The sequence below is a fragment of the Pygocentrus nattereri genome, chromosome 3 (assembly GCF_015220715.1).
Source record: "Pygocentrus nattereri isolate fPygNat1 chromosome 3, fPygNat1.pri, whole genome shotgun sequence".
Classification (NCBI taxonomy): Eukaryota; Metazoa; Chordata; class Actinopteri; order Characiformes; family Serrasalmidae; genus Pygocentrus; species Pygocentrus nattereri.
Genome location: NC_051213.1, coordinates 19590116 through 19845332, shown reverse-complemented (window position 1 = coordinate 19845332; position 255217 = coordinate 19590116). Strand labels below are relative to the sequence as shown.

At 39.0% G+C, this 255217-nt stretch overlaps 8 protein-coding genes and 1 pseudogene across 12 annotated transcripts; 5 read left to right on the top strand and 4 right to left on the bottom strand.

The window, feature by feature from the left end:
* Window positions 1-24282: 24282 nt before the first annotated feature.
* palmdb (palmdelphin b) lies at window positions 24283-62529 on the top strand. Its single transcript, XM_037537062.1, has 11 exons — window positions 24283-24653; window positions 38175-38226; window positions 43020-43100; window positions 43505-43635; window positions 45992-46106; window positions 46393-46417; window positions 46512-46628; window positions 47102-48042; window positions 58683-60750; window positions 60884-60972; window positions 61646-62529. Exons 2-11 carry the CDS (start codon window positions 38182-38184, stop codon window positions 61727-61729), a joined length of 3696 nt encoding a protein of 1231 aa, XP_037392959.1. The 5' UTR covers window positions 24283-24653; window positions 38175-38181; the 3' UTR covers window positions 61730-62529.
* A 1005-nt stretch (window positions 62530-63534) lies between these two features.
* Window positions 63535-63643, bottom strand: LOC119263136 (annotated as a pseudogene).
* Window positions 63621-74600, bottom strand: frrs1b (ferric-chelate reductase 1b). The gene is made up of 16 exons (XM_017700393.2): window positions 74496-74600; window positions 73192-73387; window positions 71176-71330; window positions 70969-71063; window positions 70618-70768; window positions 68907-69089; window positions 68684-68782; window positions 68354-68504; window positions 67798-67911; window positions 66880-66995; window positions 66712-66798; window positions 65832-65929; window positions 65349-65407; window positions 64980-65123; window positions 64462-64562; window positions 63621-64373 (listed from the first exon to the last, which is right to left on the bottom strand). Exons 1-16 carry the CDS (start codon window positions 74499-74501, stop codon window positions 64281-64283), a joined length of 1848 nt encoding a protein of 615 aa, XP_017555882.2. The 5' UTR covers window positions 74502-74600; the 3' UTR covers window positions 63621-64280.
* A 14187-nt stretch (window positions 74601-88787) lies between these two features.
* On the top strand, window positions 88788-100822 carry entpd3 (ectonucleoside triphosphate diphosphohydrolase 3). The gene is made up of 10 exons (XM_017700394.2): window positions 88788-88898; window positions 90428-90550; window positions 92112-92229; window positions 93349-93490; window positions 93763-93922; window positions 94165-94392; window positions 96654-96926; window positions 98029-98139; window positions 98328-98462; window positions 98733-100822. Exons 1-10 carry the CDS (start codon window positions 88842-88844, stop codon window positions 98922-98924), a joined length of 1539 nt encoding a protein of 512 aa, XP_017555883.1. The 5' UTR covers window positions 88788-88841; the 3' UTR covers window positions 98925-100822.
* A 3370-nt stretch (window positions 100823-104192) lies between these two features.
* gask1a (golgi associated kinase 1A) lies at window positions 104193-134570 on the top strand. The gene is made up of 5 exons (XM_017700312.2): window positions 104193-104998; window positions 119424-120761; window positions 129283-129405; window positions 131169-131272; window positions 132052-134570. Exons 1-5 carry the CDS (start codon window positions 104942-104944, stop codon window positions 132254-132256), a joined length of 1827 nt encoding a protein of 608 aa, XP_017555801.1. The 5' UTR covers window positions 104193-104941; the 3' UTR covers window positions 132257-134570.
* A 12835-nt stretch (window positions 134571-147405) lies between these two features.
* pomgnt2 (protein O-linked mannose N-acetylglucosaminyltransferase 2 (beta 1,4-)) lies at window positions 147406-161284 on the bottom strand. 2 transcript variants are annotated; one of them, XM_017700396.2, is made up of 2 exons: window positions 160924-161284; window positions 147406-152166 (listed from the first exon to the last, which is right to left on the bottom strand). In XM_017700396.2, exon 2 carries the CDS (start codon window positions 152129-152131, stop codon window positions 150371-150373), a length of 1761 nt encoding a protein of 586 aa, XP_017555885.1. In that variant the 5' UTR covers window positions 152132-152166; window positions 160924-161284; the 3' UTR covers window positions 147406-150370. The 2 variants fall into 2 exon arrangements, with proteins under 2 accessions (XP_017555885.1, XP_017555886.1); XM_017700397.2 differs by having other exon boundaries at window positions 160940-161284.
* A 6654-nt stretch (window positions 161285-167938) lies between these two features.
* snrka (SNF related kinase a) lies at window positions 167939-206033 on the top strand. The gene is made up of 6 exons (XM_017700398.2): window positions 167939-168229; window positions 173096-173813; window positions 187779-187920; window positions 197766-197978; window positions 200357-200491; window positions 202200-206033. Exons 2-6 carry the CDS (start codon window positions 173225-173227, stop codon window positions 203545-203547), a joined length of 2427 nt encoding a protein of 808 aa, XP_017555887.1. The 5' UTR covers window positions 167939-168229; window positions 173096-173224; the 3' UTR covers window positions 203548-206033.
* A 3683-nt stretch (window positions 206034-209716) lies between these two features.
* ano10a (anoctamin 10a) lies at window positions 209717-242213 on the bottom strand. The gene is made up of 14 exons (XM_017700401.2): window positions 241793-242213; window positions 240043-240193; window positions 239378-239575; window positions 238720-238854; window positions 238443-238562; window positions 237619-237952; window positions 236452-236687; window positions 235860-235915; window positions 235549-235623; window positions 234673-234855; window positions 233774-233965; window positions 231999-232127; window positions 218512-218628; window positions 209717-210244 (listed from the first exon to the last, which is right to left on the bottom strand). The coding sequence occupies exons 2-14, from the start codon at window positions 240179-240181 to the stop codon at window positions 210203-210205; spliced, it is 1956 nt and encodes a 651-aa protein (XP_017555890.1). The 5' UTR covers window positions 240182-240193; window positions 241793-242213; the 3' UTR covers window positions 209717-210202.
* A 603-nt stretch (window positions 242214-242816) lies between these two features.
* Window positions 242817-252056, top strand: abhd5a (abhydrolase domain containing 5a). 4 transcript variants are annotated; one of them, XM_017700402.2, is made up of 8 exons: window positions 242817-242936; window positions 243785-243901; window positions 244936-245021; window positions 245564-245936; window positions 248616-248770; window positions 249408-249519; window positions 249691-249877; window positions 250534-252056. In XM_017700402.2, the coding sequence occupies exons 1-8, from the start codon at window positions 242905-242907 to the stop codon at window positions 250621-250623; spliced, it is 1152 nt and encodes a 383-aa protein (XP_017555891.1). In that variant the 5' UTR covers window positions 242817-242904; the 3' UTR covers window positions 250624-252056. The 4 variants fall into 4 exon arrangements, with proteins under 4 accessions (XP_017555891.1, XP_017555892.1, XP_037393189.1 ...); XM_037537292.1 differs by lacking the exon at window positions 242817-242936 and adding an exon at window positions 242947-243014; XM_017700406.2 differs by lacking the exon at window positions 242817-242936 and adding an exon at window positions 242952-243113.
* Window positions 252057-255217: the final 3161 nt, after the last annotated feature.

Genomic DNA, 255217 nt, shown 5'->3' with positions numbered 1-255217 from the left:
GAATTATATTTTGCCTGCTCTTCTCAATATTGTTGCAGTGTGGCTTGATCCTTCAGAAGACCCCAGAACAGTGTGGAGGGTCGGGGGGGTGTCCCATGTCGGCTGGCTACTCCAGGGCCAGCTGGCTGCTACCTCACTTGCCATAGTTGCACTTTGATGGCACCAAAATGTTTGGCTTAACAGTTTGTCTGTGGAGAAGTTCTTCACTAGTTTCATAATGCATTCTTTCACAACTGAGATCTTATATATCTCCTTGTCTGTCTTCAGTTTGAAAAATTAGTAATAATTCAATTATTCTAGACAAGTTTTCAGATTTACAAATACACTGTCACATATTGTAATGTTTTTCAGTAGTATTTCAGAGATATTTACAGTTGCTAGGCCATGAAGGACCAACTAATTTGCAACAGCACCACCCTGAGGCAGGCCACCTTGAGGCAGGCCAGTGCTGCATCTAGTTATGAAAACCAGAGAATACCAATTTGTAATAAGTTTCATTTTCAAGGACCCCCAAGAATTTGGATATTGAGGCATTCAGGGTTCGGATCAAGATGTTAATTAAAGGGTCCAGGACCCCCTGTATTTCACACCTTGCCCCAGAAGAAAAGACTAGAAAGGCTTTCAAAGATCTTCATCAGACAGCAAAGCCTGTAGAATCCTCAAACAGATGAGAACTCTAGAGACAGCCATGGATCTAAAGGCATCTCGTGTGCCAATACCATCTGTGTACATTAGTGTGCCCTCTGAAAACAACATAATAATAGTGGTGTTCATGGGAGCCTATCAAGAGGAAAATTGGAATTACTACAAAAAACATTGTTACCTATGCAAAGTTTGCTAAAAACCTCAAGGATGTTTGACAGCATGACTAGAACAATGTTGTGTGGAGAGAAAACGTTCAGTCAATCTGATGAAGACACTGTGTGTCATTTAATGTTTATTAATAAAAGATATAAATACAAGGAGTTAAAAGTTTGATGTAAATATCTTTAGACAGAAAGGTGTGCTGAGGTATTTTCTCCCCTGTTTACTTCACAGTTTGGAGGTGAAAAGCTTCTCACATGATTCCTTTTCCACTGTTTGGAGGAAAGAGGTATTCTCAAATCTGTCAGGTTCAATTACAGTCATTCCATTGTTTCTGAAACCATCATCACTGGACCTGGGACAATGGAAAGGCACACACACACAAAAGCAGGTGTATACAAATGTATAGTACTGAGCAAAAGTCAGAGGCCAAGACAGGTCTGTACTACAGGCCTGAAAGGATATGCAGGTGTCAAGAAGCTGTTACTGAGAAAAAAGAAGAAAAACTGCAAATCAAACAAAGAAGCAGCTGGTGTTCTCAGAACAATGGACTAACCTCCCCAGAGTCCAGAGCTCAACATTATGATATGTGTTTGAGATCACTTGGATTGTGAGAAGTGGAAGATACAATCAACTTCTAAGACAGAAATTTGGAGTTCTGGAAAAAAATCGCTGCATATTTCTGTGATAAAATGAAAGCAAGTCTCTCAAAAAGAATGGAAGCCATAATAAAGGAAAAGAGCAAACACTTTAAATACTCCTACATTTGCTTTTATGTGTGGTTATTGAGGATTTTGTGTAATGTGCTGTTAAATATATGTTTTCTGCTTTTTTCCCCCGATGCTGAAAATGAACAATGAGCACTTTTACTGGAAATAAAACAAATTAAGGGAGGGCTTTCACTTTTGCACAGTACTCTGTACATATTTCTTTTAAAATCTTTTCAAAACATAGTTATGTAATAAATGTAATAATGATTGTGTAAGCCTAACTGAACCCTAACACATTTTTTAAAACACTTTGCTGGACCAACATTTCTTTGTTTTTTTTTTTACATATTTATCCTACAAATTTATAAAAACAGTTACTTCAACAGTTATATACTCATTTATATACACATAACGCATATACCCTCCACCCCCACTAAGGTCACAGCATGACACTATTAAGATTTACCCACTGCTCTTTAAAGTAATGGATGGTGCCCTTTCACTCATGGCCTCTCTTGATGCATCTCCCAGCTGTGATGTACGAGTCAGTTATAAGCAGTTGATGCTGTGCTATCCACCACATTACCAGCCCTACATTGACATTTAAAGCTGAGAATGTAGACAATTATTTCCTCCCTCTCTGTACGGCCAAATTAATTGACATTTACTATAATTCATTGGTGGTGTGCTGCTCTGTATATGCACTCAGTCAAATAGGATGCTGAAAGTACAGGTGAGGTAGACCAGGTCAACCCGTCCCTCTTCATCCGCAACTGCTCCTTACTGCCCTTGTAAATATTCACCATGGCAACTCTGCTGGTGAAATAGTGCTATTAAGTGGAGCTAACGGCAGCTGTCATATCCTTTATTCGGTGCAGTTTCTCTATTTCTCTATCCCCCTCTCTCAGTCTCCACCAGCCCTGCTCAAACACACAGACAGCAGTTCTCTGCTAAAACTGTAGGTACAGCTTAACTGTGTCTACATAACAAATACATAACATATTAACAAAAACACAAACATCATCACGAACGTTCAAATCAGTGTTCATGAAGTCTTTGTATTTCACATGACATTAGTTTATCATTTTAATGACTTTTTTATGTCATTCTTAAAATTGTTGAAGAGATTTTTGAGATGCTGAGATATTTGGCTGTTTATATATAGAAAGTTGTATTGAAAATTGTGTGTATACAGATTCTGTGCACAAATAAATAGAGTACATTGTTTATTCAATTTCCAGTCAAAACAGCCAGATTATGTATTGTTCAGGAGTTGAGGAGTTGTTTCTAATGAGTTTACATGTAATGTAATCCACTTGCACAATGAAGGAGAATGTCAAAGGAAAATCAGTGAAATGACAGCAGTTCAAAAACTGTTAAAAGATTAATTGGACTTTTAACAGCCATGCAAGACCTGATAGAGCACCAAAATGGTCCCCACCAGATAAACAGTACTTAAATCTCTCATGTTTTAGAGAGACAAGAAAATCAAACTCCACTTTTGCTTCAGATCTTAAAAAATTCTACAAGTGTTTCTGTCCATCCTTCCACTGTGAGAAGACAACTCAACACTACAGCTATGTTTACAGAGCAAAAGTGGCCCAAATCCGGTCTTTTTCCTCATATGTGACACAGATGTGTAATTTGTGTGTCAGTGTGAACAGCAAAAAACGCACTGAATCTGACATTTTCAACTCCGATTTGAGACGCTGTCATATGTGGTACTGAAATCTGATCCGTATCCGATCTGCGGCGATGCGACTCAGTCTGAACAGCCAGATTGGAATTCGTACAGCTTTTACATCAGTCCAACTCCACATTCGCTCCGGGTTCGAAGAGGTTTCGAACGAAACGGCCGAGCGCGGCCTGAGGAGCCCGAGGCTGCAGCACCAGAGAACACGAACCAAAAAAGCCCTACTTGCGGCCAATTCGAACACATTCCACTGGAACTTCATAATCGGTCCTTTGATGCTGGTGAAGACAAAACTGAAAGCTCCGGGAGCGACAGGCGTTCGCTGGCCAGCATGACTGTTTACCTCCGGACTAACACGTTGTTCTTTTGTGCATGCGGGTCGGTTTAGGAGCTGGTCTGCTCAGACTGATGTTGCATACAGGTCACATTTAAAAGATGGTGTGAACGGTCAAACAAAAAAATCGGACTTGGTGAAAAAATCAGATTTGGGCCACTTTTACCTGCTGTGTAAACGTAGGCTATGAGTCGGAAAGGATGTGCAGCTGTCAAGAAGCTGTTCTGAAAAACTGAGAAAAATAAACAGACAAAAAAGAAGAACTTTTACAAATCAACAAAGAAGCTGCTGGTGTTCTCAGAGCAATGCCATGACCACCTCAAAGTCCAGACCTCATCATCGCTGAATGTGCTTGGGATGTAAGAAGCAGAAAATACAACCAGACTGAACTTTGGAGGTCTGGAAAAATATCCCTGCAGATTTCTTTGAAAAACTGAATGCAAGTCTTCTGGATAGAATGGAAGTTATAAGATGAAATGTTGTGATTGGTGTAGTGTAGTGGGTAACACCTCTGCCTTCTACGCTGTAGACTAGGGTTCAATCCTCTGCCTGGGTCAGCACCCTACACTAAACCAATAAGAGTCCTTGGGCAAGACTCCTAACACCACCTTCGCCTACCTCTGTAAAATGATCAAATTGTAAGTTACTCTGGATAAGAGCGTCAGCCAAATGCCATAAATGTAATAATAAAAAACAGAGAGTGAACACTAAATACTGAAAAAAATGCTGTTATTGAGATTGCTGTGCAATGTTCTGGTGAATGTACTATTTCTGCATTTTCCTAACACTGACAAATGAATATATTTAATAACTTTTGACTGGAAGATGAAAAAAGAAGCGTGGTCTATTTTCTACTGCATCACAGAGTAAAATGATTCTGTGAGTCCATATTAATGTAAAATATGAATACTCCAGGAAAGGTTATCTAAAATATTATCAATGTTGTGGCGTCCCTCCACAGGGTCGCACTAAATTGTTAAATAGGTGCTTGTGCTTCACTGTGTTCACTATGAGATAGCAGTGTCAGTGGTAGTCCTCCCCATAATGTGAAGATTGTTATGGTTAGAAATGACTGGCCTGCTCCCCAGCTGTGTCAACAGTGCTGGACGGGGCTCTCCTTGGCTGCCTGTTCAGAAAAAATTAATTCGCCGTTAAAGTGCAATGTATCCTGTGTCTTCATCTTCACTGATGTCACAGTGTGAAGCATTTTGAGTTATGCAGTTTACATTTATGCAAATTATGTGTATGTTAAATAGACATCATTTTAACAGAGTTGTCAGTTTATTAGATACATCTATCTTGAACTTTCACTCTTTGGCCATTTTTTCAGATTCTTCAAGACACATCGTGTAGGTGCAATTTATAGGTATACAGTTACAAGGCGTATCTGGTCCTATGCACATATTTATCAGCTGTCCGCTACTCCGTCAATCAATACTGCCATAGGAACATTGTATCATCTGGGAATAGAGTAGCTTGCATTACAGGAGCTCAGAGTCTTTACCCTGGGGATATTTATGAGCCTGATGATCTGCCCTGGGCTGACTTTTTCCCCTGCACCATGGATGGCATAAATGCTTCAGAAAACACAATGAGACAAATAAACAATAAAAATCAACCACAATAAAACAATGGGGTTGCAGGAGTGATGCATTTTCAATAATGCAAGGTATTCAACAGATGGTCATTACCAACTTGGAGGTCAGCGCTGCTTGTCATGTCAGTAAGATGAATGATTCGCCCCAAAGGCCCTGACCGTGTCCCAGTGGACTGCGTATGCAAACAGAGCAGCAGACATTGGGACATTGGGAATCAGGCCACAGCTTCTAGTGAAACAGCAAGAAAGTGGGATCAAGCCTGTCTCTTTGATGGATGTTTCAGCTTCAGATTGTGTGTTGGTTAGCTAGAAAGGTCTGGAATCCATCTGAGACTGTGATTGACATCTCTGTTTCTGTTGTTGGCTTCTTCTATAAAGCTGTCTACAGGGTGTTAGTGTTAGTAGGCATGTGAAGTGCTGGGAGATAATAGATTGAGGCAGAGATGAGGGAGAATGGTGGACTCTTATCAGACACCTTAAAAAGCTGCAAACTGGACTTAGATACAGAGTGGCAGCTCTTGACAAGTTGCATGCAGTAGAGCTTCAAAAAGCATTTCAGTGCCACTAATTGATTACAAAAAGAAATTCAAATATGAATAACTTACAGTACCAGTCAAATGTTTGGACAGCTACTTACAAAAAGGACTTTCCTAACTTTTACTGTTTTCTACATTTTAAAATAATAGACATCAATATGAAAAAACACATGGTATAGAGCAGTGACCAAAAACAAACAAGCTTTCGTTTCTGTGACTTTCTACTGAGAATCAAACTAAATGATTACACAGAGCAGCCAGTTTACTACACACATCTACCTAGTGTCTACACTCATTGGCCATTTTATACATACATAGTTTAGTGTGAAATACATAGTGTAAAAATATAATTATTGTATCTGTTGCTATGCCCAAGTTTGCCTGGAGTAAAGGAGTCTGGAAGAGAGTAACTCAGCCTTTACCGTTTAGAGCCTCATGATCTGCCCCAGGCTGACTCCTTTCTCCTGCTCCATGGACACCATAAATGCCTGAACAACAGAACAAATAAACAATCATAATCAACAGCAGTAAAACACTCTGGTTTCAGGAGTGATTTATTTTACATAATGCAAGATAAAGCAAAAAAAAAAAAATAAGCAAGAAAAAACATTCAAAGTAGACCCCTTTTCCCTGGTGCTCACATGCTTGGCTGCTGAAAAGTCTTTGTTTGGGGGTAATTATTATTATTATTAATGTTATTATTCTTTCTTTCTTTATTTATTTTCTTTTTTCTTTTTATTATAAGTAGTAGGAGTAGTAGTCAGAGCAAAGTTAAAGCTAATGCTGGATAGCCAGCCCACAGCCCACAGTCATCAATTTTGTGACTTTCTGCAGAGAATATAACTAACTAATGTTTTTGAGGCAGAATTTGAAAGGATGCCTTTTTTCCCTTGTTTGGACAAACCTTTTGCCCCAAAATGTAACTTTATATTTTCACCTAAAAAAACATATTTCCCCTCTCAAAATATAATGTCTCTCCATAACATACTCACCTCACATAATCATAAATGTGAAGCAGTTATTGGTAACGCTTTGCTTTAACCCTGCTACACTGACATAGACGGATGTCAGATGCTGTCATTATGCCCAGTAATATAATAGTGTAATGTTACCTTTACCATTAATGTTACCTTTACCATCATGACAGACGTCATAATGATTGCTGTCATGATGGATAACTGGAGTCATAATATTATAGCATCTGTCCTGACAAATATTGATAATGTAATTGATAACAAAATTTGATCATTCCTGCCTTACATTACAAGACACCTGCCATGACATGTTTATGGTATGATTATGTGTTTTGTGGGCTCAAGTAAAGAACTACATAAATGTTCTTGTGCGACTATAAATGCATAGATCACTACTGTCCAATGACAAAAAAAGAAATAGAAATGGTGAAATTTCAGAATTAATTAGATCACAGTCATTTTGTAAATGTGCTTAGATTAGATCTGGATACACCATTTGATCAGGAGAGAAAATAAGAAGGGGGACATGTTCCTAAGCCTATATAGTTAACTGAGTAGGCAAGAGTAATCTCCTGGGTCATACAATAGAAAGGTGTTCACTGGAATTTTTCCGTTGGTAAAGCCTGCTATTGTGCTTGTAAAAGGTGAGTTTGCTCTCTCAGGTTTGAAATTGCTTTCACATTAATTTGACCCTGCTTGTGTTTCACTGCTCATGATTTATGACTGGGTTTTTCATATGGAGAAGACACGTGTGAACACTCTCACACCACAGTCAGTTACTGTTTCCAGTGGATGATTTCTCAGTGAATGCTTCTGGATGACTGGGTGTCACCTGCCTCCTCACACTCTCATACAGTGACATTTTCAAGATTAGTCTTCATCAGAGTTCAAGCTTTTCATTTAGATTAGTTAGGCTACAGGGCCATCTGCTGGCAACCAGGCCACTGTATAGATTCATGCTGTGAGTGCTTTCTATGCAACCATTAGTCAGGAACATTCTTTTTGAGGCACATTATGAGAGAGTTATCCTCAAGATTCGGCTAAATGAGTATGCTAAATTGATGAGATAATGATCAAAAGATAATCAAAGATGAAACAATCTTTTTCATTATGCATAATAATAAAAAGGAGGGTGATCATTCAGATAAGACAGATCTGATTAAATCTTGGCCTTTTTTCACTTTATTGGGATTGCTAATCTTACTTGATGACGTTAAGACACCATGAAATCTATGAAATTGCATAAAGCCTAAAATTGCAAAGAATTAGAGCTGAATGATGAATATTACTCTTGCCTAGAGGACAACCAATAGGTGTGAATAAGACACAGCTGAGATGAAAATCCGAATCTAGAACATATCTTATTAATTAACTTGGCCAGGAACGGGTATAGAAATAGGATGACTGGGCTGTGTGTACTGGGAAAATCCTTTCAAAGCCTGGTGTGTGGTCTTTGATGTGTCCAGGCCAGGATTGATATAAGGCAGGAAAAATGCTTTAGAGCAGCTGCCAGGGACTTACCTCCCCTCTGCAGGCTCTTTATTCCCAGACCAACACTGATTAGCCAATAATAGGAGGTGGAATGCAGAACCATTACAGCTCAAATCCCAGTACAGTCACCATGATCATTAACCATGCTCATAATCACTAAAGTCATTAAAACTGCCTCAGCAGAGAGCACTGTCCATTTCTAATGATTGGAAATTCTACATTCATGAAACAATACTAAGCTCCTCATCCTATCGGACAGTTGACACATGCCACCACACTGACTCTCTTTATTACATTATTGTTTCCATGATCAAGGTAGATAAACTTAGTAGGCTAACCACCATCATCATTGCCTCTAACTATGTGCAGCTAAAACAGCACAGCTAATTTACAGCACACAAATATACAAGAGCTGAAAAAATTCTGAATAACTGGCTGAAATTAGAAACAAAGCACATCAGTAAAAATGAACTTTGTTGCTGAGAGCTTTAATTTGCATCCTGTCGAGAAGCCACTAATGGAGTTTTTTTGGGGAAGAGGAACAACCCCCATGCTTTTTTTTCCTCAGCACATGGAGGTGTCATACAGTTACCATGGCAACTAGAATCGGGCTTTACCTTGTGTTGGCTGATGGTTGCCTCTCTGCAGCATTTCATCTTTATAAGAGCTCTTAAAGGCTCCCAATTACAGGCATACAGCAGGAGGGCAGCAGTGACACAGTCATTAACATACTCTTACCATCATCTGCCAGTTGCTGCGGAGGCTTTTAATGAAGGCCATGGTCGAGATGCCTAACTGATTGAAGGAATACAGCCTACGCAAAGAGATCTTTAATATGCAGCACGTAACATAAAAGAGGCCAGGTACTGAGCACAATCAAAACCATAATACTAACCATTTGCTTCTCTCAAGTGCCTTACAGAAGCAAGGCACAGGGAATTCAAAATGTCTCAAAGTAAAAGAGTTTGATGCATTATGTAAACATATTTAACATTCTGAGTGTACCATCTTCCCCCAGTCCGTACAACCAAAACATCGAAAATAAACTGCTGTTTTTAATTTATTGTTTCTGTGATGTGAACTCATTAACATACACTAACTGGCCACATCATTAAGTACACCTTGTTCTTTCCATTTTCATCAACTCTGCTTACCAAATTGCACCTTGTAGTTCTACAATTACAAACTGTAGTTCATCTGTTTCTCTACATATACTTTGTAGCCCCCCTTTTACCCTGTTCTTTGATGATCAGGACCCCCACAGGACCCCCACGAAGCAAATATTATTTGGGTGGTGGATCATTCTCAGCACTGCAGTGACGTGGTGGTGATGTGTTAGTGTGCGTTGTGCTGGTATAAATGGATCAGACACAGCAGCACCGCTGGAGTTAAACACCTCAGTGTCACTGCTGGACTGAGAATAGTCCACCAACTAAAATATCTATCCAGCCAACAGCATCCTTCTAGAGTTCTAGAGGATGGCTAACACAAACTGTGTGGCAAAAGATGAACCACTCATAGCAGCGCAACACTCACTAACACGCCACCACCACAACAGTCACCCAAATAATACTTGGTCTGTGGTGGTCCTAAGGGAGTCCTGACCATTGAAGAACAGGGTGTAAAAGGGTTAATAAAGTATACAGAAAAAAAGAGGGACTTCAGTCTGTAATTGTTGAACAACAAAGAGCACCTACATGTTAAATAAAGCTGATGAAATGGACAATGAATATAGCAGTCACAGCCAATCAGAGCATTGATCATTTAATTAGGATTTCAACAGAAGTCAAAGATACAGTCACAAGAATAGTCTATTTAATTGTGAGGGTTTAAAAGAGGTTGGAAATAGTTATGTAAGAATTAATTGTTTCGTTTCATAAAATCACACAAATGTTATAAGTGGAGAGAAATAAAATATAAGAAAAATAATGGATAATGGCATTTTAATGATTTGCCTTTCAACTTCTTGCCAATTGACTTATTCATAAATAGACCACAAATATCACAAACACCACAGAAATCACATTCAATCTAAGGTGAAATTGTAATTGTAACGGTGTGGAGCGATGAGGCAGACGCATACACTGAGATAAGCAAGATTTATTAAGGGCAAATCCATACTCGGGGTCAAAACAGTCCAGGTTCAGGGTGCCAATACGGAGAGCAGGAGGGACAGACATAACAAAAAAGAAACCGGATCAAACAAGCAATGGAGGCCAGAATAACGAATACCAAACAATACAACACACTACAAACATAAACCAAACAGCAGGAGCATACAGTACATACAATACATACAAACATATCAAACATCCAACATCCATGACCAACAAGCAATAGCAACAACAACAAAGACCAGCAAACACAAGGGGCAAACACAGGGCTTAAATACACACATGGATATTGACAAAACAGGATACAAGTGGAAAACACAGATGGTAACGATCGGGGTGGAGTCAGAAAACAAGGGGGCTCGACTGGGATGGAATCACAACAAATGCACATGGAAGGCTAAAATACAAAGCACATGGAGGAGTGGGAGGAGCCAATTGTGACAGTAATGCACTATTCAGAATGTTGTTTTGAAATGATTTAGTATGAAATAGTAAGAAATTGAAAGGTCAGTGTTGACTTCTGCTGGCAAGTGTTGGTTTCTTGAACAAACAGGAGTAGAGGCTTTGTCGAGGAAAAAGAAGTTTAATAAACAAGCGTCTTCCCAACCACGCAGAGTCTAACTAAGCTTACACAACAATGGAATTATAGTCAACCATGTAAACCACACCCTCTAGTTGTCCCTTTGTCTAAACAACTCAGAACCCACCCTACTCGATGGGCAATTGCCTCTACCTTTTGTAGTTAAAATAGAGGTGTTGCGGTCCAACCAGGAATCTCCCCCATCTAGGAGCTAGGATGTCTCTGAGATATCCCTTCAACAAATGGTATTGCTAGATTGGAGAGCTATAGATAATCAGATGTAAAATTGGCTAACCATTGAAGGTCGTTACATGACAAAGGACTGCTTTCCTCAGCCACACATCACCCAAGAGAGATATACAAAATGCAAAAGTGATTAACTCAAAAGGCAAGATAGGTTCATTATTCATATACCTGTCTGGAAATCAAGTATAGGCATTTTAACTTAAATGTAATCATTTGTCACCACAGAAATATCCCGTACTATGATAAGTTCTACATCTGTCTGTGCTAGATGTACATGTTGCATATTTGTAGCTGTACAGATACAACAAATCATATCATGGAATAAATGATCAGTACAATAACACAAAATATGACAAAGATCAGTAAAATTTCACAACAGTACAACCACCATGAACTCAACCAAACACTCTGCCAATCTCCTCTGTTTTGATCCATTTGAGTAACATGATTACATAGATCATTTAGATCATTAATACACCCATTAAGATCTGCAGTGGGATCAATAAAATCAGAGCAACATTCAGGACCAACTGTCACACAAATAACTCCTTGTTGAGCCAAAACTTCACCAGGGCAATTTAAATGTAATATTATATGATGGAGCATATATTTGGTCACAATACGGCATACCAGGTTTATAACACTGAGTGGTATTTGGCGTTGACGTTGTGGCATGAACTGACATTGAAAATTGGAACATTAGTATGTAACAAGGCATATGTATCGCAATCAGAAATAGCATGTCCAGAACATGCTAGTCCTGCACATACACTTACCGGATGGGGAATACAAACATTTTGTCTTATTAGATTGAATAGAGATTGAAATGTGTTGTCATTGTCTACATTAGAGACAGGGCTACATAATGGTGTGTATGTTGTGAACAAAATGACAGTCCTGAAAACAAAGTTCAGATTTATTTTGATCATCTTGGTCATCTGCAAGTTGGTGAGATTTCTGGCTTTGATGTCTTGATCAACGATGATATTGTCTCTGTAGAACACTGTAGAACAGATGGTCATCTGTTGGTAGAACCGGCCGTATTCTTTTGTTCTTGGAGGTTTATCCACTTCTGGTAGCTGTAAAACAACTTGGAACACACCTGTGGATGTTTGCTCTAACATTGTATTCTGTGCCACCAGTCTGACACCACCTCAGCTTTTGGGTCCTAAGGTCCTGATTGGAAGTATGGAGATGCTAGTCGTCATTTAGGGGTATGGGAAATGTTCACTTTGGGGATCACCCCTGCAGCCTACAAGCCAACAGTTCTGCCCCAAAGCCCTTCCACTTAAACCACCCATGTTTCCCTAATTAAGGAGGTGGTACAATTTTACAATGTGAAGCATGTGTCCACACTTTATGACCTTGACATAGAACTGCTGCATCTGTGATCAGTTATACCTGAAATGGACCCTTCCATTTTTCCCAGCAACATGATTTTTGATCATGACCCACTGACCTGGTACAATTGCATGTCTGGTGGTTTAGCCCACATGTCTCTTACACAATGTCTTGCAGAGCTGACAGCATCAGTCAGTTCCATACAATATTTCAGCAACGCATCTGAAGTTAAATGTACATCTACCTGTCTTAAATCAGTGGAACCTGGTAGAGGCGTTGCACGCCCTGTGATGATCTCATATGCACTCTGACCTACTTTACCAGTGGGTGAGGCCCTGACACTACACAAAACAGCAGGTAATGCATCTACCTATGGAACACCACTTTGGTGTAGTTTGGCCAAGTGCTTTATTGTTTGATTCTGACATTCCACCTGACCTGATGCTTGTGGTCTATATGGGCAATGAACTTTCCATTTGATCTGTAGCATTTTCATTACCTGTTGCACCACTTTCCCTGTGAAATGTGTTCCTTGGTCAGAATCTATGCTGTCGGGAAGCCCTCAGTGAGGAATGAAATCTCAGAAAAGAACCTTTACCCTGACAAGGTGGAAGCATGATGTAATGAACCTGCAAATGTTTAGAGACTCCTGATGGAGCCACTGTGTGAGCTGCAGGAGTTGACACACCAGTTGTTGTGTTGTTAGACTGACATATTACACAACGGCAGACTACTTCTACTGCATGTGCACGGAATTTGGGGTTCCACTATACAGAAGAGAAATAGTGAACCATACTGTCAGCACCTACATGACCCAAACTGTGAATCTGATGAGTGTAGCACCCTTATCAATCCAAGACCACATTTCTAATGCTGGAGATTCAGAGAACATCTGTAAAAGGGACAAATGCAAATTCTGTGGAGCAGTTTGATTTCCAGTTATGGTTGCGGCAATGGAGATTGTTTCAAATTTTGCCACTGCCTTGGCTGCAGCATCTACCATGCAATTGCCCTTAGTTTATATCGAGTTAGACAAACCATGAGCTTTAACTACTGCAAGTTTTTCTGGAAGCTTACTAGCTGACATGAGATCAGTAACTAAAACAACATGCTTAATAGGGGTGTGGTGCCAGATTTGTCCAAAACTGTGCAAAATTCCAAAACATTACACTGAGTCTGTATATATGGACGCAGTAAGACCAGATGCCTAAACATTTGCTTTTTTGTAAGGGCAGCTTGAGCTGAGAAATGGTCAGGAAGATGGCCCTCAGCTACAGCATGAGGGGAGCAAATGGCCCACTCTGCTCATCTGCGTCCATTCAAAAGGCATGTGTGCTAACAGCATACAATCATGGTCATCACTTTCAACCTCATCACAACTACCAGACAATGCTGTCATCATTAAAGATGAGGGATTGGTGATCTGTGCACTTCGGAGGCAAATATTAGGAGCTGTGTGAGTGGCCACCTAGTTACCCCATCTTTGAGCGGTCACCTAAGTTTCATGAGCAGAAGATAGCAAAGACACAGCAGCATGTGGACAACGCACTGTGAGAGATTGTGACATCTCTACAGGGGCACAGGCAGATACAGCTAGATATGTAGCTTGTACAGCACACAAACATGGACCAAACCCAGTGGAAATAACATTTAGCTTAGCTGAATAATAATATACAGCACATAGCCGACGACTATGGTCCTGCATCAAACAAGCAGTCGTGAATCCTTAATGTTCTTTTTTTCCCTCTTCTCTCTGTCCTTTTTTGTTATTTGGGCATAGTTTTCTAGCCATGGCCAACAATAATTACAAAGCCCCCTTATCCCGCAACTCCTTAATAATTGGGCGTATCCCATTAATGGCTTCACTAGGAAGTAGATACTGTTTAGTAGCTGGTGGTGGTTTGCCTGTTAGCCGTACAGGTTCAATATCCAACAAATCACATTCATCTTTGTCTTTTGACCAAATAGGATGATTTGTGATGAGTGGATTTGCAACCTGTGCTGCAAGAACAGACAATTTCGGTTTCTCAGTCTCAAAATCTAATTGCATACTCAACTGAGAAATAACATCCATTCCTAGTATTGGTGATGTATTAATAGGAGCTGCAGCTAAAGGCAGAGTAATTGATTTAGGACCAAAATACAAACACACAGGTTCTGTTTGATAGATTTTCTAAGATTCCCCACACTGCTCGGATAGATTTGGTTGTAGTTTGTAACATATTTATATGTTATCATGGGGTAAAATAATCATTTTCAAACTGATTAGACGTAGTTTGCTACAACATACAGCATACAGCACACTCCACTTAGTTAGTTAATTCACTGCTGACGCAACTTTTTAATACACATTAATACCCTTCTTTTTAGAAAGTGTCTACAAACCTTTGGGCAGGTAGAGAAGTCTGTGTTGGTAGCATAGCACTTTAAATGGGAAATTCAAGGTAATAATAAAAAAGACAAATAAACTGAGAGTTTAAATTTCTCATTAGGTTGAAATCTTTTGTCAGATTTCTCTAAAGTTTGTACAATTTTACAACAGTTGGTATGAAATATCTAACTTGCGTTTGGAGCATGGATAAGTCAATGTTTGAATACATCAGGCAGGTCAAGTGTGATTCATCAAGAGTAGTCACATAACTGCAGCTTGGGGCATTTTCATCCCCGCAGGGCTAAGCAGATACACTTGGATGAGCCTTTCTAGATGTGATGGTTTCACTTGAGGCAGGCGTCCAGAAGCACAGACTTTATGATGCCTGCTTTATATAGGTCAAGTGTTCCTGCTGATAGCTCCACTGGGCTGGGAGTAGGAGGGCTCAGAATGAGATCTTTCAGCACTCTGGGAAAAATATATATGCAAACATCCAACAACATATAGAATCTTTAGGGTGTACCATTTCTTGAAAGAATAAGGATGTCAGTGCTACTGAAATACAAAAGGATAGACAAAGGTGATTTTAAATCTGCAGAACTAGTTTACTAGAACTAGAATAATATCTGAATATGTTAGAATAAAAACATTTTAAATTGCATATTGAAAAAGTGTTTTAGTCATTCAGTTAAGTCTATTTGTATAGCGCTTTTTGCAGCTGCCACAGAGCATTCTGACTTTAGTCCCCCAGTGAGCAAGCTAAGGGCAGCTATGGTAAAAAAAGGCCCCAAAAAACCCTAAAAGCGAAAGGAAGACTCCTTGAGAATAACCATGGTTAAAGAGGGGAACCCATCCTCTACAATCAACACCACAAAACAAGAGAAATATTAGTTGGGCATAGAAAAAAAGGGAAATGATTAATGAATATGTGCAATTATGAATAATGAAAAAGAAAAGCAGTGAGAGTAAATAAAGGGCTGTGGTGTTCAGATTAACCAATGCCTATCAGAGCATATCTAAAAAGAATTCAATCTGTGATCATTCGTGCTGCAAGCACATGTAATTTGAACAGGTAAGGAGCCCAGAACAGCATGAGACAAGTATAAAATGTGTATGAATGCGTAGTTCATAATTAAAGACTACTCAGGAGTCAGCCGACACCAGTCCAAACAATCCATAGAAGTCTCTCCTTAGAAATCCTGCTCGACCTAGCAAGATCCTGAACTACTCAGAAAATGAAAAAGAACAGAGAAACTATATACACTGCTCAAAAAACAAAGGGAACACTCAAATAACACATCCTAGATCTGAATGAATGAAATATTCTCATTGAATACTTTGTTCTGTACAAAGTTGAATGTGATGACAACAAAATCACACAAAAATCATCAATGGAAATCAAATTTATTAACCAGTGGAGGCCTGGATTTGGAGTCACACACAAAATTAAAGTGGAAAAACACACGACAGGCTGATCCAACTTTGATGTAATGTCCTTAAAACAAGTCAAAATGAGGCTCAGTATTGTGTGTGGCCTCCATGTGCCTGTATGACCTCCCTACAACGCCTGGGCATGCTCCTGATGAGGTGGCGGATGGTCTCCTGAGGGATCCCCTCCCAGACCTGGACTAAAGCATCCGCCAACTCCTGGACAGTCTGTGGTGCAACGTGACATTGGTGGATGGAGCAAGACATGATGTCCCAGATGTGCTCAATCGGATTCAGGTCTGTGGAACGGGCGGGCCAGTCCATAGTTTCAATGCCTTCATCTTGCAGGAACTGCTGACACACTCCAGCCACATGAGGTCTAGCATTGTCCTGCATTAGGAGGAACCCAGGGCCAACCGCACCAGCATATGGTCTCACAAGGGGTCTGAGGATCTCATCTCGGTACCTAATGGCAGTCAGGCTACCTCTGGCGAGCACATGGAGGGCTGTGTGGCCCTCCAAAGAAATGCCACCCCACACCATTACTGACCCACTGCCAAACCGGTCATGCTGAAGGATGTTGCAGGCAGCAGATCGCTCTCCACAGCGTCTCCAGACTCTGTCACGTCTGTCACATGTGCTCAGTGTGAACCTGCTTTCATCTGTGAAGAGCACAGGGCGCCAGTGGTGAATTTGCCAATCCTGGTGTTCTCTGGCAAATGCCAAGCGTCCTGCACAGTGTTGGGCTGTGAGCACAACCCCCCATCTGTGGACGTCGGCCCTCATACCATCCTCATGGAGTCGGTATCTAACCGTTTATGCAGACACATACACGTTTGTGGCCTGCTGGAGGTCATTTTGATGTGCCATCCTGGATGAGCTGCACTACCCGAGCCACTTGTGTGGGTTGTAGAGTCCGTCTCATGCTACCACGAGTGTGAAAGCACCACCAACATTCAAAAGTCACCAACACATCAGCCAGAAAGCAGAAAGGTACTGAGAAGTGGTCTGTGGTCCCCACCTGCAGAACCACTCCTTTACTGAGTGTGTCTTGCTAATTGCCAATGATTTCCACCTGTTGTCTTTTCCATTTGCACAACAGCATGTGAAATTGATTGTTAATCAGTGTTGCTTCCTAAGTGAACAGTTTGATATCACAGAAGTTTGATTTACTTGGAGTTATATTGTGTTGTTTAAGTGTTCCCTTTATTTTTTTGAGCAGTGTATAAACTATGTATATAATATATAAAGCATAAAGAAAACTATCAGCGCATCCTGTGAGCAGAAAATGATAACATCAAAATATCAGCAGATTATGAAAACCAAACATACCAGATTATGTCATGGAAGTTAACCAATTGCTTGTGTAACAATGTAAACTTTCAGTCTAGATTTTAAAATGGAGAGTGTGTCTGAAACATGAAGCATTTTAAGATTCTATGGTAATATTTCACTGGCTGTTTTTATCCTGTGGATGGATAAAGTAACAGCTCACGTCTAACAGCTTGTTTACAGATTGTGAAGGACATCCTCTTTGATCCAGATGATGTAGAAAATGCACTCTAATAGGGCTACAGAGAGAACTTGAGCTCAGCACCTCAACTTCACAGCTCCGACAGCAGAAAGTGTAACAAGCCTTCACCTCTCTCACACTGCCTTGGTGTATATGTGTGTGTATGTGTGGTCACGTAACTTTCAGATAAAATTGTCATGACTATGTAGGAAAACAAGGCTAACTTATAATATCAGGACCAACAACATGGTAAAGTGGCAAAATTTGCAAAGTGCTTGTAACAAAAGGTGCATGGATCTTTTGCTTTTAATCTAGAAGATTAAAACATCACATGAGAGGTTCTGAGGTGGAATGTAAGTGTGAGTTTATTAAAAATAACAGTTTATTAAAAATAAAACAAACAAACAAAAGACAGCCAGACTAATGCAACTGAAACCAGAGATGAGATGAGACTAGAGCCACCTGGAAAAGTAGGGAAATACATACACAGGTGGAAAACACTAATGAGTAGGCAGGACTATGGATGAGACTGGAGAGAATGCAGTTAGGACAGGAAAACTGACACTGAGGATAGGGTTATGTTTAGGTTAGGATTAGAACATTTTTATTAAACAGTGTACATGTACAACCCCATTTCCAAAAAAGTTGGGACGCTGTGCCAAATGTAAATAAAAATAAAATGCAATGATGTGCACATCATTTAAACACTATTTCACTGAATATAGTACAAAGACAATTAATCAAATGTCGAAACTGAGAACTTGTATTGTTTTTTGAAAAATATAAGCCCATTTTGAATCGGATGAACATGTTCTAAAAAAGTTGGGAAAGGGTAAAAAAAAGGCTGGTAAAGTTGTGTAATGCTCAAAAACACCTGGTGGTTTATTGGCAGCAGGTCAATAACATGATTGAGTATAAAAAGAACATCTAAGAGAGGCTGAGTCTTTCAGAAGTAAAGATGGGGAGGTGTTCAACACTGTGAAAGACTGCATGATCAAATAGTGCAATGATTCAAGAATAACATTTCTCAGTATAACATAGCACAGAACTTTAGCTTTTCTTCATCTACGATACATAATAAGATTAAATTTAGAGAATCTTTAGAAATCTCTGTATGCAATGGATGAGGCCAAAAAACAATATTTGCTGGCAGTGATCTTTGGGCCCTTAGGTGCCACTGCATTATAAATAGACATGATTCTGTTGTGAAAATCACTGCATGGGCTCAATAAGAGACTCTTATTAGTCCCACAATGGGGAAATTTCACCTCCACATTTAACTCATCCATGCAGTGAAACACAACATACACACTAGTGAGCACACACAATAGGGAGCAGTGAGCACACTTGCCCGGTGCAGTGGGCAGCCCTATGTGCAGCGCCTAGGGAGCAGTTGGGGGTTAGATGTCTTGCTCAGGGGCAACTCAGTCATGTATTTTCAGCTCAGGGGATCAAACTGGTGACCTATCAGTCGCAAGGCTGGGTCCCTAACCTCCAGTCTACTACATTGCTGCATCCACAATTGCAAGGTAAAACTTTAAAATGCTAAGTAGAAACCATATGTAAACAGAATGCCACCACCTTCTCTGGGCTTAAGCTCATTTAAAATGGACTGAGGTGAAGTGGAAACGTGTCCTGTGGTCTGACAAACCAACATTTTAAATTCTTGGAAATTTTTGGAAACCATGGACACTGTGTCCTCTGGGCTAAAGACCACTCAGCTTTTTATTTTAGCTTTTTATCAGTGCATAATTCAAAAGCCAGTATTCATGATGGTATAGGGGTGCGTAAGTGCACATGGCATGGGTGATGTGCACATCTGTGAAGGCACCATTAATGCTGATCAATATATATATATATATATGTTTTGGCCACATATGCTGCCATGCAGACATCTTTTTCAGGAAAGGCCTTGATTATTTCTGCAAGACAAAAATCACATTCTACATGTATTACACCAGCATTGCTATATATTTAAAGAATCTGGGCACAAAACTGGCCCATGCAGTCCAGACCACTATAAACATTCGGCACATTATGGATTGAAAAATAACACAAAGGAGACCCCGAACTGTTGAGCAGGTAAAATACTATGTTAAGCAAAAATGGGAAAACATTTTACAGCAGTTGGTTTCCTCAGCTCCCAAATGCTTACAGAGTGTTGTTAAAAGGAGAGGTGATGAAAAACAGTAGTAAACATGCACCTGTCCCAGCTTCTTTAGAACGTGTTGCTGGCATGAAATTCAAAGTGGGCATGTATTTTTCAAAAAATAATAAGTTTAAGAAATAGGTTTCAACATTTTATATGTTGTCTTTGTAGTATTTTCATTGAAATATAGGATTTAAATAATTTGCACATCATTGAATTTTCCCAGTTTTCCCAGTGTCCCAGTTTTTTTGGAAATCAGTTTGTATAATGCATATCATCACTGTCCGAACAAAAGCATGTGCCTCTAAAACAGTAACTTTACAGGAGAAGGCAAAAACATACTCAACTTCTGATGTAAAGAAAGTCATTTTTGAGTTTTTATTGGTCTGTGTTCACACAATATGAAGAGCAGCTGCCATGAACAAATGATATAGAAAAATACAAATAAAAATGTGAATACATGTTTTTAATGTAACAGAGACAATGTGGGACCTGTGTGTGACCCAACTTGTATAAAACTGTATAAAACACCTTTGTGTGTGTTTGGCTCTCAAGAAAATATATATATTTTTTTACTTTAATATGACTTTTATTAGAAATACCAAAAGTGCAGGCATAGCAATATTAAAGTGCAGGAACACTTCAATGAGTGAAAACAAAACAAAAGCAACAAAAGCTTCAAAATATACCATTCATTCTCCAGGCCATACAATGCACATGCACAAGCTGTGATGTAAAAAAACCAATACATTTACACATATACACAGCCTGCACTGCTTTTTGAATGATGCAAATACAGGGCAGCCTATTAGAAACAAGACAAAGTGTATATTTACTCTTAAATCTACATTCTAAGTAATAAGAAGAGGATCGAAAATGAACGTGTAAAAAAAATGAATTGTGACTGGTTTTGGTACATAAATCCACACAAATGTTAGAAGCGGTTAAAAAGAGGATAGAAATTTGGGACATAGGACTTTTAAAGAATGTTAAAGTTCTTTATCTCTGACAGAATACTATGCCTATAAGAGACACTAAAGTGTTGAAGGGAGTGGAGCTGGTGCTGCTGATGTCATGTCCTGGCAGTGAGTGAGTGTGAGAGGTGCGAGTTGGCCTTATAGGTCGGGGCTGCTGCTGTCTTCAGCTGTCATACCGCCATGTGTACTGTGCATTTCCGCTGAGATGACAGACCCCAGAACAGACTGGGTGGGAGATTGCCCACCAGTCACTCTTCCTGCCCCCCTTTCACTCATTCTGTCTCTCACGTCCTTCTTTTTGTCTTTCTCTCATCCTCAGTTTCACAATTCTCTGAGATTGTCTCTAATGCTGTGGTGCCCTGCACGAATATCTATTTCACTCTTTCACTTCATTATTTATCATAAGTAAATAGAAGAGTAAATTAGTGTATGCAGATATAAAGTAATGTAGAATGGTAGAATTCAAATGTTATTAATAGGTAGAAATGTGAAATTTCATTTTTGCCACTAACTCATGTTCAAAGAATGTTAATTGTGTATTTACTACAAGAACAACACAGAGGCCTGGTTATAGGCATTTTACAGTCAACAGGAAGCTTCACTGAACAAGAAGGTGATGTCATGGTTGGGGGTGATAATGGGAAGTGGGACAAAACATCTGGTTGCTCTATAAGATAGAAGAAGAGTAAAGTGTGTCTTAAGTAAATGTTCAGGATTATGTGCTATGATCTGTGTTATGTGGAAAAGGGCCACGGTGTAAAGATGGAACAGATTGGATGTGGGAAGCCCTGTGAGTTTAGAGGTCATGTGTGCTGTCTTAAGAAGTTTTGTTTTGCTTGCTGTCAGCATAAGATAGAAGCAGATAGAAGCAGATAGAAGCAGATAGAACCATTAAATGCCCACAAATACTTCTGTCACAACTCAGCTTTAGTGAAAATATGGAAACTTGGAAAGACCATGTAATTTATTTTGAATTGTGATGATTTTGTCTGATTATGAAAGGCCATGCAGTTGGATTTTTTAAATTAAATAATCAAGCTAATATTAGCATGGTGGCAAAACCGTTATTGCTTCTAACCTGACTGTGCTCAACTACAGCAACATACTGCAGTACAGTAGTGTCGCGTTGTAAACTGTAATAATTCTGAACTCCAACAGAAATCAATTAGTCTGAAAGGGGTGTTTGATAGAAAGTTTTGTGTGGGTGGAGCACAGACAAATCAATTTTCTGTATTTTGAGGTTTTTGACAGTTTTTCTTAACACGTTAGACTTCAGTTGATATGTTAATTTAAGGTATATTTTTTGACATGATATCCCCAAGTACCTAAGCTGTCTACAGCCACGACTGTCTATGCATGACAGTTAGTGGCCTTTTTTATAGCACCAACTGCCTATTAATATTTAAGTGCCTAAAACCATCTGAGTATTTGGTCAGTTGAGCACATTTAGCTTTATGTGCATGACCTCAGCCACATTCCTCTGCAAGGCTGTGGGCTTTCATGGGGATCACGGCTTACTGGAGCTATTTTGGTCAGCTCATGTCGGTGTCCTTGAAGGCATCATAACAGTGCAGCACTGGGTAAATGTCTGAGCCATAAAAGACTTCAATACACATGCTTAGAAAGCAGCAAAGCTGCCAGTCAAATCACTGAACTGAGACAAATCCTCAGTTACTTCCTTACCAGCTCCAAGCAATGCCTCGGTAGAACTGGTAATAGAAATCTTTTGATGCCTGTGGAGCCTGTAGAATTGGAAAGTTACTGATTGACTGGTATATGTGGTGATTCCTGTGCCATGCTTGCTGTGACAGCCTGTGAGTGGGTAGTAGAGCTGAATATTCCTCGATGAGCTCAGAGCCAGGGCCTGGCTCTGCTGGCAGATTTTTGCCTGCGTTTCCGTTCATTAGAGACCCAGCAGGGAATGTGGCAGGTTGGTGAGGGTGGCATGCGAGGCACAGCCTGCAGGAATGTCCTACACTGGCATGCTCAGACTGCAAGCTGTCCCTGCTCTAATTGCCGGGAGTGTGCGTGCGTGTACATGTGCGTCCGCCTATTTGTGCATGCTGTCTGTCTGAGCTCATTCTGCTGGCTGCTTATGACATACCATTCAAAACTCCTCTTTACATGTAACTCTGTCACTCAACCAATAACCTTTGGCAGGTGTGACAGTGATGAGCATGGTTTCTTCAAGTAGGATGTGTTCCTGGATCAACAACCCTACCACACTTGATAACAGCAGTGATAATAGCAGTTCAGGAATGTTGTTCCAGGTAAAAGCCCTGTTTGAGGAAATCACATTCACCTAACATTACTAAACAGATATTATATATATATATATATATATATATATATATATATATATACATATATTCACTGATATTCAGATATGCAAATCAACGCAAACCTGATACCTGTCACTACAAATCAGCATTAGTTTATGAAGAGAACTCACCATGTGTAAGCCTTTATAGAGCATTGCAGAGAACTTGGTAGAGCAGGAGTTCTCTTAGTCTATAGTTGGTAGAGCCCATGTGCTGCGTGGGCCTATCTTTAGCCAGCTAGGACCGGAGAACTCGGCGCGAGTTCAGCCCGTTGCCATGGAGACTTTTGTACCTGCCTGAGGCTGCCGACAGTGGTATGAATGATGGGAGGAGAGTGCAGAAAAGACACGTGTTCAGCTACAGTAACAGGAAACGGCTGCACTGAGTACCATCAATAAATAAATATTAAACGCTCACCAGATTAAGTAGATTGTACAGGAAGTGCATTGGGAATGCAACACACATTTTCATGATTACTGTGCAGTTTGGTTAGTCAACTCCCTTAGAGCAATAAAAGGTCTTAAGCAGAGGAAGAGGCAATAATAATTTAATGAACATTGGGAATTGGACTTGTTTATTACAGTTGCAATATGACCTTGGAGAAAAGTAGTTTTATTAATGCTGTTCTGGGCTACAGTACACTCTTGATAATTGAGGATAAACACAGCACAGCATACAGGTATGCAGACTATAGTAAAGTGACTGGATGCCAAGCCCCAATGCTTTGAAGGTAATTTTGGGAAAGGGTGATTTGCTAATTGTGTGTCAGTGCTGCAGTGCTGATGCCTGCACATGTTGATCAGGGGACAGACAGCTGATCAAAGTATGTGTGTGTGTGTGTGTGTGTGTGTGTGTGTGTGTGTGTGTGTGTGTGTGTGTGTGTGTGTGTGTGTGTGTGTGTGTGTGTGTGTGTGTGTTGAGGGGGAGTTCAGTGTGTCTGTTGTTTGGCACTAGTCGGCTTACACATGGTCGGACAGCCCAGCTCTGACAGGCTCAGGAGGAGCTTGGAGAGAAACAGAGAGAGAGATAGATAGATAAAGAGAGAGAGAGAGAGAGAGAGAGAGAGAGAGAGAGGGAGAGAGAGAGAGAGAGAGGGAGAGAGAGCAAGAGAGAGAGAAGATCAGCCAGCAGAAGAGAAAGTGGTTGTGTATATGTCAAAGGGAGAGAGAGAGCAAGAGAGAGAGTGAGAGAGAGAGAGAGAGAGAGAGAGAGAGAGAGAGAGGAGAGAGAGAGAGAGAGAGAGGGAAACAAGAGAGAGATAAAAAAGAGAGAGAGTGTGGGGGCAATCTGCCAGAGAGTGGTAACCCTAGCTCAACCCTCAGCCTACAGTACCTGCGCTTCTACACACACTTTCGTACACACGCGTGCGTACACATACTCATCCATGATGGACTGTAGTCAGAACAGAGCAAAGTGACTTCCCTCCAGCTTGTGCTCAACTAACCAAAGATCTGCTAGCAGCCAGACGCTACTGGTGAGTTTTGTCTCTTTTTCCCTTTACATTAGATGGAAATGATCTTTGTTTTGTATATATCTGTAATTTCATTTGATTATGTAACTGTATATTATATAGTTCTTACATCCTCCCCCTTTGCAAAGAACGAATTTGCCTTTGTTGCATAATACATTTTAGCACTTCTGAACACTTCTGACTACTGATCAAATTTACCTGCAGACTCTATTCAATCTGAGGAGAGGAAAAGCACAGTAACTACATGGCATTGTTTTTCACAGTCTAAAAAGAGCATGGGGTCTTTGATTCGGTAATCTTATAATTCCTCTAAGCTTGATGCTTTTTCCGCGCTGCCCAACTGTCCCAATGGGGTGCCTCTAATGCCTTTATCGAGAGATTTAAAATGGGTCTGACTTTTGGTCAGAAAACACTGTGCTGTCGCTTCTGATAGCCTCAAGAGGCTTAGTGACGGGAGAAGTGTGGTGAGGGAGATCCCCCCTACTCAGCTTATCCCTCTACCTCTACTTTCTACTGAACACACAATGGGAAGTACCAGGAATCTCTCGGTAGAGAGAAAGAGAGAAAGAGAGAGACAGCGAGAGAGAGAGAGAGAGAGAGAGAGAGAGAGAGAGAGAGACTGTAGGTAGAACACCCACACATCATTGGTGTCATAATAGTTAGCATACGAAATACCTGAGTGCTATACCACTTCAAATCATAGGCAGATTCAACCCAGCAGTTTCCCCATGGGATTTGTCTGTTAAACCATTTGCAAAAAGATTAAGGACTACAGATTAGTGGGTGTCTCCTCTCCCTCTCTCTCCCTCTCTCTCCCTCCCTCTGCCCTTAAACTCCCTCACATCCCTCACTGTGTTCGAGGTGTTGGCTGACCCGGGCTATCAGCTAGGAAAAGGAAAGATGGACGAAAGAGTAATCAGCTAACTTTGCCATGGCAGCAGATTGAATGATTTTATCATACAGGACTGCATCTGTCACACAAGGCAAACCATCTGAACTGTGTATGGATGGTTGTTTGCTGTGATTACAGCAGGATTAGGGCTTGGATTTTAGTTATGTGTTCAGTTTTGGCCTCTACACATGACAGTAAACTCACAAGAACACAAAGAGAGAGAGAGAGAGAGAGAGAGAGAGAGAGAGAGAGAGAGAGAGAGAGAGAGAGAGAGAGAAAGAGAGAATGATCATGAACTCTATGGAAAGGCTGGTAACTTCATAATAAACCGAGCGTTCTGCATTGTTCTGTAAGTAGTCAGTAATAAGTAATAGAATGTGCACATCTAAATTAAGGACTTAAATTGTTCAGGTCATCTACTGACCGTTATCAGACTGTTTTAAAACCATCCCTGAGCTCAGAAGCCAAGAGCATGTTTTTGTACTTTTGTAAGTTTTCAGCAGGTATAGTAGTTTATGGTGTTGCTATTGTTAGAAAGCCTTTGTGACCTGCCAGTGACAGTAATTCCTGCCTTGAGGTTTAAAGGCAGTGTCACCTGCTGACAGGCCGCAGGAGCACACAGGACATTGACTGTGTCTCATTGTTCAAAAAGGCTATTTTCAGCTGCCAGTAGATCCACTCTCAGACCATCCTGAGCCACAGCATGTCAGCAGGTGTGGACCATGCCAGACCTGTAGACTACCTCATGGCAATGATCTTAATTCCATGCCACTCTGTATCAAGTCCTAATGTGGGATACTGGAGTGCAGTAATGAGAAAGAGACTTGAGAAGAATGCTTGCTGTTGTCCTGTGTGTATAATGAGCTGCCACTTCGTAGTTCTGTCCTTCCACTGTGAGAAGACAACTCACCACTGTGAGTCTGAAAGGATGTGTAGTTGTCAAGAAACCCTTACTGAGAAAAGGAAGTCAAAAATCAAAAACAAAGCTGCTGGTGTTGTCAGAACAATGTACTGACCACCCAAGAGTCCAGACCTAAGCATTATCAAAAGTGTTTGTGAATACTTGGGTCATGAGAAGCAGAAAATGCAACCAACTTCTAAGAAAGAACTTTAAAGGCACGAAAAGATATCCCTGCTGATTCCTTTGAAAAACTGAAAGCAAGTCTCTGAAAAGAATAGAAGCTAGAATAAAGGCAAACGATAGGCACAGTTACAACAGTTGTGCAACGGGTAGCGCTGTTACACCACAGTAAGAAGGGTCTGGGTTCAATTCTCTGGCTGGGCAACCAGGGTCCTCTCTATGTGGATTTTGCATGTTCTCATTGTTTTCGTGTGAGTTTAGTCCAAAGACATGCAGCCAGGCCAATTGGAGATCTTAAATTGCCCCTAGTTGTGAATGTATATGTCTGTGATGGACTGATGACCTTTCCAGGGTGTTTCCTGCCTTCTGCCCAATGAATGCTGGGATTGGCTCCAACAACCCAAGAGGATAAGCGGCTTAGATAGTGTGTTTCTACATATGCTATCCTTTTTTTGACACTGAAAAATTTAGAACTTGTACTTAATGACCATTTTGAGTGAACATTAAACGAACAAACGCATAGTCTATGACTAGCACAGTACTGAATATTAAATAGTGCTTGGCCACCAGAATTGCAGCTCATGTGTACATTATTCATGTGTGGTCATGGTAGTATTTTTAGACGCACCATTGAACAGTAACCTGAAAAGTCCTGCCAGGCCTGGCAGATTAAGCGTATGATTGACTTTACTGTATCCTAGTCACCACATTACCCTGCACTGTTACAGGTTACACCATGGGTGTGTCTGCGCTAATTCACCTTATATAAGAGAAAATCTACAGTTTTGAAACTAGATCTATTTTTATTGATGTGTTTTGCTGAGTCTCCTATTTAATTTGGAGGTTTAGTTGCTTGGAAAGAACACAGACCACTACTAATCACAAAAGGCATGCTATATACTCTATTGCTTGCCTTTATTTGCATAAATAAAGTGAGTAGCTACACAAAGCCTGATTTATTTTCATATCAAGATTTACCAGATGGTGTGGAGTTCTATTCATGCACATAAGCTTTAAAGAATGGTGTTGGCTAAAACCTGCTGAGCTGAGTTCTTTCTGTGAGATTCTCTCTGTAAACCTGCAGAAGCTTAATCCTCAAATGGATAGCAGTTATCAGTGTTTGCATATCAAAGGAATATTCTACTAGGCATGGGTTCCTGTGGCTGAAAACTACTGATACTGTTTCATGTTGTGGGGTGCTTCTAGCATGTTGTTACTTTTAGTTGGAAGAAATCTCTGTTTAAGCAATAACATTGGACATAAGATTAAAGTTGTTATCATGTTGTGATGGTAAGCTTTCCTTTTAGGTAATAGATGGTATCATAACTAGTTATTCTGTTATTGGTATGGTTCATTATTATCATGCTTGTGTCGTGTGTTAAAATGTTTCACTTAACTTGGTCAAAAATGTCATGATAATGATCATTTAATTCCAGTAGACAGTGGGATGTATTACTTTTTCAGGTTGATCATATGTAATAAATTATTACATTATTGAACATTTTCCAGGTTAATCATTTTTATAAATGATTGATACAATTTTTTTCCAAAGCAGTTACTAAAGGTCTCCTACAATGTTTTTTGTGTGAAAAGTAATCAATCCAGTCTGGAACACTGGGGGCATCACTGGGACAGTGCCCTGAAAGGGTGTGTTCATACACAATAGATTCTGAGCCTGGCTGTAAATGAGCAATAGGAGTAGTATGCATGTTTGTCATATTGACGTCAGGAAAGTCTTGTGTCTTGATGATCAAGGTAAAAAAAATCTGATTGACATAGCAGAGTGAAAAATGATTCATCCAGACTTAGTGTGCCATAAGCTAGCTGTTTAGCTGATCGTTAACTGATGGTGAAACATGAGCACACCCACAAGGAAGCTGTTTGTTATCTATGTAGCACTGGACCATGTTCTGGATACCCAAAACACATGGTGATATGGAGTCAGACTTGCTACTGCGTATGCGTGCAGGTGTGTTTGTGCGTGTGGATGTTGAATTCTGCATCTTTATTATTGTCTAACTCATTCATTTCCTATGACTAGTATAAACTTCTTCAACCTCAATTCAACTAATTTATGTGTTGTATTCAGAGGCCTAGTCTAGTCAAAGTCATTAAGTCTTATATGAGTCAGATGAAAGAAGTTATATAGATATCTATGACATCTATGACATAGATAGGTCAAGTTTGACTGGACCAAAACTGGAGGGCTAACATTAGTACTTTTTTGAGATATAGGGATAACAAAAAGGGATGCATTCAGAGTTGGTGGCTTCAAAAACATGACCACCTAAGTTGAAACACTGAGTCAGTAGATACACAGTAGTTATCTATATACAGACTTGTGCTAAGCTGGTGTTTAGCTCGATCTTTCTGGGTGGTAACACAGGACTGTAGTGTCTAATTGATCTATTAACATATCTTTACTGTCACCTTATTATCTCAAAGTCTTACTTTTTAACTTAAAATCAATTAAATCATTCAAATTTACCAATTGGAAATGTTTCTTGGCTGAATAAGCTGGTGTGAATCACTTTAGAATTACATAAGGCCCTTGCACATTGGGGTTTAATGTAACTGCACAGTGCTATTGGATGTCACATTTTGTGAAGAGACACACTTTTCAACTGCTTAAACAAACATGTTTTATTGTGAAATGATCAGCCATAAATATGTAGTATTTTGCCCCTCGGACAGTAACACAAAGTAACAATGTGGTTTTTATCACGTTTGGAATGAAATATGAACATAAGTAGCTGAAAACATAATGAATAAGCAGGTGGTGAATATGGGTGGACAAGTGAGCTATATAGATGGTTCTTATTTGCATAATTGCTGTACTTCTTTAAAAAATGATATTGTGATTACAACAATTAGTCAGATAATAGTGCTGGGCTTCATACAAGATGGGAAGAGAAAAGCAAAAATTTTAGGTCTGTTATCTGTATTGCAAATAACATACACCTCTACTTTGCACAAAGTCTTCTATGTAGTGCAACTGTCTGAGCAGAGCTTAACTCTTTTCAGAGGTCTTAGGTCTGAATACAGATATATGCAATGTTAATCAATTCTCATTTTAATAAGGTAGTACATTCTCAGTAAAAATATTCTTACATCATCAGACACTGTATTACATTATTAGGTAAGTTATTACATTACTGGGTTATGTCATTTGTTTTTTTAAAACAAATATTATTACACTTCTGAGCATTGATGCATACTTGGGAATTTATTACAATACTGGATTCTACATAGTATTATATAGATTATCTGAAATGTTACTTTTATTTTGGTTTATATGTAGTCTGATCTTGCCTGAGCACAAATCGCAGGAAATCTTTCAAATCATTTAATTGATAAAATGAATATTTTAGTTGTGTGGCACTTTGTGTTAAAAAAATTAAATACACATTTGATTGTAAGTAAAGGTATGAAAATTACAAGATTACTGTGAGATGTTCATCTAAGGTACACTGTAAGCAATAGTTTCCCAGTTCAACCAAAAAACAAAAATACTTAATGTATTGACAACCAGTATAACTGGTTTTATTATATTCAAACAAATATTCTGAATAAAACAATGCAAAATGTAAGTTTAGATAAACAAACACAATTAAAATAAACTTCTGACCTGTGAAATTGTATAGCTCTAGAAAATGTCATCACCAATCAGAACATTTTGTACTTATCATATTGTATTATGCTTTTGAACATTAATGGGCTGACCATTTCATACTTATGGTATCAAACGCACAATAGTTTTACAGATTTGGCCTTCAGAGACAGATCGTTGTGGGATCTAAAATGAAAGAATCAGCGAACAAAGGCATTTGTTCCCCATATCTAAGACAATGCTTTCTTTTTTGGTATTATCTCAAGCGGCCATAGCTGGTAATGAAATTGGCTGTACTGAGAGAAGCACTTAGTTGAAAAAACTTTCCCAGGGAAAACTTTAAAACTTCACTTTGAAAAATCTAATTTGCACAGTTTTCTCCTCATCCCAAATATGTCAATCAGCCAAGACATGTTTGGTGCTTGAACACTGCTTCTTCAGTTTTGCACAACAAAGAATGAAAGCTTATATAATTACTGCATGGATGAAAGCACTGAGCGCATCTCTCTAATTTCTTTTATAAGTGTATAAACCAGTTAGCATTGTGCAAACTGGATGACAAGTTATCATGCACTGAGTTAAGTGCTAATCTTAAAGAGACTTGTGTCTGTGGTTTCTGACATTGTATGCAAACTGCTACCTATAAATGGGCAGAACTATGTTATATAGCTAAAAATGGATTTCATGAGGCCTGAATCTTATAGAACAGTATGATATACAGTGTCAGAGATTATTCTGAGAATAACTACAGATAATACTAAGTTGCCATGAGAGGAGGTTTGGAAATGGATATTCTGACATATACAAATTTCTCAGCAAAAAATAGTGTCTTAAACATAATATTCTCAGATGCCTAAAACTTTTATACAATCCAATAATTAGCTAAATAATAAGCATACACACACACACACACACACACACACACACACACTCACACACACATCTTCTAAACTGCTTCTCCTTCTGGGTCACAGGGGGTGCTGGAGCCTATCCCAGCAGTCATCAGGCAGAAGGCAGGAAACACCCTGGACAGGTCGCCAGGCTAAATAATAAGCTAAATATAATAATAAGCTAAATATATGCAGTCAGTCCCAAACCCTAATCCCCAAATTTCAACTTGTAAAATTAATACTTACAAAATACTTACAAAAGCAAGATTTAATTTTAAAGTGAAGCTGAAAGATTTGCTGCCCCACAATTTATCTGACTACAAAAACACACAGCTGTTCTTCCAAAGGTGGAGGTTTATTTTAGCCACAGCCCTTTGATTTAGAGCTGAAAGTGTGACCACATCATTGTCCCTCATGACCACATGGTGACCAGAGAGATCTCATTCTTTTGAAATGTGTCCCAAAGTCTGAAAATCAGTGTGTAACATTAAGAATTGTCACTACTTAAACTTTTTACTTTTAAACTTTTTCATTACTGATTTTTGTAATGAAGTCAACTATTTTATGTTTTAGTGAAAAATATTATAATTTTATGTGTGTACAGCTGTGCAAAGCTGTGTTTGGTAGTCATGTACTGGTTAGCTTGAGTTATATTTAAAATTAGCTAAAACTTTCACTACCAAAACAGTTACGCTCAAAATATTTGGTACAGGGGCATTCAAAAGAAAAGATTTTAATCTAAAGTCCAAGTCAGTGAAAAGTCTGAATTGCATTCCAATTTGGTGGAATGATCCGATGAAAAAACAGATCAAGTCTTCCCATGAATAAGTGTTTTTTCTCTATATTGTAAAAATCTTCATCATAGTTCCTTGTACTACCATTTTTTGGCTTCCTTTTTCTAATGATATTTTGTGGTTCTTTGGGAAATTAAGCAGTAGATTTTGGAAAGGTGGTTCACTGAGCTGTTGTCAAATGACACTGTGGTCTGGCATTACATTTAAACATTTCATCACTGTCTGAACAAAATTTTGTGTCTAAAATTGTGCTAAACATTGAAAATTGTGCTAAACATTGAATGGGAGTAAATAGAATAAGATTTTTGTCAAGCAATTTTGGAGCATTTCTATTCTTCCATTCATTATGAACTTCTGACCAAGTCTAAACAGAAGATGGCATTTTTAAATTTGTCTTTGCTATGGTGTACTGAGGTAGTCAAACAGTCACCTACTCACCCCAACTGCACATAAAAATATATGAGTGGGATGTGTAGAGTGCTTTCACCCACACAGTAGAGTAATCCCCTCACCGAATCCACACTCAAATGCTAATCATTCCACCCACCTACCCACACTAAAACACATATAAACACACACACACACACTCAAACACTCACTCAAACACACACACACACACACACAAACACACACACACCTACCCACACTCAAGCACATATAAAAACACACACACACACACACAAAAACACTCACTCAAACACACACACACACACACACACACACAAACACACACACACCTACCCACACTCAAGCACATATAAAAACACACACACACACACAAAAACACTCACTCAAACACACACACACACACACAAACACACACACACCTACCCACACTCAAGCACATATAAAAACACACACACACACACAAAAACACTCACTCAAACACACACACACACACACACACACACCTACCCACACTCAAACACATAGAAACACACACACACACACACACACACACACACACACACACTCAAACAATCACGCAAATACACACACACACACACACACACACACACATACACTCAAACACACACACCTACCCACACTCAAACATATATGAACACACACACATACACACTCACTCAAACACATATAAACACACGCAAATACTCAAATACATATAAACACACACACACACATACACACTCACTCAAACACATATAAACACACACAAACACTCAAATACATATAAACACACACACACACACACACACCCATACTGAAACACATATAAAGACACACAAACACTCAGACACATATAAACACACACACACACACACCCATACTGAAACACATATAAACACACACATACACATACACACTCACTCAAACACATATAAACACACACAAACACACAAATACATATAAACACACACACACACACACCCATACTGAAACACATATAAAGACACACAAACACTCAGACACATATAAACACACACACACACCCCCATACTGAAACACATATAAAGACACACAAACACTCAGACACATATAAACACACACATACACATACACACACACCTACCCACACTGAAACACGTATAAACACACACAAACACTCAGACACATATAAACACACACATACACACCTACCCACACTGAAACACATATAAACACACACATACACATACACACACACCTACCCACACTGAAACACATATAAACACACACAAACACTGACACATATAAACACACACATACACATACACACACACCTACCCACACTGAAACACGTATAAACACACACAAACACTCAGACACACAAACACACTCAGACACATACACCCTGAACATAAACACATTTGCAGACAGGCATGCTATTTGTGCACATTCACAAACACAACCACTCCTAAAATCTCCTGCTCCTCATCTGCCAAACAGTTTTCCTCTTTCTCTCACCTTCTCTCTTTGCTCTCTCTCTCCCTGGGAATTCCCATGAGTTTATCTGCATTCCTTGAAGGTGAATACTGCTTTGCATAAAGTTAAAGCCCTGCTTGTTATTGCACTCTTCTAGTATTTTATGCAGTGTAAGTGAAAGGGATAAGGTACAATGAATCTACTGACATTGAGAAAATTGTTCTTCCAGCTCAAAAGCTCAAAGTAAAGCTTAAGGCACAAATTCTCGCCAAATTTAGCGCAAGAAAAGTTCATTACATTAGCCATGGGTAAATACACAGGTCTAAAAGTGGCACACCCCATATGATTTGTATCAGCACGTCTTAATTAAGGCTATCTATAGTCTCTTCACTATGACAATTTAAGTGTTTGAAATGTCACCCTATTCTAACCTGATCACTTTTACCACAGCCAAACTCATGCCAGAGTAAGCCATTTTAGGATATTTCTTCAGCTCCTCAACAAATTTAGATCCAACTCAGCTGTAGTTCTATAATTCTCTGCTATAACAGAGCCCAAGCCTGTGAGATGATATGCTTGTGTCAAAAGGACACTGCTCCAGGACCGCACTCAGTGAGGAGGCAGCTCGTTTTCACCATGTGCTGGAGAGAGACCAAGCCAAGGACTTTAACACGCTGTAAATCAACTCCTTCTACTAGATAAACCTGACCCCTCACGAAACAGTCAGTATAGAGGCTAGACACTGTCTACATGAAAAAACAAGGAATGCATTGAATTGACTTTTTTAAAGTGTGCACATCCATTCCACATTTGTCATACAGTACTGTGCAAAAGTCAGAGACCACCCTTCATGTATTTCATTTTCAAGCAATTAAGTAGAAAATATTGTTCAGCAGAAAACACACATTTAAGAAAAAACTACGCAGAATCCTCAACAGATTAATATAATATTAGCATTATTTAATATAGTGTGTCCAGCCTTTTCTGTTATCACAGCTTCCATTCTGTTTGACTTACTTTTCAAAGAAATCTACAGGGACGTTTTTTTCACATCTCCAAAGTTTAGAAGTTGGTAACATTTTATGCTTCTCATGATTCAAATCCTAAAATTTGAACTCCTCAGTCCGTAAAACCTTACTTCACATCTGTTGGAGATCTAGTGCAAATTTTCTTTTCTCAGTAACAGCTTCTTGACAGCTACACAGAGCAAAAGTGGAGGCTGATTTTCTCCTCTCTTTGGAAGATGAAAGCTTTAAGGACTGTTAATCTGATGATGACAGTTTTGGTGGTTTGCATGGTTATTATGAGTCTAATTTTCTCTGTATCTTTTAATCAGAAAATTATTTAAAGAATACATGGGGGTATTTGGTCCCTTTTCCCTACTTGTTTTCCTTTAACATGCCCTTCCTTATGCAAGTGGATTATATTATATCTCCTCAAACGACATTTGACACACAAAATAACAGACACATTTGAATCAAGTAAATTCAGCGTATAACTGCTTTTCAGTCTTTTGGTTCTGCAGGCTGTAGGATCATAACCTTCATAACCATAATCATAACCAAATAACCTTTATTTCACAATGTCCTGTATTTTGTAGGGATTTTTGGTCTATAAGAAGCATTTAATAGTATGCAGTAAGACTGCAGAGGCATTACCAAAACTTAGTCATTACACCAAACGTTCAAAACATGAAAATGTTCAAACAGCTTTTTTGGAGCCACTTTTAAATGAATGCAACAGAAAAATCTGAACATCAAATATTTCTTTTGATGACTTTCCATTCAAGGAAAAATGGGCTCAGTTACTTTAGAGGGACAGCTCTGTGCTTTGAAACCTTATATCACCCTTTTGTACTTGGTGTAGATCACGGGCAAATTCATATGCCTGTTCTATTAGTGGCTGGAATTCATACATGTCACTGAGCAGGACTCTGTCCAGGCAGGTTTCATAACTGCATGTTGTTATTTGAATGCCCTCTTAATTTGCAGTCCATTTCTAACACCAGAGGTATATGTCTTGGTGGTAACGGTTCGACTTTTATTCATGGTTCATGGTCCTACTATTATTAACAGAACAACATTTGCCTCTGCAGATCCAAACAACCACCAACTGGCCTTGTATGAAATACTTGATTAATGAGATCATCGCTGCACAGAAATGCTTACAGTGCAAACATGTGCAGAGCATGTCATAGAAATATTTCAAAAGATTTTGAAGTCTTGGAACAGGGGATACTAGCGAGTTATATTCCCTGGATAATATTACACTATAACATATTCCCAGGGCAATAATTTATTAGAGTAAGGTTAATTTCCCAGAAATTAATTTATAGTAATAAATGATATATCCTGGACCATAAATAATTACAGTTAGTAATATTTCCCCCATCAATAATTTATGTCAGTAAGTTATATTTCCACTGACAATAATTTATTTCAGGGAGTAATATTCCTCCATACAGTAACCTATGTCAGTGAATAATATTCACCCAGAATATAATTTATTTCAGTGAGTAATATTCCTCAGACAATTATTTATTGCAGTGAGTAATATTCCTCAGACAATTATTTAATTCAGTGAGTAATATTCCTCAGACAATTATTTAATTCAGTGAGTAATATTCCTCAGACAATTATTTATTTCAGTGAGTAATATTCCCCCTGACAATTATTTATTTCAGTGAGTAATATTCTTCCAGACAATTATTTATTTCAGTGAGTAATATTCCTCAGACAATTATTTATTTCAGTGAGTAATATTCCCCCTGACAATAATTTATTTCAGTGAGTAATATTCTTCCAGAAAATTATTTATTTCAGTGAGTAATATTCCTCAGACAATTATTTATTGTAGTGAGTAATATTCTTCCAGACAATTATTTATTTCAGTGAGTAATATTCTTCCAGACAATTATTTATTTCAGTGAGTAATATTCCTTGGACAATTATTTATTTCAGTGAGTAATATTGACCCAGACAATTATTTATTTCAGTGAGTAATATTCCTCAGACAATTATTTATTTCAGTGAGTAATATTCCTCAGACAATTATTTATTTCAGTGAGTAATATTCCCCCAACAATAATTTATGTCAGTAATATTCCCCCTGACAATAACTTATTTCAGTGGTTAATATTCCCTCTGACAATAATTTATTTCAGTGGTTAATATTCCCTCTGACAATAATTTATTGAAGTGGTTAATATTCCCCCAACAATAATTTATGTCAGTAATATTCCCCCTGACAATAACTTATTTCAGTGGTTAATATTCCCTCTGACAATAATTTATTGAAGTGAGTAATACTCACCCAGACAATTATTTATTTCAGTTAGTAATATTTCCCCTAACCATCATTTATCCCAGTGAGTAATATTCCGCCCGACAATAATTTATCCCAGTGAGTAATATTCACCCAGACAATAATTTATTTCAGTGATTTATATTTCAGGGACAATCATTTATTGCAGTGAGTTTTTTTTTTTTCTGGGCCATAATTTTTCACAGTCAGTAATATTCCCTTGGACAAAAATTTATTCCAGTGAATCATATTCTCCCAGATAACATAATTTATTACAGTGAGTTATATTCCCACAGACAATAATTTAATCCAGTGAGTTATATTTTTCAGAAAATAATTAAATGCATTGTGTTCCCTCCAAAAATTAGGTTATTCCATTAATTTATATTCCCTGGATAATCATTTATTTCAATGAGTTTTACATTTTCTTAACAGAATTTCAAAATATGTTTTTTGACATCTGTTTTGTTTCACTGTAATGATTAAGCAAGTCTCAAATTCATTATAGTTTGCTGACAGAACAGAGCTATTACTCATCTGATGACATTGGCCACGACCTTTCCTAGTACAGACTTACTGACAATAGCATTTCTTTGGCTTGTCTTACTCACTGACATGCCAGCTGTAGCCTGTTTTCCCATAATTTATTAGTACACGTTAGAGTTGAGGTCCTAGTTTTCCAGGCCTAGATCTCACCTGTCTGGATAAATCTGACGTGCGATCTATCAGGAAAAAAGAATGTTCCAGCTATGCTTGATATCCCTATTCGTCCATTGCACATTGCAATAAACTCCTGGTCATTTGTGACCACCCACACATACAAACTCCCACCACCAGCCCCATTTATCCCCCAGAAAAGACATCACAGAAAATCCACCCCCTTGCTACCAACTCCCGTTTGCTTACTAACCCCATCTATCCTCCAGCATTGCCCAACAACAGAGAGTGCCCCCCCCTCATCTACCATCCACCCACCCACAATCTGTTTTTGGCTCTCTCTCTCTCACGCTCTCTGCCTGTTTCCTTCCCTTTCCTTCTTCTGCTGTGTATCCATGTCTCAGAAGAGATTCTTTTCCTTCTCTCTGTTGTAGAGTCAGAATGGAGGAGGCTGACCTACTGCGGGAGAGACTGCAGGCCATCACGGTGAGTATGATACTGGAGCTAATAGTGGTGTTAGAATTATACACTGATAAGCAGTGCACTTGCTTTATATTTATAGAGCTGGTTTTATGGACATGGCTTATATAGTCTTGATTTAACCTCTTAATCTGTAGGTTTATTGTTCAGTTATAATCTTCAGACTTAATATGTAAAAGGATATCGCACTCTTTTAGCAACTATAAATTGTTTGACTACTATTGTGAAATTAATATGTAAGTTATGTAGTAATGAATGTGGACCACCAAAATGAAACAAACTGCAGTGTCTATGGTGTTTAACCATTACAAATACCATTTAATTTAGGCTTAGACATAATCTGGGTCTGGAAAACTGGTCCAGTGTTATGATGACTTTGAAAGATGTTCGATCTTTACAGTATTTTAAAGAATAAGTAAACCCGCTGTATCTTTCACTTTAAATCGATTATACATTTTGTAAATTGCCTGTATTGGTAAACAGGAAACATCTCTTGCTCTCTACTAATACATATTGGGTTTTAACATGCATTCACCAAGTTCAACTCTCCACTCAGAAGCCCGTCACACCTACGTCACCAAGGTGACCACTCATAGCAAAACTGGGGAAGGAGAGATAAGGGAATTTTTCAGTCAGACTGTACACACCCACAACCAGGTTAGCCTCAGTGTGCTATCGGGCTAGCCATACAAACTTTGCAATGCAAAATAATTTTTAAAACATGTGAACATCACATACATAATACATGTGAACAGTTGTTTTATCTGGCTATACATTCTGGTGTAGAACTGTGGCATGCTATCTTTCTTTTTGGTGTTGCTAGCCATGTAGCCTTTAGCATACTAACTAGTAAGCCAGCAGGGTAAAGTGATGAAGTTGTATCAGCAGTCATGTATAACAGATTCAGTAGTTTGAAACTAAAGCAAATGCAATGTTAACCAAACAGTAAAGCTATGTCTATAACTGTCGTAAACTATTGAAGTCGACACTCCACTGAGGGATCATTTAACACACTTCACCTGAGCAAACAGAGTAATGGAATGGCTCTTAGGATGGTCTTGGGGATTCCCCCAAGGAGTCTGAGTGGACGAGGGTTTGTTAAAACCAACACTGAAACAGGTGGCTGCTTTAGTTTCTCAGTTAACTACACCAAGGTATCAAGGTTGTAGTCCATTATAAAGATTGACAATAATTCAAATTTACTATTCATGGTCAACACTTAAAGATGAATTACTCACTTCCTCATTTACTCCACCAACAAAGAATTTGATTCCTCTGTCATCAATACAAATAATGAGTTTTCTGTTGTTCCTCATTGTTTGTTGACTGCTTATAGTTCTTTTAGGATCATCATATTTCTCCTTACAGGATCCTGTTCCAGCCGGTCGCTATCTGGTCCTCAGTTTAAAACAATTACAGCTGGAAGCATGTCTAGATCACACTTCAAAGTCTTGTAGTTCATTTTAGTCTCAGCTTTTGTCCAATTGCTCTTGAACACTATTTACATGGAAGAGACAGGTGTGTTCCTCATGGTGTGACTCACTGTCAATTAGTATGTCTCCACCGACTGAGAACATGCAATAAGAGGATGTAAATTGGATTTACACCACCGTTCTCAAGTTCTCAGCTTTCACTGGAAAGGAAAATTAAGAGTTTGCTCCATGGTTTCTTTCATTCTCCTGAAATTGTGTTTTATGAGTGAAACCTCTTACAGATGTTAGATAAGATAAGATAAGATAAGATAAGATAAGATAAGATAAGATAAGATAAGATAAGATAAGATAAGATAAGATAGGGCTTTATTGTTATTCACATCACATGTGGTACATGAGGTGAAACCTTGTACGAAACATTGTACTCACGGTCCAGTCAACTCCCAAAGTGACAAACAATAAACAATAAATAGAAGGTGCATAAAGGGGAGGACAGATAACAGCAGCATGGACCACAGCTGTATGAGTATGAAGTAGAAGGTGTATATCTTAATACTGGTAATGTATAAAGTGACATGTGTAGGCATGATATAGTGGAGGCATTGATTCAGTACAGCAGCAATAAATAAGTGGACATGAAGTGCCATTGCAGTGATTGTTCAGTTGTAATTTGAGAGTCTTACAGCTTCAGGGAAGAAGCTGTTTCTCAGTCTGGTAGTTTTGCTCTTAATGCTCCGCAACCTCCTACCTGAGGGCAGCGGAACAAAAAGTATGTGTGCTGGATGAGTGGGGATGCCAGTTGCCCTTTTCCTGCATCTAGAGGTGTAAATGTCCATGGTGGTGGGAAGGCTGACTCCAACAGTCCTCTGTGCAGCCTTCACAACCCTCTGCAGAGCTTTCCTCTCTGCCACAGAGCAGCTTCCGTGCCACACAGTGATGGTGGAGCACAGAACGCTCTCCACCACACATCTGTAAAATGAGGTGAGGACTGAGCTCCCGAGTCCAGCATGCCTCAGCCTTCTGAGGAAGTATAGGCGCTGATGTGCCTTCCTGATCAGGCTGGAAGTGTTATTACTCCAGGTGAGATTGTTACTTAGGTGTACACCCAAGTGCCTATAGCTGGTGCACTTCCACTGCAGAACCTCGGATGTGTAGGGGGAGGGGAGGGATGGTGTTGCTCCTTCTGAAATCCACAATCATCTCCTTTGTCTTCTTCACATTGATGCAGAGATTGTTCTCACTACACCAACTCTCCAGGTGTTCCACCTCCTGCCTATAGCCAAACTCATCACTATTTGTGATGCATCCAACCACTGCCGTATCGTCCACAAACACAATATGACAGCCTGGATGGACGGCTGAACAGTCATATGTAAGCAGTGTAAACAGGAGGGGGCTCAGCACACAGCCCTGAGGGGAGCCGGTGCTGAGGATGATGGTGGAGGAGGAGATGTTGTGGATCCTCACAGACTGCGGGGCCTGTTAGTCAGGAAATCCAGGACCCAATTACAGAGAGAGGTGCTCAGTCCAAATGTGTGGAGTTTGTAAGCCAGGGTCTGGTGAATCATCGTGTTAAAGGCAGATGTGAAGTCCACAAAGAGCATACGGACGTAAGAATCCTTATTCTCCAGGTGGGTGAGGGCAGTGTGGAACACAGAGGAGATGGCATCCTCTGTGGATCAGTTTTTCCGGTACGTGTACTGATGTGGATCCCCAGTGATGTCGATGTTGGCTTTGATGTGGTTCATAACCAGTCTTAGCGACTATCGGGGTGAGGGTTACTGGCCGATAGTCATTCAGTTCTGTCACTGTGGAGTTCTTGGGGACTGGGATGATGGTAGCGGTCTTCAGGCAGGTGGGGACAACTGCCTGGATTAAAGAGGAGTTGAAGATGTCTGTCAGCACCTCAGAGAGTTGGTCTGCACATGTTTCGGTACAGAGAAGAAAAATGAACTTGCAAACTTACCTCTTAAATGGCCCGGAGCTGCCAGTGGGTCCAGGCTTCCATTATTTACTCTTATATTTTAAGTAAGAAGAAATTATTCCACTACCTCATGTCCAGAAATGTGTCTGTGCTGCACTGTCCTGTCTGTTTACTGTGTCTAATGTCTGTTTTATTCATCGTATTTATTGTTTCTAGTTTAATTTTTTGTTTGCACACTATGTCTTCACATTTGCACTTTGTACTTTTTGTTCCTTGTTGCTCCGTGTTGTTCCTGGTGGAACGTAATTTCACTCCACTGTGTACTTGTACATAGATGGAATGACAATAAAAGCCTCTTGACTTGACTTGATTTGAGAGTGGTTTGATGTGAAATGCTGCATTGTAGAGAAACATTCTTTACAGTGGTAATGATAGGAACCAGGAGTCACAATGTCTACAATGCAAATAAAGCCACTTTATTTATGAAAAATCACCAGTGAATCTACAAGTGACTCCTGAGTTTTTATATGTAATGTTGATAAATGATGGCAAAATAGCGGTAAATCTGAATTAGGGGACTATTTTGCCTTATAGTGCCTTACATGTACCTCTCCATCCTGTGCGTCTTTAAAACATATTTTCGCCCAAAAATGTTCTTTTTAGACAGGAAAGGCTTCCTGCTGGCGCACCTCCCATGTAGGTTTTTGCAGTCTCTTTCTAATGGTAGATGCTTGCACTTTGACATCAACACTGGAAAGAGTTACATTTAGATCATGTGATGAAATTTTTGGTGCCTCATTTAACATCTTATGGTCTGCTTTTGGGCTAAATGTCCTAGGCCAGCATTACCTGGACAAGATAGCAGTGGTTTTAAATCTTCTCCACTTATAGACAATTTTCTGGACAGTGGAATGATTGATTTCCAATCATGTGGATATCTTCTTAAATCCCTTCCTAAAACCACAGACATCTACAACTTTCTTTCTGAAGGTCTCTTTTGATCTAGTCATGATAATATCACACACTCCAATTATGGAAAGCAAACCAGACCAGATATCTAGAGGCTTAAATAAGACAAGTTCAGCCCTCCAAAACATTCTTGCAAGATATTCTAATTACTAGCACCTGATTGGGTGCACCTGATTTCAATTTGACACATCTAAAGTAGTGATATATGTAGTGGTGTGCAGACTTCTTCCACATAAGAAAACTTCATCACTGTATTGATTTCATTTATATAAAGAATGACAAGATGTTAATTGTAGGTGTCACTTGTTAAATTGTGTCACCTTTATCTATCCACAATGCTGAAAAAGAAGACTTGATATATTTTATCTCAAAGTAAAAGTCTAAACTTTTTATGGAGTGTAACTTCACATGACTACTTATTTTCAGGAACTGGATGTCTAGTGTGCTTTTAACAATTCAATGCATTTAAACAGGAAAAGAGAAGAATACAAGAGGACATCGCAAAGAAAAGGAGAGAAATTGAAGAGGTCAAGTTAAAACTTCAGTATCTGAAGGTATATCTGTCTTCTATATATCTGGATTCTCTAAGCGATGCCATGGAAGAACCACTTTGCTTTGCTAAAGAACCATGCTTTAAAAAGAGCTTTGTGACTCTGAATAACCTTTTAAAGAATTAAAGAAGCTTCACGTCATATAAAGGTTCTGCACAAATTTAAGGGTTCTTCCTGGGTTTGTCACACTTACACACCTCATGGACAAACACGGTTCTCTTAAGAACCATCCAGTGAAAGAGTCTTTAGGGAATTAAAAAAGTGGTTCTTTTATGGTGTCAGGCAAAAAAAATCCCTTCGTGGAATCTTCATTTTGAAGAGTGTGCAACATATTTGAGGTGCATTTTGAGTCTTGAGATAAGAAATAGCTTTTGGAAACTGATCTACACCCTCTGCTGTCTGAATAGAAAAAGGCTCTGCGGGAACAATGGCTCATGGATGGTTTATGTGGCCAGAATGATGAGGAAGAACACGCTATGAGAGTACAAGCTCAGGAGGAACAACAACGGGCTGAGCTCCTACAGAGTGATATTGACAGGTACTCTAGACAAGTGGATCGATGTCTCTGTTTTTGTTTCACTGCTTTCGCTATTTCAGCCATTTCAGCATATGTGGACATCACAGCATGTAACCTACAAGCTTACCCCTCTCACTCAGAGCCGTGAGAGGAAGACGACTGGTAGGATTACTCTTGTTTAACCCCTGTGATGAGCTTTAAGTGTCAAATGGTGGTTACCCAGCCAGGCTGCATGGCGTTACATAATGTGTCTACTTACTCTACTTATGCTTACCTCTGTCTGGACAAACAAATCAGTTACGCAGAATGGCTTACAACTGACGGACGACTAACACTAATAAAACACAGATTAATCAAGTAAATTGTGTTTAACTTTAACCACACTTCCACGAAGAGTAGATCTATCACTGCAAAAAGTTTGCATGGGTGTGAGAGTTGAGGTCACAGCATTAGGAACTTCACTACATTTAGCCAGTTAAGGATGTCATTACAGACCATTTGAAAGCATCTAGGCACTTAAGACTTCAAGTCACCACGGCACAGTCAGACTGCTTGATATCTTGGTTCTGCCTGCTCTGATAGAGAGTAAAGGGAAAGAATCGTAGCCTTGTGAACACAGTGCAGTGAATTGTAAGAGTTTTGATTGCTGCAGTTTAAGTGAAGTGCGATTAAACGGATGAAAAGCAATCTGAAGAAAATTTTTCCTGTCACCAGGAGAATGCTACCCATCAACTTTCCCCGATGCTCCTGATACTAAGGATCAAAGCCATGCCCTCAATCACAGCACAGAAAAACAAGCTGTTAAGCTGTCTATGATCAATCCAGTAGATGGCTTATTTTTGTGGAATAGCAAATCATCTCAGTGCTAGCAAAACAATTTTTATCACAGAAATGAAGAAATTGTCATATTAGTTCATGTTATTTCACTTGTTACAGAAGAGATGGCTATACAGATTTAGAAATCAAGGCACAAATACCTAAATCCTAACATTACTTTACACATAAACCTGGAGAACAAAATCATCACGAAGCTAGCTTACGTGCAGTTGTCTGAGAAGATTACATGCTGTTGCTTCAATCCTAGTTTCACGCCAGGACTTGATGCGAGAACATCTGTTATGTCTCATATCAGATACTTAGCACTGTTCTCCAAGTGTGTCCTATGATGTTGTGTCATGTCTTGATTGACTACATGTGTGTTTAAACATGAAGGTTTCCCATCACTTTCCCAGACTGGTTGAGTAATGTGAGAAGAAGAGAGTTAGACAGCGGATGAGGATTGGCAACAATTAATTAGCAACACCCCTAGATAATTTCACAATTTTCTACAGCTACAACAAATAAACATGCAACAGAAAACAACCATATTACAGCCGTTTTAGCATCATTCCGCTAGCTGCCTGCTTAATTTAGAATGGACTGACTAGTTTTTCAACATTCTGGAAAACGTAAAGAAATTATTACATGAAAACTATCATTTTCAACGTGGTCTCAGACTTAGACTTAGGCTAATTAGGTTAATTTGTAAATGCCTGTTGCCCTTTACATTGTGTGCACACTACATGATAAATACACCATAGGAAATGGTAATAAAAGTATAGTAAAAGTATTTTGCTCCTTCTGCTGTAAAGTTAGTGGAGGTATAATATTTTGTTTTTACAGCAGTATACATATATTGTGTCTGTGTGTGTGCGTGCGTGTGTGTGTGTGTGTGTGTGTGTGTGTGTGTGTTTGTGTGTGTGTATTACATAAAGATAAAACGTTCTTTTTTAAAGGAAGTGTAGCAATTATTTGTTTCAAGTTATTTTGGACCATTTCTACTTGTTTAATAATCATCACAATTTGACACAAAGTGAAGGCAGTTGTCAAAAATGAAAACCAAACAAATTATCCAGTAGTTGTGTTCCTTCCATTTACTGCCACTTCATTTTTCCATTACTTTAGTTGTTGTATTTTTTTTCTTTTATTTTAATTGCATTTTACTTCATTTGCTTATTTTGTGTTTTATTTATTGTCTATATTTTGTTTCTTTCCCCTGTTGTTTTTAATCATTCATTGTAAAGTACTTTGAAAGGTAGTACCATTTTATGTGCTATGTAAACAAGGTTTATTATCATTATTATTATTATTATTATTATTATTATTATTATTAATCATGGATTATCTTCATTCATACAATAAAAAAAAACAATGAAAATGAGAAATAATTCAAGTTTAGGGTGATATCGTTATAATAATTCCTATGATTTTTACTCCACAACACATGTTCATAAAAATCCTCTGTGTGATCAGGCTTGAGTGGGTGTTTGAAAAGCTGTTGGATGTGATCTCCAGGGTGTGCTGTCACTTCATTGTGTTTTTTGTATCTGTTCTGCAGAATAGAAAGTGAGATCAGCGCTCTTGAGACACAGGAGATGAATATTTCAGAGAATGAAGAGCTCATTCTGAAGCGGCTGAAGGAGGTGGAGAAGACTGCAGAGGACATTATAAAGGTATTGCTGGGTTAATCATTCGACTGTGTGTGGGCACATTAACTCTTGCAGTTTTCTAGACTAATCTGCTCCAACAGCTGATGGGTCGGAGTTATGAGTCATGGCATGTAAACATGGAAGAGAGTGGAATGGTTCTGTTTTGACATCATGATGCAACTCCTGGCAGTCTTTTGGTTGTTAGAACTGACAGAAGACAGTAAGCTTGATGTGGTGTGGTACGGGCACTTTGGGGTGTATCTTCCCATAATTTCATGTTTTGATATCGACCCACTGTATTTCTACACAGGCAGTCAATGGTGCTGTCCAACCAGGTAAACAATCTTTTTGTGTGTTTTGCATAAAACATGATATCAACTTCCATACCCTTTTCATAACAATATTGGATTCATACAATATCTGTTACAGAGCCAATTCAGTACATTTATTCTGCAATACCTGATATTCCTAAGTCATATACCCCAACCCTTCTGAGAAGAATTAACACTCCAGTACAAGAGCCGGATACCGAACAAGAGAAAAAGGGTATGATTCATTACTATGCATACTGTAAATCAAACTTTAATATGGTGATATGCTGAAAATAAAAATAAAGGTTCCTAAATGCTTCTTCACATATGTGATTCTTGTAAAACCCTGCACTTGGTATAATGTAGAACTTTAAACAAAGACACAGTGTCATTAATGCAAAGTACTAAAAACTTTCTGAATGCTAATAGTGCCCCTTGTGGAGAAATTCCAGCCTGCTAAATGTGACTTATAAAGTGAGTGTGAGTGAATGAATGAGTGAGTAAGTTACAAGCCAGGTCCATGAGATGCTTTGCTCCTTTACATTCACACATCTCTTTTACAAAAATATTTCTTTAAAGAAAATTCATTGAAAGGTTTTAAGGAGTTTTTGGCTATATATGTACTGTAGTGTAAAAAACTATGCAATAAGAAGTAAAATTAAAGAAATCCTACCTGGCTCATGCTTGCTCCTCCTCTTTTTTCTTCAGCAATGTATGCTATGGAGATTAGTGTGGAAAAAGACCTGCGCACAGGAAAGAGTCAGGTTCTTTCCTCTGCCACGGTCGCCCCACAGGAGTTCCAGCAGAAAGGCATCAAAGTCTACGATGATGGCAGAAAAAGTGTTTTTGCTGTACAGTCTGCTGGAAAGGTGTCTGATGATAGTTTAGATGCACTGAGTCCTCTGGAGGTGGAGGAGCTTCTAAGAAAAGCAACACAGAAGAAGGCTTCAAGCGATGTGGAGTACCATGAGCCTGTGTTTTCCAGTCCATACAGCAGGCCCTGTACTCCTAGAAAAGGGGAACGAGGTGTGATAAGCCCAGCTCACAATGGTTTCCACAAGGTTAGCAAGACTCCCAGCCCATTACAGCCTGAAAACTGCATGAAACAAGATGCTCAAGGTCAAGCAGATGCCAAGTTCTCACCCTTTTACATTCCAGATTCCAGACAATATCTTCACAATAACCACAGTTCTATAAACAGACAGGAAGCTAATCTCACCAAAGGATGTGGTGGTGAGCACTTAAACAAACAAGAGCTCATCCAGGAACCTGAGGAACAGCAAAATTTCACTCCAGAATCCAATTCAGAGTTAGAATATGAAAGAACCTCTCCTATTTACTCAAAAGTGGACTTCAACTCCATCCCGGCTGAGCTGGACTGTAGTGAGCCTATCACTATGATTTTTATAGGTTATCAGAATGCGGAGTCAGATGAGGAAGAGGAGAAGATGCAGGCTGAACTGGTGGTTATTGGCAGTGATGGAGAAGAACACGATGAGGAACCACTGTCATATCATCCGCACGGGTACCACAGCAAGATCTTCCAGCCCAGGAGTGACAATATCCACCGCTCAGAGATCAGGCCTAGCATATTCAGTCCAGGAGGACAAATAAGGACACACATGGAGCAGATGACCCAAGTGCCTCAGGTATCATTAGAAGAACAAAAAGGCAGCATGACAACTAATAGCATGCATATTTTCTATTGTAACCTATTTAAAATGGATTTTCACTTTTTGTTTCTATTTTTACTTCATAATGAAATTATTAAGATGTAAACAAACTCATTATGAGTGGCTTGATGTAAAATGGTTATGAATACACTGCCTGATTCCTAAGACACTAATTTAGAAAAATTTTGAGATGAGAATGGTCTAATTTTTTAATCCATTCATAGCAGACAAATACATGCAGGGTGTGTTTAGGCAAATTAGTCCCCAAAGAAAAAAAATATATATATTTTTAATTTAGCCCTATTTTACCGTCCTCATTAACAAAACATATAAAAACTCAGAAGACGTGTAGAATCACTGGTCATTTTGGATAATACATGGCAAATTGGCTATATTTGCGCAAGACATGACAACCCTTGGTTCCTATCACCACCACTGCAAAACATCAAAGCAGTTAAGTTTCTCTATAGCACTCTGTTTCACATCAAACTACTCAAAATGACTTTGTTTACATCTAAACAATTGAATTATGTAACTGAATTACCCCTTCGGAAATTTCACTGCACTCGCTAATCAGATTAAGACCTGAACTCTAAAGCCTCTATCAGGAACTACCAAAGGAGGATCAGTAAGTCAAAAGCCAAATATGTTCAGTAAGAGAAAGCACAGCTCGGCATTATATTTCTGAGTCTAAATAAAGGTTGAATGAATTATGGCCAGTGTTGAGCGCTGTCTAAACCTGTCCAACTGATTGAGCAATCTGGTTTGTGAGAAACAGCCTCGGAGATTAGACCCTAGTTTACAGAGAGATGGTGTATGTTTCAGCAGGTCTACTAATACTGACCTCATCTTATTTGAAAGCCTGGTACTTCCTGATAGGAGCTTTAGCCCCACTCAGTGGTCAAAACAATTATATCAGCTTCATATGAATATGTCTTATGCATGTCAGAGAGCCTTAAATGCCCTATGCAGTACCTTATTTTTGTGTAAATACATGCACCTTTCTTACTTGTTAATATAACTGTCATTGTTGTCTGTTCCTATTTTACTAATAAATACCTGTTCTGAACAATTAACCCTGACGTTCTTATTATTTACCTTCACATAACTTTGACATCCGAAATGTTTGACTTAACTAACAAGTCATTTCCACCTAATAAATGTTTTCAGTGTTTTTAAAATCTATTACTTAATTGAGAGACATCACCACAGCAGTTTCAGAGGTGTTCTTCATCGGTTTTGGACAAACTGATCCATCACGTCTATTTATATTTCAGGGTCCAAAGCATTTTGGCTATTATCCTGAGTCACAGCCTTTTGTGACTTTTCTCTCCCATAGACATGATGTGCACCAGTTAGCGTGTAAAGACAAGTCTGTTTCCTGTGCTGAGGAATAATAGACAGCATCGCACTGGCTTTTGCTGTCCATCAGCCGTAATTGAACAGTTTGTCCTTGGTCGCTTTTAAGGCACAGTGGCTGTTTCGAGAGGCATTTCATAACATCTGCTTGAGAGGCAGTTATATAATCTTAGCCTTGCATTACGTAAGAAAATGACTGCAGAAATGTACAAGGCCTCATGTATCTATTGTTTTTACCCAACCCCATAATTTCACTTTGAGAGCTTACGCCATGTGCTGAATAAAGACCCCATCGAGCAGCACCACAAACAAGTGATGACTCTGTACATTATGTCTAGGTGATACTGAACTGCTCTTCCTTGTGTCCACAGTCTGGAGAACCAAAGTGCCTCAGCTAGGAAAACATGTGCAGCTTCCACACAGCAAGATCCCAAGCTCACATATTTGATGAAGCCGAGATGAGAAAGAACGGATCTATGAATCATGTTTCCTCTACACTAGAACTGAGACTTGATGAGATGAAATATTAATGCGAAAATTTCTCATGGAAATTCAGAAGCAAAAGAAAAACGGAGAGCAGATGGTTTTGTGATGCCAAAAACGTTATACTTTTTAGGAGTATGTGAAATGCAACTTTTTAATGCTTTTGCAATCTGAAGTGCCTTATGGGATCGTTTTGAAAAAAAGACTCCTGTTTGTTGCTTATAAGAATGATAATTATAAAAATCCCTGGAGTGTAAACGTTCTTTGTGAAAGTACTATGATTCATGCAAATGTTTGAGAAAAAAAATCTTCACAGTAACAATTTTCTTCTATGTTTAGACTGCTGGATCTGAGCTTTACATGCACCTCTGAGGATTAATGCTGAATATGACATAAATCAAAGCATGCTAAGAGGGCAGTGTTCTTCTTTAGTTTCGTAGAAAACAGTTTGGATGCCCATATTGTCATATTATCATATTATCAAGTATCTGCCTTATGGAATACAATAGGTACTCCTACTATAAACCCCAAAGACATTTGCTTTGCGCTAACATTCAGAAATAATAAATACATGAACAAATCCATAAAGCCTTAAATTGTATTCATATACTGAATTGCCTGCCTGTAGTTCCTGATATGTGTACTGCAGATGCAAACTGACTCATTCCTACAAACACACAAATCTTTTTATTATTAGATAATCAGATTCACAAAAGTTCCTGAGAGGCACAAGTTGGAATAGGACAAATTCACACTGTAAGTTTGTGTACAGACCAGTAAGAACCTGAAAAACTTACAATAAGCTTGTCCTATGATTTTTTGTAAACATCATGTGTTGTACTGTAGACCAATAGTAGGATCATCTTTACAGTCATTAATGAGAACTGGAAACCTGGAATGGCTCAAATATTTCTTGCACAGTGAGTGATAAATGAAGAGGAAAGTGACCGTTGGTCTTTCCTTGACAAAAACATTAGGATTATTTTATGTATGACATCTAAAATGTAATGGCAAATTTGTACTTATACATAAATTAACTCAATTCTATCTGTGTAATCACAGAATTCTATTTTATCAAAGCCATAAATCTGATTATGACTGCTTTTGATTTTGTTCACAACACAGAATCAGAATCAGGCTTTATTGGCCAAGCAAGTGTGTACAATGAAGGAATTTGTCTTTGGTTGCATACTAGCTCACAACATACAGAACTAACAATAGTTATTTTCCACTTAACCACATATCCAAACATCCATTCCAGCAAACATTTACACATCCACACATTTTTAAGTAAAAAAGTGTTCACAAAAGGTATTTGGGTAAGGTCTAGAGTATAAAAACAGTGTGTCAAGTAACAGAGCTAAGCTTACGCGTAATAATTGTTTATAAGTATTATAGCATGAGCCAGAAACTTCTCCAGAGTTGGGTTGCCTCATCCCTCATTAGGCTGAAGCACCTGCCTGAGGGAAGAACCTGAAATAGGCAGCAGGCATTCACTGACATAATTTCTAAATCCACAGTACTGTGCAAAAGTTCCAGTAGAACCAACCATTAAGTACAAGCTGTTCATTTTCCAGCTTCAGGAAAAAAAGCAGATTTATTTAATAGAAAATTACACAGAAGCCTCACAAAGTAAATAGCATTTTTTTCAGTATCTAGTGTTTAGTTTATTATAGCATCCATTCTTTTCAGCAGACTTACTGTCAGTTTTCCAAAGAAATCTGTAGGAATATTTTTCCACACCTCTAAAGTTCAGTCTTAGAAGTTGGTTGCATTTTCTGCTCCTCATGATCTAAATATTCTCAAACACATTTTGTGATGTTGAGGCCTGGTTTCTGGGGTGGTCAGTACATTGTTCTAAAAACACCAGCAGCTTCTTTGTTTTATTTGCAAAATTTCTTATTCTTTTCTCTATTTTATTTTCTCAGTAATGGCTTCTTGTCAGCTACACATCCTTTCAGACCCATAGAGTTGTCTTCTCTCAGTGGACGGATGAACAGAAACACCTTTTTTATATTTGCAACAAGAGTGGAGCTTTTTTTTCCCTCTCCCTCAAAGTTGAAAGCTTCAAGTGCTGTTTGTCTGATGATATCAGTTTTGGTGGTCTACCAGGTCTTGTTTGGTTGTTAGGAGTCCCATTTCTTCTACATCTTTAAATAGTTTTTTAATCTCTAGTTTCAGAAACTCAGAAATGTTTATTCACTAATTGTCAACTGAGTTTCCTCTTCCTTATGCAAGCAGATTATCTATTATCTAACCTCCTCATAAATATCCCCTAAAATGAATAACATACTCAATGGCTGTTTTGAAATGAAAGAAATGAAGGTCTCTGTCTTAGCACAGTACTAAAAATCTCATGATCTGGAACACTATAAATCTCAATTTATTCTCTCAGCTACACACTTGAAAAAGATGGTTCTCCAAGGCTTCTTTAGTAAAGACAATGATTCTATGTGAAACCATAAAGAAAAGAACCTTTTGCATGATTAAATGGTTCTTTGCATCATGAAAGGGTCCTTTAGATTTATGGAGAATGTGCTGTAGATGGTTCTATATAGAACCTTTTTGAAAAGGGTTCTATGTAACACCAACAAGGGATCTGTTATTGTTACGATCTTGACGTCTTAGCAACAGAATAACCTTTTTTGGTGCTATATATAACCCTCTTCGAAAAGGTTCTATATAGAACTATCTACACACATTCTGAAGAACCCTTTCACAATACATTGAACCCTTTAATCATGCAAAGGGTTATTTCAGTGCTCATGGTTCTATATACATCAATTTTCTTTACTGAAGAACCTTTGAAGAACCTAATTTTTAAGAATGTAGTCCTCAGTTATCTGTTTCATTAAAATGTAAACTAATATTAGTTAGTAGAATTGTGGACCTTTTTTACTTGCCAAAGAACTGCAACATCTGTGTTTGGGTGGTGGGTATAGTATAGTGGGTAACACCTCTGCCTTCTAAGTTGTAGACTGGGGTTTCATTCCCCATCTGGTTGAGCACCCTACACTATACCAATAAGAGTCCTTGGGCAAGACTCCTAACATTACATTCGCCTATCTGTGTAAAATGGTCAAATGGTAAGTCGCTCTGGATAACAGTGTCTGCCAAATGCCGTAAGTGTGTTTAATGAAGGAAAAGTCTTACCTGTATCTGTATAACTTCCTTGCCATCAGTTCCTACATTCAGAGATACATTTTTGGAGTGGTGCTATCCATTTACCACTTTCTTACAGATTTTAGAGAGGGCTGTTACACCAACACCAATTCATTGTTCAGAAATGTGACAGATGTCAAAATAGACCAGAAAGACTGTAATCACATACAACCCCAATTCCAATGAAGTTGGGACATTGTGTACAACATAAATAAAAACAGAATATGATGATTTGCAAATCCTTTTCGACCTATATTCAATTGAATACACTACAAAGACAAGATATTTAATGTGCAAATGGATAAACTTTATTGTTTTTTGCAAATATTCACTCATTTTGAATTTGATGCCTGCAACACATTCCAAAGACGTTGGGACAGGGGCAACAAAAGACTGGGAAAGTTGAGGAATGCTCAAAAAACACCTGTTTGGAACATTCCACAGGTGAACAGGTTCATTGGAAACAGGTGAGTGTCATGATTGGGTATAAAGGGAGCGTCCCTGAAAGGCTCAGTCGTTCAAAAGCAAAGGATGGGGCGAGGTTCACCACTTTGTGAACAACTGCGTGAGCAAATTTAAGAACAACGTTTCTCTACGTGCAATTGCAAGGAATTTAGGGATTTCATCATCTACAGTCCATAATACCATCAAAAGATAATCTGGAGAATCTGGAGAAATCTCTGCAAGTAAGCAGCAAGGCAGAAAACCAACATTGAATGCCCGTGACCTTCGATCCCACAGGCGGCACTACATTAAAAACCGACATCATTCTGTAACGGATATTACCACATGGGCTCAGGAACACTTCAGAAAACCACTGTCAGTGAACACAGTTCGTCGCTCCATCTACAAGTGCAAGTTAAAACCCTGCCATGCAAAGTGAAAGCCATATATCAACAACAGCTTCTCTAGGCCTGAGCTCATCTGAGATGGACTGACACAAAGTGGAAAAGTGTCCTGTGGTCTGACGAGTCCACATTTCAAATTCTTCACCATTAATGCTGAAAAGTACATACAGGCTTTGGAGCAACATATGCTGCCATCCAAGCAACGTCTTTTTCAGGGACGTCCCTGCTTATTTCAGCAAGACAATGCCAAGCCACATTCTGCACGTGTTACAACAGCGTAGCTGTGTGGCGCATTATGAAGCGCAAAATACAACAACGGGGACCCCGGACTGGTGAGCAAATGAAGTTTGCAAGTACATCAAGCAATAATGGGAAAGAATTGCACCTACAAAGCTTCAAAAATTAGTGTGCTCAGTTCCCAAATGCTTATTGAGTGTTGTTAAAAGGAAAGGTGATGTAACACAGTGGTAAACATGCCCCTGTCCCAACTTCTTTGATACGTGTTGCAGGCATCAAATTCAAAATGAGTGAATATTTGCAAAAAACATTAAAGTTTATCCATTTGAACATTAAATATCTTGTCTTTGTAGTGTATTCAATTGAATATAGGTTGAAAAGGATTTGCAAATCATCATATTCTGTTTTTATTTCTGTTTTACACAACGTCCCAACTTCATTGGAATTGGGGTTGTATTTGATTATTTGATTGATGATGTCAATCGGAAGTACATATCTGTAGTCAGCACTGACAGCTTTTAAAGACATCCTGTGAGAATATTTGTGTGTATGTGTGTGAGTGTAGAGGCAGACTGCTCAGCTATTGGCTGCTTCACGCACATTCAGTGAGATTTGCAGTCTCTGTGGCTTCGGGGAAGAGCACCAGCACAGCACTCTGCTGCTGCCATAGCACAAGGTAGGACAAACACGGCCACACTTACAGGCAACTTCTGAATAAGCTGTTTTACTTTGCAACTACAGGTAACTGATAAAGTGACCAGTGCATTTTGTTGTGACTGGTACATTTTGTTCCTGTGCATGGTGTTGAGCTTTCCAGTGCTGCTGATACTGACTGCTGGTATTGCGTCCACTTTTGGAAGGTTAATGGTTATTGTGGGGAGTCAAACCGCAAAGCACTTGTTGTTGGTGAAATGATTTTTTATTAAGCTTGTAATTACCATTATTGTGCATGTCATTTTTGCTGTGATGTTACTTTGAGAACTGAACTCTAACTGAGGTTTTATTTAAATCTGGGTTTTTCCATTTCTCATTTCATTAGTCAAAGTCAAAGGCAAGAACACAAATACATTTGGACAAATGAGCATTAATTAAAGTTGAACTGAATTCTGAATGGGTTATTTCATCCTCTTGCATCATATATGTAAGACTTAAGAAAAAGAGGTTCAGTTAAGGTCACTTACCTTGTCTTGGTTTTTCCTCTGTACCTTTGAACTTTTAAATTCAGATTTGGGGCTGTGTTTTCAATGTATATTCGAGATGCTACTGATTCTTTTGCATCCAACAGCATAATGACATTCCTTAATAGCGCACAAGTGAAATTGAATATTGTGGAGAAAACACAATAACACTGTTTGTTTCCTGTTTCTTGTCTCAAACGTGTGAAAATGGCAATCGGCAGATTTGATATACTGACAGAAGCCTAGCCACATATTCCTTCCTCAGCAAGTGTGTGCAGAGGCTTTATAGTCCAGGGGGAGAGCAGTCAGAGTGGATGGGCACTCACTGCTACTGATTACTGATGAAGAGCTCTGCTCCTTCATTAAATTGGCAGACAGGGGTGCACTAGAGCACCAGCCCTCAAAGCTTCACAGGAATGAGAAATATTTTCCACTCAGAGCACTGAACGTTGGCCACCACTGTAATAGTTGAAAGCATCATTTTTATTGGCAACCAGGTAGAAGCAGGTCTGTTGTTTTCTAAATGTGATTCCAAATGATAATCAAAAGCATTTAGTTTCAGTGTCATAAATGTCATGAGAGCCTCTTAATGTGAGCATACATGCCGGGTGCACTGCCTCCTCACAGCTATTCTTGCCTGCTTGTTCTCTTGAGAAACTTGTGAGCACTCCTGCCGTGTGATGACTTTTGTCACAGGGGAGGCTAATCAAGCTGTCCCTTAAGGCTCAACGCTTTTGAGAACCATGACCGCTGGCTGGAGGTATGAATGGCCAGCCCACGCATTGCCAAGCCTCTTTTCACTTCAGCCCTCCTTATGATTCACAGGTTATTGTTGCCTTTGTGAAAAACATATCCTTGAAATTAATAAGCAAGTTACCTTCGATACTCCGCACCTGCACCTTCTCTGTTGCCAAGAGGGACGGAGGGATATTTTGAAGGTTCAGTGTGATCAGCTGGTTAAAAGGATGAGGTGAATATGTCTTAAGCCTGCTAGAAGACAGAAGCTCATAAGGAGGCTTACAGAGAGTGGCATACCTTAAAAAAAACATGGATTTCCAGGGACAACAGCACTGGGCTAAGCTAACTCTGCATTTAAGGAATGACGATATTGACCGTCACCTATTGACAACAGGGTAAAAGTGCACAAGTGAACATGAGGTCCACAGTAAGCTAAAAAAGTCAATACATGTTGTACAATCAGTTATTCACTATATAAAAGCTTTTTATAGATGTCTGCAATGGGGCCACTGCTTGAGGCAATACTTACAATAAGCATCATCGACAGTGGCCTGATCAAAGTGGCATATCTGGCAATTTGGTTCACATCAGTCCACCACTAATCCATACCTTCATGTACAGTTCTCCCGAACTGTAGACACAGAGGCTCAGAGTACATGTAGATGTTGTTAAAGGGAGAGTAACTTACTCAGAGACAGGACAGAAATGATCTCCATCTGGCTGTTCTGGCTGAAGTTGGTGGTAGGTACATACTGCTCAGTAATACCTCGGTTTCTCTCTGTCTGTCCTCAATGCTAATCAGCTGTCACTGAATTATTTATTGGATACTGATTTTTATGACACAAATGCTGAGTCTAGTAGGTTGCGAGAATGGACGTTTGCTCACCAGCTGAGCTGTTATACCTACTGGGCTGTTGCCATGGCACTCAACACTTTTCCGGTCTGTTGTTTTCATCATGCATGCCTTTTGTCCGGCTTGATTTGGGGAAAATTTTCTGAAGTTGATGTGGAGAGCAATTTGATCTTTTCCCTTTTGTTACAGCAGTCTTTTTGGCTTTTTGATTCATTTTTGATGTGCTCTGGTATTAAGAGGTTTCATACTTGTGAACCAAAGATCAGCGATAACAGATTAAGCATTGATTATTGCAAATAGATTCTGAGATCTTTATTCATCTGTTTATACTTTACATGTTTTTATATTTAACAAATTAATCACCATTTTACTGACTGTAATGATGACGCACTAAAACACCACTAAAAAGTGGGTATGAGGGTTTATTCAGCAGTAGATCCATGTTTTGTTCCAGTGGCTGTTTGAATGGCTTGTGTGAAAGACTTTTAGGATTAGAGTGAACATTACTTTGACACTTGGCAGCAGGCACAGATGAGCTCAGTGTTAGTTTGGTCAAGCAGTAATCACACTATGTCGCCATTATCAAAGGGGTATCACAGCACGTTAGCAATAACAAAAAGCAAGATAAATAATGATCCACCAGGCAGTTTGTAATCTGTAATTCCTGCAGTCTCAGTGGGATTCTGGACAAAAGCACAGCAAATGTGTCAGAATCTGCAGTGGCTCTTGCTGCTTTTGCTGTGAGTGCTATGTGTCGGCATGCTGTCAGCAAAATATGGGGGCATTGTCTCACGGGGTTCTGCTCTGCTCTGCTCGGCTCCAGGCACTTCCACTATCAAGCTTAATGGGGGCCATGGCTAATCAGCTGGAGGGACACTGGTGCATCACGCGTGGGCGAGGAACCCATTTCTGCAGTCTTACATAATGGAGCCATTTAATTCAGTCAGGCTCTTGCTTTCCCACCCTGAGCACAGCCCACTTTGTGAAATGATTCACTGCAATAGTAAACAAACAACTTTTCACTTTCCTATTCAGTATTGTCTGACACTCTTGAAATAATGGTATCCAGGGAATGCATGCTTGAGGGTCTTTAACAGGGAAAATGAGGAGCATTTAAATTGAATGCATCTGCTTGAGCAGGTGTTTTGCACTCTGATCAAAATTAAATTTTCTTTTTGCGGTGTCAAGATGTGATCGTACCATAGCAGCAGATAAAGGTAAGGTATTGGTGTGCTGAACAAAAAGCATGCTTGCAACTAATGTATTTTGTGCCTGGCTTAACAAACTTATATAAAACAAATACCACTCTTGATGCTAACGAGTTACACCAAACTTTATCTTTGTCACATGACTAAAACTAGAAGGGAAGGAAAAACACTTTGTAAACAGTTAGGCAAAGGTGTTGCTGTTTGCTTAATAAAGATTTTTACTTTTTGTCACTTAAAGCATGAATCAGAGCCATTTCTAGATAAAAGCAGTTGTAGGGCCCCCATATTTTCTCTCCATTCTGTTTTTTATTCTATATTTCGAAATGACAGGGGTGGTGAGAAGCCCCACAAACAGGATGCTGCTAAGGGCCCCAGATATTCCTAAATGGACCTAGCCTGAATAATCACTAAAACCTCAGGGAGTTAAGACTCACTATATGTTGTTGCAAGGGATTGAAACCTGTGGCACGCTGATCTGACATTTGCATTAAGGACCTTTGTTTCTGTATTGATGCTGACATTTATGTCTTCTTGTTTCCATTTTCTGTAGGGAGCTGTAAGGCATCCAGAGGTGGATGGCATAGAAGTGAACGAAGGTTGCTTTCCCTCTCAGAAACAGACAGAAACAGAGCTGAAGTCCCTCGCCAAGACAGTAACCATGGAGACGAGTGAGCAATCCAGCACAGCAAACATAATTGACTGTGAAATGGAAGTCCAGGAGGCTGAGTTACCTGAGAACAAGGACACGTGCGCTGAAGATGAACAAGCTTACTATGATGATGACCTTTTAGAATCTCTGAGTGCAAAAGTAGTGGTTGACATCTTAGCAGAGTTGCCTCCAACAGACACACATGTTGATGAATTTGAAGATGTGGCCTGTCCAAAAGAAGCATTAGTACTGGAGGACAATCATGACGAGCTTAATCGCAATGAATCCATTACTTCCTCAGATACACCATCTAGTGCTGAGAGTGTGTATGAAAATGAGACCACGCGGAAAAGACAGGATTCAGTCAAAGAACAGCTGCTGAAAAACACTGTGTCTATAATACAGAGTAGTGAAGATGGAGGCATACTAGACCCACTGAAGACAGAATCCCATGAGGCCATCTTAGAAGGCTTAGGCTATGATGCAGCCGAATCCATGTTGGAATCGTACATTCGGGAGGAAGTTATGTCAGACGTCTCAACGGACTCCGTTCATGACCCTGAGGACTTGGAGGAGTGTGTCCGTGTGGAAATTGCAGCCGCATCATCTGATTCTGAAACAGATGAAAAGTGGAGGACTATATTTTCATCCTCCATCAATAAGGAAGATGATGACTCCTACCTGGACAGCCTTGAGCTGAGCGCACAAGAACTCTTTATTCAAAAGCCTGAAGTAAAGAACATGGAGAACCACTCAGATGCAAAGGAAGAAGAGGTAGAGCAGGATATCATCCCTGTAGACGATGTGCTAGAGCAACCAGAGAGCGATTCAACTTATGTGCAGGCAACAAAGGACATCTCATACAATCCCTCATCACTGTTCCATGGCTTGTCCAAGATATCAGAGGATGAGGAAGAGTTGGGTAAAAATTCTGTAAACCACAAGGATAATTCATCTAGTTGTATCAGGTCAGACCCAAACAAGAAGGTGCCAAAGGATTATTGTGTGATTCAAGAGATGAAGAGTGAAAATGTCAGTACAGAGCATGTAGATTTCAGAGTTGCTCGCAATCAGTGGCTGCAGATGGAGGAGCAAACAAAGAATCTGGTACACCAGCCAGTCACCAAAAGCGGTACCTGCCAGGGCAGTCACACCTTTATGTACACACCAGTGCGCAACATTGACAGGCCCAAGAGGGACCATGATCTTGAGAGTTTGGCACTTGGAAGAGACTTCTCACACAACAATCAGTTCAGCCCCTGCTCAGAGGATTCTGGACTGGATGATTCCAGTTACAGGTCACCTTACGATGACCCAGAGACCCCCGTTGAGAAGGAGATCCGTTTTGCTGCTGAGCGAGAAGAAAACCCAAGGCGTGAAAAGGGAATGTCCAAATCATACTCAAGTGACTGCGTGCAGGGAAAAGGAAGACCAGTCATCTTGAACCCTGGAAATTTATGTCGGGAAGTGGATGAGAAGAGAAAGATGCTTGAGCATCAGGATGACAACTGCAGATTATCTTCCAGCAGCAAGATGCCATCTTTCATCATTACCTCATCACCAACAAGAGGATCACAGAAGCATGAACTGCCAGCCAACAATGTTATTATCCTTGAGCCTGAACCTTGCCATCAAAGTCCACGCCATGGTGGAAAATTGGTGACATCCAAATCTGCTGACTGGAGATCAGAGGATCCCCCCAGTGTAATCATACTGGAAACATCAAACCTAATTATTCGAAGTGCGTCAGAGTTTAACCTGAACTCTTCAGTGGAGACCCAAGAGAAAACTTTCCTCAACAATCCATTTTTCAAGCTGCGATCCAGGAGCACCCTTTCTCTGGTTGATGAAGAAATTAAGATGGTAAAACAACGAGAGGAAGAACTGAAAAGACAAAGAGCCAGTATTTACACTAAGGAGAAGTTCTTGGGCTCCCCCAGTCTTCTGGACAGCTCATATGACAAACAAGGTGTGTATATCTTTCTGCCCTGAGAAAAAAATATACAACTTTAATTTCATGTAACATCCCTAAACTTTGTGTTTATATAGATTTACAGATTATTAAAATTGGCTACATTAATTCATTCTCTGCTAATTTTCAGACGATATTCCAATAAAGTGTAAATCATCTCCCTCGTCCCCCATGAAGACTTACAAGATGGATCGTTCAACCCTATCATGTGATCACAGAGTAAGTACCACTCAATCTAAAAACTCTGAAGTGTGTAGTTGCAATAAAATGTAATTGCAATGGCATGCAATTCTAAAGTTACACTAAAGTAAACTGTATTACTAACTTAATGGTTCCCAACCCTCGTCTATAAGTATCCCATTTTCCCTCCTGGAACGCACTGAATCCAAAGAATCAACTAGATAACAAGCCTTTCCTTAGTTGAAGTGGGAGAGTTAGGAAGAGGTTAAGCTAAAAAGAGCAGGACAGGCCCAACCATGGGGTAATTCAGTGGGTCAATGCCCCACTAAACCCACTACTTTTTCTATGTTTTTATAGTGGGGAAAAACAGTCAAGGTGAAAACTTAATGTAGTGCTTCTGATATAAAAGATACATTGATTAACATCACTCCTGTTGATTCTCTACCAAATCTGTGGCTCTACTGATCTGCCATACATTTCTTACCCCTCCATGTTTTCAGATCCCCTACTCATAGTTTAGTTCTGGCACTGGGACTAGGGTTAGAAACCTCTGTAATAGGTTAAATGACAAAGCATGCAATGTATAGAAAGATAGAAAATTTTGAATATACGTGTCTATTAAAAGTCTATTTTAATGACTGCTTGATTGTTTAAAGGACATTAAACTGGGACTAAATCCCTCTAAATGCACTTTAACCATTTCCCTCTGTAGTTTCCTGAGTCCTATTCTGGAGGCCGCCGTAAAAGTGCCATGGCTCTGCGCTGGGAGGCAGGGGAGTTTGCAAATAACGACTAGAGAGCAACAGACCCAATATCAATCTACAACTTTCTTTGTTTCATGTAAAAGACTTTAGTAGTGTTACTGACTCATGTTTATCACGTGACGCCTGCCATGTAAGCACATGTTGTTGCTGCTTGTGTGGTTTTTTCGGCTCTTCATTCATGTTCTGCAAAAAATCTGAGTGTTTGCCAAGACGCCTGAATGTTACCTGAATGTTAGTTGTTCAGTCTATGCTTGTTTCTTAACAGAAATGCTGAGAAGAAGTTGAGCATATTTATTGTAATGTCTTAGTACAAAAGACAGGAAAATATTTAATGTATTTTCATATTGTATTTTCTTGTAAGGCAAGTTTGTATTTCCCTGCTCTACACTAAAATATTTGAAACAGACTAGCATAAAGTGGACACAGTGGACAGTTATTGTTTTATTTTTCCCAAAATCATTGCACTGAAAACAAAACTTATGTTGGCTTTCACCTTTCTTTTGAACAAATAGACAGTATTTGACATTAGAGGCATTTCAAATATGGATATTGTCCTGACACAACCTTTTAATATTCCTATTTATTATATCCCAAAAGGAATATGTAACTTTACTATTTAAGTGATATTAGCTGCATTATTGTGTTAATGGAGAAGCACTATAATTACATTGCTTTGTAATTTGTCCAAAATATGTTTGTATGCATATGTGAATCCATTTTGTTTATTAGGACCATGAGTATTGCTTGCTTATTCTATGTAAGCCATTACCAAGTAAACTTTTGCATTGCTTTTTATTGAGGAGAGAAAAATAAATCATAAATTTAAAAAATGGGGGAAAAAATCCTGTTGTAATTTAAATACAAGTGTTCAGATTTCAAGAATACATATGACTTCCTTCTAAATGGTTATTCTGTATATAGTCAATATTCAGAAAGACTGCATGAGCTTTAGGTCATGGGAGTAGAAGGACATGAGGAATACCAGTATTCCTGTGGTTAGAACTCATTCCACCAGAGCTGCAGAAATGCGTAATGAAATTCCACGTCTGTCCAAATGACATATTTCAGCTTCTTTAGAACTGCACCACTAGAATATGACATTTGACCTTAACATCACAAATTTAAAAGCAAAAGTAGAAAGCTAAGCTAGAAATGATTCATTATAACAGAAACAATGAGTAGTAAACATGTTCACTTTAATTTATAAATTTATAAATGACTAACAATCATGTACATTTCGTTGATTCTTTCCTATATACACATTAGAGTTTAATTTGATTAAAAATGGCAAGAGAATTTGACGGTTCATGATCCCACTTTATAGCAAGTGTCTCTAATAACTCTGTAGTTACATGTGAACAACATATGCAACAACTATGTTATGACTAAAGATTTAGTCACTGTTACAGATGGATTACAGTAGTGCAGCCTATGTAATTACATAAGTGTAATCAACTTCAGTTTTGTAACAGCCAATTGTAACCACCAACTCTCTCTCATATAATTACATGAGGAATCTGTAATCAGACAGGAACAGCTGTTGTTTTCAGAACTATTTTCCAGCAGTAAAAGAACGTATGTAATTAAGTGATACTGTTTTGATCCCACAACCGGGGAAATTCCATCTCCGCATTTAACCCATCCATGCAAGTGAAACACCACACACACACTAGGGGGCAGTGAGCACACTTGCCCGGAGCGGTGGGCAGCCCTATCCACGGCGCCCGGGGGTTAGGTGTCTTGCTCAAGGACACCTCAGTCATGGACTGTCGGCGCTGGGGATTGAACTGGCAACCTTCCGGTCACAGGGCCAGATCCCTAACCTCCAGCCCACGACTGCCCCTAACCGTGGCAGAGCCTTCAAAAATAAGAAGAACTCGTCAACATTCCCCTCCACGGAAATCTTTAGTAAAAGGCGAAAGATTTGTGTAACGATTTTAATAACTTACATTAAGACATTACTTACAACAGCTGATCTCTCTTTATCTTAAAATGCAACTTTTTTCATTAATTAAATATTACCACTCCAAAGTTCTGCCCTTCCACAAAATTACAAAAAAATACATATATTACACATCAAAAAGATGATTTTGTAGATAGACACCATAGAAACATAGAAAGAGGTGTAAAAAAATCACGATTAGCAGGAAAATTGCTGAGCTTTTCTTTGTGTGCTACAGGAGAGTATAATCTATGCATATTATAATGCATAAGAGCACCATAACCAGTTCTTAAAACTGTGCATACTGTTGCATAATTCTGTCAGTTGAAAAGGTACTTTGGTGATAAAGTAATTAATCAAGCAAAAACATTCACAATTCTGATTCTAAATCCTAATTTAAATATTTTAAAACAGAACTTCAGAATGTGGCAATCTGTGCTCTAGCAGTTTTTGCATGTGTCAAACTTTTGGAAAAGTGCCCTGCTTGGAACATTCTGCTTGAATTATTTATTTTGCTAAACAACTTGCCCATGAAGGGTAAGTGCAAACCTTAAATAAGGTCTTGTCAGCTTCTGCTTGGACAGTTGCTTCTAATGAAACAGCACATACCAATCAGGCACATGGTTCATCATCTATGTAAGTCATACCGCACCGATTGTGGCCAGAAGAATAATTAGAAATCCAAGGTTTCCACACAGATAAACTGCCAAAACAATCTTTTTAAAACAATGCCCCTAAAACAAGAAAGAAAAATTTTATCAGGTTAATTTTTCTGGACAAAATTAACAATAATAATGTTGCATAGTATTTGCAATGTCTAACCTTAATGTAGCTCTCATTCTCGGACGGAACAAAAAGAATCTCCTCTCTGTCTTCAGTTTGTATATTTTCTGTGTGGATTTCAAAACTTTTGACAAACTGACCTACAACACATTCAAAACAAAAGATATAAAGTCATTTGATACCAATACAGTAGGTACAGTAAAATGCAAAATTTGGAAGATTTTCCTTTTTTACTGAGAAATTTTATGTCACCATTATTTGCTTTGAAAATTCATACTAACACAAACCATGCTGTTCTAACCAGCTCCAGGGAAGCATTCAAAATAATTAGTATTCAGAGCCACACACCAATCAGTAAAAAAGTACATAAAAGCCTTTTACAATCTAATGCAATGTGACTGTATAATGCATTTTCTTCCCACTAGCAAAGTAACATTAATTACTACCATGGCACAAATTAGTGCTGTGTATGGACAGCTAAGGTTCTCTGAGAATGGCAAGAGCACTAATAGCTATGTAGTACAGAAAGAGCTTTTTATTGAAATGGAAGTACTGACCGATGGAGAAAAGGCCCCTCCTGTGCACCTCCAGAACCAAGTCTGCCAACACAAACCAGACCACATAGCCAGCCAGGACCCCTGTGGACCAGGGGGCAGGGAGCAGCAGGGCCTGCTGATGGATCCCCAAGCAGATGGCCACAACTAAAGAAAGAGGTCTTTCATGTTTATTTCCATTTTTTATTTTACTTTGCTGGTGCCTCTTCAGCTTTGGTCTTTGATTGTGCTGCTTGTGTTGTATTCATTCTTTCCTATTTAATTATTTTATACTTTTGGACTTAAGTAGGTAAAACACACCCCAGTAAGGGTCCTTGAAAGTCATTCTGCTCAGTGCCTATAAAAGATAAAATACATTACTTTCTCTCTTACCTGCGATAACCTGAGCTATCATGCCTGTTCCCAAATGGAGCCAGTTGAAAACGTATCTTCTGCAAACAGAAAATTAAAGAAATGCAGATGATCTGATAGCAATGTTTTTTGCAAACAATACCAGTTAAAGCCTGAAACGTCTTATTTGTACTATTTTCCATATTTTAGAATAACATGAAGAAATCAAAATGACAACTACCAAAAATTAATCAAGCAGGTGAAATGATAAAAAATATGGAATTACTCGAGGAAGAATGTTTATCTTAGGAACAAATTTCAAGCATTTAAGAATAATCATTTAGGTTAAAATGTCTCATGAAAACTACATTCAGTCTGGTGTGTTCATACTTTTGACTGAAACTGCACATTCATATATATGTTCAGATGTTTGGAGCTCTTGTGCTGAGTTCACTGTAAACAACATATTAACTGAGCTTCCCAGACAAAGATGTGTTATTTTAGTGAAGAATGATGATGTTTCACCTGGACGTGTCCGGAGCAGGTCTAAACAGAGCCATGATAGGCTGGATAAGAGCCAGAGCCATGACAGTGCAGCCCAGGTAAGGGTGTGAGCCTGCACGCTGGGAAAAATATAAACAAGGTGTTATTTCACAAGATATGATTACTGCTTTCTTTTCCCACCCCTCAGCGTCCACACAGAGCAGCTAACACAGAGCACAGAAGCCAAACAGCAAACCTTAATGAATGATACAATGCAAACTCCATGGACTACATAGAGATAGCAGAATGGTTTTAAAAGTAATAGATAGCCTGCATTCGTCGTTACAAGGTAAAAGGGTGACCTCTGTTGGACATGGTGTGTAACCACTGTAGTCAGTAGTTATTGTAATGGTACAAATTACCAGTCAAGAAATGCATCAGCTTGAAACATTTTGCTGCTGTTGGAACAAAACCTTTTTCAGTTTTTGACATAATTTGAAAATGCCTGTTGTCCTTTACATTATGTGTAAATTGATGATGAATTGGCCAAAATAGATGTCTGGTTCCACTGACTTACATTAAAAGTATTTTTTTTCCTTCTCCTTTAAAACTCTTATTTTGAAATTACAAGGTTTAGTTCCAACAGCAACAATATGAACATACTTAAAGTCACTGCACTCAGTCTTCAGAGAAATGGAAAATGTGATTCCACTAGCTGGTTATTATGATAAATGGCCTGACAATGTTCATCTCCTTATTTTTCCTTTTATTCTGCATGAACAGACTGCATATGAGAGTATGACACATTTAGACATGCTGAGGAACAGTCACACAGGCATGCACTTGGTGGCGGGGGCTGAGAAAGAACATGACACACTGTTGAGCATTAGTCATACGGACAGACTGTGTGTGTGCGTCTTACCTTGCTCCAGCCTCCCCTGTACACGAAAGGCAAAATGAAGCCAATGCATGTCAGAAGGACTGTGACAAGCATTAGAGCTCGATGAAACTGTGGAGAAAAAATGTCTTGGTTACAACTCATGACACTAATTATCATTCATTATTAAGTTTTCACCTCAGATATTCTTACCTGGAACCAGACTCTCTGTCCACACAAAGTTGTTTCAGCCCAGTCAGGTTTGAAATATCTGGCAATAATCACTCCAGTGCTGACGGTTGTCATCCAAGCAATGAGCATAAAAACAGCTACATGCAGAGACAAATGAGTTCAGATCTAAAGGCTGGACACTACTGATAGTCTGAATAAGGACAGTGTTTCCTACAGGTCTGAAATAGCCCTGTGGGGAGGGTGTTATTCCTCCTTTTAATTAATTGGTAAATGAAATAACACATGCATGGTTTTAAATGTAAAAAAAAAATAAATAAATAACTAAGAATTAAAATTATAATAATGATTGTAATTTTCTAATGTAAGTTTTGAGCATGTACCAATGAATCACAGAAATTGTGAAACATAAGCATTTGATATTGCATCTTATATTATGCAAAGGATGCCCTTGTTTGTACATAACAATATACAATTGTCACACGTCCTACCAGCTCTGAGAGACACCTCTGAGAATCTCAGAGAATTCTCTGAGAGATCACATGACTCCTGACCTTCCCTCATGCTCCAACCAGTGCTCATATTCACCAGAATACTAACTCTGTACACCTGTCTTGTTGCATTATGACCTATGTAGTTTAGTATATAAGCCCAGGCTTAAGCATAGACTAGTTGTGAGACACTGTATTTTTCTTGATCTACTGAGTGTTCTTCTATGTATGTTATCTTTCCTGTGTATGGCCATATTTTGCTTGTTTTTTGACTCTGTTTTTTGCCTGACCCTTTTTGGACTTACTGTCTTCTGTTATGTTGGATGTCTTTTTTTGGATTTGACCTACGCCTGTTTATTGACAATTAACTATGAATGACTACAAAATCCAAGACCAGAAACTAGATTCAAGCTGCAGAAATGAAGATCTTTGCAATGCAATTTAATCTCACCATGGAATTTGATGAGCAAGTGAGAGCGAGAACCAGTCAGATCCTCCGGAAGTCCAGTAATAAGTACTGGATTTGTTGAAATGAGAGGTTGTCGGTCATGTCTATGAGTCCTCCCTATGGTTGATAAATACAAAGGGATTACTGGACATTAAGGGTCCATTTCATGGAAAACCTCATTTATACTGTGTTTAAATACTACTTTGAATTTCCAATACTATATATATATATATATATATATATATATATATATATATATATATATATATATATATATATATGAACTGTCCACACAGCTCATATATAAAATATAAGCTGAAAGCAGCCCATTTCGATATACCTGGAGTTATGTTACAAAATGCACAGAATTTCTATATATCCATCCATTCTGCATATAGCAGCTTAGCCTTGCCCTTTTGTGCTGCTTTTTGAATGAGGTGCAATACAGAGCAGTGAATCAGAACACAGGTTATTTACAATCATGGTATTCTTAAAAGCACTGTAAAAAACAGCCTGTTTAAGAGAGAACTGTTGCGAGCAAAATAAAACACAAACTCACCGCCCTCTGCTCGACCATGAGCCATGAACAAGTAGTGCGCTTCACCCAGGTCTGATCTGTTTTGATATGTGGCTGGGATGCGTATATTTCTGCGGAATCTGCACTGGATGACCCCATCTGCCAGCCTCCACGCTGTGTCTCTCAAAACATTCTAAAGCAGCCGGAGGTCAAAGAACAGATAGAAAGCATGCAGACAGCTTATCAAGAGCCTTTAAGCATGAGTGCTTTTAAGGGACAATTAGCATATAAAGCATAAGACAGCCTCAGTTTTTTGCAACTTTTAAGCATTTGTGCATGCAATCCTGATTATCAGCAGGTGCAGGTACGTACCTCTGAAGCAATAACTGGATGTGTCCTCCCCTGAACGTAAGCAGCGCTGATGTCAACACGGTCATCTTCTTTAATGCACAGGTACACATCATCTTCCCCCTACACGTAAACCCATTCTTGTCTTTCTTCAAATCAAAACGCATTTACAGAACTCACAGAATGTTCCCTGATGAGATTAACTGATCTTAAGGTATAATGTACACACAAGAAGGAGTTACGTTACCATCCATTTATCTGTGGATAAAGCAAAAGAGATGTATCCCGGCGCTGGCCCGCTGAGCTCAAAGACCACGCTCGCGTCCTCTGTTCTGAATGAGAGGAAGTAACAGAGGGCATCTTTCCATGGGTCACAGCCTGCTGGCTCCCTCAGGCAAGACTTCTTAATTCCACAGTCATCAGAGGTGAACTGTGGAGGAGAAGACAAGGGAGAAGTACAGCAAAATGACTTGCATACACTACACCATATTAATTGTTATTAAGAGTCTGATGAAATTCCTGCTGTGAAAAATCTAGTGGTGTCACAGTAAATGTATTAATAATGCTGCAATAAATTATTAAAACCAATTCACAGCATTAATGTATTTTCCTAGTTTGACCCTTCAAACCATCAACAGTACCAGTCTGAAGCCCAGCAGCTCGTGGACTGTTGCTAACACTCAGCAGTCCTGCAGTTCTCTTGTTTAAATACAGTCTTTAAATCACAAGATTTTCTATTCATGGCTCTCATGGCAATGCTGTGAATTTATCATTGAAAAATGTTGACTTAAGTGAATAAAACACAGCTTAAATTCCAGCAATACCAGTAATATCAGAAACATTAGTATTAGTGGACCTCTTCCAGAACTTCTACAAATCAATGACAAGTAACACAGCAGTATGAGACTAAGAGGGAAACAATCACAAAAGACTTGAAACATGCAGTCACAGTTCCTATCACAGGACATCAATGACGTAAATTGGAACGTGCCATCACTCTAGGAAAATAATGTGATTTACGCGCTCAGGTTCACAATGCAAATTATATCACTGAACGACTGAAAGTGATACATTCTGAAGAAGCTAATTTTGTCCACTCTTACACAGTGGCAAGCAGTTTGACGAGCCCTGGTTAAATGCCATGTCTTGTTGATCTTCTAGATGAAACTAAGTTAACCCACAATTTTTATTTATTTGCTACATTTAACATATTGGATGACTTCAACTTTTGCATGGCCAGATTTTATGTTTTATTTATTTTTCCAATATGTAAAATCCAGCAAATAAATTAATGGCAATGTGTTCTCTGTAATGCATGTGTACTTATTTTCTCTCAATCTTAACTAAACAAATAATTTGACCAGGGTAATCAAACTGTAGCTATAAAAACTTCACTGCCTTTATGTGAAAAAAAAAATCTTCCTTTAGGATCAAATTAGCAACACAAAATAATATAAATGATCACACTTCATTATTTTAACCGTTTGACAGCCTTAGAAAACAACACATGCTAAGGATTGAGCTGGGCTCCTGGGATAGAGCTAGGAGATAAATAACATCAATAATAGCATGGTATGCCAAACTGGGTCCATTTCAAGTAAGATTTACACATATTAAGCCAATCTGGAAAGTTAATACACAAGCTCAGCACAGCTTAAACGGTATGATTAGGAGCTCCAAAACAGATACTTTGCCAAGTTTTAAGGCTTTGTTTGTGTGTAATCCCAGCCCTAATAACTTTAATTTCAGGCTAGTGTGTGGCCTGTTCTTACTTGCTCAGTACACATACAATATAATCACTAATGTGTGTCTCTGAAATATAGAAGGATAGTTTCAGTGTGAAAAAATAACTGTATACTTAAAATGAAACAACAACAACAACAACAACAAAAGAAACTTTTTTGTTTCAATTATCAAAAGAGGAATCATGATAAAACTCTTGGTGTAGCTGGACTTACAGCGTCAGACAGAATACTTGCAGCCGTGGTTGTCTTAGCTACTGACTGTCCAGCAGTAGGTAATGGTGGAAGAGGAGGTGCATCATTCAGAGACACTACAGGCCCTTGAATTCGGACCCAGTAAAGCTTGTATTTCTGAACCACAGTCACCCTGAAACCCACACAGCACACATGCACACATCAGCTTCTGACTGGCTAAGGCAGTTAACCCCTCAAAGTCTAAGTGCCTGCATGTGGGCCCATAACACAGGTCTTAACTCTTATAACATTAGTTTCATAGTCATTACAAAGTAATACAAATCTAGGATTCACAGGGTTAAGAACAGACAGGCAGAGTGCATAGATACTCACTGAAACTGGACACTAGATGGAGGGTCCTGGGGTGCAGTCCAGATAACCTGCACTTCTGTCTTAGAGACTTCACTAGTGTGACTCACTGCAGCTCCCTTTCAAAACAACAAGGGTTAAAACATGTTATGAAATAAGGCTACACTTAGTTAATCACATTCTCTTTTTTCTTAGACAAACTGCTGTGGGGGTAATATTCTAATGTCTCACCTCTCTGTCATTACAACGGAGAAGTTGTGAGATTTCAGGATCAAGGAGAGTAAAACATCCAACAGGTCCAGCATTGGGATTGCTTGCATTTCGTGCTTCTATGAGGAAGCCTTTGAAGTGTGCTTTGTTCTCTGAAGGCACTGCTGATAATGTTACTGTGAAAATAAAAGATAGGCAGATATATACACTGCTCAAAAAAATAAAGGGAACACTCAAATAACACATCCTAGATCTGAATGAATGAAATATTCTCATTGAATACTTTGTTCTGTACAAAGTTGAATGTGCTGACAACAAAATCACACAAAAATCATCAATGGAAATCAAATTTATTAACCAATGGAGGCCTGGATTTGGAGTCACACACAAAATTAAAGTGGAAAAACACACGACAGGCTGATCCAACTTTGATGTAATGTCTTTAAAACAAGTCAAAATGAGGCTCAGTATTGTGTGTGGCCTCCACGTGCCTGTATGACCTCCCTACAACGCCTGGGCATGCTCCTGATGAGGTGGCGGATGGTCTCCTGAGGGATCTCCTCCCAGACCTGGACTACAGCATCCGCCAACTCCTGGACAGTCTGTGGTGCAAGGTGGCGTTGGTGGATGGAGCAAGACATGATGTCCCAGATATGCTCAATCGGATTCAGGTCTGTGGAACGGGCGGGCCAGTCCATAGCTTCAATGCCTTCATCTTGCAGGAACTGCTGACACACTCCAGCCACATGAGGTCTAGCATTGTCCTGCATTAGGAGGAACCCAGGGCCAACCCGTCCCCAGACTCTGTCACGTCTGTCACATGTGCTCAGTGTGAACCGTGAACCTGCTTTCATCTGTGAAGAGCACAGGGCGCCAGTGGCAAATTTGCCAATCCTGGTGTTCTCCGGCAAATGCCAAGCGTCCTGCACGGTGTTGGGCTGTGAACACAACTCCCATCTGTGGACGTCGGGCCCTCATACCATCCTCATGGAGTCAGTTTCTAACCGTTTGTGCAGACACATGCACATTTGTGGCCTGCTGGAGGTCATTTTGCAGGGCTCTGGCAGTGCTCCTCCTGTTCCTCCTTGCACAAAGGCGGAGGTAGCGGTCCTGCTGCTGGGTTGTTGATCTCCTACGGCCTCCTCCACGTCTCCTGGTGTACTGGCCTGTCTCCTGGTAGCGCCTAAAGCCTCTGGACACTATGCTGACAGACACAGCAAACCTTCTTGCCACAGCTCGCATTGATGTGTCATCCTGGATGAGCTGCATTACCACAAGTGTGAAAGCACCACCAACATTCAAAAGTGACCAAAACATCAGCCAGAAAGCAGAAAGGTACTGAGAAGTGGTCTGTGGTCCCCACCTGCAGAACCACTCCTTTATTGAGTGTGTCTTGCTAATTGCCAATTATTTCCACCTGTTGTCTGTTCCATTTGCACAACAGCTGTGAAATTGATTGTCAGTTAGTGTTGCTTCCTAAGTGGACAGTTTGATTTCACAGAAGTTTGATTTACTTGGAGTTATATTGTGTTGTTTTATAAGTGTTATATCTAGGCATATCTATATAAACACACAGTGTGTGACAGTGAAAGGAATATATATATATATATATATATATATATATATATATATATATACATATTACTTAAAACATACTGTATTAATGAACCTCTTTGCAAAGAGCAAATACACATTTCTGTGATCACTGAGCAAGTTTTCTTTCTATATGAATACACAATCGGCACGTGACCCTAACTGATATTATTATTGCAGCACATTGGTATTTCATCAATAAGATAGTTATTGTTTATTAATTACACAAAAAATAAATACAGTTAGGCACCTTTATCAACATGTAACTAAGAAAAATATTATTTCGCACATTTTGTGAGTGGAAAGTAGACAGCATTACACTCAGCAAAGTTTCATATGGGTTTCAAACAGATTTCATGTAACAATCTAAGAAGTGCTCTACTCGACGTAAAATGAGTTGCCTAAATGTGTCACAGCTGTTACTCAATGTCACGCTCTCGATACCTTTAATTTGCTCCAGGGGGCTGAATTTGGACTTATCCACAGTGATACTGTATGGTGGAGGGTGAGGACTGGATTGATGACCGTGCTCTGGTGTCATGTCATCACAAGCTTGTTCTACTTTCCCATTGCTGAAGCAAAGAACAGTCTTTAAACACACACTCAACAGGACCAACAGAGCCCAAACCTTCACAGGCACCTGAAACAAAAACAAACCGAAAAGTGGGAGTAAAGCTTTATGTCACCATCAGATCAAAATCTTGTACATGATGAATGGACTAACAGAAATGGTTCAGAATAAAACCTTTTTATATAAACTTTTCCCTTTTGTCTTGTTCTGGAAAATTGCATGTTTTTTTTTCAGACAGCAAAATAATTCTCTTGTACTCTGATTACTGAAACTTATGGTTACACAAACAGCATTTAACTGTTTTATTTTGAGGAAACTCCAACTTTTAAGCCATGTAACAGCTCAAAACCTAGACCCAGACGAGTGAATGAAGGCCAGGCTGCTGCTCACTGTGTAATCAGTCCTTGCTACACAAGCTGCACATAAAGATAAGAAAAGTAGTGTCTCTGTCACAGCTATCCACTTCATGAGCACAGGTCCTGTATTGACTTATGAGAAACAACAGCCTTCAGAAGCAAAATGTTCAAAACGTTTTTGCTCAAGAAATGAAATATGACTGACAGATTGGTTATAACGTGCCTGTAAACACGTGTTTTACTGCTGTTGTGCTTCGGCTGCTACTGTGGGTCTGTCCTTCTCACGGTACGTTACTGAGACGCGAGTCACGTTACTGAATATTGTTTTGCCTCCGTCTGAACTCTTCACCTGGAAAACCGAGCAGCTTTTCACTCCAGTGAAACACTGAACATTAAGCCACTGAGCCAGAAGAGCCAGAGGAGCAGCCATAGCAGGCAGCTACCGTGTAGAAAGAGAGTTTTTATTCACTGACATAAATATGATATTTAGCGTTACAGTCAAGTTACAGTTCAAGGTCATAGTTGTTCGACGGCTCCTCCGACTTTATGCAGTTTGATAAAGTTTTCCTACAGTTTCTGACCGGTTAACATCAAATGCTGGTTGAAAAAAGACAATTTATATTATATTCTAAAAGGTTTTCACATATGACGGTGAGCACGAGACAGCAGCCGACCGATTTCCTTATATGAAACGCGAAGAAAGCAACAGAAGAAAACAGATACATTCACACATAAATTACAATTATTTTTCAAAAACCTGTAGACACAAGCCAACTGCATGTTTAATACCTATTAATTTGACTTCTGATAAGTAAACCTACCTCCATTTGTGTGTTTTATTAGACCCCCGGCCGCACAGAGCGCCCCTCGGTTTGGAGCGTTCCTCAGACGGAGTCTCTGGATTGGCCGCGGACCGATGAGAAGTCGTCACGTGAACTACAGGCTGCCTTCACTTCTGCTTTCTTTCGTTGTATACATCTGTTTTCCATTTGGTCCTGCGCTGTGAAAGCGCCTCTGCAGTTGTGTTTTGGAGGATCGCAGCTTCTGAAAAACGCTCAAAAGTTTCAGTAGTGTGCCGACTGGCTCAACGGCTTTTTAGCAGCTGATCATCAGGGCCGCTCAGAGGCGCTTTTCTACACAGAGGACACAAAACATGCACAGAAACGACCAAAACAATGATGAACATAATGAGCTGTGACGGTACAAGCTAAATGAATTACATAATTAACGCTAAAGCCCACTCAAAAACACACGACATATAAGGAAAACCCTTTTATAATCTTCTAATAACCCTGCTCAAAAAAACACAACATTATGCTGGTTTTGTTGGTGATCAGCCGAATAACTTCCATTTCTGCTGACCAACAGCCAAAATACAACAAATCCTGGCTTTGCCTCATTTTGTGTGTAAGGCCCATCCCTTGAATATGCAGTTTTGGAGCAAAACAGTTGGACCACTAAGCGCTAAGACAACAGAGTACAAACATCATGGAAACCAAGCCCTTATTAAAACAACAAAAGGTCCAGTTGGAACATCAGACTGACAGATGGAGAAGAAAACCAAGCAGAAGGAACAATATTAGTAACAACACCCTGTTTGACTGAAGTGTCCAAGACTTTGCAGCAAACCTCACTTTCTAATGTTTTTTTAAAACTCACCCATGCACTAAGACACAAATTAGCACAATGAAATGGCTGTAAAACTAAATACAAGCAGAGCAACATGCTTAGTTCAGCACAATGCAAATGAGACTCATGTACAGCACTGCTCTGTGAACTTGTCATACAAAAAAAGAAGGTCTAACTCAGGAACCAGAGAACTACTTACATCTAAAGGACATGAGAATATACATGTTTTAGATAAGGAAGACAACTGGTTAAAAAGTGGCTTCTTTGGTATTTTGTCAAGCTGGAACAACCAGCTCTGAACGGGGGCGTCTGCAACACCACTTATCAGTAACATACACTGCTGTCAGAACATCTTCGCAAGAGTAGATTCACACCCACACCTCCAGAGACGGTTTTTTGTTTTGTGACATAGTTGGTATGAATCACCCAAGCAAGACTAAAGCACTCAAATAAGAGAAAACAGTTTTTATGTTAAAAAATGAGTCTGATGTCATATATAAACACTGGGGAGGTTAGGACTCTGTATACGGTCCATATGTGGAAACTAAACAGCAATAAACAGCCAATTTTGAATTCATTGTTTTCATGAGCAGCCTAGGCCTGCTCAGTCACAGTTAAGTCAAAAAAAATATTTCAGCCTGGACTCTCTCAAAAAATAAATTGTTACATGAACTTAATTCACTTATGTACGGAGACCTGCTGGTGACATCCTATAGAAGTAAAAATAATGTGTGGCCACGACTTAGTAAGGCGTGGGAATGAGATGATTAAATCGTGGCCATGACTGAGTAAGGCGTGGGATTGAGATCGTGGCTTACTAAGCCGTGGCCACGCATTAGAATCTCGTTCCCACACTTTACTGAGTCATGGCCATGACTTAAACATCTCATTCCCACGCCTTACAAAAGTCGCGGCCACGCATTATTTTTTATTTCTACAGGATGTCCCTAGTGGGGCTCCATACTTATGCCACACATTTCTATTGAGTTGAATAAAGTAGAGTTAGTATACAAACACTTTACCTTGACGTCAAGTTCAACTGCTGATGGAACAAAACTGAATCATTTCAATCTGTTTGTGTTTTATTGGATTGGAATTGTCTTCAGATCAAAATAAAACAGTTTTCATTTATTGAAATGTAATTTAATTCAATTGTTGTCCACTTTATATACACTGTAAAAAGCGGCTCGTCAGATCTACTTAAAAAAATTACTGCATGTAGTAACTGTAACGTGGAGCGATGTGGAGGCGGATGCATGTGCGGAGAAAAGCTAAATTTATTAAATTTATTCTGGGCAAATCCAGGGTCATAGTCAAGACAGTCCAAGTTTAACTAGCCAACACGGAGAGCAGGAGGGACAGACATAATGAAACAAACACAGAATTTAAACAGTACTCTTTGAACAGATCAAACATCCAACATATCAAACATGCAAACAAAGACCAACAAGAAACTCAGGAAAACACAGGGCTTAAACACAAACAGGGATAATGACGAAACAAGGGGGCAGGCCAGTGAAGTATCAAAACAAAGAAGCACGTGGACGACCAAGAACTAAACACAAGGCACATGTGGGAGTGGGAGGGGCCAGTCATGACAGTAACAAGAAACTGAGCTAGTTTTATTGAACTTACAAAACTACATTGAGTGAAAGAATTGTTCATTCAAAGTATTTATTTAGATTGAATAAAACTAGTTATTTTACTTGTTACCACATGAAGTAATATTTTAAGTAGATCTGACGAGCCACTTTTCACAGTGTAAACCAGTTATTTAAAGACAACTTAATTAATTTATTTATAATATTTAAATATTTTCACTTTGTATGTCAAAAACCCTGTTGGTTCATTTTTCTGAGAGCTGATTAATGAGGCACAATGCAAAATTGCCAGTCAGTTCTGTTTGATTTACATATGTCTCTTTTAAGGACACTGTAGCAGAAACACCCTATTTAATTCTGAGGGATAAAAAGAGGTTGGAAAATGGTCATGTACAAATTAATTATGACTGCTTTGGATACATAAACACACACAAATGTTATAATTAGGCATATTAAATGCCAGAAAACACTGAACTCTGAACAGATAAAACTTTGTCTTGATACTTCTAGATGACTTGCACACTGATGCTGAAGATTTTCCTAGACTTCTGTTCCTTTTTCTCCTTACAGGGGTAAAAATATTTGAAATATGGTCAAACTTAACACTAAATGCTACTTTAGTTTCTGTTAACTGCTGTATGATCTGCTGTTTTGCATAGGCTGTAAAACACAGATGTCAGTAATAGTAGCTCAGAAAGAAAAGATCATTCAGAGGCCTTACGAGCTGAAAAATGAAAGCTACTCAAGATCGTTATTCGTTTTAATTGACAACAAATTGTGTCTGCACGCATCTCTTTCCAAACTGGGTGGTCACTGCACTGGCCTTGAAGTCAGTTCCAGAGCACTGTAGCTCAGACAATATAATATACAACCGCCCAGTGTGTATGAAAGATGACTGAAGTCAATCACTTGTGAATGAATGTCAGAACAAAGACCAGCGATATTTGTCACAAAACAGTAAAAACAGTTGAGAACAAGTGTCTGATTGTAAGAAATTGATGTCAGGCTGTAAGTATGAAGGGGAAGGGCACAGTCTGAAGAGGAAAGCCCTCAGGCTACTCATTTAATCCACCCCCCGCCCTCACACACACACACACACACACACACACTCCCTCACTCACGTTTTCCATCACCTCTGCCTGAAAACTGATATTACAGTCACCCGTGAATGGGCTTTCCATTTGATATTTGTTTACATAGTGCCATATTATTCTCTAATATTACAGGACACTGCTGGTGCACAGTACTTTTAGTGACTCTATAATGTCCCCGCGGAGTCCATTTCCTACACTCCTCTTCTGTTCACCACTTAATCGTTTAGAGGAAATGTGTCCTGAGTAATGTTAGGGTACACATCAAACAAGATATAACCAATACCAGCGCTGCATAAAGAGAAAGAGGGAGAGAGAGAGTGAGACAGTTTATGTCCAAGTGAGTGAACATTGCTACATTAGACTTAAGAATCCATTACCTACTTGTCTGCTCTGCTCTGTTTAATTACAGTTTATTGGGTTATTAGGGATGTCAAAATGGACTGCTTCTTTCTGTGGTTTGTATTAGCTGAAAGCCCAAAGAGCACTTTGTGTTAATTGATCTGTCCACAAAGACTTGCACACCTTCTTTGAGAGGAATGATGTAATTGTTATGAATGCAGCAAACCACAAGGGTGAGAAAAATCAGAATATTGTTGAATCACAAGTTAAAGGGTCAGTTGATAATTTCATATGGATGCTGAGTGCATACAGTGCATGTTTATAAAACAAACCCCATCTCCAGAAAGGTCGGTACACTTTGTATAGTGTAATAAAAACATTATACATGTCACCATTGGCCTCTCCCACTCCACCATGTGCTTTTGTTTACCTTTTAGTCCTATCATGTGCTTTTTGTTTTCTTTGAGTTCTTCCTGGTCCTGCCCCCTTGTTTTCAGACCCTGCCCTTAATTACTTCCACCAGTGTCTGGTTAGCCACCTGTGTCTTGTTATCCCTCGTTGTTACCTGTATTTACGCCCTGTGTGTTCTACTGTGAGTTTGCTGGTCTTTGTTTGTACTGTTGGTATTGTTTGATGTGTAGTTCTGTGTGTCTGTATCCCGATCTCTCAGTGTTGGCTCCTTGTCCCTGGACTGTTCTGACCCCGAATCTGGATTTGCCCCGAATAATTCTCGCATATCTCCGCATATGCGTCCACTTCCTCATCGCTCCCAAATATTACAATACAAAATTGTTAATTTTGTTGAACCTTTATTTAATTGACAAAAGTACAAAGAAATGACTTAATATTTTGGCCGACCCACTTGATTGCATTTATGTAGGTTAGATGCCTGCAACACACTCAAATAAGTTGTGGCAGGGGCACAATAGTTTAAAAGTAGAATGTCAACACAGTCACAGTGATAATTAAATCTGCACCCAATAACACATGGACGATCACCAGGCTTGGGTTTGGGTTGAAGGGTCCGGTGGGACCGGTCCAAAAACGGCTCCTTTACCAGACCAAACACTTCCTTCAGCAAGGCAGCTACAGCAGCAGTGGTACAGGTGTCAGGACCCTCCAGTACTCCCAGTATCCTAATGTTGTTACGCTGGGATCTGGACTCCAAGTCTTCACATTTATTTTCCAGCTTGGCTACGTTAGCTGTGAGGGACTCGATAGTAGCTTTCATCGCGGCGATATCGTCAGAGCATTCATTGAGTGTGTGCTCCATCTCTCTGACCATACCTTTTAGCTTGGACATGGTAGCATCGTTAGCAGCTTTATCATGCGCCAGTTGGGTCTTTACTGCTTGCAAGTCGAGCTGGATAGTAGAGAAAACATCGCCGAGAGTATCCTGAAGTTCCTTTTTGAAGATATCAGCAATATCTTTCCTCACCAAGGCCAGCAACTCGAGCTTGAGAGCAGCAGTGTCAGGGTTAGCGTGTGTCGAGGCGACCTCTGCAGGAGCCGACGGCGCACACGAAGGTGTGGTTGCAGTTTGTGAACCAGGCCGCAGATGTGTCTGAAAAGTATTGTGAGTTTTAGAGTTTTTACTAGACATCTTAGGCAGTCCAAAGCTAGACGTCCCAACTAAAAGTACTGCAAAGTAAGGTAAGACTATATATAGGACCAAATAGCACAGATAAATTTACAATTTTAAACGAAAGGAGCTTTCAAACTCACATCCTACTCCATTGCAGCTCAGCCGCCAAGCCCCACAATAGTTTAAAAGTTTATAGAATATTGAAGTTACACTGTTTTGAAATGTTCCATAATAAGCAGGTGAATTGGTAACAGTTAAGGGGGTATCATGATATCATATGATGTAAAAGGAACATCCACAAAAGGCTCAGTGTTTGCAAGCAAAGATAGACTCATGGCTCAACATTTGTCTTTCACAACCGTACATAATATTCAGAAATATTCACAGAATCCAGAAATGTCTCAGTCAGTGTAGGGCAAGGCCAAAAACCACTGTTGAATGATTGTGACCTTCGAGCCCTCAGATAGCATTGCATGAGAAACCGTCATGCTACTGTGTCAAATATTTTCACATGGGCTTGGGAGTACTTCAGAAAACCATTGTCACCCAACATAGTCTTCCATTGCACCAACAAATGCAACTTGAAACTATTGTACAAGGGGAGAGCCATACATCAAATCTGTGTAGCAACACCACTGAATTCTCTGGGCCCGAGCTCAATTCAGATGGTCCTAAAAGTGGTCTTAAAACAGTGGAAATGTGTGCTGGTGAGATCAGTCCAAGTTTCTGCTTGTTTTATGGAAAAACAGATACTGAGTTCTCCATGCCAAAGATGAAAGGGGCCATGCAGACTTTTATCAGTGAAAGATGCAAAAGCCAACATCTGTCATGGTATGGGGGTACATCAGTGCACAAGGCATGGCATATATGTGTGACGGTATCATGTTTCCCATATTTTGGGTTTTTAGAGAGACATACGCAACCATCAAGACGACATCTATAACAGTGTGGCTTTGTCAGTCTCCTACTGAAATGTATGGCAAATCATGAACAGAAGAAGCAGATAATGATGACCTTGGACTGTTGAGCAGCTGAAGTCTTGTATCAAGAAAGAATGGGGTTGTGGGTTCCCGAATGAATAAAAAGAAAGAAAAGGTAAAGCAAGGAGATGTAACACAGTGGTAAATATGCTTCTGTCCTAAATTCTCATTTCATTTATATATACCAAACACAATTAATTTGGTCAGTGATAACATAGACATTTTTTTCTTGTTTTTATTGCATTTTACAAAATGTTGCAACTTTCCTGTAAATAGGGCTTATATTATAGACACTGGAAGGAAATTAAAGTTGAAGATACCACTTGTGTTGGCAGGTATTGATGTAGCAAATGTATTCAAGACATCTATTTTTTTTCAAGCATTTGATCATTGTTACGTAATCATATTGTTGTTGTCAGAAGAAAACCTTGTATCTCCAAAACAGTAACGTTACAGGAGAAGGAAAAACCTACTTTACTTTTAATGTAAGTCAGGGGAAACAGACTTTTTTTCAAGTCGTTTTGGACCATTTCTTTTAGTCCAATCAATATGTAATTTACATACAATGTAAAGGGTAAGAGGTAAAAACTGAAAAACATCAAAAATGGAGATACAAAGTTTTCTTCTGACAACAGTGATATGTATGTAATTGCATAGTTAATAACATAGTTAGTTACATAATGGTTTCCCGACATTATGTACATTATGTAACTATTTTTGGATTTTTTTCATTAGTTTTGATTCAAAACAATGATGAAATATTGCAAAATGTAGCAAAATCTACTGCACATCAATACTTCATGCACAACAGTAATTTTTCATCAAATTAATATCATAATACAATATATCCTCTGCTACTTACAAACACAAAACAGCACACTTTGAATCTCATGCTATCTCAGTCTCATTAAGTAAAATGTAACAAAATTCATGTCAAAGTGTAAATGTACAAGCTAGGAGGGTTAAATGCTTTCAGTTAACTTTTTACATGTCTTTGTACATGTAGGTTTGACAATCTTCCAATGTAATAATAATGTCATAAATGATTGGACTGTGGTTGAAACAGAAATGCACAACACAACAACAGCAGCCTTTGTGCATTATGTCCTTGGTATTAAACACCGTTGACAGGTTGGCATATTTATAGGCCCAAGGTCTGCGTGCACTGCAGTGAAGCCAAGGGTTGAAGTCCTCTTCAGAATCCAGTGAGCGCTAATGTGGCTGCTACCCACTCACATCACTCCCCCAATCTAATAGTGAAGCACTGACTTTCCGGCTCCCATTGACTAATGTGGTGTCAAATCTCTCTCACATCTAAAAATATTCTTGTTGAAGGCACCATGCGGTGAGGAGAACTACTTAATCCACTTTCATTCTCATTTCTCTAGCCAGTCTTGGTGCATCTTGGTTCAGCTTCAGGTGCTCCTCCAAGGCGCATACTGCTTAATGAAGATGCTTAAAGATGCTTTGATATTTCACTGCAGTTTTATATGATCAACACATTTGAAACTATTTCTGAATGATAAATCTAAATGGTGTGAAATGAGGAGGACACTACTGTTGTCAGCTAGAAGATTTGTACACATTAAGAATGATTGATATTGGACAATTAGCTTTATACGACTGCTCTAAAATAGGCATTATTATTAAAAGTATGGAATTAATAGTAGTAGTAGTAGTAGTAGTATCAGTAGTGACAGTAGTACCCATACCATTGTTATGTCCCAATTTTAATGTTAGAGGACTTCAGAAATGTTGCTTTTCTACAGCAATTGCTAAGATTATACAAATACTAAGGTGCTGTAAGTAATTTTTACTTTTTTACTAAATTTTTATTTTAAATTTTATTTTATTTTATATTATGTTCATTACCTACTGAAGCTGGCAAAACCATAATGTGTTCAGATGTGTTCTGATGGATATTTGTGTGGAAGACAGATTATGTGTTCTGTGACCATGGTTCACCACAGTCTCCAGCCCTTCCTTCTCAGGTTGCCATAAAGTGCTGCTTTAAAAGCAGGCATCTGCATTTTCTGTTCACCATGAAAGCAAAACCCACTAAAATCATTTTACATTAACAATATTGTGGTAGCCTGTTACTGTAACCTGTTCCTACCACAAAAACATATGTTTCTCTTACTGCCTTCATGAAGGAGTGTATATATACAGGACAGTGACATTAGGAAATGGATCCCCTGCTTATTACCAGCAGCTTCAGTTTGCACATCATCATAAATGTAACTTGCATAGACTTCAACAACACCAAGTGTAGCGTTGTGATGAGCCATTTGCAAATGACTGCCTCTGTTTGAGTGACTACTTGATGTAAGTGATGGGAGCAGTTCTACATTTTTTCATAAAAGCAGTATCAATACTTAAGAATGTAAAAACTCTTTTAAAATAAAGGTGCTATAAAGGATTTTTGGTTCCCTAAAGAACCTTTCAATTGATGGTTCTCTCAAGAACCCATCCATCCATCCATTTTCTAAGCTGCTTCTCCCTCAGGGTCATGGGGGGTGCTGGAGCCTATCCCAGCGGTCATCGGGCGGAAGGCAGGATACACCCTGGACAGGTCGCCAGTCCATTGCAGGGCAGACAGACAGACACAGACAGTCACTCACACATTCACACCCAGGGGCAATTTAGCATGTACAATTGGCCTGACTTTCTTTGGACTGTGGGAGGAAACCCACACAGATACGGGGAGAACATGAAAACTCCACACAGAGAGGACCCCAGTCACCCGGCCGGGGAATCAAACCCAGGCCCTCCTCGCTGTGAGACTACCCACTGCGCCACCGTGCCACCATTCTCTCAAGAACTATTTTAGTAAATGAGATGTGAGTGTAAAGAACCTTTTTAATGTTTAAAGAGCCTCCACATAATGTAAAGGTTCTAGGAAGAACCCTTTACACTAATAAACATTTGAAAGGTTCTTCACACTGTAACGTGCCAGAAGGATTCAGATGCTTGCAGTTAAAAGGAGAAAAAGCTTTACTGGTAGAATCACAAGGTTTGTGGTCAATAAACAAGTGTAGGTAAAAGCCAAAAAAGACATCCAACACAAAAAGACAATAAGTCCAAAAAGGCTCAGGCAAAAGACAGAGTCAAAAAACACAGGAAAGATAATATATTGGGGCCAGATCCCTCCCAGTCCTCTAAATATTGGAGGTTACTTCCACATCTCCAGGAATCCAGCAGATGACAAACAGCATAAATGGACGCCCCATCTATCTCCGGGGGAGGTGGCATGACACCTGGCAAAGCCTTGTCCAAAGGCCCTCAAATCACATGAAAAACTGCGCGGGCAAGTCTAATTTATAAGTCACTTCATTATAAATTAAATGGACCAATGTGCTTCATTTGTAATTTCCTACTTCCCTCTGCAACTCTGAAGTCCTTAGTTGACAGCCACACTCAGTCCCGGGGCTGGTAAACAGGGGTCTCACTCCGATGGTGATCTGCTTGTTCCTTGTTCCATTGCAAGGCAGTCTCAATTCGCTGGTGAGTCTCTTCCCAAACTCTCTCACTCCTCTGTATCCAAGCATCCACTGCAGGGACATCAGTTGTGGCCCAAGGTGCCAGAGGAGGTTGATATCCGAGAGTGCACTGAAAAGGTGTCAAACCAGTAGCAGAGCTTGTGAGAGAGTTTTGAGCTATTTCAGCCCACAGTAGGAAATGGGACCAATCTGAAGGATTGTTGTGACAGAATAACCTAACAAATTTTCCTAACTCCTGATTCATACATTCACACTGGCCATTAGACTGGGGGTGATAGCCAGAAGTTAAACTTATGGATACCCCTACATGCTCAAAAAAGGCTGACCACACCTGAGAGGTGAACTAGGGACCTCTATGTAAGACTACTTCTTCTGGAAGGCCAAAAAAACTGAAGACCTGAATAAACAAGGTCTCTGCAGTCTGGAATGCATTAGGGATAGAGAGGGTATAAAATGGACTCCCCATGAAAACGGGTCAATAACTGTAAGGATTTTAGTGTAACCTCAATGGAAGGTCAGTAATGAAGTCAACTGCTAGGTGAGACCAGGGTCTAGCAGGGACTGGTAATGGGACAAGTTTACCTACAGGTAAAATCTTAGGGGTTTTGCATTGAGAGCAGGTGGAACATGAAGCAATGAAAGTGTGGATGTCCTTATGCATAGATTAGTAACAGTAAGAGCTGGATAAGAGCTGTTGTCTTCAAGTCTCTCCAGGGTGGCCTGTAGTGAGTGAGGAATGAGCCCAAGTGATAAGCTGAGTATGAAACTGACTAGGTACATAGAGTTTCTCTGGAGGACACTGATCAGGAATGGTAACATTAACCAAGGCTTTCTCAATATCTTCTTCAACTTCCCATCGAACTGAGGATACAGAAAGCGCAGGCAGTAGAATGCACTCGGGTGTAATTAGTAGGGAATCAGTTTGTTCATTTTGGTGTATTCTAGACAAAGCATCTGCTTTAGTATTTTCGGAACCAGGGTGGTATTTTATGCTGAAATTGAAACCTTGAGAATAAAACAGGGACCCTTGACTTGATATACATTCATTCTCTTAGCGTTACAGAGATATTCCAAATTCTTGTGGTCTGTTATTACTATGAAAGGATGGTTGGCTCCCTCTAACCAATGCTGCCATGCTTCCATTTAACCACCAATAATTCACAATCTCCTATGCCATAGTTCCTCTCTGTAGTGGTCAACTTATGGGAGTAAAATGCAACAGGGTGTTGCCTGAATGTTGAGAAAGAACCACTCCTACACCTATTTCTGAAGCATCTACCTCTACTATGAAAGGTACTGCGGGGTCAGGGTGCATCAGTATAGGGGCTGTGGTGAAAGCTTTTTTCAAGGTTTGGAAACCATCTTCCGCTTGTGTCATCCACAGTAGCTTTTTGGGGCCGCCTTTAAGCAAGGAAGTTAGGGGAGCAGCAATACTACTGAAATTTCGAATTAAACTCCGATAGAAATTAGCGAAACCAAGAAATCTTTGTAGATCTTTGACGGAGGAGGGAGTGGGCCATTGAAGTATCACTTCTACCTTGTTCACCCATAATCTTGCCTTGTGAATTGATAACATATCCTAAAAATGACACAGATTAGGGGTGGAATTTGCATTTCTTACCCTTTACGAATAAATTATTCTCTAAGAGTCATTTCAAGACAGCATGGAAATGTTCAATATGAGATTGCTTATTGGGAGAATATACCAGAATGTCTTCAAGATAGGCAGATGACAAAATTTCCTAGCATGTCTCTGAGTACATAGCTTATGTAAGCCTGGAAAACAGAAGGGGCATTAGAGGGGCCGAAAGGCATGACCAAATACTTATAGTGCCCCCTAGTGGTCACAAAAGCAGTTTTCCACTGGTCTCCTTCCTTAATCTGGCCCAAGTTGTACGCACTTCTAAGGTCAAGTTTAGTAAAGTACTGCACCGGCTCCTCTTAACTCTTCTAAGGCTACTGGCACGTGGGAAGAGGATAAGGGTAGGCTTTGGTAATCTGATTTGCAAAGAAAAAATTGGATACTATTGGTGAAGTGGATGGTCTGATAAACCCTTGTTTGTTCAAGGGCCTCCTGAATGTATGTGTCCATGGCTTTTTCTTCTTCTTGTGTTATCAGGTAAACTCGTGACTTGGGGAAAACTTGGGTGACTTGGGTTTTCTCCAAGATCAATGGCACAGTCATAGGGTCGATGTGGAGGCAGTGTGGTGGTATTGCCTTTACCGAAGACCTCTTTGAGGTCAGAATGCTCAGAAGGAATGTCAATGGAAATATCTGCATTAGGGTTCTCTACTAAAGTAGACTGGGCAGAAACTGATGGGTTTGTAATACGTGTTCTAAGGTAGAAGTCTGACCACTTCAGTATTTCATGTTTGGACCAAGAAATTGAGGGGTTGTGCTTTTCTAGCCAAGGAAGACTTAAGATAAGTTCACATTCAGAGTGCTCTAGAACTAAGAAGGGTATGAGTTCACTGTGAAGGGTGCTGGTTTCCAGATGAACAGGTTAGGTCATGGCTGAGATGGTTCCAGCACCTACAGGTCCCCCATCCAATGCCGCCACCCGTAGCAATGTTTTCAAGGTTTCCACAGGAATTTGGAGTTGGTCCACAAGATGAGAGTGAATAAAGTTTCCTTTGACACTGGAATCCATAAGGGCTGAAACGACAATGGAAATCTGATGACATTATATAGTTATAGGCAATAGAAATTATTTAGAAACCAACCCCTTTGTGGGAACACTGGAGTATACTCCATGTGATTTCCAGGGATCAGTGCTTTATGCTTTTGTGGTCTTGTTCTACATTCATGGAGGTGATGACCAGCATTGCCACAATACAGACATAGGTTCTCCCTCAAACAGCGGAATCTTTCATCTTTGGATAGACAGGATGAATCACACTGCATAGGTTCTTCCAATTCTTTATGTTCCATGGGGTCTTGGGGCGTTTTCACTCGGGTGATCATCTTTCTGGCTTGTTCTACCTTCGGCTTGCCACAGTTGTTAAGCAGGCAATCATGTCGGATGGAAAGGGTAATGAGCTGATCCAAAGTCAAATCGTTGTCTTTACAGCTAGTTCAGTTAAGATCTCTGGATTCAGTCCTTGATGGAATGTGACCAAAAAGGCTGCTTCATTCAAGCCACTATTAGCAGCTAGTGTGCGAAATTCTAATCATCTTAACCATAAACCATCTTAGCTTGGACAGTAACTCCCCACTAACCTTTCCTTCATGTGTATGGTCGAATACAGCTCTGAATTCTTTGACAAACTGGGTATAGGAAAGGTTACGAATGTGAGGCCAGCTGACTGTGGCCCATTCTAAGGCTCTGTCAGCTAAATGAGAAACTATGAAAGAAATCTTAGCTTGATCAGAGCTTACTGGGGAGTTGTTAAAAAAATCAAGCATTGGATAAAAACCCAGGAAAGTTATCAGGGTTGCTGTCAAATTTATCAGGTTTACTCACAGGAAACAAAGATTGACCTTCAGATTGAGTCGATGAGATGGCAGCACTTGTTTCTGGTTCTATAATGCTCAACTTCTGAAGCTGACTAGAGAGTCCTTTAACATTCAATATGAGTTGCACCAGTTGGGCTTGCTGCTCTAACTGCTGGTGAGTTAGTGACTTGAGCAAGTGTGTAACTCCTGATAACACTTGCTGATGTTGGCCTAGCAATTGGCCTTGTTCAGCCAAAGCCTTCTGAGTTAGTGACTTGAGCGAATGTGTAACTCCTGATAACACTTGCTCATGTTGGCCTAGCAATTGGCCTTGTTCAGCCAAAGCCTCTGGGTCCGCCGTCTGCATAGCAGGTGAGGTATTCAGGTGAGGATGTGTGATATACAAATCTCACTTACAAAAATGGCTGTTTAGGAAACTAACATAGTTTTTCTAAAGCATCATTCAAAATACTCTGCGTCACCTTTTTAAAGAGTGTAACAGTGCAAATATTTCTTGTGAGAAATATTATCATGGAAAAAAATGTGTTTCATCTGTAGTTGTGAGACACAAAATTTGAGAAGCACAATGCAGAACTTCTACTTTATTATGTTACATAAGTGCTATTCATAAAATACAGCAATGGGAAACATGCTGCACCTTAACATGCCAGAACCGATTTTAGTTATGTAGATAGGCGAGTGTTGATTAACTGTAAACTTTACCACAAATGCTCATCAAAGCTGGTAAGTTAATTGAAACTGAGGAGATGATGAACCTATAAAAATGCACCAGCTCTTCAGAAAGACTCAGAAAGCCTATCGGTCATCCAGTGTCTTTAGAGAGGACTGTACGTGCCTGAGTGGGAGGGGTTGATGATGTACTCTATTAGCTTTTTTCATGAGCAGAACATTTCAGGTCCCTCCCATTCCAACACTTTTGCACACATGCATACACTGAGGCTAAAAACAGTCACTCACACACATACACACTTGACTGGACAGGATGGTTAAGAGGGAGTCACATTCTTCGGACCACCTCACTGGAGGTTCATCCAGAAAGGTAGGTGAAGTCATACATTTCCTTCACCGTTTAACAGGGTGGGTTGAACAAGCACTGACAAGCAGTTACTTCGATATTTGGTATTTTTGGTTTGTCTAGGACAGACTGTTGTTCACAAGGGAGTCTTTAAATTAATGATTCAATTAAAATCACAGCAAATATTATTAACTGATGCTTGCCTTAATGTATGTTTTTTTTGTCTATTTGTCTTGTCTCCCTCAAAATGATTCACCTAACTTGGTTACTGCATTGTTTTACACAGTGTTTAGGTATTTTCTGCCACAAATACATCATTCTTTTGCCAGTTTATGCATGTTGGAGAGTTTTTGTGAATTGCTTGGCCTACACTTTGCTGTCAGATAAATTTAATCTCTGATAAAAAGATCAGAGCATCAGGAGCAGATTAGACTGAAAATCATTTTGTATTGATTTCCATCATGTAGTAACAGTGTAGTAAGCCCAAGGATGTGGACGTCAGTGATCAATGATAAGAGGTTAACACAGTTCACTACAATGCAAAAATCTAGTTAGATGTATTTGCTATGCATAGTCTGATATATGCTAAAGTTTGCAGCAGATTACACCAGCCATGAGTTGCACTTGAGCTGCACTGAGCATACTACACAGGAAAGGTGCCTCCCTAACATTGCAGTGTATCCCCATTAGTCTGTTGATCTGTAGAATGTGAGTCAGCCTCCATCCACTTCTTTCATCAATGAGAAGTGCATCAGAAGAGTCATTTTTCACCACTGACCCTTCAATGTCTGGATGTTTTTTTTTTCACTGGTGGACCTAAAAACCCAGCAGCATTGCAGTTCTTGATACTCGAGTTACTGCTGTTGGCACCTGCTACATACCCTGTTCTAAAGCACTTAAATCTGTTCCTCTTGCCCATTCTCTTAATCCATGTCTCAGTTGTCTAAAGCCTTAAAAAGTCATCATCTAACCTCTCTCTCCCCTTCATCTACACTATGTGGAGTGATTTCAGCATGTAAAATGATCTAGGGATCACAGCGTTCACCTGGACTTACTCAGTGTTTTTTTTTTTCTTTTGTCAACGAGACAACAATGTCTCAGCATATATGAATTGTCTTCAGGCTTGTTGGAAAAGCATTCCAAGTAGCTTTTCATGAAGCCGATTTGGAGAATGCCAAGACTGCATATTAAATTTGACACCAAGGCAAAAAACAAGCTGGTCACTGCACAATTCAGCTATTTCACAGTTTGATGTTATGCAGTTATTCTAAAATGTTATTCTAACATGTTATGCATGTTATTCTAAAATGACTAAAAGTGTAGGATTATACTATGAGTAGGTGTTTCAGAACTTTTGACAGGTTGTGTAAGTGAAAGTTCACAATACATGTAGGAGATCTAGTATGAAAGCTAGCACAGTGGACAATACAGCTATTCCTGATTGAAGCACATAGCACACAGAATTCTTTCAGCTCAAGTAATTCATTCGGAGATGGACTTGTTTTGACAGGAGATAAATCATCCATTCATGCCCTTTCTCTGACTATTCACAGATAATGACCACTAAAGTGGCAACAGCTTTGGCTGCTTTCTTTCTTTTGGCCAGCTTAGCGGTTATTATAGCAATATCTACAGTCCAGACACAACGCAAGGCTTACCTTTCTCCTGGACTTAAGGTAAGACCATTCATATAACTTAATTTGATACATGTACATATGTATATATATATATATATATATATATATATATATATATATATATATATATGTGTGTAAAGCTGCATATAATGTAAGCTGCATATAATGTAAGCAGACTAGTCAGACCATGTCAGGGTGGCGTAGTAAAATTACTACCCAAACACAAGTAGGTTAAATGCAAGCCAGAGTGAAATTGTAGGGGTTTGCTCGATGTGGGTTTACTTAAGATGTTAGACGCAAATTGAAAATGCTGAGTGTGTACAAGCTCCTGTAAAGCTGCTGCTCACAGCTACACTTACTACAGATTATGAATATTCCTTGTTATTATGAACATGTGTCACAGGTTACAGTGAAACTGCAGGTGTCTGATGGAAAATGTTGTTCTCCTACATAATTGTTGAGCCACTTTAAGCAAAGTATTGTGAAATGAAATGGCTTCTTAAAGTCTAGACCTCCCAAAGCTCAAAGGTAATAGCCACAGAGGTAGTGTCAGATTAGACTCTTATCTTACAGTTGTTATTTTGTTATCTTAAAAGTTTCTGCATAATTAGTAAGATGTAAAGAATGTCATTCAGAGTGAGGTGACATGAAAGGCATGTAGAAGCCTTCCCAAATCAGATTTTTCACAGTGGTGATAGAAACCAGACATCCAAAGCCTTTAATGTCTCTAAAGTCATCCTTTAAGAAAGTTTTTACACAAAATGGTTACAAATATGAAGCCTGAGACTGATTATAAGATCATTTTGAGATAGTGTATTGGACTTAAATATACTGTATATTTTTAAAAGTCATTCATAGCAGATACGTACATGCAGGGCATCATATAATAAAATAGGCCCCAAAAATACTTTTTTCTCAAAAGAAAAAAATTAGCTGTTTTGCCACTATCAACATTACATAAAAACTCATGACATGTTCAGGTTCAATGGTCATTTTGGATTGTAAATAAAATGGCTATATTTCCTTTGAGATCCCTGGTTTCTATGACCACCATTATAGAGACATTTGAGTCCGTACATTTCTCTGCCCTGAACTATTACAAATCAAACCACTCTGAATGTTTTTTTAACTTCTGCATGACTGAACTATGCAGAAATTTTTAAATTCTGTGGAATTGCCCTGTAAATTGCCCTGTTTATATGAATTACACAAATATACTGTAACAGAAACTTAATTTGAGGACACCATTATGAAGTCATTTACTGTTTCATAAAGACATTTCTCTGAAGTGAAGACTATTAGAGCTTCCCATGTCTGAGCTGTATAGAGGAACTCAGGCTATAAAACGCGTCCCTTCATGAGTTCCTCAGAAAGCAAAGACCTCAAAAGTTAGAGCTCTAATTGCTGTAAATGAATAGAACTATTTATGATTATAAATGTTCCACTGTTTGCTGGCAAGAATCCATCTCCCTCTCTTTCTCTCTCTCTCTCTCTCTCTCTCTCTCTCTCTCTCTCTCTCTCTCTCTCTCTCTCTCTCTCTCTCTTTGTCTCTCTCTCTCTCTCTCTCTCTCTCTTTGTCTCTCTCTCTCTCTCTGCACAGTATGGTATTGTGCTGGATGCTGGCTCTTCCAGAACTACTGTATATCTTTACCAGTGGCCAGCAGAGAAAGAGAATAACACTGGGGTAGTGAGCCAGACTCAAAAATGTTTGGTAAAAGGTATTAACTAAAAAAAACATCATGGAGATCAAATGTCCATAATACACACATAGGGTGAACATACAGAGATGCGAGAAAAAAAGTGAGGAAACAGCAGAATGTGTGGAGATTTTTGCCCAGCACTAACGTTCAATTCTAAACACTGGTCCAGGGGGCTTTTCTGAGGATGTCAGTCAACCAAACCAGACTGAATGTTGAACCAATGAACAATATTGACAATCCATTCTCCAACAATAAATCCCCTTCGACCTAATGAGAAAATGAAATGCCCAACCTGTTTGTTTAGATTCACTAGTACATAATGTTGCGTTTCCAGTTTAAAATGCTGCAACATCAAGACAAACTATATTGTTCATACATAAGCTAATCAAAACTAAGCAGGTTGTAAATAACAAAATATTTGCATATTTGCCACCCTGCTAATGCGAATTCAGTGACAGAGGGGAAAAAATAATCTTAGTGGTGTGATACATGCAAACAAAATAATTTTTGGTAACACTCTGTAAAGCTGGTCCAAACAGTAGCAACAAGAGAACACACTTGTGGAGGGAGCATGCACAGGTCGGTTTTAGTTTAACTTGAGGTTTGATGTCCAAACGAAAAATGAAATACAATTTACTCTCAGATCATAAGAAAGTTTCAGTTCAGCTTAAACATGAATACAGCAGAGATTTACAGTAGAATTTCCATTCACGTTAACACGTTAGCGCACAGAGACCTTCTTGGCCTTAAAGCCTAATGTGACTGAGTTGAATTAATTATACTTCTCCAGCATCACCACTTCAAGTCAACACAATTCAAAATAGTTTTACAGTTAAGGTGTGGCCTTTGCTTATAAAGAAAGCATTACCATTATGAAGACTGCATTGCTGCTCTATTAACACTGATCTGTTACACTGTGAACTGACTTCACTCTTCTTACTCATGATTCATGCAGCTCTAGCCACATCATGAACATATGCTAAAACAAGCCCTCAATCTCTCATTAGCAACATAAATTCAGTCATTATGAGTTTTCCTGTTGTGGTGATATGATGACATGCTGCTTAATCATGTGTCAAATGATTACATCATATAAGCATCATATAAAATGATAATCATGATGATGCACATCTCCAGGTCCTGGTATCTCAGAAATGGATAAAGATTCCATGACAAATCTTAAAAAGTGCATGGATGAGATGATCAAGGCTGTCCCCCAGAACCAGCACAGTTCAACACCCATCTTTCTTGGTGCAACGGCTGGAATGAGACTGCTTGAGTAAGTCTTATTTATTTATTTATTTACTTACTTACTTACTTATTGTAAATAAATTGTCTACAACTTTAAGAACACAACTTTGTGAACAGGCCTACATTTTTGCCATAGCATGCACATAGCAACAATATAACAACATTAAATCCTTTTTATGCTCAGGTGATGATCAGTACACATTAAAAAAACTTCATATAAGCAGAACAGTAAAATATACATTATATCATTTCTCTTGAATATGAATTAAATATTAATGTCTCATTGATTTTTTTATGCAGTCTGAAAAATGAAACAGAGTCTAACGCCATCCTGCTGCAAATACAAGTGTATCTCCGTTCTTTACCCTTCGATTTCCACAATGCTTCCATCATCTCAGGTCAGGAAGAGGGTCTGTATGGGTGGATCACAGTCAACTACCTGATGGGAAACTTCCTGGAGGTCAGGTTGAGAGGCCATTTCCTTTTGAGTGACAATTTTCTGTGAGAAGTTTAACAGTCTTCAGTTTTACAGATGGAATTTTAAATTAGAGCTTCATCAGGGCATTTTAAGGGGCATCCATGTAAAAAGGTTTTATGGGACACAGAAAAGTAGTAAGCTAGTTTAATAGGTTTGGAGTAGTGTTTTTTGGTGGTTTGGTGGATTTTTGACTCATGTCTTGTTCACTTTGATTCACTCTACAGAAAAACATTTGGAATGCCTGGGTTCATCCTCATGGAGCCAAGACAGTAGGGTCACTAGATCTGGGTGGAGCATCAACTCAGATTGCCTTCACAGCCCCCGATGATGCCATGGGAAAGGATATCATCAGGGTGTCTCTTTATGGCTATGATTACAATGTCTACACACACAGCTTCCTGTGCTATGGCAAAAATGAGGCAGAGAAGAGAGTTTTGGCATGGCTTGTACAGGTAGAGCTGATCTGTGAACATCTTTTTACTTTACTGTTACAGTACTGTGCAAAGTCTGAGGCCTCCATTAAAGTTGTTTAAAACTACAGTATTTATCTCTGGTAAGAGATAACAAATAGAACATAACAATGTATGACAATATATGAGCAACATGAGTTTTTTTTTCAGAAAAGTTACTGATACCCTTATATGTCCAAAAATTTGTAGACACTTCTGAAAATATATATATTTTTTTAATCAAGAGTATTTACAGGGTGCTTGTCCTCACTTTGCAGTAGGAACAGCCACTACTATTCTGGAAAGGCTTTATACTACTACTACTACTAACAGGTAGAGCTGAACTGATTAAGTAAAAGGGCTGCCTGGATAGTTTTGGACATACAGTGTGTCTTCACTAGAAGAATACAGTCAGAATTTGGCTCTTGACTTCTGAGTGCACTGCATGGACTTGTTCAGTTCCATCAGCAGCACACCTGGAAGTGAAGTAGTGAAGTCTGGAAAAGTTTATATATGAAAGTTTGTGAACCCTTTAGAATTTTCTATATTTCTGCATAAATATGACCTAAAACATCCTAAAAGTAGATAAAGAGAAAGAACAGAACAGCTTCAACTCTGGGATGTTGGTGGGTTTCCTCACATTAACTGCTCGTTTCAGGTCCTTCCACAACACTTTGATGGGATTAAGGTCAGGACTTTGACTTGGCCATTCCAAAACATTAACTTTATTCTTCATTAACCATTCTTTCGTAGAATGACTTATGTGCTTAGGGTCATTGTCTTTTTGCATGACCCACCTTGTCTTGAGATTCAGTTCATGGACAGATGCCCTGATATTTTCCTTTAGAATTCTCTGATATAATTCAGAATTCATTGTTCCATCAATGATGGCAAGCCATCCTGGCCCAGATGAAGCAAAACAGGCCCAAACCATGATACTACCACCACCTTGTTTCACAGATGGTATAAGGTTCTTAGGCAGGAATACAGTGTTTTCCTTTCTCTAAACATAACGCTTTGATTTAAACCAAAAAGTCCTATTTTTGTCTCATCTGTCCACAAAACATTCTTCCAATAGCCTTCTGGCTTGCCCACGTGATTTTTAGCAAACTGCAGACAAGCAGCAATGTTCTTTTTGCAGAGAGCAGTGACTTTCTCTTTGCAACCCTGCCATGCACACCATTGTTGTTCAGTGTTCTCCTGATGGTGGACCCATAAACATTAACATTAGCCAATGTGAGAGAGGTTCACATACTTTTGCCACTCACAAATATGTAATATTGGATCATTTTCCTCAATAAACAAGTATATGACCAAGTGACCAAATGACCAAGAATAATATTTTTGTGTCATTTGTTTAACTGGGTTCTCCCTATCTACTTTTAGTGTGTGAAAATGTTTTAGTTCATATTTATGCAAAAATATAGAAAATTCTAAAGGGTTCACAAATTTTCAAGCACCACTGTATATATATATACATATATATACATAGTGTTAGTGTTTTTGCTACCTTGTTTTTTTAAACAAATAAATGATTACTGCCCAGATAAATAGCACTACATATCATTTTGTCAGATGACCAGAGACAAAAGGAATTACCTTCTGTCCTGTACATAATAGTAGTGTGCTTCATACTAACTCTTTCAATGTAGTATAACCAAACAAAATAACGTGTGATTGGCAAAGTCTGCTATTTTGAAACATGCCTTTTTAGAAACGGCCAGAAGTGGAGGAGCCCTGATCTCCATGGGTGGAATGTATGATGCTGCCATCTCTGTTCATTATTCAATCTCAGGCCTGTTAAAAGTGCATTATAGCATTACTGTATTGATCAATCCATTTCTCCTGTTTTGATCCCCATTATACTTACCTAATTACACAAAGCAGACAAGAGCAAAGCAAAATGCAAAATCCCTGTAAAACATTCCTTTCACTAATCCATTAATGTTCACACACTGTCCATTTAAGAAGTCCATTTAAGGCTGATGCTAGAGCTTATCCAAGCTATGTCAGTATGTTCCTAGACCACACTGTCATCAATAATGTGTTGATGAGCGGCAGATCAAATTACGTCAGGGATCATTACTGTTTTCATATTTTACTCTTCTTAAATTATGTTAGATGTGAAGTATACCATAGATACAGATGATGACAGATAACAGCTAAATGATTTATATATAATAAAATATTGAATATCAGAGTGTGATATTAGTGTGACCTTAAATAGAAGAAGCTACAATGTAATCATCTCTTGTCTGCCTCAGAAATCCTCTAACCGGACGCATATAAAGCATCCATGCTACCCTGCTGGCTACAACATCTCCAAGCCTCCAAGTGTTATCTTTGACAGTGAGTGTACGAAGAATGACAAGCCCACTCCATATTACCCTCAGACGAACATCACCTTCTTTGGTCAGAGTGATCCGGCTGGGTGCAAAAACCTGGTCAAGAGAATTTTTGACTTTGATTCCTGTCAGGGGAAAGAGAACTGTTCTTTTGAAGGAGTTTACCAACCACCGGTCACTGGGGACTTCATGGTAGGCGTTTTTACCTCTTGTAGGTAACACAGTTAACTCACGATGAATGTTAAAGGACACATCTAAAACATTTTTTATGATTGAAATGGGATGGCTCCCGAAAAAGGAGGTTTCATGCATGAGGTGTTACATGAATTTCACCATTGATGCAAAAATAACATAACAATTAAATTTTTTTATTGATTATTTTTCAAGCTCAAGCATGATCGTAGTGGGCCGGGAAAGGCATATACTTGTTAATGTAATTGTAAATGTAGCATCAGTGGGACACAAATAGCACCACATGTATAGAATCACACATAAGTTGACTACCATTTCAATCTGTGTGGCTATGAAACTGCAGCCAGGGCCATTTCATACAAATGTTCAGACTGTGTTTTGGCTTCTGGACTAGATTCACTTCTTACATTTGGCTATTTTATTTGCCTCTCCATTAAAAAAAGGCTAAGGGCATTCAAAGTATATAGATATCTTTTAAGGAGGTTTAGGGAGGTTTACTTAATTAAGAAAAAAAAACTTGAAAGGAATATTCCAATTCCAAAAAAAGTAAAATCTCATAGATTTCAAATTGTCTAGTGGTGACCAAAACTGCATTCAGATTTAAAAATGTGTTTATTGTGTGAATTATAAATTACAAAGTCCTTGTTTATCCAAAAAACATTCTATGGGTTTGATAGCTAGTATTCTGGCTGGAGTAATGTCTGCTAGCTGAGTGGCTTACTGCTGCATATGGAAATGAATCTCTGCCCACCACATTATTCAAATGACTGCAGAGCGTTAAACTGGTCCCCAGCGAGCTATAAGCTTAAATGCATTGTGATCTTTATCAGATCTTACCGTAGGATAGAAATGATAGACCAGCTGGCAGATTTAAAGTAACATATAACAAGACAGAAAAATTGGTCCAAAAATGATTTATTCTATTCCCTGTGAAAAATGTGGAAAAACATGCAGACTCTTCCTGTAATATTTCATTTCCTAAGAACAATGTTTGAACCATATTCTCACAATGTTTGAATCACATTCTAGTTTTTGTAATATGATTGCGTTATCATTTCCTCTGTATTACTGTGTTCATCTTGTGTCATCTGTTGCTGTTAAGGCTTATGCAGGATTCTACTACACTGCCTTGGCTCTTGATGTGAAGGGCTCCAACAGTCTGGCGAAGTTTAACGCCACCATGTGGTCATTCTGCTCAAAAGACTGGACATTAGTAAGTACCTCTCCCACCATCTGCGTATGTCAAAGACAAAGACAATTTCTGAAAAATAAGATGTTTTTCTTATGAATTGATCATTTATTATGCTGAGTATTAAAAAAAGTTCATAAATGCATTAGAAATGCTGTCAATCACGTATGTGTTCTGTCACTATTTCTTGTCCCTCTTTTTCCCTCTTCTAGCTCAAAAGAAAGCACAACATAACTGAAAAACACTTGAAGTCTTACTGTTATTCTGCAAACTACGTCCATACAATTCTCGCAGATGGATACAAATTCAACGCGGGCAACTGGGAAAATCTTAGTTTTCAGAAAGAGGTACAGATAAAATAATGACCAAAGTGTAACGGTTATTTAATGCCATTGAAAGTACTGATCCCCACAATATTATATGCACAGAATTCATTCCATCGGTTCTTTTCTTCTCTTTAATTCTAAAATATCCAAATTCCTTCTCAAGTAAAACACATCAGATGATCAGATTGTCTTTTCAACTTCATGCACATTTTTTTCTAAGCATATGCAATGTTAAGCTGCATCAGGAAAGTCATCATAATGATGTATTTAGTGAGTGCTGATGTTTTGCAGGTCAATCAGACAAGTATAGCCTGGTCTCTCGGCTACATGCTGGCCCAGTCTAACATGATCCCAGCAGAGGCAAAGCTTCTGAAGCTGCCCATCCCCAACAGTGTCTTTGCTGGGCTTCTCTTCATCTTCTCTGCTCTGACCATAATCACCCTCATGTTCCTCATCATCACACTGGTGCGCTTTTGTTACTGATGACCCTGAAAGCCCTGCTCACAACACTAGAAGAGCGCAGGCACTGTAACGTAAGAATATGTGTGTTTACCCAGCTCTCTGTGCTGCTGTCTCAGCACTTCCTGACTGGGGCTTTAAACAGGCAACCATCATGAGTCTCCAATGCCTGAGGCATAGGCATCAGAAGAGACCCACTGCACAATAGTACATGTAGCCCCTGATATATTACTGCGGGTAAATGAGGGAGTTAAGTTCATTTTTGGAATGCAAAATAAGATTAGCTGGTATGATGGTCTAATTCTCAAATGGAGGCAAGAAAAAAGTTTTGCAGACTAGCTGTCTGATGAATTGACTTATGGCTCTATTAATATTTTTTTTTCTTTGATAGCTGTCTTCAAATTGTATTATTTTGGTGTCAGATAATAAAAATGAATCAATTTCAACATTATTTAACAGTCATCCTACACATCACAATAGCTCATACTGTTGTTTCCAAATCATCTGAACAGACGTCACAAAATCTCTTTACTTGAAGCTGCTCCTGAAAACTACAGATTTATGCACAGACAGAGCAGGTGAGGAGGACAAGTGGCATCTATTTATAATAGTAGTTTAACCACAAAAATGCCACTGTTGTTGAATTTACATCTTTTGAGTATATTACACTCAACCTTTTTAGTTACACTTCTGTGTTATTAATTGCAATATATAGTCCTCCCAAGCCAAATACTATTTTTTGTCAGTAATTGCAGAAATAGTATCAATTGTATCCACAAGTTATGATAAAATTCGTCTTTCTGGAGACTTTAACTTTGATGCAGCATGTGGGCGGCCATACCCACAAGCTAGATCACATACTGGATCCAGTAATCACTAAAGGTTTAAACACAAATGTGTCCCTAATCTCTGATGCTTTATTATCAGACAATTTCTGTATATTCTTTCATGTCAATGCAGAAGTAAAGAAGAAAGTATCTGAAACACATTGTGACTCAGAGACAAAGAAGTTTAAACATTTATAACAGTGCAGTCCTGTAATTATCTGGACTCTCATCTAAATTCTACATTAAAGGAAACTCCTTTAATGTAAAACTGAAATTCTCACAAATAAAAGAAACATGCCTACGTTGTTTATGGAGGAACAGTAAACAACAGGTACATTATAATATTCTCAAAGAGCATCTCCACCTACAATAATGCTATGAAAGTAGACAGACAGCCAAACATCTCTAGTGCTCTAGTAAACTGCCCTCTGTCAACCTGAGCTTTTTCAGATGCTTTTAAACCTGCCCTGGTGAAGCCTCTACTATAAAAGGAGTAGCATGGATCCTTCTGTACTAAGCCTTTCAGACATATTTCTAATCTTCCTTTTCAAGGACAATCTTAGAAAAAGTTGTTTTCAATCAGTCACATTTATCTAATATTAAAGTCATTTTTGGGAGGTTTTTCAGGTTTTTATTTGAACCATAGTTCTGAGACAGGTTTGGTTCGTGTTGCTTGTGACTTCAGGCTTAGTGCTAATGATTCCTTCTGTTTTGGTCTTTTTGCATCTTAGTTTTTAATACTGATGATCACATTGTACAGTTCTATCAGTTGTGAAAATCAAGATTCTGTCGACAGGCTTTCCAGCTGTGTGTCAAATATTTCTCAGTGGATGTCACAAGAGGTTTTTACAACTAAATCATGAAAAAACTAAAATTCTGAACTTTGGTATGAAAACTCAGACAAAAATGCTTTTTGAGAAGTTCAGTTCTGTAGCTTTGTATACCAAACCGGACGTACAGCATCTGGGTGTGATTTTAGACCTTGAGCTGTTTTATCTCACATGTAAACACAGTCAATAAAGTAGCTTTTTATCATTTGAGAAATATTACTAAAGTTCAGCCTTTTCTGTCTTAGAGCGCTGCAGTTTGTTCATGCATTTGTTACAAGCAGAGTAACTGTAATGCTCTTCTTAATGGACTTCCTAAGAAAACAATATATCTTTTACAACCCATACAAAATGCAGCAGCATGGACCTTAACAAAAACAAATAAGAGGTCATACCATGCTCGATTTGAAAGAACTGCACCGGCTAACTAACTTTTTACGATAGATTTTAAAGTTCTAGTACTAGATTTAAGGCTCGTAATGGCCTTAAAGCACCCACATATATCACAGAATGTTTGTTTATGTTCCAGCATGTGATCTTAAATCTGCAGATGTGGGCCTTCTGCAAAGAAGGGAGACCTTTTCTATTATTATGCATCTAAACTATGGAACTTAATTCCACCTTTTATTAGACAGTCAAGCTCACTTTTAAGAAACATTTGTAAACATCTCTTTAACTTTTAGCATTTAATTAAAACTACATATCTTTTGTATTTATCTTTTTAATTTGATCTGTGTCATTGTATTATATGACTTTAAAAGTAATAATCATAGTTTCCTATGTGCTTCTTCTTATTATTATTTTTATTATTATTGTTATTATTATTACTAAATGTCATAGCTCAGCCCTTCATTCACCAGTCAAAACTAAATGTTATAGTTTTCCAGTAATGATGAGAGCCCTATAAAGAACAGAAAATTTGAATGTCATTGCACTAAGAGTCAATACTTATATGCAAATGAGAAAGAGTCCAGAGTCCAGAGGTGTCCAATATACATTATAGCAAGAGCCAAAGCAGTTAAATATAAAAGGTATCAGTATTTAATGAATGACTGTTTATATTCACAGAAAGATAAAACAAAAAAGCCTTCAAAGCCTTAAAGAACAAAAAAAACATCTTTGGTCAAATCATCTTTGCATAACTTTCACTTTTCTACACCGTTCTAAACCACTACTTCCATAAAAAATAGCTTATTGTTCCATGTGTGACAAACATTGAGACAGCTGTGATGAATTTGTCTCATCAATGAACTGCACTGAATTAGGTCTGTTTAATTCATTTCTGAACTGAGTAGAACTCTTACATATGGCTGAAATGTGTGTGGAATATTTAAACTTTTAGAAAATACCCATTTGTACAGTTTATTGGTTGAGCTGGTTTTGGAATTTGTATTTAGGGCAAGAAAGTGAAGTACAATATAGTAAAACATTTGCAAGCAACTAGAAGAATAAGCAGAATAAATGAAGGCCTTATGGTATACTTGTTACTCAGGCCGTGACCATGTTTTTTTAGGACTTTGTTTTATGTTTGTCTTGTTCCTTTACATCATGCATTATGAGATTTGGACAGGTCTGACTGCATGTCAACGTGTGCAACACATTGTTTGGATGAAATATGCAATTGTATTGTTAGCAAATGTAATGAAAGTTAATAAACAGTACAATTTAAAGATGTTAATGTTGTTTTCTGATTTTGTAATTATATACATCCTTACCTACATACATAATTGAATAAACAAGTGTCTGCACCAAATCAATGTTCTGTAGTAATTAGGAGTTCAGGTGTGATTGGTCACGGCTCCATTCCATCTACAGTGGACAAGTAAACCCACTCCACTGAGGATGGCAAACCTCTACCATTCCTCTGGTGTTATCCTATTTGGAAACCAAGGGCACGTATGCCAGAATGCTGATTTCTGATGTTAAGAGGCTATTTCACAAAGCAGGATTTCTCAGTTTAGCCAAATAATTTAAGACCAAAGTCAGGCCTGTCCAATAGAAAAAGAGCTGAGGGACATTGTTATTGGACAGTCCTCATCTTTGGGCTTAAGCTATCTGGTTAGCTTAGCATTCAACACCATCATAAACCCAGAGATGAGCAAACAAACTCCACTTACTTGGACTGAGCTCTTCAGGCTGCTTCTGGATTCTTGACTTCCTGAGAAACGGGTCTGAGACAGTCAGGACCCAAAACAGACTGTCTCAGGCATCACGCTGTTTACCATAACTACTTCGCCAAACATGGCAAAATTAATCAAATCATCTAGTTTGCAAAAACACAACAACATGAATGCAGTCTACAGAGAGCAGGTGAGGCAGCTGGAGGTCTGTTGCAAGGAAAAACAATCTCTTAATGTCAGAAAGACAAAAGACATGATTGTTGACTTCCAGGCAACCCATGTGGCTCACATTCCTCTACACATCAGTAGTATGACACATCACCAACAATTTTTCCTGGTCCCTGAACACAATATGTTTGCTGTTAATGGTGATTGGGGCAGTCATGGGCTGGAGGTTACTGGAGCTGGCCCTGTGACTGGAAGGTTACCGGTTCAATCCCCAGTGCCGTCAGTCCATGACTGAGGTGTCCTTGAGCAAGACACCTAACCCCCAATTGCTCCCCGGGCGCTGTGGATAGGGCTGCCCACTGCTCCGGGCAAGTGTGCTCACTGCCCCCTAGCGTGTGTGTGCATTCACTAGTGTGTATATGGTGTTTCACTTCACCAATGGGTTAAATACAGAGGTGAAATTTCCCCAGTTGTGGGATTAAAAAAGTTTCACTTAACTTAATGGTGCCTTTACAGAAGTGTACGTTAACCATGAAAAAAAAACATACCATGACATACTAATTTGAAATTTACATTTACATCAGGCTCCAGCACCCCCATGACCCAGAAGGAGAAGTGGCTTAAAAGATTGAATTGAATTCACTGTCATAAATACATACTTTTCCAATCAGCCTACAGCCATATAGCCCCTCCCAATCACACTGAAGTTATAAGGATTATCTCACCTTGGCCTGTTTTTTGAATGAGGGTCAATACAGAGCAGCCAATCAGAAAAGATGGCTATTTAGGTATATCAATCTTAAATGCATCCATCCATCCATCTATCCATCCATCCATCCATCCATTTTCTAAGCCGCTTCTCCGTCAGGGTCGCGGAGGAGTGGTGGGTGGTGCTGAAGGCAGTGGAAGGATACATCGGGTGGAAGGCAGGATACATCCTGGGCAGGTCGCCAGTCCATCGCAGGGCAGACAAACAGACACAGACAGTCACTCACGCACTCACACCCAGGGGCAATGTAACATGTCCAATTGGCCTGACTGCATGGGAGGAAACCAGAGAACCCGGAGGAAACCCACGCAGACACGGGGAGAACATGCAAACTCCACACAGAATCTAAAACAGCATGTTTAATTCTCTGCCATAAAGAGAGCTTTGAGAATGGTCATTTAAAAGTGAATTACCACTGTTTTTGTTGCATAAATAAACATTACATTAACACATAACATTAGAAGTGGACATACAGGACAATGCAGGATATGGGCCCTTTAACGCATTTGAAAAACTGACTCTGACGCTAATATAAATGTACACACCTGCCAGCAGGGGGCAGCATTGTCCTGCATTGTGTTTTACAATTATACTACTGCGAAAGTGTGAGCATTGAAAGGTAGCTCTGGTGAAGTTCTCAATAAAAAGAGCCCCTGGCTGGCTGATTTATGGGTATGAGTGGGGCTCTTCCCGTCAGTAGCCTCTCCTTCGCGAGCGTGTCAGTGTTTTTGTGCGATCCATTACCGTGCAAACAGTCACAGCGCTGAGCTGAGCTGAGCTCCCTGCAGGCTACACCTTCACATTTACTCTGCAGCTGTATCCCGCAGCTCCACCATGGCGTCCAGGCGCGTCTCCTCTTCTTCTGTTCTCCTGCCTCAGCACATTCCACCACAAACCGAGACGAAGCCCAAGGGACCCTCCTCCTGAAGTCGTGTGTAGCACACACACACACACACACACACACACACATACACACACTCGCACACTGCACAGGGCTGCTCCGAGAAGTAGGACGTGAACTTGTGGCAGTTCTCACGCGCTCTAAAGTGGAGCCGGAGGGGCACGAGGAGCCGGACGCTGCACGCGGGCACTACAGCACTCACATCTGCACACAGTCCACACCGGCGCGCGCGGAGTGACCTACTCATCCAAACTACAGAAGGATCCAGTGGTGGAAAGCGAGAAAGTGCAAGGAAGACTGGATATAGCGGCACTGAGTTGCACCGCTGGAGCACCGCTGGCACCGCGCTGTTGATTCATACACCAGGAATGAAGATGATGTGGCGATGAAAAGGCAGCGCGAGCGCGCGCTCCCCAGTGAAAGTGCTGCATGGACTCTGAGCTCAGGAGAGAGAGCAACCGGTGCACTCGCTCGCCTCGTGCCATGGTAAGAATGCACAATAAAGCGTTTTATATGTTTAATTCGACTGTTATTGTGACTTATGGGAAGCGGGCGAGTTTCTCCAGGCAGCTTCGCGCACACGCGCAGAGAAGCTGAACGCGCCGTTTCACTGGAGCGATTCGTGTGCCTTAAACAAAACATCCAACCCTTTCCACACTGCTGAGCACTGCAGTGGAATACAGCAGCACCTTCTGACCACGCTGAAGCTGCTGAGGAAGGCTGCTTTGGGTTATTGACCCTTTCCCCCCCAAAACACTGTCAAGATCAGCTGAACTTTCACAGCGTTTTCAAAGTGGTTGTAAACTATTCTGGCCTTTGATGCACAGTTCCACTCAGACTTACAGAGGGCATTTAGGTCCAACAGGACACAAAGGAATCCTGCACGCTCAACACAGCAGCTGAATTAGATTAAAACCTGTGCGTGATTTTTACATCAGTGAAGTACATTCAGTCTTCCAGTTCACTAGCTTTTGTGTTGACATGGTTTATTCATATGGACACAGTTGATTTAAAGTAGTCACACACAGATACACACCTGCGCACGCACACACACACACACACAATGTTGTTCTGCATGTCCTGTTGGCGTTCAGCTGCGGTGCAGTGTCCCTGTAGTATTACTGTATAAGAATTCTTAACTCTTCAGAGAAAAGCTTGGCAGTGATCTCTGCTGACCAGACACACTTTTCAGCTTTTGTGCTGTGAAGTGTCGCAATTTGTCTCTGCAAGCGTGAGTTTCACATGTACATTCTTCATTCAGTATAATTTTGTTGGCAGTTTGTGTTGAGCCAGTCAGGCAGGTGACGTGCAAAGGATGAAGGGAGTAAATTTAGTCTCATCATGTGTGTGTTGTTATTGCATTTTCTAAGGAAAATAAGTGGCTAACATTTAAGATAAACTGCCCTCAGCCAAATTGGAGGCTTGGTATTTTGTGTGTGTGTGTGTGTGTGTGTGTGTGTGTGTGTGTGTGTGTGTGTGTGTGTGTGTGTGTGTGTGTGTGCGGTTTTCAGAAAAGGGCTAAAACAGGACTAACCTACAATGTCAGGACCAACAAAATGGCAGTTGTATTTTTTTTTCCAAAGTTTCTAGTCTCATTTTCAAACTGAAAAGACAAAATGTTCATTTTGGTTGTTGAAGTGAAGATTAGGGGTAAAACATTTGTGTTCTACATTAAATAAAGGTACATACATAGTACTCAATGTATTTCCAGTCCAAAGAGCTATTAATTACAAGTTAATTACAAATTCATTTTTAGTGTATTGAAAAAAGCAGAACAAATATTGAATGAAACAGAGAAGCCTCACAAAATATATATTTTTTTTTGTATTTTCTATGTCTACCCTTTTTTTATAACTTTCCTTCTCTTCAGGAGACTTAGTTTCAATTTTTCAAAGAAACCTCCAGGAATATTTTTCCACAAGGCTCTGTCTTAGAGGTTGGGTACATTCTCTGCTTCCGATAATCCAAGCAGTCTCGCACACAGTCAGTGATGTTGAGGTCTGGATTTGTTCTGAGAACACCAGCAGCTTCTTTGTTTGATTTGTACATTGTCTCCTTTTTTGTCAATTAACATAATTTTTGACAGCTACACGTCGTTTCAGAAATAGTGTTGCGTTGTCTTTTCACTGTGGAAAGATAGACAGACACTGTGGATTATTTCAGATCTGAAGTAAGAGTGGAGCTTGATTTTCTCCTCTCTCTCAAAAATAAAAGATTTAAGTACTGTTTATCTGATGGGGACAGTTTGATGTCTACCAGGTTTTGCATGGTTGTTAAGACTCCCATGTTCCCTATTTCTTTTATCACTTTTTGAATCCAGTTTTGGATCTATAATCTGTTCTATAATCTAATCTCTTCAGAAACATCTCCTAAAGGCTAAAGAAATTGTACGTAATGGCCGTTTTCACTGAAATTTGAATACATTTGTGACTTTACTGTCTGAAATTGTATAAAAACAAATGTGTGTGTGTGTGTGTGTGTGTGTGTGTGTCTTTTAGGACCCATTGTTGATAATCACAGGTGAATTAGGTAAGATATAAGGAGTACTCTACAAGCTCTACAAACTTGTTACAGTAGATGGGTTCATAAGTGAAAGCTGTGTATTTCTCTACACTGCTGAAAGTTTTGAAAGCAGATATACTTTGTGCACTTTCTCTATGGAGGCTGGTTTCAGATTGCGGGCGGATCTGTGAGTGGAACAGTCCAAACAAGCCCAGGTTCTGCTTCACTGAGAAGTCATGCATTATGGATGACCAGTGTATTTCTAACCTCTCTGACCATAAACCTGTCAATCAGAAGTTCTACCAATGTACACCATGAAAACGGACTCATTTGAACTGTGTGTGGCGTACTGTCTAGGGGATTTCATATGTTAAGCAAGAGGAACTTAAACTGATCAAGGCAGTTTTACTAAAACAGAAAAAACTAGTGAATCAGGATCATGCAAGCGTGCCATGGACTCTGGAGTTGTGGGTGGGCAGGATCCAGCTGGTGCAGTTTCATGTGGAAATACACCAACACCTTGCTCTGAAAAGCAGTTTCACATGTTTTAAATGTACTTAGCAAGGAGCATATTGAATTCACAAAAACAACATGAATTAGAAAGCCCCAGCCATCTGCTCTTAGAGACCAGCTTGTAGGGCATTATGAGTGAAGTGGTGAAAGAACAGCACACTTTCTGAAGAGACACACATCCTGACATGAGAGTGATTTTGGATAGTGAATGCTAAAAAAGTCTAACACATTAATAAATTATACTTCAATACAAAATATGCCTATAGTGCATCAAAAATTAATCTAAGACCTTTAAAAAATGACATATAAAATGTATAGGTGCACACTGAGTGTGCAGTGTTATGGATAATAGTTCATGAATGCTTTAAGTAAGCAATGTATGGCAGAATAGCAGTATGATCATTTGTAGGTTTAACCTGTGTCATTACAGTTTATATACAGGGTTCCTTAAAGCTTGGAGACCTCTCTGGTGGACATGTGTCACTGCACACACCGTGTGGAGGAACATTTTGTAAAATTGTTGTTTCATACCCCACGAACAGATGAAACTGACATTTGTGAGTGCATTGAAAGAGCATTCAAAGAGAAAACTTGGTGAAGGAAGTGTCTTCCCAAGATGTAAGTGAAGTATTTATTTAGAACATTTTGTAACTTCGGCTGTGCTTCAGACCCCTTCCCTCAGCGGAACAACTGGTGATTGTAAGCATAAAGTGTATTCAAAGAGAACTCGGTCAAAACACGGGGAAGTGATGTGTGCATGTGCCATTAATACATGAAAGCATATCAGGTTTTACAAGGTGACTAACAGCAGTGCATTAGTGTGTTTTGTTCTCCTGAATTTAAACAAAAAATCTTTATAGTGCAGCTGTAAATGATCTAAATATAGTATGTCTGTTATGCAAATATTTGCTATGTTGATTTAGAATAAATGGTCACATGACCAGGGCCAGTTACCTCAAGAATGCACAGAAAAATGAAGTCTGCAGCAGAGAGCTGCAAAAAGAAGTGAAAACATATAATCACCAATCAGTGCTTTAGGGCCAATACAAATCAAGGGTGGGGCTGGAGAGAGATTGATGATATTTGAACACAACAGCAGAATAAATACACTCCTCCCTTCAAAGAAACTCTGACCCCCAAATTCATGAACAATTGCCAATACAAACGACTTGTTAGATCCTTTTTTAAAGATCTTCATGATCACAAAACCCTTGGAAACGTTTATGCACAAATGCCATGATATCCTGTTAAAGTATTGTAACTAACCTTGGTAACTAGCTATTTGCATTAGGAATTTGTCAAGTTCATTCAAATGCATAAATTAAAGTAAAAATGTTAATATGCATGAGAGTTTAAAGCAAAACTTGGGCCAAAGTTGCACATACTTTCCACATCAATTTTAGAATATTTGGCTTTGATTTCAGTCTTGCTTACATTCACTGACTCAGAGACAGCCACACCCATGCTGTGTCTGTGTTTTGAAGGACAATGTATTTTTTCCTTCGTTTTTGCAGAAAAAAGCTTCCTTGTAGATCATCTTACCTTTAATGTCAAGGAGATCAAGAAGCACTGCGTGTTTTGCAGGATTCTGGAATGCACGGAATCTCATGTGGATTGAAAATAGCAGATAGGCCATAGTCAGGTCAGGTAGGCAAGATGTAAACCAGTGCATAGACAATGCTTTGTCTGTGGATAATGAACTGTTTCATTTTCACTCAGTCTCAATTTGCTGAATAGAGTAAACCATATTTGGCTCAAGAAATGCAAGTCTAATTTGAGCTTTTGAGACAAACACATACTGGACTATTTCTTTCCCTTTCTATTTTCTGTTGATTAAGATCTTAAATCCCAGCTGCTGGCACCAGTACAAACACACACACACACACAGGCAAACACACAAGGGGACAGTAATGCTTGGCGTTATTTATGACTGTGGTTTCGCTGGCATGGAACCTGTTTTCTATGCAGCAGAAGAGACAGCCCATAGGCTCCATAACCACACAAACACCATGCACGATCCAACAGTGCCACTACTGCGACTCTGGCCTGAGATTAATCAAAGCTGTTTCTACAAGATAAAGCCACTGAGTGTGTGTGTGTGTGTGTGTGTGTGTGTTGGGACACATTGCTGATAATCATGGCTGAACAGGGAGATAGAAGCTCTGTGTGAGGAGATTGGCTCTATAAGCAAAGACTGAAAATTAGAGGCATAATTATTTTCTGGTTTACACTGTGCCTACAGTTGTATCTGTCAGCTGACAACAGTAATGATGGTATGATATGTGGTTCTGCTTTTAGGAGGGAAACACTTTTGGCTTTGCACATATTGCCTTCAGGCACATCACACATGTATTCACCTACATACTCGCATTAGTCCTCCTACACAATTGACCTAACCATGCAACCATTGCAAGGCTGGGCAAGCTTTACAGAATGTTGGTAAAAATTTCTGTTCAGCCTAATTCTGTGGAAATAGCTATGTTTTGGTTGTGTTAATGATTTTAAATGAGATGTAAAAGGTCACACTCTTAGGACTGCCAAAGAACAAAGATTGCTTTTGTGGTCAGAGCATGAACTGAAAATCTGATTAATGTTATCTGTGCTACATGGCTTAAATAAAAGATTGCAACAACAGAATATAAATACAAATGGAAACAGTATAAATATGTTAAAAGTTTCAGCTTATGAATGTCATTGTTCTTTTTGTTTTGTTTTGTTTTGCAAATACACTATATGCTCATTCTGAAGTTGATGCCACACATTACAAAAAAGCTGGGATGGGGACATTTAGGACTAAGAATGACTGTCTTAATCAGGTGATGCAATCATGCTTTGTGCAAAAGGAGCGTCTAGGAAAGGCCCTGTCCTTGAATTAAGGGTGGATCAAGGTTCTCCACTTTGCGAAAAAATGTGCCAGTAAATAATCCAATGGTGCATGACCATCATCAAGAAGATTCAAGGAATCCAGAGCAATCTGTGTATGTAAAGAGCAAGGCCAAAAACCGCAACTGAATGCCTGTGACCATTTCCCCCTCAGATTACACTGTATTGAAAAACAGCATGCTTCTGTGATGGATATTACCTCATGGGTACAGACGAATATTTTGACAAATCACTGTCAATAAACACTGGTTTTCTGCACAAGTGCAAGTTGAGACTGTACTATGCATGGTGGAAACTGCTGATTTCTCTGGGCTTGTGCTCATCTGATGGACTGAAGCACAGTGAACATTTATGTTGAGGTCTGACGAATCAACCTTTGAGATTGTTTATGGAAGTAATGGACATTGTGTTCTCTATGAAAATAGCCAAGGTATTTTATGGTATGGGAGTGGATTAGTGCCCATGGCATGGGTAACTTGCACATCTCTGAAGACAGCATTAATGCTGAAAGATATATACACATTTTAGAGCAACATATGCTGCCATCTAGAGAGCATTTTTTTCAGGGACATTCATGTTCACATTCTGCACTTGTTACAGCAGCATGGCTGTGTAATCAGAGAGTGCAGGTGCTAGACTGGCCTGCCTGCACTCCAGACCTGTCTCCCACATAAAATATGATGACAATGATGGTAAACATGTTCCTCTCCCAACTTTTCTTGAAATCGGGACTTGTACTAATAATAGTGATTCTCAGTGATCAGCTATACAGTGACTAGTGTAAAACAGCAGGACAAAAATTATATTAATATGCAAAAACTGTTTGTGTCTCTAAACACTGCAGAGTTAAATAAGTGAAAGAATGCAAACTTCACACATATACACATCCACACAATGACATGCAGTAGGATGTCAGAAACCTCTGGACTATAACAAAAAGATGCCATGATGACACTGTGAGGTAGGACAGGGTACACCAACGGATGACTTATATCTCTTTCTCTCTCACTCACTGTCTCTTGCTCTCTGTCTGCACACATATACACATACTTCCACTCTTTCTTTTTCTCTTATGCTCTTCTCCCTCCTCCATTTCTTATCGTCTCTGCACCTCCACGTCTCTTGTCAAAAAACAAGCGTCATCAAGTCATTATTCACCAGGAGGTCTGTGTGTAGGGAGTGCCACAGCTGTCAAAGCTGCTTATTCAAAGGCAAGCTGCTGGGGATACTGAATGCTTCTTGTTAGATTTGTGTTTCATTGCTACTGATTATGTCAGTATGTGTGGAGTGTCTCTGGAAAAAGACGTCTGATATGAGGATATATTTTCCATACTCATATACAGTAGTCCTGATTTGTGCAAGAGATCAGCTTGCAGATCACTCTGGGACTGTGTGATTAATGGAAGTTTTGGACCTCTGCAATTTCCTGACTGCTAAGCAAGTCCCAAAAGGCTGTCTCAGATGTTTCCACTTAGTGTTCTGTGAGCATCCTGACCTCTAAGCATTAGTGCTGGATTTAAATGCACAGGTTTAAATGGACGATTATAATCCCATTTTAAGCCAGACATATGAGAAGCATCATGATCATGACCATGCTTGATTGCTCAAAAAGAAGTCAGTTTGGCTTTTGAAATGTGATGCACTCACCAAAGGGGCTTATGTTTATTATCTTTAGGTGGTAGAGTGTCTAGAAGTGGAACTGATCTAGGATCAGGCTTCTTCTTCTTATCACTGATTACTGAAAGAGAATGTTTACAACTTGCATCTATATATGTTTTTATTGATCAGATCACAACTGGATTTCACCTGATGGGAAGCCAGATGTAAACACACTCAGGACATATTGTGATCAGATTGAGATCAGATCATTCAAACCAGATTTAGAGGTGGTCAGAGACAGATGTTGACCACATTCCAAGCAAGTGTAAATGGAATGTGTTTTCTATATCTGTGCTCTACAGTTATGTAAACTGAAACGCATCTGCTGAGCGCTGACCAGCAAGTGAGAGGATAAACAAAGAACTACAAGATGGAGGATGTGTGAGGCTAAAGTTATCTCAAACCACGTCCCATCTTATACTCTGGACCAATGAATGTGTACAAGCCAAGCTTCTCAGTTCATGTCACAATGGGAGAAAAAGAAAGCAAAAGAACAACAGAAAAGATGTATGTGTTGATATGCTTTTTACTCAGGAAAGTAAAATCAAGTCTCGTCTGGTCACACTGTGAACACACTTGAGTAAAAGTAAAGTGAAATCTGGCCAAAGTATATCTAGATATAATCCGTTCACAAAACAGATGTTAATGCAAGGTGTAAACAAGTTTGAAGTGTCCTAATTATTCGCAAATTGTTAAAACACCTCCTGTTTGTCAACATATTGGACAGTGACTTCTACCCTTCTAATATTTTCTGATTAGTATGGAAAAAGCTAAAGGTTGGAACAAATGTTTATAAATATCTTTTTTTTTTGTAGATAAGTGTGAAGGAAATTGCTTTGAAACACTTGGTTATAGTATCTCTGGTAGAATCTATTGTCTGAATGTTTTATTTGGTGCATCTGTCAATGTATAAATCAGTTTTATATAATGACAATCTTACTCATCACAACATTTGTCATCTGGGAGATACTTGTCAACAGTCTACTTTATTGAACTTTACAGTCAGCAACTAATGCTGATTACTAACAACCATGCACATGTAGTTCACATGGGTGCTGAAGGTAGATATGACTAGGAGAGTATTTCATATCAGTTGTCAGTGAATGTTTACCTTTTGTCGTCCACATTTTGGAGCATTTTCTTTGGTCCATTCATCATGATTGTCCACACAATGTGAAGGGCAGTTGGTGGAGTTAAAAAATGGGAGATTTGATATGACAGCAACAATATTCAAATTGTTAGTCTGATTTTTCTATTCTGTCCCTTCTTGAAGCTAAATAAAGCAAATAAGTAACTAAATAAAAGCGGCTTGCAGGGTGAGCACTATATTATATTGTTGACCTCTTTCAACACAGGAATTGTCACGATTGGCCCCTTTCTAGTCCTGTCCATATGCTTGTGTTTTGTTTATTTCCCAGTCTTGTCCATGTGCTTCTTTGTTTGGGTTCCTAGTCCGGCCCCCTTGTTTTCTGCCTGCTTGTTCCCACCTGTTTTCCACCTGTGTCTTGTGAACCCTCATTAGCCATTGTGTATTTAAGCCCTGTGTTTGCCCCTTGTGTTTGCTTGTCTTTGTTTGATTGTGTTTGTATGTGCTGTTTGATGTAAGGCTTGTATGCGTAGTATATGTATTATTTGAAGAGTTTTTGTTAAGTGTTTGGACTTCTGTGTTCCTTGTCATGTCTGTCCCTCCTGCTCTTCGTGTTGGCTACCTGAACCTGGACTGTCTTGACTCTGATTTTGGATTTGCCCATAATAAATCTTGCTTGTCTCTGCACATGCATCCACCTCAATATCACTCCTCGTTACAGGAATATTAACAGTGAGATGAGGACAAACCTTTGTATCACAAAATGGCTTATATGTTGATTGTTAGTAAGAGAATTAGGTCATATGCTTCTTAATAAAACTCTTGACTTGTATTTTTAAAATGTGTTTCTGCCCATCAAAGTTAAATTAATGCAAATACAACACTGAGGTTGTGTTAGGTAGGGGTCATTTAAAGTATTGAAAATTATAGTACTGCATCATTCAAACTAAGTTTTTTAGTTATATATTTTATTTTACATACTGTGGCATTGAACTACATTGAGGAATTGAATTTCAAGGCATTGAACTTTTGGCAAAGCTTGCTACACTAGGCTGCATGATAGAAACTGCACCTGACAGGGTCCTAATGTAACTATGGTTTTGTTTATTCCTTCCAGCCCTGGAGAAAAGGGTCAGAATCACCCACAGCTGTGAGAAACCTCTCTCACTCAGTCTGTCTCTCTCTCTCTCTCTCTGCAAATATGATGATATACAAGGTGACTGTATTCATGTCTTTTTTCTACTGGCAGTCCAATGCTGACATAGTAACCTCAAAGCTTATTCTTGTCTAATTACTGCCAAACACTGAGTCTTTGTTCTCTGTTGTCATAAGCAGTCACTCTTTCTGATCTTTCTTCCACTTATCACAAACAACTGTTCTGCTGCTGGCTATTTGTTTGCTTATCCTATCCTCATATTTGGGGCTAATTGTAATCATAGCCACATCTGATTTCGCTTTAAGCTCTATTTTAAAGCTAGAGGCAGTGTAATTATGCGGCTCTGGCAGTTCATCAGAAAGGTCCAATCATTAATGCTGAAATTGAGTCTGACCTCATCTTAATCATCTCCTTGGGCTATTTTACTGTAATCTGTCACTGCTGCCTCTTCATTATTCTCCATGTTTAAAGCAATGAGATCAGCTCCTGTGAAGTCCTCTCTTGGCTGCTGCTCGTTTGCCTGAGAAAAGGGTAAAAGAATTAAATTACCAAACATAACATGTATCTGTGCCTTCGGTAAAAAAGGTAGCACAGCATTCACCATTTCCATAAGAAAAGCAGCTAATTAAATAACTCCAGTGCCCTTTGGATGTTGTTCTAAGACCAGACTCCTCTGAGGCAATGCCAGAGAATGTCAGAGCTTTTGGTAACATTTCACTTTAATTACACTACATGGCACATATGTCAGCTCTTCATGACGGACATAGATCTACACTCTTAAGAAAGATGGTTCTTCAAAGGTTCTTTAGTAAATGCAGTGGTTCTATGTGGAACCTTGCATACTCAAAGAACCATTTGCATGCTTAAAGGGTTCTTTCATGATGAAATAGTTCTTCAGATTGGGTTTAATATGGTTCTCTTCTTCATGTTCCACTGTTACAATGTCAAACGTGTAACAATAGAAAAACCCCTTTTGGTGCGACAGAGAACTCTTTTCAAAGAGGTTTTATCTAAAACCATATGCAACACATTCTCCATCTGTCTGAAGAAGTATTTGACCACACAAAAACTCTTTAAGCATGCAAATCGTTCTTCATGGCTTCATACAGAACCATTGGGCCTCCTTCTCTAATATCTTCCTTTATGTTTTTTCTTAAATTTGTTCCTGAGAAAGGTCCTAAGAAAAAGTCCATGTCAGATTCATGATATGTTCTTACACCGCAGAACTCTTTGCAGCTTTGTGCTCTTTAGTGTGTAGATTCGGTTCTTACCTAAGAATGAATCCCAAATAAGAAAACATTGGTGAATGTTAGAATTTCCGTGAAAACTTTGGAATTTGGTATTAAGAAGCAATTTCTTCTTATGAATGGTTGATGAATGAGGCCCATTGTCTTTGTCAGTAGGTGTCATTTCTCAAAAAGGTTGCTTTTGCCTAACTTGGTGTCAAGTTGAGACAGTGCCTATGTCAGGTGACATTGATTTTTTTCATGATATTAGATTTTGTCGTAACTCTTTCTGAGTAAAATCACTGTTTGTATCACACTTCACAGTGACATAACACTGATAGTATCACATAGCTTGCCAAGTTGGGCTAGTTGCACAAAAATTTGAATTTTCTGTCTTTAAATAAAATGAGTTTCATTTTGTTATAATTTCATTAATTTCCTTATGTCACTGTGATATACACCAAGCTACAAAATCACCTGTAGTAACATAGTCATTTCACCCAAAAAGTGACATGACACATCCTAATGTCAAGACAAAACAATGTCACCTGACATAGATTTTTGTAGCCTTTACAACAGGCAATGCCTACTAGAATGAACCTTTATGAATGTCTGTGTTATCCTTATGAGCTTATGTAGGTGCCTTATGAACACTGTCCTACAGTAAAATGTTACCAAGGTTTTTTAGCTACAGCAATTTCGCTCTCCAAGAATAACCAGGTGATATACTTTCAAAGAGCACAGACTGTCAATTGAGTGTTCTATTTTGGACATTACACAGTTGTTAATGTCCTGAGCTTTAACAGACTACCCTGGCTTTGTTACAGCTAGAGAGGTGAGAAATAGACAGAGCAATCAATGGACAGAGAAAGCCCGTAGCCAGAGATATATTGATCAAAGTGCTGTATCCTGAACGGTATGTGAAGGAACTGTTCCATAAGGATCCTAAATGCGTGGTTTTTCACAGCTGGAGGTGGAGCCCATCTGGGCCAGATGAATTGAGGAGAGAGGAAGAGGAAAAAGGGGGGGGGGGGTTGTTGGCCTGTCTCATCTCTGCCTCATAAAGCAGTCAGACTCAGAGAAAGTGCAGTAAAAGGGCAGGTAAACTAAATATTGTGGGTGCATTTCTACTTTATTAGCTGTGTTTGAGACATTTCTTATACACTTTGTTAATATTTACTATCCTGTGTTGTATTCTAATAGAACATTTCGTTATTTTGGGCTGGTTGGCAGGGAATTTTGGGCTAGTTGGCTGGGTGTTTATTTTAGCGTTCTTTTTTGCTGTTTTTAGAGTTCCTGTAGAGCTGAAAAGTTTTGTCCAAACTTCTATGAGCTTTTCAGTAATATATACATGGGATATAGAACATTTTAGCAAACAGTGACTTTGTGACTATTTGACTGAAAAAATGAATAAACTGACTGCTTGCTAGGCAGCCTGCCTGTCTGAGTGTGTGTTGTGCTTGGACTGTTGCCTTGTTGAACGCTTTAGCTGTACTTGTTAAAGTTGTTTGCACTTGGAGAGTGTTAAACTGCTTTAGCGCAGCTAGCATGCCGGACCGTTGACATGATGACAGGAACACTCAAGTGCTAAATACTCAGCTGGTAATTAGAAAGGGGTCGTCATATTCATTTTACGGCGCACCAATTACTCTTACATTAGCTTTACACACAATATGAAATAGTTTACTAAATACAGTTTATACTTTAAGTGCATGCAAGTCAAAGATCTTTAAAATAAAGGTCCTTCACATTCTCATTTGCACACTCTCTTCAGCCTCCACTGAAAAGTTCTATAGGCTATCTCAAGTGGTTCTTCTATGGCAGCGGTGTCAAACTCAACCACTAACAAATCTCAACAAATCTGTGGGCCAGAGGAAAAAATGCTTTGGTGCAAAGTACATTAATTCTTGGGCTCAGTGTCTGATGTTAGATGTTTATGTTGGTTGAACTTTAGCTGAAATGCAGCTAGTGTATTTGGTGTTATGACTGGTGTGGAATTGTGTAGAATTGAGGTGTAACCGCTGTGCCATTGACTGTTGTTGGGGTAGGAGAGTTAAAGCACAGATTACATTGCGGTGCATGCTGTGTAGTGCAGCACACTGTGAAACATGCTAATATTTATATAAAATTAAAATACTTTTGCAGGTCGGATAGGATTGTGTCGGGCCTTGTGTTTGACCCATGGGTTCTATGGCATCCAAAAAACCGTTTTTACCACCTTTATTTATAAGAGTGGTAAATATTGAAAATATACTGCACTGCATGTGTGATATAAAGTTAATATTTCTGGTATTTTCACTTTCTTTTGACTTATTTTACTAACTGGCAGGTGAATTGTCAGCATCTTTAGACCGTTTTATTTTTTGATGAATTCACTTTTAAATTCTTTTTTAAGTGAAAGATGGTATTGGTTAGTTCTACTGAATGACTCTGCTTTCTTGACTGCCTCCTTACCCGTCAGTACAGACTGTCCTAAGCCACTAATGAATCCCTTTCTTTTTTAAAGCCAAACTCTAAATCCTCCCCTAACATTAAATTGTTTACATTTTCCCTTACCTAAGTATTAATCCATCTCCCCTTAAGCAAACCTCTCTAAAACAGGCCATTCTTACACAGTGCAAGTCCTGGCCTGCAGCGCTTAGGACTGTGCATTAGTTTCCTCACAGGCAAGGGAAGCTGCTCCACAAAAACTTCAGGCCAACGGTGCTGCAGGCATGACATTCTTCACCCCACAACATAATGGGAGCCTTTCATAGGCACTATCTGGAAAAGTCATAAAAACTTTCAGCTGCAGTGAGGGGATCTTACAGAGCCGAGACATTCCTCTAGCCTCAGGCATCACTTTCCTGCATGCAGATGCAGCATCAGCATATCAGAAATGTAACGTTCTGAGGAGATAACAAGGTTATATGCAAGACACAAATGCAGTGGATCAAAACATTCAAAAACCTGTGTGTGAGATGCAGTGAATTAAAACTCGCAAAAAAGCCAGCTTACACAAAAAGAACTTACTGTCAGTAAAACTACATTTGACTTTGGTCTATAAAGCTGAGTTTTTGGTGCTTGTTAATAGTCAAAAACAAAAACATTTTTTATTTTATTTAAGGAAATGAACCTTATATGAATGTTTTGCATTTATTTATTTATTTATGTGCATACGTTGAAATGTATGCCATATGTGGCTCAAAATTACTGCTTTGGGCGAGATAATTAAAGAAAGCTACTGAGACAAAGGCTAATTACATGCTTAGGACGCTTCGCCTCAGAGACCACTGTCGACAAAAAATAACCTGTTTTGGATGGTTTCAAGAGCATGGTGCTGTTCATTTCAGACCGTTTTAGAGACTTTTGCTGTGTTTTCTGTTTGCAATGCATGTTTATGGGAGTCTTACAGAACACAGTAGTGAGAAGTGCATAAATATGCTTATTCCTGTAGAAAAAAAAGAATAGTTGCAAGTTGCAGCTTTAATAAGTGAAAGAAAGACAGATTTATAGATAGACAGACAGAAGGCCATCACCTATTCAATACTATAGCCTGTTGTAGTCTAGTATTTATTGCCCAGATTACATCTCGCCTTACATTGTACATGTTTTGTTTTTAACAGATCTCACCATCACAGTAGAGAAGCACAGGCCAGAATGAATGCAGAACATTTGGAAAATGTCAGGCTTTATATATAAATTTACCACTTTCACCACAAAGTATAATCTCTCTTGCCTGTGTGCTGTATATATATTATACTGAGTGGAATTCCTTGTAGTACTCATGGCGTCTGCCTGGAGTTTAAAGGAGATTTGTTATCTTTGTGATTTACAGACTCTAGCTCACAGTTATGGTTGTGTGATTTATCTTAGTCAGCACTGTTTCTCTGCTCTGTCTTTCAGGGTCTGAGGGCAAGGCTGAAGCTGAGAGTGAAGTGGCGCTACATCGTGGCCTCCCTGTCTCTCCTGGTCCTCTCAGCAGTGATGATTAACACACACTCACCCTCCCCCTCTCAACAAAAGAGGCTGCTGTCACGATGGCCCCTCCATAACTATCCCACAGGGCTAAAAAGGATGGGCCCCAAATTACCTCTCCATCAGCTACCATCAAATGGCCATAGTGGAATCTGGAAGTTTTCTAAAAGTAAAGATTCAGCCAAGCACCAACTAGTTGTTGGCTACCATCAACACAGAGGCAGCAATGTGCATGAAAAAGTCCAACAAGCAACCAAAAAGAAGATGAAAAACAGTGCAAAAAGGACATTTACAAAATCAAAACAAAGCAAAAGGAAACACATGTCCCAGACATTTACAGTCAGTGAAAAGCTTAGATTTGCTAAAAAAACAGGCAATGGCAGTGACTCTAAGTATGCCATCCAGCTTCTTCTTCCCAGACCTGACCAAACCATACCAAAGCCTGCCAGCATGCAGAGTCTCCACCCAGACATTAAGCCATGCAGGCACAAATGTACTCCAGATGGGTCTAAGCCAGAGAAGCTGGTGGGGAAGTCTGGGGAACTTAAATGGGGCCCAAGAAAAACCAAAACACATGAAAGACAAGCAAAGCCAGCTGAGAAGAAGAGGCACCACTTTCTGGTGGAGAACAACAGTATCTCTGGGGCAGGGGCTGAGGGAAAGGACTATGTGGCTGGTTGGTGTGAAACCTCACATAGTAAGGCTTTTAGTGAAAGCTTGAACTGGACCAAAGCAGAATCTCTACCCTGGCTTAGTCGTGACGATGTGGAGAAGATGCATTTGCTTGCCAAGGGCACTGTCTTGAGTAAAGCCAGAATTCCAGGCCACGGGCAAGTGCTCCAGGTGGGACTTGGTGGTCACAATGATACTTCCTCACTAGTTGGAGACCATAGCAGACTTTGCCAAACAGGAAATTGTGCTCTAATCAAGCGCCCCAGTGACTGGTTTGAGGTGTTTGCCTTCCACTTAGACAGGATCCTGGGTCTGAACAGGAGTCTTCCTGCAGTGCTAAGGATCTTCCACAGCAATCACCTTCCATATAAATATACCAATGGTTCTCCAAGACCTGTGGTGTGGTGGGACCCAGATATTCAGCATCTAGATGATGATGATAATGACCAGAACTCTTTCTCTCTCACCTGGCCCCAGTACCAGGCTTTACTAAAGTCCAAGTGTGGCATGAAGGTGCCTTTGAACTCATCTGGGTGTGTAGGAGTGCACAATTCAGAGTGGGCACGACTGGCGCTGTTTGACTTCCTGCTACAGGTGAGAGGATAATCCTTCAAAGCCTAGAAATTATTGTTTGACTGTACATTCTGTTACCCTGCGATGGACTGCCTTTCTTTTTCCTGCCTTTCACCTGCTGGGATAGGCTAAAGCACCCCCTCCGCTACCCAGAAGGAGAAGCGGCTTAGAAGATGTGTGTGTGTGTATATGTGTGTGTGTGTGTGTGTGTGTGTGTGTGTGTGTGTGTGTGTAAATTCTGTCTAGATTACATATTAAACTGTATATCCACATAATGCAAACATTCTATACCAACTAAAAATAAGGCTGTTATATCTCAAAAGAGGAGGAAATGTATTAAGATATTATTACCCAAGGCTTTGGAATGGGATGTCCAACAATCTCATATAGTTGTGTTGCCCAGGTGTCCACATACTTTTGGCTAGTGTTTCTCTTTGATTCAAAATGTAGAATCTGTCCTCTCACTTATCCAGAAGTGATAAGTAAATAAACAAAATGATTGCTAGTTAACTTCAGTATATCTTTGAACTATAACAGACTGTATGATTGAATGAGGGGTGTGAACTCTGAGAAATTGGGCTGGTTGGCTTCTGCTTGAGCTGTAAGGTTGGACCTCCTTTTTGATGAACTGGAATAGAACTGAGGAACAGGGAGGGGATGGGCTTTGCAGAAACATTGGAAACACTAGGTGGAGATGGAAATGAGTGTTTGATTTGAAAGAGGTGGAGCTTCAGTCATGATCCATCCACAAAAGTTATTTCATAACTCCAGTAAGAGTCTGGGGCAATGCTGCTACATATAAATAAAGTTTTGTGTTGAACATTACATTAAACACAATGTATCTGTTTCATATTGAACACCAGGTGCAGTCAGAAAGGTTAATTCAATCAAAAACCTGAAACTTTTATGATCAGTGTTCTATATTGGAGCTTTTTTGTTTAAACTACTCTGTTTAACAATTATTTTATGATTCACAGTATGAAATGGAAGGCAGTGCCAAATAAACAGTGACTCACCTGCTATGGAGAGATTTAAAGCTACCATGTGGAGATCTTGATTAGTTTTTTTTTTTATCAACATAGTTGTTACTTTTTTCCTGTCAGAAAGCCCACCCCACCCTTACATAGTTTCTAATGAGCTCGTTTTGTTGGGCTGGCTGCTCATATATGGGTTCTTTTGATTAGTCTGGATACAGAATTTCATGGCTGTGTTTGCAGAGTGGGCTACATATTGGGCAGTTAATTCCTTTGTAAATCACAAACAGGTTTTACAACAGTTGGGTTGTAGTTTATTAAATGTACAAATAAAAAGACTGCATGTAATTACTGTGAGTATATATCCGCTTAGTTTAATTATCCTCTCTGTAAGCCAAAATCTTGGATATGTTCAGCATTTATGTCAAAGTAAGAGCGTCACAGTGAGAGTTAAAGGCATGTGTAATCCACCAATTATATTTAATGACACTATTAAGGGCTACAGTTAAGGGACAGAATCCTAATGGAGTTCTTAGGTGTAACAGCACTCTGTAGGGGACGTGTGTCTCACTGCTTCATAAACAACTGCATTCAGTGAACTTCAATTAAGGAGGAGACCATTATTAGCAGGTATTAGAGGCCTCTGTTTACTCTTCTCTTCCTGCCTGTTAACACACCGGCGCGCTCACCCTCTAAAGAATGGGTCCACAAAATACTTTCTCAGACATTAGAAACAGTTACCATGGTGATGAGAAAAATGACGTGATCGTGAGAGCACTAGTCTCTCCAACACAACAAGAGCGAAGTCTCACCCAAGAGGTAATAAATAACAGACTGAGAATGATAAGCTAATTATTTCCTTCCATAACTTCTCAATACACTTTCTTAAACACTTTCTGCTCTTAATGGGCATATACACAGTATATGCATAAGGAAGTATGATTATATGCGCAAGCCCAGTCATATAGAGAATACTGTGTTTGCTATAGAGGTATGCTACATGTTAGTAATGCTAAGAATTTTCAAGCCATATCTGCACAGTGTGCTGCTGACTATGTCTTGAAAATCTGATGAGGGTGAGTTTATTTGAAAAGTACCAAAATTGTAACTAAAATTATCACCTTAAAGTCCCAGTCTTATTACATTCTAAAGTATAGGGTTATATTTTTATATTTTTAGAGATATGTGTGTGTGTGTGTGTGTGTGTGTGTGTGTGTGTGTGTGTGTGTGTATATATATATATATATATATATATATATATATATATATATATATATATATATATATATGTACCCCTGGTAAAAAGTTAACACATCCTATGTAATAAAATAAAACATAAGACATAAAATGCCAAATAAAATGGCCATTTTCTAGCTTTCTAGATTTGTCTAATTCAGATAATGAATAGTACTTAACATTAAAATATGCAGACATGTGTTGCCTGTAGAGGATGTGCACTTTTATATATGTAATTTGACCACAGATTTGATTCCTGTCTCCTTCCTGCACCTGCTTTAATTTAATGAAGGACTGAAGTGGGTATTGGATGCTTACTGTAAATACTGGCCTTCTTACCTTCTTTGAACATATAAACACTTACTGCCCAGATAAATGGTTTTAAATATCAGTTTCTTGGAAGCCTGGGACTTTTGCCCTGTAGTGCAGGTAAGACTTACATCCTGACCAGGCGTAAAAATAATTGGGGGGGGGGCAGTGGGAGTGCATGTGTGTCCACAGATAAGTTATGAATAAAACATAAGTAGTCACGAAGGGAAAAGTCAATAAGTGTAAGGCAGCCAACAGCTAATAGCGTAGTATTGATCTGGTGAAATTGCTGAGTGGGGCCATGAACACTTGTACCCAGCTCCTCATTTACAGCCCTGATGGCACTGAGGCGCAACTTAACACCCATAAGCGTGAAACAGTGTGAAGGACACTCTGACTGTCACCTCAGGAACAGCAGAGCTTCTGTGCTCTGACTGAGAACTTTGACATGGTTGGCTCTCCTTCAGAGTAGCTGTTGAATCTCTTGGGAGGCGCATATATTAACTGCAATCAGCCACTACAAACAGTTCAATCATTAATCTGGTTACATTGTTTTCCCTTAATAATGATCAGCATTTGGCCAACTGCCAATACTCAAGTTCATGAATAAAGTTTTTATATGCAAGCTGTGGCCAACGCATGACTGTTGTTCTGCAGTGATTTGTTATTTCTATAGTGGCTTCAGTTTTCTATCCCTGTTTATGATGTGGGGTTTATGATTCTGCATCTCATCTGTGGGCCTGTTTACCCCTTGGATCAGCATGTGTTTTTGGTGATCTGATTCATTCAGATTTCACTTAACCAGGTGAAAAGCCAGACGAGCAGCCTGAACAGCCCCAGGATACACTGTGATCAGGTTAAGATTGGTCTTGCAGCCCAGCCCAAACACTAAGTAAAAACCCCTCAAATGTGGATCAGTAAAATCAGGTCACATCTAGTCAAACTGAGAATACCTCCAGATACAATTACACAAAGCACAAATTAATGCAAGGTGTAAACAGCCTGTCTGTAGACTGTCACTCAAAGGTTTGAAATCAAGGTTTTCAAATAATATAAAAGCAAATTTATTGTATATGCATGCATAGAATGGTTGTAATATCATGCTAGTGCTGTGTAATCACAGTCTTGGACAGCCCAACCACATACAGTTGTATGCAAAAAACATAGTTTGGGTGCTCCAAGTTAAATTAGAAATTCTTTTGATTTTCTAACTGAAAATAAGTTAACATGTTCTCTACAGAGAATGCACTTTTGCTCATTTTACTACTGTTTATCTGCTGAACATATTGTAAATAATTAAAGTATGACGTCTGCAAAATTGCACCCAGAAATAGAGCGGTAACGTTTGAAGAAAGTGCTGTATTTAAGTGTGTTCACAATGATGTATTAGCAAATCAACAAAACATGTTATTTGACCAGGGTGTTTGCATATGAGGGTGTGTACACAGAGTGTCTCATATTTATTGCAAGTTAAGTGACATTTTAATTGCATTCTAATTTGTTAACCACAGTTGCCTGCCTTGAGCAGCATGATGAGTATTACAGTTTTTCTCAGTCGCTTTGGTACATATCTCGAATCATCCTTGGCATTTGCAAAACTGTAAGTGCATTTCTCAAAACAATTGGTATAAATAGCAAAACACCATGGATGACCTGCAAAAGCCAGTCTTTTGTTCAAAAGCCTTAGTTCATCTCTCAAAAGTAAATATCTGTGTCAATGAACATGTCAGTGCCATCAGAATGACAAGTCTTTGTGTCATTGTGTACGGATAAGACAGTCAAATAGCTTAGTCATGTTGTCAATATTACTGTGTACTCTGGAGGGATGTTCTGATATAAACTATGTCTAAAATATTGATGACAATTATTGTAAATTGTAGGTTACACCTTAGTGTATGTGGGAGATTGATGCAAGAGACTGGACAAGATTCACATTTACTCTTTTATTGTTTGTACTGTAATTTGTTGACATATGTCATTGCGATGCAGAAAGGAAAAGACAGCTCTGCAGAGCCCAAAGAAAAAAAACTAAAAAAAAAAGTACAAATGTGAACATGGGACAATCTTCTTAGGGAAAACTGTACATGCAGTGCAATAGGAATTACAGGGCAGTCTTCCTACACCTCCTGACATTCCAGTCTGTTGGGCTACAAATTCTCATCCACATCACAATGAATATCTTCTCTTGTGATGCAGTGTGGAAAAAATCTTTTAGAGTGTCTTATCCAGCCTCTGCAGGCATCTGCTGTGATGTCATCACACGCTGCATCCATGGCAGCCAGAAGGGTCATCTGTGTATGTGCCTGGCGATTATATACTTTCCATCTCCATGCTGAGAGAAATTCCTCAATGGGGTTAAGGAATGGGGAGCAGGGTGGTAGGAACTCCATCAGCATCCTACTGTGAGTCGCAAACCATTGCCTGATGTTGGAGCAATGGAAACTGACATTGTCCCAAACTATGATGAACTTTGGCAAGTCATCTCTAATCTGATCCCTCTCTTGTTCAGGGATGAGATCCCCATAGAGAGTGTCTAAAAAGGTGACAAGATGCTCTGTATTGTATGGCTCAATAATGGGAATATGCGTTAGCACACCATTCTCAGAGATAGCAGCACCAATGGTTGTGTTCCTGTTGGCCTGGCACGTCAACTGTAGCTCTGTGGCCGAGGATATTTCGACCACGCCTTCTGCATTTTGTTCGGTTGAAGCCAGCCTCTTCCATGTAGATGAAGCTGTGAGGTGGTTCACTTGCTTCCAGTTCCATTATACACTACATCCAGAAGATACTTCATTGATCCTGAAGGAAATTTAGCAAAGTATGCTGTATAAATTATGCTGATGATCTGCCTAGCTGACCAAGACTCATGAATCAATACAATATTTTGAAGTTACAGTGCAGAATCTTCCTCAGTGGAAATGTGGCATTCGGCATGGTTCATTTGTGGTGCTGGTTGTTAAGATTATGTAAGGAAACCCTAAGGTTGTCTCTGTGCTGGCCAGATGCAGATAGGATGGGGTTCAGTCTGCCACAGTGAGAGAATACATGATGTACTGAATACTGTCTGACTATGATACTGTTACACTACAACAGAAGTTCTTACACTGAATGAACACTAACATGAATAAAGAACACATATCATGTGGTTTTATCATATGAATTATGAATTATTTTATTTGTGGTCCTCCTTACAGTGTGGTTAGGTTCCTCAGACTGCCTGGAGCATACTCAGTAACATCCTGCCACTGTCACAACAAAGCCTCATGTCTCAGAAATTGAAACTTTATAGTACAATTGAAAAATTTACTAAACTTAAATCTGTGTTCACTTATTCCAAGTAATGATGGACCCTTTGTTGTTTTTAAATTCATCATGAAATGTTCACACAGTATAAAGCTAATGTTTTCAAAAGCCTTTATATGGTTTTGATATTGAAGCAACAGTATGCTTTCTTCTCTAGGTTTCGCTCCTGTGCTCAAATGTTAACGTGTTAACATGAAAGCAGGTATTACCTCAACTTCTTGGAGCAGCTTTTCACAGCTGTCTGCAATGTAGCAGGGATGTGTCAGAGCCAGAGTACAGGAGTAAAGTGTTAACTCAGACCGTCGCAGTAAAACACACACCTCGAGCCCCTCAGGAGCACATCTCACCGCACTTCAGCCTGCAGTTTGCTCTCACCACCAACTCAGCTGTATACCAACCACACAAGAGCAAACATTAACCTAACCAAACAACAGCAGGACTAATGATGGAGTTATCTTCCTCCTTGCCAGAAACGTTTACAGTCACAGTTTCTTGTATAATATTGTATTTTCTTCCTGAACACCAGATTTGTAATTCCTCTGTGATTAATAAACATTCCATAATCCTAAATAGGCCATTTTATTGGGTGGAGTTAGTTCAGACTAAAGTTACATAATCAGTATTTTGTAAGAACTGTTTCATTTGTGACCCTTTTTAGCTTTTTTCCCTACCAAACAGCTTTCAGAAAAACAGCTACGCAGCCAGAAATTGATTATGATCTTCAGTTGTTTCAAAGTAGACCTGCTATAATAACATTGATTTCCCTGTATAGCAAAAAAATATATTTACCCATGTTTCAAAATGTCAGTATAATTCTGAAATATATTTACATATATTTCTGACATATATGTTCATATCAAAAATCAAGACAATAACATATATTTTAATACATTTGCCAAAATGTCGATATATTGGCATATGTTTAAATACTTTAAAAAGACTCAAGGTCTCCTCTGAATTGGGCTTCAATCTTGGAGCCCCTATCTAGTAATTATGAGTGTTAAAATGAAATAGTTATTTTATTTAATCATGTTGTTATTTAGCAATCATTTTAAAGGGTATGCCAACTTATAAAGTGGTTAAAATAATAAAATAAAGCTGGTAACTTCAATAAATATTTTGATTAACCTTGATTGCTTCTTAAGGAAGAAAATAAATTCAAGACTCCCTTGATGTGTCAGATAACATGAATTAGTTTAAATAGACTTAATCCACAATGTGATGCATATCATCTCTGTCCAAAAAAATGTTTTTCCACTTTTTTATTCATATTTTTCCTACAGCATGTCACAGGTTCTCCTCCCTTGCCTAGGACGCTCCAGGACTCCATTTCCCATGAGGCCAAACTCGATTATATAACCTTCTCCTCCAATCACACGCGTCTGCCTCGTTCTCAGTCGCCTGAATTCTGATGTGATTCACTTGTGCCTGTTTGGTCTCAGAGCTTAAATAGTTGTTGTTTTGTTCTCCTCATTGTGAGGTATTGCCCTTCACTGGACTACTGAGCGTTAGTCTTCTGATTGTCTTGACTTGTGTTTTGAACCCTTTGCTTGTTTTTTGAATTTTGATCTTTTGTCTTAGGCCTTTTGCTCCGGTTGCCTGTATGTTTTGTCTTCTCTGGTTTTTGACTCTTGCCTGGTTTTTGGTTTCTGATTTTGGATTTGCCCTGAGACTGTCTTTCTATCTGACAACTCTCTCATTAAACAGACTTTTGTTTTTAAGATCCGCAAGCATCTTCTTGTGCTTGTGTAGTGTTACACGTCATTTGAACTGTTTTTTACATTGTAGTAAAAATAATGATAAATGGACTAATAAAAATGCTTTAAAATGACTTCTTTTAAATGAACTTGCATTAAAATTTAAGAACCTTGTTTTTGAGATTATTTATATATATATATATATATATATATATATATTAGTGCATGTGTTAACCTTTCATAACAATCAGAAAATTAAGAGACCCTTATTAGTCCCACAACGGGGAAATTCCACCTCCGCATTCAACCCATCCGTGAAGTGAAGCACCACATACACTCTAGTGAGCACACACACACACTAGGGGGCAGTGAGTACACTTGCCCAGAGCGGTGGGCAGCCCAATCCGCAGCGCCCAGGGAGCAGTTGGGGGTCATCTGCTGTCAGCTCTGGGGATCGAACCAGCGACCTTCTGGTCACAAGGCTGGTTCCCTAACCTCCAGCCCACGACTGCCCCTTAAAGCAAAGCGGTCCAAAATTATTTGCTTATTTACGTAGACATTAAGGAGCTTAAAGAGCCACTACTCCTCCAGGAGCCAGTTGAGGTAGTTCAAGCATCTGATTAGGATGCCTCCTGGCTGCCTCCCATTGTAGATTTACCAGGTGCAGACTCGTAGGATGATGTCATCCTAGGACCCGCTGCAGGGTTTATAACTCAAAGTTGGCTAAGAAGCAGCTTGGGGTCCTTCAGAAGGCTGAAGGACGTTGCAGGTGATTCTCTGCTTTCCCTACTGCTGCCACAACCCTAGCTGGACCAAGCGGTTCAAGATGATGATGAAAATTACTAAAAATTGTTACATTGACTTCCATTACAACTTAAGGAAGTTTGATGCCTTCAGATACCAGCATGAGACATGAAATTTCACTTGTAATGTAACACTAATATCCACTGATTGTCACTGTGTAAGAATGGATTTCTTTCTCTATAAGTGTTTATATTCATGTGCTCCTCTGTTTTTCTCCAGGTGAATGATAGACTGGACCGATACTGCTGCGGCTTCCGGCCCGACCCTGCTGATATGTGTGTGGAAAACCTCCTGAATGTCAAATGTGCAAACCCCAAAGATTTAATGCTGGTGCACATTTTGGTAAATTTAATTTTCTCACTTTATTGTTCTGTTCAGAAATACGAGAGCATTTTTCAGTAACTGCTTTGCAGGCCTTGAGCCTTTAAGCATATGTGTTCTGAGACAATTTTTGTGATTATTGCTATGTAGTTTTATAACTGTTGTGATAAACATCATTTTCATGTTGAAGCACACCCCCCCCCCCCCCCCCCCCCCCCCACCCTGGAGTCCTTGAGTTGTTCGGGCCCAAAGTCGCTTGAGTGTGTGAAGTCTGTTTGACTTCCTTTGAGAGGATCCATGCATAAATTATGACACAGTGGCTTCAGTGAAACATAACACTATTGCACTTTTTTATTTCCAGATGCATGTAGTAATAGTGACTTGCCTGGGGACAACAAGAGAGCCGCTGAAGTTGGCAGGGTCTGTTTCAATAGCGATCAAAAAAAATCCTATTTTTCTGAGCTGAACAGGAATGCGTCTGATAGAACACTCCATTTATCATTGTATTGCACTCTTTCGCAACTGCCAGAGCAACATCTCAGATCATTTTCAAGATCAAACTCTAAGTTTGATACTTTACTTAAGGTCTTTTTCTTTTTCTTTTGCAGATACTAATGACCTTAAACACCCAACAATTATTAAACAAGCTATTTGTCTGTTTATACTTATAAATAAATGCATAAATACATAAATGCATTTAATCAAAAACAAGTAACTCGTCCATCCCCAACCCCCTTTCATTTTCACTTTTTCGCTCATTTTTAGTTTATTTCAGTTTATAGAATTAGTGAATAATTTATAAATGAACTCAGCCATTATTATTTATTGGTCATGTTTACAAATGTTTACAGTAGGTTTTCAGGGAGGAACAATCTTGGAAATGATGTTTGTGATATTCTCACAGGTACGTTTCATACTACTGAAATGATGCTGTTGTGTTTTACACTGCAGGAGTGTAAACAGGCTAAACCTGTCAGTTACAATTCCCACCAAATAATGATGAAATCATGTTGATTTACTTGCCCTTGGAGGAATGTGCAGTAGAATGAGTAGGAAAAAATATTCCACTGAATTTGAATACTAGGACATGAAAGCCCTGAAAGGGGGAACCTTTTGCAGGGCTTTAACACTTAGCAGTCGCTCAAGACTCAGAGAAATTGCAGTAGAGTGTGGAGATGGTTGTGGTTATGGTTTGGGTAGGGTGAGGGGATTTGCTCAGTTCGCCTGCTGCACTCCTGCATCCCTCACAGCTTTATTCACATGACTGGAGAAATACTGCAAATTATCCATGCGCCAACAGCATTCAGCAGGCTGTGAGCCAGCTATAGCAGTATGGCTTCTGTCAAAGCGCACAATCCACATTAACACATTATATACCAGCTAGAAACACAATATGTACAGTACTGTGCAAAAGCCAGACTTCACCCTTTCATTTATTTAATTCACAGTATGTAATTATTTAATTTACAATATGTAAATTAAATACATTTAATTTATTTAATTCACAGTTAATATTATACTTAGTTTTGGAGGTTTTGTGTGATTTTGTATATTTTTCTGACACTGAAAATAACAATGTCAGTTTTAAATGGAAATTTAAATAACAAAACAGTGGTCTCTTAACCTTGGTTTTATATAGCTTTTTGTTTAGTCTGCTGTAGAGATTTTTATTATTCAGCTTGCTCTGTTTGTATGCACTGTGTACTTCGCTATGAGTAATTGATTATTTCAGTGTACAGTCATCTGTATGATCAGGTGGTCACTCTTTCTCTCTCTAACCACAGGTTAGGGGGTCTAATCCTTCTAGACTGGTCTTCATAGATAATGCCGGCAGACCACATCACCAACATGACAACCTTAACTTCAGACTGGTTGAGGGCATTGATGAGTAAGTGCTGATGGTGAATTATTACTGTTATATATAGAGAACTGCAAATCTGTAAGTCTCTCTATATGTGTACTGAATAAGGGCTGGTGTTTATGAAATTTCCACAAATACATTACTCAGTCATCACTCATCACTCAGTCCATTCCCTGTTTGACCTTGAAATTTGACCAAAAGTAATAATTAAGCAGTAGCTAAAATAATTCATTTTGACAAGGCTATTTTTACAACCAACATGTATCCCTTAGAATTTAACAGTAGAGTGTTACTGTGCCTTAAAACAAATATATATAAATGACCACTATTCTGATTGGCTGCCCTATATTGAATGTAAAAGCAGTAGAAAGAGTTGAAATGTACAGAATATAGTCTTTATACTGAAACTGAAATTCTCAGAGACATCGGGAACAAAGCATGTATCTCCACTTTAATTATTCTTTTTTTTTCTACATTATCTGAAGACAGCAGCTGCTCTTTACATTGTGTGAACATTTTAGGATGAAGGGACCAGAAGTAATGGTCTGATATCATTAAACTGTCATAGGTTGGATGGATGGTACCTTGTGAAAATGTGTTCATGCTTATGACATCACAACCATGATGAGTTGAAAGTATAAACTGCAGAGAAGGTGTTTAATGGCACTGACAAAGTACCTCAACTCTTTATTTTAAGGAAGAGACAATATTTGATTTTCCATGGTGAAGACCTTTCTAACCCCAAAATAATGTATGAATTATCTGAGGACACCTGACCTGAGTGCAGAGCATTTTGTGATTGTCAGGTTTCCGGAGAGGGCCATACGAGTGCTGCAGTCAGGCTGTTTGGAGCAGTTGCTCTTGCGCTCGCTGTCTGTGGATAAGGAGCTGTGGGAGAGCAGAGGAGGAGTGCCAGGCCTGAGAGCCACCATCCATACCATCCAGCAGAGAGCCAGAGCCCTACTACAGCACCTCCAGGAGAAGAAACTGAACACTAACATGTGGAACTAATTAAACTAAAATTAACTTACTGTTGCCAAAAGAAAGATAAAGTTTGCAAGCAGTGGTTTTAAAGAGCTCCCTGCATAAGAACATATCCAATATGGTGCTGCACTTGGTTGGTCTATGCACAATGAAATATTGCTGCTGTGCAGTTAAGAGAAAAGAAATGTATTAGGGAGGCTGTGAAACTTATCTTGTTGTGTGTCCTCAAAAATATGAAACAAGGGGTCCAAACATGGCCCTGATCAAATCTGTTAGTGCAGAGAATCTAAAGGTACACCCAACGGGGCAGTCGTGTGCTGGAGGTTAGCGAACTGGCCCTGTGACCAGAAGGTTGCCAGTTCAATCACCAGTGCTGACAGTCCACAACTGAGGTGTCCTTGAGCAAGACACCTAACCCCCAATTGCTTCGCAGGTGCTGTGGATAGGGCTGCCTACTGCTCTGGGCAAGTGTGCTCACTGCCCCCTAGTGTGTATGTGCTCACTAGTGTGTTTCACTTCACAGATGGGTTAGGTGAAAGGTGAAATTTCCCTGTTTGTGGGATTAAAATGTGTCACTTACAAGGGAGGGAAATGGCCTCTAAGCTCTGCTACATCTCTCAGTTGAGCTCCTTATAAAAATATGCTAATCTTACACGACCCATTCTTCAGTGTTTTAGCTGAGGAATGAATGAATGTCAGTCTCCACAGTTTGTGTCAGCCTTAGTCTTTTTGTGAGTTATACTTCTGTTGTGTGCACAAAAACACATTGTTTTGGTTCTGACTTTTTGTTTGAAGAGAATAGTTCAGAAGTCCTATGAGAGATTTATTAACTAAATTTGGCCAGCGGACCCTATTCTGACATGTTATGAAGACAAATGCATGAAATAGGTATCATATATTCTTCATGTACCGTGACCCTGACGGAGAAGCGGCTTGGAAAATGGATGGATGGATGTTCTTCATGTAATACTCATTTATTACATTCATTATACAGTGGGGTCCAAAAGTATGATACCTAATGGATAATTGCACACAACATGCAAAAGAGCATTTTGTAACATTGGTTCAGATCCCTTTTCCGAGTAGATTAATCTGATGATTGCACGTTTTTCAAAGAGAACACAGAATGCTCTACTACTGTGATCATGTCTTCGTCAGTATGGTTTTCATTTGCATTTGACACCTAAACATAGAGCCAAACCTTATTTTGAGCCAGTGCATGTTTTTTTTTCATATGGAAAAATGGATAATGTGGTCCAAAAATGCCTGTGAATCCAATGGAGACAGTAATGTAAGATTACCATTTCAGGTTTTACAAGGTGACTTGCAGCAGCACATGCACACAATATTTTAGTATGTTTTTTTCCTGACTCAATAATGCTACACTGTTAAAAAAATATGGGTCTTCAAAGGTTCTTAAGTTTAAAAAAATGTTCTATATACAACCAAGAATCCTCAAAGAACCTTGTGCGTGATAAAAGGGCTCTTTGCAGTTCTGATATAAATTGATGGGGAATGTGCTATTGATGGTTCTATATAAATTTGAAACTTGTAACAATAGAAGAATCCTTTTCAATGCTTTAAGTGTTTACTTCAATCTATTTTTTAAACAAAACATACATAGATCAGGTGTAAACAACATTTCTGAATTTTGAAATTTGAAAAATTCAGAAACATCAGGTCAAGTAACATTAAGAAGAAATATTTAAGGTTCTTAAAATTTCTACACTACACTATTCTTACTACAAAAGAATAGGCCTTTAGTAAAGATTTATAATAAGTTCTATCTAGAACCATGAACACTCAAAGATACATTTTCATGCTTAAAGGGTTCATCGTATGGTAACATTGTTCTTCAGATTGATGGAAAATATGTTGAATATGGTTCTATATAGAACATTTTTCAAGGTTCTATTGTTGTTATAAGCTTCACATCATAACAATAGACAAACATTTTTGGGTGCTGTATAGAGCCGTATACAAAACATTCTACATCAAAATAAAAGAACCATTTCTTGATGCACAGAATGCTTTAATTCAAATGCTTCTTTAAATATTCATAGTTCTGTAAAAACTAAGAATCATTTGTTTAAGAGTGTAGCTCACTATTCAAATGTAAGCAAATCTGTGACCATGTTAAGGTGTTTGTACAAAAGGTCAGATTTTTTTTTTTAATCTGGTCCCTTTCACTGAAACGTTCAGTCAACTCAGGTGGAGTTCATGGCAGTTGAAGTGCACACTGTCATTAAAGTAAAAGAGCTGTTGCCTCACAGCGAGGAGGGCCTGGGTTCGATTCCCCGGTTGGGTGACCACGGTCCTCTCTGTGTGGAGTTTGCATGTTCTGCATGGGTTTCCTCCCGGTTCTCCGGTTTCGTCCCACAGTCCAAAGACATGCGGTCAGGCCAATTGGACATGCTAAATTGCCCCTGTGTGTGATTGTGTATTTCTGCCCTGCGATGGACTGGCGGTGTGTCCTGCCTTCCACCTGATGATCGCTGGGATAGGCTCCAGCACTCCCCAAACCCCAACCCCCCCTCGTGACCCTGAGGGAGAAGCGGCTTAGAAAATGGATGGATGGAGTAGCCAAAATGAAAATATAGTGCTTTCAGACTTCACCACATATACTATAAAACATTCTGTTGGCATCAACAAATGAAACTGGAGTTTCATAACTGGTTTCATAAATGTTCTAGTGCTTTTCCAAATGTGAATATCGTGACTGTCAATCAAATCCCCAAGCAGAAACCCACTCTTATCTGTCAGAATGTATCTGAGTGAATGTGATTTAACTCTGAAGCACTACACTGTAATCATATCGTAAGATCAGTTTGTGATATTCTCTTCAGGCAAAATGCAGATTGGGCACATTGGGGCAATCAATTCACAATCTGCTCATGTCACTTCTAACATTCATCAACTTGATAACACTTTGGGGGAAGATTTCCATCATGCAATTAAAAAGAAGCGCTAGCGAGCATTTTATCTCAGCTTTCATCCCGGTCAGTGTCCCACATGTGCCATGTGCCTTTTTCTGATTGTGGGCCTGAAACTTCAGTATGTGTTCTGCTTCCAATCAGACCACTTCCTTTTCAGCTCAACAGTTAACAACACTGAGTGTGCGCAAATCTGTAACACCTAAAAACCCTGGCTATTGGCTTTGGGTTGAATAAATGTCTTATTTTCATATGCTTAAAAGGGAAGCATGATGTTTTTGTGTGAAACAGTGAATTCCCTCACAGATCAAAATGGGAAAAAAGCTTAAGTAAAGGTGTCTCTCCAATATCTCCACCAAAGAGAGGTTGTATTATTAAATAAACAGACAAGATCATTAAAACTGTGTAGTCTGAACATCAGCATTGCTTAAGCCGGGCTGAAGTATGCTTCTGAATACTTGTGGGCTCTAAAAGACATCCTACTCTATTTTTTTTGTGTTCTAAAAATGTTGTAAGCATGTTTTGACCTATTCCTGTTATGCAAAACAACACTTGGCAAAGCTGAGCTGGACTTTAATTTTAGAGGAAAAAACAGATGGCCTTTCTCAGTGCGCTGTTCTCAGTGCGCTGTACTCAGAGAGGACTAGATGTAGGCGATAATGGTAAAAATATTATAACATGATATTTGTCACGACACAATGTGTGATACAAGACATTTTCATGATACACAACATTCATCACAATACTGATATTTATTGAATAAGAACAGACAAAACAGAACATATAATAATAATAATAATAAACCTACAAACGATAGTGATTTTTATTTAGTGTATCACAAACTACACCACACTAAATCCAATTAAACAGGCCTTTGTGATAAAGCACATAGTTATCCACAGTATGCTCAGCAAAGTGAGTTTTGACAAAAAATATATAATTATGATAAAATATTCAGTCATATTGCCCACTGAATACGTTTGGACATATAGTGTATATATACCTTTACAGAAGATTATTTATAGTACCTTAGGTTGGAGAAAATCAGCTAGTCCTACAATTACCTAAACAATTTGAGGGTTGCTAGTGTGTTTAAAAGGCTAAACTGTTAATAATCTTGCCTCAGCTGCAGGTTTTCAACTGCTTATTTCTTTGCTCCCCTTCATAGATCAGTTTTGAAAGGACAGAAAAACATGGCACAGCTTGCTCAGATCAAACATAGCTCGCTCTGTCCAGTCATACAGCAAGCAGAAGGCACACCTTCACCAAATTCTACTGTTGTCAAGTCAAGTTTTGCTTGAAGCTTCTATAGATAAGAGTTAGACTGTTTGAGAGTAGCGTCAAAAGTCTTATATCTCAATAAGACATGATATGTTCAGAAAAGCATACTGTATTGTATTGTGACTATGTGAATCATTTATTATGATAATGATATATATTGTCATATTGTTCAGCCCCCAATGACGATGTCTAGGTACTATCAACATTACATAAAACACATAGAATAAAATATGATAATAAAATGGCTATATTTGTGTTGTAGACATTATGACCCCTGGTTTTTATCACCACCACTGATGGTGGGTCGGTAAGTTTATCTACAATTAACCATTTCACATCCAACCACACTGGATGACTTAGCTTTATATCACAACAATGAAATTATGCAGAAATTTTGGAAAAAAACATCAGTGGAATTCCCTTTTAACATGATGATCTTTCCTGATTTACAAACCTGGAACAGTTGGCCTTTAGTTGTTATTACATTGCAAACCCTATGACTTTTTCTGAAGTTCAGTGTAAGAAAAGGTTATTCTAAGGTGCAGGTTATTCTAAGTACATATAGAACATTGTCTAAACTACTAGAGTATGAGAGCAGATGAGAACAGCGTTTGTACACTACTTCTACTGCACAGTAAGAAACAGCAGATATATATGAAAACATGGGGTTTCTATTCCCACTATACCTTTTACAAAATAAATACATACTTTTCTGTAAAAAGACTGTGTTAGTCAGAGGATAGAATGTTCTAATGCTGAAGGAAAAAGTGGCTTTCCTAGCCAGTACACTGTAGCCCATTACAGACTCATTTCCCTCACTGCACTGGGGAAAGAATGAACTAATTCCAGTGCAAATGCCAGGCCTGTAGGCACAACAGAGACTGAAATCAACTACTCAGCTGGCAAAGATGTTGATCTCTTGTTAGCAAAAATGTTACATCCTCTACAGGGAACAAACTTAAATGTGGGATTTGTCTGCAGATTTTTGTGAACAATTTCTATTTATTTGAATATATTGGAAAAATATATATATATATATATGAAATATAAATCAAGAAAACAAAAAAATTAACAATAATTATATATTAAAAAGTGCAGAAGTGTGTTCTCTGTGGAGGATGTGTACTTATTTTCACAATTAAACAATGTTTTGTGGTGAATTTATAGCAAATTGGGAAAATTTTTGGAAAAAGTTCTGGCTTAGATTAATTTTCTTCCTCAATATGTTAAACTAATGGCAAACACAAAAAGTGCAGAACATTTTCACTTAGAAAATCATCAAAACTAATTTCAGGTAAATCAAGCACACCCTAACTAATTTGTCCAGGGGTGTTCAAAGTTTTGCATACGATTATATCTACACTATTCCTTTTAGCACTGAACCACAGACCTTCAGAATCTCATCCAAGAATAGACCACAGAGTCTTACCTGCACTAATGATTTGCGCAGTAATATTGCAGTTGCCCAATGATTCAGTAGTGCTGGTTCTAGAATAGTCATAGCTCAGTGACTTAGCTGTTTTCACAACATATTCCTGTCTCCTTGCAGCTATAATTTATTTAAGATAAGGATATCTTATTATCCTCTCCTGAGACCCGTTCAACAGCAGCACAGCACAGCTGCCTCATAGCCTTCATGCACCAACTGAGTGCTCAGTTGATGCAGGGCTTGCATTAGATCTGTGTTATTTTAGGTGGAAAATATTAGATCTTGGACATTACTTACAGAAAACAGTTTATTGTAGAGCTGTAGCTACTGTCTACAATGTTATGAAGTAACTCTCATCATAAGTGAAAATGATACGTTCAGAATCTAAAGTTGAAAACCGTGTTTTATAGGGACTATTTGAATTTAAGTGTTTACTGCTCTGCTTTTGCCTTTTCCCCAAACAAAAATGAATCTACCATTTGAGAATATCTGCAACTCATTTCTTGAGTTCCTACGATTCTCTGTTCTGTCTTGCTCACAGCTTTGGCATATATTACAGGCTAGAAGAAGCTAAATATATCCATGGAAGTTAACAGGCACAAGAACTTAGTGTTACTAATATGTACTGCAGTTCTCAGTACCTTAACATTTCAGCTCATCCTATGTATTTGACAGTGTACTCAACAACAGAGGTGCTAACTAAATTGAACAAAGCTTCTGCTGGCCCTCTCTTGAGCCCTGTGAAAGCTTCTTCTGATTTAGCATTCATGGAAACACACCTCACTTGGCAGGTACTGGGGACCCTGTGTGTCTCCTCTTTAATGGAATTAATTAAGTATTGATGTTTAATTAAGCATGAAGCTCAATTAAGCTACAGACCACAGAGAGGCTCAAGATAAAATGTCAGTTTCAGTTCATTTACTACTCTCACAAAAGGCCATCAGCCCTGAAGTACTGAACTTTGGAGTTATATTCTAGCAGTATAGACTAACACAACAGACAACAGGTGCAACCTCAATCTCATCTTCACCTGGTGGGTGAAGACTGTTTCGACATTAATTTATGTTTGTGTTTATAAGCCTTTAATCTTAGTTTGATCCAAAATTGTATTCTGAATGTGGCATAGTCTGCCATGAGTAGGCATGTCTGGTATATTTATGAGGTGATTTTCATCTGGTATCAAGAAAAAGGTAGGGGTGGGTGGGTCAGTACTGAAGTATGAATGTGTCTATTCCTGATTTCTTTTTGGGATTTGTCGCTTGCATATAATCCATCCATCCATCCATCCATTTTCTAAGCCGCTTCTCCGTCAGGGTCACGGGGGGATGCTGGAGCCTATCCCAGCAGTCTTCGGGCAGAAGGCAGGACACACCCTGGACAGGTCGCCAGTCCATCGCAGGGCAGACAGACAGACACAGACAGTCACTCACACCTAGGGGCAGTTTAGCATGTCCAATTGGCCTGACTGCATGTCTTTGGACTGTGGGAGGAAACCCACGCAGACACGGGGAGAACATGCAAACTCCACACAGAGAGGACCCTGGCCGCCCGGCCGGGGAATCGAACCCAGGCCCTCCTCGCTGTGAGGCCAGTCATGTTACTATGTTTTAAATCAAATTGAATGTGTACTTGAAGCTGAAAAAAATGATTATAGCAAAAAAAAACTTTTTCCACCTTTACCTAGGCCATTATTGCAATAACAGGATGTAAATGGGCATATATTAGCTTAGATAATTAAATTCAATTAAGACCCTCTCTCAATAACGAGTTCACCTACAACCCCAATTCCAATGAAGTTGCGACGTTGTATAAAACATAAACAGAATATGATGATTTGCAAATCCTTTTCAACCTATATTCAATTGAATACACTACAAAGACAAGATATTTAAATGTTCAAATGATAAACTTTATTATTTTTTGCAAATATTCACTCATTTTGAATTTGTTGCCTGCAACACATTCCAAAGAAGTTGGGACAGGGGCATGTCTACCACTGTGTTACATCATATATATTCTGTTTTTTTCTGTTTTACACAACGTCCCAACTTCACTGGAATTGGGGTTGTTCAAATTCATAATTACCGTAGAGCTGCACTCACAGACTGCTGCTTCGCAAGTGCGATGAGTACAAGCTCTCCTGATTGAAGGTTGTGTTGGAGGGATCCACTCAGTCTAGAGACTCGGCTATTTCACCTGACACATTTTATTCACATTCAGTCTTCCATTGTCTATAGGTGGAGCTGTTCAGCAGTGATCACATGCAATCATCCAGACTATTTTCTCTCTGTTTTATAAGGTATTTGTCTTTATAGCACCACTCTTGCGACTTAACAATGCCTGTCTTTGATTAACGCAAAGACAAAGGCTTTTACATCTATTTATTTTATGTATTTACCAATGAAGAAAAAGAATCACTGTAGTAATAACAATTATTTTCCATTTCTAAAATGTTCCACTCCCTTCAGGAGGGTAGCCTTCATACTACAAGTTATGGGACCAAAAAGAAAATCAGAGGTATCCCCTATTCCTACTCTCTAAGACATTATATGTAAAGGGCTTGGTAATTTGTCAGGGTAGAGTTTGGGGTTTTTTAGAGTAGGCTGAACAACTTGGCCTACAGACTCAAAGACGTCTACAATTATATTCAGAAATAACTGTAAAACAGAAAAAGTGTAATATTACACCCAAATACAAATTTATGAATATGTTACCTGGATTCCACTTGAATACAAGTTTCAAATGTCAATGTTTAAGCTAGAGCCTGGAATAAACAAAAGAATTAAATATTGTCACAATTGGCCCCACACAGTCTCCTCGTGTGCTTTTGTTTACCTTTTAGTCCTGTCATATGCTTTTGTTTTGATTTCTTCACAATCCGGCCCCCTGGTTTTCTGACTCCACTCCTGATTGTTTTCCACCTGCGTCCTGTTATCCCTTGTTAGCCCTCTTGTATTATATCCTGTGTTTTCCCCTCTGTGTTTGCTGGTCTTTGTTTGTTTGATGTAAGGTTTGTGTTTGAATTGTTGTTTGTTGATGTATGTATTGTTTGACATGCTGTTTGGAATGTTTGTATGTACTGTTTGAGGTTTTACGTTTTGGCATTGTTTGGATTCTGTGTTTCTATTTGTCATGTCTGACTTTCGATCTCTTCATGTTGGCCATCTGACCCTGGTCTGTCATGACCACAACCCTGGATTTGATTTCAATAAAAGTCACTTATCTCAGCGTATGCATCTGCCTCCTTGCTCCCCAGCATTACAAATATATACCACCTCTACTTTGGTAATGACATAACATAGGTAATTGGATAAAAAGGCTATTTACAAAGATTATCTGTAATAAAACAATTTAAGCAAGTACTGTTGGGTGTCAATCCATCTATATAAATCACCATCGCACCAGTCAGGATAAGTTCTGTGGCAGTTTACCTTTTATCATGAAAGGGTTGAAAATGTAATTTAGTACATTTTAGTACTGACATACATGGCACCAAAATGCCTGTGTGCACATATTTTCACACTTAATTGCAGACCACCACACTACAGTAGCAACCTGGTCCCAGATGCTCATCAGCTGTGGAAGTGTATCTGAGCTTCAGCTTCCAGTGTGCTGCTGCTGGAGTGTCACTAATGACAGAGTCCTTAAGGTCCTCACCTTGGAGTGTTGCCATGACGATCCGCAGTGTGCTCTAGGCTCACTCTCAGCTATGTCATAATGATGTGATTGACAGCTCCCACTCGATACTGTCGTCTCAGGTGTGGTGCAGACGCAGCCGCAGCCACAGGAGAGTATGTTTTGCCTGCCTGCTTCCTGTGCTCCCCTGAGAGTGTAATGACAATTCGTGCCATGAGCTCTCCTGCATCAAAAGCTTACTTTAGATATGGATTTATCTGCTTGATAACACTATGATAGATATAGTGACTGCTCTCCTATACACATTTACTACATTTACCTGTCTTAGTCAAATTTAGTATTACTCACCTGCACAAACTATGCCAAACACATTTTTAAGCCAATTATAAGACAATGAGTGAGACTGTAATCTTCTCATTTACTGTTTCACACTTGATTAACTATTGTAATCCTAAGTGTATATTAGACAGTAAAACTGAACTAAAGAGTAAACAGTAGAACAGAGATTTGAAATTTCATTGTCAGTATTGCTCTCTCTGAAACTATCCTAAGAAGGGCAAAACCACATGATTTTGCGTTGAACATGCGGAAGTGCTTGACAGAAAGAATCAATGAGACATAACCCTGACTTCAAATGCAGGGAGCTTAACCTTGCCCCCTTCTTCTCACAGCTGGGTTATTTTTGCAAACATAAAGGCCAATTAGTGACTCAGAGTTCCCTTTGGAGAAAGAGAATACTGCTGTCAATGTGCTGTACGAAGCCCAAAGAACATTCTTTGAATGCTAAGTCTTGGCATTAGACTCCAGCTTAAAGCCCACTGCAAAAATAACATAGGACTTTTAGTTTTAGTTTAAAGTTGCCCATTCTCATATGGTTGAAGAGGTTTCATATGTACAACCCCAATTCCAATGAAGTTGGGACGTTGTATAAAACATAAACAGAATACGATGATTTGCAAATCCTTTTCAACCTATATTCAATTGAATACACTACAAAGACAAGATATTTACATAAACTTTAATGTTTTTTGCAAATATTCACTCATTTTGAATTTTATGCCTGCAACACATTCCAAAGAAGTTGGGACAGGGGCATGTTTACCACTGTGTTATATCACCTTTCTTTTTAACAACGCTTAATAAGCATTTGGGAACTGAGGACACTAATTGTTGAAGCTTTGTAGGTGGAATTCTTTCCCATTCTTGCTTGATGTACAACTTCAGTTGTTCAACAGTCCGGGGTCTCCGTTGCAGAATGTGGCTAGGCATCGTCTTGCTGAAATAAGCAGGGACGTCCCTGAAAAAGACGTTGCTTGGATGGCAGCATATGTTGCTCCAAAACCTGTATGTACCTTTCAGCATTAATGGTGCCTTCACAGATGTGCAAGTTACCCATGACATGGGCACTAACACACCCCCACACCATCAGAGATGCTGGCTTTTGAACTTTGCGCTGATAACAATCCGGACACGTGGACTCGTCAGACCACAGGACACTTTTCCACTTTGTGTCAGTCCATCTCAGATGAGCTCTGGCCCAGAGAAGCCGGCGGCGTTTCTGGGTGTTGTTGATATATGGCTTTCGCTTTGCATGGCAGGGTTTTAACTTGCACTTGTAGATGGAGCGACGAACTGTGTTCACTGACAATGGTTTTCTGAAGTGTTCCTGAGCCCATGTGGTAATATCCGTTACAGAATGATGTCGGTTTTTAATGCAGTGCCGCCTGAGGGATTGAAGGTCACGGGCATTCAATGTTGGTTTTCTGCCTTGCCGCTTACTTACAGAGATTTCTCCAGATTCTCTGAATCTTTTGATGATATTATGGACTGTAGATGATGAAATCCCTAAATTCCTTGCAATTGCACGTTGAGAAATGTTGTTCTTAAACTGTTGGACTATTTGCTCATGCAGTTGTTCACAAAGTGTTGAACCTCATGCCATCCTTGCTTGTGAACGTCTGAGCCTTTCAGGGATGCTCCCTTTATACCCAATCATGACACTCACCTGTTTCTAATTAATCTGTTCACCTGTGGAATGTTCCAAACAGGTGTTTTTTGAGCATTCCTCAACTTTCCCAGTCTTTCCCAGTAGCCCCTGTCCCAACTTCTTTGGAATGTGTTGCAGGTATCAAATTCAAAATGAGTGAATATTTGCAAAAAAACATCAATTTTATCCAATTGAACATTAAATATCTTGTCTTTGTAGTGTAATCAAATTGAATATAGATTGTTTTACACAATGTCCCAGCTTCATTGGAATTGGGGTTGTAACACTGTATGCCATATCAGATAAAAGTAGTGCTCAGTGAGGCTAATTAAAAGCAGCACTATGTACACTGAAACTGAAAGAATTAGCATTACTGGCTGTCAGGTTGGATTTCTTACTTTTCAGACCATATCATGTCTTTACATACTGACATCACACTCACAGACTTGTAAAGAAGGGGAATGGGTCTGAAATACAATTTTAACACAGTTTTACCAGTGTGGACTCCAAATTTCTAAAACACACATAGTGCAGCTTTAAGCAAGACCAGCACAAATGACAGCAGTAATTTTGCATAAACCTACGGAGCCTTGCTAGTAACATCCCATATAAATTGAAATAATGTGTGGCCACGACTAAGTAAGGTGTGGGAACAAGATAATTAATTAATTAGCTGTGACTATGACTTAATTATCTTGTTCCCACACCTTCAAGTTGTGGCCACAACTTAATCATCTCATTCCCATGCCTTTCTAAGTAGTGGCCACAGCATGGCCACTCATTATTTTTGTTTATACAGGACATCACCAGTAGGGCTCCGTATAAACCATCAATTTCAATTCACTGAATTTTTGTAGTACATGATCTATGAATAATAAAATAAATTGTCAACAAAATCCAATCTTTAGATCGCATAAATAAGCTCTGTAAAGCGAGGTGGTTATACCTCAAGGTGGGCACCATGCTGTATGTTTATTCTATACATGTACAGAAGTGAAGGTCCAGATCCAAAAAATGAGCTTAACATTCAAGTTTGTGAAGAGAAACACATGCATCAGAAATGACGTTTAATATAGTGGACATGATACAGAATCGCACATTCTGAGTGGAGCTTAATTCATATTCTTTAAGTATGCATGTGTAGGCCATTTGAATGTGGACGAATCAAACAGACTTTATATATGTATGCCTTTGTAATTCTGCGCTTGAGTGGCTGGGGCTGGTACATGCTACTAGATTAGACAAAAAAGAAAAGTAAGAAGTACTAATTAAGCCAATTCATTTGAGTCTTGTGGAAAATGAAAAGGAAACTTCAGTAGAACACCCAATGAGTACATCACAGCTGCACGCCGTCTAAGACCCAGTGCGCTCAGCGGAATACTCAGAAACATCTACTGACATCTGGCTTGTGTTTAAACCAGAGCATGAACCAGTTTTGGAAATACGCAAATGTAGCAGGGGGATCGTCCAAAGGCTTTCTCCAGTCAGAGAGAGAGGGAGAAGGAAACAAAACCACCTGGCTGGTTAACTGATTGAATAAGCTTAAGAAACAAAGGAAAGAAAAAAGTATGTGATAAAACAAATTTACAAAGTACTGTAGGGAATAAACCCTTTATTTAGAGGATGGTTCACAATTTCACAAGAAAGTCCTGGGGTAGTAGACAGGTTAAATGTATTTTCAGAGCCAATGGAACAAAGGCATTACTACCTACACAATTGGAATTCAATACCTACTTTTCGACTTGTGCATCCAAGTGAGCAACTGTTCGTCTTCTGCTGATCCACTTATAGAAGTGTTAAAGACTCCAACTACAACTTATAAGTTAACTATCTGTAATGAACCAGTTAAAACAAATTCAGCACTGTCACTAGACCTGATGAGATTGCTGCTAGCGCATTAAGCTATTCTGCTTCACTGATTGTATAACCACTGGCACACATCTTTAAACTGATGACACACTGATTGCAACTGGGGAGACTGTTTGTTCCTCTTCTTACAGAGGCAATGTGAATAATACATTCCCCTTCTCACTGTTAAAATAATATCTCACAATGCCACCTCTGTCTGGGTAACTCATTGTGAATTGAATCTTAGATCCTTTGATTTAATATGAGACAGGTAAATGCTCTGAATACCATACTGAGCCTTCCTTACCTCAGCAATGTCAAGCTCGGGGACCAAGGGAATGCGAAATAGCCCTGAAGAAAGCAATTTAAAAGGGCCCATATCTTAAAGTTTTCATCAAAACAGTCACAATTCATTTTATGACCAATTACAACCTCTCTTTATCCCTTAGAATTAAACAGATTGCTTTTATTACTAAGACTTATATTGTATATTACCTCTGTTCTGATTGGCTACTCTGTATTGTGTCTCATTCAAAAGTCTGGACTGAAACAGTACTTATAACTTCAGTGTGAATAGATGTAGCTAAATTGCTGCAGACTGAATGGGCTGATATATGTACATTTATATGGAAAAGTTTTTATGCCACTGGTCAAATTATGTTTTGTTTTCTAAGTGAAAGTAAGTTATACATCCTTTACAAAAACACACTTTTAAATGGCATTTTCAGCCATTTTTAGTGCACAATTTCTATGTATTTGCTAAATTTAACATACCAAAAAATGTAACATATTGGGCGAAAGTATAAAATGTGCCTCAACTTTGGCATAGGGCACATTTTATGTTTGGTTTTCCCAATATGTTAAATTCAATAAATACACAGTCATTATGCATTAAAATGTTCAGAAGTGTGTTGCCTGTAGAGGATGTGTTATTGTCTTATTTTCACTTAGAAAATCAACACAGTGTGTAATTTGACCAGGGGCACCCAAACTTTTGAATGTATGTAAATATGTTGTTTTTGTTTCATAATAAAAAAACAATTCATTTGAAATTGGCTGTTGTTTCAGCTTAGTTCCCATATTAGACTGTATGGACTGGAGAGTGAGCAGTACGTTTTTGGAACTATTGAATAATGTTTACATCTTACATTCAACTTTTTTTTTTTTTTTTTTTTTAATTTTTAATAAAAACTTTTTTCCATTTTATGATCCCTTTAAAAGCTGATCACCAAAGGGTTGCAGATGACCTGCTTCATGCAGTCTCAAAACTTTTCCACACAGCTTTAGACATTTGTATCTACTGCAGAAGATTTGGTGGTTAAAGACAAGAAACATACAGACCAGACAGATGGCAGTTTTTACATCTAAAGCATTCAGTGAACGGAGTAATTGAAAATTCTCCTATTAAACTTCATAAAACAGAACGACTGCACTGCTGGGAAATGGTGCCGCTCATATCTGCAGACTAAAACTGTCAAAACTGAAACCAATCACATGTGATGAGATTCAGTAACAAAGTGTCTCAGGGAACTCAATTAGCACTTATACATAACTGTTGAACAACATGTGAAGAAAAAAAATAAAAAGAGTTGCACTCATTTAAGGAGCCTTTCCTTTCTGAAAGTGCACACAAGATGATTTATCGGTTTTACACAAGATTTCAACATCAGTTTCTAGACATTACTGATCCTGAATGTTGATCTCATTGTAATGAACTCAGGTTCATGAAAAACATATGTTTTCAATAAATCCTTCAATCATGTCATAAACAGTAAAATAAACATTTAAAGTATTAAAGATCTCTGTGTGGCAACATTTTTAGGGTACTGAGCTCAGTTTTTTAGCCACTGCATCACTGCAGCCTGGACCATATTCTTTAGAGAAGCATCAGGGTAAAAAAATCATATCTCATATTCTAAGCCAGCAGAAAATAGCACACAGACATGAGAGTAGGACAGCAGGCGATAAAGATGGAGCAACCACCTGAGAGAGCATGGAAGAGCAGTTTCAGGTTCCAACACACGTCTCTAAAAACAGAATTTAATAATGAGCAAAGACGGAGTACAAAACAAAACATTTTATTGTTCTAATCACATCTACTCAGTGTCCAGACTTCCAAATACTTCATAGAGTTAAGTCATGCCCACTGTACCATCTTTCAGTGATCTTCATGCTTCGATGCTTCAGCAGACCAGTACCCAAATGATATGTCAACCTTCTGCATATAATAAATGAGTCAGTAGTCTGTAAAGGGTTACAGTCTATTTTAGAAATTACTGAGTGAAACAACAAAATGAAAGAAGAACAGAGCAATTAAAACTTAGCTATTACAGTACAAAACAGAAAAGTATTACATTACAAACAGCAGGGACTAAAAACAGTGAGGAAAACGTCAATGAAACAATTGGTTTAAAGTTGTATCTTAGATTCAGATGGATGGGAGGAAGGAAAGTACCCTGTGAGATCATGAGATATAATGTTAAATCTCAAAGTGGCAGACACAGTGCTAACACAGTCATCTGCAAAGGTTTGGGTACCCTTGATCAAACGTTTTATCATGTTTCTTGATTTTCTAAATAAAAATAAGTCAACACATCCTCTACAGAGAAAACACTTCTGCCTATTTTAACACACAACTACTCTTTCTTTGCTGCATTTAACATTCTGGGAAAATAAATAAAAAGAAATTGTGCACCAAAATTAGCCAAAAACACCAAATTTAAGATCCCTGTGGAGGACGAGTAACTTCTTTTCACTTAGAAAATCCACCAAACGTGTCATTTGACCAGGGGAGTTCAACATGTTGCATACAGCTGTATATAGGGCCTACACTTCTTTTTCATATACGGACAACATGGGTATTACAGTCTTCCTGTGAAAATACTAACTCATAATGCCACCCTCATCAAGGAAGTGGGAATTATGATTTAATCTTGAAAGTTCTGATTTAATATGAGATACCAGATTTAATATGAAAAACCATCTCAAGCCTTATTTACCTTCTCAAAGTCAAACATGGGTAGTTAGCAGTATTGAATTACATTTCCTCTTTCTTTGATTACAGACATTAGACCATACATCTACATCATTAGACTCTGCATGGATTAATTATCCTCATCTTACACATGAATATAATTAGCATGTAATTATGTCAATCAAAACACTGGTTATGCTAATAGAGGGTAAAGCTGAGGTCTCGTCTTAATGAAGCACAATCTAAACCAGCGCCCACTTTCATCAGATTGACTACAGACTCCAAATTGCAGGAGTCAAAGTAATAGGAGAATGTTCATAATTTACGGCAACAACCATCAGAGAAATTTGTGTTCACTGGTCTTGCTTAACTCCTCCATCCTTAAAGGGGCATTCCAACAACTGTCCAAAATTTCAACATACTTAAGATGCAGACAGACATTCAGAGTAGTCGATGTAAAAACGCCACTCTAGAGAAACCTACTCAGTCAAAACAGTACACAAGAGTTGTGACAGGAACCAGACGGCTGAAGCATTTCATGCCTCTAAAAGCTACCTCACAGAAACCTATTACACAAAATGGTTATGCAAACACTGTCTGATGCTGGAGACATTGTTTGTAAAATATATTTATGGTGGATAGGTACATGCAAGATGTTGTAAGGCAAAATACTCCCAAAAGACAACTTATTTTTTCAAAAACACCACCATCTTATTATTATCAACATTACATATAAAACTCAGAAGACAGACGTAGATTCACAAACTGCTTTAAATAGTACACATAATGTGTTGCGGACGTCACAACCTTTGGCTCCCATCACCACCACTGTAACCAAATCAAAGTTGGTAGATTTCTCTCCAATGTACCATTTCACATAAACCATTCTACGTGGTTCTGTTTACATCTCAATGACTCAATTACATAGAATCAGTGGAAATCCCCTTTAACATTCAGTCCCCATGATGAAGAAACTGGAATAATAATAATAATGATTTTACCTTATAAACAAGAAAGAACTTAAAAAGAGCATAAGAGAAAAGACAAAGCCCTTGAGTACTGATGCTGAACTATACAATGACATAAATGGGGTGTTAACACATTAAATAATGTACAGCAGTACAAAGTAAACAGTGACTGATTCTATTAGTTTACATGCAACTCATTCATAGCAAGCCAAACTACAGCACTGTCTCTGTTAGCTACTTATTTGTGTCTTTCTTCCGTCTGAATGTGCAATGTCATGGTTACTTGACTCAGCTTTTCCTTCCCAAGTATTGGACATCTTTTATTTAAATGTACAGCAAGTCTTACCTTGCCCATTGGTAAACGTTTCAACAGCAAAGCAGTTGAGCATGAAATAAATGCTTTTAGTATAAAATGGCAAAAAAATAAGAACATCTGCACTGAGCAAAGTAAAAACCAGTACAACACATACACAGAAAGGACGAGTGGGAGAAATAATTATTTTTAAGTCCACTTTGGTTTTTTTGTACTAATTTGGATGCAAATGTACCTAATACTAAGCTATCCAATCAGAAAAGGCATTGTAATGACTACGCAAAACATTGTTCAATCACAAAGTCACATAAAACCCATCACTGTAAAAATAAGCAAAATCACTTGTGCCAAAAAGTATGAAACCTTGAAGTATCTATCAACACACACACACACACACACACACCCACACATAAACATGTACACTAATCTCAACAGGAGCAGACATTTCTGACTAATAAATAAAAATAATTTACCTTACACATTACTCATTTCTTATAAATAAAATCTGAAATTGAAAACGTTTCTCTAGAAGCACTTTAAATCCATGTCAAACCTGGAAACGTCTTCTGAGAGGCTCTGGTTTGGCAGTTCAGTAGTCTGAATTATCTTTAGACCTCCTCAGCACAAATGTTCCTTAATCTCACTGACTGTAGTAATGCTCCACCATGTTTGAAAATGCAGAAAGGTCTATTTTTTTCCCACTGGAACATCCAACTTCACAGCACTGCAGCATTTCCCTGACTCTGGTGATCAAAGTGTGAGCTTAACTGAGTCAAGTTTTACATATAAGAACATCTGCAAATGGGCCCAAAAGGTTCTTGTTAAAAATGCAGCGCACCCATACTAGATATGTGGTAAAGGGCTTAATGTTTTCTGAGAAGGTGTAGTTTTGATGAGGGAGAATATAAGGCATGTAAGTGTTCTCCCCCTGCTCCTGGATCCACACTTCATATTTTACCTCCCTCACCTTCAAGTACTTGAGGTTCCAAGGGATCTGCCAAGACACAGCAAGTTTTGCTTCATTGGTTGCCTGCACTGATGTTTGACATTTGGGTTCTCGGACTCGACCGGGATGTACTGTGCTGATAGGTTTAGACTTTTTCAAATTAGGCTTGACTTTTAGACCTTCTCTAAGGACCTCCAGAAAGGATGGAATGTCCACAACTGTGTCTTGATAAATGCGGAAAAGCCATTCAGGGTTGCGGCAGCAGAGATGTCTGGATACCTCCTTGCTGGCTAAAATACGTTCCTGCTCCTCCTTTTCCAAGTGAGTGATGCCTCCCTGATCCCAAGGGCGGTCAGGATAAGCCACAGAATTCTCCTCAATGTTGTTTCTCCATGCTACATACTGCAGATCCATTCCTGGCAAGGATGCCAGGGTTTTGTATGGAGTATACTGTTCTGGGTTGACTGCATATGGGAAAAGTTCTATCACAGCAGCTCCTCGTGGCAGGAACATGGAGGTTATCAGCTGGGCTCCATGCATGCTGATCAGCATGGATGCCCCGCTAATAACCTGGACGATGCTATCAAATGTCTGCTCCTCCAAGGACACAGTGACTGTCCTCATTTTGAACTCTTGAGCTAAAGCAAGGATCAACTCTGCCTCATTAAGTATAAGCCTGTTAGAAGCACGACTAAAAATGACTATATAATCATCGTCCTCAGGCCTCTGCTCTTGTGTGATATTCAGCCTTCCCATCATGAACGACGCAAACTGACGGATCTCATTCCCAGACACCAAAATGTTGGCTTTGGGACCTTGGGGCTGTACAAAGCCATACTGGTACCAAGTGGTCATCTTTGATAATCCCACATAAGATTTGGTGAAGCACATGAGCTTGCCAAAGTTCCGTAAGTGGTCTTTAAGTAGAGGTTGCTTGCTGCTAAGCAGACGATAAAGATCAAAATGGGCCCCCTCTCCCCAACCTTCCATGAAGACCAGCCTGGCTTCATCATCCAAGTCTGAGTACTGCTGCATGGTGTAGAATATGGGTAGAAGATCATCGTGAAAGATGTGCATCAGGTTATCAGGGTTGAAGCGATTGAGAATCTGAGTGACATCTGGCACAAACACAGGCTTCGGCATGTACTTCAGTGCAGCTGCAGGCAATTCCAAGAAGTTAAAATACTGAGTGTTATGGTCCTCGACAGAGGACAAGTCCAGCAGAGCTGGCTGGAAGCGACGAGACCCTAAATTGGGAAGCATGACTGAGGCATTGCTATGGAAGAAGATGAACTCCTCAGCCTCAGTACAGTAGCAAAGATAGTCGAAGCGGCAGATGCGGTCAGTGTGCATCTTTCCTGTGCAGACCATTCTGGTGCCCTGCTCTTGCAGCGCCATTAGGGCAGCATGGTAATCGATGCGCACCTGTGATAGCTCCTGGGACTGCCGTGTGAGCTGCAGCTCCTCCTCAAGTTGGGTCATGTGCTCGCTTAGCCGAACGTACTTCCATAGCAGCGCGGCCACCACCGACACCAACAGGCCGTTCATCACTGCCGGCAGGTTCATTCTACAACCTAAAGCACGCATTGCAGCAGAATGCTGGCAGCTCACTCATACTCCACCTGGACCAGGTAAAGAAAATACAATCAGTCAAATACTAATGCATATTATATCAGAAACAACCAATTTAATTAATGTTAATGTAATTCTAAACTTAGTTTATATCAATTATTTATCAATTATTTATATAATTATTATAAGTCAAGAGGCTTTCATTGTCATTCCATCTATATACAAGTGCACAGCGGAATGAAATTACGTTCCTCCAGGAGCAACACGGAGCAACAAGGAACAAAAAGTATAAAGTGTGAATGTGCAGACATAGTGTGCAAACAAAAATAACGCTAGAAACAATAAATACAATAAATAAAACAGACATTAGACACAGTAAACAGACAGGACAGTGCAGCACAGACACAGCACACATTTCTGGACACGAGGTAGTGGAATAAGATGCAGAGATGTTCAACATGCTGTGATCTGTGAGTCACGCCATCAGATGGCATGCATAAACACAACAGTTACTGAGGTAGAAAAAACCTGAGTAAAACAGTGAAAACACAGTGTAGCAGCAATGTTCCAGATAGAGCATCAAAAGATGCATGTGTGTAGTGTGTGTGTGTGTGAGGGGGGGTGGGGGTTAGCTCAGTCCTTGTCATTCAGTCCTTATATAGTACTTTTCATTAGTTATCTCTATTAGAAACCTAAAGTGCTTTACAGTAGGCCTGGGCCATACCGCAATGTAACTGGATATTAACAACGATTGACAAGTAAGCCAGTCAATGCTTTACAAGCAATAATCATCATGTTGGGAAAGAGAACCAGAGAGAATTCATTTATTTTTAAACAGTTTGCTAAATAACATTAATATATACATGCAATGTTTTGTTCACAAAACAATGGTTATTACAGGGGATTAATAAGCTGTTAGTCTACAGCAGAGTAAAACTTTTCACTGTCTCTTTGGTTTCCCCAAAGTGCCACAGATCATCTGATGAAGACTTTCAGCATTTTTTGTGTACTGGTAGCTCAGAGTTGTTAGATTATGAAAATATAATACTTCATGGTTTCCTACAGACATCTATAGCTGAATTCCAGTGCAACTGATTTGGAAAATACTTCTTTTTCGTAACATATAAGGCATGATGATGTGTTATGTGGAGCTCACTGCTCATGGATAGCTATCTGGAGTTTGCACACAAGTTGTTTTTGTGCTTTTTTCCATTTAAAGAGAAGAAAAAGCCATAAACCACAATGATCTAAAGGATATGTGTGTGTGCAGTAACAACTTTGAGGATGTTTTGAATAGGTGAAATGGTAATCTTTGGTATGATTAAGCACTACACTATTTAACATGTGATTTGCATATTCCAATTTTATTAAATCAGTTAACGTTAAAAACCAGCAATGGACCAGGTGTGTGTATTTTTGGGGAGTCAGGGGGGTATAACTAATAATTCTCTTTTATGCAAGATTGCTGTCCAATTACAACCCCCATTACAACAACAATTACAACACAGCACCTGTCCATTATATCATATAAATAGACCAATAGAGATGCTGTAAATTTACCTGAAATAAAATCTCTTTACAATAACTTACATTAAAAGCTAAGAAAATTGATGGCTTCTGCTGTAAAGTTACTATGTTGCTGAGACATGTTTTGAGAACATGAGATAAAATACTAAGGTCTAGGTGAAATAACAGTGTTACAAACAGAAGAAGAAATACCTCACCAGACAAAAACACATTTGAGCCATCAGTTTTATCAGAACACCCTAATAGTTCTTACCAGTCAGAGAGCATTCTGACTCCAAGGCTGGACTCCATTTGCACTCTGTCGTATCTATTTCCTCTCGATACTGGGTTACTGGAAAGGAAGGACCGCTGACTTAACCTCTCATCTCAACATCTGATTTTCTGAGCTACTGCCATTCTCAAATAGCCATCAGAGCCGTGCAACATTTCCAACAGCCAGAAACACACACAGCCACTCATGCTCACTACTTTAGTCCAACATTGCATCTCTCTAAGTGTCCTCAGCTGCCTTTAGTGCACGAATAAAGCAACTGCCTTCTTTGAGAGAACAGAGATGCCCTATGGGCCAATGCTATAATCTTCCAGTCCGTGACTCTGCACACTCCACGGACCTCTGGAAGAAACAAGTTAGAGTGAAAAAAACTCAAAGATCCTGTTTCAGCTCTCTCCTGATCTCCTCTCTTTTTCACAGAGCACACAGCTCTAAACGTACTGCACCACAGTATTCACACACTGTACGAGAATGTATAGAACTTTGTGTGAACAAGTGACACCAAGTACCAACTTAGTAAAGTGTCCAAATTACTGCATATGCCACAATTACTATTTTATTTTACTATTTTATTTGTTTTTATTTTATAAGTTAACTAAATCTAAAGTAACTATGTATTAACATTTGCTGAAAAATGTTATAGTCTGCTACAGAGGTAGCTTCAAAAATCAACAAAACATAATTTGGTCAGGGGTTCTCAAACTTTTGCTTACAGATGTTAGAGCATTGTTTAATTTTAAACTCAACAATATGGCAACAACTGTAGCTGTCAAGTTAATTTTGATAAATCTGCTTGCCAAGTTCTCTACCTGGTCAAAACAACATGGCAGTTTTTAAACACTTTCCAAAGACGGTATGTAACTGAATATTAAGCTTCACTGATCAACAGTGAATGTGATGGTGATTATATACTTGGTATTAATAAGCTTATAAATGTAATACAACCTAGATCTTCACTCATCTGGTTGGGCACGTGAAACAAAATATCAGCCAGAGGAACTTTGCCACTTTTAATCACTACTTGGCCTGGTCAGCCATTCTGCTTTTTGACTAGAAACTGATGCAAGTCTATATAAGCATGATTACAGATCGAGATGATTACAGAAACTCAAGACCATTTCAAGACATTTATGACGCTATAAAACCTTACAACAAGAGTAAGGAAATGCACTGTTTTTAAAAGGGCCCACAGGCCCAACTTGCATGTTGCTAGTTGTACAACCCCGTGCTTGTTCATTTGGTGCAACCACATTTGAGCAGACATGCCCTATATTTCTTGGCCACCTGCAGGTAGTCTGTGACGGACGTCAGATAATTAAGGGTGATCATCAGAAATAAAAGAGAAAAGATAAGGATAGAAATTACTTCTGAGTGAAATGGGCCAAACTACTCCTTGCTATCTCCTCTAATAATCCCATACTCCATCTCTCCTGGGAAATGTCACTTTAAGCTGTCAGGCATGATAGAAAGAGAAACATTCTGATGGATGTCAAAAGTGACAGTCTTTTGCTGCATTTTTCTGTTGCTGGATCCAACCGACAGAACTCATTTCCTACTGCAAAGACTAGATACAAAAAGCTCTTAACAGCTGACACTACTGCTAAGCACAAGTGGTAAATGCTTAGAATTAAACTGCAAAACTGTTCAGCTTCAGTGAAAATACTAACATCTTGTTTGCACATTCTAGATCCGAATGGAACAGCCCACACTTGGCCAGCTCTTCAACAAGAAATGCTAATTTTACCATATGATGCAAAGGGCAAATATTGCTCAATGTCATTTTTATCCGCAGAGTGTCAGATGCTGTTGAGACTCTGGCAGTATTACCCTCCAGTCGGCCAGGACAAGGACAGCAGCAGCAATCCCGCTCACCAAACAGGCAAATCCAGAGGGATGCATGCACGGTCAGTGCCAAGTAATGAGCCCCTGAAAAATGTCAACTGGGTAGTGAAATTAGCTAACGATGCCTTGGTGGCACTGTCTTAGGCTAACATGATTGTTTAAGGATGAAACCATGGTGGTTCCTGCTTTTGAGAAGAAGATTTTGTGGGTATATAAAACTGAAGTTGTACTCAGTGATTTAACAATGAAAACATGTCCCTAGTGGCACTATACTAAAACAGACAAGGACAAGCTCCAGAATTATCCATTCAGTAGTCTTCATGACTTTCAAAATAACCATCAGATGAGTTTTCTTTTAGCATACTGATCAGCAGTGGATGTGTGTAAAGGTCATTCATTTTTAATTCTTCAAATGTTTTAAATTGTTTCAGTGAGTCACTCCTCATAACTATGCAACTAAATTTGCTGCATAATTAGTAAATCATTATATATAATTTACAAAGTTAGGGTAAAAATAGGGTAAGATTCCTATATGAAAAAAAACTCCTTATAAAATCACCACATTAGAAGAGTGCCAGGATGATTTTAAGGAAGCACATTTAGTCACGGGCTCCAGCTGTGACAGTTTCTCATTTAGGCTATTTTTGTCTAAAGTAATATTTACACCCGACTCCCACAATATTCAACATGTCTCTCCTGGGATTTATGCACCCACAATGCATTAGAACCAGGTTGCCTACACTATTCCATTACTGAATATGCCTAAAACCTTCTACCGAATTTAACTGCACATTACCAAAAGAACCCTGACAATTAAAACGGGGAGTTGTGCTCACAGTAGGGCACAAAAGATGAATCATTTTTGTGTCAACAAACATCACGAATTATATCACATTTGCAGTATCAGTCATAAAAATCACAAGTAGATATTTTAGACAAATCGTTCAGTCCTAGCTTACAATCCTTAAAGAGACAAACTTACAGGAACTTGATATGCCCACAAAAATGTAATATACTGTTGCATGCAAAACTTTGGACACCCCTGGTCAAGTTACATGTTTAGCAGATTTTCTGTGTGAAAATAAGTACACATCCTCTACAGTGAACACGCTTAAATCTGACATTTTCCGACACAATTGAACGTGCAATGCCTTTCTTTGTGGAGTATAAGAAAAAAACACAAAATATAAAATATGCCATAACATTTGCAAAGGTCACATTTAATGTTGTATTTACCAGGATGTTAAATAAACAGCAACGGTGCATTCAAATGTGCAGAGGTGTGTTCTCTGTAGAGGATGTGTTAACTTGCTTTCACTTAGAGAATCAACAAAATGTAATTTAATCAGAGGTTCCCAAACTTTCACATACGACTGTGTAGGTCTGCTTTATCAATCACTGCAATTACAATATCAATGTCCTATTTTCAAGTAACCTTCTCAGTAACTGCCCTGACATGATGCAGAGTAATTCATCCAAACTGAAGCTTATTTTAGTGTTTGGGGGATCCTATATCCCACTGCCTCTGCTTAACAGCTACACAAATGTATTTGCAAGCTGCACCTGAAAACAAAGAACATTCATGAGCCCATTCTGCGGTGCACCGATGCCTCTGCATCCTGCAGATGTCACATTTAATTGTACATGCATACTGACAGCTATAAGTGATACTGAAGTAAAAGCCTCGGAGAGAATGTGAAATGAGCTCAGGATGGAAGAGTAAATCATTTGGAAGGTTTAAACACTAAAAGAAATGTTTCTTTTTCCTGTTTCACACCTTTCATTATCTTTGCTCTGGTCAGAATCTCTCTTAGGCATTGCTAAAGAGGGCAGTGACAGTCTGTTCTGGCCCATTTCAGTCAGACTATGCACGCTGTGTGACACATTGTTCCTGTGCTATGTATTAGGCTAAACGCTCATGATCATACTTCGCTCATACATGCAGTACCTAACCAGTTTAATCACTAATGGGCAAAACGTAAATACTACTGTGTGACATATATCAGACTACTTGTTATTCATCACCCATCCTATAAATCCATGACCTTAACATTTACATTTACACACATATAAAGCTTGACTACATAAACATAGCAAGTCTTTTATCCAAAGGAAAAAGCTTTAATAGCTATTCCCATTACTGAGCCAGGCAAACATATTAAAGATACATTGAGGCGAGTAAATTTGCACAAATTTGCTAAAGACACTAAAGACTCTTTGAGGAGTTAGTGCCAAGAGACCTGGCTCTATTGGATTCATTCAGACAGAATTCTCTGTGCTTTAGTGACGCTCATATAGGAAGAGGAGGGCATGTCCTTGAAATGCTCTCCTTCATTCTCTCCGTATGAATGGAGAGTTAAAAGAAGGGATGACATCAGTGTAGCGAGGTAATCAAAGGCTCCAGGTGTGTGTTTGTATGTGTGTTTAGCCTGGCTGACAGGCCTCCCCTGGCTCTGTGGTATACAGCTGTGTTGTTTGCTGTGTGGATGATAAGCACCACAATGATGGGGGAAGGCAGCCTAGTGCTTCCAATGCATTTTAATCAGGCTCCTGGAAAGACACTGCGCTCAGTCTTCCACTGGCTCTCCTTCCTGATGTGTCCCTTAGGGATAACTGAGGAGATTCCCCCTGCTCTGTTCCAACCCAACCCCCCCCCCCAATCTAGAAACAGCTCATAGGCTGAGAACACATATTACACTCCCTTTCCCACCACCTTATTGTCTATCCCTTTCACCCATTCAGAACATGCCCATTTTCTTTTTTTTAATCCTAGTCATGATGTGTCAGCATCTTTTATTCAGGGTTCAAATTACAAAAGTTGACAATAGTTAAAATAGGCACTTCAGAGCCAAAGCAATTAACATAAATCTACATGAGAGGCAACTTTTGCCTTCAGTGGCTGAAATACTCACCCGAATCAGAATACATCATCTCAAATAATGTCAGCTATAGAATGTAGATATGTACATATGTAATATCACATGCATGGCATTATTTTACAACATTTTTTGGGAAAGGAGCAAAAATCTTGAATATAGGAGCAGTTTTACCTTTTTCCCCTGGTTATTTCTGATACTGCTCTACATTACCTATAAAGCTATTCTATTTTAAATCTACATTACTGCTAACACTCTTCAACTTTTCCTAAACTTTTTCCTGTTGAAAAGTTTCCTAAAATTATTCTTTCTTACTGTTTCACATTCTCATTTTTAATCAGTCAATGGCAATAGCAGCAAGCACATGAGTTCTTAAGTGATTTGACATACTTATCAATGATATCAAAAATATCAGTTATATTAATTTGTGATTTTGCCCACTAAGGTCAGTGAGTAGACTAAAACCTGGCCCAGAATAAACAAGCACAATGATACAAGCTAACTAATTTTATAACACCCCCTCCAAAAAAAGAGCTGCACTGGTAAGTGGATAGCATTTACATCCTTTCATTATCCATACAATTTGAAAACAGAGCACAGCGGAATAAGAAAGGAGGCATCTAAATGTATTAGGGGTCACTGATACCACTTTCTAAGGGGTTACAGGCAACACTCCAAGTGACGACTGCAGGCTATGAAAGAACCTGCCCCAGAACCCCTCACTTCCCTAGAGACAGATGAGGAATGGGGCTGAGGCGGTCTTCCAGCAGGGGTTACAAGAAACAATGTCATTGAGCCTCCTGAGGAAAAGATCCTATGCAAGACTACAGCACTGACGTGGAGGACAGCAAAATGATAACACACCGCTGTAGTCATAAATGTGGCCAAATGCAAGTGGGGAGAAGTACAGTCCAACAGAAACAATATCAGGATATGATTTAAAAATATACTGTCTTATATACATTACAATTTAATCCAACATTGGAGTAGCCTCATAAAACCTAGCAACGTTTATATGGACAATAATTTGTGGATAATATGCTTTACATTATAAAGATAATATGCTTTGTGTCTTTGGTGTGTTTGGTGTGATATATTAAATCACCCTACTGTTTACAGAAATATCTGATTTCATAAACTATGCATGGAACATAAATACTACAGAATCCTTTACTGTATCACAAGGTGTTGCGCTGAGAACTACTAATCAAATCGCATTATTTGCCTGTCGGTAAGTGAACTATATGGTATGCAAATATATCAGTGTTACTTCCTTAGGACAGAACTTATCACATACAGAAGCCATTTCTCATTACGTTACGTTATTGTCAATGCTTGTCTGTTTTACAAGAGGTACATCTAACAAGCACAGGACAAAGATGAGTTTTATTAAATGTAGGACGGTGAGTTATTTTTAATGCTTTCTGACCACAAACAGCCCAAACTCTGTCCCTTTATCTGATCTATAATTTTATCTTGCTTTATTTGAGATTAGCAGATATTGCTGCCATGTCTAGTCAGTTTGACTAGTGTAGCCTTTAGTGCGCTGTCAGATAACATCTTGCTGGGCACACTAGAGGAAAAATCCAATTTCCCCAAGTTACTGACAGTTCACTCAATGTACCTTATTCCTTTATGCACATTTTTGCTCATGCTTCATCAGGTCGTACTATGGACATGTGGACGCGCTGCACACAGCACTGCCGACACATTTGTTATGGTTCTTTCTATTATTCTGCTGAAAACTCAGAAAAGGCTGTTTGCAGTTATTTCTGCTACAGTAATAATAATAATAACAATAATAATATAACAACAACAATAATAGCTATTATTATTATAGTTATAATACTTATTATTGTGGTTTTTGTCATCATCTGACTGTAGGTCCTCATCAGACTGTATCACTGCTCTGCTCTGCTCTGTATGAAGACATGCTGTACCCAGGTCAGCTGTAAGCTTTGAGTGAATATATTGACTGATATTTCTTTTACATTTCAGCCGGTATAAGCACAGAATGAGAGACAAGTCAGTCGACACATCAAGTACACAGAAAGAACTGTGAACTGGACACAGTGAACTCGTGGACGGGGTGATAAGCATCTTCCTAACAGTCTTAACAGCCTGATGCTCAGGAGATGCACTATGCTGAGCCTATAGCTACTACAACTACCCGTTCCCTCCTTTCTCTCTTGCGAAATGAGCCAGTGGAAAAGTTTTCTCCCAAGTTCACGAACAGAAACACGCAAATGAAGCCTGTGCGTCAGTAAACAATCAGTTAATGCCATGCTTACCGGACTGTATGCGCACCTGGACGGGAAAACGAGGGTCGAAGTGATTGCGGCTAACGTTGCTTCAGTAAAAGCTCTGCACGGTCCTCTCTCTCTCTTTCTCTGTGTGTGTGTGTCTCTCTATCTCTTCCTGCGCGGCGCGGCTCGCTTGAGTGGACCACGCCAGCTGGGGAGTCTGAAGCCGAGCAAGCACGACTCGATTTCAGCTTTGTGCACTTTGCGAAGGCTCCATCCATGAACTACACAGCGACTGAAGGCGTTTTGTGACAGCCCTGTTGTAGAGATAAATCCTGCCCCTGCGCTGTGTTTCTGTACAGAGCTGAGCCAGTCCAGCTGAACCAGCAGTCTCCACCCACAACACACGGCGATCTCGCACCAGGATCTCGCGATATCTCATCGTGATTTTATGCTCTGCTCGGAATACATACTTACGGCCTCGTTTTCGCCGGTAGTATGTACTACTTTTCTCTTTTCTCTTTACCTAAAACCGCAAAAAGGACACTCCATGCAAAAAGGAAATTTTAATCATCTCTACATCTGTTGTAAACATGCTTACTCGCATCCTACAGCGGTCCATGTCCGTACAGTATGACCTTCCTCTAGAAAGACTACGAACCCCATACTGATTATGGATTTTGAATGTGGGGGGAACTGCTATAGGGTGGGTTTTGGGTTGGACTGTATAAAACATTTTTTGCTCTCTCTTTCTCTCTCTCTCTCTCTCGCTCTCTCTCTACACACACACACACGTATATATATATACCTTTCCTTACCACATTACCCTTCTTGTTAGCAAGACATCAATTGATCCAGCTCCAAATGCAGAAATTTTTACAATTCTTCAGCTATGCTGGTCTTCAATTTTTAACTTTATTGTCTGCCTCATGTTTTCAGTAGGAGACAAGCAGGTCAGTCTGTTTCTTGCCGTTGCCATATTGAAGTAATCTCTGAAAAAGATGCTGTCAGTGTTGCTCCAAAACATTTATATCTTTCAGCATTATTGATGCTTTCACAGATGTGCAGGTTACTCACTAATAGCATTCATTCCATAACAGACCCTTTTGATCTTTTGAACTGTACACTGATAAAAGTCTGCATAGTCCTTTCCTTCTTTGGTCCAGAGAACACAAATTCCATTATTTCCATTTTTGGTTGACCTTTCAGATCACAATATACAGTTGCACTTCAATCCATTTCAGATGTGGTCAAGCCCAGAGAAGTTAACATATGATTTCCACTGTGCATAGTACAATCTTAAATACTCCTGAGTCCATGTGGTGATCCATCTATCACAGAGCGGTCATTGGGCAGAAGGTAGGAAACATGCTGGACAGGTCACCAGTCCATCACAGGGCAGGCGCATACAATCACACACGCACATTCACACCTCGGGTGAATTCAGTGTGACTGCATGGCTTTGGACTGTGGGAGGAAACACAGGGAGAACATGCAAACTGTACACAGAAAGGATCCTGGTCGCACAGCCAAGAATCGAACCCAGGCCCTTCAACAGTGCTACCCTCTGTACCACCATGCCACCCAGTATCAGCGTATATATGTACAAAAATGCTAAGATAAAACTACAACTTTATTGTCTTGACATTGCTTTCATTTAAATACAGGTCAAAGTGAATTTACAAATCATTGCTTTTTTTGCATGAGTTTGTACATGTATATATACACTTGCTCATAATGTTCAATCTATGTAAAGTTTTAAAATATATGTGCAACATATATTGAACCATTTTAACTATTTTAATATATGCATATATATATATATATATATATATATATATATATATATATATATATATATATATATATATATATGTTGAGATATATACACATATGTAGATGAAATATATAGAAATACATAATAGTGTCACTTTTTAATTTGTACATATACATAAAATATATAGGGAAATATATTACAAACTATATTATACATGAGTTCTAAACTATATTCTTAAAAATCCATGAAAATATATAGCATATACAGTGGGTTGCAAAAGTATTCATACCCCTTGAACTTTTCCATATTTTGTCACATTACAACCACAAACATAAATATATTTCACTGGAATTTAATGTGAAAGACCAACACAAAGTGGTATACAATTGTGAAGTGGAAAGAAAATTATACATGAATCAAAACATTTTTTACAAATAAAAAACTAATAAGTGCGACGTGCAAAAGTATTCAGCCCCCCTGAGTCAATACTTTGTGGAGCCACCTTTTGCTGCAATTACAGCTGCAAGTCTTTTAGGGTATGTCTCCACCAGCTTTGCACATCTAGTGACTGAAATTCTTGCCCATTCCTCCTTGCAAAACAGCTCAAGCTCAGTCAGATTGGATGGAGAGCGTTTGTGAACAGCAGTTTGGAGATCTTGCCACAAATTCTCAATTGGGTTTAGGTCTGGACTCTGACTGGGCCATTCTAACACATGAATATTCTTTTTTTTAAACCACTCCATTGTAGCTCTGGCTTTATATTTAGGGTCGTTGTCCTGCTGGAAGGTGAACCTCCGCCCCAGTCTCAAATCTTTTGCTGACTCCAACAGGTTTTCTACCAAGATTGCCCTGTATTTGGCTCCATCCATCTTCCCATCAACTTTGACCAACTTCCCGGTCCCTGCTGAAGAGAAGCACCCCCAGAGCATGATGCTGCCACCACCATATTTGACAGTGGGGATGGTGTTTTCAGATTGATGTGCAGTGTTATTTCTCCGCCACGCATAGCGTTTTGCATTGTAGCCAAAAAGTTCTATTTTGGTATCGTCTGACCAAAGCACCTTCTTCCACATGTTTGCTGTGTCCTCAACATGGCTTCTGGCAAACTGCAAACGGGACTTCTTATGGTTTTCTTTTAACAATGGCTTTCTCCTTGCCACTCTTCCATAAAGACCACATTTGTGTAGTGCAAGACTAATTGTTGTCCTGTGGACAGTTTCCCCCACCTGAGCTGTGGCTCTCTGCATTTCATCCAGAGTCACCATGGGCCTCTTGGCTGCCTCTCTGATCAGTGATCTCCTTGTTCGGCCTGTAAGTTTAGGTGGACGGCCTTGTCTTGGCAGGTTTACTGTGGTGCCATACTCTTTCCATTTCCGGATGATGGATTGAACAGTGCTCCGTGAGATGTTCAAAGCTTGGGAAATCTTTTTATAACCTAAGCCTGCTTTAAACTTCTCCAAAACCATATTCCTAACCTGTCTGGTGTGTTCTTTGGACTTCATGATGCTGTTTGCTCCCCAATATTCTCTTAACCAACATCTGAGGCCGTCACGGAGCAGCTGTATTTGTACTGAGATTAGATTACACACAGGTGGACCCTTTTGAGTCATTAGCAGTCATCAGGCAACTTCTGAATGCAATTGGTTGCACTCAGGGAAAAGGGGGCTGAATACTTTTGCACATCGCACTTATTAGTTTTTTATTTGTAAAAAATGTTTTGATTCATGTATAATTTTCTTTCCACTTCACAATTGTATACCACTTTGTGTTGGTCTTTCACATTAAATTCCAGTGAAATATATTTATGTTTGTGGTTGTAATGTGACAAAATATGGAAAAGTTCAAGGGGTATGAATACTTTTGCAACCCACTGTATATAGTATATATATAGTAGAAAAAAAAAATATATATATATATAGCATAAAAACAGTATAAAATCCTTAACTGTGTCAAACTGATGAGGCTGAGGGATACAGAACACCACATAACACAACAAATAACAAAAACTCTACCTTTCACACACACTACAGCTGTCACAGCTACAATCAAAGACCTTTTTTGTGCATTTGCATTTTTATGGCAAGCATCTTCTGGGCATCTTGTATGTTGTCACATCAACCAAAACACTCTTTTATTGTGTGACAAGATTTATATAATCAAGAAAAAAGTAAGATGCAGAAAAGTCCATGATTCTGCATCAAAACATGTTCTTCTATTTAACAATAGCAGAAAAGACACATAACCATACAGAAAAAATAGCTGGGAGGGCAACACAAGCCATACATCTCTGCTTCACTGTAGACCCTCAACTCCAACTACATAAACCAACTGCCCAACACAAAATAGCAAAGGTAACACATCCACATCAAATAATAGAACACAACATAAACAACAATAAACAGTCCCTTTTCTGGAGGGTGTGAGCCTCCCATGACACTCCTCGCATGAACCTTCACATGGCCACACCTCCCGAGCGTCCACGGCAGTGCAAGCCATGAGTGGAATGTTACAGTACTATGGTTTTGGGAACGCTGATGTTTATGGTGAAGAATTCAGATGTAATTTTTAGAGTAGAAATATGCAATTGTAGCCTACACAAACCAACAAGGGCTGCTCTAGAATTAACATATGTTATAATGTATATTAGCATTTCACTTTACATTACACTGCAGGCAAACTTGCAAAAGATGATGTGAAGGGCTCAATTACTACTGAAGCTTTTACCTTTAACCAGCTTTATTGTTGGTCCCCTCCACCTGTCAGGCCAAATTTGTAATCCAGGATGGCTGGCTGACAAGGTGATGTTGGAGTCATGTCAGAGCTGAGAGGCCTCTGTGGAGGCTGTGTGTGTAAGTCAGTTTTCTGTCAGGATTGCACTGCTCTGCTGCAGTGTGGCCTCTACTGTTGGACCCCTTTGCAGTGGACATTTGTTGCTCCTGCTGACACATATACTTTACTTCCAACATTGGTGCCTAAATAGTACTTTCTTGATATATCTTTGTGTAAAAGTATGGTTATTTTTCCTATTTACTTTAAGGGTATACACATTCATTTTTCAAATCCATTGTCACTTAGGTGTGAGGTCAAGTACTAATGTTGGATGATTAGTTCTGCATGAAAGGCTCCAACTCATCCCAAAGGTATTAAATGGAGCTCCATCAATCCAGAAAAGCAGTTCCACAGCTCTACAGCTCAAACCTGGGAAGATTCTATCCCTCTAGCTGACGCTTACCATTGAGCATGGTGATGTTAGGCTCATGTCCAGCTGCTCCAGAGCACCACAGGTGATTGGCATTGGCAATGCTTTTCTATGTAATTATACAAACTGTGTGTACGCAGTTGAACACATGTACAAGTAAGATTTTCAAGAGTAGCTGAAAGTAACAGGGAAATGTTGAAAAATAAAAGTGAATGTAAAGAGATCAGCAAGCTTTTTAAATAAAAGAAAAAAAAACAGCACTCTTGGATTGGAGCCTCTCATGTTTCTTAAGTGGTTTAATGACCTCAACATTATGAGGGCTCTGCACATGTTAGCAGAGATCAGGTTTGCCTATATGAATGTAGTGACTCCTACAGGTCACTTATGGAAATGAATCATATATATCATAAGCAAAGTGATTTTTATATATAACCAAACGCTATAATCTGTAATGTTTACATTACTCACTTAGCTATTAAATATCAGATGTCACTGCAAGCACTATTAGAGTTTGAAAGCATCCTAGAGAGGTGCCATTCTTAATACAGTGCCATTTTCTCTGGGGTACCTCAGATTCACATATTTCACTTTAAAAGGCTGTGCTGTAACATGCCACTCCGTTACTATCAGTTCTTCCATCAAGACTTTCTGTTTCAGACTATTGTTCATTAAGGACCATGTCTTAAGGAGATAACTGCAAATTACCACTAGATGGCAGTCAAACCTCATTTTCTAGAAAAATGAGCAACGCCATTATCCGCACAGTATGTTGAAAACTGCCCGCCTTGAATAGCCAAATACTGTCTCTGCACCACAGTGTATGCATATGCTGGTGGGGATTAGGCCTATATGACACCTACTGAACACAGACAGGAGTGTTTCTTTCTGGACGTCTTAGAAAATCCATCAGAATTCTGGATGTCACACTTATTCTGCACTTTGCTTCATGAATTCAGCTACTTTAAGGGACATCTGTTGCCGACACAAGTGCTCAGCTGCATACACAACTTGTATAATTTTCCATAGAAAAGCATTGCCATTAAAATGGGATGCTCTGCTGCAGCTGCACATGAGCATAAGTGAAAACCTTCAGGATGAGTTGGAGTGGCAGTTGTGTTCCAGAATTAATTATGAATTATCCAACCAAAGACAGATAGATAGATAGATAGATAGATAGATAGATAGATAGATAGATAGATAGATAGATAGATAGATAGATAGGAGTTTATAATGTAACAAAATAACATATTCAGGCCACAAGTTAATTTGTGAATTGCTTACAAAGAAAAATAATTGAAAAATAATAATAATGTCTCCTTTAGGACAGGGGTGTCAATCCTGGACCTGTAGATCTACCACTTTGCACAGTTTAGCTATAATCATCTGTCAGTCTATCACACCTGATGATCCAGATAATGAAGACCTTCAGGGGGCACCTGAATAATAGAACCAAGTGTTTTGGGTCTGAACTCTACAGGGTGGTTGATCTCCAGGATCAGGACTGGGCACCCTTGGTGGCTCTGTGGGATCCTGATGCATGGTCATGACTTATTAACGTGTGGGAGGTGGGAATGAGATAGTTAGGCTATGGCCACGACTTAGTAAGCCATGGGAATGGGAAAGTTCAGGTTTGATAGTCAAGATTTAGCCACTACTTAGGAAGGTGTAAGAACGTCTTAACTACTTTGTTCCCACACTTTAGTAAGCTGTGTCCATGCATTATATTTATTAAGAAGAAATGTCACCAGCAGGGCTTAGTACGAATTGCTTTTGTGGCTGAATGCAATACAATTCTCGCAGCAATGCTGCAACGTCTAGTGTAAAGTAGAGCCTGCTACTGCATTAGACAACACAAACTCCCTACTAATACCCTTGATTTTGGAAGAAACATTCAGTGAGCAGATGTCTGCAATTTTTGTACGTAAAAGTGTGGCCTGCAAACACTGTATTGAAGTACAGTGAATTGAATGGCTATCAGTCAGACTATGTCTCAGTTTAATTAGCACTCTTCACTTTTGCGTGGTAGTGACGGCAGAGAAGGCTGCGGCTGCGCTCTTCACTGAGAGGAGAGAGGGAAGAGAGGGAAGAGAGGGAAGAGGAGCGGAGCGGAGCGGAGAGAGGGAAGAGCAGCAGCAGCAGCAGCAGCAGCAGCATTAGGGCGATTTCGCTGAGAACAGCAGTTCCTTCCCTCCAGCAGCGTTTGCAGCACATTCATCAGGAACCGTGTGAGCGCCGCCACAGCAAATCCGAAGTGCTGAACTTCATTCAGAAGGCTTTTGTTGAACGCCTTCAGAACTGGATCAGATAGCTCGACCCGGTTGTTCTTGTCTCGGCGTATTTAACCTTATAATGCTTTTTAATGTTCACCGGAGCGAGTGGTAAGTCTAACTGCCGTCAACGCTGCACATTTAGCGGGCTAACGTCGGTAGCAAGTAGACTTGAAGCGGGCTAACGTTTGTTAGCAGGCAAGCTAGACGCCGCTAGCCAGCAATGATATCCGGTTAACGTTACCTAGCTCGGTGTTGTGGACGTAAGACTGCACTAAAGAGTATTCAGCTACTTGTCCGATATTGTTGTTAGCTATTTAGTTAGCTAAGCAAGAAGTGTGCTTAGCCACTGTTTTACACATCGCGCTTTTAATCCAGCAGCATCACTGCTGCTCCGCGATGAGAGCTGCGCTGTTTGCTGCTCGGGTAGCTACGTTAGCTAATGTCGGTTAACCAGCAGGCTTTGGCATGACTGGCCCTTTGCATCCAGACTCGAGTCCAGCTGGGCTCAGAGCTGCTCTCAGTTGTGTCTTAGAGGCCTGATATGCAAGAGACTAACCGGCTACCACAACCAACCTGCTGTCTGCCGTGTCCAGATCTTACACGGTGGACGAGATATGTTGTATTCAAAATCCACATTTGCTAGCTAGTTAGTTAGCTAACTAACAGCATCCACCAAACCGACGGCAGGGGTTGCTGAGCGTGTAATTTTAGTTTCTTTGTTACAGACTTAAAATACATGTGTAGTCTGTTATTTTGCTTAGTATCCAATTGTATCGTATTTAGCCGCGTTATACATTTCTGTAGCAGGCTAACTAGTGACTAGATAAGCTAGCTAGCTGGCGTTGCTAGCCATGGCTAGTTAGCTCACCTGACGTGCCTCATCACTCGCTGACTAGGTCAGTTGCTTGCAAACTTAATTAACTTTCTTAGTGAACAGGCGGGCTTACACATTTTCTTAAAAATAACGTGTTACGTCTAACTGTATATTAGATAATTATGTTGCAGTTCTGGTGTTTAGCCGCAGCTAACTACTGACTTCTGATTTGGTGTTCGCAGAATCTGAGTTGACTTCACCAGCGGAGAGAATTGGCTCTAGTCTGGTGGCTGCTTGGTGCATTGGTTTCATACGGTTATTGTGCTTGACCCTTATTGAGTCAGATATTTGACTGCACGTGTAATAATACACTACTTTTCTCTTTTTTAAGTATTCCTAGCTGCAAGTTTGTAGTAGTAGGTTCATAGATACTGGCTGATAAAGAAAGTGCAACCGATTTTTGATTTATCAGGCTCCCTTGGTTGTCATTAGTGGGGTGAAATAGTTTGAGTTGCTCTTATTCATTTATATGAACGGATAGTTGTAGGAAAAGTTAAAAGAATCTAGTGAGTGAATTGTAATTAGGAATGCACTGATATGGAAAGTGTGTGCCAATGCCGATATTCAGTATTTTTGTTTATGAAATGTAAAAATAGGGATTAGATGGATCTAGATCTGCATTATGGAGAAATTACAAATGGAATTATTTGTGCAGAAACATTTCTGTATGGTTATGAATGCAGTAAAATGAACTTCTGGCTTTAACGTCTGAGGCATGTTGTGTGTAAGGTGATCTACACGCCTGACATCAACATGCATCTTGGGTGATCCAGGCATAAATGGACAGTGCTAAGTGCAGGTGTGAATAGGGCCCAGTGTGTCTCAGATGAATTGTAATCTGCTAAATTAAACCATCTTCAGAGGAGTTCAGCATCACAGCGGATGCGACAGCTGCTGCCTAGCTTCTTTCTTCGTTTACTCTCCTGTTGGTTTACAGGTGGTGTTAGCAAAATGTGTGCTCTAAACTTTCTAACCCTCACATATACACGAACAAGGACTCGCAGGGCGTCTTTATCCAACAACAAATACAGCAAGAGACTGATGTAGTAAATCCATGCGGCAGGCCTTTAGTCATGAGATCCAATCAGAAGTGGTCATTGGTGACTTATTCAAATGTCCATTGATACATTGAATGCCACGTGTAAAAGACTGCATTTTTCTATCGCCTCATGAGCAGATTGCTTATTGCAGATATTAGTTTGTGGTTGTATTTGTTTGTAATGTGGAATTTTGGTCTCGGATTACAATACAGGCCTATGACTAGCCATTTCAACAAAACTCTTTATAAAAGGCTAGCATTATGATTGAAGCTTCTTCAGGTCTAGTGTGCTATGTAATGCTTAGCCTGCTAGAGTATTTGCAATATTTATTTTATTTTATTTTTTTACTCTAGTGGTTTTGTTAACCAGTGATGTAAGTTGATACTCCATGATGGAAATCCTTGAACTTCTGTGGAACAGCGTCTGTTGAACTAACAGCGAGTTAGTGAGGCGTTTTGTTTCTCACCTAAACAAAAGCGACTGTAATAACACAAGGTCCTTCATTTTCATACTGATAACAGCAGACACAACGCAAAAAACAGCCATTATATGTGTGCACAGCAGGGGTGCAGTAGTAATGTTTTGGAGCTCTGTTACATTAATAAATAGGCCTACTTCAAGTCCCATTATTACCTGACAGCAGGTCCAGGGATGTTTGCGTTTTCATATTGCTTATATTTACTTTTCTTTTTGGGTACTGTTTGCAGATTGACAGTCATTTCCATCATTGATAATGTTTTAGCTGATGGTTTTTAGACACATTTTCAGAAATCAAATATGGATGTTTTTGCACTGTTAAAGGCTGTTACTAGTTACATTTTTTTCATGTTTAAAATTAAAAAAAAAGTATGTAAAGGGATAATTTGGTGATGGTGAGAGTTAAACTGAACACAGATGCAGTCCAACAGCCTAGACAACAAAACTGTATTAAATTGTTTGTCTTGTATTGTTTTATTGTGAAATCAGTCATTAATTTATGACCAGAACATACTTTTTTTATAATGTCAAACTAATGTTGAATGCTCTAATAAACTGAGAATAGAAACTAACATATTTCCATAAGGCAATTTTTAGCCACTCATTGTTAAGGCAGCACTGTTTCATATCGCTCAAGTAATTCATTTTGTGATGGAAAATGGAAACTTGTAGCCACCAGATTAGCATTATACAAACTGTGTGACTAAACGATCCCGTACTTGCCTCAGATTACATTGATTTTAATAATCTCAAACAGACTTCTTTCTGAGGTTTCTGACACTGTGACACACTTTACATACATTGTTAAAAATGGATGCACCTTGTGCATCTATAAATAATAGTTGCAGTTGTCTTGAAGCCTGTGCTTTTCCTGTACTTCATCCTTTTTTTTAGTTCGAGATGGAGCGCACAAGAGATTTCACTTCTCCACAGGTGCTTCCTACATTACAGTGACTACAGGCTTGTGTTTGTGAAACAAGTCTGTTGTAAACATCAGATGCCAAACCTATAGCCATGTAATTTAAACATTAAATGCAAGTGAATATTGAAGCCTTAAATGAAACTTGGCTGTTGAGTTTTATGACATATTAATGAATTAAGGCTTCATTGTAGAAATATTGGAAAACTCTCTCATTTAGGAGAGTTTAGCTTATGTTTGGGATGATTGGGGCAGTCCAGGACAGAAGGGGTGGAATAAACTGGCACCCAGGAATGATAAATTGATTATTCCATTTATGACGATGAGCACACGCTATGGATCATAGTATTGATGTGTTTCATTTCAGAATTGCCTTTTTTTATGGACCCCTCCTTCAGCGTTGATGCACTCTTACAGCTTACTTTTGTCTGTAATTTACACTTTCTTTTTGCAACCTTTCTCCCTTACTTATTTACACCCAAACAAGTTTGGTGGCATTTCTCTGTCTAGAGCAGTGGATGTGAGCGAAGCAGAGAGCTCTCGCAAAACTCATTTCAACTTTACAATCACGTCGTCCCTGTACTGCCCTGAGGTTAATGTCATTGTAATTGAATCATCCCGTTTAAAGGAACAGTCCAGTGTTTTTTTTTTTTTGTTTTGTTTTGTTTTTTTTTTTAAAGCAATTTCATAGTTTTTTTTCTGTCTTGTATAGAACAAGACAGTAACGTTGCTTTTATGAACAGTAATATTGTGCTAATGCAGTATCCTCCTAAAGCTGCGCAGTTATTTCCATCGCTGACCTGAGAGAGAACAGAATGCATGTAATCTTATAACTCGGCTGAACTGTTTTTCCTGTCTGTGCTCATATGAATGTTGTGGGTAGTTTTTGTCAGCATTTTCCACTGTCCTCTTTGTAAGCTAACTGAAGCCTGTGTGGCCAGAATGCCAGCTAACAAGCTAAAAAGTAAACAGTGATTTTATGGTACAGTTTCAAGTGAATGTCGAAGCACTTATAATTTGCCTGATACTCAGAGGATGAGATGTTAAGTTTATAGTTATTTATGATAATCAGTGCTGCTTACTGTTAAGTTTGATCACTTGGGCACATGTACATTAACACTGGTAGTGTTTCAAATTATGAGATTAATTTTCATATGGGAGCATTGTGCAGCATAGGAAAGAGTTTTTAAAAGACTTTGGCCAGAGTAGTAGTGGTTACTTAAAAATGTCCTTAATGAATGACACCATTACTTTTCTCAAACTGCAGCCCAGTTACTTGTTACTTCCTGGAAAACATAGTCTTAATACTCATTACTTCTTGTAACTCTGAAATTTATCCCATCTTGAAAGTGCAAGAGGAAATTTAATAATTCATTTGTTTAAAAATGTCTTAAAGGTAAAAAATTCTTAAGTCAGTAAGGTGGTGTGATGCATTATAGTGCTTAGTGTGAGGCATTAAGTGATCACAAGAATTTATACTGTGTTGCTTCACACACTTTTTGCAAGACAGTGGTTTTGGTAACATGTTGACGTTTTTTTTCCCCAGCACTGCTTGTGACTGTTGTCTCTTTGTATTATAATGTGTCCTCCAATAGATGAACTAGTTTTTCCAATATAATATTTCTTCTTGCAGTATTTAAAAAAAATGTCTCTCTGATTGACAGGAGCCTGGCATCATGGGTTTGCTGTTACCAGCCAGTGTGCTGAAGTGAGCTGGACCCTCTCTTCACTGTAAACTCTTCCCCTCCCCCAGGGGTTATCCCCTACTCTCATCTAACGGGGGACCAGCAGTCATGGCGGGCATCAAGCGTGGCTATGACGGCAAGATTGCTGGACTGTACGACCTGGACAAGACATTGGGCCGCGGGCACTTTGCTGTGGTTAAACTGGCGCGCCATGTCTTTACTGGGGAGAAAGTAGCAGTGAAGGTCATCGACAAAACCAAGCTTGACACGGTTGCCACTGGTCACCTCTTCCAGGAGGTTCGCTGCATGAAGCTGGTACAGCACCCCAACATCGTGCGCCTCTATGAAGTCATTGACACCCAGACAAAGCTCTACCTGATCCTGGAGCTGGGGGACGGAGGGGACATGTTTGATTACATCATGAAACATGAGGAGGGTCTGAATGAAGAGCTGGCTAAGAAATACTTTGCTCAGATCGTTCATGCCATCTCCTACTGCCACCGGCTACATGTGGTGCACCGCGACTTGAAGCCTGAGAATGTGGTGTTCTTTGAGAAGCAGGGCCTGGTCAAGCTGACCGATTTCGGCTTTAGCAATAAGTTTCAGCCAGGGAAGAAGCTGACGACCAGCTGCGGCTCTTTGGCATACTCTGCCCCTGAGATTCTGCTGGGGGATGAGTATGATGCACCTGCAGTAGGTGAGTACACTCTTTAAAAAATGGTTCTTTAGTGAAACCTCTGTGGTTCTGTATAGAAAAATAAACACTCAAAAACTTTATACATTTTTTGCATAATTGAATGATTTGTCTCTATAACAGAAACCCAGTTGTATTTGGTTATTTAAAGAACCCTTTTAAAAATGATTCTGTATCAAAAGGTTCCACTGTTATGAATCAAGGATTACTTTTAGCTAAGAATGTTATTGTTGATAAGGTGGTGTTGGTAGTCCATGTAGTGATAAAGTTGCAGAACACAGAGAAGTTTGTGGTTTCTGTTTTATGGTGTATTTAAGTTCACTGCTCCATATTTGTGTGATTGTGTTTTGTGCTAAATTGCAAAGTTAGCCATCTCAGTGGTCTAAATGTAAAGTTACTTTTTTCTTAAGTAATTAGCATTTTCACAGTATTCGTTAATAAAGACGACTCTCTGGTAAAATCTCAGTACCCTCTGTTTACTGAGGGTGATTTTAAAAAAATAAAAAATTAATAAAAATGATGGATCCAAAGTTCTGCTCCTATCCCTCTCAGTTACCATTTAGATGGATCCTCTTTGTATAGCTCAGTTGCACTGATATAAGACTTATTTTTTGCAAAGGACGCAGGACTTAAGAGTTGTTGCAGATTAAATACAATAAGCTGATTTCTGAGCCAAACAAATCTGTGTGGTGTGCAATAAGTGCTCTGTAAAAAATGTACATTGACAGAACACAAATCAAAGATTTAATCTTTAACTTAAGAATCAAAAATCATGTTGAACTTGAGCATTATAATAAGTATTAATGCTTGGATTTCTGTTTAGGCACAAATGAGTTACAGTTGGTCACCAGTTATTACTCACAGATCTCCTTGCAAAAAAAAATAGGTGTGACATGTTGTGAATAATGTTTGCACCTTCCTGGAATGCTGTGGCATTCCTTAGCTACTTCCAGGAAAATGAATGTGTTCAGTTTGACGCAGATTTTGCATGTCAGGTTAAGGTGTGGAGATGTTGGAGCATGTTGGAGCATGCTGGCGTACCAATCATAACCACGCTGAATACCACAGCCTCCGAATCTAGTGTGGTTGCTTTTTCAGTTTTGTCCTGTTTTAAGTCTAGTTGGGTCTGGACAATTAATCAAATTGTAGCGTCAGTCATTTTGGTGTCCAACAGTTATGGAACCATGATAATCGAGATGAAATTATCATTGTGTCACATTCCATTTCTCAATAACGCTCTCGGTTTGTCTAGTATTATAAATACCCCTTTCCTTTACAATGGTGTGCCTTCCCCTTCTCAAAAGCCCAAACTCCAAATTAGGTTTGGTCCAATTTATTTTTATTTCATATTTTTGTTTTGTGGTTTTCAGTAGGTTCATAGTTGATTGTATTTATTTATTTTCATATTTATTTAAATGGGTATAATTATTTGTTATATTTGTTTATCCCTTTTTACATGTATCTTTTTTATTTGATTTTTATTGAATTATATTCTGAGTTCAAGGAAATCCACTGTTATAAAGTTAAGGTCAATAAGTGCATGATATTTCCAAAATCGATAAATAATCTTGTTGCATAATTGACATACTTTAGCTAGCGCTAGTGCATGCTAACATAAGCGCAGTTCAGTGATGATTGATACTGCATGGAAATTGGTCATATCAGTTTCATGTGAGGCATTAGTGTTTGTTCTGCGAGGATACTACACCATGAAAACCTTGGGTCTTCCTAAAATATAGTAGAGATGTGAGGTCCAAATAACTTGGTATTATATTCAGTTAATTGAAATTCATTGTTAAAAACTTCAGTTAATGCCTGTGTTTCCAAAATCACTGAGTAATTGTGTTAAATATTCTTAAGAGTTTATGAACAAATATCCAGTTCACAGCAGGAAAGAGGTGAGGGGTTACCAACGGGAGTGTGGAGGGGCAAATATAGCAGCATGTAGACGAGCATTTTATTATTCAAAAACAGTCTGGGGTTTTTGTAATTGATGAGTAACTGAGATCGCCTCTTAAAATGAGCTAAGAAAGCTATCATGTTGGATGCTGAAGAGGACTCGACGACATCTACGTGAGGTTTTTTTTTTTTTTTTTTCCCCTCCGTGGATGATTTGCCAACATGTTATTGGTCAGAGAAATATATTTTTATTATTTCTGGACCTAGCTAACATTAGCCAGTGCAGCTAGCCTAGTTGTTGATACAGCAGCGTTCTCTCTACCTTCTTAGCCACATCCTTAACAGCGCACTCACGCTCAGGTGCTCGTTTCATAGTAATAACGTTTAACATATTTACTTACAATTAACAGTAAAACTGTTGAATCATTAAAAATTCTTAGTCTATAAATTTTCTCTGTAACAGACACCTGAAAACTGATTTCAATATTTGAATAGTGGAACCTTGCATAGACAAAATAGTCAAGTATCCATGTACATCCCAAGTACAAAAAGTAAGAATGTAGTACATGGTGCTCAAACTGAGACACAACTAGTCTCAGGGTGTCTGCGTGTCTTCAAGGTCAGTGTCTGACAGCGTATGTCATAAAAAGGCCATTGGAGAACATATTGGCTCCTGCTGCTGCTGCTGTTTTGGATTTTAGTTCCAGTCACAGTTACAGGAGATTGGACAGTGGAACAGTTAATCCTGTCTTTGTTTGCGCTGAGCCCTCGCTGCTGGAGCACTCATTAAACATTCCTTATTGACACTGTCAGTGTGATCAAATAGATGCTGTGCTCTGATTGCCAGCAGCCTCTCCACCGAGATTGTTTCCGGCTTTGCGTCTGAATCGATAATACTTTGTACCGCATTTGGATAGCATTCTGTTTTGATACCCCATTGTTGAACTGGGCAGCAGTACTACAGTTGGCCAAGGTTCATGCTATTCTATGTGTACCTGATTTCTTTTCAGGCCTCAAGGTTTCTTTCTTGCTGTCTGATTGACTCACTAGCAGCGATTTTACACTACACCAATGTAGCTGATTATGACTTTCAGTACCATCTTTATTGGAATGGGGTTGGTATCCTTGATCTTTTGACGTGCTGTTTTAACCAAGCTCACTCAAACACTTCATAAAGACAAAGAGAAAGATGACTGATTCAGGTACTTCTAACAAAAGAACTGGAACTAATTTGAGTGTCACTGGAAGACAGTATGAAGGGTGAAAGAATAGCAAACTTGAAGTCACTTCTCATTGGTTGAATATATTTCATTGGTGAGTGTAGGAAAGACGTACATATTTGATTTGGACTTGAATTACTAGACAATCTAGTTCTATTTTCTGAATTGTGTTGCTCCAATCTAGATGTGTGTGGCCATTGTCAGTGCCACCTGGTCCATTCTAGCCATTAGCAGTGATGAATGAATGCCTGATATGTGGAGGTGGCTGAGGTGAATGGTGTGAATGAGGATGTGAGTCCTGTGGATGTGGGTTAACATGCCCCAGAAGGAAGAAGTTCTCTCTGTGCTGGCCTTGTTTATACCTGAACCTATTTGTTGTTGCTGGAGATTCTGGGGAAATGAGAGTCTGAGAATTTATTATTTTTTTTTTTTTAAACCAGGAGATATGTTTCCGTAAGGGAGAAGTCAAAACCTTGACTGCTCATCCAGTTATTTGCTGTCTTTTTCTTTCTTTAATGGATTTCACTTTTACTTGGATCTTACTGAACACCCAGTGTTTTAATAAAGTGTAGATTGATGAGCCACAGTCTCATCACACTTCAGCACTGACATTTGCAAGATTGGGAGCTGTGAATCATGCCTGTGGGGTACTTGCTATTTTAAAGCATTTTATTGTGAAGTATCCCAAGCCTTTTTTTTATCTTGACTTCATTCTAGCATGGTTTTGTGCTTGTACATATTGAGATTTTACTCAACAAACAAATGGTAATCTGTATTGTGCTTTTCAGTGACATGAACTTTTGTGCTTTGGCTGTACTGTAAATAAGATTGCGTCTAGTTAAATTCTAACAAAGCCAAATAGTAAAAGCTTTATAGAATAGAAAATCAAAAACAAATCCAATTAAGCATGTAGTTGTGTGTCACTTGGGCATTAATATAACATTTTATGCAATGAAAGTTAACATTAACTCTTACATGGAAGAAAACAGCTCTGTTAACTAACATTTGTGTTTCACTAGCTAGCTTGTTTTGCTTGTGTTATTAAGTATACTCTGAACATCAAAAGAACACGGACTAGAGGACTTTGGGGTGTGGTCTCTTGGATTTCATCACAGTCCAATACTAGAAGTTGTCCCCAGATGCATGTTCTTTTGAGAGCTACTGGTACTTACTAGAAGGACCTTTGCAGGATCATTGAAATAGTATTGTTAAACTTTGAGATAAGTCTCAGCTACTCATTCAACCCAGAACAATTATAGGCAACATGGCTGAATCTAGCACATTTGTTAGAATAAAGGACTACATGATTCCACGATGGCCTTGAATTATGCATAATTTAGATAAGATTGATGAATTTATTGTTCAGTGTTGATCTTTGCCTTCAGCATGGCTGAATAAAAGACTAGAGGATGGTTGGTTCAATAACTCCAACTGAGCTACCCGCAGTGAGTGATATTGATTGGAATTTTTATGACTGTTCCCTCTCACTCACTGTGTGTGTTTTGCTAGTGTTGTGATGCAAGTGTTCATTTGACAACTTTGGGTTCCAACAATGCTGTCACAAACTTGCCTTTTGCAGTCTTGTTTTTGCACAACTTATGTCCCACCACTTTAATCTGAATGTGGTCAGTGAGGTGACCCTGCAGTTGCATGTTTAGGCTGTTCAAAAGAAGTTTGAAGATCCAACTAGAGATTTGGAAAATACAGTAGGAATTAGAGGTTGACCAATAATCGGAGCTGACATTCAGCATTTTTCCATTTATTGGAACTTGTTTATTGAACTTGTTTCCTTGCCTATAAAAGCACTTATGTATATGCATATCTGATGGAACCACCATCAAGAAAGCACTTCTGTAGTCTGGCCCAAGGTCCCACCCTTAGCGTTATTGGATCGATAGAAATGTGGACCATGTGTGGAGTAAATCCAATCAAACATGCTTTGTGCTCTATGTTTGTGAGAAATATATCTATGGAGCAGCACCTGCATTCACATTCACAGCAAGAGGAAATGTAAGAACATGTTGAGGTTGAACAATAGCACAATGAACTCTGTCATAATTGCGCTCACTCACTCTCGCACACACACTTTGAGATGACAACTGTCATCAGTATACATTTCGGTTTTTGTTCTGTTGCATAAGGACATTCTAGGCTAATAAATGTGACTTGTGCGTGCAGCTCAAATCCTGCCCAAAACATCATATGTGTTTGGTAGAAATAAGGTTTCTGATGGTGTGTGAACCCATACTGCTTCTTTAGTAGTTTGAACACGGTTGGAATATGTGTGCCTGTAGAGGAGCTTAAGAGGGTGCCATTCACCCATAGCTTATACTATATAGACAAGGTTCCAGAAAGTGGTAAGTTATTTGTAAAACCATAAGTTATACACAGTTTCTGGTCATTTTCATTTGTATTTACGCTTGTTAAGAGTACAGACAGCTGCTTACATGCTCCTTCCAAAGGTTCCACTTTTCTGCTTAGGCTACAAGGGCTGTTTTCATGGAATCATGCAGCACATTTTAAGTGTGGGTCAGAATCCATCAAATACAGCCAACATGTCCAACTGCTGCTTGTTAATTCCTGAATTATGTACCTTCATGTTTATATACCTTCATTGTTGCTTTTTTCATACAGTTGAGTTTTTACTGCATGATTGCACAGATTTTTACTGTAAAAAAAAAATAAATCTGGGGTTACATTCACAGTTGTATCTATGTATCTGATTTGTGTAGGCTTTACAGATTTTGTAGCCTGTATGCAGGCTTTCTTGTTTGCACATATTTGCTGAAAAGGCATCCTGCCCCTGATATGTGCCTTTTTGACATTGTCAGTGACTCATACTTCATATATTTTATAGAGAATCAGATCAACAGATCTTTTTCCTTTAAAGTTTTGAGTCCTTTTTTGACTTCTGTTTTTCTTACAATTGTCATTGACTTAATTATTTTACATTTACATTTACGGCATTTGGCTGATGCTCTTATCCAGAGCGACTTACAATTTGATCATTTTACATAGGTAGGCGGTGTTAGGAGTCTTGCCCAAGGACTCTTATTGGTATAGTGTAGGGTGTTTTGCCCAGGTGGGGATTGAACCCCAGTCTAGAGTGTAGAAGGCAGAGGTGTTAACCATTACACTACCCCAACCACTAATTATCAGCGATAACTATATCTGTTTTAAAAATAGTTTTAAATTACTATATTTGCAGTCTTTGTCCTGTCTCAAAGCATTTTATCATCATAATGTTCTAATATTAAATGTTATGTTCTTTTAATGGAAGCACTGAATAGGAGTTACGGTCTTGTAAATTTTCATGCTAAAATGTCAAATTTGTGATAAATGAATATCGGTTTTAAATATCAGTGATCAGTTTCCTTAAGTGTACAGTACAGTCAGCAAACTGGAGCAAATAACTATTCATTGTAATTGTTTAATTGTATGAAGTATAATGAAAATTAAGCAAGCCTACTACGTGGACAGAAAACAAAATACTATTACAAAATGTATCATAGTCCGTAAGTTTATTAAAATACATAAGCTAAAGTATGTGCCACAAATTCCGTTGTCCTTGACAAGAAAGATGCTTGGCCTTCCAAGACAAAGAATTTCATTATTTTTTATGTTAAACTTTGACTCTGAAATTTCAGTGCACTTTACAAAATTTAAATATTGTAATTAACTCAACATGGAAACATTAAGATATGGCAGATTGTATAAAAGTACAGTAATTGACCCTTTTAGTACAAATTTACAACCAAGCTGACAAGTAATGACATGGCAGTTGTAGTTGATTTTTGGAAGATTTCAGAATTTAGACCAAATCAGCTGTGAGGACTCAGATGGTTATACTGAGAAGGCTAGAGAGGTTCACCTTGCTGTAACCTCAACCATGTAGACCTCTACAATATTTAAATAGGCTCCTTACAAAAAATGGCACTCCTTGCCAAGGCATGTAATATTTAACAGTTTTGTGTTTAACAATTCATTGTCATATTAAATTTGGCTTTAACAGGGAATGATTTCTAAGATGTATGATAACATTTCCTGCTCCTCTGTGGATGAGCTAGCCTGTATGCTAACTTCTCTTTAGTCAGGAGGTGTACGTTGTGCGTTTGAATGAGAAACCCAATGAAGTGTGTCCTCTCTGGCCCTCTGTGAGCTGCTGTGAGGCTCAGAAAATTGCCCAGTGACAAATCCCTGAATCGCTCATTAAACCACCACTGAGATGCATATGCTGCATGCACGTTCTGCCTGCGTGAGTCTTGCCGTTTGTGCTGCTCTGGCACCATTGCAAAGCTTCCGGGGTGGTGTTGTCTCCCCTCCCCTCCACCCCAACCCCCCAGATTATTTTTGCTCCAAGACCCAGCACTTCTCTGTTGAAGCTTGGGGGGTGGGGGGAGTACGGGGTAAAGCAGGACTGCTGGAGCTACGGATCTGTGGGGGGAAAGTGTGTGTATGTGTGTTTGGGGTGGTGCAGCAGGAACTATGTTTAGAGCAGTGTCTTCCTGATCTTAACCATGCCAGCCAGACACAGTGCAGTTTGCCCAGAGGGTGATTAATCCAGCCTGCTGGTTGCCATGGCAACACCTGCTGCCATCTAAGAGAGAGAGCCAGGTGTGTGTGTGTGTGTGTGTGTGTGTGTGTGTGTGTGAGAGAGAGAGAGAGAGAGAGAGAGAGAGCGCGAGCGAGCAAGAGGGCATGGTGGATGAGGTTGCCTGCTCGGTTTGTCACCTTGGCATCCTCTCTGTTTGTGAACTCTTTAACAATTGCTCATTCATGCCAAAGCCTTTTCTCTTTTTTTTTTTTTTTTTTTTTTTGGATGTCGGAGTATCTAGTTACTGTAGGTGATTAAATTTACTTTAGCTAACTGCTCTGATCTAACATTGTGATTTGTCATCATACATACAAAACAATGTTTATGGTGTAAATACAGTTTCTCATTAGTTTGAAAGTTCTGTAAAAACCCTGCATTATTTACTTTCTAAAGGATACAAAGGGTGTAGGGCAGGGGTAGGACAGTTCATACAAGTAAGCATGATAAAATGTGTGCTTGGTATAGTCTGATTAGTGTAAATTGTGCTCATGCCTGCATGTGAACTTTATCAAGTTTTTCATTTATCTTTTTCAAAACAATCCTAGAATAAAATTGTTGATTTACATCCTATAAAGAATGTTCATGTGAGCACTTGAATATTCTGTAAGGGATATGGCAAATTGAAGCTCATCCCTTGGTGCCTTGGATCCTGATTAGACTGGTAGAAAACTCTCTTAGGATATGGTGCAATGCAAAAGGTGTGAAAACATGATCTAAATTCCTGCTAGGTTATATGGTTCCACATTGTTTTTAATGTGTGAATGACCCTAGTAACTAGGACTTTAATCTTCTGTTGTATGCTTTCAAATTGAGTGTGTACATCACTACAGGCTGTTACCACAACCACAAATTTTGCTGCAGTGTCCAGGCTCTGGTCTTGAGTCAGCCTTCAAAATCTTCTGAGTTTTATATGTATAATCATCATAAAATAGTTGTTAAAATTTTTTTTAAAAATATGTGTGTGTGTGTGTGTGTGTGTGTGTGTGTGTATGTATATATATATATATATATATATATATATATATATATATATATATATATATATATAATCAAAAGTACTGTTGTTCCTTACAGTGCATTAAACCACTCTGAATGACTTCATTATTGAATTATGCTGAAAATTTAAGAATCATTGAAATTCCCCTTGAAATAGTTAATCAAGATGTTGGCCGTTGGTAGTCCTGCCCTATATGTGAGTACGGTGCTTGAGCTTCAGAGTGGACCTGACAGCAGTGGCTGTTGGCCATGTGATCGTCATCTGTCTCTGAAACTGACTGGGCTATTGTTCCCTTCTCATATAAAGGAACTAAACTTGAAGTTCATCTACAGTTGATGGGCAAAGTGCTATCAGCTGAATTAGGTCTTTATTACTTTTTTGTGTGAAGTTAGTGAGAGTTTGTAAAACAGACCTTGTGGGTTTTTTGCATTGGTTAAATGCTGAAAAAAGACAACCTAATGCTAACTCGGTGGCTTTCAGTGATTTCTCATTAAAGGCATAGGAGCTACTGCTGTTACTTTTACTGTGACTGAAGAAGTAGTGGGTCAGATCCTGTCTGGACATTTGAAAATGGGTAATCAGAATGATGGAGCCCAGCTTTCTCTGAATGTGGTGCAAGCACTTGTATTCCAATTCTCCAAAGGCAAAAAACAAACTCTATCTGTTCTGTCTTAAGTAAATAAAACCCAGAATATATTTGTGCTTCTGTTTCCTGTAATTCAATGTAGCCTCCTGTGTCGCCCCCCCCCCCCCTACTCTCATATGAAGAATGAGCAGTGTCAGTAACCATGAAGGGAGATGGGGGGGAGGTTAAAGGTGCAATTTGTAAGATTTTTAGCTAAAAACATTCCACAATTGACAAATTATTAACAGAATGTGAAGAACTGACAGTTTTGACATTGTCAAAGATGCCTAATTATCGTGTTGCAGAGATATGTACTAAGGTTTGCTTGCTAACCAGCTAGTTCTGGATGTCCTGTATCATAGTAACATTTTGTACCTTAAGAGGCGATAGTGAGTCCCTGTAGCATCGAGTTTGCCATCAGTCCAATATGAGAGGATGAAGTAGCTCTGGGCTGCTCTGCAGACATATTCTAACCTCTTGTTAATCATGTTGAAGGTACTGCCCTCGGTTAGCCCCTGGTTAGATGACAAGGAACAATAAACATCACGATGGCTGAAGCTTTTGGCAAGTGATCATTATAACCCCCACCGCCCGCTCCCAGCAAGGAGCCATGTTTAGCAGCGAAGAAAAGAAGCGACATAAATAGAAGCAAAGCATGAAATTACATGTGTCCACTGCTGGACACAGCTATCAGCAAGTAAAGGGATGAAGTTTGTTGCTGAACCTGTCTTTTAGACTGGTAAGGAGAGGGGAATGTACATTTTCTTATTTCTTACAATAGAGGTGGATATGTTGCCCCATATTTGTTGAGAATGTGGAGTACGAATTCCACAGGTTGCATCGTCTTTCATCTTGCTCCTTTAAAGAAGATAAGCAGTATAAGTGTCTAAATATAAGAAATCTTTTTTCTGTTATGTCTCAGATTTGTCTTTTTTGCCTGAGTCATAACATGGCACCATTGCCAGCATGATCATTTGATCCTGATTATTTCATGATTTTCAATCCATCGTAGGTTGACATCATGATTATTTCATCATGGTCAACCTAAAAACATTTTTTTCACTTTGTTAATTCATGTCCCTGGTCATATTGAGCATGACATCATTTGTTTACCTGTAATATTCCATGACATTGTAATGAGTTTTGCCCAGTTCTTTTTGCATATCCTCTGATTTTTAACAACAGCATTTGGTGGAAAATAATATTAACCAATAATGTTGTGTTTTGCCCCCTACACCTACCAATTCCACCTATCATTGGTGGTCAGCTAGCTCAGAGACTCACCGTAGTATTGTGTTTTAGTCAAGATTTACTCACAATTTCTAATTTGTGCACCACCGATAGGGCAATTATGTTGCCAATATTTGTCCGTATAACAATGGAGGTAATAAAGCAATATCTGTGCATTTGTCAACTTATGAGTACAATATTTCTGTTTTGAAGTCATTTAAGACTGTTGGCTTCTGTCAGTAGAGCCTTCCTTGTGCATGGTATCTTGCACACCCAGCATGTGGATTAAGGCCACCTTTTGGATTCCTCCACCGTGATGGTGTGGTCCATTGCCCAGCACATCAGCAAGCCAGGGCCTGCCTGCACTTTCTGCTGCAGTCATTCAAATTTAAACTGGAGAGAGGTTCTTTGGCCCTAGGGATGTGCCTCTTCTCTCTGCAAAGTTTCCACTTGTGTTGTTTCTTGGGTACATGCGCTGCAGTAGGGCATAAAGGAGCACTTGATTTTTTTATTTGTTCCCACTGTTTGTGTAATTGTAACCTGGCATGCTTGGTGAAATCATATGGTGCTGACCTTTTTCTCAGAGCGTTTAATATTCAGCGCCCCTATGCCCTCCGCAGAGGTGAGCCATGCTGTCTGCTGTCAGGCCTGCACTTTGCTCAGACCTGGTTGAGTTGCCTGCCACATAGCTGAACAGGCAGGTGTAAATGGACATGTTGCCTAACAGAAAGGGCTTTAGGGGCTCCTTCAAACTTCTTGTAATGGTATGGTCTGAGGTGAGCTTCTGTGTAGTAACATTTAAAAGTTTAAATTAAAGTTTTTTTTAAACACACAATTACAACCACTTCCCCAATATGGATGGAGACATACAAGCTAGAAAAACGGGCAATTCCTCCCAAAGTCCGTCTGTGCCGACTTTAAAAATGGGCTTCAGAGAAACCCATCCATGCCTGACTTTTAGCTTCAGTGCACAATGTTAGCAGCGCTGCTCAGTTTCTCTTTACGCAGTACTCTGAGCACAGCATGTTATTTGTATTTGTAGGCTTTGTCCGTACACGAGACCATCCAAACTTATAACGTGAATCACCAAAGAACAATGTTTCTAAAATTACACTGGTGTTGCTTTAGAGGATGTTCAACTGCAGCTCAACTATCCAAACAAAAGACTTCAGGTAAAACTCAAGTGATCTCCACTGATTAGCCTTGGATCTGATTCATTCTGTCACAGGGCTACAGAGACTTTTGTTGAAAGAGACAGATCGGATTCAAAACCATAAATCATGCTTTACTTAAAGCTATACAGTAGTGCTTTTCTGACTAGGAACAAAAACCACTCTTCTCACCTACAGTGGTACTTGGTCAAAGGTAACTGATGTAGCATAGTTAGCTAATGCACTTAATTTAAAATCAGCTAGTTTTTAATGATTTGCCTATTTAGGTAGATTGCATTCATTTACACTAAGTACTTAGTTCTAAGTAGGTAATTCAGTATAATATTGGGCTCAGTATATGCGAATACTAAAAAAATGTATAATTGTACTCATGCACATTCTGAAAAAAATGTTATTGATGCGTCCCTTGTCTTTTGTATGTCTGTTTCCATTAATGGCCTTGTGTGCATCTCTGTGGCAGAATAGGCTTATTGACATAATGGATTTGATTCTGCACTTGTGTAAAGTGTGCCTATATATAGTATATGTTATATGTTTCTAATTTCTAATCTAGTTTACTGCCCTGATTGAGGCGACGTGCTGGGACAGTTTTGTTCCTCAGCACTCATTCTGTCAAGAGTCAGATGGAACCTGCAGCTTAGGGCTCAGTGGGTCATCACAGTTGAACAGACCCAGCAGGAACAGGGCAGCCTGCTTACATTCCACAGACTGTATGACTGTTTCCGTTAACGGCCATATGTATAGCTCTGTGGCAGAGCAGAACACGTGTAGGTGCCATTATGCAATAAAACATCCCTCATTACCTCCTCATAACACGCACGTAGCAGTGGCGATGGCACACAGACCTTTTGGCTTGTGTTAGCTGCCACTGGAACTATGTGCTGAAAACAGATCTACTGGCAGCGAGTCAAGCCTCTTAGGTGCTTAGTTTTGACTTGGAATGTCAAACTACTTAACAGTGTCCATGGACATGTTTTAAAGGATCTAACTGTGTAGTTGCCATTTCTATGTTCATGATAAATGTAATTAGTTTGTTAAATTCAATATGAAATAACCCTCATGCCCCAGTGCTGTTCTTTGTAACTCACCCTTCCTTGCTGAAGTACTGCTGAGGTTTGACTGCTGTTTCTTCTCCACTTTTTTCCCAACAAGTTTGCTAGGATGTTCTCTATCTTGAAACGAGTGTCAGTAAGAGGGTGGTTCTGTATAATCCCATGAGAACGAAGGTCTGATGGAAATTTTGCTCAAATGTTCTGTGATCCCGTTTGCTTTAATTACAGCATCATTTATATTAAGCCATGCAGTTTTTCTGATTGATACACACGATTATGTAAAGTGTTAGAATTAGGTGCTTTTGGACCTGGAGATGTCCTCTACATCCATGTTTCCCATTCTAGTCCTTAGGGATCCTAGACACTCCACTTTTTTTCTCTGCCTCATTTCTCACAACTGAACCTCGTTTTCACTGTTCTCTACTGCATGGTTTGGGTGTTGGAAGCTGGGAAAGAGCAAAGATCATGTGGGGATCTGCAGGGACTAGGTTAGAGAGCATTTGTTCTGAGTTATTTATTTTAAATGCTTCTGTTTTCTGTGCTTTCATGTAAGTCATAACTTCTCTACAGTAGATTTATGGTAATTGTTTATTTTATTACATTAGTCACATTTGCGTTTGTGCTAAATTTAGGCCTTCAGTGTGAGTGGGAATTTTGAGCAGTCAAGAGCTTGCTTGACTGGCTTTCCATGTGTTGTGACAGCCAAGGCCCTGTGTACAATTTTTGGCTATACTCCCAATGACAAACCAGTTTTACCTATCTCATAGGCAAAGTCATTTGCTATTACAGATCAGTGAATGGACAGCTGTCTAAGGGTTTCTTGTCAAGCTGTTTTTGGTTTTAGTTAGTGTTGATGGGAGATGCGAAGAAATACTGGTAGTGCTGGGCAAAACTGATGATCAGTACCACTTCACATGCCGTTTAAGATTTCAACCATACAGTTAACAAACCCATACTTTGTGTGCTGATACTCTGTGGCAAAAGAATCTTGCAACCCTGACACACCATGTTTTGGTTGAACTGTTCTGTTTTCGTAACTTAAAATTACACCAATGTGAACCTTGCACAGTATTGTAAACCTTGACCATACACAAAACACATTTCCAGAAAGGAAACTTCCCTGAAACTAAACAGTTTTAGTTTTACATAAATTTGTTTTGTCTCCCATTCGTCCTTCAGATATCTGGAGCCTAGGAGTGATCCTCTTCATGCTGGTATGTGGACAGCCTCCCTTCCAGGAGGCTAACGACAGTGAAACCCTCACCATGATCATGGACTGTAAATACACTGTACCAACCCACGTCTCCAATGCCTGCAAAGAGTAAGTTTGCTGTACCCTCTCATCATAGTGCACATTGTTCACCCATACACTCGTAACATGATCAGATAAAAACACTGCAACCCTGAATCCTTTGCTACCACAAGCCACATTGTCCTTTATTGAGGCTCAAGGTAGGACCAACACTACCAGTTCCCTGGAGAGACATTGAGGTATAGTGCATTCTCTGTAAAGTTTGTCCCAGTTAGGTTCCATTCTGCATTTTTCTAGTTTGAATTTAGACAAGATCCAGGAAAAAAAACCTCTTCTAGCTCTCCCGTAAATACATGAGCAAAATTTTCAGCCATTTTTAAATAAAGCATATTCTCTGTAGTCCGGTTGGCTGCTTGTTGGGGATAGAAGCGATGCTCTCTTAACAAGCTGTCAGAGGTTCTGTGATTTTACTTGAAGGACTGGGTCATACGGTTTGTTAAAAGGCAGCAATAGCCTACTTAATGTACATGTACACAAACAGGTTATCTAATTGATAAACTGTAAACTGATGTATTGGTATCCAACCTATACTTTCCCAGGTGAGGTGGAAGCCCCATAGAGATCCATTCAAATCATACACTGCCACTTTCTGCACTGTTCTGAATATTTAAATTAATTTACAAAAAAATAGATTCTTTTGCTTTGGTAGTTACAGAGCAGCACAGCTCCTCTGTGGAATTCTGCTAATTTTCTTTGTCAGTAACAATGTGTGACTGCGATTTGTAAACAGATCTATGGTTCATGTTATCAGGTTTTAAACAATCTGTAAAATGGTTTAATTAGAAAAAATTTGAAGAATTTAGAAGGAAAAAAGATGATATTCCCACCTGAAGTAGTTGTGTGATGGTGGTACTTGGATAAGGATCATTACACTACATATTTGAGATGATTCATCAAATGTGTTGTGCCTTCGTGGTATACCATTCTCTTATTTCAGAATTTGTGTTGAGGATTTTTCTCATCTGATAATTTCAAGTAGATTGCACAGAAGGTGATATTAGTGCATTTCTAAAAAGGCCACTTTTTTTTTTTTTTTTATCTTGTTGCTTGGTGGGTATTCATGTGTCGGACATTATACTGTTGTAATGTTAAACCATTGGCCAGTCAGGCTAGTGCTGCAAAAAATCTAGATAAAGATCTGTTATAAAATGGCATGTAAATCACATGCTTGTGTTCATTAGGCTTCATATGCACAGATGCAGCATCTTGACACCATTTTCTATCCATATTCCAATATTAAAGTATCAAAAATGCTACTGCTTCAGTACATTAAACCGTGTTTCGGTAAAAGTGTCCAATGCAGCAAGTGTTGCTGTTTAGTCTGCAGGTGGTTATTGTGGGGTACATGGCCACCTTTTGACCAGAAATCCTGATTCTTTATTGTGTGTTTGCTTCAGCATTTCTGCTGTTGCCAGCTGCTGTCCTCACAGCAGGGGTGCCACATTGTCATGGCTTGACTGATGGCGTCATTTGCACTCCTTGAGCAGCGAGTTACTTCCCTCGCTTTAATGTTTGCATCAGTGATCTTCCCTGATTGTTCCAGTTGCTCTCTGTCCAAATTTCATGTCCAGAAATATGTTTTGTTGGTCAGAACTAAATGGTGTTTTGTAATATTGCTACAGATTTCCCATTTCATTAGGAGGATGATCTTATGAAAGCTTAGTGTTGTAAAAAGGCTTTCTACATTGAGGAAGTATGTTGGTGTTTGATTCTTGGGTGCCGCTATTTAAGAAAGAAATGTATCACATCTCATAATACAGTTGGAACCAAGTCCAAATTATATTACTTAGACACGCATGTCAGTCCAATTCACAGTATGTATGGTTGCTAAAAAGAAATCTAGTGCATAATTCTACTACAGATCTGCCCAGAAAGAGCAGAGATTCACATGGAGCAACAAAACGTAAAGCAAATGAAAGGAGACCCTTGATGACAGTAACAGCCACATAGCCTTTTACCATAAGAATAGAGTAGCTAGTAGGGAAGGGCATTTTAACCAATTTTTTTTTTTTAATTATGTATATTTTAATATTTGCGCTGGCTGCATATTTCATTATAGCAATATTAATGTGCAAAACTTAAATATTTAATTTCAGAACTTGGTCTTTAACAATATCAGATTGGCGTCAGTGATATTCAAGATTTCAGTTTCAGGTTTATACGTAACCCGAGTCGCCCAAGGGAAATGCACTGCAGATGACCAGCTTGACTCACTTTGGTCACCTGTGTGTCCTCATTTAATGAGTGAAAAAAGCACGGTCATTTAATTTACAGTTGACTGCTAAAGCTGTAACTATTTTATCTTGAACAGTAAAATCCCTTGGATTTTTGTTCATTCTATTATTACAGATTGTTCATGCTTGGAGTGTTTGGTGCAAAAATTTTAATTAACAGCTAGTGGGCATGTAGGGCTGTGTTAATTTGCTTTTGGCATGTACTTGGCTATTTGCTGGGGGACCTGGGGTATCCATACAGGGAAGACAAAGGTAAAGTTAAATAAGTAAAATAGCCAGGTCAGCTCTGATATAACTCCTGTACGCTCTCCTAGACAACATCAAGGCTGCAACAATGTTTTTAGTGACACTATTTCAGCTGTTATGATGTACACATGAGAAACTGCAGGTCAGTGAGTTGGTCCACCTCTTCAGCCGTCATCAGTGAAGAATCATGTCTTGATTATTTAGTGCAAGTTGTACAACCAAATATTCCTGCTAGAGCAGTGCCGTTTGGTCTTTTCTTTTGTATATGCGCTCAAAGGCTTTTAGCCCAAGTTATGCCCCCTTTTTTTTCTTTCTTAAATGGGGAGGAAATTGTACCAGAATTGTAGAGAACTGTTGTGCTGTAACCCCTGAAGTGTTGGCTGTCACCCACACTATAATTAACGACATTTATGGGCTGCCAGGGGCTGTTATGTCTGCATAGTCCATCCACAGTCAGATGCATTCATCAAGTGTGAGTGGTATTATGCTTTTCTTCCCCTTTTTAAACTCCTAGTTAGCCAAACAGTTGTTCCCAGAGCTTTCATAAGGAGGATCAGCCAATACTGTTCTACATGCTTCAATAATATTTTTGTTTATTTCTTTCTATTGTAGTACTCACGATTAGATTTTAATTTGGTCTGTTACTACTTTACTAGGATTGTATGCATTTCGTAGTTCCTGAGTTCTCATTATTGGGTAGTTTAATCAGTATGGTAATAATGAGGGATGGTCATTGTGAATACACTACAATTTGAAATGGCACTGTGCTTTAAAGCAGGTGAAAGTACAGAACGTTCTATTTTTTCCGTGCCCCAACCCCACTTCCTTTCACAGCAGCGGATCTTGATGCTTTTTTTTCTTTCTTTCTTTCTTTTTCTCTCTCTTGGTCTGTTTGGTTTTTCATTGCAACTACCACACATTTCTCACAGTGATGCATAACTTATGAATCATTTTTTAACTTTCTGACACACTGCAGTTGTAGGACGGGACGATTTTCAGCCATAATCAATATATATCTTGATGTTCATGCATACTTTTGATAAAATGCATGTCATTTAGATAAAGAAGCCTGTATTAAATCCAGTACTAATAAAAGTAAGCAAATAGCTGCCAAGTAGGTTACACATGTTTTCTGCTATGAGAAATAACAAACAGTGGATCTATTTATAACTTCAGTTCTTCACTAAATGAACACACAGGCCTCTTTTCCGCTGTCGAGCCAAATGGTTCTAAGGGCTGTTCTGTGCTGGTCTAAACTCGTGAAACCGGTTACAGTTTCTTTTTCCATCTGTTGTGCTGCTAAACCAGAACCGGGAAATATTCTACACGAAAAATCTACACAAACGAGTGGTAAATTGCTAACAGGCTAAAAACATTGATGCCACCCTCCTCAAAACATGTTTGATTCCGTCTGTTGTTCCAAAACTAGTCTCTCGGATTGTTTGCCCTAAATGGGTTTTATTTGAGCATCAGTTACAGAAAGTGAGCCAGTACTGCAGTGGGTTGCACAAGTAGCTGGCTAGCACTACACTTGATGTCACCCAGCTTTTTTTTTTTTCACTTCAGTACCAGTCGTTCGAATTTGCGCTCTCATGTATGAGTCTTTACTCTCTAAAAAGTTTGTTTTTAACATCAGTTAACTGGAACATAGTCTGTACTGCAGAGGAAGGCATCGTACAATCATGTTAGCTTAGCAGCCAACAGCTTAACACCTTAAACAGCTTAGGCATAAAGCAAATTAGGAGCACTGAGATATTCATGAAGTTGCCTAATTTTTTTTATCTCTGAAAAAAATTGCAGGCTTATTGCAAGTTTTCAATACATTGCCCAGCCCCATGTTGTAGCCCTAAATATCTGAATGAACATGGGCATCAGACAGGCGCACCCAGGAGACTTATATTTGAAGGCAGCAGCCATGTAACTAGTTGCACCACTATGCTGCTTTTAGTTGTGTAATATCTTTTCTGTGCAGGGTGTGTCGTCCCCCATCTTCAACTCCATAGGGCGTTTCTGAAAATTCCTCCTGTAATGCTATTTGTTTCCATTCCCTTACCCTGTATTGTTTACTTTGGCATGTGCAATGTAAACTTCCTGCCGGTGGCTATTGCAGTGCTGTGGCTTTGCTGCTCCAGTCGGACCATGTGAACAGTTTATGAAGCTCAATAAGATTGAGACTATCAGATTACACTGTGGTCCTAACAGCATGGCTACCTCTCAAATCACACTCTTTCAACTAGTGTTGGCTACTGTGTCTTGTTTCAGTGTTGTGGAAAAGAAAATGAAACTAACTGGCAGAGCTGCTTACCATGTGGTTAATGGGAGTAGTGGTTGGCTTACCAGCATTACTGAATTTCCATCTGCTGTCTCTTTAGCAAAGACAGCATCAGTCAAGTAGAGAGAAACAATGGGGACCTTTTTAATTTCCTTTTCATGGCATTGAAATAAATGAGTCTTCTTTTTTATTATTATTTATTTATTTATTTTTACTACTTTTAAAGAATTATGTATTAGGCTAATAGTATTACCTTTACACAGTTAGCCCATATGTAGTTGATCAGCCAAGACATGCTTGTCATTTGAAGTCTGCTTCTTTAGTTTTCCTACTGGAAGCCTGAGGCTCATGTAGCCAACACATGATGTAAGCTAATACCCCAGCAATACTGCAAACTGCGCATCATCACTTGCAAAGTTTTGTGTTCAGAGTTCACTCATTCTCTGTTCAAAGATGAAGTCTAAAAATGCTAATCTGAAACAGACTAACATAGCTTTAAAAAAAAGTTATAATGCATATCAGCATTTTGTTGCATCATGGCTTCTTGATATGAGGTGTTAAATGGCTGTTATAGTGATCCTGTTCAGGCTGAATGTGATTTTACAGAAATGACTTTTTTGCCCTTGTTTTTTCCCCAGTGAAGCCTGTATTTAGGTTTGCTCCTGCCGTTTTGCCATCAGAGCTCACGGAATTGACACTTTGTATGCAACAATGTTTTCTGTCACTACACTCAAATACACTCAAGGTTTCTTGTTTCATTGAGTGGACTGTGTTTGTTCAGAACAGACGTCAGATCAACAAGCGCTTATAATTTTGTCGAGTAACAAAGCATAATGAAAATAACTTATTCCTATTCATGAATTTTCTTGTTCAAAAAGGTAGTTTGTGACACTGAATAAAAATCTAATAATTTTGACTTGTAATGTAGTCCTGTAGAACCACTTTTTTGCATCAGTCTTGGAGTTATGGGGGCTAATAACTTGCTAAACCAAGTTTGTCTTATTGTAACAGGGATTTTTATGAGGCTCTGTGGAGCTCTTAGGGTTATGTAACTCACTGGTGCATAGTAATAAGTAATGTCTTGGGGTAAATGTAATGACTGTCTGGGGACAACCATGGAAAATTTTGGGCAAAATATGTGAGGAAATGTAGACTAATGAAGGAGGGAACAAACAGAGTGTGAAATTTCTAAACCAGTCCAACAGTTCATGAAGGTGGACAAGAAAGACAACAGGCCTGCCATGGATGTAATGTAAGATAACAAGGTCGAATGTCCCATAGTTGAGCATGAATGTCTGTCTGTGGGGAAAACACATTACATGCAGTAAAAATAAAAAAAAACCTCTAGAAAAGAGAACACACTGTTACATTAGTTTTAGAAAGCATCACTGGAGTGGTGTTGCAAGTTAACGACGGGTTACCAGCAGCTATTTGTAGTCTCTGCTGTTCAGTCACAGTGATACAGCAGAACCAGATGTGATGTGGAAAGAATTGGCAGCTATGCTCAGGAAAGGATGAGCTATCAGATTTGTGTCTGAGCTACACGGACTAGAGGGATTTGTGAGCAGGTTTTACAGGGTACGCACCCTTGTGTGCAGCGGATTTCGTCTCAGTTCAGCACCAAAAGTTTAAAGGATTGTCCCTAGATATGCATTTTTGTTAGTAGATCACGTCTGGGCCTGCAAGTAAAAGTAAAGTGGTTAACATAGTATTTTATGAAGAGGTTCCGCATTCCACTTCTGTTCGGCTGTCCTTGCAGCCTTTCCGCACGAGGAGAAGGATATATTTAGTTTATGCCTCAGAAAAGGGAGGTTAACATCCTCCTCATTTGCTTCTCTAGGATTTAAAAAAAAATGTTTAATAAATACATTTTGAGAGATGCAAATGATGCTGTGATCTCAACTTTACACATGCAAGTGGTGTTGTGCTCCAAAAAAATGATGTAAACCTTATCCTCTGGGCTTTGCTCCAAGGTGGTGTGTAAGTGTAGCTGAGAGAAAGCTTTCCCTCAAAGCTGCAGTGAGCTGGCCCTGTGTTGGCTGGCTGGGCTGTGCTGACTGCGTGGACGTTAGAATGGAATTGGAATCTTATCAGTGCTCTGTGGTGCGCTGTAGATAGGCACCATGCTTAGACTCTTGGGACCTGACCGCTGACAGCAGTCTGGCAGGGCAGACAGAAGCTGGATCTGATGCATGCACAGACTCATCATTGCTGCTTTTCGCATATCATTGAGATTGTAAAGGTTTAATCAAGATCTGCTGTAAATCTGCTTCAGGCCTAAATTGACAGCATTAATTTTCATATTTTCACCTAACCAGTACAAACACTTTGTGATGACCTATATAATAAAAAGCTTTTTTGTGCAGTGACCGCTTTAGATATGAGCTTTTATTAAATAGGCATACACAATAGTGACTAGCCTTTCTGGACTTTGCCCATACAGCATAACTAAAAGGGGCATTTAATCATGCACCAGATAATGGTCCTCATGCCATAGCCCTTAGGATTTGACTGTTAGTTGGGCAGCATGGTGAAAGTCACTGTAAAATTGCACATTAAGGTGCAGAACCTAAGAAAGTCAGTGATTGGCTTGCCTTGATTGCTTTAAGACTCTTGACTTCTCATGTAATTGGATGATTTCTCTGTTTTCATGTATTTATTTAGTTATTTATTCGTTTTGCCTACCTTTTAGATTAGGAAAGCCTTTAAATTAGAAAAGCTTGTAGATTAAGCTTTTCAGGCATGCTTGAAAATCTGTTATTATTTTTTCTTCCTTTGTCCGTAATATTCAGTCATCATCTGGCAAGCATTTGCAAATAGAGGAATTTTAAAGCCAATATGTTAGGCACATTAATTTGGTCGCCTCCCTATTGCGTAATGTTCTCTGTCTCATTAAATTACTATCTCTATTTTCACATGTTTGATTTGCATTCCAAATAGACGCCATTAAGCAGTGACCCAGCCCTTTGTCTCCCCACCATACACAGCTCCTCAAACTGAGGGCTTTCAGAAAATCTGAGCTTGTCTTTAGCTGATAAGCATAATTTGACTTATTCAGCGACCTCCTTTTTCTGACAGGCTACAGAAAGGGCCATGTGTGAATTTAGCAGACATAGCTGTCATCTTTAAACTGCTGCAGGAGGCATCTACCCTCTCAGAAAAGAAAATGCATTTTAAATAAAGCCCTTTTCTTCTTTTAGCCACTGCACTGGTGGACGTCTCTCAGCACAGAGCAGAAATGGAACGCTTTAGCATGGCATGAATATTTTATTGGCGAATGTGTAAAAATTGATGTGGGCTGGGCTCCAAGTAAATTGTTGGCTGGGTTCTACGTGCTGTCCTTTTTCCTTGTGCCAGATACTCTACTGGGGCTCTATTATGTTGTCCTATGTACTGCTCATAACAGAAATCGAAGGGACTTAAATACCTGGCCTACCTCACATGAAGAAATGAGAACATGCTTAAATTGCTATTCAGCACTTGTGCAGTTTGTACAAGTATTTTCAAATTCCTTGCATTACAAAGCACACACCCAGCCAGCTGTTGTGGCCCTAGAGCATGTGGGGTGTAGTGTTTGAGCAGTAGTACAGCAGCCTTATGTGGAACAGGATCTACTCTGATGACCTGCGTGCCACTTTGATTACCTGCTACACTTTGCTCTTGCAGGAAACATGGACCAACCTGTTGGTTTAAGCAAACTCACAGCAGAGTCGAGGACATATGTCCTCCTCTCAAGATTCAAGTTCTATTAACAATATGGTCAGTTTCTCCTGATTGCTTGAACATTGATATTAGACTTGAAGAGAGTCTAAATTTGAACCCTGTTATTTAGTGCCCCTGCCCCTGTTGATTACTGAGTGATTGTGGGATTCTAATGGCCACTGCTGTTGCCAGAAGAGCTGATCATCATGATTGTTCTTCAAATACCATGAAGGAGGTTTCAGTCTGATAGCCTTCATTATTAATGGTGAATAAAATGTGTCACAGAAGAATAGCTAGTTTAGCTGCTAAAATAAGTGCTGACCAGTGACCTATTGTTTAACATATTGGACATTTTTGGTGGTAGCTATGTCCTCTGGTTCTGGCATGTACATGGAAGGAGACAGGAAAAAAAATCCCACCCCATTTCTTTTATCTTTTCCCTCTCTTCCCCCTTAAGAGAATCCAGTCTCTTGCCCATGGATAATATGCAGACTGGCTGGTTCTTCAGTGAAGCAGCAGTGATTTTGAAGCTGGGGCAGTAAGCTGGCTGAACCTCAGCTGTGGTGCTTCTTCATGGCGGTTGAGCTGTAATTTGGCATTGTGCATGTGCTGAATGCTGATGCAGCCTGCTTTGGGGATTTCTCTGTCTCTGCTCACACAGACATGGGACCTTCAGTCATTTTCTCTACTATAATACAAATCTTATTTGCTTCTCTCTGGCTAATGATCAAATCTGGGAGGTTTGCTGTGGCTGCCTTTTTTGCACTTTCTACAGAAACTCGGTCATATAAAGTGCTATGGACACAGTGGCAAAGGTGCTAAGTTATTAGTGCTTAAATGTTGGTTGAAGGTTTGGCCATTGATTGTGGTGTGACACAGAATGGCTACCGGCTTTATTCCAGTCTTGCAAGGCCAGATGTGATCCTCTGAAACATGCCTCTGAAATCAGCACTTTCAACATGTGGTGTACGTTCAATAGCATACACAAGCAAAACAAGATAGTTGGCAAAACTGTTGTTAAATAACCATTTTCTTTTCAGTAATGTGATGTTAATTTTTTTTAACCACATGGAATGCATTATCATATACATAACACACATCTACATGCTTAATTTAAGTTTTGGGGGAAACTTTTCAACTATACTGAATGATGGTTCGTCCACAACAGGCTTGTTGCGTGTCTGACATTGCCCCCTACTTTGAGCTCTGCCTTCAGTGTTGGATTTCACCTTCAGTTTGTTTCCACCCTAAGAAGCCTGTGTTCTTTTTCACATTTAGGCCAACATTTCTCATGGTTTTCCCCACATTTTCTCGTTAGATCATGTCTGGTCCCATGAGACTATATTCTGACATGCTAATATTAAATGGTGCTGAATGTCCTCTTCTTTCCCCCTTAACAGTCTGATAAACCGGATGCTGCAGAGAGATCCCAAGCACCGAGCCTCGCTGGAGGAGATTGAGAGCCATGCGTGGCTGCAAGGTGTGGACCCTTCCCCGGCCACCAAGTTCAGCACGCCCCTTGTGTCCCACAAGAACCTGTCTGAGGAAGAACACAACAGCATCATCCAGCGTATGGTGCTAGGAGATATCGCAGACCGTGAGACCATTGTTGAGTAAGTGTTGCAACAACATGCTCCTGTTCATAACTTGCTCTTAGGTGTAATTACTTAATTTTCCTCTTTTATGTAAGACCATGTGTTTCTCTCTCATGCACTCAGTCTGTGTGCTCTCATTTGTTGGAATTTTTTTTCTTTTGTTCATTTCATTGTGCGGGATGTTTTTCTATGATCACTGAAAAAATTGTGAACTTGGAACAATTGAACTTCAGTAATCCATTTCTCCAACCATTACTGTGCATCATTAAGCAACCAGAAAACGTAAACTTCATGTTCATCATACTGGCTTGCTGCTGGCATATTTAAAATGGATGAGACACTTTTTTTATTCTTTATGATGATATTCATCTATAGAATTGCTAGCACTACTGTCGAGATCATGAAATGGATTTGGCATCTTGTACTACAAGAGTCATGCAGTGAAAGTTTCATGCTGGGTGACAGTTGAAAGTATATATCAGTCTTTCTGCTGTGTCTTTTCTGTTAAACCCAGGAAACTATGGGTAATATAGTTTCCTGGGTACTATACTATATCCCAGAAAATTCCTCTACATACTGCCAGGTGAATAAATACTAGTGTTATGGAATTATTCATGGTTAGTAGGTGTGGGAGTTGCTACAGGTCCCATAGCACTATATAATCATGGTACAATTGTGTTTTGATATTTAAAGTTTTGTGATATGCTGTTAACTGTGATATTACATATTGCTGTATGCTGCGATTTATTACTTTAAACTGCAAATTATGCCTCCAAATAAAAACTTATGTATTTGTGTGTGTGTGTGTGTGTGTGTGTGTGTGTGTGTGTGTGTGTGTGTGTGTGTGTGTATGTATGTATGTATATATATATATATATATATATATATATATATATATATATATATATATATATATATATATATATACACACGTCTGTGTGTGTGTGTGTGTGTAGCAGTGCTACAACAGTAGATAAAACCTTATTCTCCCACACGTAGGACGAGCATATTATCCACTACACTATGAGACTATTCTTAACATAAAGCCAATGCTGACAAATACCAAGGTTGCAACAGAATAAAAAGACTGGATTAAGGCAAAAAACAAATCTGCATGTTTAATGCTGGACCTAATACACATTAAAATGTTCGTTATATGATATTTGGGCTTCCATGTATGTGCACTTCAAACCCAAAATATTACATTTTCTTCTTTCCATCATTACATCCTTAGTGTTTAGTCTGTTTCAGAATTTGCCTTTCTTTGTTTCTGCGTTGATTTGATTTATTGGTTCATAACTTTCATTGATTTACTGATGAATAGCTCACCAACATAGTCTGTGAAGCCTTATTTAATGAGAGAACTGAGAAACCTCCACATAAAGCGAAATTCAGTACAGTGAACAGTACAACAAAGTACCAATATTGTGCAGAATTATCTGTGTGTGTATTTTAGACAAATGTGTTTTAATAACCTACATTTATTATTGCTATAGGTAACTTTTTTTGAAGCTTGCTCTTTTTCTCATTCTGTTGACTAGATGCATGAAAAAAGTTTCAAGCCCGTCTGAAATTGAGAAGTAAATTAATTTCTAGAGTATTGGCACCAGAATGCAAAGTACAGCTGCCTAGGTCATTTCTTTTCTTTTAATGTATTCTTTGCTTATTGTTTGTTAAGAGTTTAAAGCCAAAGAGGTAAATGGTGTTGGTATTATGCTTTGTGCACTACTGAAATGTACAGCGAGATGCAAAGAAGTTATTAAACATTTTCATATAGGTGTCAAATTGGAGCTACTGGAATTGGTAATGGTATTGAAAATTATACACATGCTAGTTTTGTGATTCATAGAGCAGTTAACAATCAAAGACTGCATGTTGGACTGCCAGTGTTTTTTGCAGGCAGGGCTCCTCAGAAGAGCACAGAATGCATGATTTGCCAGTAGATTTGCCCTATTCAAGTCTTTCCAAGAGATCATTGTTCTAGCTCAGTTTTGTGGCTGCCGAGAGGCCATTTGTTTGTTCATTAACGTGTAATCCCTGAGAAGCAGAGAGGAGGGACTGCAAATGTGCTTGGATTGTGCTGAGCACTGGAGCCATGCCGAGGACATGCTAGCTGTAGCCAGCTCCATTAGATCAGCATGAGAGGGCTCACAGAAATCAATGTGGACTTGGCATGCTTCTTTATAATACCCTGCTATTTTAGTCACACAACTTTGGGTAGAATATAGGACAGAATACTGGTTGCTCAGACTTTTAGAGGTATTATTATCCTCTTGGATGTTTTGTTGGTAGGTTCCTTGCCTATTATATGATCTGAAGGTTTATTGCCTGTCCCTTTTGGATCTCCTCCCTCTTGCCCTAACTTCTAAATACTCTGTCTTTCTGGTCCCTTTCAGAGCCCTAGAGACTAATAAGTACAACCACATCACGGCTACCTACTTTCTGCTAGCGGAGAGGATCTTACGGGAGAAGCAAGAGAAGGAGGTGCAGCCACGGTCCTCCAGCCCCAGCAACATTAAGGCCCACTTCAGGTATTACAGCCTAGCCCTGCTCTAGCTAGGGATTTTGTTATAGCTCACACGCTACTTCATTATAATATAGTTCAGATTTGTAAGTGCTTGTTATTGTTTAGTTTATTCTGTGTGTTAAAACATAACACACATTCATGTGTTTCCTATTCAGGTGTTTGAATTTGGTTGTTTGTCACCCGCTATATCTCTTCTTTATGTATCAAATAAATGTAACATCAGCATTAAGAAGTCACCTTATTAACACAAAATAGCGGATTAAAGTAAAGGAAGTCACGTTTTTGCATGAGCCTCAGTGTCTTAACCGGTAAACATCAGGGCCAGTCAGCCTCAGACATATCGTGCTGAAACTAGGCCTTATTTATCAGACTTTGTGAGTAAGAACATTAATATAAGAACAGAGCTCATTATGCATGTGATTCTGTCTAGTTCTGTGTTATATAACTGATATATGAGCCCTCTCATACACTGAAATCAACCAAAACTGACTCAGAGTAAAGTGTTTGCCTTATTGACAGTCTTGGATTGCTCTGTTTCAGTTGTTTTCAACTAAGATTTTCAAAGTTCTCTTTGTCAGCTGTTTTGCTCTTTAGTATCTGCTCTAGATTACGCTGTGAAATAAGGGGAAGACAGAGGACATGAAAGAGTTGTTCCAGCGCAAAGTTTGTCTGTATGTCTTTGCCAACATCCATTCGCTGGCACACATTAGCTAAAGCGGTCCTGATGGAGGAGAAGGATTCAGTAATGGTCTCCCCTTGAGGCTGGTTGTGCTGGATGTGAGGGTTTCTGTCTCTCACAGCACTCTTAAGGACAGCCAGCACATATTCTGTCTCTGCCACTGAACTCTGTGCAGGGTGACAAATGTGTTTAAGGGCTGTGAAATTGGTTTGGACTGACCTAGAAAAGCAGTGATCCTGCTGCTACTGTCTAGAAGCAGAGGAGAGAGAGGGGGGATATGCATATAAATGGTATCTACTACATCCATCTCATTTGGTCTTGGGTCTTTGGTTTTGAAATCTATTTATTGAGAATGGTCAGTATAGGACTGCTACAACAAAGTACAAAGGGGTTGGCTTTTAATTGAACTAAAATGCCTTTCTACTGATTTTTATTTATTTATTTTTTTCAGTCTTTGTATTGTTGCTCTCAGTATTGTCTCCATAGTAGGATATGATCATGTTGCTCTGCATGGCTTGTCTCCATACCAACAAAAGTTTTGTGGAAAAAGATTTAGCTGTGGTTTTGACCTAACCTAGGAATATGTACAATGCAGTAAGTACTATTCATACGAGTCACTTAGCTTCAAACCCCTTCAAGGCAATGCTGGTTTCTTTTTTTTGTGCAGATAAACTCATTACAACACGTTCCTTTATTCAGCACTGAATCAAAAGCAGGACATTTAGTCTGCAAGTCATCCTGTGATTCACCATGCCCCTCTATTCAGTGGGTTGTTAAAGGCTTGGCAGGAGAATCAGGTCTGCCTTTTGTCAAGGACTGTCTCCGTCATGAAGGTTCATTTGTTTCCATACGGCTGCTCTGTGGTACAGTCATTTAGCTATTCCTATATATATCCATGTAGATTATACTTTTGTTGTGTATCAGGAATAGTTTTCTGTAGTTTGGATTACCCATCCTGTCTGTTGAAGTGTTGAATTTTCACAGCACAGTCATCAAAACAAATGATTTCGATCACTGTTCATTTTCTTCACAGGCAATCCTGGCCAACTAAAATCGACATGCACCAGGACATTGAGGACAGTCTGGCGGCTTCGTCTATCTCTCACGCAGGGGGACCGCAGTCTCCGGCCCGTAGCGCAGAGAACTTGCTAAATGGCCACCGCAGTAAAGGGCTCCTGGAGCTGGCCCGACGGGAGGAGAGCAGCGAGGCATGCAGTAGCTCCATTCCATCTGGCCCAACAGCCCTTGTCCCTCCAAGTCCCCTCAAGGCCAGCGGTGTGGCCCTACCTACATCAGCCTCTGCGAAGCAGCGCACCTGCCTCTTCCGGGTGGAGGAGGATGAGGAGGAAGAGGAGGAGCAGGAGCCATCTCCACTCCCCACCCAGGTAATCCTGCGCCGCAAGCCACCATCCATCACCAACCGTCTGACGTCACGCAAGAGTGCCCCTGTGCTTAACCAGATCTTCGAGGAGGAGGGCGAGTCGGATGATGACTTTGACATGGACGAGAGCCTGCCACCAAAGCTCAGTCGTCTTAAGATGAACATGGCATCGCCCGGCACAGCACAAAAGCGTTACCACCGCCGCAAGAGCCAGGGCCGCGGCTCCAGCTGCTCTAGCTCAGAGACCAGTGATGACGACTCAGAGAGCCACCGCCGTCGCCTGGACAAAGAATCCGGGTTCACATATAGCTGGAACCGGAGGGACAGCAGCGAAGGGCCACCAGGAAACTCTGGAGGGAATGGAGGGGGTGGCAGCAGTGGAGGACAAAGCAAACCCCCAGGGGAGGGCAACTCTGGACCGGACAGAGGTAGCCCTCCTGGAGGTGGCAGCAATGGTAGTGGAGATAGTGGTGGGAATGCAGGAGGCGGGGGAGGGGGTTCTAAAGGACAGGGAAGCCCCTCCAGCTGTTCCAGTGGCAGCAACAACCCCTCGTCTGGATCAACTCGCAGTGCAGCCAGGAGTGCCGGCGAACTGGTGGAGAGCCTAAAGCTCATGAGCCTGTGTTTAAGCTCACAGTTTCGCAGCTCAAGAGCAGGTGGAGGAGGACATTTCATCATCGATCCGCAGAACCTCTCTAGCGTCAAAGTTCAGGAGAAGTCCTCCTGGAAGATGTGCATTGGCTCCAACAGCAGCCTGGACAAGGTGGCTGTGCCTGGTCATGCTAGCAATGTCAGTGGTGGGTCAGTGGAGCGTTACCCGGACCAAACGGCAACCATGCTGAATGGACTAGGTCTAGCCAAGGAGAACAACCTGAACTTGAAAAACAATGTGCTCCAGCTACCTCTGTGTGAAAAAACCATCTCCGTAAACATCCAGAGGAGCCCAAGGGACGGGCTGCTTTGTACGTCTGCCCAGGCCAGCTGCTGCCAGGTCATATGATGGCGGGTTGCATGACTGGTCCTCGTAGCGGATTGCTCTTATCGCCATATTTGTAGCATAATGAGGACTTGAGTACTCTTCCAGTAGCTGTGTATGACCTTTCCTGACCCTCAGCAGACCTTTTTGCCACCTGCCTTCTATGTCGTCTTAATCATTCTTACAACATATTTATTGAGTTCCTTTTTTTTCCTTTTGGGGATTTTATGAGATGCATGCTGCTAGCCTTTGTTGTTTTTTTGTTTTTGAAAGAGGGTCCTTTTTAGTCCCACTGAGCATTTTACATTTGACTCCCTGCTGATTTTTGTTTTCTCTACTTCTTTTCCCATCACTTTTTTTTTTTTTTTTTTTTTTTTTGGCTTTTAATCTCCTGAAAAAAAGCGCTTAATAGATTACGGTTGGGCATTGGTCAGTCAATCAAATAGAATTGTAGATCTGTATGACAAAATATTTAATAAAGATAAATATAACCAAAAGTGTGACATAGTAGCACACACTAGTTAATATGAGCACTTATGTTCCCAACAGATATAAATCAAGACCCAAATTAAGTCCAGTCAAAATAATAAAGCCTATTTTATTAACAAAACAGCACCAGGTTTGATTACTGCCCATGTCTTAAACTAAATCACAAGTTTACAATTTAGCAAATGATCTTATTTATTAATTTGGAGGCAGATGATTCGCTGTGGCGACCCCTAAAGGGAGCAGCCGAAAGAAGATCTTATTTATTAATTCAGTTACACATTGAATAGTGTATAATAGTTGTTTTTGACTTTCAAACTACTTTCAGCAGGATGTATTTAAAAGAGTTGTGAATACTAATAACAAGCAGTTTTTACATCTACGATTGAATGTGCTTTTTTTCCTCCTAATTTTAGGTATTTTCCTAAAACAAAACTTTACTGACAATCAGTCAGGAAATTGAGTTGTTTCTTGTAAGAATTACAGGAGTATCTGTGTAACTTGGAATTTGTGATATACTGACAAATTGTTCTCCTGTGATTCTGAAAAATAAGCTTTAGTTTACCGATTCAGTCTTAAAGTTTTAAATATATATACTACAAAGTGAACACAGATGAAGCAGGATATTGTGTGTAGTGAGACTGAATTTGTAATTGATCTCTCTGAAATACCCACTGAATATAATTATTTCAAAAATTCATCCAAAGAAGTAACATTCATATCCAAACAGAAGTCACATCTTTTTTGTCTTTTTGCACCCATATGTAGATATTAAGACGACTTGGTCTTGACGCTGCAGTAGTGTGCAAGGCCCACAGGTTTGGAGAAAGTAGACTTGCTGGAGTTGCACAGATACTGGCTGCATCCGATCTGTAAGGAATCCGTTCAAACAATGCTCAAAACTTTGGCTGTGTTCTGAAGGCTTTTTTTTTTTTTTACTGGAGGAAAGGTGGAAAATTAAGACGTGCATAATTCTCTCCACACTAGGAAATGAATTCCTAGGTGGTGTTAAGCACTAAATCTCAGCCCAGCTGTTCTCACCTTAGTCTTTTTTTTTTTTTTTTTTTTTTTTTTTTTTTTTTTTGCAGTTCACACTTTTGTTACTGTATGTGCCAGTCTCCAATTAAGGCTGGCCTTAGATGTCTATAGGGTATGTAAATATGTTTTTAAAAGTTTATTTTGTTTGAAAAGACTGCTGATTTAAAATGCTGTGTTGAATACAGGCATCGGGTTGGCTTTAGAGTTAAAGCCATGCTGGTTCATCACCTGGCAGCCTGGCTCCAGGTATTCTTGAAACCTTAACAAGCTTCTTACATGTGGCCACTCTTTCAGGAAATACAGCGTCAGGAGTTGGCTTGTGAATGACCATTACCTGGTGTAGAGGGTGAGATAAAAGCTATAAAGGGCCCATGCTGAACCAGAGTGGAGTGGAGTGGGGTAGGGTAAGAGATTTTAAAGGGCATTGGCAATAAGCTATAAGTTGCAGCTATTTGTAAATATACATATTTTTGTTTTATATTTCATAACATGTACAGCATTAGAATGGCTCACTTGACCGAAAAAAAAAGAATTATCTTGAGTATTTTTGTTTTTCTTTTTAAACAATAAGGTCTGTAAATATTGATGTAAATATGGTGCTCTCTATAGAACTGCAGTGTTGGCCATCTTGGTTCATAGCTGTAATATAGCCTTATTAGTTCTGAGTGTCTCAAACAAATTTAGCAAAGTTGAAAAAGAAACCAGTGCTATATTCATAATGTCAGTCTCAGACTTTTGTCCTACCCTGGTGTAAACAGGTGAAATGACATGTGCATGTGTTGTACGTTTGACATAATTGATCCACGTACGTTGAGGGAAAAGAACCACCACAAAATGTTACTGGACCAAAACCATGTACTGACTTATAAAGAAAAACGACAGTGAAAAAGCAAAATGAATAAATGTTTTGTTGTTGAAATTTGTCCTCAGAAGTTACATATAGCTATGGTAATGTCTGAAATTAAATGTTGTGGAAAATGTCTTTACATTTGGCCTTCTGTCTTCTTTTTTTTGAGCGCTTGTTAAAAGCAAACCATGTTTAATTCATGTTTGTTTGTTTTGCACAGATACTTTTCACTATATTGAAAGGCAGGCAGCAAACCCTTTTCTTCCAGGAGGTGGTCACAGGCAGTTTGTGAAATAACCCCTGGTATTTATGGGGTCCCGTGTTGGCTGCAAACTCGCTTGCCGTAGTGACACTGAAGCTAGCTTCAATGGCAGGAAAATGTTTGGGTCTTTTTTGTTTTAGAAATGTTGTGCTTTGATTTGCTAATGAGATCTTCCACACACTGAGATCTTGTACATCTCTTTTATCTTCGCTTTGGGAAATTTCACTCTCCACTTATCTCGTGAGAAATTGGGCATGTTTTGAGATTTAACCACCTGGTGTGGAAGATTGTAAAGTTTTTGAGATACGCTGGGTGTAGTTACACTTGCTAGGCTATGAAGGACCAATAAGGTGAACCAATTTGCTACAGCACCACCCTGAGGCACACCAGTGCTGAGTCTCTAAGAATATCAAAGACAGAAGCTCACAGGTTTGTGGGTGAAGCAGAGTAAACAGACCTTCCTTTGAATTTGTATTTGAACACCTAATTTTACTCTAATGAACATCATAACGCCATAAGCTTCTTTTCAGGAACCCCTTAGAATTTTGATTTTGAGACATTTAGGGAGTCCAAGGTCCCAGAGCACCCCAGGACCCCCCTATATTTTTGCATCTTGGTCACAAGTAGAACCTTGTTTCTTACCTTGTAATGTGAAATCTGGTTTCCAGGACACCAATTAACCCTTCAGTCACCGGCTGTAAGAAAGGCATGATGTATTGAAAGAAGTGTCAGAAATGCAGATTCCACATGCCCAAGTGACTCCACGTGTGTGTTCATAAGGAGGAGAAAGACCCGTCACAGTTACTACATAATCACCAGATTGCTGACTGTTAAAGCTAACAGCAGTTATAAAATAATTGCAATCATTTGTTTACATCACAACATTGTGAATTATTGTTTCAGTTTGGTTGAGGCAAATATGTTACAAAAAAATGACCACATTTTGAGTCTCACAAAAACAGAAGTTCTAACTTTTGACTGGTGCTATGACATGTTTGGATTACCCATCCTGTCTGTTGAAGAACACGTTGCATTTTCACATTGATCCAAATCATCTGTTTTGATGAAAATGTCTATTTTCTTCACAGGCATCTTGCAGCAGTGATGGTTTGTTTATTTGAGCTTGACTAGTAATGGGGCTGCCCTGCGATGGACTGGCGACCTGTCCAGGGTGTATCCTGCCTTCCGCCCGAAGACTGCTGGGATAGGCTCCAGCATCCCCCCGCGACCCTGACGGAGAAGCGGCTTAGAAAATGGATGGATAGTAATGGGGCTAATCGGCCAATTTGGCCATGTTAGGATTGTACTTCAATATTTGCACACAATGACTGAAAAATACATACAATGTTTATTGCAGGTATTTTTATAGCAATTATTTGTCAGCTAAAATGTAGAATTTATAACTCCACCAAGGGTTAAAGCAGTTTTAGAAAATGCACTTTTCAGCAGCACAGTTTAGTCCTAGAATGCATTTAGTTGACACTTTTGCCTAAAGCAACTTTTGCCCACCAAGTATAGAGACAGTAACGCTGGAGTGGCTTGGGGAATAAGTGCCTTCCTCAGGGCCGCAATGACAGAAGCCATCAGCCAGGATCTAACCCAAAACCTACCGAGTCACAGCCATAACTAGGCTTGTGTTCACCAAAACCGTCTGATAAAGTTGTTGTTTACCAAACTGTGATGTGGATTTGCAGAGGGCAGAATGTTGTTGCTGAATGTTCTTCACCTGACTGGCCAGTGTAAGGAGAGAAGTTAAAACATGACAAAGTGGTGGCTCAAACCGCTGCTGTTGAAAGGTTTTTGACTAATTTACTGCCAAATCTCACTGCCAGATGTCTCAAGTAACCCAGCGCTGTCCAGGCCATCACACACACATCCCTCAGCTTGTTCCAGCTGTCCCTACACACTAGGAATAAATGACTGAGAGGCATTAGAGGTTGGGGAGGCAGGGATAAGCTGTGCCCTAGTTAGAGCTGTCCTGCGCACCATGACCTTTCACACTGCCCTGATGCTTTGATCAGTGGACCGTATGCATGTGTCTGTTTCTACTGTGCCTCATCTTAAAAGGCCTCAGAGTGCTTAAGCACAGCGTGTATTCAGGCTGTCCTTAAGTTCTAAATGATGCAGCACTTTTCATCACCTCTACCAGTTCACTGTGAGTACCATCATGAAGTCAGATTTAATTTCATTTCATTTTGTTTATAATAATATTGAATAAAGTACATTCATAGAATTCTCCAGATATTTTCAAATTAAAAGAGCCTGTATTGTTTTCATCGTTAATTGTATTCCACACGTGTGTAAATTGACTCCAACAATAATTCTAAATTCTATCAAAAATAATTCTAAATAAATGGGGTGAAATTTGAAATTTCAGGATCTACTAAATTGTTTCCTAAAGAACTGCAATTTAATCTTTGCGGTCAGAGATTTAAACCTCATTTACAATCAAACTAAAGCCGTTAGCCTTGCAATGAATAAAAAGCTAGCTGTGCAAACTGTGTTCTCCACACAAAGAAATTTTGACATCCATGCTATTTTACCTGCCAGTAAAGATTAGCCTGTTGATAAATCAGGAGGCAGGGTAAAGATCAAATCAACTGAACTGCAATTTAAAGGCTATTTGCATTCTGAATTAAGGACTGCATCATCTGCTAATTCCAGAATCCAAACACCACATCCTTCCAGGGAGTTTGAGAGTTTCTGTTGTATAAAATGGGTAAATGACTTCGTGTAGCGGCATATTAGGGCATATTCCTATCTCCAGGGAGACTGAAGTACAGTATGCGCTTACAAAAACAGCAAGATACATCTGTGATTGTGATCGTTGAGAGTAAAGACGGTATGTATACCCAGTGAGCATGTGCCATGTGTTGCTTCTCACTGTCAGGCTGCAATCAGATAAAACTTAGTATTACAACTCATAGCATGCTACATAAAAAAAATCATAAAGCTGAGTTTGACGGCTCATTTTTATTATTAAACTCTCATGCTTGATACATGAATGAATGCATTTATGTAAAATGTTATTTTCATAGTCCTATGTACTGTAAGATATTTGAATCTGAATTTACTTCATCTTTTTTCTTAAGCTGACTTTTATATCAGCTTAGGATCCTTTAATTATAGTGTGTATTGGCATCCCTTACAAAGTAGAGTATATCCACCTATGCAGAGACCACTACACTGCATATAGCCTAGAAAACCAGCACATAAAGACTAATGTAGTAACAAATTCATACCCTTCAGAGTGCTGACTTGCATACCGCTGTGGTCAGGAAACAAAACCCTGTATCTCCAAAATGGTAACTTTACAGGAGAAGAAAATAAATGCACTCTACTTTAAATGTAAGTCAATGGAACCAGACTTTATACCAAGTAATTTTTCTGTCATTTTATTTGGTCTGTTCATCATGAAATTTACATACAACATAAAGGGCAACAGGTATTTTCAAATTCTGTCAAAAACTGAAAAACAACAAAAATGGAGAAACAAGGTTTTGTTCCAATAACAGCAATATAATCAAAACTGAGGCCAGGCAGCAAATAAAGCACAACACTTGTTTTTGTAACAGGATATTTATTTTCAGAGAACGGAGTATCAGGTCTTCTTGGCTTCAAGTACCATGTAGTGTGCACATGACATTAGTACACAGAAGCAGTAATGCGTGTGATCTGATATAGTGATGAATAAAGGCACTGCCCACTCTTTTATAAGTTCTCAGGGACATGCATTTTAGCATCCTTTAAAATCAGCTCCATATACAACCCAGTTAAACTCACCTGGAGACAATAATTAAAGAGTAAAGCTCAAACTGGAACTGTTTCAGATAAGATGCAGTAAACGAACTGAGAGCCAGAGGCTTGCGTTGTCAGCAAAGTAAGCAGTCTTCGTGAAGGACATTGCCAGCAGTGCATATTCGTGCTTGGTTATATGTAACGCTCGATTGTACACTGTATGTAAACACCTGAGGGCAGCTTCTTCATATGCCGATTTAAATCTGCATGCTCAGAGTCTGTGCTGCTGTTGGCCTCCCTGCCCCTCGTCACTTATCGGTCTTTGGGATCTCTGCGGCCTCCAGCATTTTCTGAAAAGAGAAAAGAAAAAAAAACAGCCAGGATGTCCATATATTAATGTTGTGATTTACATTTAGGGTTAAATCTGACTACAGACCAGAATCAAAGTAGCAGGCAGGGAGTCATTCAGGAAGTCGCTGGTAATGCAGCCGTGTTTAATATTTCTTAAAGCAAAAAACAGCATTGTATATAAAACATACTGACAGAAGAGGCTAGTACAGAAACAGCACAGAAGCCCTTAGTAGCTTGTGTGACTCAGAAATGTCTAATTTTGAATGATTCACACTTCAAGTGAATGTGGTGGGTACAAGCAATAATATTAAGAGAATAAATGACTTGCTGTTTTGACAGCTTCTTAAAAAAGCAACAGTAACGGGAACAACTAAATCTTCAAAATCACATTGCCTCTGGGGGGAAAAAAAGCAACTAAAGCTCATAAACCGCATTGCACTGCAACTTATGGGAGACTTAAATTCATCCGCCAGGCCTGGAGACTTTCAAGAGGATTGAATTATTTTTAAATATACAGCTTTTTTTCCTCCATTAAGGACATTCCCCAGACTGATGCAGCCAGAGCTACATTTAATCAATTAATTCTGCTGCCTGCAAACCAGAGTAAATTACATCCTCAATGAAAAAGTGTTATGTGCAATTAACTTTTCAAGCCAAAAGCGAGATCAATGCAGGCAGATGTGCTGACACTGTGCTTTCTACTGCGCCTTCGTCTGGCCTTCAGTTACCTCTCAAAGCGCAAGAGTGGTGATTAAAAGGGCCACAAACAATACTGTTACCACTGTGTTCAGTTAGCTTTTTCTGTTATTCATTAAAAACTGTAGAAACAGTGGAACATTAAATGATGTTTTTTCCAAAGGCTGAAAATGGTTCTCTGTTAGAATGGCTGGAAGGCATCTAGACTGAGCTGTGTCAGGTGAATGGATTGATATCATAAAAGTAGTAAAGGATATTCCACCTTTGAAAATAAACTTGAACCATGTCAAGCCAGTAAGAATACTGAACCCATCCTGTCTAAGAAGGTCATTTATTTTCTTTCAGATCCAGTTTCTGCTCATTTGAGATGCTCATGAAGCCAAAACAAATCGGGAGCCATCTGAAGAAACTCATCCCCTCTGAGGCTGGATTTGCATTAAAAAAGGTTTCGAGTCAAAAGTCCAAAGAAAGTTGGCAGCCATTCCCTACCGTCCTCATCTAAGCAGAGAAAATCCTCTGGTTTCCACAGGAGGCTGTAATATGCATGTTGGGATAATTGCTTGGACATGTTGGTATTGATTACGTGAGGAAGCTGTAGCAGAGCGCTTTAAAAGCTTTTTTGACAGTAGCAGTGACAGAGAAGGACTCTTCACATGCAGCCACAGAGATGTTTTTTCCAAGCAGAAACTGCTGAAACAGTACATTTTGTTTGCCATTCTTGAATAAATCAAGCTGAAACATACATACAGCTGGTAAACATAAATATGTTAATGACTCTAGCATTTTTGAGCAGACCTAAAAGGAACAGTCCAACTTAATCTCTGCTTGTTCAATCTTTACTGTACAGTTATGCACAAAGTTTTGCCTTGGGGATCAAAGTGCAATGTTTATGGAGGGTCAACCTCCAAAAGACAGAAAGTATACAAATAAAGATCAATTAAAAAAATAATAATAATAACACTATATTTTGTTACTAAAATCCTGTAGAAATACAAATTTAAAAGGAAAACAAGAACTTTAATGAGTTATATACAGGAGAAAAGACTGTCTGATCTCTCATTGTGGGAGGGAGTGGGGATAGGGTAACTTCCAACTTTAAGATGAATTCATGGCGCTGTGCCTGTGGAAACAAGTTTTGAATGGCATCAGCTGACAACTGCTGAAGGACGTAAAGATTGATCAAAACACTGCTATACTGTTAGTTCTGTCTACATCAAATGCTTTTAAACTTTAAGTTCACTAGGCAGTGCTGAAGCTGAACTCCACTCCTGAACATCAGGAGCACACTGAGCATTCCATTGTCAAAAAAGGCGCCAAGAGCTGGTGACACATTTCCAGTCTCATGATTCATTTAATTCCTTCAGTCTGTCAGGGCAGCACCACTGCCTTCATTTCTCATCAGAACGATAGCAAAGGATACGTCTCACGCTTAAGGCATGACAGACAGCCTCAGACGACTCATTCCTTCCTTTTCCTGTAACACCAGCCTGGCTGCGAGGCGAGAGAGCATATGCTTCCTGACAAACTTCATCATGCGGGCGCCCTGATTTGCCCTGCTTTTTCCACTCTGCATCCCTGAAGAGCAGGATGCAACACAGGACAAGCATCCTCAAGCTTTTCTAAATGTCATGACACTTTTGATGTCATCTTCAAAATCAGTTAATCAGTGATGATCACTATATGTAGATATAAGCTGCTGCTTTTTAAGCTTCTTCTCTCTCTAAATGGTATATGGTCATGAGATTCCATCAATTGAAACAACTGGTACCAAACAAGTGGTAAAAATGCAGCTGTTTCATCCTGAATACCAGAGGCAAACATAAACACAAGCCATCTGCCCGTAAGGAGAGGATGTTATTGGTGCAATCAGCCATCACTGGTTACATGTGATTTACTCTCCAGCCACATCATAATGTAGAGGAGGTTATTCATGTGTTGCTCCATCCCTGGATGAGTGCTCTAGACGTCACCAGCCTTTATTCAGCACACATCCTTTATCTCTTTACCAGCCTGTCTACACATGCAGCACATTAGATGGTTTGATTACATGCGAGTGCTGACATACAGTGAGATAAGGGCTTTCATGAAACAAGATTTTTAAGCAGATGTCCTGCGCCAGTCTCTTGACCTCTAGTGACTCATCTGCATGACAACATACTTTTTAACGTAAATAAAAGAACAGTATTTAGAATTCGATTGAACTGCTACTATTGGCTGAGCGATATTTGAGGTTGTTGTAAAATTGAAAATAAACAGAGCAATTAAAATTTGTATTAATGCACCAAGTTATCAAAACTTTAACTGTTGCTTGGCCAGGACAGCCCACTTTTAACAAACTACATTTCTTGGGTGAAAGAACTGTTTACTGCAATTTTTATAAATGATAAACATTTTTTGAACACTTTTTTGTCACACCTTTAAGAAAAGGCAAAATCACTCACTTAAGAAAAAGCAACCACTCAAGCAGAGTGCTTAACAGCATCTTTAACCATGCTAAAATTTCTGTAACAGCCTCTCGTGGCTTAGTGCTTCCATTTATTAGTGAAGACTGAAGGGCCTCGTGTTAGTGGGGCTCTAGCACACTCAGGTATTTTGATCGTCTCCTATTTTCTTAATCATCATAACATGATTGACACATGCCTTAGTAAGAAGTAGAAACTCTACTCTGCTAAACTCAGCAGCACTCTTGCTCCACCAGCACCACAGTTGGGAACCCAAGCCATTGGCAAAGTGGCCTTTTCCTAGAGTCCACCTTCACAAGTACGTAGCAGGTTGCTTTCCAGTGCTGGCTGCTAACAGGGGGTTTCCAAAGCTCCTGTGAGTGACTGCTATTTTCAGCCTTCGCCTTTGCTCCACAGCAACATAGACCTGTCCCCCCTGCAGACAACTGTCTACACCCTCACAAGCTGCTGAACACATGGAAAAACAGCTGGACTCAAAGGCCACATGCTGCTGCTGCCTCATAGCTAAATGCTAAATACAGTGAGAAGTGCAATTATTTGGGGAGTGAAGTAAAGTTGGGTATTTTTTCATGAATATTCAGAAAAATGTACATTTCAGATATAAAAATGGATAAAGAACAGAACATAGGCTACAATATTCAAATAGGTTAAGGAAGGTATCAAGTGTCTGTGGATGTCAGTGGATCAAAAACCTGATGGATTTACCACATGTAGGTGGTTAAAATGACCAAATATTAACTTTATGCAAATTTAGTCTGCCTAAAAATATTTGGCTCAATATTTATGTGGAGTGAAATACATGCATACATGAAAAAAAAATAGTATCATATTTATCTTTCAAAAATAAAAATTTAATGAAAATTACCAATGGCCTCCCCATCCCAATCTTTGAGCTTCTTACTCTACATGGCACAGGATGCTAACTAACCACAATTGTTACCAAACCAGTGGACCAAGTGCCTCATTCTGGACGTACAGTCCTGCATCACTAACTTTATAAAACACAAATCCCCAGCCTGGAAATGCAGCAACCGGAATGCTACATTTTAATAGTATAAGAACTGACATCTTGCTCATAACACTGCACTCACTAAAATGCTGTAAGGATCTTTTTTCATGATCTATGTTAGTACATTCAGAGCAATCCTGGCAGTGGCACTGATCTGGCACTTCTTGAAATGGGCTTTAAGTGAAATATGCACTTTCAAATGCTAACGAAAGCAGGTTGCACTGCTGAGACTATTAGCTTAAGACCATCATTGTGATGAAGCCGCGTTGTTGAAGACGCACCAAAAGCACTGGCAAAGGGCAGAGCTAGAGTCAGACAGAGTTTGTGAAAAAGGAGAGTAGAGTGAAGCTTAGAAATATCACGTCCTCAGTCATCCTGAAACATAATCAATATAATCCATATGTACTTTACGACCTGCGACTCTCCGTTAAATTAAAACAAATGTTAGCCGGATGAAACCCGGACAGAGTCCCTCCCTCATCACTTCACATCTAATTAGAGGAGCGTTCTCAATCATCACAGCAGTCACACCTTACTTCACTTCTGCTCGAGACTTCCTTTCATGTGTTTACAGCACCATCTCGTCGCTGAGCGTCATGTGTATTGCATCAGGGCCTTGTGCCGTTCGTATTCTAGTATTGTTCTACTAACGCAATCAGGGCACTGTGCTTCCTCCGTGCTTCTTCCACAATACTTGGCTGTGGTGGTGTGTTTATATGAATACCATGTCTATAAATAAGCTTGAACATATTCATATCATGTTACACTGCATTAAAAAGTCACCAAGAACATAGCTATAAATATTTATAAAAATGCATAGCCATTTTGCATTATGAATTGTAAACATAAAGCATGATTAGTGTGTTCACTGCATTATATATTAGCAGAGCTAAATAAACTTTACTCATAAACATGCTGAGCCATACCACAATTTTATTTAAAAACATATAAATTATAGTATATAGAAGAATAGTTCATATTTTGAATGTACTGTAACATCTATTTGCAAGCTTCACGTAAACAATATTTACAATGGGTACACATTATTACTGAGAAACATACATACTATTAGCAATTGATAGTTTAGTATATGTCTATGTCTTTTTTGTTAATACTAAGCTAAATGGAAGACTAATATAACTACGGTAGCTAAAGATAGCTACTCGAGTTCGATAATAATAATAATAATAATAATAATAATAATAATAATACCCGACCCAGAGATATATAGTTATAAAGCATTTGATATGATAAAGCACTTTCATATGATCATTATTAATTATATTATTAACTAACATTACTAGCAAGTATCTCAAATGTCAGTACTTGCTGTTTGAGCAGCGTTTTTGGTACTGGACATACCCAAATAATGCATATGAATAGCAAACATTCATAATAATGAGATTAATTCAGCACATTAACCTATAGAACACTATAACTCAAGGTATGGCAAGATGCCATATCACTGCACATCTGTAGTTACTGAGGAAGTGAACACACAAGGCCTACACTCGAGATTAGACAGCACAGCAGGAGCGAAAGCCTGCTCATTGTCATTCACACTGCAACCGTGCCGTATCAACTGAGCCATGGAAACACACTTACCGAACATGGGCTTGTCTCTGCACAAAACCAAAGAGATTAAATGCAGTTAAAGTGCGCCAAAGTTTCAGGGAAGGTGAGTGTTTAAGATTGCATTCTGCTTTCCTCCCTGGAGTATGGAATATATTTAACCTTGGTTATAATCAGATTATGCTGTGGATTACTCATTGTTTAACACTGACTTCTAAGCACTGAAAAAATGCCATTTTTTATTTGATTGTTTTAAGCTTGTCTTGTTCTTTCTGTGTTTCTGAAGACTACAGACTGCAGTTTTCCTTTGTGGCCAGAATCCTGCATGTTTGTGTGGGTGAGTGTGTGCACATACATACGTGTGCAACTGTGTGTAAGACTGACCTACTTCTGCTGCATGCAAGGTGATTAACATCTGCCAAAATAGCTCAGACTCATTAACCAACATCTACACACACACACACACACACACACACAAAATATGTGCGGGGTTTGAGTGTACAGAGTTCTCGTTGGATCATTTGGTGATGGATGGATGAGTAATAATGTAGACTCTCTGTATCTTTCGCATCTTTCAGTTTATTCCAGACTGGAGCTGTATTCATGCAGCTAATGCTAACTGGACCTGGATTATTGCCTCATAATGTGCACTGGGGCTTGTGTGCTGTTGACACAGTGTGAACAAGGCATACAGTAATATATGCCCGGGAGGGAAATAACAAGTGGAGACTGGTGTACTGAGCAGAGGTGGACGAAGTGCACAAATCATGTACTTGAGTTAAAGTAGAGATACCCAAGGTAAAATATTACTCCAGTAAAAGTAGAAGTCCTTACTCTAGACCTCCACTTGAGTAAAAGTACAAATGTACTTAAGTATCAAAAGTAAAAGTCCTAAAATATTAATTATGACTCTAATGTTCTGTGATCATTTTTATAACAAGACTCACTTCATGAACACAGTTTAGGTGAAAATCCTCCAGTGTCTCTCTTGGTAAACCAGTCTTTAAATAGAACGTCATTAAATAGTGACGCTGATGTTTATTAAAATGATCATAAGCACAAAACACTGAAGGTAAACAGTTTCCATCAGGGAGAACCGAGTGGCTCTGAAATTGCAAAGTTTCAGTTTAAGATTACTTTGTAAATTAGTTACATACATTAGTTAATTGAATAAAAACTGGCTTTAAACTCAGGATCACAAATAAGTTTTCCTTTACTGTATTGATCTGTAGGCCTCTGTTCACAAACATAAACTAACCGAAACTAATTTACTATAAAATGAAAGTGTTTGTATGAATTCAGAAAAAAAGAAACACGCTAGTCACGACTGCATGTGTACATATTTCTATATTGTGGTCTATTTACACAAAGTTAGGTTAGTTCATCATTTAGGGACGTATGTGCTCCCAATTTTTACACTGCTGCACTGACTTTGAACCGTGTGCTTGCACTGGGTTGGCATGACCAACAGGTCAAAACAAGCTCAGAGCAAAGTGACCGCTGTGCCCTGATTGGTGTTGTAGCTTTGCACTTCTTTTGTTCTGACATGTTACGTTTTTATACACACAGAAACCAAAAGGAACGACAGATTTCTCAAAATGTAGTGGAGTAAAAAGTCAGATATTAGACATTAAGATGTAGTGGAGTGAAAGTAAAAAGTCGCCCAAAATAGAAATACTAAAGAACAGTACAGATACACAAAAAAACTACTTAAGTACAGTAACGAATTACATTTACTTAGTTACTGTCCACCACTGGTACTGAGTGAACAACTGGGCTTTTAACAGTTATTTTCAGTTAGTCAAAACCACTTGACATGAATGTGGGTGTTGCAGAATATCCTCAAAATATTAGTAAATACAGTGAATACAAAGGTCTACATATGATTATTGAGGTTTCTGTGATGTAAAACCAGAAATCAATATAAATGATGTCTGACATATTTAGGGTTTGCTTACACCTAACAAATCTAAACAGAATAATCACATCCATAAATATTAGGTAAAATTGTTTAAAATAAATTGAAAAATCTTGATATTTGGAGCGATCTATCTAAACTAGAGTCTTTGTCTCAATCATAAAGACCCAAAAGGATACTCCCATCACCATGCTTCATAGTAGGTATGGTTATTTTCATATTTCAAATATTTCATATTTCACACAGGTGCACATATGCTGTTTATTTTTTTATATATTTTTGAATGAATTTGTTAATTTAGGGCACAGGTAAATCTCCAATGTACATGCAAACACATGCAATTAGTGTAGGGTAGGTTTTTATTTCCATTGTTTTTCCTAATAACGTTGTGTTTCTTTGCAATATATCATTAAAGACAAATTTCCAACATAATTTTTCTGGCTTTACATCACAAAAAACCTGAGTGTTTAGACTTTTTACTTGCACTTTTTATTTGTACAAAACATTTCTAAGTATGTTTTCTTGCATAACAGAAAATGAACAGTGGAAATCGAATATGAAATATCAAACTAAGTGTTTAAACTTTTACCAGCCAGTGTAAGTGCTTACCTTTTTCTTTAGTGCTTCTAGGGACTCAAACTCCAGCTTGGCCAGCTTGATCTGGATGTGCTTGGGCACATCTGGAATAACGAAGGCCAGGACGAACTTGAAGGCCAGAATAATGTGCTGCAGCAGGACACAGAGCAGAAAACATGCAGTTATACAGTTAACCTGACAACATCCAGTCACTTTCAGCTTTTACGCTTCTTCTAGTGAAAGAATGTTTACAGCCATTAAGCATGTTCTTTTGTAGGTCACAGCTTCACTTGGAAGTGTTTTTGAGGAACTGTGGTTTCCGAAGCATTTAAGCTCTTTTTTGGAAGTCTTTTGGGGAATTAAAACATGGCTTTGATGGAACAAGCTGGCACACTCTTGCTCTCTCTGTTTCTGAAGAGTCTAACCATTTTAAGGAAGTCAGAACAGTTGTGGAACCCATCATAAATTATTTTTCAGTATGTGCATCTCATAATGTGCAGGTTTGATGTCTACCACATTTTTTGTGTGTAGATGAGCTCTAAATTGAATGTGTATGGTTCACTTTGTATTCTACAAATACTACAACATATTAAATGAACGTCAGCGGATGTCAAGCAAGACTTGTTTTGGTCAAAGGGATTTAACCCTTCTGTGGTGTTCGGGCCTGTGGAAACCATTTTCAATGCATCCAATTTATTATTATTTCATCCTCAGATTCCTTGGCCTTCGCTTATTTTCTTTCATGACTTCACACTGTTTATATTACAATTATGGTGTTTGGGGGGGATAAAAGTGTGGAGGTGCTGTGTCCCTTCACTCTGTTCTCCTCCTACATGGCCTGCTGTTAGTGTGTGTGTGTGTGTGTGTGTGTGTGTGTGTGTGTGTGTGTGTGTGTGTGTGTGTGTGTGTGTGTGTGTACAACATGGACAGGCTGCTGATTGACTACAGCTGCTAAAGGAGAACCTTGCGCTGGCCACTTGTGATATTTTTAATATCTGGTATTTTTACAAAAATTGTTATGGTTGCACTGATTTTAAAAAACTAAACAAACAAACAAACAAAAAAACAGACCCACTGGCCACTTGTAATATTTTAAATATCTGGTATTTTCACATAAATTGTTAAGGTTGCATTGATTTAAAAAAATAGCAATAAGCTGGTGAGTCCAATGGACCCACTGAGTAACAAAAACCTGAATACCACACAAGGGTTGAAGAGTCTACATCAGTCCATATCAAACCAATCCATTATCAAACCAAAGTTTTGTCACTTTATTTAATAAAAAAATTGCTGTACGTAAACACTGCTTACGTAATTTTCGTAAACACTGCTAAAATGCAAAATGTGCCATTCACTTTCCAGTCCATATATAGAAAACAGGTTGCAAAAACAGCCCATTTCGAATTCACTGTTTTTGTGATGTCACAAAAGACAACACATTTACATATTTCTGCATATTCAGACTAATGCAGTTTAGCTCCATCTAATCAAGCTATGAATAAGTGGACCTCAGGAAAAAAGGAAAAAAACTAAAAAGATGTAGGTAATGGGCCCTTTAATGGTAATGCTAAGTAATGTTGGCTACATTTGCTGTTATTATTAATTCGGAGATTCATTAGCAAACAGTTACAAACCACACGCAAAAATGCAAAAGGATCACTTACAACCAGCCACACTGATTTGGAGAAGGAGCATATTTCAGTCACATTAAATGGCTGGGTGAGCTGGTTGATCTTTAGAGGGCTGAGTGTTATCAAATCACATGTAACTGAGGTGTGTGTACATTTGGAAGAGTGCCAGCTCCGTGTATTAAATATCTCACCACAGGGCTCCACCTTTAACCACACTCTCCAATCCATCATGCACTCAGCCAGAGAACTCTAAAGGCACCGTCAGTGACTAGAGAGGTAAGTGACAAAAAGCGACAGCCACACCTTCATGTTCCTCAACAACAGCTATGCAATGGAGGATTTCTAACGTATGTCTTGTTCTAATCATATTCAACACTGGAGGGATTAAAGTGCTTTAAAAATATATCTGTTCATATGTACTTGATATAAGCAGTGATTGAAATTGAACACAGTGGCACATTTTAAAATGCAAATGGGGATATTTTGCACTGAGGTGCTGCAGAATTGTCTCAGGTGGTACGTGAAATGGAGAAGATGAAAGCTGCAACACTTTCCTAAATCTCAAAGATAAATATGTTGCAGGTGGTTCCACAATGAAATCAGGCTTGCTTTTCAGTCTGAGTATCAAATCTAATCAAGCAAGTAATGTCACAATAGGTTTGCCACAGAGTAAGCAAATGTTATGGTGGGAGGGGAAAAAGCCCCAATGCTGCTCAAGGCTTCAGTTTCTTCTTGACTTAAACAAAACAAACTCTTCATTAGAGTTTTTGGGAACACTTTATTTTGAGGGTCTACTGTAGAAGGTTTGTAGATGCTCACCTTATACTGAACTTACAGCACTGTGCAAATGCCAGAGACCACAATTTATTCATTCATTTACTTTCCAGTCTAAATGACTATTTAGTACAAGTTATTCCATTTTCAGGAGAGTAGATGTAAGATAACCCACTTGCATAAGGAAGAAGAAAATAAGTGGAAAAACAAAAAATTGGAGGAGTTAGTAAAATAATTAAAACATTAAATTGGAGGAATTATTCAAATAATTCAAATACATAAAGAAAATGGGATTTTTAACAATCACACAAGACCTGGTAAAGTACCAAAATTGCCACCATCAGATAAACAGTACTTTAAGCTTTTGTCTTTGAGAGAGAGGAGAAAATCAAGCTCCACTATTGCTTCAGATCTGAAAAATCTACAAGAACTTCTATCTATTCTTCCGCTGTGAGTAGAGTCTGAAAAGATGTGTAGCTATCAAAAAGCTGTTACTGTACTTTGGGATTTCTTGGACTGTATGAAGCAGAACATGCAACCAACTTCTAAGACTGAACTTTAGAGGTATAGAAAATATGCCAGCAGATTTCTACACTGTGTGCACAATTATTAGGCAAGTCTTGTTTTTGAGGATTATTTTTATTAATGACTAACTTCAGTGCTCTCGGTTAATCCAAAATGTTAATAAACCTCAAACATGAATGTTTAAGAAAGTAAAAGCGAGGTTTTGGCTTTCTAAGGAGAATATCTATATGTACACAATTATTGGGCAACTATTATTGCGCAGAATTATTACGCAGCTAAATGAAAAACACACATTATCCCATCTCACTTTTTTATTTTCATCTGTTCAAGTGAGAATTATAAACAAACAACTCAAAGCTTTCCAATGAACATTTCTGAGAAATTAAAATAAAAAAAAAAATCAGTGACCAATATAGCCAGCCTTCTTATCAATAACAGTGATGAGCCTTCCATTCATGGAGTCTGTCAGTTTCTTGATCTGTTGATGATCAACTTTTTGTGCAGCAGCAACCACAGCCTCCCAGACCCTGTTCAGAGCGGTGTACCGTTCTCCTTCACTGTAAATCTCCTGTTTAAGAATTGCCCACAAGTTCTCAGTTGGGTTCAGGTCAGGTGAGGAAGGGGGCCATGTCTTAAGTTTTTCATCTTTAATGCCTTTACTGGCGAGCCATGCAGAGGAGTACTTGGATGCATGTGATGGAGCATTGTCCTGCATAAAAATCATTGTCTTTTTGAAAGATGCAGATTCTTCCTGTACCACTCCTTAAAGAAACTGGCAGTAGGCTTGGGAGTTGATTTTGAGCCCATCTTCAACACGAAAAGGTCCAACCAGCTCATCTTTAATAATACCAGCCCATACCAGTACCCCACCTCCACCTTGCTGGCGTCTGACTTGAAGTGGAGCTCTGTCCCGTTACTGATCCAGCCATGGGCCCATCCATCTGGTCCGTCAAGAGTCACCCTCATTTCATCAGTCCATAAATCCTCTGCAAAATCTGTCTTCAGATATTTCTTGGACTAGTCTAGATGCTTCAGCTTATGTGTCTTGTTCAGTGGTGGTCAGGTTTCAGCCTCCCTTACCTTGGCCATGTCTCTGAGCGCTGAACAACTTGTACTTCTTGATACAGCTATGTTGCAGTTCTGGAATATGACAGAACTGGAAGATAATGGGTTCCTGGTAGCTTCATGCTTGATTCTTCTCAAATCCTTGGCAGTTAATTTGCATCTTTTTTTCTCAACACGTTTCTTGTGACCCTGTTGACTATTTGCAACAAAACGTTTGATGGTTCTGTGATCACGCCCCAATATCTTAGCAATTTCAAGAGTGCTGCATCCCTCTGAGAGACGTTTGGTATTTTTTAACTTTTCAGAGTCAGTTCAATCTCTTTTTTTGGCCCATTTTGCCTAAAGAAAAAAACTGCCTAATAATTATGCACACCTTCATTTAGGGTGTTGACCTCCTTAGGCCACACCCTCCCTCATTACACAGAAACACATCACCTGCTATGCTTAAATCCATTAAGCAATCAAGTTTATCCAGCTTGGAGTTAGAAAATATGCCTAAAAATCATATTGTGGTCAAAATACTCACTTGCCTAATAATTGTGCACACAGTGTATGAAAAACTGAAAGCAAGTGTCCTAAAAGGATTGCCAACTATAAGAATATAATATGTAGGTGTTGAGACTTCTGTTTAAATTTTTAATTGAATATGTTTTCTGCTTTTTTCCTGATGCTGAATAATGACATAATGGTCACTGAAAATGAAATGAATGAAATGTGTGGTCTGACCCTTCCACAGTACTGTGCATTCAAATAAATATCTATTAAAGTCAACTTAACTTTTCTCTAACCTTGAAGCTAATACTCACTCTAACCTACCCATACCTCAACCTAAAACTTAAAGCTAAAGTCAGTTTGTTACCAGTGTGGGCATTTGTAAACAATAAGACTATCAAAATAAAGTGAAACAGATTATTTCATTCATTCATTTTAGTTTTGAACGTTATCTTTTGCACTTGTTCTCTTACAACAGATTTCTGAGCCCCACTGCACTGCATACATTGCCATCTCAACAGCAGTGGACAGACTGAGGGGGCACAGGGTCACCCACGCTCCTGCAAACCTGTAGCAACCTGAGGTGAAGCACCTGGCTCAAGGCCACAATGGCAGCAGGAATTCACAGTCTTCATAGCCACACTGTCTGATAACTAGTCTAGCACCACTCAGCTACATCTCGCCTTCATTAAGATTTATCAGGATGAATGTGTGTCCTTCTCACCACAGAACCACATGAGCTAAATTCTTTAGTTTGGAAAGCTGAAATAGACAAAATGCACACATGCCTTCTCTTCAGCTGCTGTTAGCTGACACAGCACTCACATTTCTGCTTGATTAACCTTTCTATAATTATGGTTTTGCCATTTATAGGTGGAAACAGGAGACATTAGAGGGAACCTGAAAGGATTATATATTGTCACTATTAAAATAATGTGTCTTGAAGGTATTTATTATCTCTGATAACTGCAGTACACACGTGTAATGTTAACATTAATCATGGATAGGGATGTGTATTTTTTTCCCTGCACAAAATCAGTAATTAATTTAAAGTTCAAATAAGCTCTATTAAAGCTAAATTAAATTAAGGCACTAACACAATAGTCCAATAAGGTTCAGACTGGACTCATGTAGCAAAGGAAATCCAGTAAATGAAAGCACTATAATACATTACTGATTATAAAAGGCTGAAACTGTGATTTTATAATATTTGAACATTTTAAAATCCTCTATTGTCTACTGTTAACTGTATTAGACTTACAGTGCTATGGAAAGGTACAGAGCCCCTGAAGGTGTGGTGTATTTTTTTTTGTACACCTCATACATTTATATGTTTTATTAAAATTGTAAATTATTTTTTTTTTTGTAAATATATATACACATACATACATTTCTTCCCCTCACCCAATAGTCTGATATGTGCTCACCACATAGTATTGGGGGCTCACTTGATAGTACTGGAACTCACCTGATAATAATTGGTGCACACCACACTTTGACCTCTTGTCAAATTAAATGTTTTGCAGATTTTCTGTGAAAATAAGTAAACACAGCTTCTACAGAGAACACACTTCTGCACATTGTAATGCATAATTATTGTTTATCAGATTGAGTATAAAATGTAGCATGTATAAAGATTATGGTACATTCAATATGTTGTTTTAATCCCCTCCCCCAGTATGTTAAATTGTATATGTACTCTGTAGAGGATGTCTTCACATATTTTGACTTATGAAAATCAGTGAAACACGTAATTTAAAAGAGGGTGTTTAAGCTTTTGCATATGACGGCATGCGCTATTTCTAATGCCCTTCTAACTTCTTGTCTCACACTTTGCTGTTTATTGTTTTACAGATCCAAATACCTCCAACGCTCTTGTGGTGGCAATACAGCAACTTATATATGCACATGGTATATTGCCAGCATTGAGTCATTAATCCTGAATAAACAGGCATGGCTGCTCCCATCACTGTCTCTGCTAGTCAAACAACAGAAATTATAAAACCTCTCACAGAGGCCTTATAGATAGGCCTTGGGAGGAGAATAATGCAATGCTATCATTATACTAAGTCCAAAATGGCTCTTAAAGAGAAGCAGAGAACAAAGTGGAGCAGAGTGGCACACGATTTATAGCAAAGAAAAGCAAAAAGGTGCACAGAGTTCAGAGTAATCAGTGCGCAGAAAACATATGAGGAGACGTCAATCCGAGTCTGAGATGAAGCTTATCTGGAGACTGTTGCCCTATGTTTAGACAGCAGGCTCTAATGCCCAAATCAGATTTGTGCTTAGGCAAGGTACAGCCTAATGATCCTTTGCTGAAAAGCAAAGTGATCCAAACTGGAACAGCAAAGATTCAGCAACTCCCAGAGCCAATATTTTATACAAGATTACAGATGATAATTTATAGATGTTTTTCAGTTTTGCCCCGAATATAAACATGGTTGTCTTTGCACTTCAAAAACAAAAAACAAACAAAGCAAAACACTGACAGCCCATCTAAATGTACTGTAACCATGGCTGAAGGTTTCTTTTGCTCTGGAAGCAGGCTGTTTTGGATTATATTGCAGCAGGCACTCAAAGAACTATTGCATTTAACGTCACGAACACATCTGCACAAACACAAAAATGCATCTTAGGCCAAAATCCCTGTCTGCATTAAGAGTAAACTCTTTCCAGATAATCAAGTGGAGCCACTATCTACAACATACATTCACTAATATTTATGTTCTAACACTAAGCAACTCAAGTTGCAGCAGCTGTAGAAATTACAGACTAGCTAGCCTTGATTTTGAGCATTACACTGTGCATCTTTCTATATTTGGTCAATATATGAGGTCTTTATTGCTCTGCTGTTGAGTGCTCAGCGTGTACACTACAGACGGCAAATGACACAGCACAGCTTTAGATCCAGCAGGATGTACTCTAAGTTAATTACTCATTAAAAGGTAATGGAGACCTACCGAATTGTGATCAAGGCAAGAATGAACAAATATGTTACAGAGATTGCAGTATGTTCAGAACCAAAACTAGAACTTTTTTCTCATGTCACTCCAGTGATAGAGTCTTTGCACTCTCTGGTGCACCTGAAACCAGTGGTCTGGGGTTCACTTCTAGGGAACTCCTAGTGCGATCCACTGCCCGTGTGGAAGCTATCTGCTCCTGCTGTCGCTTGTGGGATTGCATGATTGGTTCATTTGTAACATGTCTGCTTCCACTTATGTCATTTTCCTTTCATGTGGCCATATGTTAGTCCCATGTTGTAACTATTATGCATCACTGTATGCCTAATAAAAACACATTTTCATAGGACTGGTGCAAGTTACTGTACCAGGCTCATATACTGAGTGCATGTACTGAGCATTGCCCCAGCTCCTGCTTGCCTGCATGGCTAAAAACCTTCTCATACAAGAATGGCTCTTTGTTCGCAAGTGCTGATGAACAGTGAAATGCGATGTATTCAAAAAGTGACGTATGGAATAGTGTAACTGATCCACGGTTCAGATGGAATTCTGGTGTGTGAAACCAAACCAGCGATAATGAGCTCCTCTCTCAAACAAGCCCAGCATCGATAAACAAGCTCATCTTACATTCTGTTCATATAGATTTACAGGAATACAACTTTCAAATTCATTTAGTGAATTGATCATATTTAGTATCAGCTAATTAACTCTTTACAATGTCACTGTTTTCCAGCTGAAACACATGAGATCAAATATGATGTAACTAAACCAGTAACATAAGCTGAGGTATTCTGAATACTTTAAAAAAAAAACCTCAGCAAATTCGAATATCAAATCTGACTGAAATGCCCATCCTCATATTACAAAGCCCTGTATTCTGTTATATATTTTCATATTCCATGATATTCTATTCTTCTTTTCTGTTCTACTCACAGCATATCTAGCCATGAGTATGTGACATACACAGCATTTCCACTTTTTCACCTTCACTGTCTTTGCTATCAAATCCATAAGTAAACACTGCTGTATTCACAGTAGACGAGCATTAACTCCTTTAAATACGGTAGACAATGGACCATGAAAGCACTCCATGGCCAGTTATGAGAAATCAATGTAGGTGTAAGGACAGAACACATACAGAGAAGGTAATATTAGACATCTACAGTCAATACAATTGAACAGCATGAAATTGGCTCACGCAGTTGATGAGCTCATATGTGACTGGTGAATTATGGGAAATAGCATGTTAGGAAGCTGTCACTGTGTCTGCAGTCTAGCTGTCATTTTGTATTGAACATGAGCGGAACGAGCGAGCGAGCGAGAGAGAGCGAGAGCGAGCAAGTGAGCGAGAGAGCGAGCGAGAGAGAGCGAGAGCGAGAGAGACAGAGACAGAGAGAGACAGAGAGAGAGAGAGAGAGAGAGAGAGAGAGAGAAAGAAAGAGAAAGAGAAAGAGAGAGAGAGAGAGAGAGAGAGAGAGAGAGAGAGAGAGAGAGAGAGAGAGAGAGAGAGAGAGAGAGAGAGAGAGAGAGAGAGGGAGAGATGCAGCCAGTCGAATCTGATCTTGCAGGATGTCAGACATGTTCAGGAAGTCGTGCGAAAACACTGGAGCTTCAGTTGGACAGCCATGTTAAAGCCTGCCTGTGTTAACATGTAAATACATGCTATTTGATTACAACATACTCTGGTTCACTTTTTAGCTTTGCTGCCTGGTCTACGTTTTAACTTAACAGCCACTGACATGCAAACAGCCACAGCCAAATCAGATTATCTGAAAACCAGATTTACTACTTAAAATAACCCCTTAGAAAACCATGCAGCAGACACTGCCAGTGTGGCCTAGACAGATCCTAATACAGTTTCCATTCTCAAGACAAATCCAAAGTGATATTAGATTATGTTTCTAAAAAAATGACACAGTAAGACTCAGTAGGTGTAGGATTTAAACCTACATCAAAGAGTTCTTCTAAACATTCCTCATCTGTATTACAAACCACAAACTGAATTTTAATTTAGGCGCATTCATTTAATGAAATTTCATCCTCTGAAAACAGACAAAAGAACAAAAAAAACCCAAAACCAAATGCTACCTCATTCATAATCATCTTCGTTACATAACAGTGTTTTTGTGAATGTGCCTGGGCTAACAGTTAGTCTATCTTCTCTCTTTCCCTCTGAAAGGGCAAGTTTGCCTCGCTGCCATCAAGGCTTTCAATTACTCCTGATCCTCAGCCCTCTCCTGTCGCTGTGGCTACACTGTTGCTTGGTTACTGCTCTCTGAGGCATGCCATCATGTAATTACCTGAGTATCGGATGGCCCAAAAATAGGCAACATTTTCGGCTCCAAGAAATATCAGGGATGACACACACACACACACACACACACACACACACACACACACACACACACTTCTCCAAAATGTTCCACTGTGAGCCCATGACAGTGCAGAAAAGACCAAAGCCAACCTGAATATCACAGCGACTAAGACTACACCAGACTACCACGGTATGAACTCTGTCTCCTCTTTTCTTTTATGTCATTATCTGCTGTTCAGATGTCAGTTTGTTTACATCTTCCTGTTTTGCACTTCTTGTCTTGTCTCACACTTTGCTGTTTACCCTATTATTTATTCTTACACTTTCTGTAGTTTTTGTTACATACATGACTGTTCCAAATCCAAATGCAAGTAAAAAACCTGAATCTTGATTGTTTTTTCCCTTCACAGTGAATAACCAAATCCTTTTTCAAATGATATTTTTACTTCTTCTCAAGTACATTTGTGAGAAGAGATGTTTGCCATGACAAAAATGGAATATCATGGTACTTCAAGAACTTTTCATGATACACAATATGCCACAATATCTGTTCTTTTCTGACATTTGATAAGTTAGAAAAGACAAAGTAGGGCCACATTTAAAAATACTATCAAAAATTTGTACTCAACAGCACATACACTGAACTGCACTAAATCCAATTACACAGGACTAATTATTCTCTCAGTGTAATCAAACATGAAGTTGGGAAGCTTGGTTAGTACTGACGACATCCACAATATGCTCCGAAAAGCTTACGGTGACATACTGTAGCATAATTTATCAAAATAACAATACTGTCATATTGCCCACCCCTATGTGAAGAAAAGAAATCTGTCAGTTATACTATAGTCATTATGAATTACTTACTAACTCCTTTTTTGAGTTTTATTCATTATGTTACATTGGTAACAGTATCTGTACTGTACTGTGTCCTATCTTATCTGTAGGGCCAGTGTGTCTGCAGGTTTTCATTCCAACAAAACATGAGCACACATGATCAGCTGTTTGAAGGCTGAGCAATTAGCTACACTAGCAGAGCCAGGTATGCTCCTGTTCATCTGGAATGAAAACCTGCCCTTCAGAGATAAGACTGGACACCACTACTGTACTGCTTTGTGACTGTACACATCTCTGATTTTGAAAACATATCCTTTTATTTTAGACCAATAGGATTCCAAAAAAGAAGAACAGTGCCTAACAAACTTTAGTTCCTATGATGATAATATGTACTAAGAAGTTCCACTGCAGGTCTATGTTAGCCATTACTTAAGTCGTGTTTTTGGACTGGCACGTTTTTTGGAAAGGTACTTTTACTTAAGTCATTACTTGAAATGTAATCTAATCAAACTTCTGTGAGGTCAGAGATTTACACCCCTGTTGCGGTATATGAGCCTGCACACCTTATCACAAGAGCACCACAGCATAACATATTGTGCCTGTAATGCGGGGAACAGAGTTGAATGTGAGACACACCCACAGGCTCTGAATGCTCATCATCTGCCTCAGTCCATTTAATGGACCATGTGAGACAACAGAGACAGACAGAACCAGGGAGAGTGGCAAATAACACAGAGAGAACGTGTCCCTGCTGCTCAATGAGTGTGTGAATCATTACACACACAGCACACACATACACAGTGTAATATTCTGCATTGTCATCTAGACTTTCTGATCAGTATATCACAAGCATGATTTAATGATCAGAGAGCGCGCTCTATGCTGTGTGTCAGATGTCTGTCCTACACTGTGACATTAGAGCAGGATTAGAGGACGTGTGCTGAGTGTGGGATTAAGGGATGGGCCATGTCGAGAGTGTCATAGGATGCTGCACCCCAGGCTGCCTGATTTGTCCTGTGGTTCAAAAACACTTCACAATAAAGCATCTCTATTAATGCACTCTTAAAGTGTCCATACCACAGAAAATATCCTTTTCCTCTTTTTGTTTTTTTAAAATAAAAGTATATAAAATTTTGTAACATTGTTAAAGTTTCAAAATGCATAATTAATTTCTTTACAGGGCAGCCAATCACAACAGTGCTCATTTACATATTATATTAGTCTCAAAGGCACATTAACCACAGCAGCCTGTTTCAACCTAAGGGATAAGGAGAGGTTGGACATTTTGCTGGTTGTAGAACCTAGTACCATACTCTAGAACCTAGAACCATGGTTATTTAGCGGTTTGTTACTCTGCTTGTTATTAAGAGTTTATATAACAAATATTCCAAGGTACTTTTGATTGTTTAAATACACACACTCTGACTCTGCTAACAACTAAACCTATAAATGCATTTAAATATGAAGTGACAACACTACAAGGTAAAAAATGTCACTTTAAATAGAGTCAGTTGGGTTTAGTTAATGTGACTTTTAAGCAACCACCTTAGACAGATACCAGGCCTAGACTGGATCTCAGTGTTCATGTTTGAGTAGCTGGATGTGAACTGGTTGATCCTTGTGAATTAAAAGACTGACTGTTTAAGCAGCACAATTAACTGAACTAGCTGCATTGGACTAGAACACATTCACACTGTCTCAGAGTCCATGGTGCACCAGCATGGCAGAATGGGGGCAGAGTAAGGAACTGAGGGTTTTTAAAGGTTAAGATAGAGACCCAGAGGCACTGCATATGCACATACACACACCACACATACCGCACACAGATAAACACTGCTGAGATGACCTGCTGTGAACTGAACATGGAACTCATTGAACTCTAACAGCAACCCTGAATGATCTAACAAAAACAAAACTAGCTGTCTGGTTAACTCTGGCTGTCACTGTCTACTGATACTAAACCCATGAGGATCAAACTCACTTGGGCACAATTACATACAATTATATTTCTTACTTCAAACTTACTTATTAAACTGACAAACTCAAATACATTAATTAATGCATAATATATAAGACACAAAGATACAATTAAATACATAAATAGAGAAGAAAAAGCATATTTCTTCATGCAAACTAACTCAGTTTAACCAAGTGGTTTAATTATCTGGAATTCACATTAGCTGCAATTTACAAAACTTAAATGTGATCTGATTATTAGCTTAAATGTGTTGTACTTTGAATCGGAAGCCCACAGGAAAAGTCAAACATCCAATGCTGTTTGACAAGGATGTAAAAACTCATGACTAGACTTTCAAGAGCTGAGGAAAAAAAAATGTCTCAGAGCATTATTCAGATTAATTGTGTTTCTGTCATGCTACACTGCTGCTATGCACTAATCAGTGTGACCTAATTGCAACTCCAGTGATTGCTGCAAAGTTTAATTAGAGGTAAACAGGGAACGGCACAATAGTATCCTTTCTAAAATCATACAAAAAGCCCTCCTGCTGCATTTTTCCTCTTGAAACCTAGTGTATGCATCTCTCTGTTTGCCTGGGGTCAGTTATTTTGAGTGGGTCTCATGAGGCCCAGAGGCAAAGCTGGGTTAGCTGTGCAGCATCTTTAATTCTGATGCTAACACATATGGACCAGAGTTGTTTGGTGGTGGGGGTCTGGATTTCCTGCACTAGACACGGCTCAACACTGTATTCGCAATACGACCACATACATACAGACACTGCATGCATCATCTTATATCAGCTAGATTACTGAAGAGAAGTCACGGCCTATAGCCAGTACAACAAAAGCAAAACATGAAAACAGCTCATTGGCACCACCTGATGGTTTGATGGGTTCACTGAGGGCATACTGAGGCCATAACATTGTCTTTAGGTGGGGAATAGGAGAGAGGAGAGAATGGATTACCTCTACAGCCACCACAGTAAGAATAAGCTGCGTCTCTGCCTCAGGGAAGTAGGCTTTCACTTGAGGAGACAGACCAATCAAGGCACAGTTGGTCACCACGGCAATAGCACTCATCGTCTCAAATGCCAGCTGGAGGAGGGAGTGAGAAGAGAGAAAAAATATTATCAGTTCAGAATTTTAACACTGAATATAAATTCCTCACCACCTTCCTCAGAATTAAACACTTCAGTCTGTGTTGTCTTGACACATTCCAGCTACCAGGATTGAGTGTTTATAGACCGCTTCCTGCTGCACAAGCATGAAATAAAATACAGTTTTCAATGCAATCCTCAATATGTTCAGTCCTTTAGCTATCCAGATTTCTAAGAGAGAAAAAAAAGTTAAAACCCAGGAAACCTAATTTTGTGTGAGATTTCTAAGTAGTTTAAATCCTGCCCTTGTGGGCACACAATACATATGTACAAATTATGCCCAATGAATGACTGTCCAAGTTTTACTAAAAAGGTGATTTCAACAAAATTCTATAAAAAAAACATTTCAAATGTAAACTGTGCAGTCCTGTACATGAGAAATGCTTGCATACGCCACATCCTCCCCAATCACAAAGGTGTAACTAAACTGCTATAACTAAACTGTGCCCATACACAAACCTCTCTCCATTTGACTCAGAGAAACAACAACCAAATGAAAGCTAACAATCTAGCAAACAAAGCCAGCATGTCTGACTGTCTGCCTGACATTTTTCCAGTCATGGCAGCATTACCTGGATGCACATTCTCCCTGTTCACACTATTGCTAGTTCTGTTTCATAGGCCTTGTAGATTGGGAGTTTTCGACTAAGGTTATGTCAATCAAGCACGTTCATTAGAATGCTAGGACCATGCCCAGACAGTTCTCAGTGAGCAGAGTTTTATCATATTTCTACCCCCCCCCACCCCCCCACCCCAAACTTTGATGGATGTTTACTATATGTTTTACTATCATTTATACCTGTTTACATGTTACTTTGTATTCCCTTGGACTTTAAAATTATATAAAAGTTACAGTTTATCTGTCAAAATGTAAAGTACAATGTGATTTGTAGGTTAATATTGAAGATTTTTTATGACCACGAAAAGGAATAACTCTTCAGCTTGACCCTGAACCTAAGCCCCACAAGTAATGGACCAGCTTAACAATAAGTGGTTCTTTATTCCCTAACAGAAATAAGAACATTTATGTGAAGATGTTTTTTCATTTCACAGTGCAAAAGAAACAATACTGGAACAACCAGACCTTTAACATTTAGTCCTGCACTAAATGGGTTGTAACTACGACCTTGACATTGACAGTCGTTTTACCTACGCCACTAGCTTTGGTTATTGTATAAAACTATTATTGTCACTGCACTGACTTTTTCAACCACACAAATACCAATGCTGTTGTTACTCAAATCTCTATATGTCTAAAGTATTAACCTGGAAAATGGATGGATTAATATAATGTATGTTAATTAACCAGATTTCCAAGTAATTTCGGGTCATATCTTTTGGTTCATGCATGATGAACAGTTTACACAATGTAAAGGGCAGCTGGTGTTTTGAAATAGTGCTAAAAGTATAACTATGAAAAATGTTTGAAGGTTTTGATGTGACAGCAAAGACATTTTAATTAATTATACATTACACCAATCTCTTTTATGTAGTAACGACACAGTTTGCAAGATTTTTTTTTCTGAACTGTACAAGATCTTAGGAAATAATTGGACATTCACTGACTGCCCCTCCTTCCCTTACCTGCCACACTCCTATGTCAGAAGTAGGCTCAGAGAATGGCCGCTTGAACACATGGCATATCTTAAAGGCATCCGAGTAAACCTCTGTGACGTTGTTGAGCACCACCAGCAGAGCAGCCAGAGGATACACACAGGAGAACAGACTAACATAGCCAAACAGCAGGAATTGCTCCAGGTAGTCATCAAATGTGCCCTGATGAACATTCAACAAAAAATGTTACACACCAAACATATGGGTCCAAAGCAAAGTATTAACCCCCTTTCTTCCAGAACAGTGTATGCACTAATTTATGTAAAATGCAATGTTCTCTGTTGTTAACTAGTGGAAGTAGTGGGACCAAACAAAAGACAAGGACACACAATAAACACATCTTTTTCCTTAATACCAGCGACTACTTGAACAAAAAGGGGGGGAACAGGACAGAGAAACTGTACTCAAAAGAAAGCCTTAAAAGTGGAAGTATGGATGCAAAAATACATTTGAGTGAAAATATAAAAAGTATCTACATTTAAACATATTCAAGCTTATATGAGTAAAATGTAAATAATATATTTTTATTTAATGGTAAAAAAAAATCCAAAAATGTTAATCTGAAGGTCTAAACGAAATGTAAGTTTAAAAAATAATGCTTATTCTCTTGGAAATTTAATTGAGTTGAAGTACAAGTATTCAGTTTTCAAAATGTACATATTTAACTATAACAATAAAGTACAATTATCTAAGTATTCTCTACTCCTGCTTCTAAACATCCCAATTAACTTCTTAGGATATGATTAACTTCAAAGTGCTTAAACAGTAATGTAATAAATACACTCTAAATTATTTGAGTTTTCTTTAAGGACATGGTTAGAGCACCTCTTTCAGGTGAATCTGTGTATAAATCCAGCTCTGTTGCTCACCAAGTAGGTGTTCATGTCACTCTCCAACTGGATCTGCTCCACTAGAGGGAGCTCTTTATCTCCCATCATCCTCTTCACTCGCTTATGGACCTTCTTATTACGTCTCCTCTGCAGCCAGTAAGGCAGGAAGGCCTCCATCACTTGGTTCAGGATTTGAGAGGTGATAAGCAGAGTGGCAAGGCTCTGCAACACAACAATAAGAAACATTCATTTCGAGGACAGATTACTATCTGGTATGATTTGATGTGCAATATGAGCAGATGGATCATATGAACACACATAAGGGCTCGCCATTTTGACACCCAGCTCCATTTCAAACATAGGTGACTGTTCTGAAAACCAAGCAAACTCTGTTTAATTATGTATGTGTTTCTGGGAAATGCATGAAGAACATCAGTAATATTGAATGATCTTTACTATGGGAGGGGGGACATTGTGATGTTTTACCATTATTGTGATCATTTTTACTGTGATACATGATATGCTTTTCTAGACATATCATGGATATCATTAGTAATCAAAGAATAATAACCAAATTTCATTTCATTACAAAGAGTTTAAGTGGACTTAGTGCAGTACAGTATGTGAATATTAAATAATAATCATTGTGCTTAAAATAGCATGATATGTATCATGTATCATGAAAAGGATTTGGATATACTATTTTTCTACATCACCCCACCTAGGTCTTACCGTCTAGATGCTATTACTATACACTAAAGAAACCAGATTTCATAATCAGGAACATTTATATCTCAATTCCAATCAATCCGTAAAAAATGCAGAAAAGTCAAAGAGTCATTAACACTATACTGTAAATAATAACACTGTAATACAATGAGGTTTGTAAAATAATGAGGTTTGCTTTTCACTCACCTGTCTAAGTAGCACCATGTCTTGCATTACAAAGGCAATATAGAACAAAGAGGCAAAACAGTTGACGAAGTTGAACTGTAAAAATAAATTATGCACAATTTCAGTCAGTAACATACAACGGCATGTGAAACTGAAAGAAATGATCAAACAGGCACAGTCCTTCACGTGTTGTCTCCAGTCAATTTTCAAAGTGAAAAATGAAATGAGCTAAAAGGCATTAACTATTATTACAAGGAGCCGGAAAAAGGAAACTGATTAAATTCTACAAAAGAATGATGGGGAGGAAAAGTAAAGGAAATCTGCAAACATACCACCAACACTTTCAGCACCAGGTGATTCTGGAAGGACGATTCTAGCCTGTGGTTTTCTAAACAAAACAAAGAAGAGAGACAATATACCTTTCAGAGAGAAAATGATTGCAATCCTGCTTGGATCAGTGTACATATCAGAACAGAATATAGCGGCGCACCGTGTGGAATACAGAACACCAGTCATTATGTTTGATAAACTCAAGTGCCACCGTTATTAACACACAAACCACCTTCATGCACACTCCAAAATAAGATCTAGGTTTCCTAACAAGCATGATAAACATGTTTTTTATGGTTTAGTGGCTGCAGTCTTGTAGCACTATTATTTCTTCAGGTTACTAATTACACCACACATCGAAATTTCACGGCAATTAATTTGAAAGAGGTAATGCTCCTTCAAATGCTTTATCTGCACAGAAAATCAAGTGACTTGGTTGTGGCTTTACAACCACAGACCAAATAAATACATCTAAAAAGTGAAAATTCATTGTAGCACATGCACTTGCGAGCATTTTCTATTGTTCATGTTTTAAGTTCTTCATATTGCCATCCTGTAGATTCACTCTATGGTTATTTGCTTCTGCAGACTCACCCCAATGCGTGAGGAACTCAGCTGCGTAGCGGTACAGTAAATTCATTAGCTCAATCACCACTGCGTAAATTATGCTCGGGATGAAGAGCAGCACACTTGTCCAGAAGTTTGGGTCTTCATCATAAATGCTCAGTGCCCAGTTCTCCATGTCAAAGTAGATCATCATCACATGGAGAGACAGGTACAGGCACAGCAGCACAAAGGGGACGGACACAAGATATATCCTTAACTGCCGTCTGTGGAAGGACACATCAGAAACATACAGCTTTTCAGACATACAGTCCAGTTCTTCACTGAAAATTTATTTGAACTAAAATTCTTGACAGTTATTGCCTTCTGGGGTCATTTTTGGTTTTATATGAGGGCAAGAAATAAGCCCTCAATGCTTATGAACTAAGCCTGTCACTATTATTACATAATCACCTAAACATAATCATTTGAACTGAACGCAGTTATTTAAGCTGACCAAAATACTTTTCTACAGTTCTACAACAGATTGTGAATTGGGTGCACTTTCATCAGTTGGGCTGAGGCAAATATTAGCAGCAGAATGGATACAGTGATTTGTAGATGAGGAGAACATGGCCCAACAGCTGAGGACTGCAATGGTGTGTGTGTGTGTGTGTGTGTGTGTGTGTATGTATGTATATATATATATATATATATATATGAGATTGAAATTAAACATTACAAAAACAAAAAAATATGAAAACTGACTTCCATAAAGTGCCCCAGTTTCCATCACCTGTATTGATTAATAGTACAGCAATTGAATTTGTTGACAGTTAAACACCCACGGACAATTATTGATGAGAAGCTGACCCTTAATGTAAATGCTGATATAATCTGCAGAGATTGTACTTAAGAAAGGTAAACATGTTCCGTGTGAACAGGTCATTTATTGAGTGAGCTGGAGCTGTTTCTTTCACTAGTAGGGAGCTATTTATGGTTAACAGTAACCTTAAACACTAGTAGCAACACTGCTATTGGAGGAGCTTCCAGTTCTGATTTACCTTTTAATCTGCATTTGGTGTGATGTGTAGAGTCACTAACAATGATTCTTACTAGCTTTTTATGGCAATTATGTGATTCCAGTGACATTGATATTATGTTGAAATATTGTCATGATATCACAATATCATAATTATCGGCCCTCCATATACGTACTTTGTATTAGGATAGACGGGTTCCTCACGGCCTGTTACTGGATTGAATCCAAGAACTCCATGGAATCCCGGCCGTGGCTCTTCAAAGGCTTTCTTACGACTCAGTGTCCCCCATCTGTAGGCAAGCTGTGCACTGCATCGCTTCCATACCTCCAGGAAGACAGTAGACCACAGCAGGTTGAAGACAGCAAACAGAACATATCTATCGTAGTCCTCCCAAGCAAAGAGGTAGTAGGGAATGCCAATGAAGGCCATTGGCACCAAGGCAAATGTGAAATACTCCAGAAAACCAAAGTAGAGCCCCAGGCCCTCACCAAAGTAATGTCTGATGTCATCTGTGTTAGGGAAACAAAAAGAACAGCTTATCTTAACTAACAATAAGAAACGGTGTGTTTTTTTACTAAATATCTCTAACGAGACATACATTGAGTTAATATAGTGGTTCCCATTTCTGGTCCTGGATTATTTCTGCCGTGCATGTTTTGGTACAATCAGCTAATTAACAAGCCCTTTCTGATTTAAAGTAAGTGTGGTAAAAATGTGAAGATACTAAAATGCGAGGGCAGAGAGCAGATAATACTGTTAATAAGCTAACACTGTTTAACGCCAATGATACAATTATAATACTGATCATTCAAAGAGGGGGGAAAAACATGCCACACGCAAAAAAGGCATGCATAAAAATGGAGGATAAATGCTTCATAAACTGTTACGCAACTTTGTGAAATCCATTTTTAACAGCATTTTATCTAAGACAGACTGATATAATGGGTGAGCTGTCAGGTTTAAAGTTCACCCAGCTCATGTTTTCAATGGCTGACTCACCCAGCGGCTGATAGGACAGCTTGATCTTTCGGTACCAAGAGAAAGAGAGTCTCTTCAGCTCCTCTTTATCATGGAGAGGGAAAACCTGGACAAGAATCCCCTTGGACTGTAACCTACGGACTGGATGATGCAAAAGTATCCATTGAAACACTGCTTTTTAGTGTTTTCTCACAAACTATTATTAATATGTGCTAAACATAAGAAAATCTAAAATGAAACACAATAAAAAGACAAATGCTTTAGACAAGTTTTAGGACACTCTTCAAGGTTAACTTACTGACTGATTTTCCAGGGTATAGTTTTACTTTGGGGTACCCAGGAACATACTTCTCACCCTTCGCCCGTAAAGTGTCCAGCTCATGCTTGATAATGTACTGACATTCTGCAATGCTAAGGAAGCCATCTCCATCACCTGAAATAACGCACACAGGAAATAACAGTGGTTTCAGTGCTGTTGTGCCCTGAAGGGTTTGAACACGGCACTGAATTTACGCAACACAATAGAAGAATTACTTTCTCTCCTTTCCAGAAGTACATGCATCAAAATTCATAATGTAACTTTGCTTTTCTGTTTTTTCAGGGCCCATATTCTGCATTTTTCTTGTATTTTATCTTCTCCATTGAGGTATACTTATAACGTGTGTATGATTTTATGTGCCAAAAACATAATTCATTTTTACACGATAATTTTTCTACCTCTATTTATCCCATACAATTAATTACGCTGTTTTTAATAGTGATTTCACAAACTCTTTTATATAAAAAAAATAAATAAAATTAGCTTTTCCAAGATATAAGCCCTTTAAATGACATGATTGTGACCTTGAATAGATTTTAAAAAGTCATATGCAAATCAAACACATTCAGAACCATCTGACTTTTTCTGAGGCAGTGGCCCATGTACTGCCTTAGTTTATGTTAATGGCTCTCTTTACCTTCAAAGTCTTTGAAGCTTTCTCGGTTTGCATATGTGAATCCTCGCATGGTGCCATCATAAAACTCTTTAAAAAGTCCCACATCCTCCGCCCCACTCAGGAGCCTCTGCCAGGTAGAGCCCACAAGGAACACTTTAGGACTTCTCTTCTGCTCATCCTGCCCACTAACCTGCAGCTGCTCTACCAGCAATTCAGCTCCTATGTAGAAAAAGCAAAAAAGCAAGCGAGCAAATAAAAAAATAAATACTTTTTTTTTTTAAAAATCACACAACATAATGATAAGAAATTATTAGAGAACCAAAGACAAAAAATTATTTACAAGAGTAATTTATCTTCCATAAATCCAACTGATGATAAAGCTTGAATATGAACATTTAGGAGCAATAAAAACCTTTCAGTCAGTAATTTCTATAAATGATTCAACAGTTCTGAGAGTGCCTTACACGTGTCTTTAGAACTTTTACATCCACCTGCCAAATTGTAGTCATACTTATATTGGAATATTTGATTTAGGAAAATACATGGATCAAAGCTCAATGCCCACAGTCTCTGGCCAGAACAAATTAGAAAAAAACCCATCCAAAGAAACTTAGAACACAAAGCAGATTTTTCACAAAATGTTCTGTCAAGCTCCAAGCCCCATCATACCATAGCAGGGGTATTACCTCCATTTTGCTGCTTGTCTTTTATTCTGTTTAGTAACCAAGTGATGGCCTCTGCTTCAGTGTTCTCGGCCAACTCCAGCACCACCAGGGGGGCAAACGAAGAACCATCACTGTCAGAGACTGACAAGCTGCTTTGCATTTTCCCTGATCCCTGTGCAAGATACAGACGAGAGGGACAAACAGTGAAAAACTCATAAATAAAACAGGTGCAAACAGAAAGCACTGGGTGAGTGTTCTTTTCAGATGCGAGTGCATAACAGACGTCCACACCATCTGAATGATATTCAAATAGATGTATCTTACTGAACCCATGAACCACCGCTTGTGAAAACCTACACTGGACTCATGCAAATTTCCTGCAGTGCACCTCAGGTGTAATTCATTACACACATTACAGGATTTGACTAAATGTGTTTTCTCTTTCTGTGAAATTAGATCTAGGTTAACAGTGCATGTACTTATAGCTACAGTAGGTGCTAAAGGTTACATAAACGCAGTCTGATTGACACTTCTGTTAAATACATGCTCTAATAATGACCAAATGTGTTCATTCAAAATGTGCGAATTAACTCAATCATATGTGCCTTTCACAGTATTTTCAAACAATACTCTGAGCAGTCCCAGTTTAACTGTACGTTTTGTAGGTTTTAGCAAAAATAAGAGAATAAACTTAAATATGCTATTTTCCTGCACATTTTAATGCATAAGTTTTAATCATTTAGAAATGAAGAAAGCATAAAATATATAATATGTCATAGACTTTGCACAAGCCATAATATACTTATTCTTCTCCAATATGTTAAACAGCACATAAACAGTAATTGTGCATTAAAATGTGCCGAATTGTTTGTGTATATATATATATATATATATATATATATATTTATATTGAGTGTGTGTATAATATATATATATATATATCTTCCTACAAGTTACAGCATTTTATTTTAAATCATAGGGATCCCAAAAAGAGAAAAATAGCACCTGTCAGACTGCCAGACTTCAGTTCTTCAACTGTACTAAGATGATCTACCACAGCTCTAAAAGTTACTCAGCATTTAAGTGGTTACAAACTGATCTGACAAGCTCGGGCTTCAGTTGAGTTCAGCACTTTTACCACTAGACTATGGTTTCATGAGGCTGCCTGTCTCAAGTAAAAACCAGGGGGAAGTACAGGGAGGTGACTGTCTTTTGAACCACAGAATGTACTAATATCTAAGAATGCAATAGATCTCGGCTGAACCTGCTAAGTAACGCTGTGTGTGTTATGGTGTGGCGACGATCCCACTATGTAAACACTGGAATAGCAGAGCTACTAGTTAGGTTAACTAGCTAGGTTAACTAACCTACGTTAACGCCAGTGACAGAGTTGGGAGCAGCATTCGTAAAGCTAAACGGACAGCTCAGTGTAGAAGACCCCTAGCACTACAGTACGTACACCACGCGCGGGGAACAAGTTTGAAAAAGAGTTGCTCTGGTGTAATTCCGAAAGGATCTGTCGGCCTGAAATGTGCCTAAATGAGTTTTCTCGATGCAGGGATGACAGGGCGGAGACAAGAAGACATAGACAGCCGGCCCGAGATTTGCTTTGCTGTCGCTCTATCAGCACAGCTGACACGTTTAACATAGCTGCTCATGCGTTATACAAGATCTAGGTACCTCAACCACGGCGCTATAGAGAGGAAAAGAGCCGAACCTGAAAGAATATACAACATGCTAACCTAGCTAGCCTAGCTTGCTAGCTACTTACAGTGTTATCCGGATGCACCGCAGCACTTCGGGGTAGTTACTGTCTCCACCCCTTCTCCTTATTCCTCACACAGTGACATTTATTATCAGAGTTATGAAACAGCAGCGCGACTCTGACGCCACACACTTTATTTCTTTCTCCGTGTGTCCGCAGCGGAAAACAGCTGCAGGTTAGCCTGACTTTAGCTCCTCCACGTCATCGACACCACAAGCAAGCCAGATGAAGTTCAGGGCTTGTTCACCAACTACACACACACACACCCTCAGCAGACCCTCAGGCTACAGCCTGCAACGGTACAGAACTTTCCCCAATGATCCACACAGCGAAACTGATGGGATATTTCCCAGCTTGACAATTTAAAGGGACCCTTATCATGGAAAACTAAGCCAAACAAAACAGACTCTTCTGAATTCAGGGCTCTTGTGATGTCAAAAAACCTTTCTTTTTAAACATTTCTGCATATTCAGCCTAAAGCGTTTTGGTCCCGCCCACTTAAACTGAAATTAGGCACAGATTGCAAAGTTCAACGAGGACGACCAATCAAAACAGAGGTCATTTACATATATCCGTCTTAAAGGCACAGTAACAGAAAACTCCGGTTTAATTTTAAGAGATAAGGAGAGAGTGGAAAATAGCCATGTAAAAAGCGACCGTTTTCGGTGCACACAAAAGTGACCCTGAGGGGAAAAATAGTAATTTAAGTTTGACAGAAATTTTGTATTCCAGCATGCCGTGAAGTCAAAAAATAAAATAAAGAGGCGGCATAAGCATTATTTTCATTTAACACTGTTTAGTGACTACTTCCAGGGTGTGTTAAATGTATAGCTTTTCTGGAATTTAAGATGAAAATGAGACGTGTGTGTGTGTATATGTATGTATGTATGTATGTATGTATGTATGTATGTGTGTGTATGTGTGTGTACGTGTGTGTTTGTGTGTGTGTGTCTGTCTGTGTATGTATGTGTGTGTGTGTTTGTGTGTGTGTGTTTGTGTGTGTGTGTGTGTGTGTGTGTGTGTCTGTCTGTCTGTCTGTCATTGTTTATCCTTTTTTCCTCAGCTCGCCTCTGGACCAAAGTTCGCGGTGACGTCCCGTGTGACGTGCTGCCCGTAACATGGCGGAACGAGCGGTGTGTTCGGATCCGGGGTAAGAAAGAGAGCGAGCCGCAGATTCACAGCATGAAGACGCGTTTAGGACGAGGCTTCAGAGCACAGCTGAGCTACTGTTAGTGTGTCTGACCGCAGCCGGGCGCGTGTTGTTATAGCTACCGAAGTCAGAGTGGCTCTGAACTGCTGGTCTTCTTTGTTATTGCTGTAACAGTCGGTCAGTGATGGAAACGCAGCAGCAGCAGCTACATAACAGCGTTTGGTACATTCAGTCAGAGAAAGTTTCAGGAAAGTTTGTGCACTACCATACCTGCCGTGTCACCTGTGTAGCCGTAGCTAATAGTTAGTGCTTTGCTATGTGTTTATCAGCGGAGGCGGTTACTCAGTGAAAGTGGAAGTATGTGGCTAAAATGACTGGAGTGAAAGTAAAAATGACTTCACATTTAAACAAGTATATCAATGTATAAACCAGTCCTCGAACTCAAATTAGCGTAGTTGTGAGCGATATCATTTCACAGTGATATGAATTTAGTTGAATTATCTTATAAAAAAAAAATCAAATGTTTGATGTTTAAGATTTGTGACGTACTCTGAAGGTCTAAATGAAAATTAGTAAAAAGTGCACATTTTCTCTTGGAAATGTAAATGAGAAACAGTACCTGTATTCAGTTTTAATAATAGTCGGGTGAAGTACAAATCCTCCAAAATAATACTTGAGTATAGTGACAAAGTACGAGTACTGAAGTATTTTCCACCCGTTTATTGTTAATAACTTTGTTTTCCTTCCAGTCATCCTGTCCTTTAGAACAGGCAAAAGTATTGCAAATAACTTTACTGATACGATGAAATGAGAATAATGCAAACTAATTTCTATTAAATCATTAACAGCGCAGAGCTGAAATCCTCACATTGTCTTGGCTTGAGACTGGCACACCGTGTTCTGGCGTTACTTCGTATTCATAGTCTCTTCTACGGTTTTGTCAAATTCCTGGACACAGCCATGAGGTAAATTGTTTGTTCCACTGGTGAAATGCTAACGTGCTTTTTAACGTGCTAAACCTGTTGCTTGGTGGCCTTGCTGCCTGTGTTCAGTCCTGTCAGTGCATCTCAGTGGCTCCGGCCTTTGGCTCTTATACGTCTTCAGGCTGGTTGATGTCTCACTGTCTGCTGTGCTGGTTGATTCCATCATTTCCTTCACAGACTGTGATCCATGAGCTTGACCTAATGCCATTGCTTCCTAGTTGGTTGAATGTTTTGTTTTGGTGTTTTCCTTTTTGTACATGGTCATGCGCTTGTAAGAAAGTTTGTGAACCTTTTGTACGTCTGCATGAATGGCTCTAAAACATCATCTGATCTTCATCCAAATCTGAGTAATACATTAATGGGTGAGAAAGTTGGACCCTTTGTAGGGACAGGAAGTGTTCAGGTTGTTGCCATAAAGAAAGTTCTAGTAATAAATGAGGGTTCACATGCATTTTTTCCATCAGTGAACTATTAATGCTGTCTGATCAGTAACTGTAAGTTGTTGCATGTGTTGTATGTAAACAAGTCTGCTTTTACTTCAGCTATTATTAGGAATTCAGTGAAGATCACATTGCATTAGAAGCCATTCAGTAATTGCAAAGAGATCACTAATCTCTTCTTACAACTGCAACATATCGCTGCTGTCGGAAAAAAGCCTCATATCTCCAAAATGGTAACTTTACAGGAGAAGGAAAAAACATACTTTACTTTTAATGGAAATCAATGGAACCAGACGTTTTCCCAAGTCATTTTGGGACGTTTCTTTTAGTCCGATCATCATGAAATTAACACACAATGTAAACAACAACAGGCTTTTTCAAATTATGTCAGAAACAGAAAAACAACAAAACTGGAGATACAAGGTTTTCTTCCGACAGCAGCGATATGTAAAACTTACTAAACTCTAACCATTACTAAACCATAATTCCTTAACATTGCCCAACATCAAAGAATCACAAAATGTTAAAAAAAAAAAAGATCTAAGAATGAAAAGATTATTTTAAAAAATCTTGCAGGTCATGGTGGATCACCAGCTGGCTGCCATCTTGGTGCCCCTCATCTCAGTGCAAACTGAAGGAGGTAGAGGAGAGAATGCTTCAGCGTGAGTACTAGCCACACTCTTCTCAATCTTCTATTATGTCCGAACAACAGCCTATAAAAACTGGTAGTTACTGAGCTGAGCAGACATTTGCAGTTATATCTTTGAGTCTACATTTTTCGTGAGCTACGTTCACCTGCACAACTGTACATTAGCTATAATCTGTCAAAACTGACAAACATATTAACTACTAAATAATTCATTAGTTACTCAATAAAAGTAGCATTAAAGATGTAACTATTTGAGTGAGTAAACATACTAATGGTTGCTATACAGTAAAGAGCTGAGATTGATATGTAAGCCAGTCAGTTGACATTAGCCCAAGACAATAGTTTAGTTAAAGCCTAAACTCTCTTGTAGATGCACTTGTGCTATCATTCAGCAATGGCAGACTCTGGAAATGGTAGTCCTGGACTTGTCTAATCTAACAAGTAGCTACTTTATTTATATGTACTGGCTGCACATAACCAATTAGGTATATAGGCCACTGTTGTCTTCTAAAACAAATGTAAATATCCCCTTCCTTTGACTGTGACTCTCTTTAGCCCTCAAAAGTAAGTTTTCCAAGCAATTTGTCCACATCTCCAATGACAACAAGCTGTGGACGCTTGTGTTCCATGGCGGCGTGGAGGGTAAGACGCCTCTGGTGCTGCTGCATGGCTTTGGTGGAGGAGTGGGTCTCTGGGCCCAGAATCTAGATGCTCTGTCCCAGCAGAGGCCAGTATATGCCTTCGACCTGCTGGGCTTTGGGCAGAGCAGCAGGCCTCATTTCAGCACAGACGCCCAGGAAGCTGAGCTGCAGTTTGTGGAGTCCATAGAGGAGTGGAGGGAAAAACTTGGCTTGGAGATCATGATCATGCTGGGCCACAACTTGGGAGGATACCTGGCAGCAGCCTATTCACTTAAATACCCTTCCAGGTTAGCAGTTTAAGCTTTCTAAGGATTCGGTTTCATTGTGTCCATGTGTATTATTTGTCTTACATATTGTTTTTATATTTTCCTTATTGCACATTATGATAAAAGATGATAATATTACTCAAACAGTGCTATAGCAGTCGAACAGTTAGAGAAATAGTCCATCATTGTATCTGCATTGTATTGTTGTATTATTACCATAGGCAGTAATTTCAGCACTTGCTGACTGAAGCTTCACAAGCACCACAAATATTAAAAATTCTGTCACTCAATACCAAACTTCAGTACCTTTAGTTTGTAGTCTGTATTCTGTTTTATCAGAGTCAGAGAGCGAATATGTATGTTTGTTCCGTAATCTAGACAGGAGACTGGCTGATTAAAATGTTGTTAACATCAGCAGTCTGTTTAACAAACACAAGCACAAATAGCAGCAGTATCTCTAAACATCCCCGCTACATAGTTTTCAAAATCTGAGAATGCTGGGTTTGAGTGGAATTTGGGAGCATTTTATTTTAAACGTACTAAAACAAATTGAAGAATTTGTGTCATGTCTTTTCCTTCTGAAAAGCTGATTTTTTGCTACCAATATAAGTTTTATTAAATCTTTTTGCATCATTTTCAGACACGTTCTATCTACATGTCATGTACAAAACTGGTGCCTGAGCCTAAACATGCACTGTTAGCTGGAGTAAGAATATTTTGGAACTTCATTTATTAACACCACTGTCATCACTGAGCTTTAATTTTCTGTTTTGTCTTGAATTTGTTGATTGCTCTATTGTTTTACTGTGAGTTATGAAACCTGAGCCTCATAAGCCCGCAGTTAGTGGGCAGAGCTACATGCAGTTTGCAAGGTAATCTGCAATCCTAATAAATCTAATCTTGAATTCAGTTGCATTTTGGGCATACATTGCGGTCAAATCAAGGCACATTTTATGTTATAATATATACACATATATGGTGTTGTTGATATGAAAAAAAAAATCAACAATACCTAGCTCTACTTAAATAAAGACTCACTTTAAGTAGATGCTGTTAGGCAATTCTGTGAATAAATATTTGTGTGCAAAAATATGCAAACAGCCCTTTTAATTATTAAATATTCAGGTGTTTCAGCCACACCTGTTGCTTACAGGTGTATAAAATCAAGCACTTGGCCCTGCTATCTCCATTGACAAACACTGGCAATAGAATGAGTCATGCTGTTGAGCTCAGTAACTTTAAACGTGGCACTGTCATATGATGGCACCTTTGCCACAAGTCAGTTCATGAAATTTCTGCCATGCTGTATCTGCTCCAGTAAACTATGTGCTATTAATGTGAAATGAATGCATCTAGGAAATAACAGCCTAACCACAAAGCAGTAGACCACAAACCCATAGAGTGGCTCTGCCAAGCGCTGAAGCACGTATAACATAGAAATTGCCTGCTCACTGTTGCATCACTCCATACGAGTTCAAAGCAATATCAGCACATGAACTGCATGTTGGGAACTTCTTGAAAAATGCTTTTCCATGGTTAAGTAGCTGCACATAAGCCTAAAATCACTGTGTGATGCCAAGCTGGTGTTGGCTTGAGTGACATACAGTATGCCACCCACTGGGCTCAGGAGCAGTAGAAATGTGTTCTCTGGAGTGTTGAATCACGCTTCACTATTTGAGTTTTAATGGTACAGACCTGGGTGGCGTGAACAGAGCCCTTAACTGAACCCTACTGAACAAAGTTGGGATGAATTGAAATGTCAGTTGCCTACTCATCCAACATTACTGCCTGACCTCACTGGGTGGGAGGATCCATATTCATGCTCGTGGTTTTGGAGTGGAATGTCCAACAAGATCATATAGATGTGATGGTCAGGTGACCACTATTGTCTATATAGTGTACCTAGCAGATACAGCTGATTAGGTTGAAAAATGATGGGATGTACCTTTAAGGCGGTATTAATACTGTCCTGCTTTGTGTGGCAAATATAGGTTTCCTGTAGATTCTGGAAAAATCTGTACATTTTGGGAAATTTCATTCGTTAATCTGCCTCAAATGAGTGCTGAAAGTTTTGTTTTGTATCTGCTACTGTTCTGCTTTTCACATTATGCCCCTGCTGGTATGCTTTGCATAGAATTAAGGCATAAAGATTTTAATCTTGAAGCAATATTAGTTGTTTGTCTTTGAAAGGCTGTTCTCCTCTGTAAAGTTATCTTTCTTTTTACTTTTTCTTTCCTTGGGCATTTTTGATAAATATCTCATGGATCATATTCCACATTCTCATATCAGACAATCTCACCTCAGGTACTGGTAACATGTACATGACCATGGACCAGACTTGAACCAGTCTGCTTTTCTTATATTGCTGCTGTTTCTCCGTTTTTCCTTTTATTACTTACTTCTCTATTTGTTAACTGCTAATACAGTTTTTGTTTATAAAAGCATTTAAGCATTTTGAGAGGGAGCGCTGAATAAGAATTTAAGAAGCAACTTTGAATATATTCAGAGTTAATGTGTTTGGCATGGTTTTATGATCATCTTTATTCTACACTTTTTTAGTTTTTGAAAAATTAATCCCTGTACAGTTTCAGTAATTCCAGGATTAGACTAAACTTGTTGCATTTGTTTCTTTGATATTTGGTGAAGTAGTGAGACAGTGAAGTAAATTTCAGTTCTGTTATGTTTGCTGATGTACTTCAGAGTAAAACATCTGATCCTGGTGGAGCCGTGGGGTTTTCCGGAGCGACCTCAGCCAGGGGACCAGGATAGACCGATTCCTGTGTGGATCAAAGCCCTTGGGGCCATGCTGAGCCCCTTCAACCCTCTGGCTGGGCTTCGACTGGCAGGACCACTTGGTAGGACGCCTTTAAGACTCTTATCAGAATTAGATGATGCATAAACATGCACTGAACACACTTCAAATGAAAATTCACCATCAACAGATGGAAAAAATCAGTGTCTTCACTGTAAAGTCACTGAATTAAGACCACAGTGTCCTAATTTGTCATGCTGCAGTTTTTGCCTCCAGAATTTACACCATGAATAACTGTTGAAGTGTAAGTATAAGTATATATAAAATTTATAGGATGTATAAATATTAAGTTATTTTGATATTATCTCATTTTCTCTCTTTAAAATCAGTATTAGTATCTTCCACAAAAAATCACATTACATCCTAGAACATAATAATGATACCTTTTTTGGACAGTCTTTGTTGTTTTTGAAATCCATGATAGAGGTTCTAACAGAACTAGATGTTCTGGACAAATTTACACCTTGTCCTGGTCTTGCTCTTTAGTGCTAAATTACAGTTGTCATTTACCACGGAACCTGGAGTCTGATTGCTGATTGGTGAATTCTGCTGATAGTTTTATGTCTCATTTATTAACTAATGCAGAGATTCTGCCTGTCACTCTTTATGTGCTGTAGATTTATTTTGAGTGTTTCTGTAAGTCGTGCTATTTTATGGGATGCCTTTTTGTCACCATTTAGGCCCTCTTCTGGTGCAGACTCTGAGACCAGACTTTAAGAAGAAATTTGATACTGTGTTTAATGACAACACAGTCACAGAGTACATCTACCACCTTAATGTCCAAAGCCCAAGGTGCATTTGTCTTTTTTTTTCTTGTATTTGCTTTCCCCTGTGATGTCTCCGGTTCACCTCTGTTGCTGTCTGAATAAAACCATCACACTGTATTTTCGTATTTCTGCTACTTGTACTGTTTCTGACATGCTTGCACTCATAAGCTCCTAATAACTGTGTTTTTATTTGTAGTGGTGAAACAGCCTTCAAAAACATGACCATTCCATATGGCTGGGCCAAACGGCCTATGTTGCAGCGCACTGGCCTGATTCACAGTGACATCCCCATTACCGTGATCTATGGGTCGCGCTCCAGCATAGACGGCCACTCTGGCAATTCAATCAAAGAAATGAGGCCAAACTCCCATGTGGAGATCATAGTGAGTTCTTCGTCCTGCTCTTTTCTTGCACTGCAGTTTATTCAAATAAGAGTTTGTTTGGAGCTGTTGTCCTGAAATAAAGGTTTGTTGTTAGCTTTAGGTGTATATGTTTTTACAGAAGCTGTAATATAATAAAATAAATGAATTCTAGTTTGGTCAAAGGGACAAGCAGAATTTACAGTAGTCATCATTTCCAGCAGCACAGTATTTAGACTAATAGTAAATCTAAGTAATACAACAAAAAACGTTTTAAGCTTTAAAATTATTCTTGTTAGAGTTTGTATGATATTGACCATAGACAGTGAATACTGTGTCCATCTGTACTTCAAGCAGTGCTATTTTGGGTTTTAAGTATAGTTGGAAAATAAATTTTAAAAATTCCCCATGCAGTCTGTTTTTTGTGCATAATCATTATATGAATGAAACCCAACACAAGAGCTTGTACAGAAGTACTTATAGATTTAGAAACCAAATGCGAACAGTCAATAGGTCGCTTCCTCTGTTTCCGTATTTCTAAAATAGCAAGATTATTGGAAAACACAGATAGAGCAAGCAAATAGCTCAAAAAACACAACATGTATGAATCTTTAACCTGACTGTATGGTCTCCTTTACCCTGGACTCCTCTCTATCTCTGTGTGTCTGTCTGGTCTCTAGGCCATAAGAGGAGCAGGACACTATGTTTATGCTGACCAGCCAGAGGACTTCAACCACAGGGTGCTGCATGTCTGTGAAACAGTGAGTTGAAGGGTGGAGACGAAGACTTGCTGTGCCTGTTTATTCCTTCTCGTTTATCCAATATCAGTACAGCCTTGTATAGAGAAGTGATCTTCAGACTAGCACAAGTCAAAAGAGCTGATCATAGTGCCTTTATACTTGCATGCCACAGTGCTGTACTGCCTCTTCAGTGTGTCCTTCATTTCTTGATTCATACCTCTGGATACTCTGGGCTTTCTGATAACTGGAAAATCTAGACATATTTATTAGTATAAGTATTAGGGCTGTCAAAGTTAATGCATTGATTAAAGGCGTTTTGCAATAATTATATTAATTTTTGAATGCCATTAATACATTTTCCTAGTGTGATCCTTCCATAGTTGTGCAAGGTGAAGCCCAGCTCCATATACACTATATTGTATTGAAAGATTCTGCTTTTGTAGCTCTGTTGTTGAAATACAGGTTTGAAATGGCTTTTAGAGCAATACCTAACAAAAGCAATAGCAAGGTGGTAAGCTCCAGTTCCTCTCAAGAGCCTCCAGCGTAACAAGAATCTGCATGTTATATGAACAAGTGAGAGCAAGAGGCTACAGTGGACTGTATGTCATACATACATTCATTGTTTCTAACATGAAGACACTAATGCACTCAGTGAATGTCTGATGAAATTTTGTAGCAGAGTCAAGTTCAATGTGACCTGTTCAGACCTTCCTGCACGGTCCAGTTCTGTACCATGCTGCATATGGCCAAGATATACAGTTACAAATAGCACAAAATCGTGTGTTTTAATTGCAATGGAGTACACCTGCTAAAGTACATATTTTTATTGTTTAAAAAAAGAAAAAAATTAACATACATAAATAAATAAATACATGACATTCTCTTGGCCTTTTAAAATCTTGCTTACATAATCACAGCATCTTATTAGGTTGATTTCAGCAGTGCCTAAACTAAAGAAAGAACAGATGTATCCAGATGATGATTGGTAACCAGGTAACATGGTCCAAATTCAAGAGCTGTAATATTTAAGATATTTTGTTTTTTACTACCTCACAAATGACATAACTGGTGCAACTCTAAAGCAGTTTCTTCAAAGCAGGCAGGGTGAAGCAAACATGCATGCTTTGTGCTTTTCTTTGTGCAATTTACGTGTACTATTTTATTTTTGGTACGCACAACAGAGGTTGGGCATTTTTGCAGTGCTGAAATGGCAAGGGATTGAATTCCAGAGGATACATTTATTGTAGAATTCTAAATTTAACAGTGTTTGTATTTTGTGAAAGATAAAATGATTTATTTTTGTGTATTAAATCTATTAAGCACATGACTAACTATAATTAGGTTGTCTTCATGTCCAGTTGGAATATCAGTCAGAGTGCGATGATTAATTACTGTGCCAAATTCCCAATAAAGTGAAATGGACAATCTTGTTATAAAAGAATAAAATCTTCTCATATAATTCATGGGTTCGCTTGAGATTTTTTTTTTCTTCATAAAAACATGAGTGTAGAACAGTGTTACTATTATTTTATTAGTGATTAGTATATCATTATCTCTCTTGCCATTGTACAGCAGACCAGTTGGCCCATGCTGACAGTGAAGCTCAGGGTAGTTCAGGGCCTGTGTAGACTTATCTTAGCAAAACAATCTTTGTGTGAGATCAGATTGATCTTTGGAAGGCACAAGCAGAGCTCCTCCTACTCAGCCATGTTTTTGAAAATGGCTCCTGGCCGCCTCAACATTCTTTTCCTAATGAGTCATTTAGCCCAGTCTGTTGTCGTGCACACAGTGTGACTCGTGCATACAGCTGGCAGAGCGTGTATTTTAGGTCATAGATCAAGTACTACAATACATAAAGCAAGCTTCATAACTGTCAAGAGCACAGTTGAAATGGAGTTCTGCACTTAAGATCTGTCAGACTTATTGCTTAAGCAATCAACTTAATCTCCATCAGCTGCGTCTGTAGGATATGGTCAGTTTCTGCAGGCAGTAATTTTGACGCATTTCACGGTTTGACACAAATTATTGCCTGTCGTAAACAACCAAACATTACAAATAGAGAATACATTGAAAAAGACTGGAGTTATCCTTTAAGAGCAGAACTGAGACTTGAAATGCAAAGGAAGAGTATTTTCACCGTCTGTTCCTTGCAGTTCTCTGAAAACCAACATTCATGATGGTAAGAGATGAGTGTAAGCCAAGGTGTGAAAAATCATATGCTCTCCTGCATAGCCACAAGAGGGCACAAGTAGACATTGCATGCATATTGCTTGCCGCACAGGGAGAGCAAACAGTTAAGCTAAGAGCAGTGTTGAGTCATGATCATGTCTGTTACATCAGTATGACTCCCTGCACAGATGCGTCCAAAAAAAGCATATAGTGTGTAAAACGTAAAAATAAAAAGAGAAAAGGTACAGAGTTGAACTACGTGATTTGTTTTCATTCATTTGCAAAATTAATTGCACAGTTGTATAGATTTTCATCTCTGACTGGCTTTGAAAATGTATATACAGTACTGTGCATCTGAGGAAATGTAAGCACTGAGCATGGATTTGTTCAAAAACACGAACACTAGAATAAAAACTAGTAAACACAGTTGTGTTTTGTGTGTGTTAGCTTAAGTCCAGTATTTACACTTACCATCCAGTGCTTGTTGCAGCTAATCAGTCCATAATTAATTAATCACATATATAATTAAATTGAATATATAAATAATATTTTAAAAACACTTTTATGTGTATTTGTAATCACTCTTGTTATATAGCGTCTTTACAGGCAAAAAACCTGCTGAGATAAATAGTTTTAAACGTTTCAAGACTTTTTACACAGTAATGTATTTTATTTTTATTATGTATTTTGACTTGATATCTTTATACTTTTCAGTACTTCAATTCAGCATGGCTTTACCTCTGGACACTAAAGGCTTCCAGAAATAAATGTATACAAATATAGACCATGTTTGTTTTGTAATTTATATTTTACAAATTCCCAATTTTGGATCATTATGTGAAAAGCCTGCATGATGGATATACAGTTGTATGCTAAAACACTTTCAAATTTCATGTTTTGTTGGCACATCCTCTACAGAATTCATACTTAAATATGGCATTTTCCTGAAAATTGTAGCACATCATTTTTATTTAGTGCTGAATTTAGCATATTGGACAAAAGTTAAACATAAGACACACAATATGCTATTACTTTTGCACAGGCCACATTTTATGCTTTGTTTTTTCCCCAGTCTGTTAGATTTTGTGTACATATCTTAAATTTTGTGTATATATCTCACAGCTCACTGTAAACACAGTTGGTTGCTAATTGGAACACAGCGTAACTGCACAGCAACCACGTTTTCTCCTGTCCTAATGGGAGTGGTCAGACATGAGAAAGCCAGTGGTGACGGACGACGGCTGATGCTGGAGTTCTGTTCCTATTGTGATGCAGCAGCACTATGTGGGAAAGCGTCTGATCAATGACTGCAGCGTAAGGGGAAACTGCATTCTCACACACACACTTAGAGGAGTCTGTCAGACTGGACTCAGATGGACAGAATATGTGCTTTTAGAATGTATTTCTACACATCCATATCGTATATTGTTGGAGCAGACATGCCTCTGGATATGCTCTGCTGAAGAGTTTCATATTGACTGCACAACGTTTCTGCGTATTTCTGTATACATGGTTTTTAACTATGTAGTCTTGCATCTTTACAGATTACTATGTGCAGAGGTTCACTGGGCTTTTTCACTGCTTGTGCAGATCTGCATAGTTGCTTTGCCCTTTGCACTACCCAGGTGCTTTAGTATATCTGCTCATCCATTTTATTATAACATTTAGCACCACTTTATTTGGATAGTCTTCTATAGATAATCACTAGACGTTCAAATAAAAAACAATTCTCAGCAGTGTTAGGTTTAGATTTTAGGTTAGATTCGGACCAGGGTTAGGGAAAGTTAAGTAAATGTAATAGATGTTTTGTTGAATATACATTATTGTGCAAAATCAGAGAACAGCCTTCCTTTATTTTAATTTCCTGTTAAAACATTGTTAATTTGTCAAGATGTCAAGGAAAAAAGCAGAAAACTTTATTACACCTTTATTACACCTTCCATTCTTTTCAGGTGACTTGCCTTTCAAAGAAATCTGCAGGGCTATTTTTTCACACTTCCTTCAGTCTTAAAAGTTTGTTGCATTTTCTGTTCCCCATGATCCAATAATCCCATTTACAAATGTGGTCTCAACACTCGTGAAACCTAACACCGGTGGATTTTTGCAGATCTGGAATGAGAGTGAAGCTTGATTTTCTCTCAGACATGGAAGTTTTAATACTGTATATCTGATTTTGACAGTTTTTGTGGTCTAGCAGGTTTTAGTTTGTTCTCCTCTGTCACTTTAGATGCACATAGAGGAAATCTGCATTGTAGTTAAGTGCAAATGTTAAGTGATACTTTTTTAATCCCACAAATGGGCAAATTCCACCTCCACATTTAACCCATCCGTGAAGTGAACCACATACACACTTGCCAGAGCGGTGGGCAGCCTATCCACCCCAGCCTGCCCGGGGAGCAATTGGGGGTTAGGTGTCTTGCTCAAGGACATCTCAGTCATGGACTGTCGGCAGTGG

Coding starts and splice junctions, on each gene's coding strand:
- palmdb (XM_037537062.1), top strand. CDS start 38,182: ATGGAGGAGGCTGACCTACTGCGGGAGAGACTGCAGGCCATCACG. Junction 38,227..43,019: donor AGAGACTGCAGGCCATCACG/GTGAGTATGATA, acceptor GCATTTAAACAG/GAAAAGAGAAGAATACAAGA. Junction 60,973..61,645: donor CCCTATCATGTGATCACAGA/GTAAGTACCACT, acceptor TTCCCTCTGTAG/TTTCCTGAGTCCTATTCTGG.
- frrs1b (XM_017700393.2), bottom strand. Junction 68,505..68,683: donor ATCCAGTTATTGCTTCAGAG/GTACGTACCTGC, acceptor CGGCTGCTTTAG/AATGTTTTGAGAGACACAGC. Junction 65,124..65,348: donor GATAGCTCAGGTTATCGCAG/GTAAGAGAGAAA, acceptor CTCTTTCTTTAG/TTGTGGCCATCTGCTTGGGG.
- entpd3 (XM_017700394.2), top strand. CDS start 88,842: ATGGTTAAGAGGGAGTCACATTCTTCGGACCACCTCACTGGAGGTTCA. Junction 88,899..90,427: donor CTGGAGGTTCATCCAGAAAG/GTAGGTGAAGTC, acceptor GACTATTCACAG/ATAATGACCACTAAAGTGGC. Junction 92,230..93,348: donor TCAAAAATGTTTGGTAAAAG/GTATTAACTAAA, acceptor GCACATCTCCAG/GTCCTGGTATCTCAGAAATG.
- gask1a (XM_017700312.2), top strand. CDS start 104,942: ATGGACTCTGAGCTCAGGAGAGAGAGCAACCGGTGCACTCGCTCGCCT. Junction 104,999..119,423: donor CTCGCTCGCCTCGTGCCATG/GTAAGAATGCAC, acceptor TCTGTCTTTCAG/GGTCTGAGGGCAAGGCTGAA. Junction 129,406..131,168: donor TAATGCTGGTGCACATTTTG/GTAAATTTAATT, acceptor CTCTAACCACAG/GTTAGGGGGTCTAATCCTTC.
- pomgnt2 (XM_017700396.2), bottom strand. CDS start 152,131: ATGCGTGCTTTAGGTTGTAGAATGAACCTGCCGGCAGTGATGAACGGC.
- snrka (XM_017700398.2), top strand. CDS start 173,225: ATGGCGGGCATCAAGCGTGGCTATGACGGCAAGATTGCTGGACTGTAC. Junction 187,921..197,765: donor GTCTCCAATGCCTGCAAAGA/GTAAGTTTGCTG, acceptor CCCCCTTAACAG/TCTGATAAACCGGATGCTGC. Junction 200,492..202,199: donor AACATTAAGGCCCACTTCAG/GTATTACAGCCT, acceptor TTTTCTTCACAG/GCAATCCTGGCCAACTAAAA.
- ano10a (XM_017700401.2), bottom strand. CDS start 240,181: ATGCAAAGCAGCTTGTCAGTCTCTGACAGTGATGGTTCTTCGTTTGCC. Junction 235,624..235,859: donor TGGTGCTGAAAGTGTTGGTG/GTATGTTTGCAG, acceptor TTATTTTTACAG/TTCAACTTCGTCAACTGTTT. Junction 233,966..234,672: donor GTGACATGAACACCTACTTG/GTGAGCAACAGA, acceptor AATGTTCATCAG/GGCACATTTGATGACTACCT.
- abhd5a (XM_017700402.2), top strand. CDS start 242,905: ATGGCGGAACGAGCGGTGTGTTCGGATCCGGG. Junction 242,937..243,784: donor GCGGTGTGTTCGGATCCGGG/GTAAGAAAGAGA, acceptor AATCATTAACAG/CGCAGAGCTGAAATCCTCAC. Junction 249,878..250,533: donor ACTCCCATGTGGAGATCATA/GTGAGTTCTTCG, acceptor TCTGGTCTCTAG/GCCATAAGAGGAGCAGGACA.